The 287,009-nt window shown below is 39.2% G+C and overlaps 2 protein-coding genes, 1 long non-coding RNA gene and 1 pseudogene across 16 annotated transcripts; 2 read left to right on the top strand and 2 right to left on the bottom strand.

The window, feature by feature from the left end:
* Window positions 1–13,358: 13,358 nt before the first annotated feature.
* Window positions 13,359–13,477, bottom strand: LOC111773688 (U6 spliceosomal RNA; annotated as a pseudogene).
* Window positions 13,478–44,819: 31,342 nt separating this feature from the next.
* NIBAN1 (niban apoptosis regulator 1) lies at window positions 44,820–188,210 on the top strand. The gene is made up of 14 exons (XM_005609788.4): window positions 44,820–45,812; window positions 106,362–106,492; window positions 109,311–109,442; window positions 112,336–112,450; window positions 116,684–116,851; window positions 161,064–161,179; window positions 166,628–166,732; window positions 167,027–167,189; window positions 170,555–170,742; window positions 173,747–173,908; window positions 175,501–175,611; window positions 177,450–177,557; window positions 181,897–182,008; window positions 183,686–188,210. Exons 1-14 carry the CDS (start codon window positions 45,758–45,760, stop codon window positions 184,831–184,833), a joined length of 2,814 nt encoding a protein of 937 aa, XP_005609845.2. The 5' UTR covers window positions 44,820–45,757; the 3' UTR covers window positions 184,834–188,210.
* Window positions 188,211–204,671: 16,461 nt separating this feature from the next.
* LOC138924235 (uncharacterized) lies at window positions 204,672–213,157 on the bottom strand. The gene is made up of 2 exons (XR_011439050.1): window positions 212,824–213,157; window positions 204,672–206,732 (listed from the first exon to the last, which is right to left on the bottom strand). It is a non-coding gene; the product is annotated as an uncharacterized lncRNA (long non-coding RNA).
* Window positions 213,158–213,259: 102 nt separating this feature from the next.
* On the top strand, window positions 213,260–277,446 carry EDEM3 (ER degradation enhancing alpha-mannosidase like protein 3). Of its 14 annotated transcripts, none has more exons than XM_023640701.2 (21): window positions 213,447–213,865; window positions 218,391–218,436; window positions 231,507–231,607; window positions 232,355–232,394; window positions 237,274–237,386; window positions 238,322–238,475; window positions 243,344–243,478; window positions 245,324–245,429; window positions 249,530–249,627; window positions 251,227–251,352; window positions 251,553–251,636; window positions 252,944–253,027; window positions 253,846–253,970; window positions 258,168–258,333; window positions 258,598–258,752; window positions 259,657–259,813; window positions 262,050–262,241; window positions 263,650–263,815; window positions 265,498–265,683; window positions 266,945–266,992; window positions 273,536–277,446. In XM_023640701.2, the coding sequence occupies exons 1-21, from the start codon at window positions 213,705–213,707 to the stop codon at window positions 273,943–273,945; spliced, it is 2,853 nt and encodes a 950-aa protein (XP_023496469.1). In that variant the 5' UTR covers window positions 213,447–213,704; the 3' UTR covers window positions 273,946–277,446. The 14 variants fall into 14 exon arrangements, with proteins under 14 accessions (XP_001490935.1, XP_023496469.1, XP_070123966.1 ...); XM_070267865.1 differs by having other exon boundaries at window positions 213,459–213,865; window positions 259,660–259,756; XM_023640703.2 differs by having other exon boundaries at window positions 213,459–213,865; window positions 259,660–259,813.
* The last annotated feature ends 9,563 nt before the right edge of the window (window positions 277,447–287,009 follow it).

The raw sequence follows: 287,009 nt of genomic DNA, 5'->3' as shown, positions 1-287,009 counted from the left end.
TGGCACCCCAGTTCAACAAACACCCACTTTGCATCACTGCAGAGCGAACCCACAAGATCTAATGATGCCAGGGAAAAGGACCTTCAATTCTAGAAGTATATTGTTGGACGACTGCAAGCATTCTGATCGTTCTCATCAGCTCTTACTATTTACCTTGCTGCTGTTTGATTCCTACCTCCTTGGCCCCTGCCAGTATTATCGACTGAACTTGAGAATATAAGAGGTAATAGATTAAACAGGTGTAATCATTGCCTACAGTACAACCAGTTAGTCTCCAAAAATTATATACAATGCGTATAAATTAAGCTATAACTGAAGAAGTAACAAAGAGATGAAAGAGTTCCCTGACCTCATAATGTGCTACCGGTGAGATGCCATGTTCTCTTGAAAAGCTAAGCGCCATCACCAGACAGTAAATGTGAAGGCACCTGTGGCATAAAGGAATGGACCGCACTGGGAACTGAGCAAACTGGGTTTATAGCCTCCAAGGTGTCTCTAACTATGTGACCTAAGTAAATTACATAACTCCTCGACTTTATTTTCCTCCTTTGCAAAATGAGAGAATTGTGTTGAATGATTCTTAGGTCCTTTCCAGCTTTTGAACTCTCTAAAACTCTCTACAAGCAATGCCAAATAAATGGTATGAATTTACATAGGATTTTGGAAAAGAGAAGGATCAGTTCCAGCTGGCATGTTCAGGGACAGTTTCCTGTGGAGCTAGGCTCTGAATAGGACTGACACATAGCTTTGGATAGGTAGAAAGAGGGAGGACAGGCATTAAAATATTAAAGACAGCACATGTGTCCTACCTAACAATCCATTAAACAAGAACAAAGCATTATTCTTTTTTGGTGACTTGAAAACTTTCACCTACTGTCTGTAGCTTAAAATAAGAAATGACAGCTCTCAAGACTCTATAAGTCCTTCAAGTTTAAGCTCTTCCTCCAATGTGAAAAAAAAATCAAAATAATCAGGAATGCTTCTGCTGCTCTCTTCCTGTGAGCATCCACTTTCTAGAGAGAGAGTGCACTTGCAGATGCATCTCCCTTCTTTATTCATGATGACTGCATGTGTAGTTCCATTAATTCAGAACCTCTTGCTCTAGTTAAAATGCTTATGAAAATCATGATGTGTGATTAGATGAAGAAATTCAGTTGCTTTTGAGAAAAGTGATCATTTGTAGAAAGCACGGAAACTTTATGGATGAAAGTTAAATATAGTACTTAAAAAAGATTCACAGGAGAATTAGTGGAAAAATGGAAAACTTATGGGATATCTGGAATAAATGTGATTAAAAAGCTAGACCTCAGGCTAGCATCCTTAATGTGAAAGACATTACTGACAAATTAATGGAACTCATATTATCCATTTTATCTCTTACTCAGAAACTTGGCGCGGAGAGTACTATGGGCCTTCCCTGACTATATGAATCAGGAAAGTTTATGTACTATGTTATAACACCAGTCCTATGTTATGGTATTGTAACAAACATCTCCAAAATCTCCATGCCTTGACACAACAAAAGTTTATTGCTTGCTCATGCTTCATGCTTCGTGCGGATCAGACTTACTCTGTTCCAGGAACCAGATTGCCAGAGGGTCCACCATCTTCTAACTGTATGGCCTAGAACACAGCAACTGAGTCTCTGTGGCAGAGGGAGAATGTGACTATGAATTTTTCACAGTCTTAGATTGGAAAGGAAACAGATCACTCATCACGTTTCATTGGCCAAGACTAGTTACACAGCCTCTTCCATCTGGAAGGGGACTAAGTCCTTGAACTGAGTCCTTGAACCGAGCTCGGGAGGAGAAGTGGGGATATTGGTGAACAACGATAATGTCAACCACCCTGACCCCATCAGTCAGCTCCTAGATATTAAGAAAAAACTCCCAGAAGTTTTAGTCCATAACACCAGCTCTCTTGAGTGGCTTCAAGAAAGTTATGCTTTCAAAAATAAACTCTCTGTACTTGTTAGGAGTTGACTATCATGTAAATAGAATGGACTTTCCATTTTCTACCTCTCTCTTTTTTTTTTTTTTAAAGATTTTATTTTTTCCTTTTTCTCCCCAAAGCCCCCCAGTACATAGTTGTGTATTCTTCGTTGTGGGTCCTTCTAGTTGTGGCATGTGGGACGCTGCCTCAGCGTGGCTTGATGAGCAGTGCCATGTCCACGCCCAGGATTCAAACCAATGAAACACTGGGCCGCTTGCAGCGGAGCGTGCGAACTTAACCACTCGGCCACGGGGCCAGCCCCTCTACCTCTCTCTTTTAACTGCAGATTAAATCAACATCAAGTCCACAGACTATCAACAGTGATTTGACATATCCAGCCTTCATTCTTTTTGCTAATTTTTTCACGTGACATAAAGGATACCACCCTGAAAAACATTTTTACTAACTCTCTGCCTCCATGTTAAATGTAGTAATTGGAAGTAATAATCATATATTAAGTAGGAAAACACTAAATTAACACTATATAATACAAGTATCATATTATAGATGGATGACTAGAAGAACTCTAGTTAAAAAGTTTCTTTTCCCTCAAAACTTCAGAAGCAGTGCCCTGTTAATCAAACAGTGAATTGAGTAGGCATCTCTGATCACAAAAATCACCGCTTTACTGGCTTTCTGCTATGGTAATACTACAAAATTAGAAAAATTAGTTCAGCTCAACCAACTTTTATTGAGCATCTTCTGTGTGCCAGCACTTTGCCAAGTGCTTGGAATAAAGATAATACTGTGACTAGGACATAAGTTCCTTGAGAGCAGAAATCTTGTCCACTAGTGTATACCTAGAGACTAGCACAATGCTTGGCAGATACGGTGGACACTCAATAAATAGGTGTTAAGAGAATGGAACACTGGGAATCTCTGATCCTGGTATATATGTGAAATAGAATAGTACATGTGAGCTTGGTTTGCCTAACTTTTATCACTTAAGAGCAGAAATTTCTATCATGATTGCATTTAGTCCCCCAAGAGGCTTTCTCTATTTAGGCAGTGTCTTAAATCGAAATTCACGCCTGCCTATCCTCTACCCACCACATAGATTTCCTTTCAGTTGTGCTCCATGTATCTAATTGTTATCTACTCATCTGAGGTGGAGATTGCAGGCCACCTACAGCCCGTTAGTAATGAGCTATGTATATATCACAGTTTACAGAGCACTTTTATATCCATTATTACAGTGGATCTTCAGAGCAATCCTCCAAGGTATTGTTCCTACTTTATAGACAAGAGAAATGTGACTACTGTGGTTAACCAACTCTCCCAAATGTTGAGCTCGTAAGTGGCAGAGCTGAGGCCAAAATCTAGGTCATCTGACTCCAAGTCCAGGATACTTTCCATCAGACCACACGTGCCTCCACACTCTGTGCTGCATATGCAACTCTGGCATGTTTCTTCTTTCTAAAGAGTAAGCAGTGTGTGAGACAAACATCTCCAGAGCTTCCTCTCAACACTAATCTCTATTCCAATCCTCAGTGTGGTCTATTTTCAAGAAGCCAGAGATGATGCTAAATATAATAGTATATGAACCTGATCCACTGACAGAAAACCAGCAGGTTCTGTTTTGGTTTTCCTAGGAAACCTGTTTCCAGAAAACAAAACAAAATTAAAACTAAAAGGTAGAAGACTGGAATAGCTTAAGATTTAATCACCATCTCTCTCTCTCTCCACACATATATGTTTATATATAATTGTCAAAATATATCTTCTACCAAAATCTTTATTTGGCATCTTTTAGATGTGTTGTGCTTTCATTGAAAGGGTCAAGTTAAGATGGGACGTTGTAGAAAGGCCTAAAGAGGCCTATAATTCAAGGTGGCTTCAGGAAGCAGGCGACTCAAGATTTACAACCTCTTCAGCTGAAAAAATACAGCTCTAGCCACGAGCTTCAGTGAGGTTTTATTTGTGTTCCACCATAGTGCATTTCTTTTTGTGATACTTCCCTTGGTGTTCTAGCTCATTGTTCCTTTTTATATTCCCTGGACAACCCATATAATTGGTGCTACTCTTAACTGTGCAACTTCAACGAGTTCAACAGATTAAATGAGATGGGCTGGTTAGACTTTTAGGGAGAACTAAACAATATTGCTATTTCCCTCCTATGGTGACTTGGAATGGTATTTTATATGTCCCAGATGTGGCCACATTCCGCCTAACATCTGTTAGTGTATTTTATTAAAATAATGAACTAGCATGTGTTTGAAAAGTCAAAAGAATGAATAAAAGTTTTCATTCTGATGCAGCACAAATAGCCAACTGTTTCTTTGTAGTTAATAATGGAGCACATAAATGGGACATATTATTGTGATATACAACTTCAAATATAAGGTATGATTCAATTATTACTAGCTTTAGTTCTCTAAGGTGAAGAAAGTTTATTCCGTTCAACCAAACTTTGTAGGTTTTTTTTCCTTTCAAAATGTTTACGGCAAGATATGAGACTTGTGCCTTGGCAATGATCTAGGAACACCAAGAATCATCCTGGAAACTAACAAGGGATAGATAATTAAGATTGAAATTCAGAACTAAAATGGAAATTTCTCTGGAAAAGAAGGTTGGAAGATCCCAGTGGGAAAGTACAGATGAAGAGTGCAAACTATTTAAATCAAGTTAGAGCTCACCCAAACTGCCTTTGTAGACATTTTAGTTTTTCCCACTTAATACAAGCGTGGTGCTAGAATAGTTTTTGTGGGGTGGGAGAGTGGAGAGTAAAGACATCTCTTATCTAACACAGTTCTTGGAAATGTTTTTTAGTAAAGAATTTAGGGGCTGGCCCTATGGCATAGTGGTTAGGTTCAATGTTCAAGGTTCAAGGTTCTCCTTCTTCTTCTCCTTCTTCTCCTCCTCCTCCACCTTCAGCAGCCCAGGTTCACAGGTTCAGTCCTCGGTACAGATGTACACCACTCATTAGCCATGCTATGGCAGTGACCCACATATAAAGTGGAGGAAGACTGGCACAGATGGTAGCTCAGGGCTAATCTTCCTCAGCAAAAATAAAAAAGAAAGAAAGAAAGAAAGAAAGAATTTAAAAGAACTGCCAAGTCCAACTCATACGAAGAAAATTTTATTTTATTTTTTACTACATCAAGATCTGGAAACCCATGCAGTATCCATCTGCTAAGTCATTAGCATTTTATACTCCCCAAAAGCAAACCATTTAAATATGCATCGAATAACATACTAAAGTAGGTTATAATTCAGATAAATCTGAAAAACATTCTGGGCAACCAAGAATACTGAGGTTTTATGTGTTATATCCAGGAAGAGTTATTGTCTAAGGATTTTAGTCTGTAGAAAATTTTTATCATTTTTAAAATAAACATATTTCATAAATCATACTTATAAGATCAGAATTGACTGTGGTTCTTTAAGAATAATGAAGTCTGCTACATATGGAGTAAGATGGAATAAATGTAGCTGCAAATGAATCTTCTTGTCTTAGCATCCTGTTAGGGATATATGGGTGGCCTAACTCACCTTGTTATGCCCCTCTCCAACACTCACTCCTCCTCTGATCCAATTAGTTCTTTTTCTAGAAGAGTATTGATGTTCATAGTTAGTGGATTTCCAATTCCTTCACTTCTTGAGGTTTACACATTCTTGTCCTCCAGTCTTCACTCTCGGACCTCAACACATTAGCTGCCCTGATTTGACCTTTTCCTAAAATTTGAAAGACTACTGTGGGCCTGACCTCAGCACAGCTGTCCCTTCTTCCACGTGATCCAGCGCTTAGCTATTTGCCAACCTATTCATTTCCTGACTTGGCTCTTTAATTAGACTTGGCCGTATTCTCACCCCAGCCTTTAGCTTGGGACTTGACACATAGTGAATGCAAAATGCATTACAAGAAGATGTCACAAAGAACCCGTAGACACCATGCCATCTATGGGACAGAAAAAGAACCATCTCTAGCAGCAAATGCAGAAAAGAGCAGAGAAGCAATGAGGTTGTTTTCTTTAGTATTGAATACTCCAAGAATGATCTTGGGTCAGGCAAACCCAAGTTAGAAATGTCATGTGACATTGTTGCAGCTACCCAAAGAAAAATAATGACCCACAGGAAAGTTTGTTACTGGTAGACTTTCAAGTAGAACTGTATTTAGATGTTGATTTTAAAGAGTCCTGTCAAAACACACTACCATTTCATACCAAGAGTGAAAATTTAAAATGGTATACATTAATCCAAATATTTCAAGTGGAACTTGAAATTTGACTAGTTATCAACCACATTTAGCATGTCTTTCTCCCACATTCACTTGCTTAGATTAGTAGTGTGCAAGTACATCCACTTCCCACCACAGTGAAAGTAGCACGAGGACACCATGACATTAGTCATCTTTCAACACCAGTTATTACTCATCTTTATATGGGCCCCAGGACTTCAAGCAATGTAATATGTATTAAATATATATATTTGTGTATATATGTGTATATATATGCCTTGTTCCTGAGATACCTTTGGTATGCCAATTAATGATAATAATTTCAATTTTTTAAAAGCAGTCACTAAAAATACTTGCTTTATATATTTTACAATAGTGTCTAGTTTAATCATTACAGTAACACTTAGAAAATGCAAATTTGAATAGATATAATTTTATACCTACCATGTTCGTGCAATCGTAATACTTATTGTTGGTCCACGTTCATGTACACAGATATCGCACACATTGTTGTGCATGAAAAATGACACAGCTTCTTAAGAGGGCAATTTGTGCTTGTAAAAAACTGGATATAACCCACATTTTTGGCTAAATAAATGTTGGTGTATTCATACGGTACTACATCATCCAGCTGTTAAAAAGAATGAGATACAGCTACAAGTACTGACATGGACAGACATCAAAGATATATTACCAAGTAAAAAATCAACTTTCTCAGCAGTATGTGCCTTATATCCCATTTTTTTAATACAAAAACATTCAAAAGAATATACTCTAAACTATTAAGAGGGATTCTATTTAAGGAAAGGAGGACTTTTGAGGACTTTCTAAATTACTTCTTAGTTTCTGTAATGTTTGAATGTTTCCCAAAGGAATAAAACATTGTGTTTTATCATAAAAGCAGTAAAGATAAAATTACATATAAAAAGTAAACTTGTCTAATAAAAACGAGTGAAAATTTCAGCACATCTCTACCTATGATTAACTAAAGGGCTGAGTAAAGAAAACAGCTGTTCTAGATCAGGCATCATCAGCCAAAACAAATAGAGAAACTAAAACTTGGAAATTCTTTACTCTGTTTCTAGAGATTTAGTTTTGTAATGGCCTTGAAAATCAGGGATTCAAACGGCGTATTACTAGACCTCAATCTCTAGTTCCCTAATCATTCCTAACCCTACTTACTCAGAATTTAGGCTAAACAGGGACCAACCAATGATTATAGATCCCTCAAATAGCAACCCTTTAAAAGAGTTCTAGGACCTATATGATTACCTTGGGATTCTATTCTCCTCCTACTAATTTATATCCCACAGTCTCTAAGGGAAATATCAGGTGTTGCATGCTAATTAGACTCCTTAGCACTCCCTCAAGGAATTTCTACCGATTTCGCATGTGATCGCTGGAAGCAAGCACAGATTGTAGGCTGAGAATCAAATATTTGCATTTTTCATCTTACATACCTCTATCCAGGGAATTTTTATTTTTCAGACTCTGGGATCACCACATGGTAAAAAAGCTTGGGCAATATATTAGGCTGGGTTCAGGAGACTTGACCTCCTTCCAAGTACGGCTCAAATGACCTGAGGGGTCACAGTGAGAGCGCTAGCCATTTGGGTTAGGGTAGAGTGGAGCCGGGTTGTGCAGAGCTGGAGGGACTGAGGGACTGACTGAAAAGGACAGGTTGTTTGTCCAATGTGGACAAAGGCCCAGAGCTGGAGCAAGAATACAACACACAGGCAAAGAGGAAGTCCAGGACAGCAGGGGTCAGGATGAGTTTAAGGAGGTGCAGGGCACCCACCTGAAAGCTGAACCAGGGGTCTGAAGCCAAGAACATCAAGAGGAGCTATCTCTCAGGCCAGCCCCAGTGGCCTAATGGTTAAGTTTGGTGCACTCAGCTTCGGCAGCCCCAGTTCAGTTCCCAGGCGCAGACTTACACTGCTCATTGGTGCCCAATGCTTTGGCAGCAGCTCACATGAAAAAAGAGGAAGATTGGCAACAGATGTTAGGTCAGGGCAAATCTTCCTTGGCGCAAAAAAAAAAAAAGCTCTCTCTCCTTCTCCTCTAGTGGAGAGGATGACAAGAGAGATGAAGAATAAAGGCAAGGTACAGCATGACTGATCCACGCTAAGGTTGGCAAAGGGACACCCCTGACCTCAACTCTGGGTCCTAAAGTTGCAGGTGGGCCAAATCTGAAGACACATGCAAAACAGAGAATTATTGAGTGAGGGTCATGAGAAGCAGAGGGTCAGTTAGGAAAACTAGAGATGTGGATCCAAATAGCACACCGAAATCAGAAAACGCTCCTGAAACAGATGGAAGGAATCAGAGAGTGAGATGAAAAGAGCCAGGGACAATGAAAGCTGAGCATAAGATGATTGACTTTCTCTTGGTTCTCCTAATTTTCGGACTGTCTGATCCTCTCCAGTTCAGTCTCTTTTGTGGCTTCTCATCACCATTCCAACTACCCATATGTTGACAACTCACAATTTTCTCCAAACCTATGGTCTTTTATAAGTTTCTGGAAACTTATGGACCTCTCCAAACTTATGTCCAACTCTCTATTCAGCCCCTTCACTTAGATGTCTATTAGTTATCTCAAATACAAAATGCCTAAACTGGACCTCCTCTTTGAAATGTAAACAGAGAACAATATATGATTGTTAACTGTTCTTTTATTTGTAGCTATAATATCTATATTGCTTTACTAGACCCAAGGGAATTAAAAGAAATTATTATTTGTACTTACTTAAAACCACATAAATAACTCAAATGTAAAATTAATGTTTTCAGTGTATTTGCGTACATGTTCATTCATACATTCCCTTAGCAAGAGTCTACAATTAACCAGACTCAGTAATTCAAAGAGACATAGACACAGACCCTATCCTCAAAGAACCCAGCGTCTAGTAGGGGAGACAGACACATACTAAACATGGTGAGGATGATAAGAGAAAGGCAATAGGAATAACTCTCCCTTAAGGCCCGTTATTAATTACACACTATGGAACAGCATCTGTCATAGGGCTCCAGTTTGGGCAATTTTAGCTTTAATCCAGACTTGGAAAAGTTGTAAGTAAATTCACAACTGTGCTAATAACCAACCACTTCATAAACTCTGTATGTATCAGGTACTGTGCTAAGTATTTTATAGGAATCATTTCATTTAACCTTTGCAACAATACTATGAGGAAGTTACCATCTTTATTATCATTTTATGGCTTAGAAAATAAAGATTTAAAGCATTTCAATACTTACCTAAGTCACCTCAAGAAATAGGGTGAGCAAATCCGTATCCTTAACCACTATTCTAAACTGCCTTCTCCCAGTTGGTAGCCCTGCTTTAGCTAATAAAAATAGTGCTAGGTTTTTTGAATAGTTGTACTAAAATAAAAGAATAAATATATGAATAAACCAAATAGTGAATATCCATTAGACTTTTGTAATAATCCCCAATTACTAAACATAACTGGATAAAAAGGACAATAGCATAAGAAGCTGTGAAATGGTGGGTTCAGCTTTTCAAATCTCATAAAGACACAGCACATGAAGGACTGGTCATTTCAAGTTTCCTACTGATTGCCTTTGGAGAAAAGCTCTCAGTTCTAAAGTACATTCTGTATTCTGGGCCTTCTCTTATGACTATAACATAGATAAGCTAAGATGGAAAAATCATCAGACTTGCAAAGACTGAGAGAATAAAAGCCAAAGCCTAGAGGAATATAGACTTCCAAATTTATTATCTGTTATGCATTGATTTATCACATATGGCAGGAATTTAAACCAGATGTCTGCCTAATGGAGGAGGACATCCCGTGACCGACAGGGGAGAGGAATGTGACCTCAACTTGAAAGTAGAGAATCAGAACTTGTAGGTGGTTCAGAAGTTTCCTTTTCTGCTAGCTATATAGTAGAGTAAAAGCTCTCCAATCATCTTTTCAAATTAACTGGGACTTCATTTCTTAATCTGGAAGTTGTTGAAACTTACGGCCTCTGGAATGTAATTATTTTTATATTGAGAAAGACCTAAGATTTTCTGGGTAACTTTTACTTAATATAAAGGAAAACATTCTTGAAAAATACGGCTCTGATATGTAAATATTAACATTTACACATCCCCATTTGCTCCATTCTCTTCTGGAATTTAGACATCACATTTTAATAGCTAGAATTCAATAACACATCTTTGTCTGCCATCTGCTTTTTTTAACTGAAGCTTTAAAAAAATCTATTCTTTCAAGTTACATTTAAGTATTGAAAGTCATTTCACTTTAAGGAGGTACAGCTAAGAAAAAAAAAGATTTTTTTCCACATTAGCCTAACATGAGTTATCTATCTATAGTTACATAATCATTTTATTTCTCAAAACTTTAAAATTATTAGTGGAGAAAATATTTCTTATAATAAATGCTTTAGTTTGAAAACAGTCTTGGAACAAGAAACACACAATATGGAATAACTTTGCAGCCATTTCTCTGTTTTTGAGGGGAAATTATCTTGCAAGTTATTAATCGAGCAAAGTCTTTCTCAAAAGTACTTGTGATTTAGTTTTGAGTTTCTTTTTACAATACATTTATGTAATAAGATAATTTTTTTAAGTAATGAGTCAATTTGGACAGCTTCTGTCACAGGAGAACAATCCACGACAATTGATTACACTATGGAGACATGCATACATACATGTATATTGATGGCCAAAGAGAGTTAATTTGCTCAAAGCTAGAGTGATCGTTGACAGTTTGACAAAAGCTCAGAAGGCAGTTCATTCTCTTTATAAGGAGTTATCAGTAGGAAGCTAAACATATGCCTAAAAGGAACTACCTGAATGTTTCATTGTATGTCTATAAACTGCCAAAATAATTGGTTCATTTGTTTAACTTCCCTCAAATGTGTATTGAGCACTTACTGTGTTCTGGACACTTTTATAGGCATTAGAAGGAAAAAATGAAAAAGATGTATAGGTGATATGTCTTGCTTAACTAGCTTAAGGTAATTATATGGTCATGTTTTCTTTTTTTAGGAAGATTAGCCCTGAGCTAACATCTGCTGCCAATCCTCCTCTTTCTTTTGCTGAGGAAGACTGGCCCTGAGCTAACATCCGTGCCCATCTTCCTCTACTTTATATGTGGGATGCCTGCCACAGCAGGGCTTGCCAAGCGGTGCCATGTCTGTACCCGGGATCCAAACCAGTGAACCCCAGGCCACCGAAGCGGAATGTGCTCACTTAACCGCTGCACCACCAGGCCAGCCCCCATATTTATTTTTTATGGAGGTAAAATTTACATGAAGTGAAATGCAGAGATATAAAGTGTACTACTGGATGAGTTTTAACAAATGTATATTCTCGTGTAACCAACACCCCAGTCAAGATATAAGACACTTTCATCACCCCTAGAAAGTTCCTTGGTGTCCTCCTTCAGTTGATGGGTTAGTATGTCTGCTCTTGAAGTCACATAAATGGAGTTATGTATTCTTTTGTATCTGATTCTTGTACTCTATGCAATGTTTTAGAGATTCATCCATATTGTTGAATTAGTAGTTCATTCCACTTTATTACTGAGTAATATTCCTTTGTATAAATATGCAACATTTAAAATAAGTCCATAATCCTGTTGATGGACATTTGTATTTTCTTCCAGTTTTTGGCTGTTAGGAATAAAGCTGCTATTAACATTCTTGGTCAAGTTTTTGTGAATGTATATTTCATTCTCCTGGATAAATACCTAGGATTGGAGATACTGGGTCATTGGGTGGGTTTGTAATTTTATAAGAAGCTCGCGAACACTTGTTCAAAGAGGCTGTATCATTTTATACTCCCACCAGCAGTGTATGAGAGTTCCACTTGTACAAAATGCTTGCCTACAATTCACACTGTCCATCTTTTAGTTTTAGCCATTTTAGTGGGTGTAAAGTGGAATTTCAGTGTGGTCTTAATTAATATTTCCCTGATGACTAATGATATTGAGTATCTTTTCATGTGCTTATTGGCCACTTGTATGTCTACTTTTATGAAATGTCTGTTCTGCCTGTTTTTTAACTGAGTTTTTTATCCTTTTATTTTTGATTTGTAGGAGTTCTTTATATATTATGATATAAGTTCTTTATCATATATATGTATTAAGAATATTTTCTCTCAGTTCATGTTTTGCAATTTTAAATACATTTTATTTTTTAGAGCAGTTTTAGATTAACAGTAAAATTGAACAGAAGGTATAGAGAATTTCCAAATACCCCCTGCCCTTACATATGCATAGACTCCCCCACTATCAACATCCTGCACCAGAGTGTTACATTTGCTACAATCAATGAACACATTATTATCAATTGACTCACAATTATAACCCAAAGTCCATAGTTTACACTAGGGTTCACTCTGGGTGTTGTACATTCAGTGGATTTGTCACTATACAAATGTACAGTGACATTTATCCACCATTATAGTATCATAAGAGTAGTTTCAATGCCCTAAAATTCCCTATGCTCCTCCTATTCATCCCTCCCACCCCTCAACCCCTGACAACCGCTGATCTTTCTACTGTCTCCGTAGTTTCGCCTTTTCCAGAATGTCACATAGTTGAAATCATATAGTATGTAGCCTTTTCAGATTGACTTCTTTCACTTAGTGATATACATTTATATCCATGTCTTTTCATGGCTTGATAGATCATTTCCTTTTAGTATTGAATAATATTCTATTGTCTGGATATACCAGTTTATTTATCCATTCACCTACTGAAGAACACCTTGGTTGTTTCCAAGTTTTGACATTTATGAATAAAGCTGCTACAAACATTGGTGTGCAGGTTTTTGTGTGGACAGAGTTTTCAACTCCCTTGAGTAAATACCAAAGAGCGTGATTGCTGCATCATGTGGTAAGAGTATGTTTAGTTTTTCAAGAAACCACCAAACTGTCTTCTAAAGTGGCTCTACCATTTTGCATGCCCATCAGCAATGACCGAGAATTCCTGCTGTTTCACCTCCTCCCAGCATTTGGTGTGGTTAGTGTTTTAGATTTTGGCCATTCTAATACATGTGTAGTGGTTTTTGCCCATTATTTAATTAGATTGTTCTAATTAAAGAATTTTATATACATATACGTTGTAAATAGATTAACACATTCGAGTTAATTGATATATCACCTCCCAAAGTTACAATTTTTTTGTGTGGTGAGAACACTTAAGATAACTCTCTTAAAAATATGGACAGCTTCACGAATTTGCACGGCATTCTTGTCCAAAGGCCATGCTAATCTTCTTTAATCTAATCTCTCTAATCTTCCAATTTTAGTATATGTGCTGCCCAAGTGAATATTCAAGGTTTATTTTTTTCCATACGTTTTCCCAGTTGTTCCAAATGATTTGTTTAAAAGACTTTCCTATCCCGTTGAATTGACTTGGTACCTTTGTAAATATTCAGTTGACTGTATATGTGGGTCTATTTTTTATTTTACTATTCTGCTCTATACACGTATACACATATACATATATTTTATTTTATGACTCTGTTGCATAATCCAGGATAGATTCATTATTATATTTAATTATCATTTATATAAGCTATATTTATTACAACTATATTTATTATAATTATATCCATTTTTTTAAATTTCATTTTGAAAAATTAAAATTAAAACATTTTCATGGATCCTAAAAGTATTGTGAGCCCTAGGCATTGTGCCTCCTTGCCTAAAGGTAATTGGCCCTGGTAGGGGTAAAGCTAGCTTCTGTACATGTAGCCATGTCAGAAACCAGAGGCCTATGAAATTTCCCCTAGGAACATAGATCGGGTTTGTAGGTCTTAAAAGCAGCAATTGTCTAGTAGCCTGTGATAGGTTATTTTTAGTGTTGTATTTTCATTGTATTATCCCTGAGCCTTCAGCAAAGTCTTGTTAAATATTATGATACCCAATTAGTGGGTCTAGGGGGAAAATCAAGGCAAATATCTTTATCAGTCAGGGTTCTTGGTTGTAAGCAACAGAAGCTGACTTTGGCTGACTGAGTGGAAAAGGAGTTTTATTAAAGTGTATGAGGTAGTTCACAGAATGGTTGGGATGGTTGGAACATTAGGCTCCAAGCTAAGCTTTTAGGAAGAATGCTCAAAGCCATGTCCCATGAGCAGGTCTAATTAGAAAAGTATTGCCACCACCAGGTGCTAGAAGTTGCAGTGTGCCTCATTGCTCTTCTGTGCCAGGAAAGCAGTTGTCCTGTTACCACTATAGTCATTAGCCCCAGTGTATTATCTGTGCCAAGAAAGCAATCTTGCAGCCCCTGTACTGACAGCACAGAATGAGAGACTGAATGCTTCATTAATAATTATATAAAAAACACTTTACCACATATAAGATCAACCAAAATACCTGAAGAGCAGAAATTCAGAAGAATAAGGAACTGTTAATTTCTCAAGAAGACAAAAATACCACATAATATATATCCTCAAGGAGTTCACAGTTTTCTGCAGGAGATAAACATATGCACAGCTACTAGTAAAGCCATTTCCTACATAATATAAGTGAAATGGTATGGAGCAGAGAGGAAGAGACAATTTCATACAAGGAGCACTTGAGCCTTAAATCTTAAGGAATAAGCAGGATTTTGGTAGGCAGAGAATGGAATATTCTAGGATAGAGGGAGCCAAGTGGACAGATAAGCAGAATTAAATTGCATGGTATATTTGAGGCACTGTAAGTTGTTTACTGTGGGTGGTGTAGAGGCTGTGGTGAGACATGAGGCTGAAGAAGTTGACCACTATTGTATTGTGTGAGCCCTACTTAAATATGAGGTCAGGGGTTCAAATTTTGCTCTGGAAAACCCATTGAAGGTTTTTGAAGAAAGGGAGTAATATGGTACTCAACTTCATCACCGTGCTTGAGATGGACAAATTATCCCGGGTTAGAGGAGCAGTAAGAGGCACCAGGGAAGTGATACAAGAGTTAGATGGACTTTGGACTAGCTTACTTCACAGTCCTTTCTGACCACAAGACTTGATCATCAAAGGGAGAAAGACCATTGGCAAAGAGATCAGCAAATATTGGCTAAAGTACTTCAGGAATAAGCTCATAAGAACCTGGACCTGGGGTGGTAGAGAGAGTGGAAAAGAATACACACACTTGAGAGACATATTAGAGAAAGAAAATCTGAGCCAGTGTCAGACTGAATATGAGAAGTGAGGAAAAGAAAGGAGCCAAAGAAATCTCCAGGGTGCTTGAGTGCAACAAAACCCACAGAGTTAAAGTTCAGGGAGCTGTGGCCTTGAAGTCAGTGGATTAGCTTGGATGCTTCTGAAAAGAAAAACTCCTGGGCTCTGTTTTATTAAAATAGGGGTTTTTTTGTTTTGTTTTTTGGTTTTTTAACTAGTGGAAAAAGCTTTAGCCCACCGGGAAGCTCGTCCCTCCCCAACAGATGGAATTACAGAGCTTTAATTTGGTCTGCAGCAATGCTGTTCCACAGCAACTAAACCAGCAGGACACATAGCCACAAACCAGGAATGCACCCCATAAGCCCTGGTCTTTTGTTTTGTTCCTTCTGAAGATTCTATGCTAGATATGTTAATTTTGTTCCATCATTCTTTCTGCTCCTCTTGCCCCTAAAATTCCAAATTCACTCTTTTTATAAGGCCACCGCTTTTCAAGTCTTGGGCCTGGAAGAATGCTAGTGCCAAAAAGGGAAAGTCAGAAGGGGTGTTAGTTTGTGAAAAGGATAAAGAATTTCACGTTAGATAAGTTGAGCGTGAATTAAACGCAAGAAATCTAAGTGCAAATTTCTAACAGTAGATAGAAAACACAGATCTGAGCTCAAAAAGGAAATTGGAAATACAGATACAGATTGGAAAGTCCTGGGCAAAAGCTAAGAGTTGAGGTTGCTGAAGATTTCAATGGAGAAAGAATAGAGAGCTCTAGAAGGCTCAGCTCTGAACAGTGGAGATTGGTCACCTTTGTGCAGTGCCTGGAGGAAGAAAGAGCGAAAGGATGAAAGAACAAAAGAGGCAGTGAAGACAGATGAAAGACAATCCAGGAGACTGTAGCCATATGAAAGCAAGGGAAACAGTTTCCTGAAAGAAGGACAGTCAACATTGGTTAAAGCTTTCTAAGTTCAAGGAGTTTTGCAATAAAAGAGAGGTCAAAAGAAAAGAATACAGAATCCAATCAGGCAGAAAGGAGATTCTTACCAAGTCACAATAGGTAATTAAGGTTGTAAAACAGGTTGCCTGCTTAAAAGAAAAAAAGGGTCTGAGGGCAAGTTCTCTATTAGAATATTCAGCAACTTCAACTCATTTTTTGACCAGGACTTTCCAATCTGTATTTCTTTCTAATTTCCTTTCTGAGCTCAGATCTGTGTTTTCCATCTACTTCCTAGATTGCAAGAAAATACGTAGGCAGAGGAATGCCCATTACTGCAAGAGAGAGCTCAGGAAGTGGCCCCAGGTTCAGAATCTCTGACAGACCCAAATTTTAAGCCGAGTAAGATGGAAAGTCTAACTTTGGTTGGACAAGTGATTTTACAGCCCTGGGAAGGTATAGAAAATGATGATATAGCTCAAATGTGTAGAATTCCCATTTTTGAATAAGTTTAGGGATATGTTTTGTAATTATTGTGATAATCTGTATGTGTTTGTTGGCAACTAAAGTATTTACATAAATTATGCTGTTTCAGTTTAAAAGTCTATTCTGTCAGATATTTGAAGTATTTGAAGATTATGTAAAATTTGAAAACATAGTTTAAAACGTTTTCTGGAAATTTAATCTTTTTGAACTTATAATTAATTGAATATTAACCTAATAAGATGCAAAAGAGATCTTTTATATTTTAAATTATTAGGTTTATAAATAGAATATATTGAACTTAAAAATGTGGTTATACTCTTAGAAAACTTAGGGGAAAATCTTCATAATGTTGGATTTGGCAATGATTTCTTTTCTTTTTTTTTTTTTAAGATTGGCACCTGGGCTAACAACTGTTACCAATCTTCTTTTTTTTTTTTTTTCCGCTTTATCTCCCCTAACCCCCACTGTACACAGTTGTATATCTTAGTTGCAGGTCCTTCTAGTTGTGGAATGTGGGACGCCACCTCAACGTGGCCTGACGAGCGGTGCCATGTTCGCACCCAAGATCCAAACCCTGGGCCGCCACAGCGGAGCGCGCGAACTTAACCACTCGGCCACGGAGCCGGCCTCTGGCAATGATTTCTCAGATATGACACCAAAAGCACAGGCAAAATAAATAAATTGAACTTCATCAAAAATTTAAAACTCTTGTGCTTCAAAGGATGCTGTCAAGAGAATGAAAAGACAATCTACAGAATGGGAGAAAATATTTGCAAATCATATATCCGATAAGGGATTAAATCCAGACTATATAAAGAACTCCTACAATTCAACAACAAAAAAACAAACTACCCAATTAAAAAATGCAAAGATGTTTTAGGAGTGGGAAGGACTTGAATCGACATTTCTCCAAAGAAGATATACACATGGCCAATAAGCACATGAAAAGATGCTCAACATCACTAGTTATTAGAGAAATGCAAATTAAAACAGCAATAAGATATGACTTCAACCCATTAGGATGGTATTTATCAAAAAATGAGAAATATCTGGTGTTAGCAGGAATGTGCAGAAATTGAAACCCTTGTGAATTCTCAGGAGAAATGTAGAATGGCCCAGCCCCTGTGGAAAACAGTTTGGCTGTTCCTCAAAAAATTGAATGTAGAGTTATTATATGATCCAGCAAGTCCACTCCTAAGTGTACACCCCTAAGGAACTGAAAGCAGGGTCTCAAACAGGTACTTGTACAACAGTGTTTAAAGAGGCATTATTCACAATACTCAAAAAGTGGAAACAATACACATGGCCATCAACAGGTGAATGGATAAACAAGATGTGGTATATACATACAATGGAATATTATTCAGCCATAAACAGGAATTAAATTCTGCTACATGCTACAATATGGACGAACCTTGAAAACATTATGCTAAGTGAAATAAGCCAAACACAAAAGGACAAATATTTATATGAGGTACCTAGAATAGTCAAATTCATAGAGACAGAAAGTAGAATAGAGGTTACCAGGGGATGGGGGGAATGTGGAGTTATTGTTTAATGGGTACAGAGATTCTGTTTGACATGATGAAAAAGTTTTGGAAGTGCATAGTGGCCATCATAGCACAATATTGTGAATGTACTTAATGCCACTGAATTGTACACTTAAAATGGTTAAAATGATAAACTTATGTTGCATATATTTTACCACAATAAAAACTAAGTTTTTTAAAAACCCAGGTTTTAAGATTTACAACTTTAACAAACTGGATACTGATTTTAATACAAGTAATTTAATACAAGGGTATTCTTTTCCAAATCAATCTTCCTTGGGCAGTGGTCGTTGTTAATTGACAGAACTGTGAACAGGGTAAAGGTGAAGTTTGATTTTAGGAGTCAAGAGATCAGTTTAAGTTGTTTGAAAGGAGCAGAAGGCAGAAATAAGAGGCTGAAGAGAATACCTGTGATGAGGAAATTTAAGGTATTTGATTTTAAAAGGAAAAAATAGCTTATCATTAGAAGAAACATTTAGGTTAAGCAACGATGGTGTTTTTAATTTAGAAAAGACTTCTGCACATCTGAGGGGACAGAATGGGAAGAGATGGTGGATGATGGACAGAAAGGTAAATGAGGGGAGGAGGATGGGGAGGATATGGGAAAGCAGAAGACATTGAAGGAGGAACACGTACTTATAGAAGACGGGAAGGAAAAGAGAAAATGTGAAGTTTTAGAAATGGAAAGGAAAAAAGATCAAAGAGATCACTTACCAATAACTTTGATCTCTATGGAGCAGGAGGTTGGAGGTGAAATCATCTCTGGATAATGAGGAGTTCCTAGAACGTAAGCTTCTGCAGGGGCTGCTCCCTCTGTCCTAAATACTTTTCCCTATCACGTGGCTCATCCCTCCTCTTCCGCAAGTCAGCTTCTCAATGAGCTCAACCCTCACACCATCTCTAAAATCTTCACCTGTTCTCTGCCGTTCTTAACTCCCATACCCTCTCCTCTTTTTCTTTTTCACAGCTCTTATCACTTCAAACATACTATAAAATTTACTTACTGTCTTTGTTTTCTATTATCTGTCACCTTCCACTAGAATGTAAGGCCACAAGAGCAAGATTTTTGTCTCTTGTTTACTTAGAATGATGCCTGGTGCTCAATAAATATTTGTTGAATGAATAAATGAAAGTTTGATGTTGAATAGGGTGAGAAAAAAGGAGAGACAGTTTTTGGAAAAGTCATAGTTGAAAGCAGGCTTATTGTATGGTTGGAACCATACAACTGTACTGGTTGTTTAAAATATTGACATACGTTTGTATCATTTGGTAAATATCTGCTGCCCAGGTTACCTCAGCTCTCTTCTAGCACCCTCACTCAACGATTAAGGGGTAAATACAGGGTGCAGGTCTGGGCCTCTCTCAGACTCTGCTGCATCAGTTCAAGGTTGGTGCCTCTGCTGTACTAGTTAAAATTTTTGACTATTATCCCCGATATAGACAGTGTTAAAGAATCTGTAAGAGATGACCAGAAAGATTCCTGGGCAGCAGCATGGGCCCTGCTGAGGTGAAAAGTATGAATTTAGAGAAGGCATGTTAACAATTTCCATTACTTCGTCCAGCAACAATTATCCGCCTGGGGACCGGCACACAGAAGTGACAATAGAGATGATCCAGAAAGGTCAGATGTGGTCACAAGAGTACAGGAGCTAGAGATGGAAGGTGCTAGGAAGGAGCTTCTTTGGGATTTTTGATAATGGAATCCAGGTTAGTGGTTAAATGTTACTAGGAGGCTGATGGGTTAGGTGACCTGAGGGAGCTCCAGTGAAGAGAGAATCCAGAACGACGGTCACCCTACTACCCAGCTCATTTGAACTTGGGGGAGGCTAAAAGGGCAGAGAGAGCGTCAACTTCAATGATATTTTTCCTGCTGTAATATAGACGTGAGGACCTTGTCATTTCAGTATTAAATTGAGACAGTCCTTCTTTATCATGGATTGCTTCGAGCATCATAGAAAATAGCACAGACATATAAGACATGGTACCCGCCCTTGAGATGCTTATCATCTAGTGGGAGAGACAAGACTAATATTCTTCAAACAATGCATGTCACTTGTAAGATCGTGTATTATAGACTATAAATACTATTTGACTAAACTCTACGAATGCAACGTAAAAACATTGGGTAGTCGGCAGCCTCTGCTAATCATCCACTATTCTCTTGAACTCCATCACCAGTAGGTACTATGGTTTCAGCATCTCTAGAGAATTCTTCCTGCCACTGAGAGTGTCAACTTGAGATTGTATTGTAAAGTGTTTAAAGCCATTTCAAATTTAATGCATGTTATCATTGCTGTGACTAGCACCCATACAATGTGGTTAGGATACCATCGCAGCCTAACCATACCACTCCCACTCCAAATTTCCTCCTTGGAAAGAGAAGCTCAGATAACTCTTATCCCCTGGCCAAGTAACCATTTCTGTACCTTTCCTTTCACTTTTAAAGAGATTTTGGTTTGTCATTTGAATGTTATGAGCAACCTGTAAAACACAGATCCTGCTTTGATTTCTACTCTTAAACTATGCAGTAATCTGTGATTTTAATTTAACTTGTGCCTACTTTTCAGTCTAGACACATGTTCGCCTTGCAATAACAGGTGATATCATCTCCAAATAGGAATATGCTCTTATTAAAGCTGTCTGTGGTTGAAAGTGCCAGATTTTTGTATGAGATTATGTAGTGATAGCTCTGCTTGTATTCAGGGGTAAGGGGGGGGGATGATATATTTCTTCCTTAGCTTATTATAATTAGAGATATTTGTGTGAAAATAGAATCTCTGTTGCTTAAGTGTTGCTCAGCTCCTGCTGATCAGTTCTCACTCACAGGCATCGTCCTTTGTGATATAATAGTTAGTTGCTGTGGAGATGATTATCCTGTCATGGAGAAAAGAGACTTATGAATTTAAATGAAGAATGAGCAGCAGGAGCAAAAGAACTATGCCAAAAGCCAAGCATTTCATCCAATTTAATTTTCTCTTGCCTTTTTAATATATGTTGTATTATAAAGTTGGATGTATCAAATAATACAGTTTCAGGGCTGATGACAAATAATGACAAAAGGAAAATTGAAAAGAAAAGGCAAGATATAATGCTGACATTCTATCCATAGGCAAGAATGGGTTCAAGTTAAAGAAAACTCAACAATAATAAACATATACTATTGGGCCATACCACCAACGTTTGGATAAACAATTAAGCTATTTGAACAGTTCTATTGCAGCCTAACTTTTGATGAGTTGTTGAGGTAATTTATGCATCATGCAACAGGAAGGAAACAGAATGTTGAGATAGAAAGAGAGTGGGCTTTGTATCCAACAGAGTTCAACTGATATCACTTGCAAGTCATTGATTTTAGGCAGGCCACTTAACCCTCTTTGAACTTCAATTTCATCAACTATAAAATTGGGATGAATTTGTAGGGTTGTCTTCTGGACTATTCGGCTGGTATGCACTCATATGGCCTTATCAGTTGTTTATAGCCAATGTCTCTTCCCTTTGGTCATTGCATTCATTTTCATAGGTCAGTGCCCATTCTGTACTAGTTATTAAATATTTAGAATATCATCTATGTTAGGCAGAACAGGATAGACTATGCTGCAGTAACAATTTGTGAAATCTCAGTGGTTTAACACAGTGAAATTATGTTTTTTGCTCTCACAGATTACAGTGTGGGTCTGGCTTCCTAGCCAAGATCATTATAGCAGGAGAGGGATGGAGGAGGCATACCAGCTTTTAACTTCCTTGGCCCTCAAAAAACATATGTTATTTCTACTCAATCCATTGGCCCTAACTGGTCACATGGCCTCAACGTATCTGCAAGGTAGGATGGGAAGTGCAGAGGAGATTAAGGAGTCATTGGTGAGCACCAACTGTCTTGGCCACATCACCCCTTGTTTTGTGAGGATTAGATGAGATGATGTGTATAAAGGATTTACAATTGTACCTGATGAGCTAGGTCAGACCACAGGGGCTGATCCAGGTTTAAGTCTTGCTTTGAATGATGAATTGGTTGAGATTACAGTATTTTCATTTTCACCTGAAACCAGCAAAGAAGCAGAAGAAAGGATACACATGAAATGGACCAAGGATACAGGATAGTGCATGTTGAACGCAGCATCCCAGTGCCTCCTCCTGCCTTGTTCCGTATGGAAGCATGTCTCAGGTTCAGGAGCCTCAGCAGCCCACTTGAAGGAGGAATTTTCCAGGTCAGAGGTGCCCAGAACAGAGGTTTGCTGCCTTTCCATGATTTTAGGCTGGGCTGGATAGTGGTAGTGTGGGGAGACAAGGGGAGAAGTCAACACGTAAGGGTCCACTGTATTAATAGAAAGGGATTTCTTGCTGAGTCGTAGTTACCTATCATGCAATTTATTCCTTACTGCATTTTTGAGACTGCGTTAGTAAGAATTTCCTGAGTTCATACTGAGTTCTATGGTAGAATTATACTGAGTGCTACAGGGGGATGCTAAAGAAAAAGAAAACCTAGCCTCTTCTCATAAGGAATTTATAATATACTTAAGGAGATTAAATCATTGTCAGTAAACAAGTCAATCAATTAAAGACAAAACTATACCTATGAAAACAATTTAAAAGTAGGGCAGCATATAATAAGATGTTGATTTTGAGATACAAATGACAAAAAGTGAATGAAAGGAGAGAATAATTACGAGGAATGTTAGCAGAAATCAGGCATCATTAATTCTCCATGGATTGTTAAAGAAAATTTCAGTTTAGTTTCAAGTACCAAAGCCAAAAAGTGCAGAGAATTTCAGATCACGTGTAACAACAAGACTGGTCTTGGAGACTGAAGAAATTTCAACCCAGTTGCTAAGGACAAGGTGACACCAGGAGTAGCCTGGATGCTGTGGGAATGGAATGCACATGAGATATACCCTGGGGCTTCCCAGAAATGCCTGGAGACCACTGAAGAGACAGAGCTGATGTCTTGGGGTCACCCAGTGAGAGGCTAATGAGAAAGAAAAGTTGAGCATTAATATATTCACACCAATAGGTTATAGGATTATTTGAATTATATTACAATTGCAACCATTATCTGTATATCGTTTAAATCTTAATATTATATTGTAAGCATTTTCCCATATTCTGAAATAATACTTAAAACGTAATTTGTAATGGACAGAAAATAATATTTCTCAAGTGTTAGATAATGTGTAAATGTTTAGAAACGTACATTCTTTCATAATTTTTATAATATCTATGTGAAGTAGGTACTCTTATGTCTACCTTACAGATGACAAATCTGAGGCTAGAAGATATTAAAGTCACACAGCAAGTATCTGACTGAGTCGGGCTGAAACCTTAGTTTGTCTGATTTGAAAGCCTGTCCTCCAACTAGTATATTATATTGCCTTTCCTATTGTATGCCATTATGTCAATGTGCTACCAATTAATGAGCTGATCTCCTATTGTTGAATATTTAAGTTGTTTCAAAGTTTTTCTTTTAGTATCAATAATCTATGGTAAACATCCTTACACATAAATCTTGCATATGTAAGCTTTATGTACATCCTTACATGAATCTCTTTAACAGTGCGTATTTCTGCAGGATGAACTCCTTAAAGAGGAAATACTGGTCATCAAAGAGTTAAACATTTTAAAGTTTTTGATAACATAATCAGATTTTCCAACTGAAATGTTATATTAACTAGGTGTTTACCTACAGAGTATAAAAGTGACTGTTTCCCTGAAACTTCCCCCACAATGGATACTGTAACTTTAAAATTTTTTGACAATTTAACAGCAAAGCCTCAAAAGCTCAGAGTTCCCAATAATTGGCTAGATTGGTGGTCTGCTGGCAGCCCTAGTGTTCCTCATCTGGTTATTAATCTTTAATACAATAACAACTGTTGAATTAATTAATTGTAATTCATTTTCATATTTAGCATTAGCCCCTCCTGAACGACAAAAAACAAATTTATATTAAAAATTTCAGAAGTCCCTGAAATATATTAAATTCAGCTGAGCAGTATTTCTCAACCAAAGACAGTTGCTCTGTCCATTGGGAAACTTTTGACTAATCCATATCTGAAATTCCTTCTGTAAAGGAGAGAAACAGAAGCAGAAAAAGCAAAAAAAGCTAAAAACCTTTAACTTCTTGGTAGACTTGAAGCCATCAGGGACTTTAATGTTTGTAGTCCTGAGTACTTGTTCATGTGTGTATGGGGGGAAGCAGGAGACAGGAGGGCTATCGTAGAGTATGAATGAGATTTAGGAAAGTGAAGGAGTAATGATGAAGTGTGAAATTTTTCTTAATAATAATCATTAAGAAATGTTTTAAAAAAGTATTTCGTATATTTTTCTATGCTTTAGGAGAAATAAAAGCCTACCAGGATTCAGTAAATAACGTCTAGAAAATATATATAGCTCATTAACTAAAATATAAATAAGATTATTATTTGAAAAATAAATGTTTCTTGAGAGTATTAAAATTTCTTAAAACTAATGGCGCTTTTTTGATAAGGAGTCTAATGTTACCTTAATTGTATCTGTTCAATTAACCGAGCTACAGTATTAACCTGGAAGCTCCCTTACTTCCTAATTTCACATAAAAATACCCACACTGCAAATGCGTATATTAAAATGAAAAGCAACAGTGAATGACAAAAACTCATTGTAGTGAGCACGTAGGCTATTGAGTCAGAAAAAAAATGGAGTTTATATCAAGTTCTGTCACTTCCCAGCTGTTTAATTGGGAGAGAGGCAGTTGCTTTACCTCCTTCAGCTCCAATTCCTAAACTATAAAACAGAGATGCTGACATTCACCTGCAGCCAGGTTGTAAGGCTTAAAGGAGAATAGATATCTGAAATGACTAGACATACTAGATGGCTAATAAGTATTACCTATTTCATTATTCAGCATGTTCTAGGAAGATAGACTAGTGACCCAGATCTGTAATTATCCCGCTATTCTGGACTTATCACAATTTGACTTTATAGTAATTTAATTTGCTTTGTTCTAACAAGTTGTTGTTCTCGCTAAGAGTACGATTGGATGTAAAAGAAACAATGTGTAGTTCACTATTTTCAGCCAACAGTAATCCAAGCCCGGCTCCAAAAGACGAAGGAAAAAAAGACAAAAAGTCTACGGGCACAAGAATAAAAAATAACTCTTGGAGAATTTTGAGAAAATGGATTGTTTTAAGGTTGACATTTATTTGAAAATGAGAAATAGCATTAGATATGTGCAGAGAATTTTGTGTTTTGAGCAGACATGGTTGAGTGCTGAAGCCTTTAATATATTTCATTTAATAGGCTCATAACCTGTTAAATTGCTAAGTGGTTTTGATTTTTATGTATCTTATGCAGCAAAATAAATAGCTATTTAAGTGCTTTTTGATGTGTGAGTAATGTACTTTTTAACTGCCACTAGCGAGTGTCCTTAATTTAGTGAAAACTCTCCCCTGTCTATTGAGGGGTTTGCCTTTCTGATAAGGCAGAGAATATTATTTGTTTGTTGGCATCTATAGGTATTATAATGATCTTTTATAAGCATGGTGATAAGTGATTCAATAATGAATGCAAATAGATTAATATGAAGATTGATATAAATTGTAGCAAGGTGAAAATATTCTCTTTATAAGTGGCACTGTAATTTATCTTGGAGAGGGAATTGTCTTCCTTTAGGAATTTGTGTGTGTGTGTGTGTGTGTGTGAGGAAGATTGGCTTTGAGCTGACATCTGTGCCAATCTTCCTCTGTTTTATGTGGGATGCTAGCACAGCATGGCTTGAGGAGTGGTATGTGGATCCGTGCCCAGGATCCGAACCTTCAAGCCCCAGGCCGCTGAGCATGTGAACTTAACCAGTGTGCCCCCAGGCCAGCCTCTTTAGGAAATATTTTAATCATCCACTTGGGGTGGAAGGTGAGACTCTCAACAGGGTCAGCAGGAGACATGGGAACTAAAGGGGTAACATACCACACCTTACAAGAAAGGAAGAGGCCAGAGAAGCTAGGAGAGGAGAAGGCAGGATGAAGAGAGGATGGCTGAACCACACAGCAGAGAGGTAAAGGATTTTTTAAAAGGATCTCTGATATTCTATTTTAAACCATTTGCTTTTCTGCGATGTAAACTCCCTCTGTCTCCCAGAAATTGCGGTGAAATTGGCTGTTCACGCTAATTACTTGTGGAAGTTTTGCTTTGTTTTTAAGGCAATTAGGGAAAAGCATTGGGTTTTGCAACAGGATCCTCGTGGTATGGGACAAAAATGGCACATGTGGGAGAGTGAAACCTTCCGTTACCTGAATTAATTCAGCAGAAGCAAAAATTCAAAGCAAAACTAAAAATTTTCCACCTGTCACTTGTTAAAAACAAGTTTTTCTGTTTTTTTTCATTCAGTACGACCGCAGTAAGGGAGAGACATCAGTATGTCCCGAGCTGGACTTTGCCAAAACAAAAAGTGGCAGGCTTTTTAAACACTGGGATGTGCTAAAGGAAAAGTACTGGGGGGACATCAGTGGGGGAGGTTTAGTCAGTGAGATTAGGCCATCTGTGTTTGCTGACTGGCGCTTATCAAAGTTAAACTCCTACCCTCCCACAGAGACTGGGAGGTAGGGGTCCTATCTTTCTTAATGAGTACATTTCAAAGGGATGGCTCCCAGCTCCTTAAGAAAGACATTCCTGAGTTGTAGAAGATATATCCCAAAGAGACAGAGAAAGAATTTATAATCGCAAGTTTTCTAAAGTAAGTGCTCTAAGAACAGGGAGGTTGGGGGCCTATAGTCAAGTTTTGGCTGAAACAAACTAAATTCTTTTGGCAGCATCAAGTTTTCTTAGGCAGGAGCTTAAGAGGGTTGGGGTCATCATCCAAAGGATGCAGCCTTGAGCCGTTAGAAACTATGTTAGTGTTTCTTCAGGTCTTTTAGTGTGTTGTGTGTGTGTGTGTGTGTGTGTGCGCATGTGTGTAGCACATTATATTAAAAGTTGCAGCTCTTATAGGCCAAGATTGAGGCCCAGTTGAGAAGACAGTTCACAGGAGCCTGACTAAAGTTTGGTCAAATTTTGTCAGAGACAACTGACCACATGAATACGATCTTTCCAGAAATTTTCAGGAATCTTGAGGAAAGAACTGGACTTTCTGCCAGTGTAAAGAATATTTGAGCTGTATTTCAATGGGCAGGGTGATCCCAGCGGACATCTCCCATACGTAGAAAGTCTTCCTGGTTTTGGTTAAGCTTCACAGGTAATATACTTCAGCATATTAGAAGAGTTATTAGGGGAAATAATCCTCTTAAATTAGTATACTTACATAATTAAATTTCGTTTGTCTTAATCCTCTGTAATATTTTAGGGATTTGTCCATTTCATCTAAATTTTCAATTTTTTTGGTGTAAAATTGTTCACATTATCTTATTAATTTTTTGTTATTTACAAATTCACAGATGGCCTTTGTTTGACAAAATCTATATCCACTAAAATTATTTTTTATACAACTTTTACTGTATGACTCTATTTAAATGAAAAACAATTGGCAAATTCACAAATTATGTTCTTTAAGTTATTTCTTCTATCTTGAGGAAATGTAGGAAAGTATTCGTTCCCAAGCCTGGGTCAGTGAATTTATATTGCCGGAACTTGAATTTTCACATTAGGTTGGGTATATATTACATCAGAAGGAGCTTCCGAACCCTCTGTTGCCTTGCTCTGGGACAAGCTTAGACGGTGCACACTCTTGTGTACACTTTTCCCCAGCCCTTTGCTAAATCAATAAGCCAGTCTCTGAAAACCATGGCCTATGTTAACAAAGTCTATTATCATTAGGAAGAATGAGAAAATAAAGAATCCAAGCAAGAATTTTAGGAAATAAGGTAAAAAAAGAGGAAAATTTCTACAAGAGACCTAAACAGTTCTAATAGTTTGGAGAGCTGAACACACAATTTCCTTTAGGGGACAACCAAGTCTGCTTGGCAAAATACTTTTTGTGAAACATCTTGATTGAGATATGCATTAGTTTGCTAGGGCTGCCGTAACAAAATACCACAGACTGGGTGGCTTCAGCAAAGGAAATTTATTTTCTCCCAGTTGTGGGGCTAGAAGTCCAACATCAAGGTGTCAGCAGGTTTGTTTTTTTTCTGAGGCCTCTCTTCCTGGTTTGCAGCTGGCTGCCTTCTCGCTGTGTCCTCAGATGGTCTTTTCTCCATGCACACACATCTCTGGTGCTTGCAAATTTCCTCTTCTTATAAGGACAACAGTCACATTGGATTAGAGCCTATCCTAATGACCTTATTTTAACCTAATCACCTATTTATAAAGACCGTACCTTCAAATACAATCCCATTCTGAGGTACTGGGGGTTAGGCTTCAACACATGAATTTTGGGGAGACATAATTTCACCAATAACAAGATATAATCCACATACCATAAAATTCATCCATTTAAAGCACACAATTCAATGTTTTTAGTACATTCACAGAGTTGTGCAACTACGCTACGATATAAGTTTAGAACATTTTCACCACCCCCCAAAGAAACCCCGTCCCGTTGGCAGTTACTCCTCATTAACCACCACTACCACCCCTCCACCTCAACCTTAGGCAACCACAAATCTACTTCCTGTTTCTATAGATTTGTCTCTTCTGGGTTTTTCGTGTAAATGGAATCATATAATTATGTGGTCTTTTGTGATTGGTTTCTTTCACCTAGTATAACATTTTAGTGGTTCATCCACGTTTAGCAAGTGTCAATACTTCATTCTTTTTTATCGCAAAACAATTATTCCATTGTATGGATATACCACATTTTATTTTCTATTCATTAGTTGATGGACAAGTGGTTTGTTTCCACTACTTGGCTATTATGAACAATACCTCTATACACATTCACTTGCAAGTTTTTACTTCTCTTGGATACCTATGAATAGGATTGCTGGACCATATGGTAACTCTATGTCTAACATTTTGAAGAACTGCCAGAATGTTTTCCAAAGTGACTGCACAATTTTCCATTCCCGTCTGCAATAAACAAGGGTTCCAATTTCTCCAGATCCTCACCGACACTTGTTACTCTCTCTCTTTTTTGATTATAGCCATCCTACTGGTTGTGAAGGAGTATGTCATTGTGGTTTTGAGATCCATTTCTCTACTGACTAATGATGTTAAGTATCTTTTCATGTGCTTATTAGTCTTTGGATATCTTTTTTGGAGAAATGTGTATTCAAACCTTTAACTGCTTAATGTCTGTAGCAAGTGTAATTGTGTCCCTTTCTTCATCCTGACATTATTTTTTCTTTCTTTTCTTAATCCATATTAACAGAATTTTATCCATTTTTAATCCTTTCAAGGAAATATCTACCTTTGTTGATATTCTCTATTATATGTCTATTTTCTAGTTCGCTAATTTTTTTGTTAATTTTTTAATTTATTAATAAAATTAATAAAAAATAATAATTTTTTATTATTTTCTCCCTTCGTCTTCTTTGGGTTTATTTTGCTGTAATTTTTTCCAACTTCTTCAGAAGTCTACTTAGCTCATAAATTTTCAGCATTTTTTTATTTTATAACTTACGCATTTAAAGCTGTAAATTTTCCTTTTGGTACTTAGCAGCATCCTCTAAGTTTTTATTCATGGCATTTAAAAATGTCTGCAATTATTTATTTTTTAACCCATGAGTTATTTAGAAGTATATTCCTTAATTTCTAGTTATCTTTTTTATCATTGATTTCTAGCACAACACATATGATTTCAGTCCTGTGAAATTTGTCATAACTTGCTTTATGGCCCATTATATGGAGAATTTTTGTAAATGCTTCTTGTGTTCTAGAAAAAATGTTGAGAAACAACTTCTCAATCAATAATTTAATAATTTGGGTGAGGGGATATTCATAATGTTCATCCATAAGAATTAAAAGCATTCAGAATACCTCTTTTTAGTCAGAAGTTGCGCTATTATCTTTTAAGCTTTGGAGGCAAAAATATTAGCATTGGGGCAATCAGGAATGACTGCCAGGAGCCCCAACTGTCTGGTATAAATATTTGGGGACCTTGGTTCTATACATCTTGACTCCTTTTGCTCCAAGTACTTATTTCTTTTGGATTCACTCCTGTTGTCTCTCCAGTCTCAGAGCCTCTAAATGAAGCTGCCCTGCTCACAGGTGTTAAAAGAATTTAGCCTCTGACATTGGCTTTTGAGTATTTCACTCATTCCATCTGGACATTCCTCTTTGTCTATCACCTAGGCTGAGCCTGCCCTTCAGCTCCTCTGTCTAACCTTGCTTAATGATCTGCTTTTAATGTGCTTCTTTGGCTCACACTCTTTGTTCTCCTCCAGACAGGAACTGTGTGCAGAGGTACCCCAGAGACCGCTGGAGGCCTGTGGAATGGTTCAGGCAGACCTGTTTCCTACCAGGTCTTCCCATCAGAAGAGGGGAATACTGCATTGGGTTCATCCATCATTCTGGATGCACTCTGGTATCTGGTCCTCAGATGAAGATTTGCCCAGCAACCTCCAACTCCCAGATGCCTGTCTGCACTGCACAGAGTTCTTAGCTAACGGATCACGTTTTCTGCACTTAGCTTTCCATTCTGGCCTGGCCTCCCAGTTGATTTATCTCCTTCCTTCCTCCCTCTGGCAAGCTCCAGCGTATGAGCCTTAATAACAGTTCTAGTACACCCACAATTACTATTCTCCCTGCTTCTATTTCCTGATTATGAAAAGGCACAATATATAAAAAGAAATGAAGTTCTGATATATGCTACAACAGGGATGAAACTTCAGGACATTATGCTAAGTGAAATAAGCCAGAAAGAAAAGGACAAATACTGTATTATTGCACTTATATGAAGTACCTTAACAGGCAAATTCAGAGACAGAAAGTAAATTAGAAGTTACGAGTGGCTTGGGTTGAGGGCAATGAGGAGCTAGCTGTTGCTTAATGGTTACAGGGTTTCTGTTGGGAGTAATGAAAAGATTCTAGTAATAGTGGTAATGATTACACAACACGGTGAATGTAATTAACGCTGCTGAATTGTATACTTAGTGGTTAAAATGGTAAATTTCATGTCATGTATAATTTATCACAATTAAACAAAACAAAACAGCACAGTAATGTTTCCCTGACCTTTTTCAGTGTCCTGCCCGGCTGCTCCCTTTTTGCCTGCCTCTTAAATATTAGGGCTCAGTAGTCTTTGGTCCTGATTTCTCTCCTTTAATTGTCCTGCCCTCTTCCTCTGGGGAATCTCATCCAGTATGCTAATTAGACAACTAAAGCTATATTTTTAGTCTAAACTCTCTCCCAAGTGGCAGAACCAGGTTATTAAGTGACTACTTGAAATCTCCAACTGGATGTTCCACCGAGCTTTTTATTCTCATCATCCCGCATCTGAACTCATGCTCTTCCTCCCAAAGCAGTTTCGCCTCCTGTTTGTCTTTAGCCTTCTGTTCTCTACAAGCCACAGTTTCCCAAACCAGACACTCAGGTGTCTCCTCCTGTTCCCACATCCAGTCTCTCACAAAGCCCTAGCCTTCTCACTTCTCTTTGCCCGATGCCTCACCACATACCCTACACCAAGCCGAGCTGCCGGCCTGGCTCTGAATTTCACTCTGTGCCCTTGGAAATCTCCTTTTTCTGCCTGGAATATTTTAGAATGACTTTTCTTGCTTTGGTCTCTCTTCTCTTTACCCTCAAATTCTCTGCCCCTCACCTTCAAGGCCTAGGTGGCCCCTCACCTTCTCAATCAAGCTGTCACCTTCCCTCTGCAGTCTCCTTCTCTTTAGCAGAATAATCTTCTGGTCCTTCCTGTCTAGGGAAGGTGTTCTCGCAAATCATTGTAAATGGACTCATTTTGTAAATCATTTTATCATGGCACTCAACACATTGCAATTCACTGTAATTTCTTGTTGACTTGTCTGACGGTCTCCCCGACTAGCCTCTAGTCTTGTCAGAGGTGGAGAGGTGGAGAGGCGGCTCCCAGCAAGCACCCGGGGCTGTGATAGCCGCTCCTTGAAGAGCTACAATGTCTGCTGTATAAACTTTAAGAGAACTAGACGTGTTTTCAACACTTGCGGTTCAAATGTATTTTTCAGAAAAGTCAGTTCACTTTAGGTTTTCTTCTCTTTGCTGTTAGATATTGCTAAATGGCTGCCACCTAACTACTCAGGGCATTGTTGTAGTTGCACTTCCCTCCAGCTTTTTGTGGCTGCTCCAGATGCTTTTCTGATAGGTCTAATTTCATATTTTAGTGGTTTTAAACTTACGGGGGCACACCTAAAGACGGATATTGCAACATAATCGGTATACATGTTAAGGACTGAAAAAAAATCCTACGGGATCCTTGAAATTAATGCTTCACAGTGTTTAACGTTGCATCACTTTCTGATTGTCTGATTTAATGACGACCTTAGCACCGTCTCCAAACAATAAATCACATATGTTTTTAAAATTAAAATGATTTGCAATTAATTTTATTTTTTTAAATGTCGAATATTTTTGTGCTATAATTAGAGAGTGCAGGGTTTCAAAGCAGATTTGGAATTGAAGTTTCTGAATAAATGCTGCCAAAGGGAGAGACATAGACTCCAAATTACTTCCATCTTCTTAATACTAGTTTATTTTTCATCTGTTGCAAATAGCATAGCTCCTGTATCAGGCATGGTTCTCTAGAGAAGCAGAACTAATATATATATGTGTAGATATATATATAATATGTATGTTTATTTATATATAATATATATGCATGTATATTTATATTTATGCTTATATAAGGCTTGTGTGAGCAGGGCAGCTTCAGTTAGGGGTGCTGAGACTGGAGAGACAACAAGAGTGAACCCAAGAGAAATAAATAATTGGAGCAAAAGGAGTCAGGATGTACAGGACCAAGTTCCCCAATTTAATTGTGGAAAGGATAGTGATATTGTCTGCAAGCGTCCAGTAAATAATATTTTATAGCTTAAGAAAAATACAACGTACTAAAGTGGGAAGAGAGAACAGCATGAAAAAATGTCTTAATGACAAAATATTTGTTAGTTATGATTGTTGGCAATATATTATCCATCCATTACGTACCATTTGTTACTATGGATGGGCCATTCAGATGCCTTAAGTATCACTTAGAATAACCAAATTAAAACTTGGGAGAACAGCTTTTGCTTTAAAACTTTTGCTACTTTATTAACCACACCAAATTAGGAATGATGCTGGCTAACCTTTCGAATGGCCTTCCTCTGGGTCCAGCATTGTGCCATGCAGCGCAAGCATTCCGTCCTTCAGTCCTCCCAATGACTTTATGATTGCTCTCTTGGGAAATGGGAAAACTGAGGCACAGGGAGAAGGGTAAATAGCTTGCCTAAGGTTGCTGGTAGGATCAGAGTTTGAACCCAGGAAGCCTGACCCCAGAACCCTTTCAACTACCATCTTATAGGGAAATATTTTTAGCAGTCCTAAAATGCTGAGACATCACTATGAGTATGCATGTAGTCACATTTTATTTTATTAAAAAATAGGCAATACTCTTATGTAGTTCAAAATTTAAAAGGTATAAAAGAGTACGCAATAAAAAAGCGCTCTCCAAACCGTATCTGTCAACTATCTATTCTCCTTCTCACACGCAACCAACAAACTTTCATGCATATATTAATTTTTCCCTCTTTTTACACACATGGTAGGTTACCATGTGATCCATTCCATATCTTGCTTTTCCCCTTAAAAACATATCTAAGAGATCTTTCCATATTTTTACATAAAGTACTTCCTCATTCTCTTTTAATGCTTGCCTAGTATTCTATTGTATGGACGTCCCACAACTTGTTTCATCCGTCTGCTGTTAATGGACATTTAAGGTTTTTTCCAAGCATTTGTTTCTACAATAATAATTTTGTATTTCTCAAATTGTGAGTATTTAATAACAGAGACTTTGTTTGTCCAATCTGCACAGTGTTTTTACATTTATTTAAAAAATACACAGGGTTGGCATGGTGGCATAATGGTTAAGTTCACGTGCTCCAGAGGCCGGGGGTTCACGGGTTTGGATCCTGGGTGCCGACCTGCACACTGCTTATCAAGCCAAGCTGTGTCAGCATCCCACATACAAAATAGCGGAAGATTGGCACAGATGTTAGCTCAGGGCCATTCTTCCTTACCAAAACAAACAGACAAACAATCGAAAAACACTTACATGCTTTAAAATCCAGTATGTATAAAAGAGTATATTTTAAAAAGTCTTTTTCCTCTTCCTGTCTGTCCCCAACCTTCCTGCCATAGGCAACCTACGTTATTAGTTTCTTGTATCATGCATATACAAACAACTATGTACATATATTTCTCCAACCTTCCTTTTATACAAATGATAGCATACTATACCTACTGTATCTTTCTTTCTTGTTGTTTTTAAACTTACCATTAAATTGTGAAGATCTTTCCATGTAAGAATTTAAAGGAAAATTTCATGCTTTTTCTTTTTTACAGCTATGATAGTGTCCAAAATTTATTTAACTAGCCCCTTGATGGATCTTTACCTGATCTTCAAATCTTCTATTTTCACAAATAATTCTACAAAGAATAACCATGTACAAACGTCATTTTACAAGTGTACAAATAATTCTACAGGATACATTCCTAAAGTGGAATTGCTACTTCAAGGAGTATGCACGTTTGTAATGTTGATGAATATTGCCAAATTATTCTTCAGTTGTATCAATTTATACTCTGGCCAACAATGCACGAGAGGGCCTGTTTCCCACACTTTCCCCAACAGAAGATGCGATCCAAGAAATTGTATCTCAGTGTAGTTTTAACGTGAAGTTCTCTTTTTACAAGTAAGTCGAGCATCTTTTCCTATATTTAAGAGTCACTTGTTTGACAATGCACTCTATTAATATACTTTATCATTTTCTCTTTTGGTTGTGGTGTTTTTCAAAAGACTTAAAGGAACTCTTTATATGGTATGGAAATGAGCCTTTCATCTCTGGTTCAGATTGAAAATTCTTTCATCTTTTAATCTATTGTTTGACTTGTAATGTTTTTTAATAAAGACTTTTTAATATTTATACAGATTTGTCAATCTTTCCTGGTATGGCCTCTATGCTTTTTTTTTTAAATGTTGCATTATATTGATAACTAAATTGACATCTTTAAAATAAATCAGAAATCTTAGAAACTTTATAGTAAAGTAAAAAAGAACCTGATGGACACAGAACCATATTCTTATACAAGGTATATGTAGTGTGTGCATGTTGTGTATCCTCTTTTTTTCATATCAACATTGCAACATGCCTTAAAGTGTCATGGTTTATTCAACAATTATTCCATCCATGTGGGGCCTCTAGTTTTTGTCATACTTGGAAAGGCTTTCACTAATCCAAGATTATAGAAGAACTTGCCCCAGTACTTTTTAAATTATATTTTGATCTATCTGGAATCCATTTTTGTGTAAAGTTTGAGCTTTATTTTTTTTTTCCAGATGGCTACCAGTTGTCCCAATAAAATACTATGCCAGTTAAAACACTTTCAGCTATAAGTGACAATAACCAACTAAAACCAGCTTAAACAATCAGTACATTTACTAACTCACATGACAATAAATCTGGAGTAGGGTTGTTCCAGCGTTGGTTAAGTCACTGGTTCCACAATGACCTCAAGGACCCAGGTTCTTTCCATTTCTTCAGTGTGTTCACTTGATTCCTTTATTCAAACTAAAAACTGAGGGCTGTGTCTTTTACGTTGTACTCAAAACAAGCTTAGTGCTATAAAAATTCCATTTAATTAGATAAAGACATTTTTGTATACTAAACTTAGATTATCAGATTTGCAAAATACTTTTACACTGCAAATTAATTGAAGTAGGAATCACGTCTTTCAAAAGTTTCAGCTACTGTGTCCAGTACAACAAATATGACTTTATCATTCTAATGGGGGCTATGATTACACCCTGGAGTAGGATTTGGGAAAACTGGATACAACTGTGATGGAACTGGCCAAGAACTCCCTCAGCTCCTCCGCAATCCTGCAGCCCACCCGCCTCTGAACCTGGGGACCTGTCTCTCCCTTGAGTTACAGTGGAAGAAGCATCTCTGTTCTATCCAAAGCCAAAGGCCAATCCTTCCATATGGCTGTGTAACTTCAGTTATTCCCTTGTTCTCCCTTATATCAAATTCTTTCCCTCTCCTGGACTGTTTCCATCACCAGTCTAACACATCTCTCTTGGCCCTCCATCCCCCTCCCACCACCACTCCATTTCTCTTCTTTACTCCACTGAAAGAATTCTGAAAGCCATGTTTTACTTGCTCCTTTTTCGTCCTCACTGCCCATTCTCACCTCCACACACTTCAGTCAGGCTCTCATTCCCTCATTCTCCCATGCCCATATTGATAAGAAACAGTCTTACTAAGGTTGCCCTTGTAGAGGTCCATGAAGTCAGACTCTTCTGATTTTCTTCTGACTTGCCTGGTCGCTCTTTCTCAGCCCCTTTTCTGGCTCTTCCTCCTCCAGTGGACCTCTTGCAGTAGTCCAGGCTCTGGCCTGAGTTCTCCTCTCTTCTCTACCTGCACTCTCTCCTAGCTCCATGACTTTACATATCCTCCATTTACCGATGACTTCCAAATCCATACCTCCTCCCCTGACCCCTATCCTGAGTCTAGACTTATTTCTCCAACTACCTTTTGGCATTTCCACTTGAGTGTTTAATGAAAATGTCAAACTTAACATGTCCAAAGCAGAACTAATCATTTCCCCTATCTTCCCAATTCATTCTTCCCAGAGTCTTCTCCATCACTGTAAATGGCATCTTCAATTGCCCAACTGCCCACATACATTTATCAGCAAGTCCTACAGGTACTTACAAAATATGTCTTGAGTCCAGCTACTGCTCTCCCTTTCCACTGCTACACCCTTGTGCAAATGACTGCCATCCAGCCTAGATTACTAGGACAGTCTTCCAATCAGTCTCATAGCCTCTTCTCTTTCTCACTATGGTCCATTCTCTACACAGCAGTCTGAATGATTTTTCTAAAATGAAAATTAGGCTATATGACTCCTCTCCTCAAAACCTTCCAGATGATGTCTCGGCACCTTCTGTAACAAAACCCAACTCCTTTTCCTGATACACAGGGCTCTACAGGGTGTGTTATCTGCCCACCTAACCTCACCTCTGTCCATTTTCTCCCCTCTTCATTCCAGTTGAAGCACTATGGCTGTTTCTCTTTCCATCAAGCACACCAAGCTTGTTCTCATCTCAGGATGTTGCACCTGCATTTGGAACACTCTTCCTCCATACATTTGCATGGATGTGTCCTCATCATTGGGGCTCAGTTGATATGACAGTTCTTAGAGAGTCTTGTGCTGGATTATCTACTCAATCAGTTGCGTCTCACATTACCCTGCTTTATTCTCTGTGAAAATATTCAATACTAATATTCTCATAGCATCATTTGTCAGGACCTGAAATTATCTTATTTATTCATTGACATTTTTTTTTTAAAGATTTTATTTTTTTCGTTTTTCACCCCAAAGCCCCCCAGCACATAGTTGTATATTCTTCATGGTGGGTCCTTCTAGTTGTGGCATGTGGGATGCTGTCTCAGCGTGGCCTGATGAGCAGTGCCGTGTCCTCGCCCAGGACTCGAACCAACGAAACACTGGGCCGCCTGCAGTGGAGTGCGCGAACTTAACCACTCGGCTACGAGGCCAGCCCCCTATTCATTGACATGTTTATCATCCTTCTCCACTGGAATATAAGCTCCTTGAAGGTAGAGATGTTGACTGTCTTACGCTCTGGTCTATCCTTATTATCTGAAACAGTGCCAAACATTTATCCAGTAGTGGGGACTCCAAGATGTTTATTAACTGATTTACTACACTTATCTCTGTTTTGGGCAGTTACTTTACCTCTTATGATCTGAGTTCCTTCAATATTAAGATGAGGAAGCTTGAAAAAAAGACACCTGAAATTCCTTCTGGCTTGGTCCACAATGACTATGTCTTATGACCTATAGCAATTACAGGAAAACTCTCGTTATGCCAAAGATTTGTATCTATTGTGGAACATTCATTCATTCATTTATTCATTCAACAAGCCTTTACTGGGTGTTGACCATAAACCTAGCACTGTTCTAGGAATTGGAGGCCAAGTCAAGCCATCAAGCTTAGAGCGCATCAGTCTTAAAAAAACAAACTTAAAGACCCAGAAGGTTGATGCCATCCTTATTCTCCAGCTGGTTTTCTACTGATACTTCGCTTTCATGACAGCTCCTTCTAAGCCAAATTTATTATCATTCTTACAGTAGTTAATTTCCAAGAATCCCAGGATTAAGCGATATAATTTATGTGGCTGTAACTTTAATAGCACCATGTAAAACATAGCCATTAAGGCTGCAGAATTTCTGCCGATCTGATTTAGTTCTAATGCAAACTCTGCCATGCTTCCTAATTTAATTGCAGCATGACTTGAACTAGAATTTTGAATTTCATGAATCTGATTTTCAAAAAAAGGACAAAATGAGAGTAACAAGGGACTGTCTGTGTATATATTCAGGTCACATGTGCAGAAGGACTGCTGATTCTCTTGACAAAATTTGAGCCAGCTGCTTTTAAATCTGAATTGGAATTAGTGTATATGTAGAGCCAGTAACTAATCAAATGTCTAGAATGAAAGTAAATCACTTTCAAAACTGTCTATAGAGAATGAAAAATGACTAAGAAAAGTAAATTGTTATATATTGTGCTAACTGCCATTTGTTGGCATATGCTGCCAATCACTCATAGGAAGCAATGTCTACTTATATTTGCCTTAATCAGTTAGAGAAAGGGATATAGTATAGCTATAGAATGTTCTAATCTTGCATATAAGCACTATATTTAAAGCCTTATTTGGTCAAAATGCTTTTGGTTAGGAAGGAAAATAGAAATCCAATTCAAACTTAACAAACAAAAATGGGGAGGATTTATTGTAACATGCAACTGGGCAAGCCAGGACTTAACCAATGCGATGTCATCAGAGAATTCTTTTCTTCCAATCAAGGGCTCTCCTTCTGGTGGACAAATGTCCACTAGCAGCTCAGGATTCATATCCTACCAGTTTATCAACCGCAGGGGAAAGAAACAGTCTTTTTCAATAGCTACGATAGAGAAATCCTGAGCAAGATCCTGACTGGCCCGGTTTGGAAACAGACTAACCAAACGTATTTTAAAAGCCCTCAGGCTCCTAGATTACTCTTTTCTCCTTCAAAACTTCTTCCTGCAGTGAGCTGATTAGCTAAATTTTAGGAGAATGTAATCTGATTAAATGGGTTCACCTTAAGGTGTTTAACATGATAGCTTTGTCATTTATAGCCTACATGAACAGATAATTGATACAATGTCAAAATCAGAAAAGGAATTTAAGGCAGCGGGGATGAAGACAGTTTTAATCAGATACAATAAATCATGCTGATGTAGAAGAGGGTATACTCTTTCCATACACTAGGCTTATAATTCTGGACATCTCTGCTTTACTACTCATACCATTTGTGAGTGCAAACAGTTGGAGGTGTATCGTGGGATGCTGTGCGAGTGGTCTACTCTTGGTTCAGGCAAAAAGGGTGCGTTGTCTGTAGAGAACAGAAAAGCAATAATGAAACTGTCAGCTTGTATGCTTTTTTGTCATTGTATGCAGAAATTCTAAACAATGTCAGTGATGTAATATACCTCCCCACCTTGAGGGACCAGTCCCATTGTTCTTGCATCCTCTTGGGATTCCTTGCCAATACTTCCTTCCGTCTCCCCATTCAAGCAAACCAGAATAGAAATGAGGGCCCTGGCATAGCACTTTTCACAACTATTGATACTCGATTAGGAAAATTAACGTGTTGATGACTTGCACTATAAAGAAAAGTGAACTTTGACTCCAAGAGAAAATAATCAAAAGACTGTGCTTTACAAAATGGATTATAATTAATGTCAAAACGTGTGTTGTAAGTGGTAAATGTAAGCTTGTATCATAAATAATAGAATTAGCCCCCAAAAATAAATTTAACAGGAAAAGTCTGTTCTGGAAGAGTAATTCATTTGTCAGCTGAGCAAAAGAAGCCTGTAAGAAATAGTTGAATAATGCCAAAAATGATTAAACTAATTTAAGCGCAAGCATATGAATTTGATTTGGACCAGAGTCTGTGTCCTTTCCCTTGTTGCCATGTAGCCCTGGCCCCGCACGGAGTATCATTGCTGGCCCAGCAGGTGGCACTCTTCCCTTTGTGCACTAGTCCTAAACTCACTTCCCCAAATACGAGGCAGTTAGAGCCTTGCCTTCAGAACCCGTAGAATCTGTTTATCTGTGGCAATAATATGGTTATAGCTTTCATAAGGGCAACTGCGCTGGTCTGGTCTTTGTTAGATTTAAAGATCGGTACCTACATGTCTAAATGTTCCTTTGGTTCTAGAGTTTGTCGCCCTTAGCTCTAAGCTTTCATTGATTTCTGTTAAAATACTTGGCCTTCTACTCTGTGTCTAAGGTCTTACTCAATGCCAGAGAGCTATATAAAATTGCAATGGTTCCTATTTGAAAAGTACATCGAGCAAAAGCAATGTTTCTCAATTAAAAAAAAATCTGTCTTTTTCTAATAAAGATTCCACACACCCATAGAGCTCGTGAAACCTCCCCTCAAGAATTCTTGATGAGCAGAAGTTGATTCTATCTTCTATATATTCTCTCTAGAAAAGATTGTATCCAGCTTAGTTTTCTATAGTTTGTATTATGAAAATAGCTTTCTATGTCTATCAAATATACAATTAAAATACATTAGGTACATTTTTTCCCTTTCAAAATTGGTCCTAGGGTCCTGCCTCCTGGAAAGTGTGATTTTCTGGTCACAAAACAAAGGTACTACACAAAGCATAAGAATGAAAAGGACCTACACTGATATGTTAATAAAACAGTTAATAAACAGTTAAATAGTTAATAAACAGTTAAACAGTTAATAAATCACATTTTCATTTGTTACTTCTTGTTGTGCTAGCTTCATTTAGAGAATGCTATATATGTGCTAGGCCTATTAATATGTATTAAGTGTATTACACATACAGTGTTGCTTAATTATCACAGATACCCATTTTGAAGACAAGGAATGCAAAGCTCAGAAAACTTAAATTATTTCCCCAAATCAGGAAGCAAATCGGTATCAGAATGAGGACTGGAGCTTCTAAAGTTTATATGCCTGAGAAAGACAGAACATATAGTTTATTGCAACAATTTTGCTAGTTAGTGAAGGAGTTTCATTAAAGAAAAAAAATTCATAAAATGACTTTCAATAGCTAACCTACTTTGTACAACAATTTATAAGAGATGTTGTTGATAAGGTTAGGCATTCTTCAGAAATTGCACAAAGAGAAGAGGGGAAGGGAGTGTTAAAGAAAGAGGGGAGGGAGTGTTAAAGAAAGAGACACATTTAATTGATTTTACAAGTTGCCTATGGTTAGCCCAATCTTCAAGGAAGATTATTGAAAGAAGAACATAGGGAAATACGTTTTAATAAGCAAAATGTGTTTAATTTGCAATGTGTGTTACAGTAAATGGGCCAATGTCTTTAATATATATAGAGCTCTTTCAAAATCCATAAGAATAAGACATCAATACAAAAATGGAAAAATATAAGAATAACCAATTCACAAAGGAACATGTATGTCCAAAAAGTCCACGGAAAAAATAATCCTTCTCATTAAGAATTTCAAAATTGAACATAGAATGTGATATCTCCTTTGACTCCCAAATTGCCAAATATTAAAAGGAATAAGGAAAATAATGATGATAATAATAAAAAAGTGATAAAAGCTATGAAAATGTCCATTGCGATTGAGGAGAAGGGACACAGGCATGCAAACATTTCTGGTAGATAGGTCAATTAAGTTACATCTATACAATGAACTATCATTGACCTAGATCTAGATATTTATTTAGATGGAAATATTCCAAATGAAAAATTATGATTCAGATTACAGAATGTATATCAAGCATCATCTCATTTTGGTAAATAAGTAATTATAAATAAGCTTATATAGAATTATAAATTATAATTGTATATATATTTATAGGCAAATCTACAGGAATCTATACCAAACTGATAACTGGGATTATATAAAGATATTGATGTTGAGATTTGCCCCCTTTTTTTCTTTCTGTTTATCAATAGTTTCTAATTTTTCTATAGTAATACCTGGATTACTTATGTAAGTAAACAAAGGCAAGATTTAAGATAAAAGAAGTAGTATCATTGTTAAGAGGATAAACTCTGAAGTCAGATAAACCCAGGTGTATATAAGTTCCTTAAACTTCTTAATCTTGGTTTCCTCATCTGTAAGATGGTGATAATAATAGTGTCTACCTCAGTGCAAGGTACTTGGGGAATAGGATTGTCTCTGCTCTGCAGGCAGTTAAATGCCCAAACAGACAGATGTCACTAACTCAAATGAGAACACGGCAGACAAGGAGTTCATAGTTCTATGACATGCAAGGGAATCCCAAACACAGGCACATTTGAAAGGTAATAAATGTCTATTAAACTAATTTGCTCCTTTAAAACAAGGTAATCTAAAGGGGTGAATTTCACAGTATGTGAATTATATCTCAATTAAGATGTCAAAAAAGTCTTATTTTTAATGTGAGATATTTACCTGAAAGAAATGGTCTTAAGAGTATTTTGATACAAAATATACTGATACATTACAAAAACTAACATTGCATAGAAAATTTTCTAAACTAGCAGATGTGAGTCATATGCACGTGAATCTGGTTCATAAAATTATGGAATTGCTTGGAGACTCATTTTTAGCGTGTGATTAATAAAATGATGCCCACATAGGATTTGCAAATATTAAATACTATGCCTAAAATAATGAATTCCTTAATTTTTCCTGTAAACCAATTGGGGAAAAAGAGCTTTATTTGTGTTTGGGGAAAAAAAGGGAACAGAAGTTCTTTCTTAATGTAACACGAATGATTTTCAAGGTCCAATTAAAAATTTCACTTTCTCTAGAAAATTGCTTCCTTGATCACTCTTGTCCTTCCTGATAATAACAATTCTAGCTTCCATTTACTGAAACTTATGATATTCCTGGGAATAAGTTAAGTGCTTCACAGACCTGATCAAATTTAATTTTGACAACAGCCCATGAGGTGTTATTGGCTCCATTTAACAGATAAGGAGACTGAGACAGGTAAGTTAAGCAACTTAACCAAGTCACATGGCTATTAAGTTATCAGGTTAGGATTCGAAGCTGGAACTTTGGGGTTACAAAGCTTGTTAGTACTATATCATACAAATCTGTCCTTGTCCCATCTGTGAATGCTACAAATGAGCAAAGAATGACAGATCAGAATAATCAGTCTTTTCTCAGAGTGTTCCCAAACAAGAGGTGACAAGCTAAAACTATACTCTGGTAGGAAATCCAAATTAGTTTTCTTCAATAACAATAACAGTATTCTGAGGTGCGATTATAGCAATTTATATAATGAAAAGAATTACTACTCTGAGAAGATATACTTAATTCTAAGAGCTGACTAGAATATTGAGAAAAGAACTGAACATTGAATAGTTTAAATCATTGAGGAGTTATCTGGAAATGCTCTTTATTCATTGAGATCACAGCTTCCATTGAGTCTAGATTCTTATATTTTATATTCCATGCACTTACTTATTGTATGATTATCTACTGAATACCTACTATATGCCAGGTGCTGTTATAGACATTTGAGATACATCAGAGAATATAACAGACAAGAATCTCTGCCCTTAAAAAAAATAGTAATAAAAAAGAAAAGAAATGCTTTTAAAAAACTAAACAAACAAGAAACAACATCAACAAAGAATATCCTCGACCTTATGGAGTCTCCATCTCTGTGGGGAGAGACAGACAAAGAAGTATATGTGAGATGACGCTAAGTGATATGAATAGAAATAATGAAGGGCAAGGGGCAGGGAGAGAGGAGGGTGGGTGTTTAAATGCGGGGAGGGGGTGCTGGGGGGGTGTCAAGAAAAGCCTCTCTGAGGTGTTAGCATTTAAATGGAGATTTGAATGATGTGAGAGACTTAGAGAGTGAACCATGCGAATATCTGAGGGAAGAGCATCCTATGGAAGGAAGAGCACATGCAAAGGCCCTGAGCTTGGTGTGTCCTAGAAAAGGAAAAAGGCCAGTGGGGCTGGAACAGAGAGAACAAGGGGGAGAGTGCTGGTAGATAAGGGCAGAGAGGAAGCCAGGTCTAGTGTCAGTGATAGATTTGGTGGCTTTTTCTCGGAAGGAGGGAGACCAGTTCGGAGGCTGTCATAATTATCCAGGTGAGAAATGACGAGGGTGAGAGCCATGGAAGGGATGAGACATGGTTGGATATTGGATATATTTTGAAAGTAGAATTGAGAGGATTTACTGAAAGATTGGAATGTGGGGTGTGAGAGATTGTGTGTGAGGTGTGAGAAGTCTTCGTGTTAAAATGCTAGCTAATTACCTCTGGAGACAAAAGCCGTCAACGTCCTCCTCGGCCTCGTTCTTGTGGGTATGGACCTTTTGACCTTGGAGGTTAAGTCAACAGGAGTCACAACAAGTCCGACGACTAAGAATAGGAAGAAATGAAAACACGACCCTTCTGCCCAAGCTGGTTCTTGTTTGGGAGAGGCCGCCAAGCTAAACAGAGGTTGTGGGAAAAGAACAAATGCCTTTTTCAATGAACTATTTCCAGATTGTCAAGGAGAGGAAACAAATCTAAGCGCGTAAGAACAGACTTTGATCAAGTCTTAAGAAGTTTCAGGGCTGAAGCATATTGTAGGACCCAGCTTTAGGTTTTCTCTAAGGTTACCGATTTCTCTTTTTCTTTTTTTCCATCATTCCTCACCCTCTCCTTGGTCCAACTTCTTAGCTACAGGAAGGGACAGTTTATCATTGGTTCTCAAACTTCAGCAGGCGTCAGAATTACCTGGTGCATCTGTGAAAACACAGATTGCTGGGCCTCAATGCCAGAGCGTCTAATTGGGGCACATTGTGTGTGTGTGTATAGAGGGATAGAGAGGGAGGGAGCTGAAATTTTTCATTTCTAACAAGTTCTTAGGTGATGCTGGAGAAGAACTGTCGCTTCTTGTACCGGAGGGCGTGCAAGGTGATGGGATCTTGAACTCTGCCTCATGGGATGTGAGTGGGGAAGGTTCCAGCTCCCAGAGGTTTCCAGTGACCAGGGAAATTGTCCACTTACTCCAAGGTGTTTCTCGGCTGCCCTAAACCGGTGAAAATAAGCAGCAAAAGCCGGCCAAGAGCAGGAGCGGGAAGTCCTTCCAGACTAGACATCCCTCGGAGCTCACGAGTGGAGCGAGGGCGGGAAGACGGCCTCCGGGCCAGCCCTCAGATCCTCAGAGGGCGCGGACCCGGAGGAGGCGCCCAGAAGGCGGCGCCTCTCGGAGGAAGTTTGCCTTTTAATTTCGGAGCCCAGTTCTCCGACGCACCAACCGCCAGGAGCGAGCAGCGGGCACCGACGGGAGCTGTCAGTCCCTCCCGGGGTGCCAGTCGGGCAGCCGCCGCGCTCAGCATCCGCCGGCACCGTCGCCATGGGCGGCGCCGTCTCCAGCCAGCTGGACGAGGGCAAGTGCGCCTACATCCGAGGTACGCCCGCCCGTCCGCCGCCCCGGGGTCTGCAAAACCGCCGGGACCTGTGGGCCAGGCTGGCCGCCCCGGCCCTGGCCTCCGAGGGGGCGTCCCGAGTGCGTGCCCGCTGCGCCCCCCACCACCCCGCGCTCCACGGCCCGCACCCCCCGCCGCGGGCGCGCCGATCGCAGGGCGCAGGGCGCCTCGCCGGGCAGGTTTCGCGCCTGCTGGAGTGGGGCTGCACTCGGGCCGGGATGCTCTGGGAAGCGCGGCTGGACGGTTGCAGAGGCAGGTGCAGGCTGCGGGGTGGGGGCTGAGCTCGGTGCCTCCGCTCCGCCCGCCTTCCGTGTCTGCTCGGGCCCCCGGCCCAGAACACCTCGCCCTCCTATACCTGGCGCTGGACTTAGTGCCGAGCCCTGCCTGATCTAGCCGCAAAGAGAACTGCGGGGATATCCCTCGATTCTAGAGATTTCCCCGGGGATTCCCTGCCTGTAAGGCAGAATTTCCCTTCTGGTCATGTTGGCCTGGTTTTGTAAAACGCGGCGTCGGCCACAGCTTCACTTGAACTTCATAATATCACTGGTGGGGTGATTTCATCAGAGGCACAAAGGGCAGTGTTCGTTACGCTCCCAGGTGGTTCGGTTCCCTTCCCTTCCCGGAGAGGGGGGAAAGCAGAAGAGGAACACTGGCATGTTTTGTAACAATTGCTAAAGTGATAGACGGGGAGAAACTCATTTGGGGAGACTTTCAGAAATATAGTGACTCAGTAAAGAGTGTGAGGCAGAAGAAAACAAAAACCAAACTGAACTGAAACTGCAGGAAATCATGACTCCATCTCTTGAGCACATTTGGCCTCTCCCCTTCCCTCCCCCGCAAACCTTGCCCACATCCACTACCTAACGTTTGGTTATCTTGTGAATTCAGTGTTTTTCTGGCTTCAGAAATACCTTCTAAACTAGGTATTAAACTCTAGGTTTTATCCTAATTCTGTAAAGAAACGGTTAGGTTCTTCCTGATACCTCTTTCCTAAGAGGAAAGCATTTATTTAGTGTCCTTATTCCTTGTTTGTTTTCGGTCACCACAACATTTAAAACCATTTAGAAAGGATATCAAATCAGGGCACTTGAGAGCAATGTGATTGATTTCCCAGATGCTTTCTCTGGTTCTTTCTGAGGCAGAAGATCATCAACAACTCCTACCGTCAGGGGATAAATCTTGGTCAAGTATGTTGTTTATTTAAAATGGGAAAAAGATGGATGACTTATTTACGTTAGTGAAAGAGCTAAACTAAGCCTGCCTTCACTTACAAGTTTGGCTGTTTGCTTGTTTTTTTTTCCCACCAGTGTTTAGGGGACTGAAAGAGTAACATAGTAGAACATAGTGAGAAGGGGCTTGCATTTAGTTATTAGCAAAATATATTTATGGCATTTATTTTATAAGACGTTATGTCACTGAGAAGTTTAGAAACACCTAAAATTGAAGCACGGCCATCTACAGTCATCATTGCCAGTCCAGCAATGTGAGGGATTAACTTGCTTGAAGAAGACGTTGTGGTCATGACCGTTGTTGGTGCTGATGCACGTATTGTACTCATGTAATAAGAAAATGTGTTTAATTCTGAAATTAAACTATTACACGTACAAAAGTGTAAGCTGGCTTGTGCACAGGAAGGACTTGCAATGAATGTGTTCTGAGTGAATAAAACTATAGCAGATTGTGTGGCCGTCATTGCCTCCTCTAGTCTTGTTCTATTTTATCTCCTTTTTTCTTTGTTTGGGAGGGCACTTTCAAGGTATGTAGCGGCGGAGGGAAGAGAAGAGTTAAAGTTAGAACACCTCCGGAGAAAATGAGACGTTGCCTCACTTGAGAATACTAGTCTTGCCAAAAGAGCGAAGAGCCTTGGAAAAATGCATGGTGTTGTGAATTGTTGGTGCATGAGCAAATGAAGGTCATGGGACTGTGATTTCCTGATGGTTTTGAAGCCCCAGATCCCTGAAAAAAATCATAACCCTATCTTTACCACTTTGCCCATCCTTTAGCTCATAAAGATTCTCAAACTTTGATCTCATTGTAAGCAGAACAATTGAAAGCATGGCAGTAAAGTTTAAATACAGTTTTATGACCTGTTTCTCATAAAGTAGCTGCCAGTGAAATATTATAGATTTGAAAGCTCCTGTAGCTGAGACAATGACTTTCTTTCAAGCTTGATAAACTTTGCTAACATATGGAGGATAACTAGTCTGTATATTTGGAGTGAGTTTTGTTAACTTAATCTTGTATGTGTTATAAGCAGCTGCATTTCTAGTATGCTAATGACTCTGAATCAGCCTTTACTTTTAGACAAATTATTTAACAGCTGCTGTTCAGTTCGTGTGCCTCAAAACTTTGTGTTAATGGTGGTCTTCGTCTCATGGATGTTTCGAAAGTACAATATTTCTTAGGATTTAGTAAATCTCTAGGTAAAGGGAATCAAAGGTATTAAGGAATTGCTTCATTTCTAACGATGTTAGTTTTCAAAATTACTACCACACTCATATTTCTTGCAACAGAATAAATTGTTAGGATTGTTTCTGAAGACTTTCAGTTACTTCCCTTGATAAGATGTTTCTATTAATAAATAATACTGAGACCAACTTGCAATCCCATGGGTGATGTCATGAATTAGCTTTTAGTGATGCTTTTAGCTCCTAACTAAAAGGGTCTTCCTTCAGTGAGAAGGAAAGCTCATCTAATCCAGGCGTCAGGGGTCAATTTAGGGTACTTTTCTCTTTTTTATGCCTTGTTTTCTTTTTCTTTTTAAATTTTGAGTATGCCTAAAAGTGAACTATTGCTTCAAAAACCAGTGTTTTCATGTTCAAGCAATAATTTTGTTTCCTTTTTTAAGTTACCATTGAATTGTTAATGAGTCAGGAGAAAAACCTGAAAACTCTCCCACATTAGTCCTTTGGAGGGTCAGAAAAGTCCTGAAAAATCAAGGTGCCACTGAGAACTGCGGGGTACACAGGTCCTGGGTGGGGCTGGTAGATGCCTCTAGGCCTCGGAGCAGCACAAAGAAGTTAGGAAAACTGTTCTTTTCCTGACTTGCTGTTGCATAGTCAGTCACCATTTAATCTCCAAAGGGCCCAGTGGCTTCCTCCAAAATGCTCATCAGTGATCTGATGCTTATAAGGTAAGAAAAGAGTTTCAGCTTAAAAACAACATGTATTTCTCTTAGGGGAATTTTCTCATATTTATATCATAAGGGTTAAATTAGGTGGCTGTATATGAAATTTATGGTGATAGTGTCTGGAGTGAAGTCTCCACAGACAAGGGGAGTGGAAGACAGGGAGAGCTGGGCGTGTTTGCAGTTGACTCGATCTAGATGTTAGTACTCGTCTACACAGTGGCTTATTCTTCACTCATAATTTATTGGTAGGAAATGGACATAAGAACTGGTCTGATTTATCTGGATAATTATGACAGTGTAACCTTAGAGTCCAACTTACCTGGCTAGTAATGGCAGTATATTGTAATGCAAAGTTAGGAATATAGAATGTGGTAGACACTGTTGGATGCCAACCCAGCATCCTTTCCCCATTCCGCTTTTATAGCAGAACCCCAGTTTTGTTCAGGTATTGAACCTCCTCCGTGTAGCCCTCTGTTTGAGAGAGGCTAGCCCTACTTATGGCTTCTGAGGAGTGGGTGCTTATTGGTCCACGCCTGTCATGGGGGTGTGTTCTCCTTGCCAGTGATTATACAAGACATGGGATTGTGGCGCGATGGGGTCAGTGAAGCTGAAGGGAAGTTTGCTGGCTGCTTCTAAGGAAGTTTTCTTCCCTTTAAAGAGGAGACAAAGGGAAGAGATACATCCTTTCTTCCCTTCTTCTTTTGGACTTTGTAGCATCTGGTGATGCCTAGAACCGTTGTTTTCGTCTTGCTGAGCAGGAGGGGCACTAGCTTGAAGACATAGCCAACACTTAGAACACCGCCAGGCTGAAGCAGTCTCAGAGAAGAGAAGCTGGAGTCCTGCCACAGTTTGCTGATCGCCTGCCTGCCCTACTCTTGGGTACTTCTTGTGACCTGATAGACTAAATCCTCTTTGAGTTGGGGTGGTAGAGACTGCTAATTATCCTCCAATATCATCATCCCCTACGTTTTAAAATAATAGAACTTCCAGATGTTAGCTGGCCACATGCACACCCAGAATAAAGATATTTCCCAGCCTCCTTTTCAACTAGATGGGGTCATGTAACTGAGTCTTGGCGAATGGGACCTACGTAGAGTGTTGTATGCTATTTCTAGAAAGTGACCTTAAAAGGAAAGGATGTGTCCTTTTTTATCCTATCCTCCATACTGCTGGATTGTGAGCATGGTTGGAGCAGCCATTTTCGACTACTTACATGTCCTTTTTAAAAAATATTTATGTACTTATTTTTTGCGGTGACATTGGTTTATAACATTATATAACTTTCAGGTGTACATCATAATATATTTCAAATTCTGTGTAGATTACATCATGTTCACCTCCCAGAGACTAATTATAATTCATCACCACACGCATGTGCCTCATCACCCCTTTCACGCTTACCCCTCCCCCCTTCCCCTCTGGTAACCACCAATCCAATCTCTGTTGCTATGTGTTTGTTTGTTGTTGTTTTTATCTTCTACTTATGAGTGACATCAAACGAGCCTTAACTTTCTCCCTCTGACGTATTTCACTTAGCATAATACCCTCAAGGTCCATCCATGTTGTCACAAATGGCCAGATTTCATTGTTTCTTATGGTTGAGTAGTATTCTGTTGTGTATATATACTGAATCTTCTTTATCCATTCGTCCCTTGATGGGCACCTAGGTTGCTTCCAAGTCTTGCCTATTGTGAATAATGCTGCGATGAACATAGGGGTGCACATTCTTTTAAGAAGGAGTTCATGCAGAGTGGAGGAAGTGGACAAAAGGAGCCTAGGTTCCTGAGGACTTCATGTAGTAGAACCTTCATTCTAGCCCTGGACTACTTACCTCTGGACCTTAATAGGAGAGAAATAAAGTTTTATCTTATTTAAGCCAGTGTTAACAGTGGCATTACTGTAATCCACTGACAAATGTTATCCTAACTAACGTAACTGTCCTCTGTTACTTGTGCCCAAAAGCGTTGTAACCAGTACACTAAGTGCTGCCTTATTGGGGCCTCTTTAAGAAAAATTAATCCAAAGAAAGTAGAAGTGGGTAAAGATTATGCTATTAGTATTTGTTTCAGTTCCTCATTTGTAAAAATGAATGGATTTTCCTAAGAAGTGAGGAATTGCGCTCCCCAGGTGGGAATAGCAGGGATGGGAGGAAGAAGAAGGAGAGAGTCAGTGTGAATAATGCAGAAATGCATATTGATTACATTATATTTTGATTTAAAAAGTGCCTTCGAGCATGCCAAACTACCAATGAGGCTAGTAGGAGTTTTGAATTAGGAAAACTGTTGTAGATTGGGAATGTCTAGTGGCAATAATTACTTTCTACTACGTTCAGTCTTTGTGAATGGAAACCAAGACTTTGGGAATTTAGTGTGAACTGAGAATTTCTTAGATTCATCAAAAATGAAGACACTAGACTGAGACAAATTAACATTTTCTCCTGTACTTGTGGGAGAAACAGTGACCTTCCCTCTTGGGTCCCAGTTCATGCCTTGATAAACCTCATAGAGTCAGACACTAAATCAAGATCTGCTCCTGATGAAACACTTCTCTTTTACATGGACATTGGCCCCAGAGGCCCACATCATCAAGGGTGCTTTAGTAATAGTAATTCCTAAAGTGACAATAGTGATTTTAAGTTTTGAAATTATTTTATTTTTGCTATGGACTGGTGAGCTGATTGTAGTTTTCCTCCATTGTAACCTTTGGGAAGGTGTGAACTGGGTTCCCAGGTAGAAAGTGCAACAGCAGGAGCACAATTTGTAATAGTAGTTTCTAATTAATTAATTAAAATAAATGTACTGTAAAATAAATGTACATTCATACAGTGTGAATTATGGCAGTGAATGTTAATTTCCTAATCAGAAATTTTAATTTTTCTTGTTAGTAAAGCTAGGTAACACCGTTTTAAGAAAAAAGGTACATGCAACAATTTGCATTGTGAAATGGGAAATAAAGTCAGAAGGGAAGATAAAAGAATGGAAAGGAATACAAAAGAATAAAAGAAAACAATTCATCTCTTTAAAGCATTTTAGTGAAACACAGGACATGAGGGCTAAAATTCTAACAGTTCCAAACTAAAACACACACTCGCACACAACCAAACAAAACCCCAAATGCAATGCAGATTTTCTCCTTTGAAACTGGAAAACTCATTTTAAAAAGAGACTATCAAGTTGCTGCCAGTAAGAAAATACAAGCCAGCTTATAAAAGTGCTTCTTTTTTTTTTGGTGCTACACATTTTTTCTCACTTAGAGGAGGAAAGAAAAGATTTAGCGATATGAAAGCAATTAATTCAGTTTTGCAAATTGTAAGGTCTAGGATCCAAAGAAGTTTATATTTCTGAGCTTGATGTTGTTTGGCTATTGATGTCTGTAGGATTAGAATAAATTGCTAGTTTTTACTGGGAACCTCGAAGTGATTTTTAAAAAGTCTATGGTCTGAAGGAATTTTGGAAGAAGAGTAAATGTCTCTGTGCCAAACCATGTGGATTTTTTTCTTTTCTTCTTTTTAAAACCATTTTTATTTTAAAATAAAACATAGATTCAGAAAACCATATAAAACAAATGCATAGCTTAGCGAATCATTATAAGGCAAATATCCTTATAGCCATCACGCAGGTCAAGAAATGGAAAGAATTTCATTAGCCATTCAAGAAGCCTCTATGTACTCCATCCACATCCTAGACCCTTTTGTCTCTCCCAGAATAACCACTATTTTCAATTATCTATTGCTGCCTAACAAACTGCCCCAAAAGATACTGGCTCTTAAAACAACTAATATTTTGCTCACAATTCTGTTTGCTTTGGGTTCCGCTGGGCGATTCTACATCTGATACTTAACCGCTGGTCATTCCTGTGGCTGCATTCAGCTAAAAGATTGGCTGGTAGCTAGACTCAGCTGGAAAAGCTTTCTCTCTCTTCAGGTGGCCTTTCTACATGGTCTCTGCAGGAGGGTACTAGACTTTTAAAATGGCGGGTCAGGGTTTGCAAGAGTGCAAAAGCTTCTAGAAGCTGCCAGTGCTCTTTATGACTTAAACCTGGAACAGCACAGCATGACTCTGCTACGTTCTGTTGGTTAGAGCAAGTCTCAGGACCAGCCCAGATTCAAGAAGAGGGGAGTATACAAAGTCATGAACACCAAGAGCTGTAGTTGGTTAGGGGGTTGCCGCTGCAACCGACTACCTACCACACCACTAATCCTAGTAATGACTTCCTTATGGTTTTATCACCCAGCAATGCATTTTTAAACACTATGGTATAGTGTTGCCCGCTTAAAAAATATCTCGTTTAAATTTCTTTTAATCTACAGGTATCCCCTACGTCTCTGCCTTTTGCTTGCAAATTATCTGTTGAAGGATCTGGGCTATTTGACATGTTGAGTTTTCCACAATCTGGAATTTGCTGTTGGTGCAGTTCCACACGTTTCTCCTGTATTTTCTACAAATTGGCAGAGTGATAGTGAGACTTGATCAGACTCAGGATTAATACGTTTGTCAAGACTATAGGTGGTGCTGTGTTCTTCATTTGGAGGCACGTAACGTCTGGTTGTCTCTTTTTGTGATGTTAGCAGCCATTGATGCTCATTGCCAGGACCCATTAATTTACTGGGGGTTAAAAATGATAATATTCTAACTATGTCATTTTGCTTTCTTTTATGAGCTGTAATATTTTTATAGAGTGATACTTTCCTTATCTACTATTTGATTATCTCATATTATAGTTTATATAAGAAAAACAGGATAAAAACTTTATCTTCTTCTTTTATTTACCAGTTTTCAAGATAATTTATTGGTTTCCTGTCATCCCCTAAAGGTGATCAATTAACTTAAAAAATACCATTATGAACTCATGAATTCCATTGTAATTCTTATCCTTAGTGAAGCTCAAATTTACCATCATTGGCAATGAAAGCCTCTTTAGTTTGGCTCCCGTGTCCTTCTGAAATTACCCTATAATTTATTGGCTTCCTGTCATCCTCTGATGGTGATCAATTAACTTAAAAAAATATCATTATGAACTCATGAAATCTGTTATAATTCTTATCCTTAGTGAAGCTCGAATTTATCATTGTTGGCAATGAAAGCCTCTTCAGGTTGGCTCCTGGATCCTTCTGAAATTACCCTAGTGGTGTTTGATAGCTTCCTTTCCATCTGGTAGGTTAAGATGTTCTAGGCGCATCTTGTTTATTTCCTATCATGTACCCAGAATAAACAGTATCTATAAGATGCCCTGATTTCTTTTAGTGGGAAATGGTATTTCAAGATGATAGTTTGGACCTAGAGAAGCTCATTGCTATGACTGAATTGGCCATTGTTTCTGGACCTTTTTAGTGGACATAACTAGAGAAAAATGTGGTTTTCTACATTATGTTTATATCTCCTTTTTCTTGGTTCTCAAAGCACAAGATGACAGAATTAAATATCTGGAAATTCTCATTTGCTTTATCCCACCTAATACACACAGCTGTCTTAGACAACAATACGAATACTACCACCATCAGTTATGGTTGTAGAAAACTATTGAGTGAACTGTTTTAAGAATCAGTAACAAAATTTTTGAATATGCTACCCTAATTGTCTAATTTTATTTTATGATTTTACTATGTCAGAGTATATAACCATTGTATTATATTCTCTTTTCTCATTTACTCTTTTTTTACAAGTAAGTATTATTTAATGCATCAATCCTTACTTCGATGTTTCTCTGGTGTTCGAAACTCATTATCTAGTAGGTTGCTCAAGAAGAGCTCGTGGGCGACATAAAGAAGTATGAAGATAGACTAATTTGGTGGCTCAGTGGTGTCTCCAAAGGTCAGATTTTTTTAATCTTTCTACTCTCTGTGGGCTAACTCTCCTTATGGTTGAAAGATGACTAGAGTGGCAAAAGGTATACATTCTTAGGTAAATCAGTGTCCCAGAGGCTGAAGAGAGGACTGTCTTATTCTTTGAGTCTCTTCATAAGAGCAAATTTTTTCCCGATGCCTTACTAGCGAACTGATCAGAATTGGGTCACACATTCTTTCCTAGACCATCACTGGCAAGAGTATGGAATTATCACAATTTGGTTGGACTAATTCAGATTTATCTCTGGGCTGGGGCTAGGGCCAATCTTCTTTGAAGCATATGGCTATGGGGTGATCATGGATATCTGAGCAAAATCAGGTTCAGTTAGCAAGTAAGAAGCATAAATGGCTATTAGGTAGGTAACCAACATTACAAGTTTTAATAAATGTCATGAAGGGAATAAAAAGTGTACTGAGATAGAAAACTGATGGTAGTGATAGGGCGAAGAGAAGAGATATGCTTAAGATATGGTGCTCAGGAGAAGTATAAGTTACTATCCATGTGAAGAACTGGGAGAAGAATATTTTGAATAGAAAGAACAGCATATAGAAGAGGAAGGAGGGGGAGGAACTTGAAGGAACTGCAGGAAGGGTGGTATGGCCGGAGTGAGTAAGCAAGAGGAAGAGGGGTTTGATAAGAGGGGATCCCTCATAGCACTTGCTGCTCACAGACATATGATATGTTTATTTGTTAATTTTTTAAACCTGCCTACCACCACTAGAATGTAAGCTCCAGGAAAGCAGGGTCTTTGTTTTGATTCACTGCTATATTCCTAGCAAATGAATCAGTGTGTAGTACATCATTTGTTCTCAATAAATGTTTGCTTAATAAATGAATGAATGGAGAAAAAAATTTAAAAACTGTAAAGAATATCCTTAAAAAAAAGAGAAGTAATGAGTTTGTAAAACAAGTTCAAGATACAATGAAGAAATGACAATAATAGAATAAGAAATAGCTTTTGGAAATTACAAATCTGAGGATCCAAATTTTTAAAAGATCCAGTTGTTGCTTTGGAAAATAAAGTTGAAGAAATCTTGCAGAAAATAGAACAAAAAGCTCAAAAGATGGAAAATAGAAGAGGCAATATTTTAAAAAAATTAAAGGGTCAATCCAAAAACTTCAAAATCTGACTCACAGAAGTCCCAGAAAATAGAGAGCAAAGAAAATGAAGGGGAAAAAATTATCAAAGAAATAATACGAGACTATTTTCTGGAGCAGAAGATCATGTGTCTCCGGATTTATAGAGCCAAACAATTCCTGGAGCTCATCCAGAGCTGGGAATACTTCACATTCCCAGCATCCAAAATAGAAAGACCTTGTAATACATAGGGCATTGTATAGAGTCTTTGGTAGTAGTGAGCAGAAATTAGCCCCAGACTTCAAGACTGCTCTGGACCTGCTCTAGTAAAAAATGTAAAAGCAAACCTCACAAGGATCAAACTGATCTTAAGTAACTTACCTATGTTCTTGAACAAAGTCCAACATTCTTTATGGGACTACAACAAAATACACATTCAGCAGTGTAAAATTCACAATATCCAGCATCCCATCAGAAATTACCAGACAAATGAAGAAGCAGGAAAATAGCCATAACTCTAAGGAAAAAAATCCATCAATAGAAACAGACTTAGGAATTATAGACACGATAAAATTAGCAGACAAGGATGTTAAAACAGTTTTTGTTAATATATCCCATATGCTAAAGTAGAGGGAAACATGAACACGACAGGGAGAGAAATGGACGATGTAAGGAATAATTCTTGTTTCCAGTCTTTAGGAAAGAGCAATATGACTAGTGTGTTTTTGAAGTCTGTTGGAATACCTGTTGGAGAATGAAGCTGTATTACCTGCTGCCAACATTCTCCAGAGATCTGGGAGTGGAGCAGAGCAGATCTGCATGGAGGCTGCTGACAAGGGGCTGGTCTGGGGCCAGGACAGATGAGCAGCATCAACTCAGAAATCAAGGGAAATTATGGATGTTCTTTCAAAAACGAGTTTGTTGGTAGTGGTCATGTGCCATTACCTCTGGGGCTCACACAGGGCAAGTGATAATTTCTATGATTAGTTCAAAACAATTTAGAAGTTTTCCCAGTTTGAACTGAATGTGTTTATTTAAAAATTATTTCCTATATAAGTCATGCTGAATGAGTTAGATACGTCTGAATAATTGCCTAAACAAAACAGACACAGGCTTGGAGTTAGATAAATTTTATTAGCAAGAATGGATGTGTAATACCTGGAGTATAAATATTTAAAATGGTTTCATTGGAAAGAAGCATTCAATTAGAAACATTAATTGAAATATACTGTTTAAGCTTAAAGTAAATAAGAATTTTAGAGCGTGACTAAGATCTGTGCATATCAACTGGGATGTCAGTTCTTAACTAAAAGTGATAACTCCTGGTCTGAGGAATGATAATAACAGTAAACACTAACATTTATTGAATGTCTTCTATGTGCCAGGCAAGTAAATGTCTGAGAGAAAACGTAACAGGATATCAGATAGTCTTCCAAAAATTCCAAGTCTTGTCTTCATAGCTTTTCTTTAATGCAATCAACTTGATCAACTTGATAGGATTTCAACAGTGACTTATCCACTTTAAATGAGCTAAACCAGTAATTTATCCCTTGGAATAAACTGAAACATTTACTAAATCCTTGATTCTATGTCTTAATTCTAAATGATTTGACCATTTTTGGAAGTGAATATTTTCAGTGGATGAGATTATAAGTAGCTTAATCCTGAAAGTAGAATTCATCTAAATGTTAGCAAAACATAATATGGAACTTAGAAACAGGTGGAAGCATGCATAGTAGGTCACTTTAAATTAACTTTAAGTAAAATGGTACCTTTAGGCAACTTCTTCATTATAAAAGAAAATACTTATATTTGGGAAGCAAGGCACAAAAGACTCATAAATGGAGCTTTCCTGTTTGAAAAACATGCATGATAATCTCCTGAAGACTCTTGGAATCTGAAGCTGGATTCCCTGTAGATTTCAGATCTGTCAGTTGGCTGCCTTCAGTTTCTCATATGTAAAATGGGGACAATACTAATGCCCAGTGAGATAAAAGGAGGTCAGAAAAGAAGGTAATATAGTTCCTGGATTTCCCAATCCTACTATTATGCTAATCAATTTGTTTTTACTATCGGTAATGGCATCGGGCCTTCCCAGAGTAAATAATTGGTTTTCAGACACTGCTGAATAATACCTATCTCACACATTTGTTCTGTAGACTAATTAATGTTTTATAGTGTTTAAACACAATGCCTCTACAGAGGCAATGGCGTTATAATTTGTTGGGACACTCTAGTCTTGTAATTAGTACTAATTAGATTCTTTTCAACAGCTTGTTGAATTTACAAATTACTGCATCTAAGGTATTCTGCTTTATTTATTCATTATGAAGGAGTCAGACACAATGGTTTAAATAGGAGCCTTTAAACAAGTATTCCCAAGATTCTACACACACCCTTTCCCTTAAACCAGGGGAGGGCACTAGAAAGACGCTTTTCTAGGAATTGTCATGGGGGAGAGCAGTCCCAGTGGTGTACTTAGGAGCCAGCTCACACTGGCTGGCAAGAGCCGAAGCTGGGCTTCCTTTCCTAACTCAGAGTTCAGTGATATCATATTGGAAGCTTGAAATCAACCATGGTGGATCTTTTTTCTTTTTGAGATCCAGTTTACCAGCATATCACTGCCAGTGCCCTTCTCTTCAGTGCATGGAATCTGGCCACAGCTGTAACCAACTGGCAGCGGCCTGAAGCCAGATTTCAGTTGTACGTTAGTCAGAATAGGCTATTTGCTGAAACTAACACTCCCCAAATCTCAGTGGCTTGACATGATAACTATTTATATCTCACTCATTACACCATCCAATGTGATTTGTTTTGGGACAGAGAAGGGAAGTTGGGTCATTCAGGGACCCAGACTCTGTCCACCTACTGCATTTATGCCGTGGACCCCTTTGGCAGTCTGGTGAAACCTATGGGCCCCTTCTCAGAATAACATTTTAAATGAAAAAAGAATTATGTAGGATTACAAAAGAAACCAATTTTATTAAAGTGCAGCTATCAAAATATTTTTAAAACTTGTGATATAATAATCTACATGCTTCTTTATTAATGTGTTCAATGACAAGGTCTCTTGGTGGGTCTAATAACTGCTGTCACTTTGATGAAGTGCTATTCTAAGATATGCAGCAAATGAAATGTGCTATGAAAACGCCTGTGATCTCTATTGAGGACAAAAAGTCACAAGTACTGTTAAATTCTATTGTGGTTTGTTGCCTACATTCATAATTGAAGGAAATGCTGAATTTGAATTGAAAGTTAATAAAAGTAAAGATGTTATTTCCCCCCTGGTCAACTTTTGGCCTCCCTCAATTCTATCTGTAGATCCCATAAAGGTCTATAGACCCTAGATTGGGAACCCCTGATCTAGTAGCTCCATTATTCCTAGGACCACAAAGACCTTAACTGGATACCCTGCATATGTCTGCAGATAAGAGAAGAGAGACAATGGCAGATCACTTGCACACGTTTTATTGACCAGGCCTGGAGGTGGCATAAAACGTTTCTGTCCAACCTTCAAATTTCTACATGACACAGCTTCCTTATGCATCTTTCCATTTGTCAATTCTCACCAAAAGTCCTATCCCTTTGTTGATCACCTCTTTCCTCTTAGTATGTTGACCCTAACATTTTAATGAATAGCTTTTCTACTTTAAATGTATTCTCACTTTGAAGGCAGACTATATTTTTACTTCGTCTTTAGGTAAGAAAGGTTCAAGCCCTCTCAACTTGACTAGTGAGCACTTGAAATGTGGCTAGTCCAGATTAAGATATGATGCAAGTATAAAATACACACTAGATTTTAAAGACTTAGTACGAAGAATGTAAAATATCTCATTAATATTATCTAGTTGCAATTACATATTGAAATATACTATTTTAGTCCTACTGGGTTAAGTAAATATCTAAATAAATTAATTAAATATAAATAAAATAATTTAAAATTAGTTTAATCTGTTTAAAAAATTTTAATATGCTACTAGAAAACTTAAAATTACATTTGAGGCTCGTGTCTGAGGCTCACATGATATTTCTTTTAGACTCCTGCTCTTGAATAAAAATTCACAGAAGAGTCACAGAACTGCCAGAGACCTTAGAGATAATCATCTAATCCAACCCCTTATTGTACTCTGAGAGACTGAGTGAGTTGTTCCTGTCTGCAAAGCTAGCAATGGCAGATACCGGACTAGAACTCAGGTCTCCACACTCCTGAACTCTTTTCATAGTTCGTGGTATTTCATCGAAACCAAACCAAACGAAAAATCTCCAAGCTTTAAATTTCCAGTCCAAACCAGAATATACTCTAATTCAGATTTATACATAAAAATCCTGAAAATGGTAGTAAGTCTTTTTTCAATCTGATGTATTATTCAGCCCTGGTTTTTAAAATTAAGTGTAGCTTCTCCTTGCTACTGAAGAATTGCAGGCTCAGGCAGGCAGACAGACTGGCTGGTAGTTGACTCCCACATGAACCCAGAAAAAAGAATCCCTGAGGTCATTCTCCTTTGTCTCTGGTCTCCTGCATTTCCCTCTGTTGAATGTTTAAGTTCAGAAAGAAATGCTACACTATTCTTATCTCTTCTGGATTTTGTCTTAAAGGGGTGGAAACATATGGAACTCTAGTACTTAACATGACCACCGCTTTCTCCCAGCCAGGAATGGCAGAGTGGACAGCAATTAAAAGAAATAAATGATGAGCTTCATTTTCTTTTCTCCCATTTTCTCTTCTCAGCTCCCACCCTGGACTCTACAGCCAAATTTAAGAGGATGTCTGGAATCTTTGTTGACCTTTTTGTTCTAGAATATTCCTTCCCTTGGTTCCCCCCACCCCCCACCCCATTCACTCTCCCTCTGTAAGGCACCAATTTTCATAGGATCACATTTGGGCCATTGTGCATTTAAATAATATTTACGAAAAGAGTTTAGATTTTTTTTTAAAAACCTTATTTTAAATGATGTATTACCAATACATCATTTTTTCCCCTCTTAGGAATTTTAAATAATATAAGTGCTTCTCGAATCATATAATTTGCTGTTGAAATTGAAAAAACATAGTTGTCTTACTCAGCATCCTTTGGAAAAGATTATATGTCACCTACACTCGGGAATATCCCATTTTCTCTGAACTTGCATTTCTCTGCATTTTCAGTGGTCTCTAGAATTCTAAGTTGTGAGAAGAGCCATGAAGAATGCATCCTGACCGATGGCAACTTTAGTGACCCACTTACCAACATGTTTCATGTTTTGGCATTTCCTCTCTTCAACATTGTTGTTTGGCACTTTCATGAGAAACTCTTGAAGCATACCATAACTAACTACTTTGCTTATTTCAGATCATCACAGCTGTTGACATCCATGGATATCTGAGAAAGAGAGCGCAGACCCTTAATTGTCTCCATATAGTTTTTATGAAAATATATGATGCCTTGAGATGTGTTGATAACCAAACTCAGCTGTTCTCCAGGGAGATTTTTTTAAAACTTTGCATTGTTAATTAAAAGGAGAAATATATACGTATGATGTATTTTGCAAATGAGTGTAAGACTGATTAAGATTTGTAATGAAAACTTTCAAAATGATATTTATAGTATGTAGGTGTCCCATTTTCAGAAAAGTGGTCAAAATAAAATAAACTTACAAAGCAGATAAATCCTTATAAAACATTCATCATAAAATGCTAACCGTGAAGCTTTCTTGATTCCACAGAACTTGGCTTTGCGGGCAGACTACTCACATTCAGGTACTGCCCCCATCGCTCACCAGCTGTGCAACATTTTGCGAGTTATCTAATCTCCTCAACCTTGGTTTCTTCCACTGTAATGGGGATAAGAGGACTACCCCAGCAGGTGGTTGTAAGGATTCATTGTACTAATTCTTATAAAGTATTTAACACTATGATAGGGACATAGACTCTCAACAGCTGTTAGCCGTTATATCATTTACAATACTGTAACTTATTTATGCTAAAACCAACATAAAATATTTTAAATAAACTGTATATCAAATAAAATCTTTTCCCTCAAGGGCCTCAGTCAACCAGTTGGAACCGGAACTGAACTTATATACAGTTTCTATAATTTATGGCTTGGAGCCTACAGCATGCTCCAAACTCAATAGAAAGCGTGGACTTTAGGGGCAATCTGTGAAAACTGGTACAGAAGAACTTATCTGAGTCCTGATTCTAACACTTACCACGTGACTTTGGGCTTGTCTTTAGGCCTCAGTTTTCTCATTAGTGAAACAAATCATTTAATTGATTAAGTCTCTCCAAAGAATCTTACTTAGGATGAACTTATAACTTCCTGGAACACGTCTATTTCTTGTGGTGAGGCATTCATCGCATGTCTCTCATTCTACTCATCAAGTAGAATGTGCCCTGTTCTTTGAATTGAGATGAACAAAACAGACTAAACTGCTCTCAAGGGACTTCGTCATGGAGGTGGTGGTGGAGAGAAATAAAGTAAATAATAAGAGGGTATGTGGTCATAAGTATTATGAAGAAACATAAGAGCAAGAAGAGGAAAGAGTGTGATGAGGCTCCTACTTCAGATGAGGAGTCAGGGAGGCCCTCTCTAATATTTGAATGAAGTCCCAGAATGGGACATAGGACTCTCTGGGGGAAGCACATCCCAGGCAGAGGAAGTAGCAAGTTCAAAGCCTCTGAATTTGGAAACGAGCTTGTCTTGTCTTAGGAACAGCAGAAAGCCAATGTCGTTAGAGAGGAATGAACTGTGGGAAGAGGGAAGACAGGGAGAGAGGTGGGGTCACATCACAGAGGGACTTACAGGCCGTTGTAAGGGCTTTTACTCTGAGTGAGAAGAGAAACCATGGGGAGTTTTGAGCAGAGGAGCGACAGATTCTGATTTTTCTGGCTGCTGTGCAGAAAACGGACTAAGAGGGACAAGGGAGGAAGCAGGAGGGCAGTTAGGGAGCTAGGACTATAATCCAGGTCAGGGATGGCTTGGGCTAGGGGGCGGCTAGAGGTAGTGAGAAGTGGTTGGGTTATAGACACGTTTTGAAGGTAGAGCTGACAGGCTTTGCCGATGATGTCTGTGGGACAGCAGGAAAAAAAGTGGCTTCAAGGACGACTCCAAGATTTCTGGCCTCAGAAACAGACAGACTGGAACTGCCACTTATTGAAACAAGGAAGACTGGGGCAACACATTTGATGGTCAAGTTTGAGTTCATATTTGAACATGCTAAAGTTGAGATCCAAATGGAGATACCAAGTTGGCAGATGGATTAACAATAATAATAATGTAATAATAAGTAAGGCCTTTCATTACCTGCCACGCACCATGTTAAGAACCTTATACATGTTACATCATTTAAATCCTCACAGTAACCCTCTGAGACGGGGACTACGATCATACTCATTTTGCACATGGTGAGTGAGGCTGGGGGAGATTAAGTCTGTGGTTAAGGCCACACGTCTGATATTTAGTGGATGGAGTTCTCCCTGAAGCCAAAGCTCCGCTCTTACAATGTCACTATAGAGTCACCAGAGGAGGCTGGGCTTCAGCATAACCACGTTGAATTCTTGCTCCCAAAAGGAGTCTGCTGTAGGGCTTTATATGAGTTGCCTGGAGCTCTTTTTGTCTTAATTCTCATGGACACCTTGAAGGCTGTTGATTTCAGGTCTGAAATACCATTTATTATTTAAGAGCAGAAAGATGCTGATGACATATATTTACAACATGCTTTACTTCTGAGGATTACAAATAATTTTTAGTGCCAAATACTATAATTCAGGACAGCAGTAAGAACTGTCATCTGATGAAATTATTGTTTTCAAAGGAAATAAGCTTGAATGCTGACCTGTGCCCATTATTGTTCTCTTTTATAGCTGAATAAGGCATTAGGCCATGAATTTTCATTTCTAGCATATCCTAATCTGAAACTAGCTTCTTATTTGTGATGCTACCGAGCAAGTGAAGTTTTTCTGTCTATATATTATGATAGCTTTTAGATGAACAAGCAGAAGTATAATCATGATGTTCTCATTTGCATAAGCATTTCCCTGACAGGTCATCAGATATCTTTATTGTTCTTGGGTACATTTCATGGGCTGCTGAAGGCATGCATAATCATCTCTAGCAATGCATCTTCTTACCTAGCTTAATGGCCCCTGTTATACATCAGAATGATGGAGTGAAAAGGCAGTTTGTCCAGGGCCTGCCTGCTTAAGAATGTGGAGTAAATTACAGTGGGGAATAAATTACATCAGCTCTTTCTCATTATTCAGTTACCTTTTACAAATTTCATCTCACTAGGCTAAACAATCCTGGATGGCCTCGAAAAAAATTGTGCACACTCTCACCAACAGGCTCAGATTCCTTTTCAGTGCCAAGCTCACAGGTGGTCAATCATGAGACCATCTACTTCTACATTAATGAAGACTTCTCTGCACTAGTGAATGGGGCAAATACTGTCACTTGGGTTGGGGGTGGGTGGGGTTCTTACCTTTATGACCTTTGATTTTAAGAAACTATTTTGGAGTTAAAGTGGATAAAAAATTATTATCTTAATTGAATTGTTTTAAGTAAATACTCCGTTGAGTTGTCTCTCTATTGCTTCTTTCTTGGCCTCTATTCAATAATGATAATGGCAGTAGTGATGGTGATGATTGTTATCGCCTAGTGGTGTAAGAGCCTTATTTGCAGTTGGTCTGTGGGAGAGCAGGGACCCAAACCCAGTTCTCCATCATTTTCTATAAATATTATCCTCCCCAATTTCCAGATCAGGAACTGAGACTTGAATTCTAGCTTTTGATTTTACCCTTGAATATGTGCAATTCATGCCCCTTAGCATCCTCGTAGTTCAGTTTGGATAGGTACTCTGAAGGAAAGCTTTATCACAAAATTACTAACTTCTTTGTTTTGAGAGGGCAGTGTGGTGTGCTATCTCCTTGGATCATATTCTATATACAAATCTGTATACTGCTACTCCAGATTATATCCCAAGCAATTCCCTTATCACTAAATATTCTCCTAAAGCATAAGTTTTATTGGCTATGGAGGATGCTAGCCTCCATGTATCTTAGAATTTATTTAACCATTCTCCTGTTGTTGGACATGTAGGTCATTTTCAAATTTTAGTTATTATACATAATATTTTAGTGAGCATCCTAATGCATAAATATTTATGTGAATCTTTGATTATTTTCTTAGAAGTACTTCTTAGGTGTCAAAGAGTGTGAACAATTTAAAAAATTATAGCTTTAAAACGAAAGGCATGATAGATGCATAATGTATCAGCCGCAGTGAATTTCTGAACCTCCAGGAACACGACAACTAATCTGAGCTCTTGATAGCAGAAATTTTATCTTATGCATTTTCCTACCCACTTTTTATTCCTTGATATCTGCCCTCAATACTTGTTTGTTAAGTGAACAAATAAATGAATAAATACTTGCTTTGGACAGGAGTCTAAACCTCTTTCAGACAGAAAAGAACCTGAATTTGCCCTAAGTACCATAAAAATCTAAGGATCTCTTGAAGACAAATTCCATGAGCATATTTAATAATAATTATTGTATTTGACAGTTCTTATTCCTAAGGATCTTTTCTTCTTGCTACATGTTCTTGAATATCTTGATTGTGCTTATCTGGGAATAGGTTGAGTAACCAAATAATCTGAGAGTTCTTTTTCCATCCCCATTATTTTTCCACTTCACCACTATTTGGCAGCGTTACCGTATATGTCTCATAGTTTAAGGAGATTATGGTAAAGGAGTAAACATCACCTACTTGCCCCTTTGGAAGAGAATTTAAGGTCATTAAAGGTCATCTTATGCTTAAATGCCCTTACCACCCCCGAGAGCAGCTTTCAATACCTCCAGTAACAGGAAACTCATCTCCCAAAGCTGATCAATCCATCTTTGGACAGTTGTTTGGTTAGTGTATTGTGCCAGAACTGAATTCTTCTCAGTTTCCACCCCTGCCTCTTGGCTCACACTTAGCTCCTGGGCCAGGCCCTCTGCCACCCCCTCTTGCCCAGTCCCAGCCAATTTTCCCGGTCTCCAGCTCTTGGTCAGCATCCAGGCTCCTGTGCATATAGGACGAGGCATAGCCTGTAAGAATCTGGGATTAAAACCCAGGTCTGTCTACTCAAAGCTAGACCTCTTTTTTGTTTTAAAATATATATAACATAATGTCTATCAGTTTAGCCATTTACGTACAATTCAGTGGCATTGGTTGTGTAACCATCACTATGTATATCTAAAACTTTTTCATTATTCCCAACATAAACTCCGTACCTATTAAATAATAACCTTTACTTTATTTTGTCTATGATTGCCTATTCACCTCATGTAAGTGGAATCATACAATACTGGTCCTTCTGTGTCTAAAGCCAGATTTCTTTTTACTATAGTACTTTACCTTCATAGCATCGTTCTCCATCACTAATGCATTTTGTCTGTTGTGGCTTCCTAAACTCCTTTGGTTTCAAGAACTGCCACACTTTTAAAAAGATCTCAGAGGCTTTGACTGCGTATCATTTGCTCCAATAGAAAGCAAGGCAGGAGAAACAATGCATTTCTTTGTTTTGAACTCTAAACCCCTCTTTGGGCAGTCTTTCCTTCCTGTTGTATCAGATTCCCTTTTATGAAAATATGAAGAATAGAGAATACGTGTCCCCTCCACCCCCAATAGCAGTCATTCTGGGTTTGAACCTGCTTTTTAAAAAGAAATGCTTCTATTATTTCTCCAATAAACTTGATAGTGGCTTTCACTTTTTTTTTTTTAAAGATTGGCACCTGAGCTAACGACTGTTGCTAATCTTTTTTTTTTTCCTGCTTTCATCTCCCCAAATCCCCCCCAGCACATACTTGTGTAATTTTTTAAATTTTTTTAGTCGTGAGTCCTTCTAGTTGGGCATGTGGGACGCCACCTCAACGTGGCCTAATGAGCAGTGCCATGTCGGCGCCCAGGATCCAAACCAGCGAAACCCTGGGCCGCCGCAGTGGAGTGCATGAGCTTAACCACTTGGCCAGGGGCTAGCCCCATGGCTTTTACTTTGAAATAGATATTATTTATGGTCCATTTTTTTATTTTGAAATTTCAAATTATCCCATTAATATCAATTCTACAATCTTTCCTGATATTAAAATTAAGTTCAAAGTCCTGTAGTTTGCAAAATCTGCGTTCATTCCTCCTCTTTTCTTTTTTTGAGAATCAGATCTGCATTTGTCCATTCAACTCTTCCAACACTTCTACTCTCGGCAATAGCTTAGCAATCTTATTTGTGAATTTTCTCAGTACACTCGATTGTAGTTATTTTATAGTGTCCCACTGCTCACTTTCAATCTCTTTACCAATCTTGGGCTTTCTTTTTCTCTTACCATATTTAGTCTACTAGTTTAAGTCCACAAATCATTCTTCTTAGAAGAGAAGACAAGGACAAAAATAACAGTGGAAAGTTCTTCTTTCTCTTTCTTATTCCAGCACTATCACATCATTGGTGCTAAACATCTGACTTCTCTCTTCCTGGTATTCCTTTTGTTCCTATCGTAACTAAAAGAACACTTTTTGTTGTTCTTATAAAATATAGGTCTCAACCTATCTGTCACTATTGTTGGACAGGCCCAGCACTCTCTTGCATTTGTTCTTGGGGAGACCCTTTTTCTATTTTTTAAGCTAGCCCTGTTGAAATCAGAGGTCATGGTAGAACTATGTGGGAAACCGCATCATTTCTCTCTTGGTCCCTGTGCAATCAATCTATGATGATGTAGACAGAGTTACAGAGTATGAGGACAGATGGATGCCACTCAATCCTCTTTTAGAGTCTCCTGCACTGCAGTCACAGTTCTGTTTCTGCGGAGCCTTTTGAAGTCTACCTGTCTGTAGTCCAGGTTTCATCATCATATTTTCAACCACTCCCTAGCTGGCTATCAAAAATACCAGGATAGAAGGCTTTTTCTCTGTTGCTGTTGAAATGGAGCTGGACAATTAATCAAAAAGACAGTTAAAGTAGCGAATCATAAAAAGACACATGTACCTTGAATATTTTATTTTAACTTAAAATATATTAATGAAACAAGTATATTCACTCACTAATCTTTTGACATAGGACAAAGCTCTTTTTTGTTAATCAATCAGAGTTCCACATTGTCATTTTTGTGTCGTCTAAATTTTCAGTTCTGATTTCCTTTAAGTTGGGCAAGATCTTGTAAAGAAATCTGACCACAGAATCCATCTAGATCTATATCTTAAGCTGTCACACAATGTTTACTGTTGAATTGCCTACACCTAATTTAACAACAGATTAATTAGAGCTCTTTATCAAACTTTCCAAAGTGTTCAACTTAGTTAATAACAATTCTTCTCATTTTGCACTAATATTTAGTCAGTTTGTATAATGTTTAATTTAAATTGCTTATCCACAATATCCAGTACAACTGGCATGAATAGGTTTGGAAGGAAACACAACAGACGTTTGAAAAGAACACAACTTGCCAGGTGGAGCAGAGGCTAGAGAGTAATCTGTGGAACTTGAGCCCTGGGTCCCTGTGCATCAACAAGTGTGTTTTACAAAGACAGTGAAACACCTTGGTGAACCGAGGATGGTTAAGAGGGTTCTGTCATATGCCATGATGATGTCATTACTTTCACCCACAGTTTGTTATTTCACTTCACTAGCTGATATCTTTGTTCTTTAGAGTTAGATCCCAAGGGCAGTTCCCCTGGTTACTTCCTCTCTCTATAGAGAAATAAAATTGCTATCCAGCCCAGACAGTAACTTGTCAGACATTCTGCTTTCAGTTTAGAGTCTCCAATTAAACGTTTGGGTAGTTGAAATTTCCCACCACAACTGTTTCGTGCCTCTGTGCCAGCATTGTAAACTAAAGTAGGAACACATCATCCATTTCTTCCAACTAAATTAGGAACACATCATCCATTTCTTCCATTTGGCCACATAGATTGTTAATGTTGATTTCACCAACAATATGATATCTTTTCCTCTCATTTAATCCTCATTCGAATGTCTCTTCATCATTCTTACTACCTAGGTTCATAGATTTTCACACAGTGATAAGAGATATTTCTTTACCTCCCTTCCTTACAGATATTTCTTTGGAATACTACCAACTCCCAGCAATGAGATTGTATTTACCATCTTATGCTCAAGTTCCCATGCACTGCACTGGTCCCATACAACTATGAGACCCTTGAGAGTATCATTTTGGGAACTTTTCCTGATCGTTTTCTTATGGGAGTCTCATGGTTCCCCCTGAGCAATTCTTCTTTTTCCCATGACATGACTGCAGACCTTTCTGGTAACTGGTTTCATGGTTTTACACGAGAATTGCTTTCTTTTTTCTTCCATGTTCAATTTAAAGACCACCTAATAGTCTCTAAGACTTTCTTCCCTGTCCTCATGAGAGGTACTCCAACCCTACCCAAAGTCCATCATTGGCATAAGGCATCAAACAGAAAATGACATCCTCTTCACCAATCACCTCTTCACAGTAAGCTGTTCACTTCCCCAATATTCTCACTTTTCCGAAGTCCTAACCACTGAGAGGAAGAGGTTTTAGAACCCCACTTATGCTCCTCGGTCTTTTAGTCTCCAATCTGTGACTTCTTAAGTGGTGCTGATGGTGCTTCTTTTGTCTTCTAGCAATGTGATTCATTCCTGTGAAGAGCCAAGGACTGAATCATGGCTTAGTGGGGCTTAGTAAGTTTCAGTAGACTATTATATTTCCAGAACTAGTCACCAGAAAGATCAACAGCAAGCATGACTGACCATATCTTATCTTCCCAGAGTCCTTAATACCCCCAATAAGGAGTGATGACCATCACCCACCTTTTCCCTCCCAGGGCAGTAGCAGATTTCTTTATTCTAGTGGTGTTTGGGTATCTTGGATATGACTCCTTGATGGTCCACATACACAAAGACAGCAATCAGCAGTGCCATAGAGGTAACCGTATAGCAGTTGCTGTACAATGTGGCAGGGATAAATGTAGGAGATGATTTTTCCATATTTCTTCTTGGAAGATCATCCTACCTGCCCTCCCTCTATTTTTGTGATAAGCTTCAAGTCCTGAGCTTTCTTTTTTCCCTTTGGGTCATATTCTTTCCACAGTGAACTATACTCATTGTATCATCCACAGTGTCTCGTATAGTGTACTAGAAAATTTAGCACTTAATAAAGATTTTTAAAGTTAATTAATTCATCTAAGATCTCACTACCTGTATGAGCAAAGACTTTGGAAGTCATTTTTGAACAGTATTTGCAGTTGACGAATTATTGGTTTTGACTTGCTACACTGTATTTCCTTAGCAAGTTGCAAATATTCAAGCAGCAAGGTATGTGGTCAACTTCTAAACAGTATGGTTGTTTTTTTCTCTGTTGTTCAGCATTAACATTTGCTAGCTTTATTAATAAACCCTAAATATAACCTCTCTGCTTCTATTAAGAAAATAGAAATTTCTATTTAAGAAATGGCACTGATGCATTGATATATTAAAGTTGCAGTAATCGGGGCCTGTATTAATTCCAAAGAGTCACCATTTTAAAAATTGAATTTAAGTTTGAACTAAAACATTAATAAAATTTAGATGTAATCTCCTCTTTTCCTTTACGCTTTCAGGAGAAGCCCACTGTTTTTGCATTTGTTGGCCAATGCAGGCTTCCCACAGAAAGCATTCTGATCTAATTTTATAACCGAGAATATTAGTCTTGTTGGCTTCAGAAGGATTCTTCACAGACATCTAAATCAAAATGTCTTGACTCGGGGCCAGGGAATTTCAAGTGGCAGAAGTTTGTGTCTATACACATTTTTCTTGTATCCAAAACTTTCAGCACATTATTAAAGGGGCCTAGGATTCAAAAAGCTGAACCATTTTTCTGGACATCTTAGATTATAAGAAAAAGTATCATTTTCTCTCTGAAATAAGCAAAACGCTTAGCTCACATACACATTGATGTTCTTATCTATGCGTGTTTCTTTTTCCTGTTCTGGGTTGAGGATTTTTCTGAAACATCATTGATTTTCAAGCACATGGAGGTGCCTTTCTCATATTCGATGTGCCAGATCACAGGGGCTGGCTCTATTGTTAGTGCACAGAATGACAGAGTTTGAGTGTGAGACTCCTCCCTCCAGTCATTACCTTGGTGCTAAATGTGGGCAGTTAGTCAGGCATGTGAGTAAACGATGTCCAGGAGAAAAGTGATGCTTTGAAAAAATAGCAGCTCTTAGCATATTTTTACTGCACATATGTCTAAGATTAAAGTTTACCCATTAAATATACTTGTAAAGATTTCTTCAAACAGGTGATGAAATTTAAGGCTTCTGTCTATTTCATTTGTGTTCTTCATGCTGTGCTACAGATTTGCTCCAAAGCTAAGTGTTTTTGTATTTTCTAACCTGCAAAATGCATCTCCTCCTTTCAACTGAAAACAGCTAAATAGACTAAAAGAAGCATAACTTTCATGCACACAGGAAGTGGAAAGATACAGTAATTACTATGTTCTCTTTCTGATAGTTTATTATTGTATTTCTTGGCCTACACAGCTTTCATTATGAACTCGATCGGCTCCCTGAGAAATTGTTCTCTGCGTCAATAATTTTTGTGTGTTTGGGTCAGTGATAACTCAGGGACCTTGGGAAACTTTAAATTGTACCATTTAATTTGTTTTTTTAGACATCAGGCCCTGTTATGTACCATGTATTGTCTTAACATAGTTTCTGTCATTGGGCTGTGAGCTGTGGGAAGTTGAATCAAGATCAGTCTCTATTTTAACATCACCTATCTTTGAGCTGTCTCCGTATCCTTCCCTATGGCTAAAAACTTCTCTCTTCTCCTGAGAACTGTGAACATCCTTCCTGTGGGAGACTCAGCTGCTCTCTGTGCTTCCATGTTAGAGCACCGACCCCATCAACCCAACTGGAACATCAAAGACTTCAATTACAGACTTGCCCATCATCACTTACACTATTGTACGTCTTTCCAGGTCCTAGATACACAATTCGTGGTGGGACTAATCCCTTCACACAGCTTGTTTCTTAAAGAGAATTGGGGAGACCAGGCCTGTATGAGGAGGTCAGAGAGCTGCAAAATGAATGGTTGAAGAATTTGCTACAAATTAGGGCATATATGGTCTCCTCTATCTCCCAGCAGCTGACCTGTTGCCTAAGCCCGGTGACAGATGCATCTCTGAGAATGTTGCAGCAACAGGACAATAGACAGCAATCTGTGATGTCATTCAGCATGGGACAGATGGAACCACTTGCAATTGGTTTTCAGTAACCACAATAGAGTAACTAGTACTGTAAGATAGTGGGTTATGTCTCTCCCCCCATCTGAATTCAGGAGGTCCATGGAATCTCTCCTAGATTCTTTAAATAAAAGTGATGCTATTGTAGGCGTTTAGAGCAAAACTTATTGGAATTGAGAGGGAAAGGAATGCCAAAGAGCCTTAATAGACTTTAGTTTACCTGCCTCAATTTCTTCTCTCCTTTCTTTAAACTCTCCTCTTTCCTTTTCCTTCTTCTGTTTGCTGAATCCTACATGGTTTGGGTATTGTTCTAAGTCATGTCCAGAGACAATAAAATGTTGGTCACACTTTCCCATAATGTGAGCCAGAAAACAACTGGAACATAAGACAGGGTAAACTGAAGTGGGTCCAGATGCCTTTTCTGTTGTCTTTGTGTTTACAGTATGTTGCCCTTTAACCAGCCAGGAGATGTAGGAAGTCAACCATTCAACTCATCTCAAGCAAATCTTGATGATTTCACTGTATTTTCCTGCTCAAAAATAGAAAGTCTTTTCACGTTTTTACAAAGATTGTCTATTTTGTCTATTAACTGAGAATGCAGAATGTGCCTGAGCATTTTTACTCACAGAACTAATGAGACCAAGTTTTAAAAAAATTTTCTGATGCAAGTGTTTTGCTAAACTTTCTTGCCAAATGCCTTAACAGTAAGTTAATACGGACAGTATTATTGTCACAAGGTTTTAAGACAATAGTAATCCTCTCCCCAGCCACCTACTGAAATAAATTAGGGTATACTAATTTACACTGATTAGGATCCTATATACCTGTCACTGTGCTTTCATCAGAAAAGCATTTAAAAGCAATAAATCATAAATTGTTTTCTTTCCCATATTTTTAAGCCATTTGCTGCTGTGGTATTACACATGTGGAGTCTGTGGTATTACACCATTTGAGGAATTTTCAAAGTTCCAGATCACTGCCAGGCCTGCAACAGTAATTTGGGGAAATTTATTCACTATAATGCTTCCTTGCTACCATTCACAGTTGCTGATTTCTTCAAAACCGGGTGTCTTGCAGTGGATGTGGGGATTCTGATTTAGGCTCTGAGGTCCAGCCACGATTCTGTTGGCACCAGCACCAGGAGGAGCTGTTCTAGCAACCCAAGGGCTTTGGCTGCTGGAGTCTCTTGGCGTAACAGTCTCTGAACGGCCACTTACCCACATTGTCCTTTTTCAGGGCAAGAAGTGTCTCCCCATAATCCCAAGTTAGCTCAGGGCCTGACCTCCTCATCCATTCTCTCTTACTCTGTCTGGAGTCTCTGCCTCCTCACTGGCTTCTTCTCCTCACCTTGGAAACAGGCTAAAGTCTTTCCCATCACACACACCAGCATCACCACTTCCACCCTCACCACCAAGAAATCTCTTCCTTTGATCTTTGAGTTGTTCTCCCTTGAGCTCTCATCTCATTTCTCTCTACGGTCTTTCACCCCCAACCTGTCCTCTAGACTAGGGTTTTATATTCATCACTTGCTCTCAGTCTCACTCCTTATCAACCTATATTCCTGTGTCCACCTTCACTTGTCTACTAAGATGGCTACTTTCATATTATCAGTGACCTCTATTCATGAAATCCATTTTTCTCTGTCTTCCTTTTTCTTTTCTCCACTGTTGGGATAACTGCTTTCATCTGAATCTCTTTTTTACCTTCATTTCCATGAACAAGGTTTTCCTTTTTCCCTGGCCAATCCCTCTGTCACATCATCCTTGATTTTCCTTTCTTCTCCAGATTGGGAAATGTGAGATTATTCTTGGCTCTATCCTCTCTTCCTCTTTCCTTCTCCCTCTGTATTCTAACTTTTGATATCATTATTGTGAACATAACTGTCAAATCTACACATCAATGTGGATGATATTCTGAGTGCTAATTCTGAATTATCTTCCGTTTATTAGATATTTTCTCCTGAAGATCTTCTCAGAGACACTCCCAGAACTAGATATTGGCCACTGAAAATTTTAATTTATTCAGCATTTTCCAAGTGCTGTGCTAGAGTCTGGAGATACAAAGATGAATAGGATAGATCTCTACCCACCAGAGGTTTTCAGTCTTGTGTGGGAGACGGTGTTCAAAGTATACGATAATAACAGTGGCTAACACTTCTTGAGCATTGACTGTGGCAGGTGTGGTACTAAGCCCTTGACATAATTTACCCCATGTCATCCTAACCGATCCTGAAGGCATCAGTCTCTCCATTTCATAAATGAGGCATCAAAGCACAGAAAGGTTGAGTAACTTGCCCAAAGTCCTTTGGATGTCAAGTGGCAAAAGTGAGGGACTTACAACCAGGAGGTCATTTTAAAATCAAAGGTTATACATACATTTAAAATGTGTCTGGAGGGGCTTTGTAAGTAACAAAAAGGAAACTTTAAATTCTACCTAAAAAGGTCAGAGAAGGCTTCCTAGAGGAAATAACATCTGAATTGAGACCAACAGAAAGAGAAAGGAAGGAAGGGAAGCATTTCAGGCAAAGGAGCCTCAGTGAGAAGAAGCACGCTCTGTTGGGGGAACTGTAAGATCAGGAGAGAGGCCTCGGGTTTATCACTTTCTGCCTTTTTGTTTCTGTGGTTCTCTCTGCCTGAGACTTTTTCTACGTTCGTCTCTGCCTTCAGTTATTTCCCCTGGAAATGTAACTCTCCCCTGAACTCTGAGAGCCTTATTTATGGCCCAGAGGTGCCCAGTGCATCCTGCCTTTTACTGAGCATGCTGTATCTCACCTCTGTCTCAGCACCAAATCATGTTCTTCTTGATGCTTCTGTGGCTTCTTGTACAGTTGCATATAATAGCAATCGGTACACATTTATTGGATATTGAATAAATGTTAATCAGGGTAAGAGAAGCAAAATGTTTGGAAAAGTAAGTCAAAATAATCCATACTTTTTGCCAGATGGAATGGTAATCAATTTGCTTCCAGAGTAAATAAGCCAATGGATGTTTGATAATGTAGCCTGCTGCAAGTACCTTGACTTAGCTGCTGCAGCTAGCTTTTAAAAGTACAGTTTATCCACTGGTTGTGGGATGTTGGTCATGATTACTGGGGTGAACCCTAAAATGCTACCTTTGAAATTTTATTTGTATTTTCCATTTAGGGTCTCTCAGCACTCTGTAATTTCTTATTAGTGGAAAGAATGCTTGAAGAACTCCCTCAGAATCATTAGATTTTCTGAAGAGAAAGCTTAACAGGATTTAAAAATACTTTTAGAGTGGCTTCGTGCTGTCAAACAACCACTTGGAAGCTGAAATATGTGTTTAACATACTTTTGTATTTATGTCCCAGTTTGAGTTTCTTTTTTGATTCATAAAGAAAGATTTCATTTGAACTTAATAGAAATAAAGAAAACAGAGAGAGAGAGAGATAGAGGGAGGGAGGGAAAGAGAGAGAAAGGAAGGAAGGAAGAAAGAAAGAAAAAAAGGAAGGAAGGAAGGAAGGAAGGAAGGAAGGAGAAAACAGACTCCTGACCACCTCTCCAGTTTCATCTTGTGACCTTCTTTCTAATTACAGGCTTTTAGCCTTTTCCTGGACTGGCCTAACAAACTTCTATGTGCCTGTTGTTTCAGTTCAAGCCTTACCTCTCTGTCAAGCTTCCCCAGCTCCCTCAGGCCAGCGTAGATGCTCCTTGCACATGCAGTGTGGCAGGGGCTTTGCATATCTTATACTATTTAGTTCTCTCAATAGCTGTTTAAAGTGGATGATCTTTGTCCCCATTTTACAGGTAAGAAAAGTGAGGCTCAAAGAGCTTAAGTAATTTGCCTAAGGTCACACAGTAAGACAGTAAGTGGTAAGGTGGGATTTGAACCCAGTTCTTTTGGTTTCAAGAACTTGAGCTCTTTCTGCAACATGTTGCTCCATGGCGGTAGCTCCCCTGGCACCGGTATTTACTTCCATCATGGCATTCAGCACATGTGCTGTGTTTGCGGTTCTCCATTTTTGCTACACTCACTGGCGACGTCAATCCACCTTTCATCTTTTTTTTTTAAAGATTGGCACTGAGCTAACAACTGTTGCTAATCTTTTTTTTTTTTCTTCCTCTCCTCAAAGCCCCCCAGTACACAGTTGTAGATTCTAGTTGTGAGTGCCTCTGGTTGTGCCCACCTTTCATCTTTATATCTCCAAGGAATAGCACAGTGTCTGGCTCATGATAGGTAGTTAAGAAATATTTATTGAGATCACGAATGGACTGAACAATATGCAAACAATATACAAATTCCAACCGTCTGTAAGTGGGTAATATAATTTGGTCTTGTGTGTGTGGTGGTGTGGAGAAGCAGAGGAAAGGAATAACTAATGAGGGAAGGTTACTGGAGGACAACGGAAGGGTTGTGCAGCCTCCAGAACCATCTTAGGAAGGATTTTAAAATCAGCTGCTAAAAGAAGCCAGGAATGAATACCTAGATAATTTTATTAGATTTTTTGGATGTTTGTACTCCCTAAAATTTATTGCTTCCGCAGATGAACTTATAATCAATCCTCGTAAAGAAATGTGCTGGTGCAGTAACAAAGGGGCATAGAAGGAACAGGAACAGGATGGGGAAGAGTCTTACTGCGTGGCTTCAAACGAGACCCGAAGTTTCTTTATTTGAAACTATTTTTATATTAACAGTGAGAGTGACTTCTGTTAACATGGTCTGGTAGACTGAAGAATGGCCCCCAGAGATATCAGGTCCTAATCCCTGAAGTCTGTGAATGTGAACTTATTTAGACTAAAGGTCTCAGCAGATGTGATTAATTTAAAGATCTTGAGATGAAGTGATTAAATGCAATCACGTGTATCCTTATAAGAGAGAGGCACAGGGAGATTACATACGTGCACACACACACACACACACACACACCCCCCCACAAGAAGGGAATGTGAAGACCACGGCAGAGATTTGAGTGACGCAGCCACACACCAAGGAATGCCAGCAGCCACTAGAAGTGGCAAGAGGGGAGGAACGGATTCTGCCCTGGAGGCTCTGGAGGGAGCATGGCCCTGCCAGAGGAACGGTGGGCCTGGGGATCCCCTATCAGTGATACTGATTATAGACTCCTGGCCTCCGGAACTATGAGAGAATAAGTTTCTGTTATTTTAAGTTTGTGGTAATTTTTTACAGTGGCTACAGGAAACTAGTCCACCCTGGGAGGCAGCAGAGCAGTCTGGGAATACAAATACAATAAATGCGAGACCCCACAAATAGAGAGCTCCTTTGGATGGCTCTCCATCTCACTTCTCCTGGAAAGCATTCTACTTTCACTTTCCAGGGCATCAAAAAATGTCTGCCTCTAGAATTACATTCCTGGAATTTGTGAGCTCTCCAGTAGCTCTTTTCCCCCTCACCATCCTCTGATCCCAGTATCCATCCCAGTGCAGGCAGGGCATTCCTTTTGAGGGCACCAGGCTGTCACTGCCTGGTGATGGAATAGGAACACAGCAATATTTGGATGAGATCACTTATAAGTGGGCGAGCTCATGTTACTTAATTAGTTTAGCATAAGTGTAAACCTTTAAATAGACTCGACTTTCCCCCTGTTTGTGTGTCTATCGCAAGAATAGGTTTGACTAGATAATGGCTCTGGTTCTTTCCAACTCTGAAATCCTGTCCCTCTCTCGCTAGTCTGCATTGGCTTTCAACCAGGAGCCTATAGCCCTTTCTCACTGTGTAGCTTCTTCTTCTACCTCAAGACCCAAGCTGAGCTCTCTGTCAGCTACTGAAGTTCTTAGAGAAGGAGGATTGTTTTTCTTTCTGGATCCCAGGTCTTGGTCGAAGCTTAAAAAAAAAAAACCTTTGCTCTGACTAATTTGGTGTCCCTGGATTCAGACTTTGGAATTTACCCAACAGGCTTTCTTGGTTCCCAGGTACCTACATTTCACCCAGCCTCTGTGAACAGAGCTTGGTCAAGTCAGTCTGAATTCTTGCAGACTTTTATTCCTTTTTCACATTTTTTCTTTTAATGCGTTTCTAGCATGTTGCTTACTTTAAACCTTGCAGTCTCATTCAGGTCAACATGGATTATTTCCCCATTTCATGAACCAATGATTTCCCATACACATTCTGAGCTCCTTCACAACTCTCATCTTTCCTCTCATCCCAGCTTCCGTTCAGAGTTTGTATGTCCCCACTTCTCACAATGTCAGGGAGGTCAGTTGGCCTCAGACCCTCATCTCTGCATCATTATGAACCAGCATTAGCGTTCACCAGAATACCTGGAACACAATTTTCTCTTTTAACCACATTTTGAGCACCTACTATAAGCCAGATATTTCATATAGTTAATGTTCAAACTATATGTTAGAATGAGTAAGATTCAGTTCTTGTTTTTAAGGTTTTATTGTAATAGAGAAGGTAAGATAACCCCACAAATTATTCAAGTGAATGCTGCTGAAATATTAGTGGAAATAGCCCATATAAAAGTCAGTTGAACTTGCTTCTGGTCCCTAACAGGATACTTGCCATGAATGTGAATTTATGAGCATCAGTTTTCGTGGGTCTGTGAAGACTCTATTTAGTGAGGCTGTCATATGGATTAAATGATGTAAGTGTATGTGAAAGTGCTCAGTATTATCTCAGGTCTATAGCAGGAGATCAGCAAGAGATTCTTAAGTTGAAATAATACAAAAGAGGAGGATTTAAAGGAAGGAGAGAGAACAGGTGGTTGAATGGATCCCAAAGGGCTTTGCGGAAGATATAACATCTAAGGTAGGTCAGAATGGGGGCTCCTCGGGGCAGGAACCTTACAAATTACCTTTGCTATCCTTAGTATTCCACACATAGACGGTGCTTAATGTATATTGAATGAATGGACTTTGAAGGATGGGCAGGATTCTGGAGGGTTGAATTGCACTTGGAGAAAGGGTGTTCCAGGCAGAGAGCACAGGCTGGACATAGGAAGGTGGTGGTCATGCTGGCAGAACGATAATCTGGTCAACAGGCGTGTAGGGAAGTAGTAGAAATAAGAGCAAAATGTAAGGTTGGAATGTTGTGTGGGTGTTGAAAGGGTTTCCGCTGTTAGACTGGGAAGTTTGTACTTAGTTTGGTATAGTTACTCTTTAATTTCTGTCTCCAGCCAAACTGGGGAGGAGGGACTTTTTTGTGATGCTTTCTGGGTTTTTGCGAGTTTGCTATTATAGTTGCTGTCTGTTTTGTTTCTACTTTTTGTTGGAAGAGTTGTAGGCAGTCCTTGGTAGCAATAAAGGGATACTTTTTTTATATGCTAAAGAAAACAGATATAAAGAGACTGGTACTAAGAAGGAAAAGAGAGACAGGTATGTTTTTCTTTGATTATGCCCAAATCTTGTCTTTCTTTAATAGTATGCTAACCATAAATAGCTTTCAAACTTTTTAAAAAAATCATAAAATTCATCAAAGAAACCACATATACAAAAGGGAGGAATTCATGTTTGTCGTCATCAATAAAGGGGTCAAATATATTTGAACCTACCATTTTCCATATAGTCTAGATTGTTTCAAAGAATAATGCAAAATGGTTTACAGCTTGAGCCAGCCTTGTCCATAGCTCATTTCATAATTAGATGTATGTTTCAAATATCAGTATCCCTGATAGAGGTAATGCTAACATGCAGAAATAGCTGGGGAGTGTATTGAGCTCTCTGAAGGAGGGAGAGCCAGGGAGAGGGTGCTGAAGGCAGAGCTGACTATGATATTCCACTGAATTGCATAGGATCTCAATTGTAAGTACTCCACAATTTTATGTAACATTAAGATAAAAAAGTGCCACGAGTTATTTTTAATGATCATCTTGCACTGCACATGAATTGCCCACACTGGCTTATCATTGCTTTGAGATTTCTAGCGTCTCTTCTGAGATATTTGGCATTTTCACCTACTTTCAGTTTTGTAATGCTTGGCACAAGGTAGATAGTCCTTTGCATGTATCTTTGTAACAACGTGCAACTCATCTTCCTCTACCTCTTGTTTTGACCGTTTAAAAAATTGTTGCTTTGCCATCAAATAAGGAATTACGGTCATTTTTCCAAAGATAAATATTTATCCCACTAATATCAAATTTATCCGGCAACTCCATTTCCCTGTCTTTCTATTTACACGATAATTTTTTGTTTTGATGTTGAATCAGTATAATCTTTTAAAGACACGTAAAAATGGCAACTGAACTCAACACTAACTGTAAACATAGTTCAGTTAAAGTGACAGCAGTATGGACCTCTATGACCAAGTTTGATGCATGATAGCAACTTCGTGGAAGACAATGATAAGACCTCATTGATTATAAGGTACCCTCCCAATTTAGAGATGTTAAAATGTGAAGAAACTAAGCATTTTAGGAGCAATGAAATACACTTACTTTAAAACGTGCCCAGGGCCAGCATGTCTATTGCTAAAGTATGGCCTCTAACACTAAAGACTAAATTGGTTGAGCCACATCCCTTTGTGGTTCTGGTTTCTTGATGTGCACTAACATGGGCCCTAAAACCATAATGTACATTTGGTGACCACAGTCATCTTACCAAAGGGCTCTGCCAGGAGGGAGGCTGAAGCACCGAGCATCCACGCTCCTACTCTGCTTCCCAGGCTGGTGGTTGTATGTTGCATGCTTAAATGTAGAGGCATCATAGGCATACTTGCCCTTGCTCCCTTCCACCCACAATGTGCATCGGTTAAGAGTTTGTTAAATGGGTGACTTTGTGTTTTTCTTGTCTGATTTACTTCTTTTTTTTTTTTTCTCCCCAAAGCCCCCTGGTACATAGTTGTATATTCTTAGCTGTGGGTCCTTCCAGTTGTGGCATATGGGATGCCACCTCAGCATGGCCCACTGAGCGGTGCCATGTCCACGCCCAGGACTCCAAGCGGCGAAACCCTGCGCTGCCGCAGCAGAGCGTGCAAGCTTAACCACCCAGCCACAGGGCTGGCCCCTGATTTACTTCTTGATGGTCCTCATTTAGTAAAGCATATCTTTTCATATACACACAGGAAGTATTTATTGAAATCATAGAACTTACCCTCCTGGTGTCAGTTTCATTCTTATCACTTGGAGCATGCTCATTGCAGCATCCCTGTACTACGGAGTGTGCCCCAAATAGAGATGTGGGAAACCTGCCAAAAGAGATCAAACTGTCAGTCTCTTTATCTTCCAAGCTGAAAGTTGATAGAGACATCTGTGTTTTGGCAGCCTTCACTCTGAATGGAGTAGATTTCAAACTTTCTCTCAATAGTCTACCTGGAGTTTAATCTCTGAAGACTTTTATTTTGTTGCTGATCATTTAAAAGATGGGTAGATTTGAGTTTTACTCTATCCATTTTTCTCCAGTCACTTACTAATAAAAGAAACACGGAGTGGAAAGTTGTGAAAGAGGATAAAGAAAAACCCAGCAAACTGGGTGGTCCTGAAAAGTCTGCAAGAGACAATGTGTAAGGGAGACAGTGGTGGCTTTGGTTTTGGGCAGCCAAGGTCATTGGAGCATGAAGAGGACAACCTCAGCTTGGAGCTGCATGTGCTGAACCTTTGCACGTTCTCTTGGGATGGAAGGTTCTTGATTCCTGTTTTTGATCTTACTCCTATTGCTATCTCTTCTGCTCTAATCTGCTAGGTGCAGTCTTATAGCCGGTTACATGCTGAAATGTGATAATGTTTAAAGCATCAAGCACAATGTTCAGTAAAAGTTAGACACATCTTCTTCCTGTTAGCATTTCATGATAATCTAATCTGTCAGGTACACTCTTTAACATTTTTGACTAAGCCTTAATGTTGCCAACACAACTAACCTGCATTGGTTTTATTGTTATATTAAGAAAAAAGCAAAATTTAAATTTATGTGTACAATCTACTTAGTGGACATGCTTTCAGAGGGAAATTCTTATACAAGTGAGTTTTATATCTTAAAAATTAAAAAAATTTTTTTTTAATTTAAACAGTTAAATGAAGATTTAATAAATAAAATCTTTAAAGTTTTATTTCTTTTTTTGAAGTGAATGAAAATCTTCCAGAAAGTTGCTGTTTACAAAAAATAAGTGGCTTAGACCTTTTTTTTCAGACTTTTAGGAACCAAACTTACTAAATCTCAGTAAGTCAAAAGACAACACTATGTGGAAACATTTTAAACATTACAGTTTTAGGGTACTTGAACATTTAAATGGGAATAAAAGTAATTAATTATGAGATGGCCTGAATTGGTTTTTTAAAATTGGGTTTGGGGGGGTGATAAAAATATTTTATATCATGTTCATGTGGTGGTGTACAATTATAAACATTTGAATTGGACTCTTAAAATTGATGAATTTTATTGTATGCAAATTGTATGTCAATAATGCTGAAAAAAAGTATTTTGGGATTTAGAAAAGAACTGGCTGAAATTCCAAGGAAGGGCGTTCCTACGGACAGAGTATGGCACAAAGATCATAGATGAGAGTAGAAATTATCATGTTAATCAGATACCAAGTGTAATGAAACTATTAAGATAAATGATTAAGTGTCATTGTATTCTACATGCTTATTGTATTTCCCAGTATGTTTGAGTTCTTTCCCCAGTGACATTCTAATTATTTGTGTGTCTGGAGGTGGAGTGGGAAGCTGTGAAGGGGTGGGGTGGGCGTGCCTCACATAAAAGTGGAGGGAATGAAGAAGGTAGTCACTGAGGTTGGAGACTAGGGAGAGTTATTCCTTGTACTTCTACTCCCATGAATTCACTTACTATAATTATGTGCATGTAATAAACATTTAATATATTTTGACAGAATCATGTCTTAAAATTGTAATGTAGAAGCAAAAACGAGAAAAACAGTTAAGTCAAAATTGGTATTATTATATAATTACTGGTTCTTTAAAATTGGGACTACGTGCTTAAAACAAGCAGAGCACAGAATCATAGTTTAGCTAAATCGATTGCTTATTTCAACTATCGAAATGTTCTTGAAAATGATGGCAGAATTGGTGTTGTTTTGGAGATTGCTATTGATTATTACCACTCTTAAAATGATTGGCTTGATCATGCCATATTTGGGCAGTTAATGGGACATCTATCTTTGCATTGATTTTTGAATACTAATTTAATAATACATAATGGTTTTATTTGGGCTGTTGTGTGCTCAATAAGATTTTTTAGACCTTTACTAAACAGGTTATTATTTTGTCTGTACTGTTTCTCTGGAAAGAGTTTCTTTCTTACCCATTTAAAAATAAAATATGTCTACAAAGCATAGCCCTTTATAAAAATAGATGGAAAAAAATTCATCATGAGCCTATTACTCAATGATAGCCACTGTTATTGTTTTAGTATAGTTCCTTTGTTGTTTTTCTCTGCCCAGCTGGTTTTGTTTCTTTTACTTCTTTGGGATCTCTCTCTATAAAAGTCTATGTTCACTGTTTTGTTGGTGTTGCTTACTTTTATGACATGCATTTTTATGTTAGTTCCCTTTCGCAAATATATATATATTTTTCTTTTTAAAGATTGGCACCTGAGCTTACAACTGTTGCCAATCTTCTTTTTTTTTTTCTTTCTGCTGTTTCTCCCCCAATCCTCCCAGTACATATTTGTGTATTTTAGTTGTGAGTCCTTCTGGTTGTGGCATGTGGGACGCCGCCTCAGCATGGCCTGACGAGTGGTGCCATGTCCACGCCCAGGATCCGAACCAGTGAAACCCTGGGCCAAGGAAGCGGAGCTCGAGAACTTAACCACTCGGCCATGGGGCTGATCCCTCACAAATATATTTTTAATGGTTGCATTCAACTTAAAATATACCATACTTTATGTCCCTGATCTTACCACTTTCTTATACCTAATTAGATCTGGAAACATATTGCTTTTTGATGGAAAAAATTTTTTATTTGCTTCAACTTTTATATTATAACTTTAAAATAGCAGATAAGGTACCAAATTTTATAACCATTAAGATAGCTCAGGTCAAGCTACTGAATTTTAAATAATCCCAGATGATTATATAATCAAAAAAGAGGTGTTCTTATTCCACATTTAAAATGTTTCCTTTAGATTTTTAATGATTTACATACATTTTGATGGCAAATTTAGAAGGTTTTATATATAATACACTTTCTATCCTCTTGATCTCTCTTGTATTCTTACAGTCTCTTCAAATAGCTGTAAAAGACTAATTGGTTGCATTATGCGTCTTTGTGATAATCTCGCCATGGGCTCTGAGTGTTTTTCTTAAGATGAGGCCCTTAATTTTCCATTTTTAGACATCTTGGGGGTTTTCTGCTCCTTAATCCCCTCTTGTTGGCGGCTCAAAACCACTTCCTCTTTAAAGTTTGCCTCATTTCCTGTCCATTCATTTCCCTGGCTTTGGTTGGCAGGTCTTTTTTATTTAAAACCATGACAACCAAGATATATATATATATATATATGTATATATATATATTCTTTCTTTCTTTCTTCCTTCCTTCCTTCCTTTCTTTCTTTCTTTCTCTCTTTCTCTCTCTCTGTCTTTCTGTCTCTCTCTCTTTCTCTCTCTGTCTCTCTCTCTCTCTCTCTCTCTCTCTCTCTCTCTCTTTCTTTCTCTCTTTCTTTCTTTGCCTGGGTAACTGAATGAGATGAGACTTTTCATCTCTTTTCCTCCTAAGGGAAGTTTCTTCAATCTGGAGATTATTTTTGAGTATGTGTGGTTAAAAAATTTTTTTTGGTTGCTGTTTAGTGTTTGTTTATTTATTTTTTTATCGGGAGATTATTGAAGAGCCTGTGACTCATAAGGCATTGTGTATTCAGAGGTACTTTATACTCATTACCTAGGATGTTTACAGAACTCCCCCTTCCCCCAGGGAGTTCACATGCAGCTGCTTTTTATTGCTCACCTGTTGTCATTAACCAAATATAGACAGATCCAGAGCAGCACAGTAACCCTTCATGGAAAACAGCAAAACAGATGACAAAGTAACTCACTTCTTTTTTTTTTTTTTGAGTCTCTCTTTTAAAATTATTTCCAGCGTAAATTTGAGTCTGTCTTGTTTTTCTAATAAGTAGCCAATTTCTAATATTCAGACTGTTTAAACCTGATTCTTTCCTTCTTCATGCTGAGTTGGATTAAATCAAACAAGTATTTTTGTGCCGCATAAACATGGTCTTCATCTAAATGTTTGCTTCACAACTTTCCTTGTAAATATCTAGTTTTGATGATTTTCTCCCAGTGAAACAGCAAACTTCAGATCAGATTTGGAGAAAAGGAATAAAATACTCCTGCTGTGAGCTCTTCTCCTGGAGCCCCAGGCTGCTGCGTGCACGTCAGCTTGATTCGTCAACTGGTCGTGACAGTCCGATTTGTACCAGATATCTAAACGCTTAAGATTATTGATATTCTTTTTTCAATTTGTCTCATACTAAATCACAACATAGCTAAACATATTGCTTTAGAATGAATCTTTCCAAGAAATTATTGTTTATTTGAAGCCTTTCTGGTTCTCAATGAAAGGAGAATGAACTCACAGTATATAAGAAACAGAACAGTTTGGGAATTGAGTTTTCTAAAGAATGGTAGAGATACTTACAAGTTTAAATGTTGATATAAATATTCCATTAGTTTGGCAAATTAATTTTCCATTTGCTTTTCCCTTAGTCCTAGGTTGTAGAGGTTGGGAAGATGGGCAGGGAAAAAGCATTTGATATAGAGCTAATGTTTACAATATCAATTCAACAAATATTTATTGAGGCATGCTTGATACTCAGTGTCTGGCACTGACCTCTCCAGGCTCTCAGGCGTCAAGGATGAGAGATGCACTTTCAGTGGGCTGCTGTACTCATGAGAAGGCATGTAAACCAGTCACTATACTACAATGTGGAAAGAGGCGAACGGGGGGGGGGGGTTCAGGTAAAGGTCTGTAAACATACAAAAGAGAGCAGCTAATTCTGACTGAGGTGGTGGGTGAAGGGAAGAGAAGCTTCAGGGTAGATTTTCTGTTTGGCTTTGAAGATGGATAGGGGTTTGGATCTATGTGTTCTGGGAAGAGTGAAGGGTGGAGGCAAAGGGTCAGAGAGCTGCTGTGCTCAACAACAGTGGGGAACGTGGTGTGACCAGTGCACACCATGCTCTGCACATAGAGGACAGGCTAGAGAGGTGCGGTGGAGACAACTTGAAAGGGCCTGAAGAGCCCAAGATGGTTTTTCATCCGGGGAGGAAACTGATCAGTTCTGCACTTCGCAACGATAACTTTGCTGATGATGTGAGGAACAGATTTGAAAAGGACAAGGTCAGAGGCAGGAGACAAGCTAGGAACTCACTCCAGTAACTGTTCTTGCAAGAGACGAGGGTCTGACCAATCTTTGGTAGCAGCCCTCTCCTATTTGAGAGAGATTCCTGAGGTGAAACGGGCAAGATTTGGTGTCTGGGGCACCAAAAGGAGGAAGAGAGTAAAGGATGATTCTGAGATTACTGCAGGCACCCAGGTGATGGGGAATCTGTTAACTGAGATAGGAGAGCAAGTTTGAAGTGCCTCTAAGGAGTTCCGTGTGGAGTTGCTTAGTAGGAGACAGTTAGAGAGATATGACATTGTTCACGAGAGGTTGGGATGGCAGACACACATGTAGGAGTCATCAGGGTGTGTAGCCTGTGCACTGGGGTTGTGTTTCTAAGGGAGAGAGTAGCTAATTAAGAAGTAGAGAGGAGGTGATGGATCTGTGAACGGTGGATTTGGGATACTATTTCAAGAGGTTTAATGGTAAAGGGAGAAATAGAGGGCAGTTGCCTGAGAAGTAGAGGAGTATTTTTTTCCCTTCAAGAATTGAGCACGTAGCACAGCCAAAAGGACCTACAACTGGAATATACAACTATGTACTGGGGGGCTTTGGGGAGAAGAAGAAGAAGAATGAAAAAAAGACCTGAGCACATTTTTTTGGGCCTAGAGGTAAAAACCAGTAGCGTGGAAGATAATGACAATCCAAGAAAAAGGATATAATTGATGGGGTAAGAGTTTGGAGGAAGAAGATTGGGCTGTCTTCCTTTTGAGACAGGCAGGAGGAGGAAAGTATAGTTGACGAAGAGAGGAATTTGGAAGCGGATAGGAGAGAACTGGGACTTATCTCTATTTTCTTAAAAGAGGAAGTCTTCTGAGAGCAAAGGGAGAACAGAGAAGGGAGTTTGAGGATAGGGATGAAGATGCAGTAGCTTCTGTGGAGAGTGGAAGAGGCAGTCACCCAGGAAGAGAAAAGGTTTGCTGAACAGTGTTGGGTCCAGCCGGGACTGGAGCTCATTTGTTTGTAGTGGAGCCAAGGGCACGGCTTTGTGATGTCTTCTGTGCTGCTGGGAAGCCTGCAAGAAGCAGCCGGGAAAATGGGGCAGATAAGTTGATCCAGGGTGAGAAACTGGGTAGATTTTGAAGATAGTTAAGGGTAAGAACATCAAGGATATTCTTGATTGTGGTATTAAAGGATAAACTATGGTGTCCCACAGATCTAGGATCGGTAGTGAAGGAAGTTAAGCCTGGAGGAGTCCTAGGGCCTGGGAGAATCAGGAGGGGCACGTGCCTCGAGGGCTGAAGGAAGTGAATAGTAGGAAGATAGGTTTAAAAGGAGAGAGAGAGAGGAAGAAGGAGGAGAATATTGTGGACAAGGAGTGATGTTTTCACATATAGCCAGTTCATTCGTTCATGCAGTCACTCATTCAATAAAAATATTTATTTTTGTTATATTATTATAAATATAAAATATTTATATTTTGTTTTATTAGATAGAACAAGCAACCTTCCATCTCATCTCAGAAATTAAATATTTTACATTTTTTAAAGAAACCTTCCTTTTAAAGCTTTGGCGAAGTTATATATAATTTGGTTTTCTTAATATAAATCAATTATTCAAGGGACTAATGAAGAATTAATGAAGTATTTTAAATTTTTGCTCGTAGCTAGGTTATTTTCCATCTGCTGTAGCAGTAAAATAAGTCCAAAATTTACAGTTGGCCAAGCACTGTATACGTGTTACAATTAAATAAAATGAAATTTAAAATGTTAACTCAAGTGCAGTTCCCAGCCCAAGCTCCTTACAGCTTTACACATATGTAATTTATTTACCTTGTGGCAGCTTTCTTCTTCCCTTCATTACCATCTTTTTATTCCCTTGCTTCCGTATCTCTTCTACAAAGCAGACACAATGGTATCTATCTATGCTATTCTGGATCAGTTTCCTTGATGCAAAGAGCCCACAGAAGCTGGAATAGACACATTTATTAGCGTATGATGTTTCTGCTTCTGCAAGTAACAACCTTTCTTGCAATGTTTGTATCTTTTTTCTGGAGAGCCTCAAGTATTCTGAAAGAATCTCGTTATATCCCATTAAGGAAAGTAGATGAGTAGATGGCTTCCACATCTGCAAAATGGGAACGTTCATGGGTTTCTGAAACTGTATTGAAATTTCGGGATTCTCTATGGTGATTATATAATATGTTCCTTGAATCAGCAGCAAATTCAGGAATGGACTAGAATGTAGGCCATTGGACAAAAGGCCATTCTTGAATCCTATTGAGATCATTTTTTCTCTATTTCAAAAGTTAACAACTTTGGCATTAAAGAAGCCTTTGCTATGCAAAATTTTTCTTCCAGCCTCTCTCTCTCTCTTTCATCTGTTTTTCACGTTACCTTGAGGGTATATTTACATGTTAGTAGTTTTCTCTTACCTCCCATTCCAAGTTCCTTCACTAGATTTCAAAAAAAGTTTACCCCATCAAAAAGAGTCAAGATTATCCAGCCTTCAAGCTACCCATAATAAGATTCATACCATATATTGTTCTTTTCCTTCCCATTACAACAAAACAAAGGAAAACTAATAAAGAGCCCTCAACCTTCCTGAACTCCCCCACCACCACCCCCAGAAGTACTGGACTGTCTTATCAGATGTCAGAGAGCTTTGAATTGGATACTGTTGGGAAGGAAAAAAAACCCTCTCCTCTAGCCTCTTAAGTTCAGTGACTAGTGCTTGTGATTTAAACTGACAAAAAGAATAACAGGAGAGAAAAGCAGAAATTATTTTTGCCTGAAACATACATACATGCGGAAGAACTCAGTGATGAGTATCTCAGAGAAGTGGGTAGAATTTGGAGGTTATATACCATCTTAACAAACGGTGATAAATTTGTGGAGAAGTGATAAGACAAAGGAAAAGGGGTTTGGCCTTCTAGGGGCAGTAAATTGTGGTAAAGTAACTATTTGGGGGAAACTAATGGAAGATAAGTGTTATTTTAGTGAGGTTTGTTTGTGCAGACCCATCTTGGTGCCAACTTTCTGTCTCTCGTGATTTTGGTTGCTTTCTTCTTCTCGTTATGGGAGAGGAGAGTAGGGACATCTTCACAAAGGGAAATTTGTGTCCTGCTTTTAGGCAGATAGGGGAGAGCAAAGAGCTCTTTCTGCATTTGCTGCTTCTTAATTGCCTTCATCACAAAATAATCCTTATGTCAAAGTGGCATATTTTGGGGTTGCATATTCTGATCCCCTTCAGTACCTTACATACTAATGAGCACATACATCAGCATAACAAACTGACTTCTCCAGAGTACAAGCCTTCTCTCTGGCATGTGTACTGGGCCAGGCATCTTGCTAGTGCTTACAAATATCAATATCTAGTCTTCATCACAATACCATTAAATACCAAATTGGCCTGATCCTAGGAATCAACTGGAGGAGCATATTGAAAATACAGGGTTTCTGGTCTCTCTTGTGTACCTTTGGATTCAGTAGGTCTGAAGTAGGTAATGGAATTTTCTATTTTTTATCAGGCAGCCGAGGGAAATCATATGACCAGAAACAAGAAGGAAACACTGAGATAGGCGATCTTTATCCCCATTTGAAGAGGAAGACATGAAGCTTTTCTAGAGCTACACTGCTCAGCGTGGTAGCCACTAGTCACATGTGGCTATTAAAATTAAAATGAACTAAAACTAAAATGTTAGTTCCATTTCTCAGTCACACTAGCCGTATTTCAAGCGCTCAGTAGCCTCGTGTGACTTGGTAGCTGCCGTACTACACAGAACAGATGTCGAACGTCGTCATGGCAGAAATTTCTATTAAACAACCCTGTCCTAGAGATAAAGTAACTTGCCTGAGGTCATGTAATTTATAAGTGGTGGAACCGACTTAATGGGGGTTTGGAGTGACACCTCTCTGAAATAGAATCTTTTGCCACTTGGAGTCCAGCTTCATTCAACAGAAAGTGAAACAGCTCAAGCGGAAGACTTGAAGATCCGCCCTGAGACTGAACCAGCCTTCTTCAGACGCACCTGAAACCCCGGAAGTCTCCCATTTTGGGTGTTAGTTCTGAAACCGAATGGGCCCTCTGAGAGTGCTGGGTGGAAATTTCTAATGGTGACATGCTTGGGGGAATGCAGACAGATGACACCCACTAATCTGACTGCATGATAAGTCAAATTTGTATCCATTGGGAGCAATCCACCTCTGATCTATGTCCAACCACCAGCAGAAGTTCACCTGGTCCAAGAGAGAATCTACTTTTAAAATGTTTTCTTTTGCAATATGGAAATAGTTTCTCTTCTCATATCTAGACAGTACTCCATATTTGGAGTACTTCGTGTACTCCAAATGTTTCAGTTACAAGTCAGTGGTTTGGATTTTGGAATACTTTTTCCTGTAGAAACAATGTTATAACTGTTGGTTTGGTTTCCAGGCTGGCCTGCAAAAATCTGCAATGTACATGAAAGAAATGACCCTTCTAAATTATAATATAGAAATATAAATACAATATTAGTTCTATGTAACTGCCATTTACCACTCTTTTTTTGTGAGACTGTACAATGTACTTTCCAACTCTCTATGCTGGGAATAGTTCTTCCCATTCTCTGTTAACCCTTAGTAGTTTTAATGGAGGGCATAAGCTCAGGGAGGTGGGGTAATATGTCTGGATTCTTCTTAGCTCTCTACTTTATGTCTGCCCAAAAGGGCCATCTCTCGTTGGCAAAAACACAAAAGTTAGAGAACATGTTGCTGGTGAGTCTGGTAAATGACAGTCTCATATGATACATGTGGCAGTTCAAAATGATCTAACTACTGTGGAAGGCAATTTATCCAATTTTCTTAAAATTACAAATGCATTTACTCCTTGACTTAGCATTTCAATTTCCGCAAACTTAACCTACATGTATACTTACACAGGTACAAAGATGATTCTTTACAGCATTGCTTATACCAGACAAAGGAAACTGCCCAAGTATTCATCATCAGGGACTGATTAAACCAATAGTTCCAAACCTCAGAGGGCATCAGAATCACCTGGAAGACTTGCTCAATCGGATTGCTGGGCCCCACCCTTAGAGTTTCTGATTCAGTGGGTCTAGGGCTGGGCCTGAGAATTGGCATTTCTAAGAGATACTGATGAGGCTAATCTAGGGTCCATGCTTTGAGAATCATCAGATTAAATATCTGGTTCACGCACATATTGGCATGCCATGCAGATGTTAAGAAAAAGAATGAGGACACTTTCTGTGTATTGATATTGAAAAATCTTCAGGATATGCTGTTAAGTGAAAAAGCAGAGTTCAGAGCAGTGTATAAATATGCTAACCTCTGTGTAAGAAATAGATGAAAATAAGAATATATGTACATAAGAAAACACTGGAAGGATATATAAGAAAATAATAAAAGTGATTCCATTTAAGACATGGCCAGAAATGGCGTGGCCAAGGATGGAGTGGAAGGAATATGCCTCAAAGTATATCTTTTTATATTCCTTTTATTTTTGAACTATGTGAATATATTACCTGTTTAATACAATATACACAATTAAAAAAAAAGTGAATGAAAGATAAAAAAATAAATCATTCAAGGCCAATGATTCTCAATAGGATCTAAAAGGGCCATTTTGCAATTATCTAATGGAACTTTTTCAAATATTTGCTAATATTTATTTAGGGCTTATAATGTACCAGGCACTTTGCCAAGTGACTTGTATGAATTATTCATTTCATCCTCAGAATTCTGCTGTTTCTGACATTTGCAGGATCCAAAACAATTCAATTTCTGCTTTTGCCTGAAATATAAGCATTTCTTCTCTGCTTTAATGTCCCCATCTGTAGAATAGGTATATTAGGTAAGTTAATAACATAAAGGGCTTAGATGCTTGCTATTATTAATATCATTATTGCTGGTCTACTTCTTTGAACATCACGTTAGCTCTTCCTGCACTCTCTGATCAGCCCCTTGCTGCCATACCTTCTGCAGGCAGCTGGGTAGAGCAGGGGTCCCCTCCATGGGGCGCATGGGGTTCCAGGCTCTCACTTTTGGAGGTTGTCTAGTTGAACAACAATGGCAGGGCCCTACAGCTCCAGATAATGTCTAAGAGAGGTGCAAGGCTCACAGCTGACAACCTCATCATCTCCACTCCGCTTGCCAAAAACCTAACGATTCTCAAAGAGTCCAATCAAATATCCCTCTTTGTGAAGCCAGAAACCGTGTTTTTTATGCTCTTCTTTTAGTGCTTCTCATAGGCTTCCTCATGTCATAGTCTTTTGAGTGCAAAGACTTGAATACCTGTCTTATTCCTTCTTTCCAGGCTGTCTGCTCCTTGACCTCATGAACTCTTCTTGGCTTTAACCTTGTAGTACCTGCGAAGGACCTTAGACATAAAAGGAGCTAATCATTTGTTGGTTGGAAGTGGAAAGGCAATTGCTTGTGTGAAACCCAATTACTCTTTAGCTTGCTTTGGCATTAACATCACAAATACTCCATAATTTGTGCACTTCTTTTTGGGGAGTCATACTGTCTTTCAGATTTTGTTTTCATCTATTCCCCCCCCCCCATAGCATATTATTCTATTAAGATAGGAAAATTTTGGGGAAAACACTGTATATTGTAGTATTTCTATACCTGTGTATTACTATGGGAACAACTTTTTTTTTTTAGATTTTTATGTTGGGTTTTTTTTTTTAAGGAAGGTTAGCCCTGAGCTAACATCTGCCGCCAATCCTCCTCTTTTTGCTGAGGAAGACTGGCCTTGAGTTAACATCCATGCCCATCTTCCTCTACTTTATATGTAGGATGCCTACCACAGCATGGCTTGCCAAGCGGTGCCATGTCACACCGGGATCCGAACCGGCGATCCCTGGGCCACCGAGAAGCGGAACGTGTGCACTTGACCACTGTGCCACTGGGCCAGCCCCTGGGAACAACTTTTAACTCCAACTTTTTCTAGATCTCTTAATTAAAAAAAGAATACATTGTAGTGGCTACAAAAATTGTTTTAAAACGAAGACTTTTGATAAAATGTACAGGGACTCAAACTGAACCACACTAATTTAATGAACTCTTAATGCAAAACAAATGCTGATTTTTTAAATTTAATAATGAACTAATTACAGCTAGGTCAAAAAACAGCAAACAAAACCAGTTTACTCTGTCCATATATTTTCCAGATCTGTTCAACAGGAGCATGCAAACATTTTCTAAACTAAAATAACCCATTTGATTTAATTCCCACGTAGAATTAAAATGTGGCTTCATGTTGGGGTTTAATAAACTCTAGAGTGTGAATTGTGTGTCAAGTGTGAATGAGAATTTTTATATTTTATTGCAGAAGATATGACTGAGTACATAGAAAATCCAAGATAATTTAAAGATAAATATTTAGAGAGTGTTTTAATGTTTCTGGATATAGGACAAACATACAGTAGTCCCCCTTATCCACAGTTTAGCTTTTGTGGTTTCAATTACCTGTGGTCTGAAAATAGTAAGTGGAAAATTAAACAATTCGTAAGTTTTAAATTGCACACCATTTTGAGTCACATGGTGAAAGCTTGCATTGTCCCATTCCTTCCCACTCCGGACATGAATCATCCCTTTGTCTAGAGTATCCACATTGTGAACTCCCACCATTAGCCCATTAGTTAGGAAAAAACATAGGGTCTATAGAGTTTGGTACTGTCTGCAGTTTCAGGCACTGGAAGTCTTGGAACGTATCCCCCACAGATAAGAGGGGACTACTGTATAAAAGTTAGGAGCTAGTTGGTAATAACCAATTAGAAAATGTAAAAGAAAAGAGATTCTGTTCGTAAGAGCAAGAAAAATTCATGTAAAATTGGGACTTAGGAATAAATCTAACAAAGATGTGCAGAAATCTTTATGAATAAAAATTCCAAAACCTTACTGAAGAACATTCAAGAAGACCTGAATAAATGCAGAAATAAGCCATGCTAATGAGTGGGAACAGGGCTGCTATCTGCAATTGTCCAGGATGTTCACAGCACAAAGCTCCCAACCAAGGAGGGGCAGGCAGAGGCTAAAATCTAGCCTGTGGGGCATGCTCCATTCATGTGGGGCTGGCTGCGTCTGCCCTGAGGAAGGGTACCTTTTCCTAGTCTGCATACAAGTGCGGTATGAGCTAGCAGCAGTCTTAGTTGAGAAGATTATATCATAAAGCTGTCAGTTAGCCTCATAACAATCACAAATTCATTGTTATTCCAATGAAAATTCCAACATTGTCTTTCCATGGGACTTGACATAGTTCACTGCAGATTCATGTGGAAGAGCATTGGCTGAAGAATGTCTTTAAAAAACATTGACGAAGAACCAAGTGGGAAGACCCTACTCTTCAGATGTCGGAAATTATTATAACACTATAATAATTAAGACAGTATGGTAGAAATGGTACAGGGATAGACAGCAGACCAATGGAACAGACTAGCGAGCTCAAAAACAAGCCATTCAAATATGGAAACTTGATATATATCAGAGGCTATACACATTGGGAGAAATGTGGGTTATTCAATAAATAGTGCTGGAATAATTAGTTATCTGTATAGAAAAGTATGGATTCCTAAATCTTACTCTACACAAAAGTTAATTCCAGGTTGTAAAAAGCCTTAATGCTAAAAGCACTTTTAGAAGAAAACGTAGGAGAATATCTTATGAACAAAAGGGTAAGGAAGAATTTCCTAAGCCAGACGCTAAAAATGCAAACTAGAGTGAATAGGATAGTTGAATTTGGCTCCATTCAACTTTAAAACTTTTGTTCAACAGAGCACTGTAATCGAAAGGGAAAGACAAGTCACAGATTGGGAAAACACACCCGCAGTGTTTATATTTGAGAAAGCTTCATACCTAAAATTGATGAACAAGGCCTACACATCTGTAAGAAGAAGACGTATAGGGAGAGGATATGAATTCACAGACGAAGAAACCTGAATGGCCAATAAATATATGAAAAGATGCTCAACTCACTAGTAATCTGATCAATGTAAATTAAGGCACCATTTTTTACTTATAGAATAGACCAAAATGTGCAAGTGGGACAATACAGAGAGTTTCTAAGGATGTGGGAGGAGGAAAGTTTCATCCTCCACTGGTGGGATGTGACTCGCACAGCCACTTTGGAGAGTTATTCTGCGATATCAAGTGCAGGTGAAGATCCACACTTTGCCCCATATAGACACACACTCTGCAGAAACTCTCGCATATGTGCACCAGGCGATAGATACCTGAGCTAATGTTCACATCAGCATTGGTTAAAAGAGCAAAAAGAGGGGAAGCAAGCAAGAGGTCCATCAACAGGAGATAAATTGATAAATAAGTAAATATAGCATAATAGGGGTGAGAAGAGCAAGCTGCAGAAAGAGGTAGACTCAAGTTTGAAAATATGCATGGCAATGTTATTAATTATGTCTGGATACATAACGTATGTTGTAAGAGTCTAATATGACTTGCAGGAATAAGCACTTTGAGCATAGTGGGTACCTAGCTGTGTTGTGGCATAGGGTAGAGGGGGCTACAAATGTAGCTGTAGTATTTTGTTTAAAAATTTTTTGAGGCAAATATGGCATAATGTTGAGATTTTGTTTAGCTGGATGGTGGGGATATATATTATTCACTTTACAGTTCTGTATGTTTGAAATAGCTTAAAATTGAAGAAAACACATGCATACACAAAACCCTTGTTATTTGTGGTCTATAACTCAACGTATCTCATCTCTTGGCTCATCTAAGTAGGCTACAGAGAAGAGACTAGAGATACTTTGTTAAAGACGTTTCGAATATCGTGTAGATGGTGGGCTGGTCCATAGCGGTATCTTTTAACCTTGATTTTGTGCAAAACAGATTCTTAGTCAGTAGATAAGAAAATCTACTTAATTAGTGCATTTCCCAGGGAGCCTAATGGTGTTAGCCAGCAAAGACTGCAGCCTTAATTGAGACAGTGATGCCACTTAATTGGAACACCTGAATGAGATTAAGGGGTACTCGGATGAGGTCAGCCCGTTTCCCTGGCGCCCAGAGCTTTGCTGGGTCTCTGCCTTCTTGCTGGCAGCCTCTGCCAAGTGGGATGAAGTTGAGCCAAATGCTTTTACTGCCCTTCATAAATCGCTTAGTGGAATGTTTTAAATAGAGATTCCCCATATTTCAGAGTGTCTTCCGAAGCACATCGGCATGCTGATTCTAAATTTTAGAGCTCATTACGTTGAAGCACTAGACATTTGCATTGCTTTTAACTTGTTACTGATCCAACAGTTTAATATGTGTAAAACGAAGTAAATTGATAATTGTGTTGGGGCTCAACAATGTATTTCAATTTATTGTATCTGTATCATTCAGGGTTCTCCAGAGAAAAACAGAACCAATAGGATGTGTGTGTGTGTATATTTACGTATATAAAGAGAAAGGGACAGAGAGAGAGAGAGATTTTTTAAATAAGGAATTGCTTCACACAATTATGGAGGCAGACGAGTTCCAAGATCTGAAGTTGGCAAGCCGGAGACTCAGGAGAGCTGATGGTGTAGTTCCAGTCTAAAAGCCAGGGGCCTAGAGACCCAGGAAGAGCAGATGTTTCAATCCAAGTTCGAAGGCCAGGAAAGACCAATGCACCAGCCCCAGGCAGTCAGGCAGAGGAAACTCTCTCTTAGCCTTTTTTTCTATTCAGGCCTTCAACTGATTGGATGAGGCCCACCCACATTAGGGAAAGCAAGCACTTACTCAGTCTGCTGATTCAAATGTTAATCTCATTCAGAAACACCCTCACAGACACATCCAAAATAGGGTTTGACCAAATATCTGGACACCCCATGGCCCCATAAAGTTGACACACAAAGTTAACCATTACAACATCTTTTACCCAAATTTAAGAACATTTCAGAAGGCTTCTTGACAATGCGGTTTTTATTATCACATTAGTACTTATTGAAGAGTACTTACATTCCTCCATTAATAAAAAAAAAAGTACTTGAATTTCTCCATAATAATAATGTAGTATTAGCAGAAAGAAAAAACCTATGAAAACCATTGACATAGATTTTTCAAAGTTTTTCATAAATGTTCTATTACTAACTAGTTTTGTGACTATGGGCTAATTAATTTCTTGATCTGAAAATAGGAGAGGGCTGGAGATGACCATTATGATCCCATCCAGCTCTAGAGGTCTGTAATCTTCGATCTCTTCGTTCATCTCTGGGAGTTGGAATGTTATTGGCACTGGCCTGTCTGTGCTAGCGTCCAGATGAACTCAAGTTGCTTTCATAGGTGTATTGTGGAAGGGAGTCTCTATTATTAACAGTTGTACTTCATATTTAATGTTGGTGCATATAATGACAACTTTGGAATAAGTGAATTTCACCTAGGAGGCTCGAACTCCAAGGAGAGCTAATCTTATGAGTCTCCAGCACACTGGTGAAGTGCCACATGAACTCCACAAAAGAGCAATTTCCACAGAAAAAAGGGGTGACTTTAAAGAACCTGGTACTATCTAACTAGTTAGTACTAATGGGGGGGGTTTTGTGGGGTTTTTTTTCTGTCTCTGTTTTTAGAGCATCACCTACAATAGCTTTCAGATAATTTTTCACTAATGTACATTACTCAAGAATTTTTTAACTTAGTGATAAACTGATCCAGTGTCTGGCAATCCTTAGACTGTCGAAAAAGCAAAATCGGACTGCGTGATAAGGTGTATTTTCCACCATGCAAGGTCAGACTATATTATTGGAGATGTTTGGGTTCTTATCAAGAAAACTGTTTTCAGAGAGGCAGTGCCTGACCGAATCAAGTAGACAGGGGTCAGAACCATTTTGGCAGTTCTTAACATTCTTGTGAGGATCAGTTAGAGCATGCAAAAATAATTTTCACTAATGAGCACTTTATTGGCCTTGTAAATAGTTTCAAAAAGTCAGCTGGCCTACAGAAGTGTTGAATAGTTTACGAAGTTTTTCCTGGACCCTCCCAAACCTAGCAATGCCTCCTTTCATTTTCTAGCCAAGTTCACTCCGTCTTATTGTTACTCCTATCCCTAGACTAACAAAACACAGCATATCGGGGCCCCAAATACAGTTCTCTAGAAATGCACTTTTTTCTTTTTTTACATTAGTGGCATAAATTCCTGAAGAGAAGAATTAGAAACAATAATAGAAAGATTTCAAACAAATATCCTTCCTGTGCAGAGAGAAGAAAAGTGGAATGAAATAAGAAAAAGGAAAGGACATAAGAAAATAAAAGAGAAATCCAGAGGAGACACCAGAGAACCTATTGTGTTGGAAGGGAAATCACTTAGTAAATTTCCTAGGCTTGTCGCCCAGTTTATTTAAAATCTGACCTGATTTCTTTCTTTTCTTTTCTTCTTTTTTGCTGAGGAGGATTTGCCTTGAGCTAACACCTGTGCCAGCCTTCCTCTATTTTGTATGTGAGTCACCGCCACAGCATGGCCACTGAGGAGCAGTGAAGGCCGGCGCCCGGGAACCAAACCCAGGCTGCTGAAGCAGAGCAAGCTGAACTTAACCACTAGGCCTCAGGGCTGGCCCCTGACCTGATTCCTTTTAATGAGCATATTGTGTTCATTTGCATTTGCAATCTGAAAGCAAAGAATATTTTTAGGATTTTGGAATCATCTGAGAGCCTCTGATATAATATGTGCAGAAAAAAATTGATAACTATAGTGAGACTCAGAGCAAGCGGAATCTTGTTATCTCAGCTTTTAAATTTCAGTTATATATTTTCTTCCAAACCAAAAAAGATTGGTTAATGGGCAAAAATATTATTATTTCTTCTGAATTCACAGTTCTTGTGATGCTTTCTGGAAAAGCAGCTGTGTCAGATTGGCTTAATTTTCTTTTTCACACTCTTCCCTCTCATTTTTGTAAAGAAAAAGACAGGCAATCTGCAGCTTCCTTGGTGGATATTAGACAGCTTAGAGAAGTGGCAAAATAAACAAGATTTATTCTCATCAGATGTGTCATGAGAAAATTGGAGGCATGCTGTGAGGTAATGGCAAAATAATCTTGAAAATTTCCAAGCACTTTTTCCAAATGAAATGGAAGAAAATGTAAAGTTAGCTTCCATCTAATTATGGCTAAAGAAAGATGTATGCATAAATGCACTGGCATGGATATATTTCTAATACTATTGGTTTCTTCCTCTAAAAAAGAAGAGGCCAGATTTAAAGTCTTACAGTTCCAGAAAGCTGTTCTGTGGAATTGCTGACCACGGTGAAGTTTTTATTTTTCCATAGAATAAGATAGTGGGAATTGTAACTTATAAAATGGTAGTGTGTTTTCCCCCCCTTAATGGCTCCTCCCATTTCTCTCACTTAGGTGAACCTATAAAAGTATCGTTCTACTAAATACTAGTGCAGGTGGGAGCCTCAGTTTATTTCAGTGGCTGTGGTCATTTGTAGAAAACCTTGTTTTTGCCTCTGCTCACCCACTGGAGCTGGTGCCTGGTCCCTTACATAGAATCTGCAAGTACACATGGATTCATTGAATGCCCTTAAGGGGCTAAGCCTTGTGGCCATATTAAAGATACCGGGCCTGCTTTTAGAACAGGGATTGGGGAAAATTGAGGGTCTCTAACTGTCCAAGGCAAGTCCGTTATAAGCTTAACTCAGAGTTTTGCATCTCTTTGAGTGTGAGTTTTGGAAAGGAGGACACTGTTCTATTGGTGTTCCTAAGCCTGTCAGCTTTCTATCCAGATGCTTTCTGAGTCCAGGGAGGTCTTGGCATGACTTTGATGTGTTTAATATAAATCTTTGGGAGTGTGTTTGTATGTCTCTCTTCTGTGAATTAATATCTGAAGTAAATCCCAGAGAACTTAAGTTGGTTTATATGGCTCTTATTTTTAACTCTAAGTGAAGTTTCCTCCTGGTAGGGTGCAGGGACCTATTGGCGTCAAGGCTGCCCATGAAGAAGTTTTGACTTTTTCTAGCAGAGTCTATTCGAAAACCTGTCACTCAGCACCAGTAATAAATGTGCTTAAAAAAAATAAAACACACCATTTAGTTCAATTATGGAGAATCCAATTTCTCCCCATTCTCTAAGGCATTTACTAGAAGAAGGAGAGAGACCTTGGGCATGATTCTGTGTAATTAGATTTTTGCACCTTTGTACTGTGAATTGGGATTTCTGATTTCTCCACCCTGAGGTGCAAAGTGATGGTGCTTAGGAACCCGAGACTAAAGCTAATGTTATAATTCATCACGGCTTTTAAACTTTCCTAATTCGAGAAACTCTGAGGGAAATAAATAACAGCGAACATTATACTCTATGTTATAAATATTAAAAATACTTTATTTTTTCGAGCCTCTCCTCTTGTTCCCCAAAATTAATCTTCACCTGAAACCTCAACAATTTTTGAGAAGCTGTGCCCTAGGCCTAGTTAATCCTCTCATCTCTGTGGATTTGCCTCAGTTCCCAGGAAATAGCCACTTTGTTAAAATAAACCCATTTTTTTTGTTTCTATATAGTTCTCCTTTATAGTAACAATAAAAATATAACATCTGGAGATTGTGATTTTTGTTTTTGGCAATGTCATAGGAAAAACCAAACATGAATTGTTAAATAAGACTGCATACAAAATATTATTGTCTCAACTATTTAAAAAAATTATAAGAAAAGATTAGAAGGAAATATAGCAAAAGTAGTGTTTGGATTTTTTATATCTTTCTGTACTTATGAGCCACTTTTCTAAAAGTGATTGAAACAGGAAGGCATCTGAATATTTCAGAGAAGATTTTAGAATATCTCATAGTTGTGTTGACGCTGGGAATGATGAGGAACTAGGAATAATCCACTATAAACAATATCTTTCAAGGAATAAAACTATTGATAAAGAGTAGATTTGAGTTGAGCCACTACAGAACTGGAAAGTTAACAAAGAACTTTCTAGAATGAGAAAATATACAGATCTGTCACATTCTTCAGACTTCATATGTTTTATCTAGACCCTTATATGTTTCCCGTGTTTACAGACTGATCAAGGAAAATAAACTGAGAAAGACTTTAGTTTGTAAATAATTCCCCATGTATAGTTTCATGGACAAATTCATCTAAAAGCATAAAAGAAATTAACTTGCAAGAGTCTGATGTTTTTAAAAACAAATGAGTTTGGAGACTGGATATTTTTTAATAATAAATATTCAATCTGAGAACTGTACCTTTCTCCTTTGTTGGGGCATTGGCATGAGTTTCATGGTTATAATGCATTGTCATTTGCTTTACTCTTTTAAATATTACTCAGCTATTCTTTCATTCATTCAACAAATGTTTGCTGAGTACATAAGTATGGTATACCCTTGAAGGAGAGATAAGCTATCTTTAAACAGCTGTAGCAAAAGTGTTGCAGGGTTTGGGGAGAATGCCAAAGAAGGTGAGATTGTTTCCAGCTGGGGAAAGCCAAAATGGCTTCTTCTTAGGTTGGGATTGCCGTCTTGCCTTGAAGGGTCTGCAAGGGGCTGGCAGGGTATTTAGGGGAGGAAGGACGAGTGAGGGCATGGGCATGTACAGAGGACAAGGAGGTTTCGTTTGAGCAGCAGAGGTAGGAAATAAGGACAGTTGGGGCCGGATCACAGGGCCCTTGGTGCTAGGCTAAGCGGTTACTGCTCAAGGCAGCGGGGACTGTTGAAGGTTTTTACGAAGGTAGTGACATGGTCTTGCCGCAATGTGTCAAGTGAAATTGGGCCAGGACACCGAGGATTCTGCCTCTTCATGTGTGCTTCTTACAGCTTTCAAAAGTTCCCTAGAAGCATTAATGGCTAGACTTGGTTCTGAAGGACGGTTCCTCACTTCAACATCTGGGCCATGGTAACTTGTGCTGGCTTTCTCTCGAGTGGGACCATGGTGCCAGCTTGGATTCAGCTCTTTCAGCCCTGGACTCACTCTGGCCACTTCCCAGAATCTTCTTCTGCCACACAGACCAAACTTTGGCTTATTACCCAGAACCCTCTAGGATCTATGTGTCAGAATTGGCACTCCCCTCTCCCACCCTAGTTTTGACTCTTTTGTTTCTCTTTTAGAGCTGAGAGCTAGTAAGTTCCTTTGCTCTGCTGAGCTAGGGTAGGTCAAGAGACTTTTACAATGTTGTTGAGAGATAATAAATACTTGATTGAAGGTGGGGTGATTGGGATGGGAAAAGGGGATGGATTTAAGAAATATTGTGGAAATAGAACTGACGAGATCTGATGATTGAATATGGGAGTGAGGGAGAAGGAATCAAACGATAGTGCTGAGTTTCTGAGTCAGTATGAATTCAAATGGTTTTAAAAGGGCCAGAAAATACTTTTCTTACTTTTACAAGATCAAACTGAAACAAAGTGTTGTGGACAGAGCTGTTGAAAGGGCTTCTTTTGGCTTTAGTGATGGTTACCCTGAAGGGTGTTATGAGCAGCCTTGTCAAGTTAGATGTACCAACACGATGCCCAGTACAGACTGCAATAATAATAGGTTTAGAAGAAATACGCCTGTGCCAAAAATGCTGGCACAACCAAAATGGGGAAGAAGCCCTTCCTTTGGTTCTGGTCTTTCTATAATTGAGTAACCTGTTTTTGGTGAAAGACTTGGCATTGGGTTTTACAAACAATTTAGGGAAAGGAATGTGATACTAAATGGAGGGGAGGATGAAGGCAATTCGATACTCAAGAATCTTGAAAACTGTGACAAACAAACTGGTTTCAGCTGAGGTTGTTTTATGTGGAGCCTGTGGCTGATCCACTTATTTGAATGTTTTCACGGTGGAATATTAAATGATAGTAATAATAGTCAAATTTATTGAGGAACCAAAGTATCAGGCGCTGCTCTAGGTACTTTTTTACCTGCAGAATATCTCGTTTAATCCTCAGAAAACCCTGTGAAAATGGGCACATTATTAACCACATTTAATAGGTGAGAAAATTGAAGGTCAGAGAGAGAGAGACTCAGTGTAACACAGCTACTAACGCATGCTTTTTGCTTCGGCCCATTAATGCTAATATTGTATTTAGTTGGTTTTAATTCAAGGATGCACTGAGGGCCTCTTACGTGCTGGGAAGTGCTCCTGAAACATCCGTGAAGGTGTAGGTTGTTTGTTTCGAGCCTGCAGTGAGTGGGGCGGCTGTGCCGTGTGCAGCTGGGCAGGATGGTCCCAGTTAAAAGTACTGCTTTTGGCTTCTCCCTGATTCCTTAGTTCAGCTTAAGGACCTTCCCCTGGTGTTGGCTTGATTGCTCCATCATCACCATTATCATCATTGATTTAATTACTATGGATTATCGAACACTGTCTATGCGCCAGCTATAGAGCTGAACGCTTTACTGCGGTCTTTCGTGTAATTCTTACGATAACACTATGAGATTGCTCTTCTTTTTATCTTCATTTTATACAAGGGGAAGCAACTCGAATGAGGTTCCACTGCTGGTAAGTAGCAGAGATGGGACCCAAACCGCTGTCTGTCTGACTCCAGTCCATCTTCCTAACCACAGTAGTACTTTGCCCCAACACCAGGCTTTTCTCTAATTGTCAAGATTCCTACATGGGGCCTTCCTTTATTGTGTTTTAGATAGGCTTAATCTAAAATCTACATTCATCTTGGGAATCACATTAGATTCTTTTCCTCCTAGAACTTGTGATTTAACCCTAAAACTAGCTGTTTTATTCACATTCTGAACGAGTCATTAAGTTAATTACCCAAGGAAGTTGTAATCCCTTTTTTATAAATGCTGCCTGGTGGATGACGTGTTGATGGTACCATATGTAGATATTCAAATCACAGAAGCATATTTCTCATACATTGGGAGGGAGTGGTGGCAGCTTAGCATCTTAGTAGAAGCAGGGCTTCCTTGAGTCAGGCTTTGTGATGTGGCAGGAAATCAGGTTTCAAAGCTTTGTAGAGCTCATCATAAAATGACATCCACCTCCTTTCATTTAAATCCAAGTGCTTGCAAGAGCGCAAAACTTAGCATCAGAAATTAATAAGCTTCTCTTCTGATTGACAAAATAGTGGTCACTTAGACATAAAGGGCAAGTTTTGTTAATTGTTTATATGTTTCAGTGAGATGAGACATTCTTCCCATTGTGGGAATTCTCAGAGATGTCCCCCTCCTATGTAAGAAAATTATAGACAAGGATGTAGAATTTTACATCATATGTAGTATATAAAAGCTAATAAAAGTAATAACCAATTAGGTAGTTACAAAGCCAGAGTATATTAAAGTATTATGCAAATACTGATTAATAGTAATACCATAAACTCACAGAGCAAGGAAGAGCATACCTGATTCAAATTATAGGAGCTTTTATTTGCATTTCTACAGAACTTATTATTAGTCGGTCTCAGAGCACCTTGCAAGTAATAATTATTAAAGCCCATAAATATGACCAGAAAATGTCATTTCATTGATGTTAGAATAAGCAAGAATTTCCCTTTACCTCATACATATTGTGAGACCTAAATACCGGAGCTAAAGTAAGATTCTCCATATTCGGAGAATATTTATACATCATGGGTGTTTTGGGCTATTAGTTCATAGGTATAGAAGTGAAAGGGGTAAAAGACCACATGTGTACGGTGATGGATGGCAGTTAGACTTTGGATGGTGAACACGATGTAGTCTTCACAGAAATCGAAGTATGATGATGTACACCTGAAATTTATATAATGTTATAAATCAATGTTACCTCAATAAATAAATTATTAAAAATTTAAAAAAGGAAGTTGGCAGCTATGGATTCAAGTTCTCATATTATTCCATTTTTATGGTTAGAACTCTTTCCTAATTTTTGAAATTTTCCATGCATGATAGCTCTAAACAAATCTTGCCAGTAAGTTATATTTTAATATTTCTCTGTGACTATAATATCAAATTTGAAAACAAAAATTATGCCAAGTGCACATGAAAGTATTTAAAAATATTTTGGAATGTTATATCGGGTGTGTTTTTTCTCGAGCTAATATCTTATTCCAAGGACGAGCAGTCATTCCTTGTGAGCACAGTCAGGGGGACCTGTATTTGTTTCTATGCTCTGTAGCAAGTCCGTGAAAGGATGTGAAGATTTCTGGTCTGCTTCAGATTGCTCCTTTGCCCTTTCTCTCCTATTTCTCCTTCTCCTTTCCCTCCTTTGCAACTTCCATTCTCTCTAAAGCTAAGCACGGGTTGGAAAACCTAAAGAATATTCTCAGTGTCGGTTTCTCCCTCTCTCCATCTTGAGTCTTCAGCTCCCCCAATACAGCTGATCCAGAGCTTTATTTTCTTCCGGTGCTGAAAGACCGTATGGCAGTTGCTGGTCACTATTGTGAGGCAGCTGTACTTCCAGGGTTACACTTCATTGTCACATAGATTCCAAGAAAGGCATGGACTAGTGAGCACCTTCCTTTATAGTTAGGGACCCTGGAGCCCGGAGAGAATGAGTGAGTTGATGGAGGTGGTACAGCTATTTTCTGTCTCGCTGGAACTGGGACCAGAACTTGGGTCTCTAGATTCTTAAACCAAAGCGTTTCTCTCTACCTCGTGGTAATTATATAATGCTTTGAGTCACAAAAAATTTTAAGCTGGAAACATAAGAGCAGAACTAAAAGAAACAGTTTGTTGATTTTATCCAGGGCTGTGGATCAGCAAGACTAGAGGTGGAGTCTCAGGGATCTGAAGCAAAATGGATTGATGTGTGTGCGGAGTTGACATGGTGGACCCCGGGATTACTGTTGTGTAGGAGTTGAATGGCTGGTGGTAGATGGTAATGAAGAGCAAGTTGAAGTGGAGAACGGGGTGAGGGAGAATGGCAGCTGTAGAAGGGTTAGGAGGATGGTTGAATTCATGGCCGTGGCAATGGGTTGTTGACATAAAATAAAGAAAAATTCTATTGTTTACTGGATGAGTGGTTCATAGGGACCAAAAAGTCTCTCCGGATGATGCCAGAAGGGGAAGAAGTGACAAAGCCCTGTGCAGCAGGTATCAAAGTTCTCAGGGAATGTGCGCTAATAACACATGCCTGGGAAACGGTGGTGTTCGGGAGACTGGAGGGGTGTTTATAGAATTATGTAGATATATGTCTATTCTGTGAGAGAGGTTACGCTTTTCAACTCTAGTTTTCATATTTTTCCAGGGAAAACTGAGGCTGCTATCAAAAACTTCAGTCCCTTCTACAGTCGCCAGTACTCTGTGGCTTTCTGCAATCATGTACGCAGTGAAGTGGAACAGCAAAGAGATTTCACATCACAGATTTTGAAGACCAAGGTAACTCATGGACATTTGGTTTATATATTTCTCCCACTTATGAGGGCTTTATAACTCATAAAGTTTCTGACATAAACCGTAATTTGAATGGCAGTTTAAAAAAATCTGTTCTCAAATCATTTCATGTTCAAAAAACTCTATATGCCTGGAAGTTAGATCTTGCTGGTGGTATAATCTATATAAAAAGAAAACTAGCATGATTTAATTTTATGTTTTTCCCACATTGATTCTTTTATATGAGGAAATTTGACTTGCTGTAGTGAAGTTCAATTAAAAAAAGTCATAATTTCAGTGCCTCATACTATGGGCATTTTTATTTTGGTCATTGATCAAATATGATTTTCTCTTCTAATTCTCTAACTTATTCTTTCTCCTTTGCTCCATTATAATAATTACCCACAACCTCAACAACTATTTGTTGACACCTATTATGTGCCAGGCCGTATTCCAACAACTGGGGAACAAGACAAATTCTCTGCTTCTTGTTTATATTCAAATGTAGGAGACAGGCAATAAACAAATAAACTAATGAATATCACATGATAATAAATACTACAAAGAAAAATAAGGCAGAAGTTTTATTTTAGAGAAGATGGTCAGAGAAGCCCTCTATGGAGATCACATTTGAATAGAAACTAGAGTGAAATAAGAGTAGACTGTGTGAATATCTATGGCAAGAGTATTCTGGGCAGGTGGAAGAGCAGGTGCAAAAACTCTGCAGCAGTTGTTAGCACATCAGGAAGGCTAGAGTGCTGAGAGCAGTTTGAACAAGGGAGAAGGGATGAGAAATGACTGCAGAGTGACAGGTAGGGACCCGTAGACCACGATAAGTGTTTTTATTTTAAATATGGATAGGAAGTTATTGGAGGGTATTGAATACAGGGTGACTTACAATTTTAAGCGATCTTTCTTTCCTCTCTATAGTGAATAGACTATGGGGAGGGACAAGGGGGGAAATTGGAGACTAAAGAAGAAGACACGGTAGCAGTCCAAGAGAAGGATGATGGCAAATTGGACTAGGGTGGTGGTGGTGGCACTTGTGAGGAAAGGTCCAAGTCAAGATGTATTTGAAATAGAGATGACAGACTTGCTGATGGATTCATCAGAGAGATAATAGACAAAGAAAGATGAATAGGAGATAATAGAGGAAGAGAGAACTCAGTGATGACTTCTTGGTTTTTAGCCTCAGCAAATAAGTGGATGGAGTTGCCTTTTACTCACATAGAAGAGTCAGAGGTAGATGGGAACTATGAGTTCACTTTTGGCCAAGTTGAGTTTAAGTGCTTATTTGACATACAGCTGTGGAAATATTGAGTAGGTAGTTGAATGTTCTGATCTGGAGTTCGATGGAGAGGCTGAGGCTGGAGAATAGAAATTTGGGAGTTGTTAGTTTATAACTGGTTTTAAAGCCAGAGGACATAATTGAGGGAGAAGATAGACAGAAAAGAAGAAATTCCATGACCAAGCCCTGGTGCCTCCACCATTTGGAGGTCAGAAAAAGGAGAAGAATCCAGCAAGATGGACTGAGAAGAAATAGCCTGTGCAGTAAGGGAAAAATCCAGCAAGCGTAATGTGCCAGAAGGCAAATAAAGAGGGGTTTTCTAGAAGGACAGAGTGACAAATGGGTCAAATACTACTGAGAGCTTAGGTAGACGAATAGATGTAGCAGCATGAGTATGTAGGATAACGATTGTTATCTCCATAAAACAGTTATTCTCAAAATTTAGAGAGCTTCATAAAAATGCAAATTCTGGCCACACCCCCAGAGATTCTGATATAGCAAGTCTAGGGTGAGGCTCCATTTTTAACAACCATATCCATTGATTTAAGAGGCCCAGGTTTAAGAAGTGCTCTACATAAGAACTGTGAAGTTTAGCTTGTATGTGGATTCAGTCTCGTTTAAAGAGACGACTGAAGTCTGCAAATGCCTCATTATCTCTCAGGATAGAACATTAAGCCCTGGACTTCGTGAGGGTATTTATTTGATCCCTTAGACGATTCTTAAAAAGATTAGCGTATCTATCTTCTCTGTATGGTTCATGTAAATTTTGCTTGAAAGTGGAGGGATGAGTTTCTAAAGGCACTATGGCTTTTTAATAAAGGGAATATAGATGTAAATTCAGTGACATGTGAAAGACAGGAGGCTCATTGCTATATTGTGAGATAATATGGAAATTGCACCATGAGGCGGGATGGGAACTATCCTTCACACAGATGGCCCAATGCAAGACCTAAGAAGAAATCTAACAGAGACTCCCCTGCAGCACATATGTCACCAGGGTTAATGAGAAATCCTTGAACTTTTAAGTAGAAGAGGTAGAACACAGGTTTGCTGGCTTGCCTGCTTGTTCTTTAACCAGAGAGCAAACGTGGTCTCCTTGAGAAGCATGGGGATGGGTTAAGTGTTTATAGCCTGGGTCCTATTTCATATTCAGGCTGTTATGATAAACGTCAACAACGTGTACTTAACTGCCTCACTCCCTCTCTCCCATAGGAGTTTATCAAGGATTTATTAAGTGCCACATGTATATAAGGCAGAAATTTATTACTATAATCCCTTCTACCATATGATTCTGCTCCGGTAGCATAGTGGAGGGAGATGGAAATCACAAAAATACCAATAAGACAGATATTTGTATTTGGTCAGGAGGAGAAGGAAGGGGAAGTGTGGAGGGAGGGAAGGAAGCAAGAATTTCCCCAGGATCTCAGCACAAGACAGTTTCCTAAAATATTCCTTGAAATACCATGGATAGACCTGGTGGTAGCACAGGTGTGTGATCTTTTGTTGTGACGGTTAATTGTATTCATCTTCTTTAAGCCACCACTGGAGCCTGGAACTGTTTTGTATGAAGCAGAGCTATCCCAGTTTGCTGAAGATATAAAGAAATGGAAGGAGAGATACATTGTAGTTAAAAATGATTTTGCTGTGGAGAGCTATGAGAACAAAGAGGTGAGACATTTCCTTGTTACCATAGGTTCTTGCAATATTCTTAAACATTGGCTGGGTTGATTGGCATGCCCTTACCCTCAGGATTGATTGATTCAATAAGAACTCACTCATGCAGGTACTCATTTCACTTGACAGATATCTATTGAGTGCCAATTATATGATAAGTGGTATAGAAGGTTCTGTGCATTTAGCAGTAGATCAGACAGATGCTTGCAGTCTAGTGGGTAAGACAGACTTTGAACAAGTAATTGCAAGTGAGTATGAAAATAGAAGTTTATACCGAGTGACCAGTGCAGGAGCCTTTCCTATGACCATTGAGTCACCTCCTTGATATCTCACCCTCTCTGCTGTGTGTCTCCATGTCTTCCCACTCTTAAGCCTCCTATATGATAGGTGGCTGAGGAGTTATTTAATAAAATTATGATTGAGTTTGCATGGGATCCTAGGAATTCAGAACATTTCACATACTTTATTCCACTTAGGGATTTTCTTCGCTTATTCCTGGTTATCTCATTATTTTCCTTGTCTGTAAAATGTGGAGAGAATGAGATAATGTATGTAAAGTGCCTAACACCTGGAGGACTTCAGTATTTATTTCTTTCCCTAAGTAGGGAGGTAACATGGTATAGGAGAAAGAACACTGGGCAGTGAATTTGGAAAACTACAGTTTAGGTCAAGCCTCAGTTAAACTAGAGCGTTAGGCTGAATGATCCCATTGGTTCTTTCCAGATCTCATACTGTAAGCACATTTCGTCCACATAGATTCTCAAGCTCCCTTTGAGATGAATAGTTACTATTTGCCAGTTAAACATAGTAACAGATTTAAAACTCTGCTCTCCTGACTCTAAGTTCAAGAGCAGTCAGAACAACCTCCAGGGCTGCGCTGAGCGAGATGCCTGAGGCTAAAGCATAAGGAAGAGGCTTCAGGCTGGCAGACCAATGTTTCCTTCCCATTTCTGATGGAAAATAGAAATAAAATATAGTGCAGACTTATTCCACAGGCTAGCTAGAAAACAGTGAGTATGCTCCCTTCACCTCCATGTTGTGAGGATTAAAGAAATGAATGCATTGAGGCGCTCAGCATAGTGCCAAGCGCCAGCAGAACCCAAATTGCACTTGTCGATATGATTTCTACTAACTGATTGGCGGAAAACACTCAGAGCCTGCTCTTGGATTTATTGAGGTTTTCACCACACTTGGCACTAACTGAAGTTTCATTTTGAATCAAATTTTGGTGTTTTTCCTCTTTTCGTTTTTTTAAGCTTGCTGCCTCAACTTGCAATTTGTGGACAATACTGCTTTCTTTGCTTTGCTCATCCTTTTCGAATGAACTTGTTCAGGTTGTTAAAATATGGTCACTAAATTTATAACCAAACATTAAAAAAAAGTGGGGATTAAAGAAAATGCCCATGCAGCTTGCCATAATTCCTCAAAGTTTTAATAATATCCTGTTTTTTGATTTATAGAAAGGTGTATTTTTTTTTAATTACACCTGAGAATTATACATTAGGTACCTATAAATTGCCTATTGTTTTACTGCAAGTCCAGTTTCGGCTGGTAATTAAGCAGGAAAAAATGAATCATTCTCATTGGATAATCACTTCCCACTTCCTGTATGCTTGCACTGGGGCTGCACAGATCCAGGAATGAATCCTGGTTTTGTCTACTCACCACTGGGCCATTGGCAAGTTATTTACCTTCTTTGGGCTTCATTTTTCTCATTTATAAAATGGAAATGATAACTAATTTATAGTGCTGCTTTGAGGATTAAATATATAATGCTTATAAAAGCCAAGGTTGAAGCTTGTTATAACAAATAAGACAATTCAGATTTGAGGCCAGTCTGAATCAAACTGCTCCTAGACTTTCTCAAAATCACACAACTTCAGTTTCTTCTCTGTTGTGCTTAAGCAAGTGATTAGCGGTTCTTGCAAGTGTGAAAATAACCTTCTTAGATATAAGAGTTTCTTTTGTTTGACTCTCTTCAGTCACTATCTTGTTGATGCAGAATGTATTATTGTTATTCTGATTTTCTTGCCCTGAGCAACATTATTTTAATTATTCCCAAGAAGACACTCTAGATTTTGAGCCCCATAGTTTCTTGGTTTCAATTCTCAACTTGCTTTTAGTTTGTTAGTCTCAAAATTTTGCCTTGACTTAAGCCCTCCCATCAGATGCACATACTTACATTTTATCTTATCTGTATGTCCTTGTGGGTTTATCGGCTTAACAAACAGCTTGCGTTCTTTAGCACTGCTCTGCAAATCTTTGACATTTCCCAAACAGCAGAGCTTTTTGTCTGCTGGCCAGAATTTGTGTTGATGTCATAGATTCTGTACTTCTGTCCCAGATCATTTTACTGCAAAACAGTCTCAGGTCTGAGGGCAGTGGTGGCATATGTTATCATGGCAACATTTTTATGTTTTTGGTGAAAATCCATGGCAACCCTAATTGTAGTTACGAGTCCCACAGTCTCATTAGTCATCAGTCTCCAAGCATCTTTGCAGTAAATGTCTGTAGGTGTCGTCATCCTTGTGGTTATTAGAATGATTCAGGTGCTGCCATCTGATATGGTAAGTGTGATGCAGAATTTCTAGAAGTTACTGCGATTACATTTTCCCCATTTGAGAAACATCCCTACAGTGAATCTCTCTGAGATTAGGGACTGTGATTTACTGTGTGGTAACCATCACACCAAAGTCCTAAAGTGACACCTTGCAAGTATGCAAAATATATTTTTTAAATAAATGGCTCTTACTCAATGACATAGTGTAGGAATTGCTGTCTCTGCGTGTATGTGTCTGGGTCTGTCTGTCAGTTTCTAATATTCCTGATATTTTCCAAAAATCCAAATGGGAAAAAAAATCACTCATTTACGTTTTTCCTTTCCCAGGCCTATCAGAGAGGAGCTGCTCCTAAAAGCCGAATTCTTCCAGCTGGTGGCAAGGTAGTAACATCAGAAGAAGAATACAATTTATTATCTGATCGGCATTTCCCAGACCCCATTGGTGAGTGGCTGAGCATTCTTTCCCAAGGCAAAATTCCTAAACTTGCTTTGTTTGGCTAGACTGGTGGTTCTCAGGGGGAACGGGATTTCATTCTGCAGGGTCGTTTGGCAGTGTCTGGAGACATTTTTGGTTGTCACAACTTGGGGGGATGGTGTTCCAGGCATTCAGTGGGTAGAGGCCCGTGATGCTGCTAAGTATCCTGTAAGGCACAAGACAGCCCCTCACAATGAAGAATTATCTGACAAAATATCAATAGTTGCCGAGGTTGAGAAACCTTGGGATGCGCACGCATTCTCCATAGACAAACGGAAGATGTAATTTCTCTAATTTAGGTAAACACTGTACCGCTTCTATTATTTTAAATCACAGTCAGTAATATATAAGTCAGTTACTGTGCTTCTAGCACATGGAAAATGTACCATTTGTCAGACATCCTGAGGGTTTGGAACAGATCACAAGCGTTAATAGCAGTACACAGGACAGCAGAAATAAATAGGCAGGACCCAGTCTGTGAAATGTGCAATCCCATCCTTCAGTAAGCAAGCCTGGACCTGTCAGGGAATATTATTTTTCTAATTTTAGGGTGATATGCAATAAAATATCCTGAATCGACAAAGTACTTTGAACAAGCATTACAGTAACTCATAGCTGCTGTGTAAAAAAGCATGGCATTAATTAGCATATCTATAAATAGTAGTTGGATGCAGCCATGGAAAGAGCATCGAACTGAGAATTTGGAGGCTAGAGTTTTATCTAGTTCTAGACTAGATTTTTATCAAGTGTTTTTCTCTAGCAGTTGCCCAAACTCTCTGGTTTCTGTTTCTCTAACTCTGGGGCCCTCAACTAGAAAATCTAGAAGGATCTTTCCAGGTCTAACATACTTTGATTCTCATTCATTTCAGTCTTTCCATGTAGAGAAAGTAATGGATAATATATAGACCAGACAGCACATTTCATAGAGATTCATGAACTGTGGATAATGTAATCACTCCATCTGGCTTTGTGTAAATCATGCCACCCAGCAATTACTTGGTTTCTTGAAGAGAGCCCTGGTTCTTATTAATGGGTCTAATCATTTCATTGGAATTTATGGAGAAAAATATAATAATTTTATCAACTGCTACAGAATGCTTAGCATAGTGTTTTTAATAACCCCATGATAGGATTAGTACATGGACCATAAACCTAGATTAACAAACTATTACTGAGTAATCCAAGCTAAAGCAACACTTTATGTGCACTGTACATATTATCATATTTTCTTTCAACATCTGCTTATATGTCATCTTGGCTCTGAAGCTGATGCTAGAAATGGGGATACCAACATCTTGACTCTTCAGAACCTCTCCAAAAGAACTTTCCAATGAAACCAGTCAGAACAAACAATATATTTATTGATTTATTGATGAAATCATATCATAAGGAATGAAAAGGAATAAAAAACACAAGCCCTGTGTGACTAGTGCCATTTGGCTCGGGGCTTCAGCTGGGGTAGTTCAGTGACTTTTTTTATTGTATGGTGTGGCCTTTGAGTTTTTAAAAATAGAATATTCTACACTAGATCATCTGTGATATCCTTGTAACTCAACTCAGAAAAAATGCAGGCTAATGGCATCCGGAAAATTGTTGTAAAAGGTTAAATGAGAGATAACCAGAGGTTAATAGGAGTGAATTTTATGGGGCTTGCTGTAGCTTTTAAATGCAAAGGGTCAATGTTGCTTTCAGTTGTTTGCACAAAATGGTGACATCTTGGAAAGGGCAAGGAGAATTGTTTCACGAAACCATGTTAACAGAAGCACTCACTGTGTGATATAGTTCTGTTGGAAAGAATAAAGGCACAATAAAAGATGGGAGGAATTAACCTCACTTGAGGATAATCACTAGGGATTTATTAATAAATATGTTTTCTTTATACAATAGTCTGCTAAGATGACATATCAAAAATGCCCCCACATTTTACTACAGTGATTCATTTATTTGGCATTTTACTAGTTAGAATCTAGTTTTCTACACACAACAAAAAACTCAAATTAAATACATAAGGTTTTAAATATTTGGATATTAGGTCCAGGGCTGGTATGGCAGTTCCATAAATGTCAGGGAGTCTTTCTAGCTTTCCCCCCTTTATCTCCAGGTTTTGGCCCTTGTTTACATAGTCCAAGGTGGCTGCTGGAGCACCAGCCATGGCTTTCTCATTCCAGACAGCAGGAGGGAGAATAGAGGAGGAGGTGGAGACACTCCCTCTCTTGAAGGATACTTCCAGGAAGTTTCACTGCCACTTCAATGTACATCCCACTGGCCAGAACTTAGTGGTGGTGGCACACCAAGCTGCAATGGAGGCCGGAAATGTAGTCTTTATTCTCTGCAGTCACTTGCTTAACTAAAAGTCAGGGATTTTATTACTGGGAAAGAATCAGAGAATAGATAATGCGTTACAACTCGAAGTCTCTGCTACAGAGTTCCACCATTCATTCATTTATTTGTTCATTCATATATTGATTCATTCTTATGTTATGATGTGCCGGGCATTTTGCTAGGTACTGATGGGCCAAAGTTTGTGCTTCCAGTGCATTCTACTCTGTTACCTTCAGATTTCAGGACACTGAAACAGGGCTCCCATATATGCCCAAGAAATCTATTCTTTCTCTAAGCCAATCTTGGTTTATTAATTTGCCAGCAGCAAGACTCAGTTTCTGGAGCCTCCATTATGGTTACGCTCCATTTCTTAGTATGCCCAGTGCTTACTATAAACTCTTGGAGAGTCCTCCTTCCCTTCCTTTCCCTGAGATTGGTACCCATTATGTAGGCAGGGAGTACAGAGCTAATTTTTTTTTGCTTGTTCTTCATGACTCTAGAAATAGGCTGGGGCTCATTTAACCAAGTGCAATATAACATAATTGGAATGCATGGAAGGGGATAAACTTTAGGTAGGGAATCTGAATAGTAGTTTAACATGAGTTTGCTGGAATTGATTTTGAGGAAAGAGGGAAAAGTTCATTGTTTAAGGCTTTTAAAATTTCCTAGGACAATGTAGCACACGTATTCATTCGACAAACTGCAGTTGAACACATGCTAGGTTCCATGACCTTGCCACGGACTAAGGATACAGAGATGTAAGATGCAGTCTCCATGCTCTCGGAGCTCTGGGGCAGTTGTTCTGCTTCTTGGGGAGGGGAACCATGTGAGAACCAGTTGGGGAGCTTATCTCAGTCTGCTCGCCCACCCTGAGTGTCGGTGCCAGACATGGAAACAGGTCATTACGGTATTTTGGGAGAACAAGTTAGGGAGCACCCAACTCTTTCTGTGGTGGCAGGGGAGGCAGATTTTGGACTGACTTTTGTAAGATGAATGAGAATTTTCTTTTCAAAACCATGATGGAAGGGAAGAAGGAAAAGGTGATATGAACTGCAGAAACAATGTGCAAAGTCACAGAATGGGTCACCATGCTAGAGAGAGTAGAGACTGAGAGTGGAGGGAAACCAGCACAGAACGGGGCAAACACCAGCGCTAACGGGGGCATGGAGAGAAGGGGCAGAGGAGCCATTAACGATGACAAAGAAGAAACAATTCTTAACAAGCACGAAGGACACTGGGAAAGAGATGCCCCTGGAAGTCGAGAAGAGAATGTCATCAAAAGAAGGGGTTGCTGGCAACATGGGATGTTTCAGATCAGGTTCAAAGGATAGGTGATGAAGAAGCAGCCAGGTTGGCAGTTAGGATGACAGTAGTGGCCTCAGCAATGCGTTTTGGGACTGGTGGGGCAGCGACAAGACTGAGCTGAAATAGAGGTTGATGGCATGATGACAGCAAGTGCTGGTGTGGCCATGACATGGAGGAGGGAGAGAGTGCGTGGCCGAGAGCAGGCCTGGTGGAGGGGAGCCGTGGGGAGAGTGAGGCTGAGTCTGCACAGGTGGACAGGGTAGCCTGAAGAGGCCAGTAGGGAAGAGTGAGCGCTGTTTGCTCATCATTTTGAGTGAAGAAGTTGGGAAAGATTGTGTCTCATGGCCTTGGTTGTCCCTGCCGAGTAGGAGGTGAGACCACCTGATGGGGTGAGACAGGTGAGCTGGCAGAGGGGCCCCATCTCTCATTTTCCCCCTCCCTGGGAAGACGCCTGGCACCACACTTCCATCCCATGGCCTGCCCCAGAGCGTTACCTCCACGGCCTGAAATGAGTATTTTGAATAAAAGATACACACATTTTAAAATGTCTTTGTGATTTCAATATTTCTTTAGCCTCCAATGAGAAGGAGAACGCTCAGCCCTTCGTGGTCCTGCCAAAGGATTTCCCGGTGTTCCTGTGGCAGCCATTCCTCAGACATGGCTACTTCTGCTTCGCTGAGGCCGCTGACCAGAAGAAGTTCAGCACCCTGCTGAGTGACTGCATCAGGCATCTAAACCACGGTAGGCCTCTCCTCCCCGCTGGCTGCCTTCGCTCAGTCGGCCTGGTCAGTCCTCTGTTAGAAGGATTCCTAGAAAGAGCCACAGAGGGTACTGGCCCTGGGAAGGAGAGGGAAACCAAGCATAGGCAGAGTTTTGTATGCAGGGAGTGTGGTCCACTTGCTGGTGGTTTGTTCAGCTCTGGGAAGCCTCAAGGAACAGAATGTGGAGCGGTTATTTGCTGGCATCCATGGGCATGCATTCAGAGTGCCATATTCATGCGTGTAATTTTTTTTTTTTTAAGATTTTATTTTTTCCTTTTTCTCCCCAAAGCCCCCCAGTACATAGTTGTATATTCTTCGTTGTGGGTCCTTCTAGTTGTGGCATGTGGGACGCTGCCTCAGCGTGGTCTGACGAGCAGTGCCATGTCCACGCCCAGGATTCGAACCAACGAAACACTGGGCCCCTTGCAGCGGAGCACGCGAACTTAACCACTCGGCCACGGGGCCAGCCCCTCATGCGTGTAATTTTGCCATAATTCATCCTCCTCCTCTTTCCTGATTTTTTAAATCTAAATGACGGCAAGAATGTGCCAATTGTCCTTGGCAACATCTTCGTCCTTATGACATTTCTTGTTTATTCTCACTTTTATTTCTGAATAACAGTTACTCAAAACTCTAGGGTACAGAAAGTCGCCTGGAAAACTTATTAAACACAGATTTCTGGGCTCCGCCCTTGGATATTCTGGTTCACTGGGTCTTTGGCAGGACCCAATTTTGCTTTTCTAACAAACTGCCAAGAGATGCTGATGCCGTTGGTCTATGGCCCGCACTTGCAGCTGTGTTGCTTCAGACCACTTTCCCTCTAGGTATGAATTTAATTAATATTACGTCGATAATGAAAAGGCTTTCCATTCCAATATGTGATTTTTTTTTTTTTTAAGGAAGATTAGCCCTGAGCTAATATCTGCTGCCAATCCTCCTTTTTTTCCTGAGGAAGACTGGCCCTGAGCTCACATCCGTGCCCATCTTCCTCTACTTTTTATATGTGGGACGCCTGCCACAGCATGGCGTGCCAAGCAGTGCCACGTCTGCACCTGGGATCCCAACCAGCGAACCCGGGCCGCCGAAGCAGAATGTGCGCACTTAACTGCGGCGCCACAGGGCCGGCCCCCCAGTACGTGATGTTTTGATGAATTAATGTGAATGCTGGTTTAGGACTCCATGAAGACTTCAATCACAGAAAATTGAACTCTTTGTCCTTTGGCAAGTTGGAAAGATAACCAATCAGATGTCATTGAGGGCTCCCTCTGTGCCACCCTCTGTGGGTGTTAGGGACAGAGGAATGAACCACGCAAAGCTCCCCTCTCTGGGATCTAAATTCACCCAGGGAGGAGGGACAAACCCGTGCACAAATTCACCAGATCCCTTGATCGTTATCAAAGTTACCATGTTGCAGAGGAACTGGAGGTTACCGCATTGAGAAAAAGGGAGTTCAGTACTGTGGCTTGTCAGGGGAGGTCTCTGGGAGCAGGTGTCATTTGAGTTGAGTCACCTTATCCGTCTGTACTTTTATTTCCTAATAAGGCTCGTATCGCTGTACACTTACTTTAAAGTTCTGAGGTTTCTCTGACAGTGTCAGTCCCAGAGCAAAATTCACCCATGATGTGTGTCAGCCTGTTCTTGATTTTAGCTGATGTATTGATGGAGGCTAATGGAAAAGACAGCATCACTCTACTTTGCTATAACTGCTCTGAGTAACGTTGGTCATAATATTGGTTCATAACCAGTTAGGGACTTTATAAAAATAATACTCTTCTCAATATCTTGCCTTGTGGTTTTGATGTTTGAGAGACTAGGACTTGCCCAGCACTGCCGGCTCTGTCTAGCTCATTTTTCAATATGCTTACACCTCTGTGTGCAGGGCCTGGGTCTAGTATGAACATGCAGGTAGTTGGCACTAGACACAAGAACTGCAAAGGTTCGCTAAGCAGAGAATGTTCTCTGCCCAGCCTGATGGGACTGCTTTACTCCTCCTTCCATGTACTTAATAGGAATTTCTCCGGGGAGTTTTTGGATGTTATGTAGCCTGCATTCAGACTCCTTTTATGGAAGATTTCAGTCGATTCAAAACCCAACTCTGCTTTCCAGTGTGTTATCAAAGGCACTCAGTTAGTTGGGTCTGGTCATGTTGCCCTAATTCTGTGTTTCATTCCTCTGTCCAGAAGCCACTTTTTCCTCACTGAGGCTTTATGCCGACGTAGTGTGATTTGGTGTAACTTCCAGTAGCTCCAGTCAGAATTGGAGAACATCATAACATTGGAGGGAGCAGTCCTTGACTGTCATGGGCCAATGAGCTCATGAGTCTTTCCTTTCTTGCCTCTGTTTCTATGTTTTTTTTTTTTTTTTTAGGAAGATTGGCCCTGAGCTAACATCCGCCACCTATCCTCCTCTTTTTGCTGAGGAAGACTGGCCCTGAGCTAACATCTGTGCCCATCTTCCTCTCTTTTATATGTGGGATGCTGCCACGGCATGGCTTGATAAGCAGTGTGTAGGTCTGCACCCAGGATCTGAACTGGTGAACTCTGGGCTGCTGAAGTGGAGGGTACAAACTCTGCCACAGGGCCGGCCCTCTGTTTCTGTGTTTTTGACAGCACAGTGTACCAACCATCTTTCCTCAATAGCTTTTTTGTTTCACTCTCTACCTGTTATTTACTGTGTGGTGTTGAGTAAATCAGTAAGAGGTTTCACGAACTCCCGGTTAATCATTACTTTTTCCATAATTACCAGATGAGTTTAGAAATAGATGGAAAGTTAGGGCCATGAAAAGGGCTAGAAACTCTGAGGGGCTGTGAGGAGGCTGCTGACTTCCCCCTCTAGGTGAGTAGAGTAAGGACTGTCAGCCGGCTGTCGCCTCATTGGCTCTCAGGCCATCACACACTTCTGTTGAGAACCAGTCTGAGACCTTCTAGCAGCTGATGCTGGGCAATATTGATCCCACCCACTCACAAATCCTCAGGGACCTTTTTTTCCAGTTTTATTGAGATATAATTGACATATAACATTGTATTAGTCCAAGGTAAAACATAATGATTTGATATACGTGTGTATTGCAAAATGATTACCACAATAAGCATAGTTAACATCCATCACTTCACACTTACACATTTTTCTTCTTATGATGAGAACTTTTGAGATCTACTCTCTTAGCAACTTTTAATATACAATACAGTACTGTTAACCTTAGTCACCATGACGTGATTACATCCCCAGAACTTATCTTATAACTGAAAGTTTGTACCTTCAGCCCATTCGCTCCCCCAACTGGCCCCCCCCCCCCAACCTGCTTGGCAACTGCCAAGCTGTTCTCTGTTTCTGTGAGTTCAGTTTTTTTTAGATTCCACTTATAAGTGAGGTTATAAGTATTTATCTTTCTCTTTCTGATTTACTTCACTTAGCATAATGCCCTCAAGGGATCTTCCAGAGAAGATCATTTCATTGCCTTTGTGGTAAATTGCACCAAGGATGTCCATCACTTGGGGTCTCCAGGATACCTCCCGGGTGCTCAAATTCCACCACAACCTAGCCCACTTGCCCCAGGAGTTCTGGGTTCGAACTGATCTAGGTATCCACGTCCATTCGTTCTGAATCCAGAGCCGCTTCTCTTGTTCCTCCTTATGGGGTGGGTGTTCCCAATGCAGCCCCCAAAAAGGGCCAGATTACACTCTGTTCTTGGACAATAAGGGAGTCCTAAGGTAGGTAAGGGCAGCTGGAGATTCTCTGCTCCTCCCTCCTTCAAGAGAGGGAGCTACCTCTGAGTGCCTCAAAGATTATTTACACTCCTAAGGAGCATGAAGGGGTATGTGTGTGTGTGTGTGTGTTTAGTTTTTAGCACCTCTTCATTGCGCAGGCGTAAGAAGACTCCATAAGGTTCATCTTGAGCAGAACATCCCACCCCTACAAACTGGACTAAATATCAAGCCCATTACATGACATGTGCCTACAGCAGCTGTTGCCCTCTGTCCTTTTTGGGACCACCCTACAATCCCTTATCCCTAAGGAGGGAAGGCCAGGTTTCTAAATGTCCCCTGCCACAAAATGGGACTTACATAAAGCCAAGATGTTCCAAGACAGTCCTGTTGTCCAAAATTCAGTTCTATTCTTTGGAATTTTGGTTTGCAAAATATGGTCATTATAGTGACAGGGATATAGTTAAAACTCTTAACAGATATCGAGGGCTGTACATGTGCAGTATGGAATAAGGGTCGTTATCAATGTGAGTCCGTCCTTTCAGCTCAGAATAATCATTCCTTGGCATGGGAATTTTCAGGTAGGGGAGAAGGTGTTCCTACCAAGAGGAATAGCACATATGGGGGCCACAAAGAGAGTCAGAGCATGGACCATTAGAGGAACTGAAAAATTTTGTGTGGCTGGTGCTTGGCGCGGAGAAAGGAGCCAAGTGAGGATGGGGAGATGGGCGGGATCCAGGCTGTGAAGGGCTTTGCGATACATATTAAGGAATTTTTCACTTTATTCTAACAGCAGTGGGAAACCATTAAAGGGTTTTAGCGGATAAGTGACTCAGTCATAGATCCATTTTGGAAAGGTCACCCTGGCTGCTGTGTGGGCAGTGGATGGGAGGGGAGCATGCTGGGATGCCACGAGGCCACTTAGGAAGCTTGGCAGGCAACAGATGGTGGTAGCCTGCACCAGAGGGCACAGATCGTGAGAGGTGGCTGGCTAAGAGAAATAGCCGGGAAGTGGAATCAACAGAACTTGAAGATACATCGTGTGGGGAGTGAGGCAGTAGCGGGTCACGTGTTTCCACCGTTCTCTGAGATGGGAACTTGCGTGAGGAGGAGCAGGTTCCAGGGAAAGGAGATGTGTCCAGTGTTGCAGATGTTGTTTGGATAAATCCATGGACATCCAGGTGAGGAAGTCTCATAGCTGGATGCCCAGAGAAGACTGGAAAGCAGGAGCGCCATCTGGAGTGGAGACGCAGGTGGGAAGTCAGCAGCCTGTGTGTGTCATTGAAGCTGCAGCTGACTTTGTAGGAAGGATGTAGCTCGTGAGTCCCTCAAAGGCTGTCTTTTATCTCTGTATCCCTGGCAACTGGCCGAGGGCCTGGCGCCTGGTACAGGCTCTGTAAATATCTCCACCCTCCATCCTTAGGTATAGTTGTAAATATGCCCGCGTGTGAAAAAGCATGGAACGTGTGTGGGAGCAGCTTAGGGATGTTTGTGCTCAAAATCTGTAAACATTAAAGTAGAATGGGTTGGTGCTTTTGTGTTAAGTAAGTACTAACTTATTCACTCTTTACATGGATCTATGATTTTACTGTTGAACCTTTAAGCAACATGTTCATCAGGAATACAGGCCCCTGTGAAATTCGGCGGCTCAGTTAGGCTCTCTGACTCGTCCTTTTCATACATATACCTACTCAATTGCCAGTGTCTCTTCTGTATTTCATTTCAAGTTCATGGCTACCAACCTGCTTTGGGACTCATATAAAAATCACTGCCAGGTCTTTTAGTTGATCTTACTTTTTCCAATTACTGCCACCTCCTTCTACATGTGACAGTCAGATAAATCATCTTTAAACACAATTTTTGATTAAAATCTTTCAGTGGCACTACCGTTGTCAAAAAGATGCAACACTTCATCCCAAAGAGACTGTCTGTGCCTGGTTTCCTATTCCTCCCAAGCACAAGCTGCCTTCCCCCGCCCCTACCCCCCTTGCTGCCCTACCCCGCCCACCTTCTTTAAATGGAAGTTTTACTTGGACATCTTTGGCCTTTTCGTATACCTGGAACATCCACTCCTCACCTATTCAAATTCTCTGTTGCTTCTCCAGTCTGCCCCCTGTCGTGAAGGCCGTAGGGATGAGGATGGCTTCACTAGTGCCTATCCTCCATCCCAAGGATTGGCTCCTCACCACCTTCTGCCTTCCGTTATTCATCTTCATGTCTAGTTGTCCTGTTTCTCCAACTCTATTTCAGGTTCCTCAAGGGAAATCTTGTGTCATCCTTTGTATCCCTCTGTAGTGCTCAGACAGGTATCTTGTGTTCGTAAAATGGTTCCAAGACACTCTTGAATTAATAACTTCATACTAAAGTAAAGCTTCTTTCAGAATTTAAGTGCAGTTTTAGAGTTGACAGTTATAAATGAGATTAGATCTATTTCATAAACACATTGGCATGAGTAAGTGAAGGGATTTGTCAAGATAAAACCTAATGGTTTGGGGAACAAAGGAATTGGATGTTAGAAGGGAACCACCACCAGAAGAAGGTGATTCTGGAACGGAGATGGAGTGCTGGCAAAGTTTTGTGCAACAGTACTGTGCTAGCTTGGAGGATAGCCAGGACTGCACTAAACAAGTGCCAGGGTCCCCATCATCATGAACACTAAGGAAGAGAGGACAGTAGAATATCTGGGAAGCATAGGGGCATGTGGGTTGAAAAACACATTTTATAAAAGAAGAGTCCAGTGGATTTTGATGAAAAGAACGCAATCCTGTAAAGACAGTCTACAAACCTCTGCTTCAGGTTGGACTCATTCAGTCACCTGTGACAGTTATGACATCCAAGGGTACTTGTGATGGAGTGAGTCAGGCTGAATGTGGAGCTGTACCTGATTAACCTTTGGAACTGGTTGCTGTCAGGGTTGTAGGCCTTGAGCTCTTATCCCAGAAATCCCATGTCAAATCAAACGCCTATATTAGATTTGATTTTGATACTTGCACATTTTAGATATTCAAAAAAATGTTGCTGAGTTATATTGAATTTTAAAACAGAAAAGGATCTTACGATTCAAATTAGACAGAGCAAATCCTTTTTGGGGTGCTCATTTGAACACCATGTTTTATGCTCTCCGTTACTCAACAGTAGCCCTCAGATCTATTTCACTAACTTCTTGGAACAGGAACTCCTCAGCCCATTATCACCGATGAAAGAAGTTCCTCGCGTGAGCAACTAAGTGTCTGATGTGGGCATCAAACGATTTTAACTGAAAATGTACAATGAATCTTATTTTGTTATATATGAAAACATACTTCTGAATTTGTGGCACATGTTGACATTTATAGACACATATCTACGAGTTAGAAAATTCTGACTATGCTTGGGCTCTTTTGGACACTTTACTACAAATGATTAATGTTTGACTGGACATAGATAAATAAAAGCACAGTTTTGGTAAACATTTCTTAGTATGCTTTTACTTTAAAAAGTATTCTATAGTGTACTTTTGTTGCAATGCATAAAAACCTCTATGCATTGTAAACAAAAATACTTGCTGAATTGCTGTTTAATAAATAAGGAGGTATCGATTTTCAGTTTTCGTAGGACTGTCCCAAATAAAATTCTTCAAAAGGATTCTCTCTGCTTGGAGACTACATTCTCTCCTTGAGTTTAGTCTGTGCTTTTTTGCCTTGCACAGTTAATACTCTACAAATTATAGATATTTGCTTCTGTCTCTTTGTGAGTGTCTTTTTCTCTTAAGAAGTTATCACTTCCCCCTCTCACCTTTGCTCACTGTTCATAAAACTCTCTATGTGGGAGAGACCTTCAAGACATATTCCAAGCCTCAAAGTTTATTTTTGATAAAGCTCATTTATGATAAGACTCAAATAGTGACCTATTTTCCCAAAGCCCACGTAGTTAGTGGTAGAGGACCAGTTGTCCTGACATCTAGTCCTTGACGTCTGTTTCAACTCTAGGGACCATGTTGTCTTTTCAGCATTACTTTTTAATAGACTCTTTCATCTCTTGGTCATTTAAAACACATTATTACTAAATCAAACTACTCTTGTGATACATTTGCATGATCCAAAGTGAAGCTAACCTGGAGCTCTTCACTTGAAGTCATCTGAGACCTGGGAGATGGCTGGTTTTTTGAGAAGTACTATCTGAGTTTAAGTCGATATTTTGTCCACCAGCCAAATATAACTACATCTTTTAGTTTAGATATGCTCTGAAGATAAAATATTTGGTAATGTAGCTTGTTGCCTAGTTAAACTTTGTGAAGTCTAAAATTCAAACTGTATATAGTTTTATATAATTTCAATAAAAACTCTGATTTGTAAAGGAAGGTTATACTGCTTATGAGGACATAGGTTGGAATATTTTAAAAAATAATAGATCTAAAATAAGCCAGACAGAGAAAGACAAACACTGCATGATATCACTAATATATGGAACCTTAAAAAAAAAAAAAAAAGAGGAAAAGTCGAGCCAGCCCGGACAGCCCAGTGGTTAAGGTTCGGCGTGATCTGCTTCGGCGGCCTGGGCTGGTTCCCGGGTGCAGAACCACACCACTCATTGTCAGTAGCCATGCTGTGGCGGCAGCTCACATGGAAGAACCAGAAGAACTTAACAACCATAGACAACTATGTACGGAGGCTTTTGGGGTGGGAGTGGGAAGGAAGAACAAAAGGAGGAAGATTGGTAACCAGTGTTAGGGCAAATCTTCCAAAAAAAAAAAAAAGAAAAAAAAGTCAAACTCATAGAAACAGAGTGAAAAAGTGGTTGATGGGCTAAGGGGTAGGAGAAATAGGGAGAGGTTGGTAAAAGGGTACAGGCTTTTTTTCAGCTATAAGATGAATTTGGTCTGAGGATCTAATTTAAAACATGGTGACTATAGTTGAAAATACTGTATGGTGTAACTGAAATTTGCTAGGAGAGTAGCACTTAAATGTTCTCACACACACAAAAACCAAACAAATATGTGAGGTGGTGGGTGTGTTAGTTCACTAGATGAGGGGTATCCTTTCACAATGGATACGTGTATCAAATCATCACGATGTACACTTTAAATATCTTGCAATTTTATATGTCAATTATACCTCAATAAAACTGAAATTTAAAAAATAATAGATCTAAAACATGTTTTATTTATATTATTTGTACTTATGGATTTACTTAAATTACTAGAAGCTCTCAAACAGTCTAAGAGTTGGAACTGAAAGAACAGCTCTCCATCAGAGACTAGAATAAATAGAAATACTTTCTCTCAGCTATTTAGCATTTATCACCACCGGTACATACATAGTCTTAAGTTCATTTGTTGCCTTAAGCTATGTTGCCATGGAACTATGTTTGAATACTTCTTTAGGCCTGTCAAACTCGTTATGGGTTCAGTGAAACCTCTGATTCCTTCCTTCCTTCCCATTGCCCAACCCCACCTCCCACCCTTCTCGTCCAGTGAACCAAGTAGTTATTTTGGTATGAAGGTTCTAAAAGTTGTATTATTATGGTAGTAAGGGGTGACAAATTGGAACAATAATAAAAGAAAAAGATTAAACAAGCAGAGAGTCGAAGTTAATTCAAGCAAAATTTTTTTTGGTCTGTGCTATTTGGGTTGGGTAAATTCCAAAATCACTCAACAGTTTTTAATGTTATTGTGACTGACTTTGGCAAAGCTTGAATAGCTTTCAAGTTTTTTTTACTTGTGGCTGGAATATGGTAAGATTGAAACATCCTTCTTAAAAATGACAGAGCATATGGGATGGCTGTTTTAATATGTAGCGAGGTAATCAACATTATGAAAGAACTCTATTTGGCATATATTCCTGGATTTCTTTTAAAAATCAACATTCAGGAGAGCTTCGAGAAAGTTCTCAAGTATTGTTATGGAATGGTGAGCCACGGTTCTCCTCACACTGTGAACCAATTTGGAGAATGTGAGATGGAAGAGAACTTTGCTAGGAGCTGTCTCATTCATTCTGTTCATTGTTCTGAGTTGTTTAAATTAAATGTTGAGTAGCTATAAAAGAATGCTTACGAAGACTGTAGGGGGTATAAAGAACATTACTGTTACCTCTGTAATTTCTTATGTGCCTCTCCTTTATCCTGTTGCCTTCTTTTCTCTTTGAGAGAGCACCATCTTGGATTGTGTGTTTTGCTTTTCTTTATAGCTTTATCTCATATGTTTAATCTTTTTGCATGCTTTTAGACTCTATCCTGTGGAATTCTTTACGTCTTCTTTCATGAATTCCTTTTTCAGTATTATCCTCCAATGCTTCACCTGTATTATCGCTTGTAGCTGTATTCCATTGATTTGCATTGCTCAATATATTCCATTATGTTAATAGACCATAACGTCTCCTATCCATTTTACTGTTGCTAGACATTTGGGTTGTTTCCATTATTTATTACTAAATGAACACTTTCTGCTATGAACACTTTCTGTTTGTTGCTGGTTTATAGAAATTTAATTTTGATTTGTTTGGCTAATACCTTAAGGAATGTTCTCATCTGTGTCAAGTGTATTTGGGCTGTAATTGTCCTATTTTGCAATGATGTTTTTAGATTTTGCTATCAAGGTTATTTTTGCTTCACAAAATGAGTTAGAGAGTGTCCCCCTCCTCTTTTTCCTTTTCTATAATCAGGAATAAGCCTGGAATTACTTGTATTTTTGATATTCGGTGGAGCTTGCCTGTAAAACCATCTCAGCTTGGTGTTCTTTGAGGGAACTTTTAAACTGCTAACTGAGATTTTTAAACTGTTAGAGGATTATTCAGTTTTTCTGTTTCTTAAGTCATTTTGAGTAGGTTACAGTTTTCTAGAAATTCATCCATTTTGTTTATACTTTAAAATTTAGTAGCATAAGGTTATGCATAATATCCTCTTGTTTCTTAAGAATGTATTCACAATGCCCCCTTTATGCTCTGTGGCACCTTTAATTGTTCCCTCTTTATTTCTAATACTGTTTGTTTGTACGTCCTTTCTTTTTTTCTTGTTCAGTCTTACTGGAAGGTTGTCACCTTCGTCAGCTTTTTCAAAAAACCACATTTGGACTTTGCAGATTATTGCATGCTGGTTTTCTAGTATGCTAATTTCTGATGTTATCTTTTTAAGTGCCTTTCTTCTATTTCCTTGGGCTTTATTTTGCTGGGGTTTTTTTCCCCCTCACCTCTTCAGGTAGATGCTTAGCTCATTGCAGTTGTTTTAAAATACTTGCAAATTCTTTGACACTCTTTCCTTCAGAAAAATGAAGCCTAATTTCCCCCCTCTTGAATGTGCGCCAGACTTAGTGACTCATTCTTACAAAGAGAATGTGGCAGAAGTCATGGTATGTGGCTTTCAAGAAGAGGTCACCAAAAAAATAGCTTTTGCTTGGCTCTTTCTCTTTTGGATCACTCCCTTGGGAAAACCTGGGCATCATCTGGTGAGAACACACAAGCAGCCCTCTGGAGAGGGCCATATGGAGGGAAACTGAGGCCTCCTGACAACAGCCAGCAACAACTTACCAGCCATGTGAGTAAATTGTCTTGGAAGTGGATGCCTCTGTTCCAGTCAAGCCTTCAGATGATTGAAGGTTTGGCCAACATGTGATTGCAACCTCATGAAACACCTGAAGCCAGAACTACCCAGCTATGAGGCTTTCGAATTCCTTGCCCATAAAACTACGAGAGAGCACAAATATTTATTGTTGTTTTAAACCATTAGCTTTTGGCGTAATTTGTTTTGTAGCAGTAGAAAACTAATATACTTACTAATCATCGGCTTTTCTTCTGCTCTTATATAAGCATTTAAATGCTATAACTTTTCCTCTACATATTATTTTAGGTGAATCCCACAAGTTTGGGTATGCAGTATTTTTCATTATCATTTTTGCAGTAGTTTTCATTATCAGATTTAAATATTTTCTAATTTCTGTTATTACTTATTCTTTGACTTATGAGTTACTTAGAATTGTTTCTTAATTTCCAAATATATATATTATGTGTTATTGATTTCTAGCTTAACTGCATTGTGGACAGAAAATATGGTCTGTATGATATCATCCTTTAAAATTTGGTGGACTTTGCTTTATGGCCCTGTTTGTGGTCTAGTTTTATAAAAGTTTTGTAGATATTTGAAAAGAATATACATCCTACAGCTGTATATATCCATTAGCTTAAGCCTGTCAATTATGTTATTCAAATCATCTATATTTTACTGATTTGTTTTTTACTATGCTAAATTTATCAGTTACTAAGAGAGACATGTTAAAATCTGCCACTATGTTGGTAAATTTTTTTGCATTTCTATTAAATGTTGAGTTATATTTTGTTAAATATTTTGTAACATATGTATGTCACTAGATGGATAACATGTTTAAAATTGTTTTATCTTCCTAGTGAATTGAATCTTTTGTCATTGTGAAATGACCCATATTATCTCTATTAATCCTGTTTGCCTTCAAGTCTATTTTGTCTGATCTTAATGTAGCTACACGAACTTTCTTTTTTTTAGGGCTTGCACAGAATATCTGTTTAATGAAAACATCTGAAAATCTTTTAACTGGAACATTTAGTCTATTTACATCTACTATAATTACTCATATTTTCAGTTTTAAATCTCTTATTTTGTTTTCCATTTATCTCATATTTTTGTGTTCTCTGTTTCTTTTTCTCTACATTCTTGCCTTCCTCTGGATTGATTATTATCTCTATACAATAGAAATGTGTATGTTCTATTTCTCCTTTGTTAGCCTGAACAACTTAACTTCTTGAAGTCAAAATCCTCAACTTTCTCTCGAAAAATGCAGACTACTTAACACTTTTAACATTCCCCCCACCCCGCCCCTTTTAGGCTATTGAATTTTAATTATATCTTTTTATTTTAACCTTTCAGTATTTCATTATTGCTGTTTTCTACAGTTTTACTGTTCACCACGTCTTCACCACTCTCCTTGCTCATAAGTTCTTCTTGCATCTCAGACCTTCCACGTGGGAGCATTTTCTTTCTTCCTAAGGTATATCCTGTAGAATATTCTTTAGTTTGGGTTCACACTTTCTGTTTTTGTTTATCAGAAAATGTTTTTATCTCATCCTTGTTCTTTTGGGTTTTTTTTTGAGGAAGATTAGCCCTGAGCTAACATCTGCCACCAATCTTCTTTTTTGCTGAGGAAGACTAGCCCTCAGCTAACATCCATGCCCATCTTCCTCTGCTCTACATGTGGGATGCCTACCACTGCATGGCTTGACAAGCAGTTCATAGGTCTGGACCCGGGATCCCAACCAGTGAACCCCGGGCCAATGAAGCTGAACGTGCGAACTTAACTGCTGTGCCACTGGGCCGGCCCCCTCATCCTTGTTCTTAAAAGATATTTTCACTCTATATGATATTCTGGGATGGCAGTTATTTTTCTGTCACCACACTGAATATTTTATTCCACTGTCTTCTGGCTTCCATCATTGAAGTTGAGAAATTTGCTGTCAGTCTAATTGCTATTCCTCTTGGAAGTAATTTGATTTCTTTCTCACTTTTTTTTTTAAGCATCTTCTCTTTCTCTTTCTCTTTCCCCAATTCCACAATTTCAGAAGAATGTGTCTTAGCTGTGGATTTCTATTTATTTATACTGCTTGAAATTTGTTGGTCTTCTTGAATCTATGGGTTATTGTTTAATCAATTTTGGAAAATTCTCAGCCATTATCTCTTTTTCTCCCTCATTCTCTGTCTCTTCTCCTTTGGGAAATCTGACTAGATATATATTATATATTCTTACTCTATATTCTCATCCCTTAACCTATTTTATATTTTCCATCTTTTTTTCTTTTTCCTTCTGAACCGTTTCTACAGATCTCTATTCTTAGTTATATTTTATCTGCTTTTAAGCTCATCCATTGAGTTTTAATTTTAATTTTTATATTTTCCATTTCTAATATTATTTTGGTTCTTTTCTCTAATCTGAATAATCATTTAAAATGAGCTCTTAATCTTTACTCACATTTTCAATTTCTTCTTTTATTTTTTAAACATGTTAAACTTACTATATTTTGTATTCTATATTTGCTAATTCCAATATCCAAGGTCTTTGTGGGTTTTATTCTGCTATCTCTTATTTCTGCTGGTTCTGCTCATGGTGCCTCATTAACTTGTGTACTTTGTGATTTGCGATGATAAGCTCAGATTTCATTGGGGCCAATTGAAGGTGAATTCCTCCAGAGAGAATTTGTATTTCCTCTCACCAGATGCTTGAGGGCACTGCTAGATATTTGGACCACTAGGCTAATGTGAACTTGGGCCATAAATGCTTGTGATTATGATTTCTCAAGGGAAATATTTACCTGCTTTACTTAATGCCAAGGTCTGAGACAGGCAATTTTCCTTGTAATGGACTAAGACCATTTGTATGCAGGTGGTTTCTGCAATTTAATTTAGCACCTTGTGTGGATTGGGACTTGGATTCTAGAACTCAGCACCCTGGGAGGCTATGAAAAGAGTAGCTAAAGGTCATTAGTTTAAGATAGTAAAGGCATTCAGTGTGTTAATGCCTTTACTTTTCTAAAGTGAAAGCTAGCTTCAAGGTTTGGCTTACGTTTTTTGATTTTGTATTAGTTTGTTAGTGCTGCCCTAACAAAGTACCACAAACCAGGTGGCTTAAACACCATAACTTTACTGTCTCAGTTCTGGAGGCAAGGAGTTTGAAATCAAGACGTTGGCCAGGTTGGTTCCTTCCTAGGGCTGTCGGGGAAGGATGTGTTTCAGGCTTCTCTCCTTGGCTTATAGAAGCATCACTCTAGTCTCCACGTTGATCTTGACATGGCATTATCCTTACGTGCGTATCTGTGACCCCATTTCCCCTTTTTATGAGGACACAGTCATATTGGATTATGGGCTTAACCTACTCCAGAGTGACCTCATCTTAACTAATTACATTTACAAAGACCTTATTTCTTGGTTATACCTTATTTCCAAAGAAGGTCACTTTCTGAGATACTGGAGGTCAAGACTTTAGCGTATGAATTTTAGTACATTTAACACATTTTATATTACAATTTAACACATAACAGGCTCCTTACTTTATCACCAGCTCATCAAGGCATTTAAAATAATTTTTTACAGTGTAATTTACCCAGCATATTTTTTCTTTCCATGAGAGGATTGGTTAAGATGTAGATCCTGCCATGTTGCTGGACATCATAGATAAAATTGGGATGGTGTTGAAAAGTGAATTGTCACTAATAGCAGTTTTACAAAGGCTGCTTCCGTCTTTGAAACACTTGTTCATTTTGCAGCCTTGTCACATTGCCTTTGAGTTTCTGCAGCTCCACATTTGCCAGGCTGCCCTTGGGAAAAGGACTCAAAAGCTAAAGCTGGCATTCAGAATGTTTTCCAGCTCTAGAACCACATTAGGAATCGTTTCGGTCAACTCTATGTTGAGTGCTCTCTGTGACTATAGCACATATCAACCATAATGATAATAATAAAGAAGCCTCGGTCGTCAAGATTAAATTATACCTTATATGCTGTGTCTAAGATGATAGAGAAAGGTAGTAAATATTTTAGGAAGCTTTCCATTAAAAATAGTTCAAACGTTTCCTACACATAAAGGGTGAACTCTCAGCTGTCTGGAAACTTTGCTTAATCAGAAGCTCTTATTCATTTGGGGTTGTCCGTAGACAAGGATTTGTTAGCAATGCTTTTCAAAATGTGATTTGTCAACCACTTGCCTCTGAATGACCTGGTGTGTGGTCAGGGTGGAGATGAAGAGGCTGTTAAAATTTCCTATTCTCTAGCTTTACCCCAGACCTACTGAATTAGAACCTCTGAGGAAGGGATCCCGGAAATCTGTGTTTTAAGCCAACATCCTTTTAAAGTTAGCAAATGATTGCTGCCTAGGGTCTTCCTCTCAAATGTAAGGTATTTTGCTTAAAGCAACTTAATTTTTATTTTTCTTAACTTGCATTTTACATAGAGAGTAATGATTCTTGTATATGAAATTGGTATTTGAATTCAATAAAACAATTAAAAAGGAGTGAATGGCCACAATATGCTTAGCAGTTACGTGATAAAATTGAACCATTTATAATATTTTAGTTGGGACACCACAACTTCATAGAATTTCCTTTTTAAAAATAATCTTGGGGCTGGCCCCGTGCCAAGTGGTTAAGTTCGCACACTCTGCTTCAGCGGCCCAGGGTTTTGTTGGTTCGGATCGTGGGCGTGGACATGGCACCACTTGTTAGGCCATGCTGAGGTGGCGTCCCACATGCCACAACTAGAAGGACCCACAACTAAAATATACAACTATGTACTGGGGGGCTTTCGGGAGAAAAAGCAGGGAAAAAAAAAGAAGATTGGCAACAGTTGTTAGCTCAGGTGCCAATCTTTAAAAAAAATTAAAAAATAAAATAAAATAAAATGAAAATCTTAAATCTGGGGCTGGACCGATGATGTAGTGGTTAAGTTTACACGCTCTGCTTTGGCAGCCCCGGCTTCGCAGGTTCAGATCCTGGGTATGGACCTAGCAACGCCCATCAAGCCACAGCCTGGCAGCATCCCACATACAAAACAGAGGAAGACTGGCACAGATGTTAGCTCAGTGACAATTTTCCTCAAGCAAAAAGAAGATTAGCAACAGATGTTAGTTCAGGCCTAATCTCCGCCCCCCACCCCCCAAAAAAACCATTTAAATCTAATAGCAAGTACAATGGTGATATATTTTATTTATTTACTGAGTTTTGCATTTCTAGTGTGAGCCTTTTTCTTGCACACTGTATTATCTAATATTACGTAAAAGCTCGCTCTGGCAAGCTGTACACGCGTACATATGCATGGATGGTCTCCTCCCATTAAGATGAAGTACCTCTCTCCCCTTCTGCCCTTGTCCTCTCCTGTCAGATTCAGAGACTATTCTAGGGCAGTAAAAAATTTTTCCTGACCCTCTTAGGGTCCCTGACTGGTGCTGAATATTAGAGTGACAAGGACAGATTGACAGGAGAAAAGCATACGAATTTCTTTAATATAAGTTGTACGTGACTCAGGAGCCATCACGAGGAAGTGAAGACCTGAAGAAATGGTTAAACCTGAGTGTTTTTATGCTAGGTTGGATGAAGAGTGGGAAGATGTGATACTCAGAGAGTATGAGCCAAGTGTAATAAACTGGGGGAAAGGCAAGGCCCGTTTGTCTCATGACCCGCTTTAGGGAGGAAGGGTGGGGGGAGGTTAGAGGAAGCTTCCTGCTTCTGCCGTTTTCGCAGACTCCTTCAGCTTAAAGTATTCAGTATGCCAAAGTGCTGTATTTTGGAGTAGCGTGTTCTGCACCTCATCACTATCTACCACCTCTAACTTAGAGATGGCCGTAAAATCCTCTAAAAGTTATTTAGAGGTATCGTTGTGTTTCAAAAACCAGTTAACCTAGCTGCTGCCTTTGAGTTATATGGATCAGGGATCAGAGCTGACAGTCAGTGAGAGCTCACTGAGCGCTCCTGTGAGCTCGGGAACAAAAGCCCCTGTGCTCTTGGCTTTACGGGCATTAACTCAGTGATTCTCCAGCTTCACTGGGCATCAGAATCCCCTGGAGAGCCTGGTAAAACGTAGATTGCTCGGCCCTATCCCCAGAGTTTCTGAATCAGCAGATCTGGGTTGGGTCCTAAGAATTTGCATTTCTAACGTGTTCTCAGGTGATGCTTCCATACTTGGCAAACACTGTATCAAGTCAGTTAATCCTCACAGTAACCCTGTGAGATAGGCACTGTTATTTTCCTCATCCCCACTTTATTGATGAGGATTCTGAGGCAGCTGGGAAGACAGTTGGTGATCGGTACAAGACTTTTAACCCAGGCAGCCTGACTCAGAGCTCATGCTCTGTCGAACCCACTGTGCCATGTGGCTTCTCAGTCAGCAAGTACTTATTAAGCACCTACTGTGTGCCCGTTATTTGACTAGCTGCTATAAAAAAAAAATCTAATCTAATTCCTTATTCAGGCCCAGATGATTTGAAGTTAGTCACTTCTTACTGAACTTGACACTAGCACGGCTCATTTCGCAATATCTGTCTGAGAGGGAAGTGAGCTGCTGTACATTTGCTGAAATTCAAGTGGCAATTCTGATACAGAAGTTAAGTCTTTTCTCTGCTTTTAAACATGAAGTTGTGCCTTAAGCCAGATGGGTGTTCCTGTGGTGAACTGTGAACTGTAAAAATGCGCTCCAAAGTCAGAATTTTCTTGGCTTGGGCAAATATACAGCTGAGAATAATTTTGTGGGGTATGTTGCAGGGGTGGGATTGAAAATTCATGGTACTTATATATTACCATCTCCTTATGTTTTGAATACTTAGCCTTTTTTTTTTTTTCCTTTCAGCATTTTCTTTTGCTATATTGGCTATTGCCGGGGGAAGTCCTAACTTGACCTGATTATTTTAGTCTTTTCTTATGGAGACCACAAATTATACTTCAAGTGACCACCATCTGGCTGTTAGTGGGATGTTCCTATTTTAGGGGGCTTAGAAAGGAAGGTGAAAGAGAAGGAAGTTGGGAAGGAGCAATGACATCATAACGCCCACTTTCAGACCAAGTCTCTCCCTGCCAAGTTCTCTTTTCTGTATAAGATCAGGGCATGCTCTGTGCAAGTAGCAGCTAAGAAAAGCACTGAGACTTCTCTTCTTTGTACTTCCCTGTTCCTTCCCCAGCTTTCCATAGAAAGTAGAGGACTGCCCGGACTGCCCAAATGCCTACACTGATGATAATCACTTTTCTGCTAGTTTTGTACATATATGTCAGGGATAAATGACAACTTCAGTGATGAGGTATGCAAAGGTTGGAACAAAAGAACCTTTATGAAATGTCTATTCTATGCACAACATTGTCTTAGATGCTGGGTGGGGGGTAATGAACCAAAAACACACGCGGTGCTTGTAAACACGACTCAGTCATAAGGCTAGGCCATTCAATGGAGAGTGGAGAGCTTTTGGAATTATTTTCTGCTGACTTTCAAGAAGAGGTGGAATAACAGAACTGGAAAGTAGACCAGAAACATCATTTCACCTCATTCCGTCTCACCTTAAGTCAACTCTTGCCCAACCTGAGTGGTTCTATTTCAGAGAATATGGCAAGTCAGGCCAGATGCCCACCTATAACACATCTTAACCATGGTCCTTTCCTTTTTAAATTCTTTGGGAGGAGGATAAGAGTTGAAGGTCTTCCTTCTTCTTTTCTTCTCCACACTTTAAGACATCAGATTAGATATTTTAAGGTTTGAGAATCAAAAGCGTTTCCACAAAGTTGTAGACTCCTTTTGACAATAGTAATGAGTCATCCTTGCTGAGAACACAGGTAGTTTGCATCTGTCTAGCACTTCTTGTCAGAAGAAGCTTAATGTACACAGAGTAAGCTTTATTTCCTGGCACTCAGTGCCCTAGTCACAAACCACAAAATTTTGCAACAAGGCCATTGATTAAGGGCATTCAGTATTACAGCTGGGCTACTTTTGAGTTGTGTAGTGTATGTGTGTGTGTGTGTGTGTGTGTATACGTGTGTGTGTTGTGTTGTGTGTGCTAGGTGCTATACCCCAGCTTCCTGGTTGGTCTTGTTAATGTCATTGCATTAGTGCAAGAGCTGCACTTTGTACCTTTTGTGTAGATGCAGATCATGATATTGGGTGTTTGACTTTAAAATGAACCAGTTTACCCAAGTGTGTGCTGATGAATGAACAAGAATAGAAGGGAAAAGGAATATTGAATTCTGATGGCTTGAGAGAAGGGCAAACCTTTCATTATTTCTTCTATAGTTACCTTGCCAACCAAAAACTTCTTAGGATTGCCAGAAAGTTTTAAATATCATTAATTTTGAGATAGGTTGATTGACATTTATGATTGGGTTTGGGCATGATGAACTATAGGGAAATTCCCAGCATAGATGAGTGAGTTGCCTTTGGACAGAGAAGATGGTCTAAATTTTCCATCTCTGGTTTCTCTTCTGACTTCTAGTTCCATGTTTGGTGGTTTTAAATGAACACGGTCCTACTCTGTTCATACCATTTATCCTTTAACCAGGCCAGGAATCTAAGTTGCTTATGATCTAATTAAAATGTCACTGGAAATGTGAATTTTCAAAACTGAAGAGAAGGGAGCAGATTCAAAACTGAAATATTCTAATAGGTAGCTAACAATTGGGGCTAAATGGACTGTTACATATTATAATCTTGAAACTATATTTCTTCTCTTCTTAATTTTCCTCCAAAGAACATATCCGAGAATTACCAATGATTTTTGCTGCCCTTTATTTCTTTCTGCCCATAGAGATAAATCCGGGGCCAGTAGCTCACTTTGGGGTCCTTAGTTTGATTTTCTAAAGGCTTTGGTTTGTATGTCATTTCCCCTGGAAAGCCTTCCTTGATTTATCAGGGCTGGATGAAAGCTCCTCTGGTTTCCTTCTTTCTATCTGTCCATTCATCTGTCCTTCCTTCTTTCCTCCCTGTTCTCCGTCCATCACTGTACCAACCAGTGTGTCATCATTGACTGTTACTCATCTGACTCCTAAAACTCGAAGCTCCTGGAGGCAGGACCACTGCCCATCTGCTATTGCATCTCAGCCCCCAGCACCAGGCCTGGGGCACCATGAGCAGGCACACATTTTCTTTTCTTTTCTTTTTTTTTAACTGAATGGATGAGCCTAGGGAGGAGGCCATTACTTGGAAGAAGTCTCTGGAAAGGATAAGAAAAGTTAATAAAGCTATCCAGAGTGTTTGGGAGGAAGGTCCATTTTAGTTGTATTAACAGCAGAGGCAATTTTCTTGGAAGACTCTCCTTTCTTCCTTGACTCTCCATGCAGTTATTGGCTTACTTTCCATGTCTCCACAAATACATCAACTTTGCAACTTTTTCTCATGCTTCTCATCACTTCCTATCATTCCTGTTTAGTCTTTCTTCTTGATACAAAACAGAACTTTTGGCTTATTATTTAGATAATTTGTGACAATCAATCTTACTAGTCAGATTTCTGACCACTAAGACTGGCCAGGCAAAGTGAAATTTGTTGCATGATGCCATTATTTGAATTAATTGTTTTGTTAGCTGTGCCCCATTAAACATCCCTTCTTTTTGTTTAAAAATTTCATTCTCATTTTTTAATACATCTGTTTTCATTTTACACATAATTCTTTGCAGTCACATTGGCAACTATAACTTTACCATCACTTTTAATAAGTAATTTAACAAAAGAACTACACAAACATTTCTTCACTTCTCGTTTTTTCCTCTCACTTTGACGTGGCTTCTGAAACCTTTACCCCCTCCACAAAGCTTTAGTGGAATCGTTCCAGGGAAGATAACATCTTCTTCCAACCCTACCCTATTCAAACGTGCAGTTCACAGTTGTTCACTGACTAAAATAATGCACGCATAAACTGTTTAATTATCATTAGATAGCTCATAGAGGAAGAAGATGGAAATAAAATGTTTTGTTCGTTACAGCTTATCAGAGATATGATTGCCAGTTGTAATGGTAAAATATTAGCTAACATTGCTAATGTTTATTGAGCACTTACTAGGTGACAAGCACTATGTTAAGGCTGACAACAATCATATGGGTTAGCGTTAATATCCTAAAGAAACTGAGGCTGGGACGTGTAAAGGAAGCTGCCTAGGGGTAGACAGTTATCCAGCGGTGAACCCAGATGTCAATCCTGAATGCTTGACTCGGAAGCCAGTGCTCCTTACTGATGTGTGTTAAAGAGCTCAGCACCTGAAGGATTATATTCAGCTTTCCCTGCCACATTTCAAGAGGGATTTTAGAAAGTAATAATACCAGCAACCAATTATTGAATATCTACTATCCCAGGTAATGCACTGGGTGCTTGATATATGCACTTTCAATCTCCGTGACAGTCCTTAAGGAGAATTGATTGTTAGCTCCATTTTGCAGATGAGGAAACTGAGACTCATGGAAATTAAGAAATTTGTTTAAGTTCACGAGGCTATTAGATAGCTAAGCCCGATTCACACCTAGATCGGTGTTCTTGCCGCTGCAGTGTACTAGAGTGTGTTCAGAGAGGTGTTGAATAGCACGAGAAAGCTGGGGATGTGCAGCCTCCAATGGCTGAGGAGGGGAAGTCTTTGAACATCTTCTGTCATAAAGAAGGAGCAGGCATATTTTGTTTTGTTCCAAAAGGCAATGTGTCTCTTGTACTGTAGGCAGTCCAGATTCTGAAATCGCAATCGCAGTCACAAAAATAGGAGTTTTGTTTAATTAAAAGTAGAAATTGAATCTTTAATTTAAAATCACTACAGACTAAATACAAGTTCAGTTAAAGCCCCTGAGTGGCGTCTATTACATGCATCCTCTAAATATGCCATCGCATTTTTGTTGTATTGGAAGGAATAACACATCCAGAATAACAGAGGTAAAGCTTCCAGTCTGTTCCATATCTACCAGAAGGAAAACAAAAATAATCTCACCTTTCCTTTTTATTTGTCCTTCTACGCATAAGGTGTCAGTAGTTCCAAGTGAAGGGAAGGTCAACTAATGGGGTAGGACAGGGGAACCGCCTTAGCGTTTAAAGCCTTCGTAAGGCAGAGGACATTGGATGAGAGAACTAGTAACACCTGCCACAACGTGGTGGCGGTGAGGTGAGTCAACTGCTAAACATGAAGTTCTGGGAGCTCCTTAGAGGAGGTACATAAAGCGCCATTAATAAAACCTGGTGAGAGACTGAGCTCCCACTAGGAAGTGAGTGAGGAGGATCAAGAGACCCGGTGTGATGGGAGTCTCTGCCCACCGCAATACAGTGGCTGAGGTTAACCGGGCGGGGGGAGCATTTATGGATAAACGGGCGGCGCCAAGGGTAGGTCTGCAGGCGATATTCTCCTATGTACTTTGGCGTGGTCCGATGTTGACTTGGTGCAAGGAAAAAACCTGGTGAATCTTATCATTCTTTCCTCTCTTTCTTTCCTCTGGCAGAATAACTGTGGGTGCCCTTACACCTGCAGAGAAAAGGGTAGAAACTTTGTCTTTTTTTGTTTTTTTGTATAAAAGGAGATTGGTGCACTTGATTTCTAATTGTACCATAAGACTGCAAAGTGCTAATCACAGAGGTTCTGGGGAAGGTGGCTTTTTGGAGCACACTAATTCCACTCCAGAACACAGAACCAGGGTAAGTATGAGGAACTGCTCCCTGCTCTCCTCCCTCCCTCCCTTCCTTCTTCCTCCCTCCCTCCCTCCCTTCTTCCTCCCTCCCTCCCTCCCTTCTTCCTCCCTCCCTCCCTCCCTTCTTCCTCCCTCCCTCCCTCCCTTCTTCCTCCCTCCCTCCCTCCCTTCTTCCTCCCTCCCTCCCTCCCTTCTTCCTCCCTCCCTCCCTTCCTTCTTCCTCCCTCCCTCCCTTCTTTCCTTCCTTCCTTCCTTCTTTCTTTCCTCCCTCCCTCCCTCTCTCCCTCTCTTCTTTCCTTCCTTCCTTCTTTCTTTCTTTCCCTCCTCCCTCCCTCCCTCTCACGAATACTCACTGAGCACCTTTTGTATATCAAGCACTTGCTAGGTGCTGGGAGTCCAATAATGTACAGAACAGATATCATTCCTGCCTTCTTAGAGGTTACAAACTAGCAATAATAAAGAAAAAAATTCATTACAATTTGAGATGTGTGTGTAAAAGATGCACCAAAAAATTATAACAGAAGGACTTGGTTTAGATTGGTTCGAGGGGAAGATTCTGTGAAGGAGGAAAATGGCAAATTAACCCTGAAGAATGTATAGTCTAGAACAAGATTTGGCAAAGTGTGATCTACAGGCCAGATCGGGCCTCCACCCATTTTTGTGTGAAGCCTAGGCTGGCTGCTTTTGCAATGCAATGGCAGAGAAGAGTGGTTTCAACAGAGACCCTATGACCTCCAAAGGCTAAAATATTTACTATTTTGCCTTTTATAGTAAAGCTTGCTGACCCCTGGTCTAGAAAATACTTGAAAATAAGAGCTATGGTGTTTAGTTTGACCCATGCATTTTCGGGCAGCCTGGGCCCATAGACTTTGCGTGACTGAAACGTTTGTGGGCACAAATTATTTGGATGTGATAGTGCATGTTTCTTCATGAGGTAGGCTTTAAACAGACAAGAAGCTTTCTCCAAAACTCGACACTGCATATTTGAAATAGATTTTCTGTTTGTGGAGAGGGTCATGGCTTGGTGGTCATAAGCTTTACATTTGGAATCAGATTATTTTGGATTCAAATTCTAGCTCCACCACCTCAGAGCTGTGTTATTTACGCTCATTACTCTTCAGTTTCCTCACCAGTAAGACAAAGGTGCTCGAAGTGCCTACTCCATATGGTTATTGTGAAAATTACATGAGATAATGCAAGGGGAGTACTTAGTGAATGACTGACATACAGCAAATGCTTAATACATATCATGCATTGTTATTATTTTTACTACAAAATTATTTTCATGAAACAACGCATCAATTTTTACAATGTCATTCCATAAATAGTGTTTGTAGTTTTCCTTTATTTTCTATCCTGATGAAACATATTTTTTCCATGATGTCTGAAGATAAATAAAAGTGGCTTCTAAGTCACAATTTTATAATCTTTTTAAGCTGATTTTATAATATTTTGAAATTTTCGCATGTTTAAAAATTTTATCATTTTTTGCTCTGGAGATCTGAGGGATTTGTCATCTATGTCTCCCCCCCCCCGACCCCCCCCCCCAGTGCTCTTCTTAGGGGTTCTTAGCTCCATGCTTACTCCCAGCTGCCTGCAGCTTTGCATTTGTCTAAATGCCCATTGAGGCATGGCTTCCTCCTCATGGCTCCCTCAGCCTACACCCCTCGCCTGTGTTAACCCTATAGCTTTCATTCAACCCCACTCAACACCACAGTTCTCGGTTTATTTTCAGTATTCATAAGAGGGCCTATTCTTCCAACCTTTTCCTGTTTTCTCTCTTTCTTTGTTCTCTACAGTCCTTGTGCTGACCACTCCCCACCTCCACCTCACGCTACCTCGCCCTGGCTCCTTCTGCCCTGAAGTTCCGGCTTTGGTTCCAGTTTCCTATGGCTCTAATGTGCAGGGGCGCATGGGTGCTGGCTGATTCTTGTCTAAAAAGCTGTGAGGTGGAGGCGTGGCAAGGCCCACTGCCGTGCACACACCCGCTCAGCTGTCCTCTTTCTGGTTTCAGACCTCAGTTCCCTGCTGAGCAATGGCATTCTCACCATGCTGCCCATGCAACTGGCACCCAGCCCTTCCCTTGAAATGCCTATTTGGTGGGCCGCAGACACGACAGAAATGTAGTGAGCACTGCAGAGCACATCAGCAATGCACGGCAAATGAGTGTGTTACACGTTGTGGTGATGGCTTCACAGCATCATGAAAATAAGCATTGGACTGATGGCCTAGTCAAAAAAAAAATCAAAATGGGTAAAAACAGAAATCAGGTAGTGGGATGTACTCTGCTTCTGCTTTTTGACCCTTTTGGGTTTGTTTCCATAGTCTACATGGTTACTGGGGACTTTTGCTCTCTGAACCCAGTGACATGGGAAGCAAGGGCATCAAATGACGGCGACAGAGCTGGAAAGAACCTTAGCGATCATGTGCTCCATTGCCATCATCTGCTAGATAAGGACACAGGGTGGCTGAGCACCTTACCAGGATCACATGGAAGAAGAGTGGCTTTGATAAACGTGAGTGGGCTGAGGACAGATGTGCTGGCAGCAGAGGGTTTTAATGAGCCAAATGATTTTTTGAGACAAATGTTATTTGCCCCTTTTTTGTTCTATTTTAAAATTCTCTCATCTATCTATCTATCTGTCTATCTGTCTATCCATCATCCATCTATCAACAGATAGATGTATATAACACAATTTTATAGAATATATAAATTGGATATCGTTAAATGCTAGGCTCTTTTTTTCTTTTGCTTGCTCTCTCCTCCCATTCTCTTCTCTCTTCATAAACAGTATTAAAAACCTATATGTTTCTCTATATACATACATACATACATTATAGGGATTTGTTTTGGTCACTGTTTTAAAAACAATAGGACTATGGGATACATACTTTCCTGCGTTTTGTTTTTCTTACTCAATAGGGCCTCTATCCGAGTCAATTGACATAGCTATAATTAATTTATGAGTGGCTATATAATATTTCATGGCTTGTACCCTACATTATTCAACCATTCTCTTATCTATGACCTTAACTTTGTTTCTAGCTTTGCCACTATAATCCATGATGAAATAAATATCCTTGAATACCTATCCTCATGTATTCATTTCTATGAGGTAGTGTCCAGGAATTGGGATTGCTAGGTTTACAGGTAAATATATTTTTAGTTTACTAGATGTTGCCAGATTAATTTTCAGATGGACTGTAAAATTTCACATTCCTGCAGTGTATGAGAGTACTCTTTCTTGCCTCTCTGTCACCAATAGGCCTTTTTGCTTTTTTTCTGCTTTGACAGGCTGATAAGGGAGGAGTGGGGAATCTCTTTGTTAGTCTGAGTGCCCTTTCCCTGACTACCAGGGAGTCTGAGAATCTTCTCCGATATTTATCCACCATTTGGACTTACTTTCATGTGAATTGTCCATCAGTGCTCTTTGCTCATTTTCATTTTCATTCATTCATTCTTCTGTCATTGTAAGAACTCTGTGAAAACTTAGATACTAATTCTTTTCTATATCTTCATTAAAAATATTTTTCTCAGGGGCTGGCCCTGTGGCCGAGTGGTTAAGTTCATGCGCTCCGCTGCAGGCGGCCCAGTGTTTCATTGGTTCGAATCCTGGGCGTGGACATAGCACTGCTCATCAAACCACGCTGAGGCAGCGTCCCACATGCCACAACTAGAAGGACCCACAATGAAGAATATACAACTATGTACCTGGGGGCTTTGGGGAGAGAAAGGGAAAAAAAGAAAATCTTTAAAAAATAAAATAAAGTAAAATAAAATAATATTTTTCTCAGGGCAACCTGGTGGTGTAGTGGTTAAGTTCGCATACTCTGCTTCAGCAGCCCATGCTTTGCAGATTCAGACCCCAGGCGTGGACCTACACACCACTCATCAAGCCATGCTGTGGCGGTGTCCTACATACAAAATAGAGAAAGATTGGAGCAGATGTTAGCTCAGGGCCAGTTTTCCTCACCAAAAAAAAAGTTTTTCTCAAATTCTTCATTTGTCTGTTATCATTGACTAATTATATTGTCCTTAGCCTTTAATTATGATATATTTTGCCATGCAAAGGTGTCTTGTTTTTATACAGACAAATATGGTCATCTTTTCTTTTATGGCTTTTGGATTTCCTGCCTTTGTTAAGAAGATTTCCCCTGATCCTAGACCATATATGTAATTTCCTTGAAGTTTTTATATTGTTTTACTTTTAACATTTAAATCTCTACTCTACCTGGAAGTCACGTGTATATGTATTCATGTCAGTGGTCTAAAATTTTACTTTTAAATGGATAACCAATTGTGCCAGCACCATTTATTAATTCTAACCTTCCCCGTTAAATTAAGCTACTATCTTTGCCATATCAAATTATAGATATAATATGTAATATGACATCATATACAATCTTGAGGTTATGTAGGTGTCCTCTTTTCTTTTCCATTGATCTGTTTATTCCCATGTTAATGCAATTTTGATTTTATTTTGTTGTATGTTCTTATATCTGATAAGAGAAGATTACCCTTACAATTCATTCATATTATACTTTTCTTGACTCTTTTTAGGCATATATTCTTATTTGTGAGTTTACATTTGTTGTAGCTAATTATCCCCTAATGCCCACTGGATTCTAATTATAATTACATTAATTTATAAATTACTTTGGAAAATATTATTAATGTATTACATGTCCTATTCAATGGAGGACTTTAAAAATTCACTTTAAAGACCAAACTTACACTAATGGGGATAGACTAGATGTTATAATGCTTTCCCTGCCAGTCTTAAGCCCAAGGCTGTAGTTAGGACACTGAGTGAAGGGAAAGTCACTAGCCGCCGTCAAGAACCCACCGAATGCCAGGCTCTGTCCTCTGTCCTCTGTCCTTGGCTCATGGGGTCTCATGTAACACAACAGCATCTTGGTCACACTTAGGAAGCCCCTAGACTTCTCAGACTCCAGAGCCCATCGCCCTGCACTCTGTCAGAAGGCTTTATAACCACATAATTTTATATTTGCACCTAATATAAATTAAAAACGCTTTCTCCAGGTTGGTTTGAAGATTTCATAGCTTGGGTGTTTAAAAATAAGGAAATGCTGTTTGAGGAGGACAGATGGGGTGTGCTGTGTGTGGGTTGCCTCTGTGCTTTGGGTCCCGCTCTTCCCTTTGCTTTGAACACCTGTCACCTGCCACAGTCCAACCTCCCCTTGTCGACTTAGCTCCCTGTTCCAGGAAAACGTCCCCATCCCAAACCAGGGAGACCCCCTTCCTCTTCTGAACTCTCAAGGCTCTTTGCTTTTTCTAGTAGCGTGTATCACACTCTTTATTGTATTATGGAGAATTACGCATTTTTTTTTACCAAACTTTTACCAAATTGAACATCTGCCTTGTGGTTATTTGGGGTGCTGGGGTTGCAATGGTGAACAGGTGGTGGATTTCTCATTATTTCCCACACTAAACTTCACACCCGTAAACCAAATCTTCTTCCCTTGTACTCAGAGAATTCCTCACAGTGACTCATACACAGAATATGTTCAACCAGTGTTTGCTGAGAGAGTGAATATACAATAGGGATTAGGCCATGGGAGCAATAATTCTGGTTGAAATATAATTTTTCTCACTTCTATATCAATCAAGTATCACTTTTTTCCTAGCTTTAAAATTTTTTGAATATACTATATTTATTGCTTTTTCCCTAAATGTCCTTGGTCAGATTTTTCCAACTTTGCCAGTATTATTTTTCATTAAATAAATAAAGTTTTTCAGAGCCCCTACCCTATTTCAGGCACAATAATAAGCATTGGGGATAAAATGAGGATAAAAAAAACCCCCACATCAATAGAATTGCCATTTTAAAAAATAAAAGTTGGGTCAGTTTTCTCCAGATAGCATGTAGGCACAATATTTTTTAATCTAAAATCGTGAGATCTAATTTGTAAAACAGAGAAAGATGTCAGTCAGGAGCCTAAAATATATTGAATATTTGATACCTATATATAAACTGAGAAGTGCGTGAGCCTAAGTCTGAACATTGTATACTTGTGGACTCAGTGTTTATAATTAGAAAAATCTGGGAATAAATCAGAAATAATCACCGCTCCCAATCCTTGATACTGAAGAATAACAAACTTTTTAAAGAATGAATACTACCAGCCTAACCAAGTTTTCTTCTATATCATAATAAAATAAATGTTTATTTTTGATTTAGACATTTAATTTTGCCCTCCAAAATTATACTTAATCAACTAGCAATGTGGGTCTAGATGAATACTTATATATTAATTTGATTGAAACCATGTGGATTCACACTGATGAGATCTACAATCGTTTATTCAACAAATATTATGGAGCATGTGCAATGTGCTGAACCCTATTCTATGCACTCGGGATACAGCAGTGGGCAAAACAAACATCCCAAAGATCTCTGTTCTCGTGACACTTATATTCTAGTTAGGGACAGATGGTGGAGACAGAAAATAAGTCATAAGCATAATAAACAAGCAAATTATATAATCTGCTAGAAGGTAAGTGCTATGGAAAGATAGAGTAGGTGAAGGGGGTTCAAGAGTGCTGGAGTGGAGGGGTGAGGGCAGGCTGTGGTATAAAGTAAGCTTATGGTAAATATGCACAGAATTAAACAGGGAGAACTATGCCCGGCCTAAAACGTAAGAAATGTGAGATGTGGAGAGCTATCAGAGGAGATCCAGAAAAAATCCAAGTGTGAGGTTGAAAAATAAAAACCGTAAGGAATATTAGAGATACTCGTGTTACTCAGTTTGCAAGAAAAGTTCTGGGAAGACACAGTGATGACTTTCCAATGGTATTTCTAACTCCATTGAAGATGCTGCTTGCAGAGACGTCCTCAGTTATAAATGTGAAAAATGTAGGCTACCCATGAGGGAGAACTGAGTGATGATGAGAACTCTTGTGTTCTAAAATGTGATATATGGAGAGACTGAGGGAACGTCTCCTGAATGACTTAAAGTTGATTAATTTTAACTTGAAAACCCACATGGAATGCACTACTTAATAAATATTAGCTTTTGCTATGATCATGGGTCTGGAATAATTTATAGCTGTTACAGTTATTTAATAAGTGAAAGCTGCCCTAATAGTAGAGAAATGAACTGGACATTAAAAGCCCGTTCTAGTCCTATGATTCCATCATGTCTTTCCTAATGGTAAAAATACCATTAAGAACTGTGAACACCCAAAAGTCATTTACTCATAACTAACACACCCTCACAGGAAATGTATAAACCATACTTTCTTCCTCCCTCCCTCCCTCCCTCTCTCTTTTCCCCCCACCCCCGTCTCTCTGTATCTCTCTGTATCTCTGTCTCTCTGTCTGTGTCATGCATTCAAAAGCTTTGACACCTCCAACACAGGAATTGAGGTTTTGTTTTTACTTCTTCTTTCTCTGTTTTGTCATCAGGGAATTACATCATTGGGCCAATTCTTCCAAATAGTTTCGTGGAGTGAGTTAATTACATCATGTAATTCAAGTCTACAGAAACTACTGAGATTGTCTACAGTAGGAACAGAGGGACCTAAATCCATTAAGCATTTTAGCTGTTTTTCTTTTTGGTGGAGGGTAAGAGGGGGGTGAACAATTTGTTGCTATAAATATAGCAGATTGTTGTAAGGCTATATCCTGCTTGGAAATGATATCATCTAATATGTCTGTTGGTGGTTAGCAGTTTTATACCACAGTAAGCAGGACTATTATGGTATGGCATTGTTGTGAGAGAGCTCTCAAAGTTAAAGCCACAAGGATTCTCCACTGCCCAGAAGGTAGGGTTTATGAGGGATCTATAATTGTCAAGGGTCTTAAACTCTAAATTTAATCTATATAGGGACTTGTTACATGTCATCTTATTTCTTGTTTTTGTCTGGTATTCTGATCCTGGAATTGCTCTGTTAGATGAACTGTGCTATGATGACTTAGAGATAAAGTCCTGTTTCTTCCTTGTTTATTGATTTAGAGTAGAAGTACATCTGAGCAGATCCCCTTTATAATGATGCGACATGAATATGATTCAGGTGTGCAGTGGCATGCTCTCTTTTATTGCCTCCTTCCTCTGTCCCCACTCAGATAAACAATAAAACTCTTAAACCATGAGCGTTAAGAGCTATGCCAATATGGTAGCCACCAGCCACATGTGACACTACTGATCATGTAAAATGTGGCTAGTCCGAAATGAAATGTGCTGTCAGTGTAAAATACACACCAGATTTCAAAAACTTAGTACCAAAAAACAAGGTGAAATATCTCATTAATATTTTCATATCATTGGGCCAGTGGGCCACTAAACAATATCTTTAAGGAGAAGGAAAAAAGAATGACCTCTTCAGTTGAAAGCACGGTGGGAACTGCTTGGTGGACTGAATGAGGAGCCAGGCTCGAGCTCTACCTGTCCTGAGGGAGAGAAAGGCTATTCACTCACTTCAGTTAATTTACTTGGCAAACGCCTCAGTATGGACCCTGAGTGTTGGGACCCTAGAATGTACCATGATTTGGTAGAGTCTCTTTGCCCTCCCACTTGACATTTCCTTATCCTGGAGGAGGCCTTTAAAACCAGTATTGATTTCTTTCTGTAGCTCAGGGAGACTTGTTTCTGTGTGTGTGCGTGCACACTTGTGAGTGTGTGTGTAGGAGCAGGAGAATGTTCAGTCGGAAGGATAAGGAACAAAGAAAGGAAGAGAAGTGGGTAGTTTCGATCAGCGTTGGTCTGAGATGCCATCCACTCTCATGGAAAGTAAGGACGGAGGGACAGCTGAGCACGAGTTAGTTCCCCACAAGGCAAATTTGCTCTTGTTTTAAAATAGAGTGAATCACTGTCACATTGGACTCACCAGAATTCAAACATAAGTGCTCACAAAGCTTCCCTAACCTCAGTACGGAAGCAAGCATGAAGTTTTAAGAATTATCATTGACATTGCTTTCTTTAGATAACAAAGATAATCAAGAACTGACCTATATCCCAATTGATAATCTTGATTTTGACAAAGGTTATAATGTGTCGTGTTCTGCAGTGTTTCATAAAAGAGAAATTTCTGGCTGAGACAGAATCTTTTAATGTCCTTACAGTTTAGACTCAAACACTCAAGCTAATGTGGTGGTTTTTCTGGAGAACTGAAAGATTTTGTAAATCACAGTGCTTTTGTTGAATGTTAAATTGAGAGATATCAGGCAGATTCTACTTTGTCAAGACAAAAAGGGGTATTTTAGAGACCAAGCCCATACGACCATTTGTTAATGATTTAATGTTTTACATAAGACAAATCAGTTTTACTATAATCTCGTCATAGAGCATGAAACCACAAACTTGAGTATTTTCTCTATTTTATTAGCTTAATTAATCAAGTAGGTGTTGAGCCCAATGGAAATAACCACAAACTGAACTGTTACTCAGGTTAATGGAAGGGGGAGGGCAAAGAGACTCAGATCAGCACTGTCCAATAGAAATATAATGAAAGGCACATTTGTCATTTACTATTTTCTGGTAGCCATGTTGATAACTTTCTGCAGCCCAGAGGAAGATGCATATTTGAGAGAGATAGAAGGTTTAGTGGGAAGAAAAGGATAAGATGGTCCTGCAGCTGGAACTTTGTATCCCCAAGTTGGAACACTGTTATGGAAAGCATTATCCAAATGTTGATAAACTAACCATACTTGGAGTTTCATAGAATTACAGTGTTTCATAGCTGAAAAAGGAGACCTGACAGTCAGGCTCTCATTTCAAATGAGATAAATTAAGCCCAGGGAAGCAAAGTAACTCACCTCAAGTCCCATTGCCAAAGTGGTGGAAGTAGAAATAGCACCCGGTTTTGATTCCCATTTGACAGTTGTCCCCGCTGTTGCATGGTGCCTCTGTATTATTGTCATTAATTTCTTTGTTCATTCGTCTATTCAAAATGACATTTGGTGCCAGACACTGTGCCATGGCCTTAAGATACAGTGATGAATATGACAGTCCTTGTCCTCAAGGACATTATAGTGTAGGGGGACACAAGTTCATCCAGTTGTGTCATAGATGAACCTCCAGCTTCTGATGCATGTTACACTTGTGTCGTCCCATGACCATGCTCAGTTTTCATGGCAAGCAGGGGGTAGTAATAATAATTTAAAGGACATGTGTGACAAACCAGAAAGTGCTCCAAGATGTAAGGGTTTTCCCTCCATTCTTGAAAGAAAACACTTGATGGAGGCAGCAGAGGCCTGTTCTGAGTAAAGCACACTAGACGATATCTTTAAGGAGAGGAAGACAAGAATGACCTCTTCAGTTGAAGCCACAGTGGAAACTTCTTGGTGGACCGAATGAGGGGCCAGGCTTGAGCTCCCCCCTTCTGAGGGAGAGAAAGGCCATTCACTCACTTCAGTTAATTTACTTTACAAACACCTCACTAGGGACCCTGAATGGCAGGACCCTGGAATGTGCCATGATTTGGCAGCTGCTGGTGGTCATGGGTGCTCTCTGAGGTTCTAAGAGGCAAAGTGCCACAGGACCATTTTGACTCTGGAAAGGCAAATATTGCTCATGGTCATGAGAGGATTGGTAAAAAAAAAAAAAGTCATTAGATCAGCACAGATCTTCCTAGGGATAACAGTCTAACATTTCACAAAGTTTGACCCACAAATACAAAATCCCCATAGCTTCCTTTGCAGTTGTTGCTCAAATGGGTGAATATTTTACATTTCTTAATCAGGATGTATGTGTAATTTTATCATGTGGTTTTTGCAATTAAAATTACCTCCAAACTGCTTTTCCATGATGCATCTAGGTCATCATAATTGTTATTTTAGTGACTGCATAATATTCCAATCAGTATTCCTATCGTATTTTTCTTAAACTTGTTATTAGCCACGTTATTAAACAAGATCTTCCTTGGACTTTACTGAAAATGCTTGTAAATGCTTAGACTTTTCACAATAAAATCACGTATTTACCATACGCTTCAATGGATCCCTTAGTGAGACAACATATGCTGATGCAGTCATAGGCCTTCAACCACCCCAAGAACAAGATACTTTCCAAGTTAGTGTCTTTTGGCTTAAAGCAATTATGCAAAATGGGTACACGTTGTGGATTCAGCTAACCCAGAAATTAAGAAGAACTCTGTTGCTAGCACTCCCCCTTCTTGTAATAGGTTAGGGATGTAGATGCCATTTTTATTGGTACATGACTGCTGGAGTTCCCAGTTTTTAAAAAATTATCCAGTCCCTAAGAACCTGAGGACTAAGTTGTACACTGTGCCCTCCAAACCTAAGTAGGAGGCCATGAAATTGGCCAGTCTCGCCTTCCTGATCAGGGCAGGGTAATGGGTTTCCAGGAGTCTGTGGCTGCCATCCTTACTTAATTAGGAAAGGGTCAGTTTAATTTTTTAGGTCTTTGGGAAAAGGTTACAAATAAAGAAACTGAGATATTTTATCCTAGACAAAAGTAGTTACAACTTCTGCTGTAGTTAGGAATTTGAAGTAAGGTTAGGTCCTTTTCGAAGTTGAGTCTGTATGGGACTAGAAATTTATTTTCTGCCTATTCTTTTAACTCTCATTTTATGACCCGCTAAAATGAGTTACGTATTCATATGACCTTGGGCAGTGACTTAAACTTCTTTGGTTTTCAGTTTTTTCCATTTTCTACCTGGGAATGATTATATCTGGCTTACCTGTCTCATGAGCTTGCTGTGAGAATGAAATGAGTTGTAGACTGTAAAATCTCCTGACAAGTGCAAGGTGGATGCTGTTATTCATCATTGGTCATGATGATGAGTGGCAGATCCCCAGAGAGCATCATCAGATAGCGCTGTACTCTGTGGGTGTGTCAGGCTAGGATGTGATGAGGCGAGACCAGGTAATACCAGTGATTTGTTCTGTAATGTCAACCTGGCCAAGTCGTTCCACTGTCTGCCTTACCTGGAGAAAGTGTGCTCCCATGGATGTGAGTAAGACTAGGCAAGGTGCTCTGAGCTCATGAGACGAAGGTCATCCATAGAATCAGTCAGGAAGAATTTCCCTAATATTTTTGTGTGCTGCAGTGACAAATTATGCCAAGACCCATGTGTAAACAGTCATTTCCAGGAATAAGAGAAAGTGTCATTGAAAATGAAGGACAAGTCTGTGGCTAGAGAAGCATCTTCCCTATTTATTTGAAAACTCAAACTCGCTTTAAATTGTGTCCAGGTTGTGTGGTAAGTTTTTGCCTGGAGGGAGTAAACCACACAACTCGCCACAACATCAGCGAGAGGCGCGTGGCTCAGTTTCTGTGGTATGAGCTGAAAGATTACCCGAATCTGTGCTCTGCCACAACCACCTGTAAACATTACAGAGTGAACTCTTTTTAAAACTCACATTTTAAAGAGGAAATTAGATAGTTTTCATTTGTTTTGCTCAGTTTTGGGGTGTAATTATTTTTTTCCTCTTGAGGTCATTTCAGGACCATCTCCACAAACAGTTATTAGGAGATTAGGAGACAGTTCTGCTCTCACTGACTTAGAATACAGATCTTACCCATATAAAGCCATATGTGTTTGTCCTGGGCAATACGAAATAATTGATTGTGTCCTTGTTCTCTTGGCCTGACTCTGCCCAGGTGTCTAAGGCACAGACGCTGCTGGATAGACTATTTCAGGCCCCTGGAGAGCAGCTTCAGTGAATGCGGCTTCAGGGCACAGAGTGTCTTCATGGTATTCAGAAAGAAGCAAATCTTCTCTCCTCCCTTAGCGGGAGTTTGATGATACCATTCCTACTTTTTGGAAGAGACAGGAGCATAGGTCATTTTTATGTTCTTAAGGGTTTGAAAAAAACTTAAGGTAAAGGAAATGAGCTCATCTCTGCTAAAGAAAAGAAGGCTGCCACACAGAAGATAGAGTCCACATAGCCACTGTTCCACCACACGCCCAGCTGCATGAGCAGTGCGGGATAGGTTGCCGAGAGACCAAAGAATAGACCTGGAGACAGCGAATGAGACATATGGGTTTATTGGGAGTTACTTACAGGGAAGGTCCAGAGGCAGCTGGCTGGACAGCAATGTGCACCCACTGCCGCCCCCTGAGAGAAGCTGGCTTAAGTAGGCAGAGGAACCAAGGCTACATGCTTGCCAAGGGGGACTGTCCCTGTATGACCTGCATTCCAAGGACCAAAACCCCCCTCCCTGTCCCTGGAGGACCTCCGTGTTCCCTCAGACTGTGAGGGTCTTGGTTGAACTCTCTCACGAGAAAGCAGCTGGGTTGGCCAAGCCCAGGGACTGTTATCATCTGAATGCTGGCGCATAGCCCAGACAAGGAGCCTCAAGGACACGTGGTTTTTAAAGGGGCACACCAGCTAATGTCCCTACATCCACTGAGTACCAAAAAAGGGAAAATGAGGTTCAATCAGGGTTACATCTGAGGACTTATGTCCAGACAATGATGATTGCTTCTCAAGCGAGTGGGGGTTCCCCTCCATGGACAGCGTTCTAGTTGTATAAGATAATGTCCTTATGAACCTGCCTGGAATATCTCCTTGTCCACATACCTTTTGATAAAGCATCATCACAGTATTATTTTTATACATCGCTTTGAGTAAGTATGAGGGTTCATTTGTGTTCAGTGAGTGAGCAGTTGACAAAAGGGACCTTTCTTAACCTGAGAAAGAGGGAACAGGGTCAGCAAGACCTCAGGCATTCCAGAGTCACGATCTTCTACTCTCTCTCTTTCTTCTGTGTACCTTTTTTTCTCAAACTCTGGTCTGTAAACCACTTACAACAGAATCACCTGAGCAGCTTTTTAAATGCAGATTCCTGGGCCCAATCCCAGACCTGCTGAATTGAAACCTCTGGGGCAAGGTCAAGAAGCGCATGTTTAAGGAACACCGCAGGTGATTCTGATGTTTGAGAACCAGTCCCCTAATGTTAGGGAGAGGAGTGGTTCTCAAAGTGTGCCTCTGGACCCCCAGCCTCAGCATCACCTGGGAGCTTATTAGGAATGCAAAACTCTTGGGCCCCACCCCAGACCTGCTGAATCAGAGACTCTGGCTTCTGAGTTATGTATTTTAGCAAGCGCTCCAGGTGATTCTGGTGCTCACCCAAGTCTGAGAAGCGTAGGATAGAGTAGCTCCTTTCAATAGTAGGGAAAGGGCTCATTAGGAGAATCTGATTCATTTGCAACCCTTGAGTTTTATTTATAACCAAGAAATCTTGGTTTAGAAGGAACTTTATAAGGAGATTTAATCCAGCCCTCCCTCCAGCGTTTGAATTCCTTTCTTCCTCCTTTCCCTCCTTTCTTCCTTCTCTCTCTCTCTCTCTCTTAGGTGCCAGCGTTGAACTAGGCATTGAGGATGAATGTGAATGTAGGCAGCAGTTGTCTGTCCTCTTGGGGTTTACAGTCTAGGGGCAAGGCATATTTCAAATGATTACATTAATATCTGTGAAATTATCATTATCGTAGGAGCTATAGTGAGGAGGCATATGCTATCATGAGAGTGTATAACAGAGGGATCTGAGCGAGCCTATACACCTTCCACAAAGTAACTCAGCCTTCTGGAACATTTCCTCTTGAGGGGAACTTTTGACATCCTACTGGAGCCAGTTTCACTCTTAAGATACATCTAAATCGTAGAAATTTGTTCCCTATGTTGGATCAAAATCTGCCACATTCTACTCTGGACCATGTAATCCCGACTCTGTGTCTGAATCTACATGGAACAAATCCAGTCCCCTTTTGCATTGCAGATTCACATGGATGGAGATTTATTCCCTCTAGGCTTTTCCTTTCCAAGGCTGCGGGATTCCTCATTCACTTGGTCTTCTTCAGGAGTATTTCGCCTTTTTCCTTTATTTTAAAAATTTTGTAAAATATTCTGCTGCTCAGCATGAGCGAGAAGTATGGAATGATAAGCTGGGAGCAGCATATCTCAGAATCCAGCTCTGACCATCCTTGTCCTTGTTTTACTCCACATTCCGGTGGTCCAATGTCACCTGCCTTGTGGACAGCTGTGTCACACCACTGACTTGTACTGGGCTCACAGCTAAGTGAAACCTGGGGTTATCGATCTATCTGTCTGTCTAGCTATCTATCTATCCATCTATCCATCCATGTATCTATCTGTCTCTTACCTTTCCCAAGTAATTGAAAATGTTCTAAGAGCAGTGCCCTAGAGATTTTTCTCTAGGATGTCAGTAACCTCAGCCCTTTAAACAGCACCCATCATTTAGGTTGTTTAGCTATTTGATTATGTCTATTTGCATTACCAACAAATCTAAATTTCTTCAGTGTGTCAGTCAAAATCATGCAAGACTTTGCTAATTGCTTTGCTAAAATCTGGATACAGGATGTCTCTAACAGCCTTCTAATCTCCAAATCTACTATGTCTGTCTAAAGGAAGTGAGGTTAGTCCATCTTCACTTGTTCTAGTAATCACCATTTCCTTTGCTCTGTTGACAAACAGTCTTTCATTTTTATTGACAAGTCAAGAATTGATGAGATGCACTGCTTTCAGTTGGATGAGGCATGCAGCATTTTTCTGTATGGTTAAAAATTTCTATTAAGACAATGTCTTCACTAGAAACACCTTTCTTCCATTTATTTGAGGAGTCTTTTATATCCTCTGAGTGAGGTCTAGTATCTTTGTATTTTCACCTAGAGCAACACCGTTACAACTTATCCTCAGGTCTCTTCATCTCCATGAGGTGTATATTTTTTCTTGGCTTATTCCTCTTCTCTTCCTGGAAGGACTGCGTCCATTAACACAGATATCATCACAGTAGGTAATACACAGCTCAGTAGATGAATATTTTAATCTAGTAGTTTACAAAATACAATTCAGGGACTTCTAAGTAATCCTGGGGCTAGTTCTCATAAGAATTATCATTTAGAATATGGCAATAAATGTTTGCTTAGGTTGATCGTGAATAAATAAATTTTTTAATAAAAATCAAAACTCTTATTACCATTTCATTGGAATGGACCCCATTCATTTTTAATTCCAGTGAGGGGTTTCTCTTTTGTTTTGTTTTTAATAATGTCATGTCACATTCTGTCTGGCCCTCAATCTGCTCACTCATTAAATGAGCGGTTTGGACTAGATGATCCCTATGGTATATTTAAATTCTAGAATTGTATGATTCTACACTTTGAGAAGGAAAGGAAATTTAAAGTGATTTTAAAATTAAACCACAATACTTACACACATAACACACACACGTGCATATGCATGCATGTAAAACTGATGACATCTGAATAAGATGGTCAGATGGCATCCATGTCAGTTTCCTGGTTGTGATATTGTTTTGCAAGATATTCCTATTAAGGGAAACTAAGTGAGGGGTATAATGGTTATCTCTGTATTATTTCTTACCAAAACATTTGAATCTACTATTACCTCAAAATAAAAAGTTAAGAAATTAAACTATAGAGTGTTATAAGAGGACTTTGGAAGGACTTTCCTTGCTTGACCACACGCTAGTTTAAATAAGTTATTTAACCTTTCTGAAACTCAGTTTCTTTGTCAGCCTTAAAGTAGGACTATTAATTCCTACATAATGGGATTGTTTGAAGGATTAGATGAGATGGTGTGTGTTAACATCTCATGCGGTTCCTACTCCATGATGGTATTCAGTCGATGTTGGTTACTTTCTCCCGTGCTCCTTCTCCTTCGTTCTAGAGAAGAAACTAGAGCAAAACAGCCTTGCTACAGCTCCCCTACAAAGGGCAACATATGACCTGAAGCTGAAGACGGTTTAGAAGTGTACGTTAGTGAGATGAGCCCCATAGCAGCGGAGTGAGTAATGCTGTAACATAACTTTCGCAAATCACCAGGCAGATCAACTAACGTGGCTTGGCGCAGTTTACTGATAAAATAACAAGGCAACTTCCAAATCCAAGCCAGGGAGTCCCGACACAGCAGCCAGAGTCAAAATCCAGAATGACTGCATGGGCCTTGGAGCTTTGGCGTTTCAGTTGACTCAGACGTGCTGTAAATCTGTGTAAGTGGAAAAAAACAAAAGCGATTTCTCTCTGGCTGGCCCCCTGAATAACGGTCCCCAAGGGGCCTAGAGAAGCTTTCCTTCACTTGCAAAATCCTTAATCGTGTCTCCCAAATGTGAGTTTTCCATGTAGCCGCACAGATGAGAATTGCGGAGAGAGTAAGGAGAATAGATATGTCTTGGTCCTGAGGATGAGATTGTGGAACGAATGGCCAAGATCTGTTTCCCACATGTCTCCTAAAACGGTTTGAGTTTCCCAGGGCTCTGTCCTTGCCTCCAATCTGATGAATGTTTTTATCAGTGAGTTGGTTAGAAACACAGAAGGCAAGCCCACCAACTTTTTGAATGATACCGAGGTGAAAGGAAGTTTGGGGACAGAATAATACTTTTTAAATGATTTTGGCAGGCTCTGGGGTACTGAGCTGGTCACAGTAAGTTTAATTTAATAGAGGTAACGTTAAAACCTGTACTTCAAGATCAAAAGCAGAAGTACAGGTTAGGAAAGCCTTAGACTGCAAGGGTTTTATATGAAAAAGGTGTAGGGATTTCATTTGACTAAAGAAAGGTATGAGTCAACAGTATGATGTGGTTGTATTCAAAAGATTAGGGACCAGAAAAAGCAAGATAATCCTTCTACTTTACATAATTTGCACTAGTTAGACAATACTCAGTGTGTCGCATTCAGTGTAGGGGCCAAAGTTAAGAAAGATATTGATAAATTGGAATTGGTCTAAGGGAAGAGAAAAAAAAAAAGGAGAGCCAAATTTAAAAGATCTAAAAACTATGCTGTTTAAGGAAAACAAGGATATTCAGCTATCTTTTAGAGTTACCATATGGAAGAGGAGTAAACTTGTCTATTTTGCTCTGAAAGGCAGAAATGGGATTAATGAGAGAGAGTTCATGGAAACAGATTTTGGCTCAACAGAAGGAAAATTTTTGCAAATAATTAGAGCAGTTCAGTGACGAAAAGGACTATTTCATTAAATTGTGAGCTCCTTGTCACTGGAAATATTCAAGCTAATGCCAGACAAGAGTCTGTCTGGGATTCTGAAGGCTCCCAGGACTGAACGAGAGAGCTTGGGGTAGGTGACCTTTAAGATCACTTCAAACTCCCATAGTCTATGATTTAAGTAAGCATGAATGCCAAGGCTGCTTATGACATGCCAGAGTCGCTTTTTCAACTCTTGGCTCTGATTCTGACCAGCTGTGTGACCTTCAGCTAAGAAATTAACCATTTCTTGTTCCAGTTTCCTCATCTATGAAACTAAGGAGCTGGATTTAACGATGTCTAAGTTCTCCCTAGCACATTTGTCTCCTTAAGCATCCTCCTAATTACAACATGTTGGAAAGTAGAGTTTGAGCTGATACCTGCCATTTTTCTAAGTCAGCTTGCAGGGGGAAGGCTTAAAGACCAAAAACCATTGTTGATTCTGGGAGCCGTTGAAGTAAACTCTCAATTACTTGCTGGCAAGAGAGTGGGTGCTTGTGACTCTGGAATTTGTTCCCATGAAATCTGTGGCAGGAAGTTGATCAAATAACTGATAATCTGGTTTCTCTCAAACACCTGTACATTGTGGCCGAGTTCAGCAATGCCTTTGCAAACAATTTAAGAGCAATGTAGATCATATTACCATTGAATATAGTTCTATCTTTTACAAAGCAAACCTTTGTTCTTATTTCCTTAATGGTATGGCAGTTGCTGTTGAGCTTTTCTTGTGATCATAAGTACCAATATTTATAAAACAACTTACCATAATGCAGATACTTTTCTAAAAGTTTTATATAAATTAATTTATTTATCAGTTTGTAAACTCAAAATCTAATGAAGAATCAGTAGATTCGATCCTTTTTCCCCTACGGAAAAGGAGTACTTAAAATCCAGTTTAAGTCTGTCTTAATGGGAAAGAGTCCAGAATTCAGATCCACATTCTCACTCTTTTAGGCTTTGTTGCTGTTGTTCAATAACTAATTTCCTTTATGGTTCATTTGATTACTGATACTTTTCTTCTCTGCCTTTGCTAGGGGGCTTCATCCTCCACCACTGCTACCTTCTGGCTCTTCTATTTCTTCTTTGACTTCTCTCTGACTCCCACATCATTGTCTCCAAATCCTATCACTTCAGTTATTTTTTCCAAAGATCTTTGAAAATGCAACCATCAGTGTGAGTGTCATCGTTTGCTTTGATATAGATATAGAAGGTATAGGTAGGATTTCAAATACCTCCTCCAGTTACTGAGGTCAGCAGGGGAATAAATAAGTAAATTTATGCTTCTTGTAAGGACGTGAAGAATTTAAAACTTCATTCCCAGGCTCGCAGGTCTGGCAACACTCACTCCATCCAAGTACCACATTTTCTTCCATCTCTCTGTTTCCTTAAGTTGGAAATGAAAACAGCTGTTAAAAATAAGAGCCCATGAGTCAATCTTGAATCTCAATGTAGTAATTACAGTTTCCATCTCAGTTGGTAAAGTCCCTCCCAGTATACTGAGCCCCATCTCCCAGCCCCCTGGTTGTCAATTTTATACCAAGACCTTAATTTGTGTTTTCCAAACCTCTGAGATTAAATGCTAAATCAATGGCCAAACCAGAAAAAATAACAAGGAAGAAAATACTTTAATTTAAAAACTTGATTCTTGGGACATGCCCTTTTTCTGATTTAGATTTTGACCAAATCTCTGTGTTGTTATTAGAAATGTCAGTTACTGTTCCATGTTTTTGAAGGTGGAACTTCTGAGCTTCATGATATCTTTATGGTGAAGAATTTTGCTTGAAGTCTTGTAGAGGCTATGCTTTGAATTGTATTTTCTCTTTTCCAAGTTCCTAAGTCTTATGATCTAGTAAGCCAGTCTCAAAAGAATCTGCTACAACCTGTTAGTTGATTGTCACCTTTTGGAGCAGATTGATACTCTTTTAGTTCAGCTTGGTCCCCCATATCAACCGTTCTGTTCTTGACTGAGCAATCCCGATATCTAAAGCTCTGACTATCCCCCCCAATGAATCAGCTGCCTTCAATGGACCAATCCAATATTGCCCTCTAAATGCAGATCATATACCATTGGCAAGAGAACTTTGTGTCCTTTGGTGGGAGAAGCAGGAGGCAAGACACTTGGCCCTATCAATCACTTCCCTTTACCTACTTTATTTCCCCTTTCAAAGATTTGATTTCTTTATTGTTAGATTAGATTATTTCTAAAATTCATTTCCCTGCTAAGATTTCTATAATTCTGTATCATTGTATCCTCCAAGAGCTAGTTTTATGTGTTGAAAATGGTCTTGGTCAGTTGGGGCTGCCGTAACAAAAATACCATAGTCTTGGAAGTCCAAGATCAAGGCACTGAAGGATTCAGTGTCTGGTAAGAGAGAGAGAGAGAGCATTCTCTCCTTATAAGGGCACTAATCCCAACATGAGGGCTTTACCTTCATGACCTAATTTTCTCCCAAAGGGTCCATCTCCAAATATCATCACATTGGGGATTAGGATTTCAACGTATGAATTTTAGGGGACACAAATATTCAGTCTGTAGCAGAAATGAAGACATTTGCATGCATGGTGTGATTTGTGGAATTCTGGGAAGGCCATTCAGCCCCTGCTCCCTCACCCACACTTAATATCCTACATTCACTCCTTTGTGGTAGGATGTTACCTCTCGGACATAATACCTTTTACAATCCAATATGTTCAGAAGGGCAAACCTATAAAACCAGTATGTGAGGTAGCAGCGTGTAGTACTTCAAAGCGGGCTCTGGAGTCAGACTGTCTGAGTTCATACACATACTAGCTGTATAACCTCACACAATTAATTCGTCTTCCTGTGCTTTTGGTCTCTTCCTCTGTAAAATGGAGATGATAATAATACTCATCTCAGAGGTTTTTGTGAGGTTTCAGTGAAATATGTAATATGCTTATCAGAACAGTATCTCACTATATGTGTTAGCCGTTATCCTTCATTTTCATAAATCAGCATATTATATTGACGTCCTTTTGACAGAAAGTTGATATCAGGTTGCGAAGAAGTTGGAGTTGTATCCAGGAAACTAGGAGGGGATGCCTTGGATCCAGACGCACTGTTCAGGAATGGTCTGCCTTGGTGAGGTGTTACAGTTGGTAGCATAAAGCCCTGAGGGGCCTAGGTGCCTGAGGGAAGCATTTACAAGAGAGATAAAGGGGGACAGATCTGCTTCTAGTCCTGACCAGTACACCCAGTAACTGATAGAATTAATCGGCTATTATGGTGAGCAAGTAACGTGGTATATGTCTGCAAGTGAACTTTGAATTCAGTACTTGCTTAACTTTTCTGTCTCATATTCTAGCCCTTGTAATATTCAGGGAATGTTTAGTCTCTGAACCATTGCATTTGAAGAACCATGGAAAAAATGTAAAATAAAATATTTTTCTTTGCTAAAAGCTCTTGCCTCTTTCTTTTAGATTACATAAAGCAGACGACATTTGAAGCCCAAGCCTTTTTAGAAGCTGTGCAATTCTTCCGACAGGAGAAAGGACACTATGGCTCATGGGAAATGTTCACTGGCGATGAAATCCAGGTAATGGGGGGCTCAGAAGTGTGGATCTTCTTCTCTGGGTCGTAGGAGGTCAGGGTCATAATAAACAATCAACCAAAAAAACCTGCAGGAGTGTAAGATGTGGTTCTGAAGGCCATTTCTCTCATTGTCTGAAAGCATTTGGTCAGCCAGCTGTTGGGCATCCTCTCCAGAGACGCCAGACTGGGTACTAAATAGAGCAGCCCAAAACACTGTCGCTGCCGTGGGAAGAGTTGCTTCCACTGTTTTCTATAAAAAGCATTATTCTTTCAAATGACCTCATGCTTCCACACTAGCAGCAAATGTCATCCTTGTGACATAATGCAAAGTGTGTAGTGGGGCTTTAGGTCAGCAGATTTGGGTGAAATCTCACCAAGTTATTTAACCTCTTTTAATCTTGGGCTACACCTCTGAAAAAAATAGGAATAGTAATGTTTGCCTCGCAGGGTTGTGAGAATTAAATGAGATGTTGTTGGAAAAGTATTTGACACACGGTAAGTCTTTATCTCTTGAAAGATTTATAAATCAAGTAATTAAAGAAAACAAATTGCAAAAGCATTAGACAGTTTTCTATACATTTCGTTTACCTTTTCTAGTTTTCTATCCTCTGTGGTCCAGTGTAACTTCCCATGACCTTGATTAAATGCCAGTCATAGGCTAAGCACCTCGGTTGGCTTGGTACCAGGGACATTGTTACAAATCTCCAAGGAAACCGTGTTTCATGATGTGACCCCATCCTCCATGAGGACACCAATCACACAGCTGATTCAGCCAGGAAGAGGAGGCTGGGTATGGGCATTATTTAATTAGAGGCACACAGGGTCCAAGAATGCTATTCTTTAGTTTCCCCTCATCTCCCAGAGTGCCTCTTTTGGGGACCAGTGAAATTTATTATTAGGGAACAATATATGGATGATGCCAGAGGGTGCTTTGCTTTTGTATGGTCATTAAACATCTAAAGCCAAAAGCATTTTCTCATGATGATGGGGCTATTCTTTATTGTTTTACCACATGTCTCAGAATCTTTTTTTTGAGAATTCTAAATTCATTTATTTCCAATCCTGAGACTTATTCAGGAACTTTAACCAATTCTTGGTTTCTGATATTTGGGGGAAGCACATCCATTTATAAATGTGAGAGGATTAAAAACTAACCATGCTTATGCCCAAGAGAAAAACAAAAACATAGGGGACACTGAAGCATTTGACACTGCTTGGCCTTTCATATAAACAAACATATTTAATAGATAAACCAGTATTAAAATACCTCTGTATGGTACTTTTTAATTATTTACCAGTCTCTTGAGGAGGGTAGAGCAGTTACTATTTCCATTTTGTAAATGAGGAAACTGAGGGAGGCATATAGCAGTTGAGTGACTTGCCCAGTTTTATTCATCCAGCAACTGTTTACTGAACCACCATATGCCAGGCACTGTGCTGGGTACTAGTCATCCAGAGGTGGGCAAGACAGAATGGTCCCTGCCCTGTGGAGCTGATAGTTTCAGTGTCACATGCTCAGGGGACAAATGGCAAAAGAAATGATAGCTTCTGACTCCTGGTCCATGAATGATCAACACCAACCGTGGAAATGGACTAAGGTATATGTGTATTCAGCTTCTTGAATTTAGCTATGCCACTTGCTTTACGTTTTTGTTTCTTTTGAAATCTCATATCAGCTCACATTCTTTCATGATGCCTTTGAAAGCACGTACTTAATAAATCCTTTCTGGGGGTTGAGTGTTGAGTTAGTTTTCTTTCGTTGACTTTCTGCTTTTTGCTTTGAGCTGATATGTGTGAGGTGCTATAAGGTGCAAGAGAGCTAAATGACTCATCACTTGCCGTGGTGGTGAGGCAAGGCATACCTAGATATACAGAGAACGAAGTGTGTGGGTACCTGTGTGGGTCTGTACATATATGGACATCACAGAGCAATCGCGCGAGGCAGTCACAGGAAGGTGCTAATTTTGCAATACAAAAAATACCATAAGTGGGAAAATAGAACAAAAAACAGAGAAGAGATCAGTAAAAGCTAGAGTTATCAAGCGACTCCGTAAGAGGTTTTGTCCCCCAGGAATCTGAGTATCTTTGCTGAAATCACAGACACATAAGGTGTGAGGGCTGGAAGGTCATTTCAGGATTATTTGTCCCGTATCCTCCAGGTGAGAGAATGTTCTGAGAAGTTGGCTGAAGTCACAAAGCCAGTCTGTGACAGAAATACGTTTTGAGCTGTATCAAGCTATCCTTGGAGAAGCTCGTGACAGAAATGGCTTCTAGAACTTTCCTGTGGGGGGCCTGGTGGGGTTAAGCTTCACCGTAACCCCTTATACCTGGAGCTCAAGCAGCATCTGTCATAGAAAAAAGAGGTCAGGGGCCCAAAGAAGCTACCAAGTAGTTAAGGAAAATGCCGTGGCATAACCGAGTTTGGAAATATGACGTCTTTTGTTTTAAAGCACTGAGTTTATTTGCATTTTTCTTCATGTCTGCTAAGAACTTAATCATAACATTGTCCTAACCCACTCTATCCTAGGGGCCTATATTCAGAAGATTTTCAGCCTTATTACATTACTATCTTCATTGCAATGACTCACACAGCAAGTATGGCAGGCCTTTATGGTGATGGTTGTTTTAGGCAAGTGTCCAGGCAAAGCAAATATCTTAGACTAGCTTGCCTGACAGACTATTAAGGTGAAAATATTTGCACATCAGTAAATATATTTTCTATTTGTCAATATAAATGTATCAAATGAGGTCATGAGGGAAAGCATTTTGTAAAATATAGAGTATTTACAGTTATTTGGTACATAGTAAATATATGAGAAATATATATATGAGAGAGCAACTCATAATTCCCACAGAACAGAGTGATTTTAAGACAAGAAAACTATCCAGAGTTTTTAGGCTTTGTCCGTATATTCTGGAGTTGGCTTTGTCTAATGACCTTGAATATGACCCTTTTAAATGGATTCTTTCACCCGTGGCCACTCAGTGACACAAAGGGCAGGAGGCCAACACCCTGGTCAGACCATGTGGCCACCCTCAGGAAGGAGAGTAGTCTCTGTGGACCTCACACCCTCCTCACAGCTTGCGCATCTGGAAGGTAACACCGTGGTGTGGCCTTCAGGGAGTGACCTGAGGTTCGTTCGTTTTGATCAACCTAATGGCGTGTTTGGTTTCTTCTATGTGTGATGAAATTTAAAAATCTCCTCTTCCCAGTGCTTAAATTTACACACACCCTTTTTTAAAGCAAAAGTGATATTTTTAGGTCCCTTATAGTAAAACTCAGCCGATCCTGATCTGAGAAGAGAAGGTTGAAGAACCCCTTCATTAGTCTTACTTATTTATTAGATTGGCTACTTTCTCTAGAATAGCCCAAGGGCTTTGGACTCTGCTCATGGAGAGCTGACCAAGGTAGGGAGTCCCAGAGCCAGTTCTGGGCAGGTGAGCGGCAGCACAAGGTCAGGGTGGGGTGGTGCTGAAGGTTAGAGGAAGACGATGGTGGTGCCAGGAAGAGGCACAGCTGGGCTTCAGCACTCAGAGGCTCTGCCTCCCCGTGGCTGTTCCCTAAGTCCCTCGCCCTGGAAACCCACTCCCAACCCCCTCCTTTTTTTTCAGACATATTTTCTTATCAATTCTGTAAGTTATAAAATAAAACCAAATTTCTTGGAACATTGTATGGGAATGACTAAAAGAAAACTATAAGCTCACTCAATGGAACATTCTTTTCCTTTGGCCTTTGTAACATTTTCATCTTTTCAAACCCCTTTCATGCTTGTGCTCAGATTCAAACCAATCTCTGCAAAAGGGTGAGTTAGAGCCATTATTATGATTCTTGAATTTAATACTTTTCAACTGAGATGATATTTCCCATTGGTTTTAGGTTCTGGCTTCAGTCTCCTTATGCTCTTAGCTCACTCTCCCTGTGCCACACTTTCGTCACTCTTGGGCAGATGTGTTCCAAACAAGAACTTACTCTATCGGGCAGGATGGGGGGCCATCGATTACTAATTACCTACTTGAATCCAATTGTTAGACCTGCTGATTTCCAGGGAGTTTGGACATGTCAAGTTCCTCTTAAAATCTTCAAAAATGCTGGTTCACCTCTTGACTGCCCCCAGAGAATGGTTAAAAAAGATAAAAACATCCCCACCAATGAATTACCAGGACTAGTGGAAATCCTATCCCCATTATCATTTTTGTCACACCCTGAAGTTCCACATCACAGATGACAGGAGCCCCACTTGCTGCACTGACCCAGGCAGCCATCTCTCCCAGGAACCCACAGGCACACGGGGGCTGGACGGCTCACCCACCTCCACCCAGGAAGTGTTCTTGTTCAGTTCAGCTAAAGCATTACACCCTGCCGTAACACAACCATTGTGAAAGGCAAAATCTAGTGAGCTCATGAATATTTCCACTAGCATGAGGTTGACCAACAACCTCAAGAAAATCTTTCTTAATTCCTAAAGCTTAGTTTGAATTTTTATGAGAAGAAGGTCAATCATTTTGGACAAATATTATTTTAAATTTGTAGAACAGACGTCAAATGATTCTCTACTTTTCTGCCTGCCTCCATTCCCAGAATTACTCTTGTTCTTTTGTAAATCTTGGTTTGCAGCCTGATATTGAAAACTGAGCTGGGAGCCCCAAAAAATTCATGGTAAAAGTGAATTTGAACAATAAAGCTGCTCCAATTTGGGTGGGGGTTTTAAAGAATGAGGCGCCAGTGTTATGTGGAGCATTGCAATGTGTGGATGTGGAGACCACTGCTCAGATTCAAAAGAACCATTTTCATTGAGCCAAGCAAAATTTTAGGAGCAATTTGGGAACAAATTATTTTAAAACACCCTTAAAACTTTAGAACTCCTCCCATATTCTGCTCATCCCACAAATGCCCAGTTGCTTCAAAGCATTTATTACTCCCTTCTTCTTCTAAACTTTAAGGAGGATGGAGGTGGGGTTCAGGGGACAGTACAGACAAATAGCATGAAGACACTTAGATCCCAAGGGAGCTTGAGGAGGAATGATGCACTCAAGGGGTACAGATAAGGACTCAAGCCACCAAAACCAAGTCTGATTCCTTTCCTAATTTTGCTAAGGATGCCCTTATCTATAATTGAGGTTTCTCTTCTTATCCTAAATGCACTTGATGCTTCTAGTTTGAATATGAGAAGTTTGAATTTAAGGAACTTGTCCTTTCTGATGGGAAAACGTCAGCAGACATTGCTGTTCCTCGGGGATGTTTAAGAACGTTTACCCTCTAAGATTGTCTTCGTTGAGATTTCTGCAGCCTCAGAACCAAAGTTCAACTATTAACCTAACAGATTTCATGTAGCCCAGGAGAATCTTATGTAGCCAGGATAGGGATGGCCGACCATGACATCTTCGCTTGTCCTGATGCTCAGATTTAGCCATCACCAACTAACCAACTCTGGGGCTCTCTTCCACTCGGCAGATCTTGAGTAACCTGGTGATGGAGGAGCTCCTGCCAACGCTTCAGACAGACCTTCTGCCTAAAATGAAGGGGAAGAAGAACGACAGAAAGAGGGCCTGGTTCGCTGTAAGCGATGATTTTGCTCTGCAACTGAGCTACTCAAAATGAACATTCCCTTCCCTTCTCTCTCTCTTTCTTTTTAAATAATTCCTTCCCTGGGTGGAGAAATGCCTACCTCGAGTCTGCTCAATCTCACTTACATGAGGACTAATCCAAACAGACTCAAACTTTGAAAGAAAAATTAGAATGTGTATGAAGTTTTGTTTATAATAGTCTGAGATTAACCCTCCTCCCTCTACTGACTCCATCAGCCGCTTACGCACGACAGATCCCCGATTTATGTGTTGTTCTCTGTTTCAGCTCCTCGAGGAGGCCTACAACCTGGTTCAGCATCAAGTTTCAGAAGGATTAAGTGCCTTGAAGGAGGAATGCAGAACTCTGACGAAAGGCTTGGAGGGAACCATCCGTTCAGACATGGATCAGATTGTGAACTCAAAGAACTTTTTAATTGGAAAGATCAAAGGTCGGTAGAGATAATCCCTGTTCCTACTAAATAGGCTGTGCATTTAGGGCTCCATCACATAGTTGGAATGCATGGTTTCAGAGGAGAATTAACTGAGGGCGTTCGTAAGAGGTGATGACAGTTTTAATAGGAGTGTGCTAGAGGTGCTATGAGGAGCCTGGACCTCCCCGCAGAAACATCAGTGACACAAAGTGGAGGATTGTCTGCTTGGTGGTTGTTCTCTGCACTTCAGGCCCTGTTCATACTCTTGCCCAGCTTGCTTCTGAGCTCTTCTAATAGGTCCTACTTCGAGGAGATTGGAGAAGGCTTACCTGTAGCAAAGGTGTGTGTGTCTGAATCAGTGTGTCTGTCCATGTGATGCCTTCCAAAGCCAGATGTAAACTAACTTGAGTGTTTTCTGTTGACTGTTATCCATGTCTCTTATTCCTCCATTAGCACAACTAATCAAGAGTTGACTATACATTGAAATACTTTATACAACTTAAAACTGCCAACACCCCACTCCTGTGCCCACATTCCTGTTATCTGGGGCTGCGCTGGATGTAACCGAGGCCATTCTCATGGCCTGAATTAAACCAGTCTCTCTCTTTCTCTTTTCCCTAAATCTTTGTGGTTCCAGTGTATTCCACATAAAATAGAAAAAGATTCTGCCCTGGATTACTGTTTGTTTCCTAAAAGAAGCCTTCAAAGGAAGTCATGATCAAGTCTTTTAATATCAAAAACACATTTTAAATGTGTTTAAAATGTTCTCCACCTTTAAGACAAGGAAGTGTACTTGAGGCTACATCCATAGGGGCTTCGAATTTGGAAAAACTTTGGGACCATTGGGTCCCATAGGGCTCTTGAGCAGCCTTTAGTTCTGCTCCGTAATCGTCTTTTTCACTCAATAAGCATTTATTCTGCTCCTGCTGAGTACAAGGGCTATGATGGTTCAAAGAAGAGGACATGATTTTATACATTGAAGAGGATATGAGGCACATCACAGATACTGACAGAAGGAAAAATAGGACAAACACCACAGAAGAGGCAGGAGAGGGAGGGCACAGTGGTTCCCAACAAGGAAACGTTTCAGCTTCAAAAGCTGTGGGGGCCCTCGTGATGAGAGTACTGTGGTGGTATAGGCTGATGGGAAAAAATGGTGCCATCAGGCAGCGTAAGAGTGGACACTTACTGAGTGGTTCCAGATTGCCACCTACGGTCCTAAGCACTTTGAACACGGTAAACTCATTCCATCCTCACCATACCCCTGAGAATACTTACTCTTAGGATCCCCATTTTAGAGAGAAGAAAACGGAGGCAGAGATTAAGTAACTTGCTCAAGAGTCCACAGCTTGAGTGTTTGCAGAGTCAGGGCAAACCCGGGCCTCTGACTCCACGCCTTCCCTCTTAATCACTGCTCAGCTGCTTCTCCCCAGCTGCCTTAACTAACATATGACTTGTGAATTAATATGTCACAACACAGGATTCATCACAGCAGCATCTCTGCACCTTGAAAAACTGCAGAGCATACCTCTGTGAGCTGTAAAATTTATTCGATCCACAAGGAAACCTCAGCAGACAACGGTTCAGGAAGCTGTATGGTGGTTCCAGGGCTGTCCCAGTGGGTGAAATCTGAACTGGCCTTGAAGAGGCAGGAGGATGTTTACAAGCAGAGATGGAGGAAGGAAGGCACAGCTAAAAGGAACACCAAATACAGGTGCAGAGAGGAGGCTGCAGCCCACGGTGGCACGTAGGCATCTGGGGTCAGGCCCAGAGGAACATGCCCTCCCCTGCCCCTCCTTGGGCCTATCCCTGCCTCACTCAGTGGGGAAATCATCCAGCCGCTGCTAAATCTTTCCTGTATGTTACCTGTGTTCATGCTTATTCTGCAGTTTCAATGAGATGCTTTTCAAATAGTTCTTCTCTCAAACTTCATTGATGAATAATTCATTTGTTCTCCTTGCAAACAATTTTTCATTTTGGTATCAAGCAAGTCATTAAAAGAAGAGTCATAGATTGTTCATATTTGAACCATACAATTGAAAGGTTTTCTTTTCCTAGCAATTCTATGACCTGTTTAATATTTTATATCCCAAATATTGATGTTATTCATAATATTAGTAGCACTGGTCATCTCAGGTTCTCAAAATAAGAGGCAATCTGATCCTCCCTAACTCTGAAATATTCTGCAAATGGAAATAACGTGGCCAGTCATCTCACTGTAAGTAAGTTATTTGCCAATAAATACTTAAGAAATGCACTTGAATTGTAGTTCTGTATCTGCAAATCAGAGTGTGACTTTGGTTAAGCCATCTTAACATTTCCAGGCCTCTTTTTCCATCTATAAAATAGAAGGATTGGACACCCAAATGAGTTTAGACTTCCTTTCTCAGTTCTGATACTTTGACAAGGCTCCGCGACTGACCCAGCTCCACAAAGCTGGCCTTTGGGTCCATGGAGCAAGCTCTGCCCTCTTCCAGGTCAGGCTTCCTTTACTAGAAGGCTGCTTCCAAACCTGGTGAATCCTGAGAATGACCTTAGCCCTTAAAAAATATTCAGAGTTCCATGTCCTGTGCAGACTCACTGAATCAAGCTTTACTGTGTTCTTCCTCTTCTAAATCAAAGACCAAGAATTGCCTCTTGGAACTGGGAGTATGGTTACATTTTTCCATCCCTCTTTATGATTTTCTGCACTCTACGTTTTTGTCACTGTGCATGTTGTCCTTGATTATCAGGAACAAAAATAGTGGTTTTTTAAAACTTGGGAGTGGGAATGGGAGATGGGGGGGCCAACTGAATGGGATTTGTTTCCATCTGCCCAAAAAAGACTGTACTTGAGTTTTTAAAAATTCTCTTGAGGAGGGGAGAGAGGAATTGAATTATATCGGCTGATTACCTCTTAGAGAAATGAATTAAAACGTAATAAATTGTTATATACAATGTCGAATCATTACATTGTACACCTGAAACTAATCTAATATTATATGTCAATTATGCCTCAATTTAAAAAAAACTTAAGTTGTGTTTTTAGAAGACAGACTATGCATATATAATGATGGTGATTGATAGTAAGCAGGTGGGTTTTTCTATTGTATTAGGCATTGCATGTTCTTAAGGACCAAGCAGAAAAATTCATTTCCTCCTAGGGCAGAGGAAAGTTTGCGGAGGGGAGGTATTCTGTTTGTTCCAATTCTCAGAGCATCTAATGGTTGTCGGTCATGGTGAATGCTGGCACAGGACTCCCTGTGCTGGTGTGTCTTACCCATTTGAGCTTGCCTTAGCTGTTAAATGGCTCTATAGGGCACTGTTCAGCCCTGGCCAGGCTCTAGTACCTTTGAATCCAATTTTGCTACAAGTTGTGGTTTTCTGGCTATTTCCTACCACAGCCATGGTGGCCCAGCCGGCAGAGAGAAGCTGTGCAGAGAGTGTGCAACCATTCCTGGCGTCCATTCTGGAGGAGCTCATGGGACCTGTGAGCTCAGGATTCAGTGAAGTGCGCTCACTCTTTGAAAAAGAAGTGGATGAACTTAGCCAGAACTTTCAGACCACCAAAAACAGTGCCCAGCTCAAGGAGGTAGGATATGAAGCCAAGGAGTTGAGTGTGAATGCTCTGCCTGGGGCTGCCTTTTCTCTGCAGCTTTATCTGCATTCATCCATTCTTTCCTTCTCTCCTTTGTCCCTCTCCCCTCACTTCCTTCCTTCCATTCATCTGCACTTGCATCCGTTCATCTAGTTTTTGTTCCATTCATCCAACCACCCCATTCAGCCGTCCATTCATCTATCCATCTACCTGGTTTCCTTTATTAATGGTTTCCAAGTTGCAAAATTAGTAAGATGCTTGTACGAGGGAAACAATATACTCAAATATACATATATATAAGAGCAAAATTCATCACTCATACCCACCTAATCCTAGTCCACCTCCAACTCCCAGGACACCTCTGCTCCCAACTCCCTGAATTAACTAATATGAATAGCTTAGTATGTGTTTTCACGTACTTTTTCCTTGTTCCTACAAATATACAAGCGTATATCCTCATTTATGTAAATTTCATTTGTTGGTTTGTTTCCAAAATTATAGACTCATGATAAAAACCAATGTTTCTCAAAGTGTTGTTTCTGGACCAGCAGTGTCATCATCACCTGGCTGTTAAAAATGCAAATTATCTGTTTGGATGTACAAAATGTTTGTACAAACAGTATTAATTAGCAATTGTTAAAAAAAGAAGAAAGAAAGAGAACCTGAAGCAAGTGTGAAAGAAAATAGGCAAATGAGGACAGGTTTATTTACAACGAGTGCACACATGTTTCAAATGCACACACACACAAAGAATGCAAATTCTCAGGCCCCCACCAGTGATTTCCTGAATCTGGGGGTAGGCCCAGCAGGCCGTTTCAGCAGGACCGCCAGGGGATTTGATGCACCTAAAGTTTGAGAGTCACTGACAGACAACTTGGCAGCTTTGTTTCACACCTGGCATGTCATGATGGACATCCCTTCAAGTCAGTGGATAAAGCCAGATACCTCTGTTTCTCTTCCTTTGTTATTTCTTCATGCACACATGCACATGTAATTGTACATAAGCAAGATCATTTCATAAATATTTTGAGATTTCTTATTGTAGCCTGTTTTAAACTTGCTTTTACTCTGCCTCTTCCCCCACACCACCCACCATCCCTCAAGTAACCAGCGTTAGCCAATTAGCATATGCCATTCTGTACTTTTCCCCATGCTTATATAGCATATAAAACACACATTTATAGGCTATTTTTTTAGATTGCTTTCTCTTAGAAAAATGGAATTATCTTATATATACTACTCTGCTTATCAGTTTCCTCATTCAAAAACACCTCATGAAACTGTTTCCAAGTTAACTGTCCTGGCTCTAGGTCATTCTTTGTAATGGCTGCATAATATTTCACATATGGATACAGCACGATTTAGTCACCCATTCAAATGTTGCTGGCACCATGGACAAAGCTGCAATAAATAACCTTGGTACATATATTCTTATACTCTGATGCTTTTATTGCCATGGGCTAGATTCCTGGGACAGGATTGCTGGGTTGAAAGGTAAGTATATTTCTCATGTTAACAGATGTTTCCATTTGCATTCCAAAAAAAGGTTTGAAATTTTACATCCCTACCAATTATGAATAGCAGAGAACTTTCTCCCTCAGATTCCCATCAGCATTAGGTATTATCACTTGTTTAAACTTTTGCCCATCTGAATGGAGCAGAGTGGTAACCTGTGTTTCCTCTCCTGTCTGCTTATGTGATAGTTCTTAAAAATAGGCACATTACATATTGTGTGACAGCATGCTTTTAATCATTAATTCCACTTCAGTGGAGCTCTCTATAACTCACTTCTTAAAGGGAGTAAGGTTTTCCCTTTATGAAGACAATGAGAATGGGCTCTTTAAAAATTCCTGTTTAGGGCCAGCCCCAGTGCCCTAGTGGTTAAGTTGGGCATGCTCTGCTTGGGCAGCCTGGGTTCCGTTCCTGGGCGTGGACCTACACCACTCGTCTGTGGCCATGCTGTGGTAGCAGCTCACATACAAAAAGAGGAAGATTGGCAACAGACGGTAGCTCAGAGTAAATCCTCCTCAGCAAAAAATGTAAAATAAAAAATTTTTAAAAATCCTGTTTAGAGAAATCTTGATGTCTCTCTTTTCCGTGGCCTGAAAATCTGGTCATCCTGTATCATTCATACTCACTCTGTGTCACTCCACAATTTTCTCTAAGGGCTCATTTTCAGCACCTTTCTTTCTGTCTTCTCCACTTACTCTCTTGTTTCTTCTAGATCTCCAATATTCAATTTTTAAAATGATTTTTAAGTAATCTTGGAAAATAGGATGCATTCTGTTGGCAACAATACTTGTAGCGTAAGAGTATGTTGATAACACTTGAGGTCTTTAGTGGACGAAGTCTGTCCCGGTCCTCTTGCTGGAAGCTGTATGGCCTCATCAATTACGTTATCACCTGTGCAAACTAGAGGGTAAGGGACTGCAGTTTTAACACTGGATGCCTCTCCCCAGCCAGGCCTCTGCTATCACCCACCTCCCCACCCACTAGCACCATAGAGACCCTACAGCAGAGGGGAGCTCCGTGGGGGCTCTGGCTTCACTCCTAGAGTCCAGGAGTCCAGGGAGGGCATCCCGACCTCCTTGGGATTTTCTGAGAGGAATGGTACTCATTAAAGTAGGCTTTGGAGGCTGTGGGTCCAGCAGCAATTCCATGTGCCACAGAGCCTGCCTGCCTAGTTCTTAAGCTCTGGAAGTGGGAGCTTGGAATCCATCAAGAGCTTAAGAAGATGGGGCTCCCTGAATGCACCCCTGGGTCCTCCCATCGTCCACTTGGTTCTTCTCTCAGTCTCTGTCCTATCAGCAGAGCTGCCCCAGGGACTCACTGAAGGAAGGAAATAAGACAATGAGGACGTCACAGATGCAGTGACCTGAGATGTGATTGACTCTGATAACATACATTTGATTGTTTAGAATCTGTGTAATCTCTAATAGATATGTAATATGCTCCCTATGTCTGATCATGTCTAATTTTCCCCTTCACCAACATGCAGAATCTAGACCGGCTTAGGCATCTTCCACTGGATTCTGTGAAGATGGAACCTTGTTACAGTAAAGTCAACCTGCTTCAGGAGCGCTTGCAGGATCTCAAGAGCCGCTTCAGATTCCCCCATGTTGATCTGGTGGTTCAGAGGACGCAGAACTACATGCAAGAGGTGGGAGCGGCCGGGGCATCCGTGGTGGGTGAGGATGAGCAGAGCAGAGAAGCGCATGCTGACAAATGAGTGGTGCGCTAGTGCCGCTCAGGGAAGTGAGGCCCATGTCTTTAGTTATCTTGTTGAGTGAGGACGTATTTCGTCCTTCCAGCTGGCTTCATCTTTATTCCATGTTGATGAACATCATAAGAAGAATATCTCAGGGCAAGAAAGCGGCATTAATTGATAATTACTTGCTTTTAAACTTGGCTGCACATTAGAAGCATCTGGGGAGCTTTTAAGAAATGCTGATGTCTAGGGCCCACCTCCAAGTGATTCTGATTATATATACATACATATAGATAGATAGATAGATAATTTTTTTAAAAAATGTTCCATACTCTCATTCCCACTGCTTCTAATATGCAGCCAGGATTGAGATCCACTGGCTTAAATCAATTCCCAAACCTAGTTAAGAATCAATTAATCACAGCTTCATATTTAGATTTCTTCAGTTTACTTGATAGGTTCCTTTTCTTCCCCACAAGAAACAGGAATGAATAGCACAAACTCTTTACATATTATAGTGCTTTATAAGTGAAGAAAGGGTGTGATCATTGAAGCTATAAGAGTGCAATTCTATTTCATAGATGTTCCGGGGAGGTTACTGTGGGGCTGGACGCTGTACCAGATCCCACTTCAGGGAGCTGATAGGGAGACAGAGACTTAGATAAATTCACTACAGTGTTGAGAGTGCTGTGAGAAAGGTCTGTGTTGGATGCTTTGGGATCACAGGTTTGGGGAAGAAAGGAACATTTTTTTCTTAAAAGTTATAGGCAAGATTAAGTGATCCATCTTGTTATCTAACCTCTGAGTTGTGAAGGATTAAAACTGGACAAGGAATAATACTGGATAGCAGTTTCACGCAGTCCCTTTGATAATCCTGAACCCGGGTGAAACTGATGCGGGCACCAGTGCAGAGAATAAGAGATCTGAAGTGCTTCCGTTTCCTGACCCATGAGCGTGTCAGCCGCTGTCTCCACCAAGCCCTCAGCCTGCCTCCCTTCCCAGCCTGGCAGAGAAAGGAAGAGGACTGAGGTGGTAGGCTGGAAAGTGGGGAGAGAGACGTGCTGGCGTGGTTTACATCCACCCAGAAGTGGAGGTGCAGAATTAAAGCAGCCAAAAAATAATTGGACAAGGCTCCCACCTCACCTTGTTAAGCCCTGGCTGCAGGTACCAGAGAATGGAGGAAGGGGGTGACCACAGGAGATGGTGGTGTTCTCAATTCCAGGGTCTTGGGTTTTCTGGTTCAGAGCAGAAGAAGAGGAGGAAAGAAAATACATACATACATACATACATACATACATACATACACATGCGTGTGAGTGTGTTTATTTTCCAGCTTCTTACTGAGCCCAATGTGGCCATGTGCCTGTTTATTGCACAATCCATGCAGTGGGATAAGGACCTGTTGCCCAGGGTCCCTCTCAGAGTTGTGCCTGAGGGTTCTCATCTCTGATGGTCATGCCCTCCCTTCTCACCAAGCCGACTTAGACGTGGGGGTAGTGATCCGCCTCTGACTGCGCTGTGTCTGTGTTGCTTTTGGCTTCTAGCTAATGGAGAATGCAGTATTCACTTTTGAGCAGTTACTTTCCCCGCATCTCCAAGGAGAGGCTTCCAAAACTGCGGTCGCCATTGAGAAGGTTAAGCTTCGAGTCTTAAAGGTAAAAAGCGTTCTCTCATTTGTGAGAAGCATAAAACAAGAATGTGATCCCTATTTCTTCAGTTAAGCGGAATCACAGGTTCTCTTTTTCAACCGCCCCCTTTTCTTTCTAACCTTTCCTCCCTGTGGCCCCTGTAACCATCATCTAGCAGCTGGTCCCCAGCACGACTTTTATGCCTGTCCTGCCATCTAGTGGCCACTTTAGGCAGCGTGAGTCCTCAGCATCATTGCCCATTGGCTAGAAGTGACATGTCCCAGCTTGCTTTCTTAGCAATTGGACTTGATATTTATTGTCTGTCCAGTTTAAACAAAGCATCGTGATAGGTATTACATGAAATATAAAAAATAGGCAAGGCACAGCCTCCTTCTTCAAAGAGTTTACAGTACAGTAAAACCCATTTAAATTAGCCAGCATTTTTTAGAAAAATCAAAATAGCATGGCAAAGGAAATACTCTGAGGAAAGGATACCTGCTATATGAAATTGTTTTAAATGTGCTTCATGCATAAGTATATATCAAAATGGCTGTAATACTAGGAGCTTGCACAAATATGGTATATTTTTAAAGCTCTTTTTAAACCTATCCTGTTTCATTTGAGCCTCACAAGACCTTGTGAGATAATTAGAATATGTCCCCATTATAGAGATGAGAAAAGTGACTCTCTAAGAGCTCACATAACTTGTGTAAGCTCAACAGGCTAGTCAATGGTGAGCCTAGAGCTAAAACTATCCTTAAACCTAGTCCACTAATTTTTACTACCTACTTCCCCTAAACAGTGCTTTGGAGCAGAAGATCAAAGTCTCACAGAGCCTAGGAGGTGGTCCCTGAATTTCGCACCCCATCTTGATGCCTCACAGGCAGTAGAAAACTTTGGTAACCAAATCATTGAGATTAAAAGCAATATGGATCAGGGTAACACAAATAATAACGAAGCTACCATTGAGAAAAAGATAGTATCAATGTCAGTATCGCCTCTAGTGGCAGGGCACGTTATACCTGTTAGGACACTCCATTTCTTCTCTGGGCACTTGTAACGACAAGCACATGCTTCCTAATGTTAAGCCAAAGTTCTCACCATAGGTAATTCTAGTTCTACCCTCTTTGTTCATGTCCTTCTTCCACATGGTATCCTTTGGTTGTTTGAATAGGGCTATAATCTTGCCCCAAGTTACGATCTCCTGTGTGTATAAATGACTTCATCTCTTTAACCGTTCTTTATTTGGTCTGATCCTCCTGCTCCCATGCCCGTGACTCTGGTCCAGTTTGTCTGTGACCCCCTTAAAGTGACAGCTAAAACCAAACCCTGCTCTCTAGGTTTGGACGTTCCATGCAGAACAGAGTAAATCATCGTCTTTCTTGTTCTAGATACTAAACTTCTTTGGTTAACATACCACCATGTTAATGTAGCTATGAGCCAGACTCTCTCTTCCCTTGTGGAAATCATTACAACCTACTGATCCTGCTTTCAGGATGTAGAGGAATGAAGGAGATAGTCCTGGCTCCCATGGACCTAGCCAGGACAGGGGTGACAAAGCACAAACTCATCCCTCAGTTCTGTCCTCAATTTCTTTATAACACAGAAGTCACTCTGTTTTCACTTACCTCTGTTTCCATATCTGTAAGAGGGGAGGATAAGAAGGGTCGTTATCAATCATAACGTCCACCTAGAGTGTGAGAGAATTGCATAGAAAGATCTCTGAGACCTTGGAAACACCACAAGGATCCTCAGAAATTAGGGGGAAAAGGGAGACGAAGTGAGTAGCTGAGTTTTTGTTTAAGCGAAAGTTAACAGCTTGCAATGTTGCTATTTAGCATATGTTTCTATCTCTGTATTGACAGCAATATGATTATGACAGCAGCACCATCCGGAAGAAGATATTTCAAGAGGCGCTGGTTCAAATCACACTTCCCACCGTGCAGAAGGCACTGGCGTCCACATGCAAACCAGTAAGAGGATGGGTTATTCCCAAAAGCCTGCCCTTATTGCCTATGAAGTTCCAGCGAGTTTTTTTTGCCATGATGTGCTTGCAAACGGTAGCTTAGACCAGGGAGCAGTCAGCAAACTTTTTCTGTAAATGGTCAGATAGTAAATATTTTATGCTTCTTGGGTCATACTATTTCTGTGGCAGCTACTCATCTCTGCTGTTATAGTGCAAAAGCAGCCACAGAGGATACACAAACAAATGGGCATGTTTGTGCTCCAGGGAAACTTTATTTACAAAAAGTAGCAACTGACTGGGTTTACCAACCTCTGGACAAGACAAAATCTCAAAGGCTAACGATCTGAGTTTGAGCCAAGTTAAGGGTTGTCCTCGAACACTTGAGGATGCCAGGTGTTCCTCATTATAGTATGATTCATAGGTCCAACGTGTCCTCTGACACTTGACTTACTCCAGGAAAAGACCTTAGGTAACACGATTACAGAAGGATGTTTGTTCTGTTAAATCCAGTAACGTTTGTTTATGGAAATCAATGAAATTGAAACCCTTTAAAGCTGTTACAAACACCAGTCAACCAGTGACAGCCATGATTATGAAGGTGTGAGACTCAGTCTGCAGAGCAGAGTCATGGGTGAGCTGACTCTGGAAGCTGGGTCAAGACCTGGGCTCAAATCCTGGCTTCTCTGTGTGTCGGCTCTGGGGCCCTGGGCAAGTCACTTTTCCTCTCTCTTGGCCTACATTTGATCTTCTAGAAAATGGAGAAAATCCTAGAAAATCTTTCTTAAGTTTGAGAAGACTAGAGTGATCCAGTTAACATTTGATGAATGCTTACCTCGTGCTAGGACTGTGTTAAACACTTTGTATGGATTATCTCAGTGGTTCTCATGACAACTCTGTTAGAGGGTGCTATTTCTATCCTCCTGTACAAATGAGGAAATCTGATGGGTTAAGTAATTGGGCCCAAAGCCACAGAGCTGGTAACCGCCCGCTCACACTCACTGATAACACGGTATGTGCTCAGTAAAGGGTACATTCTACTCCTGGTGCTACTTCGACATTTCAGAAATGATCTTGGAGCAAGTGATAAGGAGATTTTTAGAATTTAAAAAGGGCTTTTTGGCAGCTTAGTGAGCCTCTAAGCCTCAGAACATTAAAATCCTTGACAGAGTTATTTTACTGTGGAAATTTCTTCGGTCATTTTTATGTATGTCTGTAAATGCTGTTTTTCTTCAAGGGAGCATCAGCATATCTAGTACCTGGCATTTATTTTGGGGGGTATATATCTTTCATGGAAAAGGATTTGATGGAGCCAGGAGAGTAAAGAATCTGTCCATATGAAGGTCACTAGGCCATATGTGGATGGAAAAGTTCATCTATCCAGGGGATGACTCAGTCTACCCCTGAATATGTCTGCACACAGACATTCTGATTAGGGCATTTTTCTTTTTCAATCCCAAAGGCAGTTTGGGGGCCTTGGAGCCACCTCCTCTCAGAAGAGGAGACGATGAGGAAAGTCCCCCTTCTCAACTGCTCCCCTCTTTCTAAGCATCAATAGAGCTATACCAATCTGTAAGAGGCTCTTGTGATTTTCAATCAAGAGACTGGTTTCAGAGGGCCGGCCTGGTGGCCCAGCGGTTAAGTTTGCACATTTCCACTTTGGCAGCCCGGCATTCGCCAGTTTGGATCCCGGGTGCAGACATGGCACAGCTCATCAAGCCATGCTGTGGCAGGCATCCCACATATAAAGTAGAGGAAGATGGGCATGCATGTTAGCTCCGGGCCAGTCTTCCTCAGCAAAAAAAAAAAGAGGAGGATTGGCATCAGATGTTAGCTGAGGGCTGATCTCCCTCAAAAAAAAAAAAGAGAGAGAGACTGATTTCAAAAGAATCTGTGACTGGGAGTTTTCGGTAAAGACAGGTATTCTATCAGTGTCAAGAGATTTTTAAAAATCTGGATTTACAGAACATATAAACTATGGGAGTATCTGCTTCAGAGAAGCATTCTTTATTTGACAAAAGTGTGTTTCCTTTGGTTCTTTAAGTCACAGCTTCCTAGGTCTGTGGGGTCAACCCAAGCTGCACAATAGAATTGCCCAGAGAGCTTTAAAACAAATCTGATTCCCCAAGACCCACTCTCAGGGATTCCAATTTAATTACTCCAGGGAATTAAACATACCCAGTTCAATCAATTCAATATGGAAGACTGTTTGTAAAGTTGGACACATTGCAACAGTATAAACATCCCCAGAAATTATTCCTTTCCACAGAATTATTTAACTAGTTGAAATGTTAAAGTTCTACTGTTTATTTATTCAGCAAACATGTATTAAATATGTATCAAATATGATCCAGGTGCTGGGCCAGGCCAGCATCCCTGCTGTCCTGGAGTTCACAGCCTAGAGCTGTGACAGGCACACAGTATGCCGTGCGATGAGCACAGCAGTTGCCTTACAGGGAAGAGCAATGGCCGGAGTTCCGAGGAGGCCGCCCAACTCTGCTTATGGGGCCAGAGAGGACTTCCCAGAGTCCTGCTTTTGCCCAGTCCTGAGGGATGAAGAACAGTCAGAGGAGTAAGGAGTGGGAGACCACATGGGGAGACGAAAGGTAGTTGCAGACGTAAGCCCGGGCCCCTCATTTTGCAGAGGAAGAGAGAGACGAAGAGCAGTGCTGTGGCTTGCCCAGGGTCCCACAGCTGGTCCAGGGCGGTGTCCAGTCTCCTGGGCAGTGCTCTCTCCATCCAGTACTCATCTGTGGGTCAGTTCTTGTCTCACAGACCCTCTCGAGGCCATGGAAGCTCATCTCTCTTCAACCCTTTGGCTTCCCCTAGGATGGGTATAAAGTGACCCCATTATTGCCCGCTGGATCTGGTCCTGGGCCACAGACCCCCCAAGTCCTAGCGCTGAGAGTTATCTGAATGTGGTGGCTTCTGATCGGCTGCTGTAAATCCTCCTTCTAGCCAAAGGCATCAAATCCCACTGCTACGTCCCCAGGTCACTGAAAGCCAGGTGTGGGGAGCCACCTCCAGCACAATGAGGTGCAAGGCTCACTTAGTTAATCCCTGGGACATTTTGATCTCTGCCCTGTCCTCCTGCTGATAACAGGCAAACCATTTGGAAACTCTTGGAAAGCAGGAAGCATTAAAGGATTTTGCATCATGCCTGGGCTGTCTTAGAGGGAATCAAGGACTCCCAGGGCCAGGTGGAGGGGAAGAGGAGAATGTTCCTGAAAAGTCCTTGACTAGAGATTCCCCACATCTGAGAAGGGGTCCCATTCTAATAGAGTTAAACATATGTCTCCTCCAGGACCTGGCAATCTCACTTCTAGGTGTGTAGCCAAGATAAATAAGTCCTTAAATCCACAAAAACATGCAAAAGAAGGTCCATAGCAGTTATCTTCATAACAATCAAAAAAAGGGAAAAATCTCAATATCTAGCAACAGGTTATGGAGAAACAATTTTAGTTTGCTCATATCATGAATGCCTTTTATCAGTAAAAAAAAAAAAGAACGAGCTACTGATACATGGGGCAACATGGACGAATCTCAAAAACAAATGCGAAAGAATGTATGATTCCATTTATATAAAGTGCAATAAGAAGAAAAACTAGTTTATTGTGATAAATATCAGTTCAGTGCTTATTTCTTGGAGGATGTTGACTGGAAAAGAAAGTAGAGGTGATGGAAGCGTTCTCTGTCTTGATCTGGGTTATGGTTTCATAGGTATATTTACATATTTTAAATCATTGAGCTGTACTTTTAAAATGTGTACATTTTACTGTGTGTAACTTATACCTTGGTAAATAAGGGGGCTGGCCCCGTGGCATGGTGGTTAAGTTTGCATGCTCCACTTTGGTGGCCTGGAGTTCACAGGTTTGGATCCCAGGCACAGACCTAGCACCGCTCGTCAAGCCCTGCTGTGGTGGCATCCCACATAAAATAGTGGAAGATTGGCACAGATGTTAGCCCAGTGACAATCTTCCTCAAGCAAAAAGGGGAAGATTGGCAACAGGTGTTAGCTCAGGGCCAATCTTCCTCACAAAAAAAAAGAAAAAAAAAAAAAAGGAAGAAGAAAACATTTTGGTTATGATGAAAAAAAGAGAGGGCCCCAAACTCACTGACAAGGCTTTGAGATGCTGGGAATCTCTGGTGGCCACTTCCTTGAAGTACACAGATGGTGTGCCCAGTGCAAAGGATGGTGGCTGGGGAAACGGACAGAACAACCAATGGCAGAGTGCCACAAACTCCAAGCAAGGTGGGGATCCAGGGTGGGACTGGCCCTTTCCGCATCTCCTCTATGAACTGGTGTCTCACGCTTTGACCTCTGCGTCTTCTTATCTCTTGCTCTCCAGGAGCTTCAGAAATATGAGCAATTCATCTTTGCAGATCACACCAATATGATCCACGTTGGAAACGTCTATGAGGAGATTTTACATCAGATCCTCCTTGATGAAACTCTGAAAGGTAAGGAAGATTTGTCCGGTGCTAGAGAGAACTCTAGATAGACGGGAGCACCCAGTAAGTCAGACAGGTTTTATCAACACGAATGAAAGGTGAAGAGGAGGGGAGACAGAGAGGAAAGGGACGGATACTAACTTTAAGCGTTCATGATTTGGCACACGCCGTGCTGGCCCATTTAGACGTTATTTCTCTTTCAATACAAATAAGAACTCTGTGAGATGGGAATGTTAAGCTTCGTTTTTCAGATGAGAAAACTAAGATCTTGAGAGATCAAACCGAGGGTGTCTCGTGAACAGCTCTCTTCCTCCAGCTGTTCCAGACAGAACAAAGGAAAGAGGGCTCTTCCAAGCCACAGGCCCACAACCCCTCCCAGAGCTGAGAGGAGGTGACTCCAGTGGCAGGGCCTACCAGCTGCTCTCTCAGCACATTCCTCACCTCCTCTCAGCTGTATAGAAAAAGACACAGGGCGATGACACAGGACTCTGTGAGCCTTGTTCGGACTCTGGCACCCCGTGTCCTGTGGAATCAGGCCATGCTTGAGATAGGAGTGTGGCTAGGAAAATTTTGATAGAAATATGCTGGAGGGGGCCATCCATGGAAGTGGAGGCCTGAAAAGTCTCTGGTCTCCATGGGGAAGGTATTGAGTATTGCAAAAACTCCTCCACAAAGAAAACTGGCGAGGCACAAGCCCCAGATCACAGTAGCTGATCTCAGGGGATCCAATGAGATAAGGAATGTCAGGATGTCCGTGTAGTTTCTGCACAAAGGCAGGGCTCAGTCAAAGCCACTGCCAGTCCACCACGCACCTTTGGGCGAATTAGAAAGAGCCTCCTCTAGACATTTGACTGCTCTCTGTCCAAAAATTACCATGGCATCCTGATTTTGTTAGAGCAGGACATTCTACTGCTGGCGCCTGGGAAGTTACTATGTTGAATACACAAATCTAGGCTGTCTCTGATGGGAATGGCGCCCCCCTGGCTGTAATATGTTGGGCACTGTACAACCTGCACGGCCTTAAGCGGAGCCCGCTGGTCCAGAGTGTCAGCTGTTGTTATTATCATTGTTCTTAGTCCTCTCGAGGCCTCCGAGACTGAGCCGGATGTACATAGATCTTCATTTTGGACACTACAGGTCCACACGGCTGCCCCTGCATGCTCAGTACTGGGTATCGATTACACATTGAGGACTGTACTGTAAGAAAAAGCAGGGAGCTGTAAGCCTGGCCCTGCCCTCAAAGAGTTTCAGTCGGAGTGGACAAACTGGAACCACACACATTAGCAGCTAATAAAATGCGATGGGGGCCTCCAGGAGTGATGCACATGATACTGTTCATAGACTGTGAGCTCGTTGAAAGCAAAGGCCGTATTTTATTCCTCTTTGGATTCCCAGAGCCTGTCCCGTAGCTCATGCCCAGTAAATGTTTGCTATGTGAATAAGTGAATGAGCAAAGGAAGGAATGAATGAACACTACAGAGGTCCAGAGTTTGGAAGGAGTTTGCAGGCTTCCGTCACCAGGGAAGGCTACCAGGAAGAGCGTAGATGTGAGCTGGAACTTGAAATTGAGAAATTTGGATAGCCAGGAAAGCTGAGAGGGGAGTTCGGCTTCTGGATGAAATCAGAAAGTGCAGGGTGGCCAGGGCAGAGTGTTAATGGCATGTTTTGTTTTCTGGTATCTCTCAGTGATAAAGGAAGCTGCTATCCTGAAGAAACACAACTTATTTGAAGACAACATGGCCTTGCCCAGTGAGAGCGTGTCCAGCTTAACTGATCTAAAAACCCCCGTGGGGTCAAACCAGGCCAGCCCTGCCCGGAGAGCCTCGGCCATTCTGCCAGGAGGTCCAGATAGTGAGACACCAAGTAATGAAGTGTTCCAGGAGTCAGGGGAAAAGAAGCAGCCAGAAGTCCCTGGTCTATTGGCCAAAGAAGAAAGCCCCTCTTTGCCTGTGCCCAGTCCTCCCCCAAGTGGGGACCAGCAGGTCATTGTTTCAAGCCTGGATGACCCTGCGGTGAATCTTGTGGCTGCAGAGGACACAGCAGGAGCCCTGGGCACACATTCATCGGGACTGGAGTTTGGAGGGACTCCTGAGGACAAAGAAACCACCCATGAAAAGCCAGAATCCACCCCTGCCTCATGCTCCTTAAAGGAGCTCAGGAATTTGTTGACCGTGACCGTTGAAGTCCCAGTGGAGTCTGCCGCCCTCGTGACTGAAAAGGATACAAATCAAGAGACTCTTGTTCCCCAAGAAATCGGAAAAGAGGGAGAAACAACTCAAACCTACACAGAAGCCAATCAAGCAGCTGCCTCCAGTCAGAACAGCTGTGAGGAAAGTGAAGTCACGGGGAGGGAGGCCCAGGCTCCCCCTCCAGAGGCCGAGGCCGGTGGCGTGGAGTTGCAGGGATTTCCAGAGGCTCAGCCAGCCTGCGGGGGCCTCAGCGAGGGTGCCAGCAGCCCTGGCCCCACAGAGGAGCCAACAGAGGCCGGGGAGCCCACTCAGACGGAGCTCCCAGAGACAGCTTCCAGACTGGACGCCCACGAAGGAGGAGGGACCACGTGCGCTGGGGATGGGGAGGCTGAACCCCAAGGAGATTGCATTTTCAGTTCTGATCCCATCAGCCCCAGTGCGAGCCGTCTGTCCACGGAAGAAGAAGCAGTGGGAGAGGAAAGCAGCATGCCCCAGGCTCCTGCCAGCGTGGATGCAGTGGAGGTGAAGCCTGCCCATGTTCATGAGTGTCAGTGGGTGGTCGAGAATCCTCCAAACGTCGATGTCCCAGATTCAGAGAAAGAGGATGTGAACGAGAGTACCCCAGAGCAGCCTTCCGAGGAGTGAAACAACTTGGCAAAAGTATCTTATTAAACAAACTCAGCCAAAGCGTTATAGTCATATGTACACTTAGGGGTTGCATGCAGTGTTACCAAAAAAATTTTATTAAGGACTTCCTTAATTTGTATAATGAAACCAAAGGAAACACACACAGGGCAAACCTTTGTGGAACTGAGCTGTTCTACCGTGAATTATTGCTTTAGCATTTTAATAGGAATTACAAAGGTAATGGAGTGGGGTGAGAGGCAGCCGAGGGTGTCCAAGGGACGCAGTGGTGTTGCAGTGGAGACTGAGAAAACAGTAGGACCATGGTTTTCAATACACTCTGCATATTTGCTTCTGATGCACTTGAAGGCTTTTAAATTTTTGTAAGAATGCAAATATATACTGTAGATCCAGCTTCACCATCTACTATACCAACTTCGCTGTCTCTTAAGGACTCAGCATTCATCCACAGCCAGGCTGCAAGGAAGGGTGGGGGTGAACACCAGTGCCCCCTGCTATGTGCAGCCCCAAAGAGCCTGAGAGGTCTCAGGGGAAGTTGAGTGAAAATGGAGGAAGGTCGTTGTCTGTGGGACTGTCTGGGCCTGTTCCTAACTCTGCTATCAATTTCTTTTTAATTAATCTTGTTGATTCTTATTAATTAATCACCTTTTGGGGCAATTCAGATGAGGCAAGAAAATTGCCTTGGCATGTTTAAGCTTGAAAGCCTTCCAAATTAGCCTCAGACTGCGCAGAGAAAGAGCCCAGCTAAATTATGGAGCGCAAAGCCTTCCAATTAAATAAACATTATTTGAACAGCTACTCTATGCCACATGCTGTGTTAGGCATAGTAACAAAAAAAAAAGCAAAGATAAGGTGCTTTGTCTAGTATAAATTAAAAGGCCCAAGGGAATTTAATCTAGAAGGAAAAAATAGGCCAATTTTCAAACCATGACAGCTTTCCGTCTTTCCATTGAAACAGTCCCGGTTCATTCCCAGAAGGGAATAAAGTTAAATAAATGAGTTAATAAGAAAGAAAGGAAGGAAGGGAGAAAGAAAGAGACGGAGAGACCGAGAAGCCAAGATATATAGCATTAAGTTCCAAAGATGTTACCAAAAGTGGAAATTATTTGTTCAGTTTTTCAGCAAGTTAATTGGGTCCCTGTTATGTCCCGGGCGCTGGGATACTGTGGTGAAAAAGACTCTGTTCCCTTCTCCCCAAACTTAACGCTTAAATGGAAATAGACAGAAATATATCTTCTAAATGGATTGTGATCTCTAACTGTTAATGTTTAAGGAGGAATGGACTTAGTTGCAAAAGATTAAAAAGATGTGTTCTCTTGTCCCTTAGAAAAATACCAGATTATTTTCTAAAAGCTTCCAGGTATTACGTCATGAAATTTCCTTCCACAAATTTTAATGTTAGATCCCAACAAACTGTCCTAACAATATATTTTGGTCATCATCAGTAAATAAGTTTATATCGGTTTTTTAGAGAATTTGTCCCACAGTTTAACCATTTAGCCAGGAATTAAATATCTCCCTTTCCACCTCCCCATAAAGAATTTCTTGGATTTCTAGGTCATAAAGGATGAAAAAATAATCAGGATCAGTCTACTCTAATGTTGAATTTTTTTAACTTTTCTTCACATGTTTAGATCCTCACGTCTACAAAGAATCTCCTTATAGATGAAGGAAGTAGTGGCCACTCCTGGTCTGTGAAGTACCCAGTGCTCATTCATCTCCTTGCATTTAGCGTGGAATATTGAAATTCTGTTTACTTCCTGTCTCTCCCAGGGTCAAGTCTCTTCAAGGACAGCTACTAGGGTTTAGTCATCATATGTGTTTCCTGCTAGAAACACACAGCCTTGAATAATGGCTCCCTGCCTCTTCAAGTCACTTTAATATCCTAGTGCCTCACAAGGACCCGGCCTGTGTCGCTGCTCAGGAAATGTGAGAACGGAACACCCGCCACACCGCTGTGCTGGGGCTATTTGGGGCTTGTTGTCAGGCAGGGAGACGTTTTTAATTGGGCTTTCTGTCCTTGGGGAGTCTTCCCTTAAATAAAGTCCAAAGTCCAAGCGGCAGATGGCCAGATGGTTGGATGCACTGCCAAGTAAGGCCAGGAGCCACAGGAGCAGTGCCGGGCCGGGGCAAAGCCTGACCTTCTCACCAGGAGAATTGCGGTGAGGGACGAGGTCCCAGCCCAGGCGGAGCCCACGCAGCTTCCCAGCTTCCTCCCTTTGCTCACCTCTGGGCTTCTTGAACCCTTGGAAAGCTAGGAGACTTTTCCAACCATAAGAGAGAGAGAACGTTTCACTGCGTTGGATGAATGAACATCAGTGCCCTCCTTTTACCCATCCTGTAGGCCGGAGGGGACCAGGCACTAAGTGGAAGGACGTACTGGAGAACACAAAGAATTCTTCTGTACGTATTTCACCAAAGGCAAGATCACTAGACTAAGGAGGATGATTGCTCCATTTGAAGATGGAACAGGAAACTGAAGTGCATTAAAAACAGTCCTTATTCGTTTTAGCATGCTGACAGAAATAACTGCATATTGCTATGAGTTCGTCTTGCTTTTGATACAGGCTCGTATGTGTTGCTTCAGTAGTTTCCAGGTTGGAGAAAGGTTATCGTGATTTAAATAAACAGCATGAAAAGCTGCTGCATGCTGCTCTGGGGATCTCTTCTATGGGCAAATCCATTAGAAATGCGTAAAACCTCAAGACGTGATTTGTGGCAAAAATTCCATGACCTTAAATGAGTTATGTTACTATTGACCTTTCACAGAGAAAAAACATTTTCCTTGAAAAAAATTAGTTTGTCATTTTTTCCTTTGCAGCATAGAGCAGTGCCTTGCATAGTGCAGAGTAAACTCTATTTTCAAAAAAAGTATTTTGGAGACCACAAGGATAAGATTCCAGTTGGTCCAAAAGCTTTATAAAGAGGCTGAGCTTGAGGAACAGGTGTTTAGGCCCCATCTTCTATATTTTAGTACAGAGTTTCTCAAATCTGGTTCTATAACCCTCCAGATTGGAGCCAGTGATATCAAAAGGTTTCACAAGTCTCCCAGACAAGTGATTTTATTTCTTTATAAAAAGTGCTAAATGATAGATGCTACCTAGCAATTTTAATAGGGGGAAGGGAAGGACATAAATGACTACAACAATCATACAGCTTCACTAGGTAAAAAGTTGGCTACATATGCCTTCTTACTTTGCTATAAACAAATGGGTTCGACGATCTGCCTTCTGAAATCTACAACTTCAAGAAATAAAAATCTACACTGTGGATTGATTTTTCTGGTCACTATATAAAGCAAATAAACTTAAAACACTTTGTAACCACATATTTACTCTGCAGAGTGCCTATATTCCAATAAAATGTTCTTCTTTGAAGAGGTGTCCGGATGTCGTATTTATTTGGAATGGGGCTGGTTTCATCTTTTAAGCAAACGTCATACTTGAGCTGGGACAAACAGCCCTCAGAGATGAAAAGATGAGTCACTGTTGCTGCATTACAGAACTTTTGTTTCTCTGTCATCAGGAAGGAATCCACAGGGAAGTCACTTCATGTCAGGTGTAATTCTGCTTTAAAAATGCATATGCTTATTTCTCTAGGAATTGGATTATGTCTATAACACAGCAGTGGGCAATTACTTGTGACGTAATTGAACTGCTGTTCAAACAAATGTATTTTCAATGGGTAACGTTAAGCGAAACATTCATTCATTCTATAATTATAAAGAAAACAGGGGGCCAGCCCCGTGGCCAAGTGGTTTAAGTTCGCGTGCTCCACTCTGGAGGTGCAGGGTTTCACCGGCTCGGATCCTGGGCGTGGACCCAGCACGGCTCATCAGGCCATGCTGAGGTGGCATCCCACATAGCACAATCAGAAAGACCTACAACTAGAATATACAACTATGTACTGGGGGCTTTGGGGAGAAGAGGAACAAAAAAAGAGAAGAAGATTGGCAACAGATGTTAGCTCAGATGCCAATCCTTATAAAAACAAAAAAGAGGTCAGAGTGGGAGCCAAGTGTCAAAAAGAATCAGCACCTTCTGCCAAGAAACTCATCACCTCCAGGTCTAGGAGATCTGGCTCCATGGAGGCTGCAGGGTGGGGTGGTTACTGTCTAGGTGTCAGATAAAACTTTAAAATCCTGCCCTCACCACTCATTAAAAAAAGAAAAGGAAAGAAAACAATATTTACTCACCAATATCCACAGCTGCTTATTCATCCATCCAAAAAATAATGACTGTGTATCTGTTATATGTGGGTGTTCTGTTGGGTACTGGAGAAACAGAGGTGAACATGGTGGACATGATCCCTGACATCAGCAAACTCAAATTCTCACAGTGGACATGGCCAGGGAGAGCCCAGAATGGGTATTTGCCTCCTTGACTGGCATAAGCCTTGTGTATAATCTCAGCCTTAACTCTGTCTACACCTACAGCTTCAGGTAAGAGAAGAAGAAACATTGGAGAAATCAAGTCCAACAGTGATGGGGACACAGTGTGGCATAAACTTCACCTCTCCCTCTCCGGCTTCCATACCAAACTTCTGGTCTGCAAGAATCGTTTCCAGAGTGGCTCCTCCAGAACTTCCATCTAGGGCCAATAATCAGATTGGAATCGGAGGTGAAAGGGTTGATTCGAAACTCCTTTTCATAGTTTTTTCTTAGATTATATGTTTATTTGGTGTGGCTTGGGTGGAACTGATGGAGGTCTTGGGAGGAGTCAGCTAGAGCTCTTCTCTCATCAGCCATGCTTGGGCCACTCCTACTTGACATAGTAAAAAAGTCTCAACCTTTACCAAGAACATCTGACCCTTCCCTCTCCATCTGGCCAATTTCCACTTTAAGAGTCAGAACACGTCAAGAGAAATCCCCCATTTGGCCCCCACCCCCAATAACACTTTGCTGATCTCTCACCCTAATTCACTTGCCCACTTCTGGTCATCCTCTCTCGCTCCATGACAGCCATCTACCTTCCCTCTGCCTTTGGGGCAGGGACCCTGCCTTCAATCTTTGTATCTCTAGCAGAGGATAGTTTCTTGTATGTGCTCAATAAACGTTGAATAAAGGAATAAATGTCACTGATCCCAGAAATAGGAGACAGGTGGAGATATAGCTGGTGATTCCCTTGCACACCCTAAAGATCTGTGACACTGGTAACTTTACTCACCCTCAGCCTACTGAGAGAGTTCTGCTTTACTGATGGAACTTGGTCATGTGTTTGCACACACCCATCCTTCTGGGAGGGAGTGTCAGTGCCACCTTGCCCCCCAGTCAAGCTAGCTACTATGAACCACCTCCTAGTTTTCAGGACAGTAGCCTCCACTGGATTTTCCTGAGGTCCCTATGACGTCAACAAAGCAAGAAAAACTAAGAAGTTTGTCCTTGAATTGCCTCTAAGTCTGTGAAACACAAGTAAATGCCCAAGAATTAATGGACAGCATCTGCCTTCTGGCAAGCCTTCCTCTTGAGAATGGGCAAGGAGCAGGGGAGAAAACGTAGTCCCTGCTTTTAGGGAACTCCATCCAGTTGGGAAGACTGAGAGGCAAATGGTGGTTCTGCAAGACGAGGAGGAAAGGTTCTGGCTGCACGAGTGGCAACTAAGGACCATACTCTACAAACTACAGGTGTGATTGTTGGACCTAAAAAGCCTGCCCTGTATTCCTCGCCTCTTTTACTTCTTCTCTGTCATGGACAAAATCCAAAGTCCTAAAAAGCTTGCTGATACCCTGAAGAAATTTTTATCAAGATCTCTTTCTGCCAGCCTCTGCATGCTCTTTCCAGGAATCTTGAGTCCTCCATGGACGCCCTTCCAGACCTTCTGCCGATCTGGTGGTATTTCCCCCGCTCCGGTCTCTACATGAAGGGATGTGCATATGTAGAGGTGAGGGCTCTGTTTGTATTAGCAATTCCAAGACACAGTTTGGGTAGGAAAGTGGGTTTATGCATTGGGGAATTCTTATAAGACACTGAGGTGATTTTGAAGCTGAGAGCTGACCTCTCCTGGTAGGACTTCCCACTTTGTTCTGTGCTGCTGCCTGAATCCTGTGGGGGACAGTTTTTCTGTCCATTGGTTTGAGAGAGATCATGTGGAGGAAAAGGAGGGTGTTCTCATTTCTGTCTTTTGGAGGCTTCAAGTTTTGAAACCTTGAATTTTTGATTCAGGTCTTAGAATAAACAATGTTTTCCATGTACTGTCAGGATTCATTCATGGATTAATATTTTCAAAAAATATTTATTGATATCTACTAAGGTGCCATGGACTCTGCCAGGCTCTGGGAATAGAGGGGAGAAAAAAACAATCAGCCCCTGTGGGTTATCTTTTCTTCACTGCAAATTTTAATTATTCACCTGAAGGAAATACTCAATGCCAATGAGCCTCCCCACCTTTCAGATCACATTTTAGAATTCTTCACTGTTTGCTTGTAAACTTGATTTACCGTGTTTGAGGTCCTTTATGAGAAAATTGTATGGCTGTCAACTTACTGTGTGAACGTGGGCTCATCACTTAACCTTTACAAGAATTTGTTTGTCAAATGGGAATAATAACACCCACATCACAAGGATATTGTGAGGATTAAATGAGATAACGTGTAATAGACATTTAAGCACAGATGAATAAAATGGGGCTTAGAGAAGTTAAGCAACTCCCTGAAAGTTACACAGCTAGTAACTAGTTGAACCAGGTGTATCATTTAGCAATCGCTACCCAAAAAAACACTGCAAAACTTAGTGGCTTAAACAGTAAGCACTTAGTATTGATCAGAAGACCACAGGTCAAGCACCAAGTAGACAGTTCTGATCTTGGCTGGCTTTCTCAATGTTTGGGAGCTGGCTAGCTGTATGCTGGTCTAGCCTAGGCACAGCTGGGACAGCTGGCCTCTATTCCATATGGTCTGTCATCTTTCAGCAGGCTGGTTCAGGCTGATTTTTGTGGCAGAAGCAAGGGGAAGAGAGAGAAAAGAAGCAAAAGCTTCCTGAGACCTGGGCTTGGAACTAGTGCAACATCACTTCTGCCATATTCTATTGGCCAAAGCAAGTCCCAAGGCTGGGCAAGATTCATGGGATGGGAAGAGCTGCAAAGTCACATTGCACTGGGCATGAGTCCAGGGAAACCATTAACTGGGACATCAGTGCAATCAGCCTACCTCACTTGGATTCAAATGACTCCTGCTTGACTCTAAAACCCATACTCTTGCCTCTGTACTGTACTAACTATAAACACTCACAGAGCCAGCGTTGGTCCCCCTCACTTACTTCCCCAATGTCTAGTGCTCCTCGAGCCCTACGCACCGTTAGGTGAACAAAACCCGATCATTTCCAACTCTAATCCTTTGATCTATCAAAGAATTTTGCTTTTTGCATTGGTTTTGAAAATGAATCTTCTGTTTAAAATATTTTTTAAAACTTATGCACCTCGTAAGCAGAAAAGTCTAAAAGAGATTTTTCTCCCTATCTTAGCAATAGAATTCACGTTGTTTATAGACTGCTGAGATTAATTATAACAAGATCAATGGTCATGGTCAACATTTAATTATCTCAAGATGAGTGAGAAAATTTGACCTGTGACAAAAAAAAGTATATAACTTCAGATAAACAAGCACAATTCTCTACAACAAACAGGCCAATAACAGATGCAGTTTTCTATAGCAAACAATCACAGTCTTCAGAAAAGGTCACAGTTTGGGGGCAATAACTAAAAACATGCACTCACTTTTGAAGGAAAGCTCTTTTCCCTTCTCAAAAGTAAAATAAAACAAAACCAAATTTTAAAACTAGCCAGAAACTCTATTTCCTGCCACCAAACAAATAAGGATAAATCTTACTTAAACCTTATCCTATCTGCTTAATATTCTTTATTCTCTGTAACTCTCAAGTAACTAATTTGTAAATGCTCCTAACCTCTCTCCTTTTCCTGTTAAAATATGACCCCCAAAATATAGCATTTCTTTTTCTTTTCTTTTTTTTTTAAATTTGAGTTCATAATAGTTTACATCATTGTGAAATTTCAGTTGTACCTTATTTCTTGTCTGTCACCACATAAGTGCTCCCCTTCACCCCCTGTGCCCACCCCCCACCCCCTTCCCCTGGTAACCACTGAACTGTTTTCATTGTCTATGTGTTTGTTTATATTCCACGTATGAGTGAAGTCATCTGGTGTTTGTCTTTCTCAGTCTGGCTTATTTCACTTAGCATAATTCCCTCCAGGTCCATCCGTATTGCTGCAAATGGGATGATTTTGTCTTTTTTATGGCTGAGTAGTATTCCATTGCATATATATACCACATCTTCTTTATCCAATCATCAGCTGATGGGCACTTGGATTGTTTCCATGTCTTGGCTATTGTGAGTAGTGCTGCAATGAACATAGGGGTGCATATGTTACTTTGGATTGTTGATTTCAAGTTGTTTGGGGAGATACCCAGTCGTGGGATAGCTGGGTCATACGGTAGTTCTATTTTTCATTTTTTGAGGAATCTCCATACTGTTTTCCATAGTGGCTGCACCAGTTTGCATTCCCACCAGCACTGTATGAGGGTTCCCTTTTCTCCACATCCTCTCCAACATTTGTTGTTTTTAGTCTTAGTGATTATAGCCATTTTGACAGGTGTAAGGTGCTATCTTAGTGTAGTTTTGATTTGCATTTCCCTGGTGATTAGTGATGTTGAACATCTTTTCATGTGTTTATTGGCCATCTGTATATCTTCCTTGGAAAAATGCCTGTTCATATCCTCTGCCCATTTTTTGATCAGGCTGTTTGTTTTTTTGTTGTTCAGTTGTGTGAGTTCCTTATATATTGTGGAGATTAACCCCTTATTGGATATATGACTTGCAAATATTTTCTCCCAGTTGGTAGGTTGTCTTTTTGTTTTGATCCTAGTTTCTTTTGCCTTGCAGAAGCACTTTAGTCTGATGAAGTCCTGCTTGTTTATTTTTTCTTTTGTTTCTCTTGTCTGAGAAGACATGGTATTCAAAAAGATCCTTTTAAGTTCGATGTCAAAGAGTGTACTACCTATATTAGCTTCTAGGAGTTTTATGGTTACAGGATTTATCTTCAAGTCTTTGATCCATTTTGAGTTCATTTTTGTGTACGGCATGAGATAATGGTCTACTTTCATTCTTTTGCATGTGGCTGTCCAGTTTTCCCAACCCCATTTATTGAAGAGACTATCTTTTCTCCATTGTATGTTCTTTGCACCTTTGTTGAAGATTAGCTGTAGATGTGTGGTAGATGTGTGATTTTATTTCTGGGCTTTCAGTTCTGTTCCATTGATCTGTGTGTCTGTTTTTGTACCAGTACCATGCTGTTTTGATCACTATGGCTTTGTAGTACATGTTGAAGTCAGGCATTGTGATGCCTCCAGGTTTCTTCTTTTTTCTCAGTATTGCTTTAGCAATTTGGGGTCTTTGGTTGCTCTATATAAATTTTTGGATTCTTTGTTCTATTTCTGTGAAGAACATCATTAGGATTCTGATTGGGATTGCACTGAATCTGTAGATTGCTTTGGGTAGTACGGACGTTTTAACTATGTTTATTCTTCCAATCCACGTGCATGGAATCTCTTTCCATCTCTTTATGTTATTATCTATTTCTTTCAATAATATCTTATAGTTTTCATTGTATAAGTCATTCACCTTAGTTAAATTTATTCCTAGGTACTTTATTCTTCATTGCGATTATCAATGGAATTGTATTCTTGAGTTCTCTTTCTGTAAGTTCGCATGCTCTGCTCGGTGGCCCAGGGCTTTGCAGGTTCAGATCCTGGGCTCGGACATGGCACCGCTCATCAGGCCATGCTGAAGCGGCGTCCCACATAGCACACCAGAAGGACCTACAAGTAGAATATACAACTGTGTACTGCGGGACTTTGGGGGGCGGGGGCGGAGGAGGAGGAGGAGGAGGAGGAGGAGAAGAAGAAGAAGAAGAGAAAGAAGATTGGCAACAGATGTTAGCTCAGGTGCCAATCTTTAAAAAAAACAAACAGAAAAACATGAATGTTTAAAAATATTTTAAATTTGAATTTACATTCGGCAGAAAGGCCCTCTGTTTTCCTGGAATCCCATAAGTTAGGGGGTTCTTTGGGTGCATTTACTCCTATCCTTAGGCCCATTAACAACAGTGTATAATTGGGAGTGATATAAGCGAAAGGGAAAAAGTCACTAGAAACCTTTGCCAAGTTAAAATTGGCCCCTAAGCTAATCACTTGATGAGTGCTGTTCTGAAGGGCTCTGCTGCCACCTTGAAGCTCTGATCTTGACTCAGATCTTCTTCACCAGAATTCCTGTGGTGACGCCCTGGCATCTGCCTGACCACCTTGCTGGCACTTTCTTCCCACCATGGAGGGCCAGGCACCTGGACATGGCAAGATCTGACAGCCTGCCCAGTAGGCAGTTAGGAACTCCTAGTTCTATTTTCAGCCATGTCTTACTGAGGAATCCCCCAAGAGGTCTAACATGAAAGACAACTTTACTTAGGCCCATTACTGCTTGCTTGATATGCCTTAAGAAATTACAAATATGAGAGATCACACTCATTAAGGCACAACATGACGTGCTGTGAAAAACACAACATATGGTTATTTGAGGTCTGAAAAGCCTATTGAGTTTTAAATTTTTCATCTGAATATCCTTTGATGTATAAACGTATCCTTTTATATTCTTTAAAAAACAGTGGTTTCTAGATCAAAACCACAGATGAAAACTTTCTCTCAATGGGTAAATATCACCTGAAGATAAAGTTGCTAGATCCCTTTAAGGAGATGAGATGAAACACATGGACACAAAGCATTTTAAACACAGCTCCATGAACCAGACAATCTCATAATTACTCTTTAAAATTTAGTAAACCCATAAAATTTGGAGAGACACTCCTTTAAATGAAATAGTTTTCATTCCTAGTTATAATAGTTATCATGGAAGAGTAACTTTGTTCCACTTGATTAAAACTGGTGACCCTTTATAAATTATATACAGCTGCCATCAGGAATCTATTTTGAAAAATATTTGTTCAGAATCAGCAGTGCTGCGGTAAAATCCTTCAGAGCAGGGATTATGCATGAAATTTTCTGCTTACCTCTTGCTAACGAAACTAGTGCTAAAACGTAAGCGGTGAGGTTGATTGTGAAGTATGTAGACTTCGCTTTCTTCTCCTCCATTATTTGCCTGGACCTTTGTCTCCCATCCCTAGGCCTTTAGCTAGAATTTGTTTTGAAGCATTTCTCTCTCTGTAGTATTTTAGATGCTCCAATAAGATATTAGTTACCAAGTGCTAATCTTCCCATCTCAGTCAATGCTATTTTGCATGCAAGTAACAAAAGCCTACTCAAACTAGCCTAGGCCAAAAGAGGAGAGTTTATTTTACGGTTATAGAAGTATCTCAGGGAAGCTAAAGAACCCAAATTCCACCAGGAGATCATTTCTCTGTCTTTCTCTCTCTCTGAGGCTACCTGGTCTCTCATTTTTGCTTCTCTCTGCACATCTGCTCCATTCTCGTTTATCTGCAATGTAGCTCTCTCTACTTTTCTGTACACAGGGAGGACTGTGACTAACTCATAGCCTCTGAGTTTATTTATCCCCATTTCTAGGAACCAGCAAAGACTATCAATTCTGAATCTCACTTCCAAATTCCTGGGAGAGAGATTCTGTGAGGCCCAGTTTGGGTCAGGTGTCTACCCCTAGTCCAGATCAGTCAGGGGGTGAGGTGACATGGCACACCTCTGGCCTAGAGCTTCTTAAATTTATTTGAACACAGAATATTATCCACTCCCAGACCCTGGCTTTGGGGGAGGGTAACGTGAAGTACACCCATTTATATCCTTCAGAATAGAATTCCTCAAGATATCAGTTTAGGATGTTCTGATCTGTTTTACTATTTTAATTTTAGGGGTGGGCAAACTTGGACCCAAAGAGACAAAATAACTTGCTTAAGTTACCAAGATAGTGGCAGAGTCGGGATTATGATTTAGAGCTGAGAAACTTGACATGCTATACCTTTATTCCAACCAGGATACCAAGAAAAAGTAGAATGGCCAAATGGGCCAAAAGTAAAGAATAAAAGTTGACTATTTCCTTCCCCTCTCCTCAGCTAGTTTATAAACTAACGCTTTTTATCACAAGCAACGTTGGATTCATTTCCTAAAGCTGCCATAACAAGTTACCACAAACTTTGTGGCTTAAAGCAACAGAAATTTATTTTCTCATAGTTCTGGAAGCCAGAAGTGCGAAACCAAGTGTTGGCAAAGCCGTGCTCCCTCTAAAAGGCTCTAGGGGCAAACTCTTTCTTCCTCTGCCGGCTTTTGGCGGCTCCAGGTTCTTTGGTTTGTGGCTGCATCATCCAATCTCTGCTTCAGTCTTCACATGGCCTTCTCTTCCATTTCTTATAAGAACAATTGTCATTGGCTTTAGGGCCCACCAAGATAATCCAGAAAATTAAGGATCTCACTTTGATCCTTACTTTAATTATATCTACAAAGACCCTTTATCCAAATAAGATCACACAGGTTACAGGGGTGAGGAATGGATATATCTTTTGGGGGCCACCATTGAAACCACTACAAAGGCCTTATGAGGTATCATAAAGTACTTCAAAACACCAAGAGGGTGGCAAAAGAGAAGGGATGAAAGGGTAATGATTTGGGATTTTTCTTCTCAAAAACGAAGGATGCAGAGTTGTGAAAGAAAATGTAGTAGAATTTGAATAAAATACAGTATCCTATTTTCCAGGATGTAAAATTTACATTCCTAGATATTCCGTGATTCATTCATTCATCTAACATTTGGGCCATGCTTTTCAACCTATCACACAAGTGTGGTGCGTTTTTCTTTGTAAAAAACCTTTCCTGACAAAAAATTGTTTGATATGACAATTCACATAATATGAGTTTTGCTACACCATCATAAAAATCATTCTTTGAAGGGCTTCATCAATTTTCTTCTGGTGCTTCTCAATCCTTCGGGATTTAAATCACTCTTTTTGGGAGAACATATTGTATGCCAGAGACACTGGTGTTAAACTGAAAATGATGTTTGAGTGCAGACTAACTTTTTTAGAGGTGGGTTCATTAGTGAATATTTTCATCTTACAACGACTCTTGCTTTCCTCCACAAAGTTGTATTTGCAGAGATCTAGAGGATGAATATTCTGATAAAAAAAATTTCTATTGACAAATGAGAATATGTCAAACAAGTAAGAGGAACAGGAATTGTTCTGTTTGCACTGGAGAGGAGTAGACTTGAGCTGGAACAGATGGAGGTGGCATGATACTGTTTATAGTTCCTTACACAATACTTTGCAATTTGTAAGCTGAATTAAACGGTGGGACTCATATGGCAAGAAGGATTAGGCTGAATTATTCTAAAGGGAAAATGTCTTAGAAGAAGTTGAAAGTACAGAGAGCCAAATTTCTTCCCACTATAAAGAAAGGGTTTCTGATAGTTAGAATTGTCCATAAATGGAAAGGGTCATCATGCAGAGTAATAAGACATCCACCATTAGAAATTTTTCAACCCTAGGCCAATAACTCTGGGATACACTATTGGTGTCCTCACATTGATTTGGGGTATAAGAGAGTGTAGGGTGGAGAGGCCATTGGTTTGAAACTCTATGCACTTTGAACTAAGACAATGTACCATAGAATAGACCAATTCAAGCCTGGAAAGAGAGATTGTCTATCCTTTCTCTTATGTAGCAACTAAATCAGCAGCATCCAACAGAAATATGACATGAATCACAATGTAATTTAAAATTTTCTAGTAGTCCCATTAAAAAAGTGGAAAGAAACAGGTGAAATTAATCTTCATAATATATTTTATTTAACCCAAAATATCTAAAATATTATCACTTAAACATGCAATCAATGCTAAAAATTATCATATATTCTACATTATTTTTTCATAACAAGTCTTCCAAATCCAGTATATATTTATACTTATGAACTAACCACATTTCAAGTGCTCAGTGGCCACATGTGGCTATGGCTACCATATTGGACAGTACAGTTCTAGAATATGCTGTTCATGAAATCATGAATCACATTTCTGGGAGTAAAATAAAAATCTTCAGGAATGTGCACAAAAATGGGTTCTGTAATCCAGGGTCCCTGGCATACTGGGGGAAGGGAAGTGATGGGAAAACACTTCTGTTTAACTGGTGTACATTCACACTTCCGTGGGTAACTTCTCCCATAATTTCCCTGCTTTTCCACCAAAACCTAATATTAAGCAAATTAAATAACTTTGCAAACCACTAAGTTTTCTTATCAGCTTCTAACAGGCTTCACCTTTCTAAAAGCGGAACAGAAAATAGCAGTCCTCTAGTACTTTTATGTTACTCCTACTTTTTAGAAGTATTTAATATTTAATTCACTTATTTAACTTTATTCTTAATTTAATTCTTTTATTTTATTCTTTTATTGCAGGAGCAACTGCAATGACTGATAATACAGCTTTTACTGTTTACTAGCCGTGTCTCTTAGTACCACGGGATTTAAATACTCTCAGGGGAAGCTGCCTTGGAGTATTTCCAGTAACGCATTATCTCTACGCATCTCATACAGAGGAGAAAGGATAAGGAAATCATAAAGATAAGTTGGGCTACCTTTGTAATTACAAAATTTCCCCAAGTCTCAGTCAAAATAATGATATTTTTTAACACCTCTGTAAAGAGTTCCTATTATTTATTTACAGCATTTAGAGATTTGACAGATAAACTATATATAAAAGCAAAATTAAAATGAGACTTCTTCCATAGTTAATCCATTTTAGGAATCCACAAGCATATCAAACACTTATATTTGCATCTTCACTCTAAGTATAATCATGAGTGTGAAAACACCAAAGCAAGAGTTTGTCACAGGCTGGCAAGCATCTCCCAATACTTGTGACTCTCTTCTCCTTTCTCATTACAGAATCTCCGGAGTTTAAGCTGGGCACTTGGCTGCCCAGCTAACAATCTCAGCTTTTCTTGAAGCCAGTTTCCTCCACAAACTTGTATTAACTCCTTTCCAATGAGATGAAAGCGTAAGTGATATGTGCAACACCTTGGTCACATCTTTCATAGAAGAAACTGCTTGTCCTCCTCTCTCTCTTTCCCCTTCAGGCCAACTGGAAGGTTTATGTGATGCTGGTGAAGCAGCTTCTCCCATAGAGACGCCTACCAGGGGATAGAATAGCAACCTGAGTTCCTGGATGACTTTGTGGAGTAGAATTGCCTGTCAGCCCTGAATCACCCACCTGCCTCTGAATGTTATCTGGGAGAGAAACAACTGTCCATCTTGTATAAATCACTGTATTTGGGATCTCTTGTAGGAGCTTGTCTTATACCATCACTAATACAAGACGTTAGCATCCTCATCACTATCACTTGTACTATGTTCAAAAGTTTTGTCTATTATTTTTAACCATCTAGGTATGAGACTATCTCCTTAAAAGACAGGGAGACTTGTTTTTTGTTTGTTTTTTAACTTAGACGGTTTCTATGATTACTCACTTGGGGGAATTGTTAGTATGAAATGATACAATACAGTATTTATAAAGTCTTTGTAAACTTAAAAGGTTTGCAAATAAGAAATTGTGTTAATCTTGAGCTAACAGTCCGTTAATGGTGTTTCTGCAAACATTTTAACCAGCTAAGGTGGCCCACCTCCCAGGTAACAATCCAGTCAACAGGCACTGGCTTCCAGAATGATTGGATTTCGGGCATTGTAATATAGCAGAAAGAGGGATGCTGAAGCATACAGAGACATACATCTTTTCAATTACTCCATGGAAGTGGCTGCTTACTTTCCTGTGTATCAAGTTGGCTCTAGTTATTTGGGAAACTGATTCAGTTCACCACTTAAAGGAGACTTTATAAAATGGCCTCATAAAGTGCTACTGTCTGATTTCATATGTGTTTCACCTGTTAACATAAAGGCAAACTAATTAAACCTGCCATTGGCATATCATTTTATTAATTTTTACTTCACTCCTCTCAAATCATGGAATGGATATAATTTTTCTGTCAACATTTGCTGAATATCCACTGCATACAGAACCCACCCTGAAGGAATTTGCAAGTAAGATAAGGACCTTTCAGTCCTTATCTCACTTGACCTTTCTGCAGCATGGGCCGATATTTGTCACTCCCTCCTTGAAGCTTTCTCATCCTTTGACTTCTGTGACTCTTCTCTCTGGTTTGCTTCCAAACTTTCTGATCTTTTCTTTGCTACTCTTCCACTTTTTATTTTTATTTTTTTAATTAATTAATTAATTAAATTTTTTTTTTTTGAGGAAGATTAGCCCTGAGCCAACATCTGCTGCTAATCCTCCTCTTTTTGCTGAGGAATACTGGCCCTAAGCTAACATCTGTGCCTGTCTTCCTCTACTTTATAAGTGGGATGCCTGCCACAGCATGGCTTTTTGCCAAGTGGTGCCATGTCCGCACCTGGGATCTGAACTGGTGAACCCCAGGCCGCTGAAGCGGAATGTGCACACTTAACCGCTGTGCCACCGCTACTGTGCAGGCCCCTCTTCCACTTTTTAAATGTTAGAGATTCTCAGTGTTCCTTCCTGACCCTTCTCTTTTCACCCTTCATTCTTAGCCTTTTTGGAGTCATGAACCTCTTGGAGAATGTGATGAAGTACATTCCGGGGGGAGGGCCTGTTGCATATAATTCTAGGATTACATGGACGTCCTGAAGCAACTGATGACTCCGGAAGGGTCCTTACCCCTCAGGGTAAGAACTACTTTTCCATGGCTTTAACTACCACCTATGGCGCTTGATGACTCTCAGAGCTTTTCCATTTAGCTGGGATCTCTCTCTCTCTTGATCTCCAGACCCATTTATCCAGCTGCTTATTGCATTCTTTCACTTGGATGTCAGTCACCTTAAACTCAAACTCATCATGTCCCAATTGAACTTGTAGGGGAGAAAGACCTTTCCTCTACCCATTCTGGGTCCCTCTGACTGGACAATGAATTAAATTCACATGAAACAGAATAACAGAAGAAAATTAAACAAAGCTTTATAACATGTATACATGGGAGAGGCTCAGACAAACTGAGCAACTCACCAAAATGGCAGAAGCCCTAACCTTAAATACCACCCTCAGGTAAAGACAAAGGAGGATATAGGGGATTGGGGGAGTCAGTTATGGGAGATTACCAGAAAAGCACAGTAAACAAGAGTAAGATTATTATGCAGATTTAAGTCCTTGCCTTCCTCCTTGATAAGAGTTTCTAGGGATAAGGTCATTCCTCCTTCTTCCTGGTACAGAGAGGGAGACACTTTTACAGATGGAGATTTCCTTTACAAATGTAAATGTCTCTTAACAAAGGGTAAGTAAATTCTGCTTTTCAGAGTTTCTTTCCTGTCTGCAGCTTTTAAAAGTAACCAGCCCGGGGCCGACCCCATGGCCAGTGGTGAGTGGTTGGGCTCCTGTGCTGCTCTGCTTCAGTGGCCCAGGGTTTCGCCAGTTCAGATCCTGCGCGAGGACATGGCACCGCTCATGGGGTCATGCTGGGGCAGCATCCCACGTGCCACAGCTGGAAGGACCCACAACTAAAAGTATACAACTATGTGCCAGGGGGCTTTGGGGAGAAAAAGGAAAAATAAAATCTTAAAAAAAAAAAGTAACCAGCCCCAAAATAATCCTCATGCCAAAGAGACATATCCTGGGCTGGCCAATTCCAGTCCCCCACGATCTCATCATCTATCCTTCTCTCCCTAAGTGCCCCTCATCCTATGGTTTCCATTTTGGTGAGCTGCATCACCGTCCAAGAGATCGCTCAAGTCATAAAAAATAAAAGCATCAGCCCAGATTACTACCTCTGAAAAAATGTTTGTTGAATGACTAAATTAATGAATGAATAGAAAAACAGGTCAAGGATGATGCAGAAAACAGAGAATAAATATTGAGAATGATATAATTGAGCTTATCTTCAAATGTGCACACAAGTGCTAAAGGCTGGTTTAATTAAAGTCTTCAACCAAATTAATATGTATTTATTAAGTGCCTATAAGTACAAGATAGACTTTAACAATATTTCAGGGAAATGAGGAACATGGTTTGTCAGAAAGTAGTAGTCATGGTATTTTAAGTGGGACAAACATTATTTACTTATGTTCAATTAATCTTACCTCATGACCAGGAAATGCTAAATTATTACTAGCTTCTCTAGGGTCTTGCTCCTTGTTACGATACCTTCAAAGATTTCATCATAGTTTATACACAGTAGCTATTCCAATGGATACTCAAGAAGATTGGGACACTTTTTGGAGTTTAAGGTCATTAAATCTGGCAGCTTTGTCGCCCTGCACTCCCTTAGCTCTTTACTTGAGGGCACTTATTTTCTGCTTCATTTTATGATAATTTGTGTGCATATCATCTCTCTCTTTATCAGAGAGGACCCCCACCCCCAAAGACTCTGTGCATACTCCATTTTATATCTGGAAGGAGAACAGTAAATGTTGAGTCAATGAATGTCTTTCCACATCCATAAAACTCACTTAAAGGTAATATGAAATGTCCTATAAGTAAATTGTGTTATAAAGTTTGTAATGTTTTCCAACATGAGAGCAGCATACTGAACATTTAAATAAGTTACAGATTTTTGTTTTAGTATTTTAAGGCAGCAGGGAACATGCCAACCCATCTTAGAAAATTGTTTGTGAGGCAAGGTATTGGCTGGTTGAATGCTGCCCCCAGGACCAGATTGCCCGGGTTTGAAACCTGGCTTTGCCACTCAATGGCTGGGAGGCCGAGGGCCTCTTGGTCCCTCTCTTTCCTCATTTGGAAAATGACAATCATAATAGTACTTATTTCACAGAATTGTTAAAAGGATGAAAAATAATGTATACACATAAAGCACCCAGAATGGTATTAGGACTCATTAGACCATAACCTTCATTTTCTTAGAATCCTAACAAGAAGAAAGGGGGTCACAATCATTTATTAGATCAGGAAAGAATGGAATTTTCCTCTTTGGAAAATGTGATATAGACAACATTTCTCCTATCTTCCCAGCTCAAAACACCCCCATGACCCCGACCGTGTCCATGACACCGCAAATGCTTAGTAGGTATTTTCAAGATGTAGGTAAGAGTGGAAACACATCTTATTACAAATCAAATAGATATAAGTTCCACGCAAATTGTGTTCTATGCTTTTTAGCATTCCCTACTCAAAAGACTTAGTTCCCCTCCCAGACTAAGGTAACACATTTTACTGTGTGGTTGTCTCCTTCTCCTCTCATCCCCAACCTCCCTCCCCAAAAAAGATTCCTAGAATTTAAAGAAAGAGATTGGATCTAAGCAAATCTAAGGCACAACGCAAAGAATTAATCCAAGAATTCCATGTTGTCTACCTGGCCTTGTTGACCTCCTTCAATGTTCTCAGTCCGCCATTGCTGCCAGTCACCATTAGCAAGACCTCAGGCGATGCCAGAGGTGGGAAGAGAGTGTGGCTGCAGCTTAAGAATAGTCAGCTTCAGAGAGGAGGCCAGCAAAAGCAACAGAACAGCAGCCTCTGATAGCCCACCCAGTCATGGGATGATGAGTGACAGAGGGCTGCCTTCGCCTCACACAAGAGCACTTCTTAGTTCTGGAGGCCTGCTCACTACGGGTCACATGGTGATGTGTCTCTGCCACAGGGGAACCCACAGACAAGTAAAGGCCAGCATTTCTCAAGCCATACACATCCAAAGACAGCTGTCTTTATCATTTCGGGAAAAGGTCATGGCAGGGATAAGGGATTTTAGTTTTGCCTGGAAAAGAAATGTTCTTGGAGTAAATTTTCAATGCACCCTAGAGAAGTTCTTTCTAGTTCCCACAACTGACTGGTAAATCTAACGCTATACCAAAGGTGTGATTTTTTTTTTTAATTGAGGTATAATTGACATATAACATTGTATTAGTTTCAGGTGTACAACATAATGATTTGATACTTATATAATATTGCAAAATGATCACCACAATAAGTCTGGTTAAAACCCATCCATCACCACAAATAGTTACAAAATTTTTTTTCTTGGGGCCAGCAGTGGCGCAGCGGTTAAGTTCACACATTCCGCTTCTCAGTGGCCCAGGGTTCACCAGTTCAGATTCCGGGTGCGGACATGTCACCGCTTGGCAGAAAGTGATGCTGTGGTAGGCGTCCCACGTATAAAGTAGAGGAAGATGGGCATGGATGTTAGCTCAGGGCCAGTCTTCCTCAGCGAAAAGAGGAGGATTGGCAGTAGTTAGCTCAGGGCTAATCTTCCTCAAAAGAAAAAAATTCTTTTTTCTTGCAAAGAAAACTTTTTTTTTTTGGTGAGCAAGATTGTCACTGAGCTTAGATCTGTGCCAATCCTCCTCTATTTTGTATGTGGGCTTGGCTTGATGAGCAGATCGGTAGGTACACACCAGGGATCTGAACCCATGAACCCTAGGCTACTGAAGCAGAGTGTGCGAATTTAACCACTATGCCACCAGGCTGGCTACATGATGGAAACTTTTAAGGTCTACTCTCTTAGCAACTTTCAAAAAAGCAATACAGTATTATCAACTATAGTCACCATGCTGTACATTATACCCCCATGACTTGTTTATTTTATAACTGGAAGTTTGTAACCAAAGGTGTGAGTTTTATACTATACCTAAAGTGGTAAAATTTTGATGCAAAATTATTTTTTCCCCTTAGTGTTCCAGGGTAAGTATAAATGGAAACAGATAAAACAGACACCAAATGTAGTCAATATGAATGTCCTTGGGAAAACATGGTTGAAAGTATAGCTTAATTTCAATATTGGTCTTATCCTTCCTCCTATAATTTTCAGTGCATTTTATAACTGATTACTTCAGTCTGTCCAATTTCTTGGTGACTCATTATTACATCTTTCTTAGTAAAGCAGGAAACTTGTATTTCCTGTTAGCAGCACTTTCTTTTCCTGAATTTGTGCCACCCAATTACATCATTTTTTCTCCCTTTTATTCAAAATAGTGTGGCAGGGCAAGAAGAAGTTGGGCAACGAGTACTTGCTGTGTTGTGTTCATATATCTGATAGAATCTGACATAGTTGGGGGATGGAGGTCCTCGGACTTTGGAGGCAACGTTTGGGTGATCAAATAATTTACTGTTCAAATTTGGACATTTTTGAAAATGAAAGGGGGCACTAATCAGATAGGATAATAGGACACTGATATAAATCAAAACTGTCACAGGCAAACCAGAATTTATGGTCATTCTAGTAAGGTAGAAATGGTCTGGATCTATATCTAAATCTTGACTGTACCATTTCCCTGCTTTTGACCTGTGCAAAGTGACAACTTCTCTGAACTTTCTGTAAAACAAGGATAACAATTCTCATGTGTTAAGGGAGGGGAGAAAGTGCCTGACATATTGTATATTCTTCATAAATATGATGATGATGATGTCTGCATTTTTCCTTAAAATTCTTCAACATAGACAGTACGATATTATACATGGATTAGGTGAAGTCATACTCGAGGTGCAGTCAGTTGCTCCATTCAGAAATTCCCACTCTAGGATGACAGTTAGTGGTCTCATCAGGAAGGCTCCCTATAGTGGTAGGTACCACAAGTACATCTCTCCATCTTCTCTCTACTAAGACCAAAGATCATTCTATTTAATATAACAAATGTTGAAAATGAACTTCCATCGTTGAAATTAGTGGTTTGTTAGTCATCATAATGGATGTTAGAAATAAGTTCTGAGGGCAGCCTGGTGGTGCAGCATTCTGCTTCGGTGGCCCAGGGTTTGCTGGTTCCGATCCTGGGTGCGGACATGGCACTGCTTGGCAAGCCATGCTGTGATAGGTGTCCCACATATAAAGTAGAGGAAGATGGGCACGGATGTTAGCTCAGGCCAGTCTTCCTCAGCAAAAAGAGGAGGACTGGCAGCAGATGTTGGCTCAGGGCTAATCTTCCTCAAAAAAAAAGGAAAAAAAGAAATAAGTTCTCATTGATAGAATTAGTGATTTCCAAGATACATGGACTAGCTAAAATATTTCAGAGGTACCCCTACTCCTGCATGAACAAGTTGTAAGAAGCTAGACCATTAAGGATGGTGTGTGAGATGTAACACTTCTGTTCTTTGATGCTTACTATAAGGGTGAGAGATTCCAGGCTCCGGAATATTATTCATATTCCTCCAGTGAATCTTTCAGGCAAGGTCATGATTGCAGAACCTAAAAGGACCAAGACCTGGCACTTCATGAGATTCACAGAACAGGTAGTATGTGTTACCTGTCTCTGCTTGCTAACAAATGTTTGTTTAATAAATGTCCGTATATATGAAATTGGCCTAAGACCTGGTTTAATTATAAACTGGTTACAAGGTTGTTGAAGAATACTTAATTTTCATCCCAATTCCTGTTATTTGGCTGCTATGGCTATCTACCAAAAGTAAGCCAGTAATTTTACATGATTAAGCTATTTGCAAGTTATTTCCCTCTTTTTAACCACTAACATGATTCCACATTTGGAACTTTTGCCCACCTCTGTTGGCCATATGGAATGAAAAAACAAAACAAAAAACTGAGTCTTAGAGAAACTGACTTGCATAGAATTGAAAATGGCAGATTCAGGTCTAGAACTCAAGGCGTGTTGAAGTTCAATGCTCAGGAGTGGGCACAAAGCAAATGTGTGTGTGTGTGTGTGTGTGTGTGTGCGCGCACGCCCATGCCAAATGAAGGGGAGGACGTGGGAAGGAAAGGGAAGTGATGCGAGAGACACGGAGGAAAACCAGAAAAAACATGAGGCATTAGAGTGGGATGCGCTGGGAACCCAACGCAGGTGCTAAAATTGAGTGTAAGCCCCAAAGAAGGGCTAGGAAGGCTCTGAAGATAAAATGTGCTTAAGAGTTAGTTTTATAAAGAATAATAAAGTCTATCAATCTTTAGCAGTGGACTAACAATAGAACATTGCCATGCACAACGTAACTGTGCTTGCCTCACTGCCTGATGCCATGAAAAATGTGGTCAAGAGGGCAGTGGCATCTAAAAACCTCATCTCTCAAAGTTTTAAGTACAATCATGTGTGTTGTACACTGAGTTTAAAACATCACAACGAGATTGATCTGTGAAGAAACTAAGAACTATTTATTCTACTTTTCATCCATGACAAATCTTCTTTCCCCCTGGCTTATCACTGAAAATACTAAAAGCTCTGCTTGTAAAAATAACCCCAAACACATAAATTAAAAAACCACAACAAAAAAAGTCCAAAAGCCTCTCAAGATACTTGGAGAAGAAAGAAAGTACTATTTTCATACAACTTTAAGCTGGAGAAGAAAGCCCAGAAATATTTAATATTTAAGGACTGTCAGCATTTATTTCGATGGAAAGCATACACCTGAGATTAATAAATGATGGGGTTTGACAGATTTGGATCACTCTGTCTCAGGATTATGGGTTAAGAGGAAGAAAGCCTCAAAAGATAATGTTAGGTGTGTACGACAGTTTTACATCTGTGTGTGTATACATATATATTGTGTTTGTATGTATCTCTACTACATGGATGATGCTCTATAGCTCGTACAACGTCCCCACGGCAGAAACTGAGCCTGAATTCAATGGTCTCTGGAGTTGCAGGTCCAGGAGGGCTACATTTCGGCCGGGGAGCCTGCAGTGGTGGCACGAGGTCAGCAAGCCAAGGAAGTGGACAAGATTTGGGGCTGAGAATAGAATCAGGGCCCTGGGGGCCTACCCTTGGATCCTGCTCTCAATCATGGCAACTTTTCCTTTCTACCCCATAAAAATGAGAATATCAATAGCTACTATTTATTGAGCTCTTTCAAGCGGTGCTTAATATGTTACACACATCATCTCATCATCTTCACAACACCCCTAGAAGAAATTACAACATTTAAACTGTTTAATCCCCCTAAAAAACGCTGTGAGGTAGGGACTATTTTAATTCCTGTTTTGCAAATAAGTAAACTAAGGCACAAAGAATTCAGTAACTTACTTAAGATATCAAGGCTAATAAGCAGCGGAGCTGGCTCAAAGCCACCGTTCTTGGCCACCCTGCTACCTATGACACCTGTGCAGAATGTTGTTGAATGGTGCTGGCTTCAAACCTTGTGGCCGGACTAAAGTGCAATGTGGAAACTGCGTTGGTGATGCGGCATGGGGATTTAGGAGAAGGGCAGGGGCAAGAGGCACTCGCTTGTGAAGAGCCATGTGACTTGGCTTTGTTTCTGCTGCGTGAAGTAAATGAAAAATGGCCGCTAAACCAGAGACCCAATCACAAGACTGAGTTTAACAGTAAACCTGATGTAGGAGCAAAGTCTCTCGCCTGAGAGAGCTGAGTCAGGTGTCACTGAGGGAAGAGAGATAATAATCTGAGGCTGAAGTGATTTTGAAGATCTCGAATCATGATTGAGAGGTGGAAAAAGCCCTGGGGACATCTTTGGGGGTAGTGAATCATCCGAATTTCCCATTCTCTTTCTTGAAATTTGCGTCAGTAAGTCAGACAGCCAAGCATGGAATCAGTCCACAAAACTCACTGAATACCTTTTTCCTGAAGTACTCTTTCTGGGGCCTTAAAGTCTCCAGTTATGAATGCAGAGTATTTTTATTCTGTCTTTATTCAATGTTTGCAAGTTTGGGTTCTTAAGAAGAAAAGTATTCTGCAAATTCCACACACTATCAAATAAGAGGAAAAGTGATTTGAAGAATGACAAAAATCACCACTCCCAAATTCCACATTGGAGTTTGAGGAGAAACTAGATCTGTTGTACTAAAGAATTCAAGTCATTTAGGGGCAACTGCTGCCTTAGGGTCAGTCTCACACAGCTGGTCGCAGTCTCCTGGGACGATTTCCGAGCCCTAATATTAAAGTGGAGACTCTCCCTTATATTCGTGTATCCATATGACTCTAACCATGGCTGCTACCCCTCCCTAACTCCTGATCCTTCCAGGCAAGAAGTAAAGAGAGCACCAGGTGAGCATACATATTTACATAAGCTACAAGGCTGTGCAAACAAACTCCTAACCGGTTAAAGGGCATGTTATAAACGGATCTTATTTCTTACCTTTTTAAATGGGATTTACACATCTAAAATCTCTTCCATATTCTTTATAAGTCCTTATCTTTATTCTCCTTAATGCTTTCCACCAGTGTTTTAACTTCTATGTCTTTTTTTTAATCACTAAGTATATAAAATAATGTGTGTAGGCTTTAAAATAATAAGTGTAAGTTTTTCCTAGGATTCATAAACTGCCAATTTGCTAAAAATTTCTATTATTTCCATTAAGGGGTTAAAATGGGTTTTCTTTTGAAATGCACTTTGTAAACGTTTTTCTTTCACTTCCATGGGCTCCACCTTAGATATGATAAGTTGCAATGCTTTTTAGGCCACACAAGCTTTTCTACTTAGGGTTTTGCCAAGATTAGTGAAAAATGGACTCAACCATTGGCTAGAAATTGAATTTCAGTAAGGGAGAAAAAGATGCTCTGGGTTCTCATTATACATTTTTTAAAATGCAATGTTAGCTTGAAAACAAACAAATAAGCCAAGGGAAAAAAACCCAGAAAATGCTAAACATTAAAAGCCAGTACTCCTCCTTGCTGAGGACATTGTTTCTTAATGATAAGTAATAGTCAATTTTGACTTAGAAAGGCTTGGAACATCAGGAAGGTAAAGAAAACTGAGTTACTGCCAATAATCCACTACAAATAATTGACTTGACTACATTTCAATATAACTGAAGGTCACAGACCATTTTTCTACTTTCTTTGTTCCTAGTTTTCAAATACTGGATGATTAGTGTTGACCTTTAGTTTGTCATGTTCTCTACGCCAGAGCCAAGAAAAATTCACAGGTATTATTTATTTAACTAACTTCATCAGTAAAGCTGCTTAAGAGGATCCAGGATGGAAACAAGGTAGGGTTGCAGGTCCATAAAAGGGATAAAAGTAAATACTGTACAGAAATGACCACATGTGTTTTCACAGCATCCACATAGGTAAATAACAGAACTATATTATTCCCACTTTATAGATAAGGAAACTGAAGGAATAAAGAAACAAATAAATATATTCAACATTTATTGAGCATCTATAACAGGAGAGGCACAGTGCTGATTTTTGGAACATACATATGAGTAAGCTAAAGTCAATACCGTCCAAGCGGTCACAATCTAGTGGACGTGGCAGACTGAAAACACAGTAATAAAGACATGGAATACAATGGAAAGACAGCAGAGAGGATGACTTCTAATGACTGGAAGCATTCTGTGGATGGAATCTGAGCAAAGACTTAATGGGCGATGGCTGTTCTACAGACAAAGATGGTGGGATAGCAGAGGGGATAGGAAGAGCAAAGGCACAGAAGGGAAATAACATGGAAATTTGTTAGTTATCGCCTAGGATTTGAGGGCAAGGCCATGGTAGAAGGGAGATGACATGTTCAGAGGGTTGGCAGATGTGCTTGAATGCCAACTCTGGTAGTAATGTAGCGAAAAATAGAGTGGCAGGGAAATAATTTAGGACACAGTTGCAATGGTTCAGGAAAGAGGTAACCAAGGCTCAAACAGCAGAAGTGGGAGTAGAAAGAAAGGTAGTGATAGCACCACCTATATAATTTGGCAACTGGTTGGGCCTGAAACATGGAGGAGGAGGATGAGTTAAAGTCAATTCTGATGCATTAATTTGAAGTCCTGAACATTACATTTGAGCTACCCTCGGGCCAGACAGAAGTGAATTTCTATTAGGGATGTGGAAATGTGGGTTTACAGACCAGGACAGATACTGATTTAGAAATCAACCACAGGGATATGATGGTTGAATCCCTATGAGTGGAAGAAATCACCAAGGAATTGAGTACAAAGAGAAAAACAGACAAAAAGAAAACCTTAAAATGCAGGGAGGGAGTAGAGAGGGGGAGTGAAGGAAGAGGTCATTGATGTCACCCGAATGGGAGGTCAGAGAGGTAAGCAGACGATGCAAGGTGATAGAAACTGTCGACGAAAATAATTCATAACCAATCTATAAATGAAAATTTGGGTGAGTTTACTCTGAGCTGTAATCTGAGGACCATGGCCCGGGGCCTTTCTTCCCGAAGGAAGAAAGGGCACCAAAGAAGTGAGGTATACAGAGTGGTTATATACCCCCAAACAGGACGTTTCACATGTGATTGAAATGTCCCTCCCACAATAGTCACAAGATTGCCCTGTCGGCACAGCGCTTGATGGACACAGCAGGTAGTGAGTCTGCTCTCTCGGAGGGCGTAGCAGGAGGCAAGTCTATTGTCTCGAGCTGGGTGGTCACAGGTGAGCACGGCCATCAGTTTCTACCCTAAGGAAAGGTGCTTAATCCTTAAAGAAATGCCAGCTTTGGGAGGGGGAGGAAAGTTGCACCTTTATCTCAAGGGCCTTTGTTCTTGCCATGGGGAATATCTAAAGCAGATATACAATGCATGCTCAACAGCTGGGGTCAGTCCCTTTTGGAAAGACAAGGCCAGGCCGAATTAGGTTTACACAAAATGGCTTCCTCATATACCCCAATATATCCTATTACTTGCCATTTTTATTTGTCAAAATCAAGGAAGAAAATTTCCAGAAAGAGAGCTGAAAGCTGCTGAGGGGACGAGTGAGCGCTTGACTGTGGTGATAGAGGTCACATCCAGGCTCCTAAACTCTGCACCTACCTATTGAATTATCACACAAGAAAAACAACGTGGTTTTTCAAGAGGAACCTACTTGTCATTTTACCAATGATTAACCTAGGACTCAGCTGTCAAAATGAATCACAAGTTCCAACCTCCTTCATTAAACTTTCTTAGCAGCTCACACTACTCTGCTTACACTGAACTTTTTAGATAACTCTTATTAACCATGTATGAGGCCTCACGTGCCCTCCTTCATCCTTGTACCACGCAAAGATGTGGTTCCAGGCAAGGGCTTCCGAGTCAGGCAGCTTGGTTGGAATCTCATCCAGCAGTGAGGAGGGCTTGCTACCTAACTTCTCTAGCCTCGGTTTCCGCGTTTGCAAAATGGGGATGGTGGTACTTACCTATTAGAGTTGAGAAGTGTGCATGAGAGAACGCAAGTAAAACTCTAAGAACTTTGCCGTCAAAGGCTCAATTCATTTTTGCTGTTATTGCTTTGTAATCTCTCTGAGGGCAGAAGACTACTCCCACGCTATGTATTCCCTAAAGGGTCTAGCACCGACCTGGGGACGAGAAAACCTCATTGAGCCAGCCCCCAGGGAAACGGCACTTGCAGGAAGAGGGATAAAGAGCTGACGGGCTCCTACGAACTCAGCAGCCAAGGGAGAGAGGGCCGGCCGGCTGCACAGGTCTGGGGGAAGCGGGATCCCGGGACCCGCCCGTGACCCTTGGAAGACCACAAGTCCCAGAATGCAACGCGCCTATCCAGGGTGGAAATTTAGCCGGCTGGAGTCTGACTGCCAGACAGCCGGGGAGGAAGCAGTGCACGCCGGGACTGGTAGTCTTCAGGTCGCAAGTTCACGGGTGCAAGAAGGGCCGAAGCGAGTGGTCCCTCCCCAGCACCGCCTTTTGTCCACGTCTCACTTCTCCCGGCCAATGCCCTCTCTTGTCCTCAAAGCCAGCCCCTCTCCGATCCGGTCCCCATTGGTCTTGAGGCTCAATATCGTGGGCCCTACCCGGAAGTAGCGTTGGGGGAGGCGGTTTCCTAGACTACGACACCGGAAAGCTGGGGGAGGCGCTCCGGGCTGCTGAGGGCGGAGGGCGGTGGCAGCGCTGGCGCTAGGGACTGGCTCGGTGGCTCCGGGAAACAGTTCGGCGACGGCAGCCGCTCGCGTTACTCCGCATCCCGCCCTCGGCACGGCTCGCAGCCCCTTCGCCACCAGCGTCCAGCAATGTGTCCCACCGGCCGGGCGTAGCAGCTGCGCGTGCGCGGAACCGCGGGGCCATGAGCGAAGCCGGCGGCGGCCCGGGCTGTGGGTTCCCGGTCCCCCAGCGAGCGCCATGGAGCCTAGTGGCAGCGACGGCCGCCCTCTGCCTGGTGTCGGCCACGTCCGTGTGGACAGCGGGGGCCGCGCCCATGAGTAGGGAGGAGAAACAGAAGCTTGGGTAAGGGTGCTTGGCAGCCTGGGGTGGGTTTCCTCGTGAGGCTGACCACAGGCGCGGTGCCTGTCATTGCGACCCGGGCGCGCGGTGGCCTCTCGTGTCGCGATTGAGACGGCTGTTGCCTCGCGAGGACCTTGGCCGGGTAGACAGGTTCCGGAAGGTGGGGGCCGCCGCCCGCGTTGTCAGTGGCCGGTGATGGGGGCTACAGCCGTGTTGCTGCGCGCGAAGAGTCCTGCGGTTGTCTTTTCTTCGGAGACCTGGTTAGATGTCTCTAACCACGGGAGCACCCGTGAGCTCCCAGCTGGGAAAATGTTGCTGATCTCACAGTAGTTAAGGAAATCGTGTTTACACCTGTTACGGAAAAGGGGGCGTTCATTGGAACTTGAGCTTGACACGTTTTACTATTTCCTCGCAGTGTTTTCTTGCACAGCATTTTCATAATAGAACAGTACATGATGGTATTATTCAAAAGCACCGGTTAAGCTTATCTGTTCACTTTACTCAGAGTTCTTTTATCAGTCTTGAAAGTGTCGTAAAATTATCAGTTGTATTTAGAGCGTTTAATTCAGAGTCAGTATTTCTGATATACGGTCGGTCCCACAAATGGATAAAAAAAAAAGCCAAGAATCCGTAGAGAATGGGCCAACGGTGTGAAGAGTTAACTCATAGGAAAGGAAATGCTAATAGTCAATAAACATGGAAAGTTGCTCAACCTCATAATTGTGATAGACGCAGATTAAAACAATGAGATAGCTGCTTTTGCCATCAGGTTAGTAAGTACAAAACACGTGGAGAGAGTACTGGCTAGTTGAAATGTGAGAAAAGACTTGCTAGGAGTGTCAAGTGCTGTGACTTATTGACCAGATCTCCCCAAATTTAAATTGTGTGTACTCTTTGATTCACTAATCCCATCTCAGGAAATCTATTCTGCAGAAATTACTATTAATATGGAGACAGGTGTACAAGGATGCGCATTTTGAAAGAACGAAACTGTTCCTAGGAGCATCCATGTAATGGAATAGTATTCAGACATTAAGGGGGGAGGGTAGATCATTGGAAGGCTGTCTGGGATATATTCACAAAACAAAAAACTGCAGGTTGCAGATTACAGAATAATATGTATAGTATCATATCATACCGTGTATTTTTAAAAAAAAACAGAAAAGAAATTGTCTAAGCTCAGAAAAACAGGGAAAGATTATTATCTCCTGGGGTTAGGATGGAGGTGAGGTAGAACCATCAGGTTTTATTTTATGCACTTCTTACTGTTTAAATTATTGCAAGAGTCTTGTATTAGTTTTTAAATAAAATAGCAATAAAGGACACTTGATGGAAAAAAGATGAAATATCAGCTATCAAAACAAAATTACCAATAAACTCAAAGCATCTTAAACCTTCTCTCTTTAGGAATTTACTGTATCACTGATAAAACTGTTTCACGGAATACCCTACCTTGTGTCAGGCACTTGACATATGTTATCTTCTGTAATCCTCCCTATTTCTTAATGAGGTGGATGTGATCCCCATTTTGCAGATGAGGAAGTTGAGACTCAAAGTTAACTTGTTTAAAGTCACAGAGCTAGTAAATGGTGGAGCCAGTATTCAAACCCAGGTATGTCTGACCTCAGAGCCCGTGCTGTCTCCGCTACACTGCACTTATGTAGAACCTGCAAAGAGAAGCTTCAGGGATAGCAAGAATCTTATTTGACCACCGCTCCCCTTTCTCCCTTTTTTATTAAAAATCTGTATTTGAAGAAAAGTCATTGGATAACTCATTTTTGACCAAAATTAATTTTTAACTGGAAAAGTCCAACCACTTTGGCTTGAGATAGCAGCTCAAGTTTTGAGATCATTTATGAAAGTGAAATGACAGCTGTTTAGGCTTGTTAATTTAGATCGCCTTACTCTAGAGTAAGAGTCAAGAGCTGTAAACCACAAATACTCAAGTGCTTGACTGCTTTCCCCTTTGGGAATTTTCCGGAGACGGAACTCTGATTCATTAGGTTTACCTGTGCGATTTTTTTTAAAAGCCCAAATAGTGATTTATGATAAAAAGCAGAAAATGCCCCACCGCTTTTCCTACCCCACCAAACCAAACTTGCGATAAAGACTGGAGCTGTCATGGGTAGTAAGCATTTGCTCACTTGAAATTGTTTACATGGTCATATGTAGTTTTAGGCTTCCTGGAATATGTTGTTTTTTGTTTTTGTGTTTGAAATGTTACAGCAGTTCTCAATCTTTTCACTTAAAAAAGTGAAGTATAAAACAGTTCAATTTCTGTAGCACATTGACAGGCAATGTAGCTTTAGAAAAAGCTGATTTATAGAAATTATTTCAAAATGCAGGAAGAGACATACTTTTTGAACTGTGGATCTGATTTGCAATACATTTTTATCCAGTTGTTGAACAGATATATGACCTTATAGAAACATTTTTTTCGGTTTAATATAGTAATTATTCTACCATTCTGTATTTAAATATGACTTTGTTAGGATTTATATGTTTAAATAACAGAGAGAAAGCACTCCAGTGGATGCTAAATATCTCCACTTTGAAGTATGTGTTGTGAAATTTGGTGATCATGTGCTGCATAAGTGTAAGGATTGGAAAATAATGTCTCCTTGTATGCAATCATGATTTATTCATAATCTTGGAAATTGAATGCTTGCTAAGTTGGATTAATAAGTTAAAGCTTATGTTATCTGGAATACACGTGTCTGGGCACTACCATTACCAATTATAGGAATTTCTACAGCTTGGCAATAATCTTGTATTAATTCCATTTCAGAGGAAGGAAAAGAAGAATTTCCATGTTCCATTTATTGATATGAGTGCTTGAAAGCGAAATTTTAACTTTTTTTATTAGTTAATTTGAGAAATCTTTATCATCTGCAATTTAATAAAGAAATGTCTAGGAGGATTCTTTAAGATATTCTATAATTTTCAGAGGTAACTTGATCTGTATTCTATCATACATATAAGCACATAAAGAATTAGTATTTTAACAAAGTGATAAGATCTTGTTTTTAATGATTAGTTGGGTTGTTTTTCTTTTTCTTTTTCTTTTTTTTTTGAGGAAGATTAGCCCTGAGTTAACATCTGCTGCCAATCCTCCTCTTTTTACTGAGGAAGACTGGTCCTGAGCTAACATCCTTGGCCCATCTTCCTCTACTTTATATGTGGGATGCTGCCACAGCGTGGCTTGACAAGTGGTGCATAGGTTTGCACCAGGGATCTGAGCTGGCGAACCCTGGGCCGCCAAAGCAGAGCGTGCAAACTTAACTGCTGCGCCACCAGGCCAGCGCCCTGATTAGGTGTTTTTAAATGATGATTATTCATAAAAAGTTGTCAAGATTTAATTTATTCAGTTCACAGGTTTGAGTGTACTTGATTTTGTTGGTCTTTGTAGCCAGCATCTGGAAATTTGTCCTTTTCTTTCTGCTAGCTCCATTATTACCACTGTTTCATCATCCATGATTACAGTTTTTAGAATGGCAATTGCAGTATAACAGGAGACAAAATAAAAATATCAGCATTTTCTTTAACACTTTATTTAATTCTTGCCATTAGTGTTTGCAACTTTGGGAATAGCAGTAAGAGTTAGTAAAAGATTAATAAACTGTTTTTCCTTTACTATTTATTGAGAGATTTGGCCTTGTCTAGCCATAGCATTAACTTTTGTGGTTTTTCCTGTAGCCCTCAAGCCCCCAAACTTGAGAGAGTTTAATTGAAAGACTATTCCTTGGTCCCAACCTTGCAGATTTTGACTTAGTAAATTTGATGTGGGCATCAGAAATCTCCATTTTAAACAGTTGTCTTGGGGATTTTGAGAAACAGAGTTAGCCAAAACACACAGATCTCTTTTTGAGGACTAGTTTTCTCATTTTAGAGGTGAATATTATTTATTTGACTTTTGACAGGTTTTAAAGGAGTACAGAGTATGTCACAAAATCATAAAATGTATCTTTTGAAAATGTGACAGACATGTATTAATAAATATGTATTAACCTAGGCATTAGTAATTTTATTCAGTTTAAGAGGAAAGGCAGAGGCTTGACAGAGTATTTTTATTTCAGATCAATACACATACATACCTACCTCTCTTTTTCAGTAGAATATATAGTACAAGCAATAAATGGTAACAAGATTTACTTCTTTTGGGGGCTCTCCAGCAATATTCCCCCTTTCAAGACAGATATTTTAAATAATTTTAAGACATAGTTGTTTCTCAGCATCAGATTTGCTTCTCTCTGCCTGACACAGCATCATTCATCAGTTTACTGAGGAAAAATTATAAGATGAAGTTTACGTAAATTGCTAGGAATAGTAAAAGTTTGGCCCAGTTCTGTGTGGTTCTTGAAAGCTTATCTACTACTGCTGGTGTATTTCCTGGCTGTTTAGGTCCCTTTCTAAATAAACTTTTCTTTTGTTTTTTATTGGTGTATGTTTATGAAGGAGCATTAACTTTTTGAAAGACGATGAATAGCATATACTTAACTGTTTTCCATTTCTGCTCTTTTAAAATTAGGAATCAAGTACTGGAAATGTTTGATCATGCTTATGGTAACTATATGGTAAGTAGAAAGCTTATCTTTACAGACCATTTATGTGAACTGATTATTATGTGAGCACAGTCAACTGGCAATTTTGAAACCTGAATTAATAGCACATTTTTTTAAGGGAAGTTTTTGACAAACAGTGCAAACATAGGCTAATGGCATTCCTGGCAGTGATTTTTAGAGAACCATTTTGTTGAATAGGTAAGAATAAATTGAATTAGATTATGCAACTTTGTATTTAAGCAGTCTCCTTTGATGCTGTCAACAATGTTTATGGAGTGCCTTATATAGCTAGATATCTTGGATGCATATGAATAAGATGTTGTCTCTGGCCTTAAGAGAAATTATTCTCTTAAAAAGAACTGTTTCCAGCATCATTTGATATGCTCTATGAAGAAAACCGTTGCTTAAAGGAGACAAACTATCACCTAGTCTCTGTCCAAATTATGTCCTCATAATGGGCTTTGAGTTGAATATATTTTGTGTTCTAGATGTGCTGATCCATGTAGTTTTAAAATATCTTAGTGCTCATTGATGAAATAGCAGTTTTAGTTTTGCAAAATGGAAAAGGTCTGGAGATCTGTTGCACAACAGTGAACTTAGAAATGGTAACAATGGCAAATTTTATATTACACAATTAAAAGTTTAATCCCCATTGTACAGGGAGAGCCACCTGGGGAGCAGGAAGTAGGAAGGAGGGTGTGTTCCCCCTGGGAGGTCTGGGGGTGCTGGAGCTGCCCCACACCTCTCCCTGACTTTTGCCCCTCAATAAAATGATCTTAAACTGTAAAACAATTTTAATTTTTAAAAAGATAAACTAGCAAGCAAATTTTAGAGTTCAAAAGATTTTACAGGTGAATTTGTGTAATTTGGAAGAGTGTAATCAAATTATTCTGAGAATTACTTCCTATGACCCTGTTTTTATGTTTTAAAATATGTCAGCAGATTTTCTTTTATGATTAAGGCCTATAAAAAATGTATTTGGGGAAAGTTTGGCAGAGAACTAACTTTGATTCTGCTTTAAATATTTTTCAACTGATTCTATGAATCCATTTTTCATTATGTATTACTCAAATATCTTAATACGTTCACATTATCTTTATGAACATCTAAGTACATATACTTTATGCATTTTTGTATTTTTAAATATTGTATATTTTAGTTGTGGGTCCTTCTGGTTGTCGTATATTGTACATTTTTAAGAGTATATTGAGTTCTTAATAAATGTTTTTAGAATATGATGGTGATGAAGTTTGAGGTGTTTTTAACTGTATTGGAAACACAGTTTTAAATTCATTTCTCAAAACTTCAGCCATTCCCTTTATATTTCAAAATCATTTATCCCTGGTTAATCCAATTTGGGTAAAGCATAATTTAACAAATCTAGGCTAATGGTTTTAAGGTGGCCAAGTGGATCCATGCTACACTCTCAAACCTTAGTCCTCTAGTAAAAGCGTACTTTTGGTTCCAAAGTTGAATAAAATGGTATATAGCTGGATTGGTTCAATACATCTCACTGTGAATAAGATCTTCTCTTTGTAAAGCACAGTATCTTTACTATCTCGTCCCGTATTAGGTAAAGAGCAGACTGTTGCTTCAATACATTTTTCCCTACTATAGAATGCTCTTAATAAATGCATTTGTGACAGAGCAGGTACTGAGGGCAGCCTTCAGAGGACTTCCCGGTCCACTTGCTCTTAATTGGATCCTAACTGGGTAACTTTCTGTTACACTTACCTACCTGCAAGATCTAAAGGAGAGAGATTTCAACTCCAAAGACTGGGAACTCCTGGAATTAACACCTGCTTCCATCTTCCAGTGGAGTCACACCCATCTGCAGTGCGCTGCCATCCATATTTTAAAATGTTCAACTATTTTACAACATGAATGACTCTCGCAGTGTACTTGTGCTATGCTCAATTTATGTGAGGTTTGTAACCCAAGATTTAGTCTAGAATGCACACTTCCCCTTTTCAAGTTCTCAACTAACATGAAGCAGTTCTAAAATATTAAACAGAGACCAAGTGCCCTGTGTTTGTTGTTTGAAGTCAGTTGAGCATTTTTTCTAGTTCCTATACTCAGAAACACTATTAGCTTGCTGTAGACTACAAGTGTACATAGGTTTTGAAGTTAGATGAGTTTGGGTTCAAATCCTATCACAGCCATTAGTAGCTTGGACCTTAGACCATTTAACCCCCTAAGAAGTGTCTTCCTGTGTAAAATGGGGATAATTGCAAAGGGTTATTATAAGCTGTAAGATTTTTGAGAACAGGAACCATTTTCTTTAATGTTTAATAGATTCATCTTTTATATGTCCTGTGCCTAGTAGCATGCCTGGTATGGAAATACTTATTAAATGTTTTTTGGAAAGAACTGAATTGAATTGTTGTGAAGATGTAATCAATAATGGTTTTTTTTTTTGCATTTGATTATTGTGGTATATCCTTACCTTTTAAATTCAAAGAAATCACTCAATACACTTCATAAAAATACAAGTTAATGGTTAATTTTGGGATCTATAACTCTAGTTTGTTGTAGTTAGTTGCCTGCGATGTTAAAATGTAAAATGCCTGGCGTATGGTAGGCTTTTAATAAATCGAGAAAGCTTTTCATCTCTCATTCTTTTTAAGATTAGTCTAGTCTACAATTAGAGCAATTCCTTTTAACCTTTTTGGTTCCCAGGAGAACAATGGTATTTTCCAGAGAAGGCAGTGTAATAGGATTAAGAGCAAGAACTCTGGAAATGGAGCAGGACACCCTGAGGTGGCTCTGCCACCTACCAGCTGGGTTACAATGGGAAAGTTCCTAATCTCCCTGAGCCTGTTTCCTCATCTCTCTAAATGGGTTGCCTGCCTTCCAATGTTGTTATAAGGGTTAAACAAGCTAATACAACGGAAGTGCTTAGGACTAGTGTCCAGCAAATAGGAAACACTATCGAAGAATTTACTGTTACTGCTACTAACTCAGCTGCTGCTATCACTCCTATTATCATTATTCATTTTCTGCCTGAGGTTAAAACTGCCCTCCTAAAATTCATCTAGGCTTTAACTCAGAACTTCTTCCCCAGATTGTGCATAGAACTTCCTTAAAACACACATTCTTTCCTGTTTTAGGCATATACCCTTTGAGCTTGTTTTTCCTTTTCCTTTTTTTTTTTTTTTTAAGGATTGGCACCTGGGCTAACAACTGTTGCCAATCTTTTTTTTTTTTTTCTGCTTTATCTCCCCAAACCCCTCTGTACACAGTTGTATATCTTAGCTGCAGATCCTTCTAGTTGTGGGATGTGGGACGCCGCCTCAACGTGGCCTGACGAGGGGTGCCATGTCTGCGCCCAGGATCCGAACCTTGGGCCGCTGCAGTGGAGTGGGCGATCTTAACCACTCGGCCACGGAGCTGGCCCCTCCTTTTCCTTTTTTGATTCCCCAGGTTCTGTTCATGCTGTTTTTCAATAATAATGCCCTGCCAGCTTTAGGTAGATAAGTCATCTCTGCCATCCTTTGGTGTACATCCAGGAATTTTCTGACTTTATCAATTATTGGCATAAATATTAACATTATGATGACTCCATTTGGCAAATCTAGCCCCAATCAGATTGCAGATTATCCACAGTGAGTTGCACAGATGGCTTTCTCTTTTCCACAAATAACATGAAATTTGATGTTTGTTTTGGCACTTCTTGTATGACCTTATTTAACCCCAGACCAGAGCCACTTGAGGGTTTCTGTTAGCATGTTCTTAGTATTTGTGCTCAGGTCAGTTTGCAGATTGATTTAGATGACAAAATGACATGTATTTAGGCCACCAAATGCAGAACCGTTTAGTATCTGGGCTCTCTGATCTAATCTTTTTCTTCCAGTATTTTTCCTGTCTGCTGTAGACAGCTCAAACTGTCATAAGCAAAAGCTGTTCTTTGGTAGAGCCCTAAAAATTAGAAGTAAACTTTAAGAGAGTTGGTAAGCACCATTTCCTTTAACTAGTAGAATCATACCTAGTAGCCACTTTTAAGCTTGATTTTGTGAGAGCACAGCTCAAAGAAACAACAGATTAGTCTTTATCATTCAAACTAAAGGAACTGTTTTAAAATGTAACTTCCTTGTGGATTTCTAGATTTGTGTAACTTTTCTTAGATTTACTTATTTTTCCCTAATGTTTCTTTTGTGAAACATTTTTTCTTAGAGTAAAATATACATAGCGTAAAATTTACCACTTTCAGCATCTTTAAGTGTGCAGTTCTGTGGCGTTAAGAGCAGCCACTTTGTTGAGCAACCGTCACCATCCATCTCCAGAACTTTTTCATATTCCCCGCTTGAAACTGCGTACCTAATGTTTCTTTCTGATAGTTTGTTATCAAATAGAGTAATTCTGCAAATAAAGTAGTTTAGAAGTGGTACTAATGGCTGGGAGGAGGGAAGATTTACGTTTATATGTCTTTTTGTATGTAGGCATGGTGAGACTGCCTTTTGTTAACCATTATTCCTTGGCGTCTACTTTTAGAACATCCTAAAACTTTGCCAAAATGACATAAGAAATCCTATAGTGTCCTCTCATAATGTTTTATTACCACACTTTGATACTCTATATAGGATTTCAACTCAGTAGAACCAAGTCTTTCTGTTTAATTAGTTATAATTTATAGACAAAACATTTCCGATTTGAAGTGCACGATTCGGAGATTGGACAGTTGTATACAGTTGTTTACCGACGCAGTCATGATGTAGAACATTTCCATCACCCCACAAGGCTTCCTCATGCTCCTTTGCAGTTAGTTCCTTTTCCCCACCTCTGACCTCTAGCAACCATTGTGATCTGCTTTTTGTCACTATAGTTTTCCCTCTTCTGGGATTTCACATAAATGGCATCATAGAGTATGTAGTTTTTTGATTCAGGTTCTTTGATTTAGCTTGATGCTTTTGAGATTTATCTGTGTTGTTGGATATATCGTAGTTCCTATTTATTGCTCAGTGGTATTCAGTTGATTTGATAGAATACAATTTGTTTATCCATTCACCAGTTGATAAATATTTGGCTTGTTTCTGGTCTTTGGCTATTATTAAGAAGACTCCTGTGAACCTGTGAAGGCAAATTTTTATGTGGACATACATTTCATATGTTTCCCACCTAGGAATGGGATGGCTAGGTCATATGGGAAGGGTAAGTTTAACTTTATAAGAAACTGCTAAACTTTTCTAAAGTGGCTGTAACATTTTCCATTCCCTGTCGGCAATGTATTAAGAGTTTCAGTTATTCCACATCCTCTCCAACACTTGGTATTTTCAGTCTTTTTAATTTTAGCCATTCTAGTGGGTATATAGTGGTATTTTGTTGTGATTTTTCCTAATGACTAATCATGTTGAAAATCTTTCTATGTTTAATGTATCTTTTTTTTGATGAAGTGTCTGTTCAAATCTCTTGCCCATTTTAAAATCAGGTCATTTATCATTTATTACTGAGTTGTAAGAGTTGTATATTCTGGATATCAGTCCTTTATCACATATGTGTTTTATAGATATTTTCTTTCAGTCTGTGCTTTGCCTTTTAATTTTCTTAACGTCTTGAAATGCAGATGTTTTATTTTTTTAAAGATTTTTTTTTTTCCTTCTTCTCCTCCAAGCCCCCCAGTACATCATTGTATATATTTTTTAGCTGTGGGTCCTTCTACTTGTGGCATGTGGGACGATGCCTCAGTGTGGCCCAATGAGCAGTGCCATGTCCACACCCAGGATCCAAACCTGTGAAACCCTGGGCCGCCGAAGCGGAGCGCACAAACTTAACCACTTGGCCACAGGGCCAGCCCCAAAACTATTCTATTTTTTTTTTTTCGAGGAAGATTAGCCCTGAGCTAACATCCACTGCCAATCCTCCTCTTTTTTGCTGAGGAAGACTGGCCCTGAGCTAACATCCGTGCCTATCTTCCTCTACTTTATATGTGGGACACCTGCCACAGCGTGGCTTACCAAGCGATGCCATGTGCGCACCCGGGATCTGAACTGGCGAACCCTGGGCCGCCGAAGCGGAACGTGCGAACTTAACCACTGCGCCACCGGGCCAGCCCCTAAGTGCAGATCTTTTAAATTGTGATCAAGTCCAATTTATCCTTTTTTCTTTTATGATTCATGTCTTTTATAGCCTACCTAAAAATATTTGCCTAGCCCAGGATCACAAAGATTTTCTTGTTTTCTTCTAGGTCTTTTATAATTTTAGCTTGATCATTCAGATCAGTTATTCTGATGCTATTGTAAATTATAGTTTTTCAACTGTTAATTTTCATTTGTCTATTGATGTTACACAGAAATACGATAACTTTTTGTCTATTAACCTTATATCCTGCAACCTTGCTAAACTCAGTTACTATTTCTATTAGCTTTTTTGGGTAGATTCTTTAGGATTTTCGACATGGTCAGCCATGTCATCTGCAAACAAAGAGACTTTTCTTTCTTTCTTTCCAATCTGTTTGCCTTTTATTTCTTCTTCTTGCAGTGGCTAGGACTTCTAGTATTATGGTGAAAAGAAATGGTAAGATCCTCGCCTTGCTCCTAATTGTAAGGAGAAGGCAGTCAGCCTTTCACTCTGAAGGGTCTTGGTAGCTGTTGGTTTTTCATAGATGCCCCATATTGGGTTAAGTTCTTTTCTATTTCTAGTTTACTGAGAATTTTCATCATTACAGAGTATTGAATTTTGTCAAATACTTTTTCTATGTCTCTTGATTACAATCTTCCTAAAAAAATCTGTTACTAGCAGGGCTTAATTTCATTATAACATTAATTATCATTTGTTTATTTCATATAACATTATTTTGTAAGTTCAATTTGTTTTATCATTGATCAAAACCAAATTAAGATATATTGAAGAATTTGAAACCTTTGGTCTCACCTAAGTTTGAGCACAAACTTAAAGTATGCTGACACTCTGCTCTGTACTGATTAATTTAAAATCTTTTGAGAGCTGCACTTCTGCTAGTTGTTTCTTCTCAGTGTTGAGAAGCATTCCATAAAATATGCTACCTAGAGGGACAATAAATGTTGAGTGTAGGAAGTGAATCTAATAGTTTAATAGTTTAGATAAATGGAATCCTAAACACCTGAAAAATGGTCTGATAAGTGAGTATAAAAGAAAATTGATAAATTATGCAAGTTTAATTAGTAATTAGCATATGCCATCCATATGTGTATGTAAAAAATATCGCTTAGTTTTTATTTTAGGAAGAAATACCTTATCCGCCTCAAGGAAGGAGGAGTTTAACAATAAGATCTAGAATAAAACATTTAAAAATGTGTATAACTTTATTGGAAATTAAGTAGATATATTCTCAATAGCTCACTGTTATAAATAATGCTTTTATTCTGTTATTGTTTTTAGTAGAATAAAGTCTCTTCCCATTGCCTGATTTTTGGATTGGTTTTACAAAAAAGTCAGTCTTTGAGGCTACTTTGACTTGAGTGTTTTAGGGCAGGGTTATATCACCTCAAAACTCCGGTAGATTACGCTCTGATGTGGAGAGTCTGTGTTTTACTGTATGTTTTTGCTCTTGCTTTTAGCTTTGCTTCTGCTTCGTTTATATGGGACTGTTTGATCATCTGCGCTTTATTGCCGAGTGATAATTATTAAACGTTTTTCGTGGCACTGAGTCATAGCAATATGAATTACTTATCTCTAGTTCTGCCAATACATTGTGAAGGGAAAGTATTACTGTACCCCCAGTAGCCAGGATGTTTGAAGCATAATACACCTGTTTATTTGCCACGTATGCATTGCTCTGGATTTATGCAAACCAACTGTAGTTTGCTTTGTGGTTAACGCAAAGAAGAGGCTGTGGTTTTGTTTTCGTCTTTAATCTTGAAACGGGAATGTAGAGTAGCTTTGCACCTGGTTCAAACTCTCTTATTTGATTATTCTGGTTTGCAATTGCTATTAATATTTTTCTCATCTGGATAAGCTTAGGGTTTGAGTTTCATATTTAATTTCAGACAAGGTGTTTTGCAAAACCCTAAAAATAGTAGTATGAAGGTTTCTGAGCAGTGGTTTAAATAGTAAGGTACTCTACAGTCAAATTAACATTCGAATGATCTCTTACAAAGTATCTTTCAAAATACATGAAGTTTAAAAAAATTTTACTTTTCTTCATTTACTTCTGAGTGTTATTTATATGCATTAAATATGAAACTATACAGCAGTAAAAAATAGTGTGTACTCTGGGAAATCACAGTTCTATTGGCATTAACACTGAAAAAAGTAGTTAGAAACTTGACATGTAAAAGATATGTAAAAGTTATTTGGAATTTATACAAAAAAATTATATGTAATTTAAAATTACAAAATATTGAATTCAGAATTTAGCAGCTGAATGTGGATTCTAAATATATTGAAACATTTGTTGGCTGGAATCCTTTCCTTAGGAAATAAATCATGATAGAGCATTGAACTTTTTAAAAGACCTGAAAAGTTGCAATCTTTAATGCTTTTTGTGTTCTTTAGCCTACTTTAATTTTGGGTGGTTTTTTTTTTTTTTGGTCTTTTTCTGTTGACCGTGTGTTTAGTATTCCTGGCCTCTATTCTATTTTTCTGCTGCTAATGTGCTGAGTTTGGAATTTAGATAATTGAGTTTAGTGAGAGGCGGTAGAATAGAGTTGGACATGGAATCAGGAATATTTTTGCTGAACTTCAAGAATTAAGAATCATGTGGACATGCAGGTGTAGGAGGAGCAAGTCATATTGAATGTATGAAAGATCAGACTAGTCTTAGAAACTTTGCCTTAGCAGTACTCAGTGAGTGCTTGCTGAGTGTGAGGAATGGGATCTCCAAATTTCTGAATGAAAGAATATATATCTCAGGCGTTTTATAACCATTCAGATTGTTTTTCAAGTGTAAGGCAAGAGACAGCCTAAGCCAGGAATACTAGAGAAATAACGATACAGATGACTCTCTTACAATAAACAAACAAAAATAAACTACGCAAGGACAAAGTCCAGGCGACAAGAGATCAATCAGAATAAAATCTCAGGGATGGAGAAGCCATAGAAAAATGTTGTGTGTTGAATCCACTCAAGTAGAATTCTGACACTAACAATTGTGGGAATTATGGTTCCAGACTAGATTACAAATATTATAAACCTTTAAAAATCTTTGTCAAAACATTAAAAATTCTCTTTCTGATGGTTATACATGTACAGAGAATTTGTTTGTTTGTTTGTTTGCTGAGGAGGATTTGCCTGAGCTGACATCTGATGCCGATCTTCCTCTTTTTGTATGTAAGCCACCGCCACAGCACGGCCACTGCCAGACAGGTGGTGTAGGTCTGTGCCTGGGAACCAAACCCCGGCCACCAACGTAGAGTGTGCTGAATTTAACCACTACAGCACTGGCCCTACAGAGAAATTTTTAAAATAGGAAAACTAATATTTAGTATAGAATAATTCAAAATATTAGAGACTTTGGAAAAGTATTGTTTCTTTGCAAAAAACTTGGGAAGTTTGAACAACGCTCTCCTTGCTTGCCTTCATCACATGGTATAACTCACTGTGTGATGGAGCATACATCTTTTCCGTACCTTGTGAATTGTCCTGCTCCTTTCAAAGTTTGAATCAGCTTCCAGAATTTTATCCTTTGCACTCTGTGTCATGAAATATCTCTGGGGATTCCTTTAATGGAAAAGTTTTTGCGGACATCATTTCCTCTGCAACATCTTTGTCCTTTTTGTCACAACCACTTTCTTCATCTATGTAGACAATTTGACCTTCACCGAGTTCCTCTGGCTCATGTCTAGAGTCTCAAATGACCGCAGTATCAACATTCCTTAGTCAGCTATTTCTTCTATAACCCCATTTAAGTTCAATTTGAATTTCACTTTTAGTGTTATCACTTCATTTCTTTGCTTAACTTATGTTCTTCTTATCTAATTTCCTCTTTTGATTATCTGTTCTTGTAAGTTGTCAAACTGTCGTGTAGGATTATCACTGGGTGACAAGGAGACAACTCCATGCTTGCTGTCTATGTGTGAACGAATAAATAGATACACAGTGATCAATCACTGACAGATTTTTGAAAAAGTGATGCGATTCATCACTGATTGTTGTGAGCATCTGTTATTTGCATCGTGATTTGTGGATTGAAGAACCAGCACCAAAGTTTGTATTTTATGCAATTTTTTGCAGGTAATATACAGTGGTAACTGAAAATTGAACCATGTTATTGGAGGTTTATTTAACTAAATTGTGGAAACTCGTGTATAGTGAATCCATACAAAGCAAAGATTTCTTATAATAACATAATTGACCAAAATACTAAGTTGTATGAGTATATTAATTCTGTTATTCTTGGCAAGGAGTCAGTAAATATTGTCTAAATTTGAAGTATGTAAACACAGTGATTCTAACCTCTAAATGTTTCTCATAATCATATCTTATTAATTTTAGAGGAAGCTTTTAGGGACTCTTTCCTGGTGAAGAAAATATAAAGTTCAGCAGGTCTTTCTTGTTTCTGTCCTTTTCTGTTAAGACTCACAGCCAGTGGGTGGAGATGTTCCAGGTCAGTATCACTGAGGCAACTACCCAACTTAAAGAACCTGCTTCTCTGGCTTATGGCCGTGTATGCAGGGCCAACAGCATCGACTCTCATACCCTTTGGGCATTAACATAATTCCCACTAAAGCCTGTCTTTGTTCCTAATGCCCATGTTGTGATCAGTGCAGCTTCATCTTCTGCACTCCACTGTTGACTTTTGGTTCTTGAAAATTTCTTTTCTTGTTCTCCAGCTCAGATATGTATTAAAAATGTTTTTTTAAAAATTTATACAGCATTTCATTGTGTTTGTAGTAGATAGGAGGGAAGATTCTTGCTTGGGCTTCATCATCTAGACTAGAAATACTCTGTCAATGATCATTCTGTAAAAGAAAAAATCCCACTCACAAGAGTATCCCAAACTATAAAGTACCTATTAAGAAATATGTGAGAACTACAGGAGGAAACGGAATTCATAAAAAAAAGGTCTGAATTAATATAGTGATGTAGTATATTCCTAGATAGGAAGACTCAATTGGTAAAGATATCAATTCTCCCCAAATTAGGCTCTTCCAATTAAAATTTCAATGGAATTTTAAGGAAATTTAAAAATTATCCAGAAGAGTAAATTTGAAAAACTCGTTAAGAAAATTTTGAAGAAAACTAACTAGGGGGAGTGAATTGCCGTACCAAGTAGCAAGGCATGTTGCAAAGATAGAGTAATGAAGATAATGGTTTTGGAGCAGGAAATAAGTCTGTAGAAACAAATAGATCTGTAGGACAGTAGGAGTAGGAAATAGGTCTATTGAGCAAATAGATCTCTAGAACAAAATAGAGGCTACAGAACGTGTGTGTGTGTATCAGTTTTGAACAAATGAAGCTGTATTTCAAGCAGTTAGAGAAAGAATGGATTGTTTAAAAAGTGGTGTTTAGGAAATTGGCTGTTTTGGGGGACAAACACAGTTATATCCCTATTTCACATCATAAAATTAGGTTCCAGATGGAGTAAATATTTAGACATTAAAAAAAAAAATTCTAGGAGTACTGTTTTCAGAGGCTCAAGATTGCCTTCTTAACCATGCCTGAAATCTAGAAAGTAAAGGAAGAGACTGATAGATTTAACTCGTATTTAAAGCTGAAAGTAAAAAGCACCACAAACAAAGTTAAAAGCCAAACAAAAGACAGGACAAACATAATGTATAGGGCCAATAAGACAATCAATAGAAAATGGACAAAAGGTATAAACAGACATTTCCAAAAAGAAATAGCAATGGCTGATACAAAAAGATGTTTATCCTCACTAATAATGAAACTTGAGATACAATTTTTATCCAGGAGATTGGCAAGATGTAAACCATTGATCATCTCCTATGTTAGTGAGAGTATTGGGAGAGTATAAATTGGTGTCTTCAGTTTGATAGTAGCTATCAAAAATTAAATATCCAGGGGCTGGCCCCGTGGCCGAGTGGTTAAGTTCGTGCGCTCCGCTGCAGGCGACCCAGTGTTTCGTTGGTTCGAATCCTGGGCGTGGACATGGCACTGCTCATCAAACCACGCTGAGGCAGCGTCCCACATACCACAACTAGAAGAACCCACAACGAAGAATATACAACTATGTACCGGGGGCTTTGGGGAGAAAAAGGAAAAAATAAAATCTTTAAAAAAAAAAAAATTAAATATCCATACTTTGGTCTGTTTCTAGGGACTTAATCCATAGAAATAGAAGCATATGTACAAAATATATATGCATATAAATGTTTATTGTAATATTGTTTACATAGTGAAAAATTGAGTTCAACCTATATGTTCATCAATAGAGAAGTAAATAAGTAAATTTTAACATATCTGTACTTTGGAATACTGTGAGGAGCAGGTACTCTGAAGATTACAGGCTCTGAAGTCAGGCTACCAGATTTGAATTCTGCATCCACCATTTCCTAGTTGTGTGATGTAGGCTTACTTAACTTCTCTGGGCCTCAGTTTTCTCATCGGCAGAATGGAGATAATTGAATCTATTTCAGAGGGTTGTGTGATAATTAAATGAACTAAAGTGTATAGAACAGTGCTTAGAACATAAATACTCAATAATGTTAGCTAATATTCAATTATCACTTTGCAGTTATTAAAAAGAATAGAACACATCTAAAAATTCTAGCATGGAAAAATCCCACTTTGATTTAAGTAAACAAATTTTAGAGCAATGCGTGCATATGGCAGGAGCACTTGTTTGTAAATAAAATTTTTACATGATATATGTGCATGTATTTTAATGTATGTGGATAAGTCTGAAAGGGTAAATGCCAATCTTAGCAGTAGTTACCTCTGGGGAGTGAGATTAGGCAGAGGGGAAGCAGATTATCAGATTTTTAAAGAAATATTTTCTTGTATTGTTCTTCTTTCAAGCATGTATTATATTAACTAAAAATTTTTTTAAAGATTTCGTAGACTGTAAGGATGGTAGAACTTTTGACTAACTTTTATGTTACTTTTTCTTTTTTTTTTTTTTTTATAACTGTGAAACGGTTGTGTTCTCTAAATGATGTGTGCTTTCTCTTATTTTCCTTAGTGACTCACTAAGATTTTCCTTGCAGGAACATGCTTACCCAGCTGATGAACTCATGCCTTTAACCTGCAGAGGTCGTGTTAGAGGCCAGGAGCCAAGTCGGGGTGATGTCGATGATGCCTTAGGAAAGTGAGTATGGGCATGGCATCTCAAAGTTCCCAAGTCTTAGACTTCTTAGAGACAGTTTACATTCGGATTTCTGGGGATTGGTTAAATTTCAAAGACTGCTTTAAGTATTACATTAAGTTCCCTTATTCCTTTCTGTTATCTTTTATAACAAATTAAATAGTTTACCTCTCAGATCAGTGAAAAGTTGTTTATTAAGATGGATGTCACTTTTAAAATGTTTATGAAGTCATTGACACGTTGTAAGGTGTTGATGCTTTAATATTTTTATTTGCTTTAAAAAGAGCTAATGAAGGGCTGGCCCGGTGGTGTAGTGGTTCAGTTTTCACACTCTGCTTCGGCTGCCTGGGGTTCACGAGTTTGGATCCTGGGTGCAGACCTACACATTGCTCATCAAGCCACACTGTGGCTGTGTCCCACATAGAAAATAGAGGAAGATCGGCATAGATGTTATCTCAGTGATGATCTTCCTCACAAAAAACAAATAAGTAAATAAAATAAAAAATAAAAAGAGCTAATGAATATTTCTGTTCATTTTGAAAGATATGTAGATATGCTGAACATAAATGTAATGTGAAGGCGTTTCAGGTTCTTTTCAGTGCTTTATGAGTTACACTGTACCATAGATGTGTGGAAGTACTAATTGGTAGAAACTATCAGTCAACAGGATGTAGATACATCAGCTTATACATTCATGGATAAAATATTCAGAATTCTAATGTTTTGTATCTCGCTGTACTTGTTTCTTAGATTTTCCCTGACACTGATTGATTCTTTGGACACTCTTGTGGTAGGTTTGATTCTTCTTGAATTTCCTTATTTTATAAATCTCATAGCATACGCCCTCAAATATTGTGATAGAATCATTACACAGTAAGTCTGAAATAGAAGCCTTTGGAATTTAAGATGTTCTGATCTTTGCTTCTAAATAAATCTTTCACACTGTTGAGTTGATAATGTCATGTGAATGTCAAGTGAAATTATGCAGAGTTGTGGAGATACTCAAATAATCTATAAGTCTGTCAGCTTATGTGATGGCGCCTTAATCAGAAAGGTTGTTTTCCTTTGGACAAGGAGCTTGAAGCTGTGTGAAGAAAGAAATTTTAGAAAATACCGTTGATATTCTTGTTCCACAATGATGTGCCACAATGATACTGAAATTTTTAAATCAGAATTTTTATATATTATATTCATTAAAAGGAATTCTGGTTTCCCAGCCGTGATTTTTAGTACCAAGTGATCATTTCTTGGCATTCCTTTTCAACCTCACGTGATACAAAATCGTCTAAATTATCTGGTTGGGCATGGTTTGTGATGGCAGAGGAGAAAGATGGAATTCTAGATGTCCTGATGTCTAAATACAGTATCTTTCTAGTTTTCTACTTTTAGCTCAGTTATGGTATACAAGTAGGCTTGTGTCAGGATTTCCCCTAAGGCATAATTTTCACCTATGAGTTAATGTCTCAAGTACTAATTAATATTTTAAAAAACAAAAAAATCTTTGGGGTGGCAGAAATTTTTCAGAACGAGACTTTTCTTTTGAATATTGTTTCTACATTCTTCTTTCACTGGGCAATTTTCTTTTCTTTCTTTTTTTTTTTTACCAGAGAGTCTCAACTATACCAGCACCTTAGGAGGACTGCCTGTGAAGTTTTAAAAACATCCCCCTCTCCCAAGTTATTCTGATTTAATTGTTGTGGAGTGGGGCTGGGCGTTATTGTTTGTTCCTCTAGAGCTTCTCTTTGTTTATAAAATGCAACTGTGCTTGAGAGGACCTTTTTGTTGAGAAGACTGGTGGTTTAGTCCTTTTTAACTGGATCAGGATTTCGAAAGTCATGGCTTCATTTTTCAGAGATTAAAGGAATGTGCAAACTGTATTATAAGGCCTATGAGAATGAGAGAATAGTCTGTGTCTTATTTTTGGTTTAAGACCCTAGGTGTTGGGGAAGAGAAAAAGATAAGCAAAATAACCTGGGAGGCACAAATTACCACCCTGGGAAAAACTAAGTAGTGTTATTGATTTGTAACTCTGGCTGGGTTATGCACAAACTTGATACAGGGGAGTGTGGAGCAGAAGCAGTGTATCAGGAAAGACCAAAGGTGGACTTATGTTTGTCTCTCATTCTGTCATTTTGGCTTTATCCTTCCATATAGCAGGTTCCCTATCATCTCTCTGTAAGCTCTTAGTTGATTTTCATGAACATGGACCTCAGATATCATATGTGTTTTAAAATTTTTTTCAGAAGTGAAGGAGAAAAGGTCGTTCCAGGCTTCATAACTTTCAAATATTTAGAAATCTGTTGGCTTCTAATTGAGAAGACAGTCATTATCATTATGGTTATAACCTTCAGATTATACCAATTATATACTTTGGCATTGTTCTCAAAATATGATCCCAGGACCAGCAGCATCAGCATCACCTAGCAACTTCTTAGAAATGCAGATTCTAGGACCGTATCCCAGACATACTGAATCAGAAAGTCTGGGAGTGAGGCCCTGTGGTCTGTTTCTTAATAAGCTTCCAGATGATTCTGTGTATGCTAAAGTTTGAGAACCACTATACGATGATGCTGTGGTTTTAAACTTCAACGTACTACAAGTCACCTGGGGATCTTGCTAATATGCAGATTCTGACCCAGTATACTCAAGGTGGGGCCCAAGAATCTGTGTTTCTAATAAGCTGCCACTTTGTGGCGGTGCTGCTGCTGGTCAGCAGACCACACTTGTGGTAACCTGGGCTGTAAACTGACTTCTGGCTCCTTGTGGCGGGGAGGACCAAGAAGTGATGAAGTCTTACAAACATTTAAAAAATTATACATTATAAACTCTTTAAATTTCAGTCTTTTCAAGTGGGAATAACCTAAGTAACTTATTACATATCATTGTAATTTTGAAATACGCAAATTCGTTTTGAATTTTTATTATCTTAAACATTTTCTTTTTAGTTTAAACAGAATTAAAAGAAATTAGTTTGAATGTTTTTTCCTATATTTAGAAGGAATGCTATCTTGCACATTTTATCCATACAAGTATTAATATTTCTAATTTATTTTGCCTTTACTTTGTGATGATTTTTTCATTTTGTGATTTATTTATTTGAAAACATTAATAAGACATATCACTTGTGACAGTACACACAACCCTACCATTTTTATTTTGGTTATGCCATAATGTGTTAAGTAGAATTTCTTTTGTCATAGTTTGATCTTTAAACTGTTGTTTGTAATTCTAGCCATCTAGTTTCTGTTGACTGTACTGAAGTCAAGTACTGAAACTTTAAATTTAACATTACCATGAAATCTGTAGAAAGATATCAAAGCATATTAAAGATAATGGGGGAAAGGAAGGGACCTGAATTCATCCTTTATCAGTTAGGAGCTTAAGAAACTCATTAACTGATGGGGCTGTCAGAGTGAATTTTCTAGCTAACTATGGACAGAGAGAACTGTCTTCCAGTTTGATTCTCCTTTTAAACAAATAGCATTGGTACTATTCTTGGGAGTAGTTCTCAGGAGATAGAGCTAGGAAGAAGAATGAGACTAATAAAACGATATTATAAAGTGTATTTGTGTGTGAGGGGGGAGTAGAACAATTGTGTCTCATTTTAAGGGCTATATTCCTCTACAATTGTTGTAGAATTTACATGGACTTTGAGGTTGAGAAGGGAAAGCAGTCAGTTTAAAATTGGGTTTCGTATTATATTTACTCAAGGCTTACCCTAAATTTTACTTTTATTTGAATTTTAGTCAGATACTCTTATGGATTTTTTTTTTTTTTTGCTAAGGAAGATTCAGCCTGAGCTAACGTCTGTGCCAGTCTTCCTCTATTTTTTAGTATGTGGGCTGCCAGCGCAGCATGGCTGCTAACAGAGTGGTGTAGGTCTGTGCCCAGGAACCAAACCTGGGCCACCAAAGCAGAGTGCACTGAACTTAACCACTAGGCCACTGGGACTGGCCCTCTTGTGGAATGTTTTATATCTAAATTAGAATTTTTAGTGGAAGTATCAAATCAAGTGAAAAAGCACTACAAAATATTATCAAACAAAAAGATTAAATAGTCAAATAAAAGAAAACTACTTTTAGTGGATCTAGGCCCTAAATAACATGTAATTGGGCAGGCTTAATTTAGACTGAAAAATCTAAGCAACCTATATAATGACAGTGACCCCTTCATGAAGCTCGGTGCAAGAATCCCAGAGTTCTTAGCTTAGTCAGGCTTCTAGGCCCATGTGGGAATAATAGTAGTATTACAAAGTCAGGCACTCTGCTAAAAGTACTTCACATAATTACCTCATTTAAGGAGACAACCCTGTGAGAGAAGGTGTTTCCTCTTTTTATAGATGAAGGAACAGGCTCAGAGATGGAAGTAACTTGACTGAGATTAGACAAGTAGTGAATGAAGGAACCAGAATTCAAATTGGAGCTTGCTCTTGACCACAACATTGTACTTCCCCCTTAGTACTTAGGGGCCGGGGCATCCACGGGGTGAAGATGGCAGGTGGTGTATGGTTTAGGATCAGTCATTCCCTGAAGGCTGTGCTTTCTTCTGAGAGCGAGCAACTTTTATAATGATGTTTGGTGAAGAGGATGGTTTTTTGTTTTGTTTTGACTTGGAAACCAGATCCCAGTAGAGCTCACCTCATGTAGCTCTAGTCGTGGGTTATATATATATATATTTTTTTTTATATAAAATTTTTTTATTAAAAAATATTTTGGGGGACCAGCCCTGTGGCCAAGTGGTTAAGTTCATGCCCTCTGCTTTGGCTGCCCAGGGTTTCACTGGTTTGGATCCTGGGTGTGCACGTTGGCACCGCTCGTCACGCCATGTTGAGGCAGCGTCCCACATGCCGCAACTAGAAGGACCCACAACTACAACATACAACTATGTACTGGGGGGATTTGGGGAGAAAAGGTAGAAAAAAAATAAAAATAAAAAGATTGGCAACAGTTCTTAGCTCAGGTGCCAATCTTTAAAAAAAAAAATTTTTTTTGTCTTATACAATATACATAACAAAATATTTATCATTTTTGCCATTTGTAAGCCTACAATTTAGTGACAATAAATACATTTACAATGTTGTATAACCACCACCACTGTATACCCAAAACTTTTTCATCATCCCCAACGGAACTCAGTACCCCTTAAACAATAACTTCCCATTCTCCATTTCCCCAGCCCCTGTAACGTGGTTACCTCAAGTAACCTCTACTTCCTGACTCCATAAATTTGCCTATTCTAGGTACCTTATACAAATGGAATCATGAAATATTTGTCCTTATCTGGCTTACTTCACTAATTATAATGTTTTCAAGGTGAATCCTTGTTGTAGTGTATATCAAAATTTCATTCCTTTTTATGGCTGAATAATATTCAATTGTATGTATGTATGTGGGTTATAAAGAAACCAGTTAACAGTTCTGAGGATGATTGTTTTAAAGTCCTAATGATATTCAGTGTGTTTAAAAAAGTAGTATATAAAGATTCCTTATAATTAGGCACTTAATTTTTTTGGTTTCAAATATTATCACATTTTCGTAATATGCTTAAGGAAATATTTTGTCTTTTTAGAGTCTTAAAGTGTATTAACTTGCTTTTAGTAGCTTATTCTGAGGATATTTTTCTTTGACTTGGTAGAAAAGAACTTTATTTTCATGATTTTCTTTTCCTAGGTATTAAATAAAACTAAAGAATTTGAAGATGCAGTGAGAAAAGTTTTAAGAGATGTTAATTTAGATAATGATGTAGTTGTATCAGTTTTTGAAACAAACATCAGAGTTCTTGGGTAAGTAAAACACTGAAGCTATAATTTTAATAACAAAAGCTTAGGGTATACTGTTTATTTTTTGACGGTAATAAAGCAAGAAACTTCTTATGTTTAGAAGATAAAAGTTGGGATATTATGAAACACAGAGGCTGTGGGATGACCTTGCATTGTAGCAGGCACAGACAGCAGCGGGCTTTGGAGATAGTTGCAGACTCAAATCAAAGGTAATCCCTGCATGTTGTTAAAAAGGACTGTAGGTTGAACACTTGGGGGTTAGCTCCATCACAGGCTCACCAGCTTACGTACTTTCCTAACCTTAGCCAGCACCTCTTCATGCCAAAGGAAACTGAACTTAGAGGATTACCTCACAACTAAGCAGTTTGAATTGCTCTTGGAGCTTTTTAAAATAGGGTGGAATTATAGGATTTATTAATTCAAGTCTCCACATTATTAAGTTTTATATTTAATGGTTACCTTTGTGTTATTGTAACTCATTTCCTATTCTCAGACAGACAAGTGAGTCTATTCTTCAATTAAGGAAATAGTTACGTAGCTTTTCACAGTTTATTTGTCTATTACATTTAATACAGAGTGAAGAGGTTTTTTTTAATATTGTGATAAGAGAGTTAAAGATTTCATGTTGATTCAATTAAATTAGTTAAATTTGTTAAAATAAGTGATTTCTAGGATGTTCTTCATTTTAAGAAAATTTAAGGCGTTTAAGAATGCTTTACCGCAGATAGAACATCAGAATTTTTTTTTGTACTGGCTAGGTAGTTAAAATGGTTTGCCATAAAATGAGTACCCAGAGTTAGGTGGAGAATTAGATTCTTCTGTGATCTTTCCTTACGGATGCTAAATTGTTGATAATAAGATACCCACGTCCTTTTAGGTAGTGACCTATCTGTAAGTATCTGTAAGATGTGGATAATGTTTCGTCTCTGTGATTGCAGGGGTCTTTTGGGTGGACACTCATTGGCAATCATGCTGAAAGAAAAAGGCGAGTATATGCAGTGGTACAATGATGAACTTCTCCAAATGGCAAAGCAATTGGGTTACAAACTTTTACCAGCTTTCAATACTACCAGTGGCCTTCCTTATCCAAGAGTAAGTAATCCTGAAAAATGTTCTTTGTATACTTCCTTTGCTATTTTAAAAAAATGAATTTTTGTGATCAGAGCCATTGTTCTTCACCTGCCTGAGGCTGGCAAAAAACGTTTCATAGCTATGTAACAAATTTATATTGACATTTCAATTAATTTGCCTTTGAGTGGTATGAGAATTTAGATTAGTTTAAGCCTTTTTATGTGTCACTGTGTACAGATTAGGTTATACTGCAGAAGAAAGAAACAGATGCCAGACTAGCATTTGGACACAGACTTATTTGTGCAGAAGATGTAGTTGAAGCAGTGAGGGCAGGTGTTAACTCTCCAGAGGAGAGGATGTGGAGAGAACGCAGGACAGGGGGATGAGTAGGGAGCAGAGCTGTGAAGAGGAGCGTGTTCAGGCTTAGGAGAGCCACAGAGTAGTGTGTAGTATTATGAAATCCTGAAAAGAGTTTCAAAAGAAGATGTTCTAGAAAACATTAAGAGGATTAGAGGCAAACAGAGCCTTGAAGGATATAATGTGGTAGAATAAAGGAGAAAGAAGGATTCAAAGTAGGTGAAAGTACAGGACCATTCATTCTGAGACTTCTTCTATGTTGGTAGTTTAGAGTTGGCAGCAGAGTCGATTGAGAAAGTTTTGTGTTTTTTCCAAGAAAATTTTTTATTTAAACCAGAGGGAAAGAAGCCATTGAAGAAAGAAAGAACTCTCTCTCCTGATTTATTTCATTCCTTTTTATTTTTATTTTTTGTAAGATTTTATTTTTCCTTCTTGTCCCCAAAGCCCCTCGGTACATAGTTGTATATCTTTAGTTGTGGGTCCTTCCAGCTATGGCATGTGGGACGTCGCCTCAGCATGGCCTGATGAGCGCTGCCATGTCCACACCCAGGATCCGAACCGGTGAAACCCTGGGCTGCCAAAGCGGAGTGCTCGAACCCAACCACTCAGCCACGGGACTGGCTCCTATTTCCTTCTTTATTAACGTTATTACTCTCTCCCTTGTATCCAAGTCAGACACCTCAGCCATTACTGACCTCTATTAATTTTTGTCTTTTCTTACTGCTGCTATGCTAGTTGAAACCAATATAATTTTATTCCTAAACTACTGTAAATATCCATCTTACTCTTTTCTCTCTGATTTATACTTTGGACACTTAAAAAATTAGTCTTTCTAAAGCATAGTTTTTATCAAATTACTTTTCCCTTGAGAAGTTTTACTGACTCTCCCTGTTGTTCTTGGTGTCCTTGAACTGTCAGAGTTCGTTATGGTTTGGCAATAGACTTTCTTTGACATTCTTTCATACCCATACCCCAGTGAAATGAGTGTTCCATTTCAGCCACAAGCATCTATTAGTGTTCCCCCAAAACACCTAGGATTTTGTTGTTTTTTGTTTTGTTGTTTTCATTTCCATGCGTTTAGGCCTGCCATCTCTGTTACCCGGAATAACTTCTGTACCAACATAAATCAGATAAGACTCATTTCCTCCATCAAGAAATCTCTGGCTGGAGATACAGCAAGATAGAGAACAGTGCTTTTCAAACTAGAGGTCACAGCCCACTGATTTACCCGTTGATTAGTGGATCATGACTAACACTTTTTTTTTAATGAAACAGACTAGTATTAAATCTCTTTCTTTTTTTTCTTCCGAGGAAGATTAGCCTTGAGCTAACATCTGCTGCCAATCCTCCTCTTTTTGCTGAGGAAGCCTGGCCCTGAGCTAACATCCATGCCCATCTTCCTCTACTTTATATGTGGGACGCCTACCACAGCATGGCGTGCCAAGCGGTGCCATGTCCACAACCGGGATCCAAACCAGTGAACCCTGGGCCACCTAAGCGGAACGTGCGCACTTAACCACTGGCCCACTGGGCTGGCCCCTGTGAACATCCTTTTACACATCTTTTTGCTTATTTCTTCCTTAGGATAAATTACTAGAAGAGGAAGCAGTGAGTCACAGAATAGGAAATGCTTTTTTAAGGCTTTGGGTACTTGTTGCCCGATTGCCCTCCAGAAGGTTCTACTTTTCTACTTCCTCAGTGTTGTATAAAAGTGCATGTGTCCTTGGGGCTGGCCCCGTGGCCGAGTGGTTAAGTTCGCGCGCTCCACTGCAGGCGGCCCAGTGTTTCGTTGGTTCGAATCCTGGGCGCAGACATGGCACTGCTCATCAAACCACGCTGAGGCAGCGTCCCACATGCCACAACTAGAAGGACCCACAACGAAGAATATACAACTATGTACCGGGGGGCTTTGGGGAGAAAAAGGAAAAAAAAAAAAAAAAATTTAAAAAATAAAAAGTGCATGTGTCCTTGTACCGTTGCCAACACCGTGTATTATCATTCTTTTACCAATTTAAGGAGGAGAAGAGTAGAATCATGTTTTAATTTGAATTCCTTTGCTTACTGTGGTTAAACTTGTTTGTTGATCTTTTAATTTTCTTAGCATATTAAAATTAAAAGCAGGGTTATTTTAAACTATCTAGTTGTTTATCTAATTGAATTTACTTTTAGTAAATGTTTTTAGTTTTTGTTATAAATAGAGGTGCTGAATTTTTTGGAATCTAGGATTTCTTTTGCTATAATATAAGAGGCAGGCGAGGAATTGAAACAGAAGCCACTGAGGGCATGATAGTAAAACAAAGAAAATTGTACTGTTTTCATATCCTCTGAATTGCAAGAAAATTTAAAAATTATTTTTTAGAAGAGGACTACTGGTAGAAAATAACTGCCTCCCCTTCCTTCCTTATACACGCTTAGTAGATACTGCTTTTGCTCATGACAGTTTGTGCAATCCGTCTCTCTTAGATATGCATACATAATTGATAGTATTTGCATTAATAGTTTTAACCAGAAGAATTTCTTGGATGGAAATGCAATTGCAAGAGTTAATAGTCATTTTTTTAAACTCACCTATAAACCCTTGAGCTAGTCCACATTTTGTAATGCCATTTCCTCAAAGTTAATGAAAAGCACCTTGCCAGCTTCTCATTTAAGACCTCACTGCTAAACTTGAGTAGATGATTATATCCATAAAATATAGGGTTAATAGGAATTCCATTATGATTTAATACATATTTTACGGATTTGCCAGTGTAGCAAATACATAATGTAGATAAATGTAATGTAGGTAATTTAAACTTTTACTTTTTAATAAAAAAGGGTGTTTTTAAAAAACTGCTTTGTGATTCTCAGGAAAGCTCAGTACCAAGAGGAACCAGGTTCCAAATTCCTTCCAAGTACAAAACCTTTATTATACTTTTATCCCTTTTTGTCTTAAGCCGTTCTTAGTTCTCAGCTACCCCCAATGCAGTGATATTTCTTCTTCCGAATTTTAAATATTAGCATTTGTTGTCAGTTCTGTTTGTTTAACACTTATTTAAGACTTTCCATTATTAATTATCTTCTCTGTTTACATATTTGTCTTGTTTACTCTGTCTGAATTTTAAGCTCCTTCAGGGCAAAGGTCTCCTCAGTTTGTCTTTTACCATAATACCCATGACATAGTAGGTAATTATTAAATAAATATTGATCAGTTGATTGTAGTAATTAATAGAACTAGCCAGAAAATATTTTTCGCTGTTGACTCAATGCAAATATTTATAAAAATTGTTATAGTTTACTTTAGTGTTATTAATGTAATTAAAATATTTCATTATTGAGGATTGTTTCATTTTAAGTTCATTATTCTTAACATAAATTTTAGTGCTATAGACGGATAGGCAGCATAAGGGGACAGGGGATAGTCTCCCATCTGGCTCATGGTGCAGAGCTACCTAAAACTATTATTCTAGCAGAAGTACAAACGACCATGGTAACTGTGAATTTGAGTGGTGGTGGACAGCTGCTACCAGGCTAATAGCACATGGAATGGGGTGTAAATGCCTCGAGGGACATTCTAGGAAGTGGGATAAATGACCGTACTGAAGCCGCCTTAGTGATCCACTCCCCTTGTCTCACCTACGTTTCACATTTGTTTGTTTTGTCGCTGAGCGAGTATCTTCCCCTCTCCTTGTTTAGAAATGCTGAGAGTCTGTTGACTGGACCCTGTTAAGGTAATAGGCATACCTAGCAATTGATTTCTACAGATGAATTGAAATATAAATTTGAGTTTCTCTGTAGAGGAGTTTGAATAATAACTGACCTGAAAACATACCCATGATGTTTTGTATTTGATTCTTTTGTTTGTTGCTATGCTAAATCTTTGGCATATACTTACTCTTTCGTTGTTTAGTCAGACTGAAGAAAAACATTCTAGTTTTAATCAGTTTCTGGTTAGTCTGGTTCTTGTTAATCCAGGTTTATACTGTAGTATTATTTGGCTGTCTTTGAAAAAATTTTCTTTGTGTTATTTGTTAGCCTGTCAACAAGGCAATATACTCTCTATTTCAAAATTTCTAAAGCCTGTGAACAAAATATTAATCTCATTTTAAATATATATCATAACTTAATCAGTTTTTTCTCTATGAAAGACTAATATACTACTGATTTTTCACAAATTCTCAATTAAACCTAATTTCTTTAGGGCTGGTCTGGTTTCCTGTTCTTGTACTAACTAGTTCAAACTGTCCAGAGAACAAAATTTTTATAGAACCTATTTTCTCTATGTAATTATTATAATGATACTGAATTTTGATATCATCAAGAAAGGAACTAAATGAAAACTTATTTACCCCGCGAATATTATGTGCTTAGAATATACTTCCCGAAATGTTAATTGGAAAATCACAAACATCATCAGATTGAATTTCAGTGTTTAGTGATTTTGTGAGTTATTTTTATGATTTGATATAAAAGTCTTGATTGAAAAATGGTTTCTTATCAAGAAGTCATTATCTCTTGATAATTGCTAATGATAATCTTCTGATTTTATTTAGATTAATTTAAAATTTGGTATCAGAAAACCAGAAGCTCGGACAGGAACTGAGACAGACACCTGTACAGCTTGTGCAGGTACCTTGATCCTTGAGTTTGCCGCTTTAAGTCGATTCACAGGAGCAACAATATTCGAGGTTTGCTTTTCATAGTCTTTACTCTCCTTTGTATTGGGCAGAACTGACTTTATATCTCTTCTTCATTGGTCAAGTATTAGGATTATCAGTTGGAAGATTTCTGTTACTTTAGTGAATTTTTGTCTAAACTACATAGTTTTTAATTGTCAAAAAAATAGAAGTTGTATTAAATACAACTTTGCATTTTGTTCACAAACTATAAAGTTTCACTGAGACTGTTTTCTTAGCTTTAAGATAGGAGTAGGGAAATATAATCTTTATGAAACTTACAGCTCTGAAATCATACCATTTAATTAAAGTTGTAATTTTTAAAACAATCAGCATAAATAGATTGAGTCAAGAATTAAAACTGTTTTACACTCTAGTCTTAAATCTGCAAAGTGACAAATTGGTTTAATGGGTTTTTTTTCTTTTATAGAAGTTCTTCAGCAATGCTGAATAGATTCATGCTCTGAAATTAATTTTAACCTGAAAACTCTCCTGTACGTGTCCTTTGCTTTTGTGCTTTGTAACATCTTTTCATCCAAAGCCGAGAATTTGATCAGAAATAATTTTAATTTGGTGTCCAATGAGTAAAAATGAATGAAAAAAGAGACAGAAAATAATGCTGTATCGTAAAGTTCTAATTTTGGTATAGTAGCCCTCCCTTATCTGTGGTTTCGCTTTCAGCAGTTTCAGTTACCTGTGGTCAACCATGGACCGAAAATATTAAATGGAAAATGCCAGAAATAAACAATTCATAAGTTTTAAATTGTGTGCCATTCTGAGTAACATGATGAAATCGTGCACCATCCTGCTCTGTCCTGCCAGGGACGTGAATCATCATCTTTTTTTCCAGCACATCCACGCTGTATCCACGCCATATTCGCTACCCACATGTTAGTCACTTAGTAGCTGTCTAGGTTATCAGATCGATTGTCACGATATTGCCGTGCTTGTCTTTAAGTGACCCTTATTTTACTTCATAATGGTCCCAAAGCACAGGAGTAGTGTTGCTGGTGATTCACATATGCCAAAGAGAAGCCATAAAGTGCTTCCCTGAAGTGAAAAGGTGAAAGTTCTCAACTTAATAAGGAAAGAAAAAAATTGTATGCTGAGGTTGCTAAAATCTACGGTAACTTTCATTACAGTATATTATTATAATCTATTTTATTATTAGTTATTGTTTATCTCTTACTGTGCTAGTTTATAAATCAAACTTTATCATAGGTATGTATGTAGAGGAAAAAACGTAATATATATAGAGTTCAGTATTATTTGCCATTTCAGGCATGCACTGGGGGGTCTTGGAATGTATCCCTCATGGATAAGGGGGCGCTGCTGTATGGTCAAATGAGTACTTGTTGATTTACTTATTCTTCACTAACAAAGTTGAATGCTGTTTAAAAGATGGGATCTGAAATGCCTTTGTTTCAAAGATGGCATACCAACTTTGAAATTCTCTCCCAATTTTCTGAGAAAGAGTGTCTAAGGAGATTTTCACTTTGCATTTAAATGCTAGAAACTTATTTTAACAAGTACGTTTAATTATGCCAGCAATTTATATAATTTAATAATACATGTGTGTGAATGTGAGCTGTACTACAAGAGTAGATGAACAAGAATGGTCTCAAAGTGAGATCATTGCCACTAAATAGCATTTTAGAGTCATTCTTTTTAACTAGACTCTGTTGACTAAAAGAGCCAAGCTTTGACTTGTAAGGAAATTTAATGTATGTTATAAATGATTATGTTAGGAATTTTACTTAATCTTTAAAATACATTATGGGCCTTTGCTTTTTGTTTCTTTGTTTCCTGTTTGTCAAAGACAATTCTTCAAGTATGCTTTTCTTTTTTTAATTATAGGAATATGCAAGAAAAGCTCTTGATTTTCTCTGGGAAAAAAGACAGCGAAGTAGTAATTTAGTGGGCGTGACTATAAATATTCATACTGGAGATTGGGTAAGAAAAGGTATGTAAGTAGGGCTTTTTATTTTTTTACTTTTATTTTTATTTTTTTTAAGATTTTATTTTATCCTTTTTCTCCCCAAAGCCCCCCGGTACATAGTTGTATATTCTTCGTTGTGGGTCCTTCTAGTTGTGGTTTGTGGGACGCTGCCTCAGTGTGGTTTGATGAGCAGTGCCATGTCCGCACCCAGGATTCGAACCAACGAAACACTGGGCTGCCTGCAGCAGAGCGTACGAACTTAACCACTCAGCCACGGGGCGAGCCCCCTAAGTAGGGCTTTTTAAATCAAGCCTTCACATCCTCAGAATGGTTGGGAAATAAAGGATTTTCATTTATTAAAAGTGTCTTTGGGAGAATATAAAGCATAGTTTCTCACAAGATTGCTGGAATTTTAACTAATTTAGCCAGATTTTCTTCTTTAGTGCCAAATAATAGCACACTTATTCTGGAACACTTAGTGTTCTATTTCATACCTTAATGGGTCAAGCCTTATAGAGTATAAATGAAACACTACAGCTAATTTCTTTGAAGATTAGAAGATCAGAATACTTCAGCTATCTGACATCAAGGTGTACTTAAGTGAAAATCTGTATTTAATAATGTTATCACCCATCCTTGTTTTTTTCCTCTCTCCAGAAATAGAGTATAGCATGGCAGCTAAGAGCATAGACTCTGGAGCCATACTGTTGGCACTGAAGCTACGTGATCTTGGGCAAATTGTTTTAACCCTTTGTGTGCCTCGGGATCCATATCTGTGAAATGAGGATAATAGGACTTCATAGAGTTATTATGAGGCTTAAATGCGTTAATCACTGTAAAGCACTTAGAACAGTGCCTGGCATGTGCTACACTTACTATTAAGTAAGTGCTCACTAATGTGATATTAGTCTCGTTGATAATAATTTCACTTCTGGGAATCTAGCCTGAGGAAATAATACAAAATGTAGGAAATCATTTGTTCCCAAAGATGTTCGTCACATAATTATTTGTAATAGTGGAAAACTTGGAAACCTTAATGAAAGAAGAGCTAAGAAAATTATTTTACATCAGTGTGGGAGTATTGTTATTAAAATGAATTGTAATCTTGGGGGAAAGCATATACCAATGTTTTATGAATAAACAGGCTATAGGATTGTATAAAGAATATGATTTTATCTTTACAAAACATCCCTATAAAACAAGCATAGAAGAATGGAAGTATACTAGAATATTCCTAATGAGATTATCTTGTTTATACATCTCTCTGTTTTCCAAAAGGCTTATGTTGTTTTATATAAAATAAAGAATAACTGCCTATATTTGAATAAATGAAAATAATTATTCATTTGAATATATAAAAATAAAATTATTGCCTCTATTCAGTACTGTATAAAATTTTTCAAAGTTTTTCTAAATGGTTCCTGAAACTGGTCTGAATCCTGGCTTCAAAATTCTGTGATTTCTTTTCTTGTTCTTTTTTTAAACCGCTTTGGAACTATGGTGCAAATTAGTTAATCATGATTAATTTTGAATTAATTATAATCCTTGGCTTATGACACTCTCACCATTGGCCCTTGCATTGCCCATTTTATTTAGTTAATTATTTTTAATAATGTAATAAGCACCCACAAATAGACCATCCATTACAAAAGCAACTAACTTGACAACATATTGTTTCTGAATATGGTCCTTGACTCTCCCTACCTCTGCAGTCCCACACCTCTGTCTTCTCCAACTGAAATAACAATCATTGTCTTATGTTGATCATTCCCTTGGTTTCCTTTTAACAAAGTTTTATTGCATCTATATGTACTCCTAAAAAGTATATTTTTTGTTTTGTTTTAAACTTTATAAAAGGATATCATGTCACATTTTCAGACTTTTTTCACTTACTATGGTATTGCTAAGCTTCATGCACATTGTTGCATGAAGATGTAGTTCGTTCTTTTTTTGACTGCTGTGTAATATTGCGTGAATAAACTATGATTTATGGGCATTTAGGTTGTTTTTGGTTTTCTACTAATGTGAACGATTGTGCCGTGAATATTTTTGTATGTTTCCCCTGTCGTACATGTGTAAGAGTTTCTTTTGGCTATATACCTAGGAGTGGGATTTTTAGATCATAGGGTAAGTGAACGCTCAACTTCAGGGGATAATGTCGAGGTGTTTACTGAAGTTGTTTCCCCACTTTGTACTTTCCCCAGCAACACAGAAGGGATCCTGTGGATCAGCATCCTCTCCAACGCTTTGTACTGTCAGACTCAAAGATTTTGCCAATCAAATGGGTGTACACATGATTTTCCATTGTTTTGATTTGTATTTTTTTGATCACTAATCATGTTGAACATTTGTTCATTTTTATTAGCTGCATGTGTTTTATTTTTTGATATGGATGTTCTTGTATTTTGTTCATTTTCTACTGAGTTACTTGTGCTTTTTTAAAAAAAAAAAATAGTTATACCTAGATGATACTTATGATCTATGTGATACCTGTGCTTTGAAATTTATTGAAGTTTTCTTTTTCGCCTAGAACATGGTCAGTTTTTGTAAACATTTCACATGTGTTTAAGAAAAAATGTGTATTTTCTAATTGTTGGATATGGAGTTCAATATGTGTCAGTTTGCTCAGTTAATAATGTACTGCTCCTTGCTGATTTTGTATTTGCTTGACCCATCAAGAATTAAGAAAGGTGGATAAAACTTGAAGTTGGACAACGATAGTGGACTTCTTAGTATCTCCTTTTAGTTGTATTTTTGCTTTATGTATTTTATTGGATGCATTGGTCTGTTTTATTGGGTGTGTTTGTTTTATTGGGTGTGTTCATTTAAAATTGCTATCTCCTTTTAGTTGAACCTTTCATTATTATGGAGTAACCATATACTCTGTCTTAAAGTCTATTTAATCTGATAGTAATACAGCTGTATCAGCTTTATTTTGCTTAATATTTGCCTAAGTCTTTTTTGTACTTTAGTATGTTTATTAGGCTAGTTTAAAATTCTTGGTCTGCCTTTTCTAATATTTTCTTCTTCTGGTAAACTCTTACTCCATTTCTTTCGTTTCCTTTTAAAAAGACATGCTTCTTAAATGTTTTTGGCCTATAAGTACATGTTCCCTTGTCACCTACTTAATGGGAAGGTCAGATCCCAATCCCTATCAGCCTAGTGATCTTAGGGATGAGTTCTAAGAAATTTTTAAAAATAGGAATGCCTGGACCCCTAGAGATTCTGATTTAATTGGCGTGAAGTGTGCCCTGAATATAGGGATTTCTAGTATTGTAATTGTAGTTATAATTATATTGTAATTTACCAGCCTTAGGAGTTTGGAGGGGAAAAGGTGGGGAAGAGAATGTCTAAAGTTAGTTCCCACCTCTTTTGTTCGGTTCCTTACACAGGGCTTCTGTGCTGCCCTGATTTTCCCCGAGGACATCTGGAGCATAGATCTGAGCCGTAGCAGGTGTGAGAGCAGGCACTGTGCCTTAAGGCAGTGGTAGGAGAGAAGCAAGAGCAAAGCTCCCCGATTTTCTTCCTGTTTGATCCTTCCATAGCCGTGCCTGCTGCCTTCTGCTCCAGGCCCAAGCTTCTCCCCTTCCCCAGGTTTCTTACAGTTTTCTAATCTTGTTATTTTCTTTCTTTGGTCCTCTACAATGATCTTGGAGGAAGAAGCCAGCAGTCCTGCTAGCTTCAGCAATTAGAACTGGCATCTCCAGAGAGCAGCAGTCTTGTTTTCACATCTGTTGTAACTTTAAAGACTGATGTCTGATTAAGAGTCTAGTAAAAACAAGAAGTGTACACTGGTACCCTCTAGAGCTTCTTCTTTGAAGTTCCTCACTGAGAAAAGGAGCTTTAAGATAATTCTTAAATCTAGTATCTACTGCTTTTAAATAAGACCTCTGTAACCAATTTTGCAAAGTAAGATTTTTTTTGTTAACATACAAACTATTATCACCAAAGGAACATTATTCATATAGTAGGGTTATTCTATAAATGTGTAATTTTTATTTTGAAACAGTTTCATATTTAGACTAATTTTTCATTCTTAGTGTACTACTGCCCTCACTTGTACTCTATAAAGATTTTTAAAGATTAATTTAATCAAGAGTCACATTTATGTGTACTTTCCACAGATAGTGGAGTTGGAGCGGGGATTGATTCCTACTATGAATATCTGTTGAAAGCCTATGTCTTGCTTGGAGATGACAGTTTTCTGGAAAGATTTAATACAGTAAGTTGATCCAATTTTGTACTAATTTTAGAGCCAATCTAATTTGAGTGCCAGATTTTGATAGAAACTTATCTAAGTGACATTCTGAAAAATAATTTAGTTTTTAAAGTGTAGTCGTTTTCTTGTCGGTCCCCGATCACATTGGCCAGGGACAGGGTAAAAACTACACACATTCCAAAAATTAGTTTACAAAGTGGTTTTATTTTCATCACTTATCAGAAGTTTTCAAGATCTGCCAGTAAATAGTAAAATATGTAGATTAGAGCTTTACCTAATCTTTTATACAAGGAAGAGAATTTATAGTAATAAATTACTAGTTAACTTTCATCTTTGGATTCCACTTCTTTTTGAAATCTTGGAAATTTGGCCTAGTCCTTGATCACACCAAGTGTGCAGGGCTTTGGCAACTTGGAGAAACTAGTGGAATTCATTTCAAAAGCAGGTCTGGCAGTCTTAAGTCTGGATCAGAACCACGGCATATTTTTAGGGGGCAGGGGAGGATTATTGAACCCAACTGGATTGCCTTTGTCTGTAATTGAAGCAAACTGAATTAATACAGCAAACTCATCAGCTGTGTCACTGTATTCTTTCGGAAATAATTTTCCACTTCTTTGCCCACTCGGCAGTTCCCCCGCCCTGCTGTGAGACGGTGTGACACAGTGGTTGGGAGTATGGGCGTTGTCCTGCCTGAGTTTAAATCCTGGTTGTGCCACTGGTTTTGTGACTTTGGGCAATAACTTTACGCTGTTTCCTCTGTTCCTCTTCCACAAAATGGGAATACTAGTACTATTTATAGAGTTGTTGAGAGGATTAAATGAACTAATGCATATGAAGTGATTAGAATAATGCCTTAATATCTAGTAGGTACTCAATAATAGTTATTAAGTAATAGATGAGTTAGGAAAAAACTAGTAAGAGTCCTAATAAGTCATCAATTGAATAGTTTAGAAAACACTATCACATAGGTTGTTTATTAGATTATAAGAAGATTTTTCTTGCGGTTAATAAGGAAGATATTTTTATTGACTCTAACAGCTCAACCTATTGTTGTCAAAGCTGAGAAATATCTAGGAGAAGAAGATAAAAGAAGAGCTTTTAAAAGCATAAGAGGTAGAGATAGTAGATCATAAGAGTGGCAACAGTGATTAGATACATTAATTTAGGTAGTGGTGAGCACCCGAGTGTTATGTTAGCTGAGAAGGGACCAAACTTCTTAGACACAGGGGAAAACAAAACTAGTTCTGTAATATAGAACCCTGTAACTATATTTCAAGAAGATGTAAGAGCATCCTTGGGCCACAAAAGCATCCTAACCATGGGCTAATCCCACAGGATGGCAATGTTCACATCTTCTCTCCTCAGAGGGTCCCAAATTAACAATAGTCTTTAATATTCTGAATTAAAGAGCACAGGGGAGTATATATAATATATTTTAGAAAGATTTCCATCTAAAATAATTATTTACATAGTTAATAATTAGTAGGTATATTTATATATAAATTCTGGTTGAATTTCCTCACAGTGCTATTTACTGAAATGCTGTTTAGAATAGTGCGTCTTTTTCATCTGCTTTTGTGAACATCTGTTGTGCTCTTTCAGCACTATGACGCCATAATGCGGTACATTAGCCAGCCGCCTCTTCTGCTCGACGTGCACATCCACAAGCCAATGCTGAATGCGCGGACCTGGATGGATGCTTTGCTCGCCTTCTTTCCTGGTTTGCAGGTAAAAACCCTGCTATTTTCTTAATATTAAAGTAAAATGATTATAATTTGAGTGCATTTGTGATCTCTAAAATTGACTTACCCAAATGGAGTCACATTTCAAAATTATGTTAATCTACACTTTTCTTGTATATATAATGATTTTAGATGAAATCAACTCATATTTTATTAGTTAACTTTGTTGTTATTGTTCACTTTTAGGTCTTAAAGGGCGATATTAGACCTGCTATTGAAACTCATGAAATGTTATATCAGGTGATTAAAAAACACAATTTTCTACCGGAGGTAAGCAAGTAATCTTTGAAATTCTAATTTATGTGTACTATAAATTGCTAATTTAAAGATAGACAGTGTCATCTTCAAGGTTGATTTGTTCTTTTTCATTTTTTTTCCTAATTAAATAGTTTAATTGATTTGTTTTTGGTTTATACAGTATCGTTTATGTTTTTCCTTTTCCTCGTGTGTTAAGAGAAGTCTAGTTTAGGCTAAGGCTGACATTTTGTTAATTTTATGTAAAAAGAAAATTGCAAATTAGTATTTATTTCTCAACCTTTTCTAATCCATGCCATTCATATGGTCTTATTCTAACTTTTACGTATACCCACCAGCTGGGGAGACCTTTTTACTTTTTATTTTCTAAGGCTTATTTTATGAAAACTATATACATTGAATATACTCTTGCTGATCACACATGCTCCCTGGAATTTTGGAGAATGCCAGCTCTTACTCATGCTGATTAAGAATTATTCTTTCTGGTTGTTATACATATACTAGTAGTAAATATTCTTGCTAGCTTGATATAGCAAGACTTTAATAGCATACTTCTTGGCTTTCCAGAAATGTACCATTAGAAATTTCCAAATTTGTTTATGGCCTTGTTTTATCCCTGCTTATTCACTATCCTCTGTGAGATATCTAAGCATTCCACCAATTTAGAATGCTGCCCAAAGTGTTTGTTTTAGCAAGTATAGTTTTATTAGCCTTCAGGTGAGTAGGACTGTGCATTGTAGAAAATTCATATTCATTCAGAATTAACTGAGGCTTCAACTAAATACATCTTATTACAAATGAAGTTTTGTTTGGTTCCTTAAAGGTTTTTGTTTTTATTTTAATCATTTTTTTAATCAATTGACTCTGTTATTGAATAAATTTTAAGTGAGACTCGTTTTATTTTTAAATAATGTCCTGTCTCGTTCCATAGAGGATTTGAGGTTGTTATTAAAGAAACCATGTGCTAAAATAGAAATATGAGAGCTAAGGACTTAATAATTAAGAGAAAAAAATAGCAATGAAGAAAACACAATTATTTAGACCACCATGACCCATGTAGTGGCATTGCTGAGTTTCACTTTTTTCTAAGCTTTCTAGTAGCCAAAATGATCATTTTAAAAAAAGAATTCCATTTAATTAGTAAAAGATAGCAATCTTAGCAAAAATGAATTGTGATTTTTAAGCAATGAAAATTTTTATAGATGAAATTTATCAATGTTTTAATTATTTTTACTTGTTTATGATCTAATTTATGTACTACTGTATATTCTAGAACTACTAGCTTATTTTTTCTAATCATATTTTTATGTTGTTTTGTCTAGGCATTTACCACAGATTTCAGGGTACACTGGGCTCAACATCCTTTAAGGCCAGAATTTGCAGAGAGTACCTACTTCTTGTATAAAGTAAGCTAATTTACCTCTCTTTTTGCTGTTTAGTCCCCCATTCTCTGTTGGATATCTCACTATCTTATAATAGTAATTGGGTGTTTTTTTTGTTCGTTTTTTAATTTTTTTTTTTTTGAGGAAGATTAGCTCTGAGCTAACTACTACCAATCCTCCTCTTTTTGCTGAGGAAGACTGGCCCTGAGCTAACATCCATGCTCATCTTCCTCTGCTTTATATGTGGGACGCCTACCACGGCATGGCTTTTGCCAAGCGGTGCCACGTCCCCACCTGGGATCTGAACCGGCGAACCCCGGGCTGCTGAGAAGTGGAACGTGCGAACTTAACTGCTGCACCACCAGGCCGGCCCCAGTAATTGGGTTTTTAAAGTCCTTTTTTAATATTAAAATGGTTGGATATATCACAGTTCTTATTCATCTAGTCCATAGAATTATTAAAAGATGCAAGAATTGACATCTAAGTTTTATGCCTTTTCAAAATATTTATGTGAACCTTTCTTTAAAGAGAAATTTATATTTTAGAGCTGCTTCCTAAAGCATGACTCTTGCCTCCCTTCAATCAGGCAACCTTTCTGGGCATTAGAAATTTAATCTAAGTGCTGAGATGTACAGTTGGACAACTTTTCAACTGTGTGTTTAAAAAATTCCATAAAGCAGATCCATGGTCTGTTTTCAGAGCTAGGTCCTGCGTGACTGTGTTCCAGTGCCTCATACAATGCCTGGCACTTAGTAGGTACTCAATAAATATTTGATAAATGAATGGGTATATGGTAATATTTCAGCTATATATATGTATACATATATTCTCCTTTTTAATAGGCTACAGGAGATCCTTACTACCTTGAAGTAGGGAAAACACTTATTGAAAATTTAAATAAATATGCCAGAGTGCCTTGCGGATTTGCTGCCATGAAGGATGTGCGTACTGGAAGTCATGAGGACAGGTAAAATGATTCCTAACGTCCCCTTTCCTCAGGGTAACTGTGAAACAACATGAAATATGACAATTAGTTAGAATTCAGATAAGCTTAATGCTTTTACAAAGGGTATTTGAAGATGCAAATCTTAGTTCATTGTGTTTATTTTTAATCTCTCTTTAACAGGCTCAGTTAAAATTGTTTGAAAAGTTTGTATTTTTATCATAGTGCCTGGCATATAGTAGGTGCTCAAATGATTTTTAAATAGATGAATAAATGATTGTTAAATATCAGAACCTTGGGTTTAAGAGTATTAGGAAGCTTGGGGGTTTTTTCTTTGTTAATAGTTTTTTATATTATGTAAAATGTTAAAATTTATCAAGATGGTGATGAATGATCTGGATTATGATTCATTTTCAGTCAAGTATTCCTCAAAGCAACATCATGGTTAATGTGTGTATTCTTATTCTGTTGCTGATTTGGAGGGCTGAGGAAGACCAATGGCAGTTTCTGTTTCACTGGATACTGGATAGATGTAGATGACATGAAATACTCACACTATAAAAAGCATGCTTTGGTTAATATGATATTCACTAACATTCCAGTTATTCTGAGATCACTTATCTGGTTATTTTATCTGTCCAGAACATAGCAGCACATCTCTAAATGAACACTAAATCTTGTTTGTTTGCTTGCTTGCTTAGCAAATGTTCATTCCACCAGTATTTATGATGTGTCTTATGTGCTAGAGTTATACTAGTTTTTGAGGATTAAAGATATGAAGACATGTCTTTTCTGTCATTAAATTACTGAGGACAGGCAGATAAGTAGACTTTAAAACATTGTGTAAGTGCTGTGAAACATAGTAAAGGGACATGAAACACAAGTTGGAATGCGATGGTCACTGAAAGATTTCTGGAAGATCCTGTATCCTGAAGGATGGGCAAGAATTAGAAAGAAGAAAGTAGTAAAAAGAGTTTCAGGCAGAGAGACTAGAGGCAGGTGAAACACAGCACTCATCATCTAGTCGTGGAGTTGTCCTTTAGTCTTTCACTCGGGTGTTTAGATAATAGTTGATTAGGTTGGAACCTCTTTTGCTGACCACAGCTGATGAGAAATGGATAGGTTTTTGGAAGCAGGCATGCACACAACAGCAAGAAATAAAAGCAGGTAGGCTGTGCATTTATCTTAACATTTATTGACTGCTTCCTGCATGCCAGGCACTCTTCTAATCAAGCACTTTCTATATTTAGCCCATTTGATCCTGACAACAACCCTTTGAAGTGTAGTTTCTGTTATAATCTTCATTTTATAGATGAAGACACCAAGGCACAGAGAGGTTAGGGAACTTGTCCAAGGTCAGACAATCAGTAAGTCTAATCATTAAGTCAGAATTCTAATCAAGGCAGATGGGCTCTTGACCACCATGCTATACTGGCAACTCATTGGAGGAACAATAATTAGGCACCTACTGTATGCCAGGCATTGCACTTAGATGTGAGGATAGAAAGAGATATTGGAACCAGTCCCTGCTCTCCCAGGACCTTTAGTTAGTGAGGAAGATAGGTGTATAAAGAAATAATCACAACCTTGCAATACTCACTATAATGGAAAGAGGAGTAACAGGTTGAGGAATTACAGAGGAAGACATGTTTTACTCTGTTTAGAGAGTTCCACTTTTCTAAATTTAACATCCTTCTTCCCCACCCCAACCAAATATTCCTTATATGACGTTGTTTGTAGACCTTTTACCACTGCCTTTGCTCTATTCTGATTGTATTCCAGTATATAGAGTGTCTCTTAAAATATCATGTCCAGAATTAACCATGCTCAAGACGTGCCTAACACAACAGCACTGTTAACGTCTAACTTTAGGCCGAGAGAGCTAGTTTTCTGAGGGCTTAATGGGCTTAAACCCTCTCCCCAGTTGAGGGTCACTGCTTCATTGACTTAGTGTTCCTCATGGCAGCAGTGTACTTCTCAGATGCATTGGCCGGACAAAAGGTTGAGAACTACTAATCTTCATCATACTGTGTTATTAGATGTGTTTTCAGTTTTTTAGCAGCTTTATTGTGTTCGACTCACAGTGAACTTGTGGCCAGTTAACCTGAGATACTTAACTGTGGCCTGCTGACAAATGAGTGTTCTCCACCTTGCCCTTGAGCAGCTGGGTTTTCTTAGTGTAAACTTTACAACTTTATACTTATCCCAGCAAAATTCATTTTGTTGGGGTTTTTTGTGTTTCTAGACCAAAAAGAGATCTTGAATCTCATCTCAGTCATCTACTTTATTAGCTAAACTACCTATTTTCACTGATCTGCAGTTTTGATAAGCATGCTTTAAAAAATTTCCATCTAAATTATTGGGAAGAGTTTGGGATAGGACCACAACCAGTGCCTCCTGGCGTGGCATTGAGAGCTTTCAGTTACAGGCTCTTCACATTTGATTGCTAATCCCCCTATAGACCTACAGATCCACCACTGCTGTCCTCTGGCTCACCAGCATCCGCCTCCCCCCACCACACACAATTTTCAAACTGGAAATATCTGTATTTTCCTAACAAGAGATGATCACTGGAAGGAATTTAAATGGCAAAAAGAATGTGAAAATCTTCTGAGACACTTTTCCTACTTGCCTACCCTAAGATAACCACTGTTGGCAATTTGACAGTCTTCCAGACATTTTTAAGGCCTATATGTTTGCATTTGTGTATAAATTTATGGTTTTTTAATACAAATGTAATTTTTAATACAAAAAATATGGTTTTTTGATATGATACCCAACTTACTAGCTTTCCCCAGTTCATGTGTAGTGATTTTACCATGTCTCTATTCTTTTCTAAATGTTTACAAATCATCTGTTTCATAATCAGTTCCAGAATTTGCCAAAAATCGGCATCTTGCTCTTGAGTCTACAGTTCTCAAGGTAGCATTTCCTCATGATAGTAACTGTCAGTCCTCCAGAAAATGTTAAATTATCATAAGTGTATTGCAAATTGACAGAGAAGTATTTTATCTATTGTATAAAGATTAACATCTGAAACGTTCGAAAAAGTTCTGAAACATTACAGGTGAGTTGTTGTTCCAAAATAAAACATCATTTATGTGTAGGAAAAATAATGACAGCTCTGTTTTTTAACTCATACGTATGCCAGGTGCTCTGCTAAATAAGGGACATGTAGTATCTCATTTAGTCTTCACCCCAATGTTAGGTGTGTGATGTTATTATGTCCTTTACAGAAGAATAAACTGAAGCTCACAGTCCTGATGGCTCCACGGTCACACAGCTAGTCAGTGGAAGGGCTTTTGTATTTCCAAGGACCATGTTCTTTACCACTGTGTTCCACTGCCTCTCCAGTTCAGTCGTTAGTAATGCTGTTTAAACTTGCATTTGATTTAGTAAATGTTTATTGAGTGCCTACTGTGTGCCAGGAATTGTGCTTGGCCAGAGGTGTGAAACTATATAGACTGTCCAGTAAACTACAAGTTATTTCTGCAAAAACCTGGGATACTTTGGGAGGCAGTAAATTTAACTAAATTTCATGTTCCTACATCTCCGTCTAACAGCTGTGCTCTTTTTCTGCCACTTTAAATTTTATTAAAGCTTTCCTTTAAAATGTTTATTAAAACATTTTAACATTAAATCATTTATAAAGTCACATATATTTTTATCCTCTTTATTTCTCCATGTTCCCTTCTTGGCAGGTATTTAAATATTTACAAAGTTAAAATCATAGTCCATGTGATTTTGTGTTGTATTTTTTTCATGTAACTTTTGTAAATGATTTCCTTTACCTTTAAAGCCTTCTTGTTTATCACTTAAATGGCTGCATAATAAACTCCGTCAAAATTGTATTACTTTATCCAGTTCAATTAATGTTAGTTAAAGATTCTTCTATGGTTCTCAGTAGTGAAGTTCGCCTGCATTACCTCCCTGCTCTTGGTTCTCTGTAGAAGAAATGGAAAACCCGCCCTTGTTGGAAGGCCAATAGGAAAATCTTATCTGCAGTGTTGACAAAATTTAGTGCACCCTCTGATCTTTTTCATTTCCTTGGAATATGCTTGGAGTCAAGGTTATTACCACCAGGGGATAGATACATTCTGTAGTTCTTTGCACATATAAATTGGTGTAGACAGGTTTATTGACCTTGACTCTATGGCTCTCAGATAGTTGGCATTTGGATATTTTTATGTTCTTAGATTTATTTGTGACCTTTTGTTTTAGAATGGATTCTTTCTTCTTGGCTGAAATGTTTAAATATCTGTACCTGTTATTTGCCGATAAAGAAGACATTATTTTTGACATAGAGGATTACATCTTTACAACAGAGGCTCATCTGTTACCTCTTTGGCTTTCCACTACAAATCAAAGCATGTCTAAGAAGAACACAGTAGGTTATGTTTTTGAATTAAATGTCTTATTTTCTTTTTCACTTCTATGTGTTTGTTTTATTTTTCTGAGTGAAAGGTAATCCATGACTAGAATTCAATAAATATAGTGTGGTAGGAGGAAACATACACTTGATGTTTTCTTATTTTGTTTTCTTTTATTGCATTCCATATATACTTACATTTCATTTAGTGTTTCCTTTAAGCAAATTATAATGTTAAATAAAATAATAATTTTATTTACATAACATTTCTTTATGTTGTAGACTTCAGAATATACAGAACTGGATGACAGTAATTTTGACTGGACTTGCCCAAATACTCAGATTCTCTTCCCTAATGACCCATTGTATGCTCAGAGCATTCGGGAACCCTTGAAAAATGTGGTGGATAAGAGCTGTCCCAGAGGCATCATCAGAGTGTGAGATTCTTATTTTATTTTTAATATCAAAGTTAATTCTTGGTAAATGACAACATAAGGAACATATAACAGCCAAGAAGACATTCACTTAGACGAAAAGTATTGCATATGTAGTTATCACTGATTAAAATAAAAATTACTAGTTGGTAAAGTTAGAAAGCAAAGTTTATTCTGCAATAATGTCTTTATTATTATGGAGATCTTCTATGTGTCTTTTGTTTAATGAACTGAGTCATACTAGTCAATGGACAGCATATAATCATTTAACTTTTGTAGCTCATTTTACGCAGAATAGTTTCATCAAATATTTCCATGTCTTATATGTGTAGAAAATATTTTCCTCTTACCCAGTTTCTTTGTAGTAAAAATAGAGGTTTTTGTTTTGTTTGATTTTATTTTTTGATCAGGTACTTATTCTTGGTTGTTAAGTAAAATTTTTTGCCTTAATGAGTTCATTTTCTTCCAAATAGTTACATTAGAAAGCCCACTTCTAGGAAATTAAAAAAGTATATTTTTTAAGTAAATATCCACTGATATAAGTATTGTTTTGCTTTTAAAATTCTGAGAAAAATCTATTTTTCAAGGAAGAAATCGATAGTAACGAATCCCTAAGTAAACCTGTTCTGTACTTTCAAATGGTTATAATGTTGTTGACTAATACTGATTTATAGATAATATACATGGTTTTGTAACTGTAAAATATTATATTTAAGCTCTAAATAGAAAGCTATGCCACTTATTAATAACCTAAGTTGTATGTAGACAGATAAGTATTTCTAATTATTTCATTTTCGCCAGTTCTAAAACTGGCAATTTTGCAAACATCTAACATTATTTTTATTTGCCTTATGTTTTCCCCAGTTCTGGTTTGTAGTTTTTAAGCCTTGCCTATAATTACTTTTAGCAGAGAGGAGAGTTTCAGGAGTGGAGCTAAACCCCCTCTGAGAGCCAGAGATTTCATGGCCACCAACCCTGAGCATTTAGAAATCTTGAAGAAGATGGGGGTGAGTTTGATTCACCTCAAAGATGGGAGAGTCCAGTTGGTTCAACACGCAATCCAAGTAAGACATTGCTATACTAATTAGATACCATCTCTGCCCTTTTGGTCTCATTAGCTTTAATAAGATAACGACATTTGGCTTTTTAAAAACTTCTCATGTTTGGGGGCTGGCCCAGGGGCACAGCGGTTAAGTTCCCACGTTCCGTTTTGGCAGCCCAGGGTTTGCCGGTTCAGATCCTGAGTGTGGACCTGCGAATTGCTTGTCAAGCCATGCGGTAGTAGGCATCCCACATAAAATAAAGGAAGATGGGCACGGATGTTAACTCAGGGCCAGTCTTCCTCAGCAAAAAGAGGAGGATTGGCAGCAGAAGTTAGCTCAGGGCTAATCTCCCCCCCCCCCAAAATATATATATATATACTTTTCATGTTTGGTTTAAAGTTGGAAAATCAGAATTTTAGGATTTAGAAGTATCTTGGAAAACCACCTAATTCAACCCCTTCATAGTATAAATCAATTCAATCACAAATCGGTTGGGTAGTTTGCTGAAGTTAATATAGTCTAATATAAGACTCAACTCAAAGTATTCTGTTTTTCAGTCCCTTGTCTTTCCATTATTTTGATTAAAACATAATCTTAAAAGCTAATTCTTTTTAATATTTATATCTCTATGTTCTATATTATTTCAGGTTCCAAAGAGCGACTGAATCTAAGTAGTTCATTTATTATAGAAATCAAAATTTGCATTTATTGGTATCTGTCTAGGAAAGGTGACATGCCCTTTTGGGAAATTTTTTTTAATTTTTGCTTTAAAAGTGTTCATAGCATAAGGCCTTTAAATTATTCACCTTATTACTACATTAATTCTGAGAAAACTACAGTTTGCTAAATAATTTCAACCTAAAACCTTATTCAGCTATCCCTTAATCTCAAATTCAATCTTCCCACAACCTCACCTTCCCTTCAGATTTCTGTCTCATCTCTCTTCTTGCCACATCCATGCTTCCTTAAACAATATTCTGCCTGCTTCCTTATGTTTAACTCCCCATCACTCCCAGTAGTGGGAGTGGTGTCTCTAATGACATTGCTTTCACTTAGGCCACCAGCGATATAATTGCTACCCAGTGGCCTCTTAATCTTTATATGATTGTACTTTTCTGTAACTGTTGACTGACCCCTTTTTAGAACATGTCCCTTTCTTGGCTTCCAGGGCATTCCAGCAACATACATCTTTCCACTTCTCTGTTCATTGTTTTATACGTTCCCTTGTGACTCTCCTTTCTTGTCACAATCGCTCAGTGTAGGCACTGCCAAAGGATCTGTATCATGCTCTTTTCTCTCCAAACTCTTCTCCAGCAGTCTCATCTATTGCTAGAAGCTCAGCTATCATCTTTTGTACACATGGTTTCTTAGATAGACATATGTAACCCTGATTCCTAACTTTACTCTTAAACCCAACTGTAATCTGCTTGTCATACATTTCTGCATCTTAGTCTCAATCTGCCCAAACCGGAATTAATTCTCTCTTTAGTCCATCTCTCTTCCTTTTTGTTCTCCATCTCAGTTAAACACTATCTTCAATCTCTCTCTACCCTCTAACTCTGACCAACTCCCATTGACTTTTTCTGTAAAGTGTCAAGAATCCATCTTTTTTCTATTGTAGTCGGGCATTCTTCAGCTTTTGGTCTGTTAAGACTCAGTTCAAATGTCAGTCTCAATTTTTCCCAGATCCACACTGGCAAAATCGATCATTCCGTCGCGTGTGCTCCAGGTCTCCTTTCCCACTTGAGAAATTTGATCACGGCTAATTTCACATGTCTCTCTCCTCCCGATGCAAACTTCTTGAGTAAAAGACTGTCTCCCCAGTACCTGGTCAAGTGCTGGGACATAATAGGTGCCTGATGTTATGTTTTGAGTTAAACCTGGTTGGTCGTTCATAATTTCAAAGAAGGGAAGTATGGGTCACATATGAGATTTATTTCTTAAAAGGGAAACAGTGGAGAAAACAAACAAAGTGAGTGTTTGTGCATTTGGTGGAAGTCCAATTCTCGGTTTGTATCAACAGTGGTTTATAGAGCAGTGAAAGAGACGTTAATAAAAGTTACAGATGTTATTTTCAGAAAATATTTCCAGAAGTAATACTTTTGAGGACGAGTGAGACCATAAATACTTGGTAGGGACCCAAACTGAAAGTAGAAATTTTAGAGTAGAAGACTATATAGTGCAATAGTATGTAAGAAATCAAAAAAGTTGAAAGTTTCCCGAAAGAAAGGATAAAATTAACTTGTTTGTTTCCTAGGCTGCCAGTTCAATTGACGCTGAAGATGGGTTGAGGTTCATGCAGGAGATGATCGAACTGTCAAGTCAGCAACAGAAAGAACAGCAGCTGCCTCCGCGAGCTGTGCAAATTGTCTCCCACCCGTTTTTTGGCAGGGTAGTATTGACTGCTGGGCCAGCCCAGTTTGGGCTAGATCTGTCTAAACATAAAGAGGTGTGTGCGCTTAAAATATCTTTGTTGAAACTGAATTTAAAATATTGTTTAAATATTATCTAGTTTCTTAGTCTCTTTTCTAATTTTAGTAGTTTTAATTTATTTAAAAAACATAAATATTCCATCTCCCAGATTTAAATGGATTAAAGTTAGAAGCATATCCTGAAAATTTTTTCGTAATTTGTAGATAATAGGCTTATAGAATTTTACTTCAAATATTATTCAGATACTGTCCAATTCTTAGTCTCTTCTCTAATTTATTACCTTTAATTTATCGAAAAATGATTTTCAGACTTTAACAACTACTAGGACCTTTATTTGATCAAAAATCTAACTCAGAGGCTTAATGCAGAGAAACAGCTGAAAGCCGAGATCCAGCCTAGGTGGCTGGAGAGCATCCGACGCTGAGGTTGGTCCCACTGAGCAGACTTGGAAGACCACTGAGCTAGTCCATCCTCTTAGTTAGAATATAGGAAACAGACCTATGCAGTTGAACAGGAGAGCATCCGAGGCTGAGGTTGGTCCCACTGAGCAGACTTGGAAGACCACTGAGCTAGTCCATCGTCTTAGTTAGAATAACAGTTCACAGGTTCATCTAAGTCATCAGTTGCAGAGCTTGGTTCAGAACCAAGTATCCCGATAACCTAGAGTCAATGCTCTTTTAACTCTGTTGCCTCTAATTTAGACTTTTTCTAGTGTGTATTTTAAAGCTATGTAGGTTTATAGATTGATTCATCCATTCACAACTATTTATTAAGTGCCTGCTATATTCTAGACACTATTTTAGGTGTTTGCTATCTGTCGGTTCACAAAACCGATTAAGATCGATGCACTCATGGAGTTTACATTCTGAGAGAGAAAGGGATATTAAAACATCTTTAAAATCAGTTCTCTAGTGGATTTAATTTTCCTAGGAAGAACAACTTCTTGCATATTCTTGTAGACTAAATCCAATTTTTTCCTCTTTCAAAAATCTTTCTGGGTACCAATGATAGTTAAAAATGGTTCCCAGCTGTTTGAAGTGTGGGTCTGGCTATCTAGTGAACCTACCCACAGGTTCTAACTTTACCACTTACTAACACTGGTCTTTGAGAAAATTATGCACCCTGAGCCTCAGTTTCCTCATATGTAAAATGGAAATATTATCTGTATTATTTCACTGAGTCGTTATAAAGATCAGATTTAGTAATTTATGTAAAAATTCTCTATAGCCTGCAAAGCACAGTAGCAACATTGGTTGGGTACTATGATATATAAAATGTTCAAAAGAAAAATTTATGCTAAAAATATATTCGATATCCTTAGAAAAGAAATGAGTTCTACTTAAAGCTCTAGATACTGAATTTTAATGACTAGACAGTGATTTGTGAAGATAAAAGAATATTGAAGCAACTTTTATTTCTGACAGACAAGAGGATTTGTTGCAAGCAGTAAACCATACAATGGTTGTTCCGAGCTCACTAACCCTGAGGCAGTGATGGGGAAAATTGCTCTGATACAAAGGGGACAGTGCATGTTTGCAGAGAAGGCACGCAATATCCAGAATGCTGGAGCCATTGGTGGCATTGTTATTGGTAAGTAATCCTCTGCATCATTGTGTTGACTAGGAAGAGAGAATTTTTAGGATTTTTCCTTTTGTTTTCCAAAGTTTTATCAAGGAGTTTGTTGTATTATTTTTACTGCACTAAACAACATAATGGATAGGTAATTCAGTGACTCTCTTAATAATTTCTATGTATTTCATATCTTTTTGGAAAGTCTAGATTTGCATTTCTGTATATTAATGCCAGTGTGAGTTTTAGGGGTCAAGTGTGAAGCTGAAGTGGGGGTGAGTGGTAAAAACACCCAGTACCGTGGATAAGAAAATATAGAGGAAAGAAACTTTCTTGTGTTGTAACTTCTTTCCTCTAACTTTTCTTTCCGATGAAGCATTTTGTTTGGTTTTTACTGGCTTTAATTGTATATAAATGAGCAAATTAGGACTTAGTTGTTTTGTATTGTGAGTACTAGAAGTACAAATTATCTTAGAAATCATTTGGCTGCAAGAGACAATAATTTATTTAAGCTGGTTTAAGAAGGGAGGTTTGTTTGCTATGTGGAAATAGATTATTTTCATTGAACCCAAGGGCAAGAAAAGCAACTGAATGTTCTAAGGAAGTAGACGTGGGAACTGAAAATCGCTAGGAACCATGATAGCTAGCATCTTTCACATCTCTCTGTCTCTGGCTCTGGGTCCTCCTAGACTCTCTTCTCTGCATCTCTTTGCAATTCTGCTTCGTTCTCCAGCTTCTCACCAGCCTGCTCCCTCTTTGCTTGTCAGTTCCAAAATGGCCATTCTAAAATTGCAGCCTCAGCCGTGAATCTGTCACTTAACTGGACCACTACCCACTGCTAACTGGCACAGTCTTTCTGTGTGCCACTTCCAGCTCCCCCAGGGAGACTGAGGGTCAGGCAGCCATCTTTTGTCTAATCATTTGTCTTAGTTATTGCTGAGAGAGTGGGTCCTCCGTGGTATTCTCCACTTGGAGGGTCTGTCAGAGCAAGCTCTCTGAGAAGGGACAGGCAGGCTCGCCAGGGAGACTGGAGTGTGAGATTAGTGGTGGACATGACTGGCATTGCCGGTAAAACAGTATTTAGCAGTCCTGCTACTATTATTTAACCAGTGTAAAATAACAATAGTGTTTAATTCAACTTATAGAGCAGAAACCACTATAGTCATAATTATTCTTTGTGAACAGTACATAAAAATGAACTATCTATTTGTAGTGTGGTAGAACAATATAATGCCATTAGAAGAAATCTTAAAACATTAAAATTTCATTCACAGCTCCATCATTATAATCCAAGTCTTTGAATTTTTTCACTTCTAGGCTTTTTCATAAACATATGAAATTTTTACAGTCGTAATCATAGAATTCTGTGTTCTACTTTTTTCATGTAATAATAATATTCTGTTTTTCTGTGTGTTCCATCAAGTAGTTCTTTATAATTTACTTATAATAGTTTAGAGTTGTTCACAGTTATAAATAGCACCCCAGTAAACTTCTTTGGGCATGGATCATTTGGCTTCTTTTGAATTATGTCCTCAAGACAAATTTCTAGGAGTAGAATTAGTGGGCCCAAAATGTATATTTGTTTTTATGGGTCTTGATGCATAAAATTAATGCTGCCAACAGGTAAAAAGCAGTAAAGATTGGTAGATAGAGCTTTTTAATGGATGAATGTTTTTCTGTTCGCTGTACCATTTTCTGACTAGATGACAATGAGGGGAGCAGCAGTGATACAGCCCCTCTGTTCCAGATGGCAGGCGACGGAAAGGACACAGATGACATCAAGATCCCCATGCTCTTCTTATTCAGCAAAGAGGGAAGTATCATATTGGATGCCATCCGGGAGTATGAGGAGGTAGAAGTGCTCCTTTCTGACAAGGCGAAAGATCGAGGTAAGGGTAAAAAATAATTTGTTTTTATGCAGCTTCGCATTAATTTTACTAGCTTCATAATAAAAATGAGTTACACAATTTAGTTTTGGTTCACTGGGAAAATAAGGAAAATTTTTAGAAGATGGTTTCAAAATTTTCTTTTGGAAATAAGAGTAGTAATGCTTTTATTTTGCTTTGTTTGCTGAGTTAGGATATTTTTAGAATTATATTTTTATATGTAAGTTACCGTTTTTACTATGATTCTGCCCAGTGATAAAAATACAAGAGATTACACTGAGAGAAATTTTAACATCACAGATGTTCACCATTCAATTTCACTGATACTACCTCCTATATTTCTTTTATAAAGAATAAAGAGAGATTGTATAGAATGGTATTGTATACAGTTGGGATTCACCAGGCCACCTATAATCAAATGACCACTGTCTTGGTGAAGACAATAGAAATCTCGCAGCTTTTCTCCACTGCGATCTAAGTTTATCACATACGTATTTATAAATTTCAAGAATTACAAATGGCTGATGGCTGAAGAACAAGATAACATGCCTTAATTTATGAGAGTGTATAGTCCTCTCTCGGCCAAAATGTTTGTTAGTAATTTGAAAGCTCTTTGAAATCCAAATTGCTGTATAAATGCAAGGTCTTATTAGAGTTCTTTTAGTTTCACACCAAGGGATAGGGGAGAGAGGAGGGAATGTGAACCGTCGGACGTAGCCTGTGATCCTGCTGATGGTAGTAGTCCTCCTAATCCACTGGAGACACCTGTCGAGAGAGCTGTCCTCCCCCGTCCCGCTGAAATGGATAAAGCTGTGTAATTTGTACAGGGTGATTGAATCCCCTGGGTTGTTTCTTTGAGAGATATGTAGGAAGCTGTATATATTCAGTATAGCTTGCAGGCGGAACAGTAAAAAAAAAAAAAAGTTTAGCAACAATCTAGTGCAAGCCAAATCAGTGTTTGGTCTTCTTGTATTGCTTTTTTCTTTGAGATTCTTTCAAATAACTATTTAAGAGCAATGGAGTGAGTAAAATGTGTGTGTATAAGGATGTATAGATGGAAACAGAACAGAGTAGAAAGGATTTCTAATCTTCTTAAATCCTCCTATATACCTGATTTTTTTTCGGAGCCCTTTTTCTACAGCCAGATCTTTCTTCCTACATGTATGCCTTTAGGCACACCAAACGCAGGCAAATTATTATTCCATATAACTCTTTAATGCCTTTGCTTTTTCCCCCCCATTCTGTGCTACCATTGGGATTTCAGCAGCAATATTAAAAGGTAAAATGATTCCAAGCTACATTATTAATAGTAGTAAGTATCTTGCATTAATAAGCTTTAAATTATATATATGTTATGTGTGTATGTGTATATATCCATATATAAACACACATGTGCATACACATATATATGTATATATAATTTTGTTTCAGTGGAAACCATGATAATATCTGGTTTAATATAGTAAGATTTTCTTGTCTAGTCAGCTGTCCCATGATAATAATTCTTTATTGATCCTGTCGTAACAAATCCTATGAATTAAATATCCCATGTAACAGATGAATTCACTAGTCCATGTCCATGCAAGAGTCACTCTAACAAAGACGTTGTTGTTTTGGCATGTATCACTTTTGATCACTTTTTATTTGAATACGATGTAAAATATTTAAAATATCAATTTGTTTTAAAAACTCGTATGTGTGTAGGGGTACATGGGGTTAGGACTATGAGATTATGGTAAAGCATGTGCTTCCCATTCATGGTCTAGTGGTTAAGCTTTGCTGCTCTCACTGCCGCAGCCCAGGTTCATTTCCTGGTCAGGGAACCGCACCACCCGTCTGTCAGTTGACATACTGTGGCGGCTGCATGTTGCTGTGGAGCTGAAAGCTGTGCCACCGCTATTTCAAATACCAGCTGGGTCACCCCTGGGGGACAGGTTTCAGCGGAGCTTCCAGACTAAGACAGACTAGGAGGAAGGATCTGGCCACTCACTTCCGAAAAATTGGCCATAAAAACGTATGAATAGCAGCAGAGCATTGTCTGATGTAGTGCAGGAGGTGAGAGGATGGTGTGAAAAGACCGGGCAGGGTTCTGCTCTGCTGTCCACAGGGTCGCTCAGAGTCAGAACTGACTCAGTGGCACTAAGGACAACAACATTGTTGTTGTCTCATACCAGAGAAAGGATATGAGAAAAGATAAATTCTACTACTAAACCCAGAAAAAGATCATATCCCCTTAAGGACTTGCACTAAAAGGGCTTTATTTAAATTATATATTTTTAAAAGTTTTGATAGCCTATAAATTTATTGAACTGATTTATTAAAGAGTGATCTTTTGGCAAAAAGTCTTGAAAAACTCCCCTTTTTGTGTAGCTCTTTCAAGAACTGTACAGCTATGTTAAGTAAATCAGCAACAAGTTATGGTATGTGTTACTATTTATCAGTGTAACAGAAATCAATGATAATAGTTTTATTAAGTCAGCTACTTTATTCACTTAGGAAAATATCCTTAGAAGTTAATGTCTGCAGAGGTTATCATTAATTTGTCCTTGGCTGTTACTGTATGCACCAGTGTTTCTCTTCTGCATCAGAATCAGCTGACGTACTTGTTAAAAGTGTAGATTCCTGAGTCCTACTCCAGAATATTGAATCAGACTCTCTGAAGCATCAGAATCTGAAATCTTAAACAAGCATCCCAGGTAACTGATCAGCTGCACTTTGAGAAAGACAGAACAAGACCCAGGCAGCTCTTTTTAACTCCCAGCTATGTATCTGGCCATATTGTACCATCGAGGGTCCCAGGTAGGATTGTATAGGCACACCAGATAATGGCATCCTTAAAATCTGATCAATAAAATGTCCTTCAGATTGCCCTTTCTAAAAATCTCATTCCACAAATGCATATTTCCCTTATAATCAGAAAATTTTGATTGAGCAATTCTTCCTACATATTAATACAGAAAATAGAAGCCTAGAACCAGCCCCCACTTCCACTCCCACCTCCTTATTCTGATGGTAATTCCCAGCCATTGATGTAGAAATTTCTGTGACAGTCCTATCTGCTAGCAAAAATGTTCAGATGTCGTATTACGCATTCTTCTTCAGACATAAAGCTTCAGTAATTTATCAAGTGGAAACACTGCTTCCTCAGGTCAAACCAGTCAGCTTCTAAAAGTTAAGTTATCCACAGAAGTTTTAATATCATGTCGCTCGTGTGTCCCCATCTTTCCAAAATTTTGAGAGTTTATAAAGGTACTGAATAATAATGCCAACCCTGTGCCCACAAGCAAAAGACACTGTGTTGTTACCTTTAGATCCAGATTGAAACAGTTTACAATTAAGAATCAGTTTCCTTTTCTCATTAGTATTTCTCAAGGGAAAAAAATCACATTTTAAAGTTTCAATACAGTATCGTGCTTGCAATTTACAGTGTAGGCCTGTAGTGCCTTGAGAGCTATAGACAGATCTTTTCAGGACTCCTGTATTTGTGTCTATCTGGTAAAGAAGCGGAGAAAATGAGGGGAAGAAAGGAAAGGTCCCCTGATTTGAACCGCTCAAGATTTGTCTGGCAGTGTTCCTTTTCCCCAGCCTGTCCCCACTGAACTTGAGCGCGGTGAATCCGTCCTGAAGTTGAACTGTAGAACTTAGGTTGCCTTTGGAAGGGATTCGATTCTGAGGAGGAAAGTCTAGTGTGCCTGCAGATGGCCGCTTTGCTGGGAAGGGAGCATCTGAAACATTCTAACTGCAGAATTGATACCTCCCACCCCCTCTCCAGCATGGCATGTTTTCTCAGGTGTTTTTGCATTTACACATCTCTTCCCTGTTTCTGGAAATGCCTTACCAATCTCTATCCCCACTCCCATGGCCTTTTTCCTTTTTGAGAATATTTAGCTATCCTAAATACCAGTTTAGATGCCACCTTCTTTAGAAATTTTCCCTTACTCTCATAGGTAAAATTTGAGGGTGTCTTTGTAACATAGTTCTACTTTGACATTTATATCACATTATACTTCTTTTCTTGCTTCTCATCTTTGTATTCCTTGGTTTCAGTAAATGATGGTTGTACAATGAATGATTGTAGAACATCTAGTCTCTAAGTCTTTGCCAAAGTTCCCTTGTCCTTTTATTATTAAAACTTAATAATTTTCTTTTCTTTGTATCTTGATATTTTCTCCATCCTTTTTTTTTTTTTTTTTTTTTTTTTGCTTCCTGTGTTTCCGATACACCATTCCTGGAGTTAATGATGTAGTTACTATGCTCTTAGGGCTATGATACTGCATACTGGTGCCGAGAGGCACCTTAGAATGAAGATGTGTGTAGCATGTGGCGGACACTAACTCCGTCCTTTTTGATACTTCAACTGCCGTTTTTACCTTCTTGATTGGAGCTCTTTGCTATAAATCAAATATTCCTATATATTTGATCTGTTTCTAAACTTGCTCTTCTCTTTTACTAATCTATTTCTTTATTTCTGTGCTATGCTACTGATAAAACAGTTTGTTCTTTTGAATAAGTTTTAATGCCTGATAAGGCAACTCTTTTCTTGCTAATTCTTTTCAGAATTTCTTGACTTCTCTTTGACATACATTCTTCCATAGAAATTTAAAAATAATTCTCTCTGGTCCCAAGAGAAAACAAAGGGACGTAGCAATGGGATTCATTTTGGAGTTGTATAATTGCATGCCTTACATATAAATAGGAAAATTTTGTTAAATATTAAGACTTTCCATCCAGGAATATTGTTTTGTGTTTTCTTTTCTTTTTTTTTATTTTCTCCCCAAAGCCCCAGTACATAGTCGTATATCCTAGTTGTAAGGCCTTCTAGTTCTTCTGTGTGGGATGCTGCCACAGCATGGCTTGATGAATGGTGTGTAGGTCCATGCCCAGGATGCAAACCCCAGTGAACCCTGGGCTGCCAAAGCAGAGCGTGCAAACTTAACCACTCAGCCACAGGGCCAGCCCCAATTTTATGGTTTCATTAAGACTTTATAGTATTAAGTATTATGGGCCTTGTACCTTTCATAATAAATTTAATTCTATGTTTTTTGGCTTTTATTTTTCTTATGAAAAGGAAACTTAATTTTATTTCTAACCAGTTATTGTTGCTACAGAGGGGTTTTGGTACTTGCCTATTTATCTTATTTTTACCCTCCTTATCAAATTCTCTTATCCTAATAGTGTTTTTAAAAACTGAGTTGCTTTGAGTTTAAATATACAAGAAAATCTGAAAAAAGAATTTGATCTTTCCTTTTCCTCTATTTACCTTGACTATTCTGCTTTCTTATTCTATTGTATTAGCTAGGTTTCCAAAATAATATAGTATAAAATGTAATCCTAGGGTAATTTTTTGCCAAAAGCACCATCTTTATTATTAGATGAAACAGCCCCGCACCCTTTCCTATCCTTCTAAACTAGGTTAATACAATCTAGAAAGAAGCTTGTAGGTTTTTCTTTTTGTTCTCCCTGGAGCCCAGGGTAGGCTAGCATAAAGGAATTTTATAAGCAGCCAGCTCCCTACTTTCTCTTCTTTGGGCCCCATCATGGTTTCCCCAATTGTCAAATTAAAATGTGCCTTGGGGCTGGCCTGGTGGTGTACTGGTTAAGTTCCTGTGTTCCGCTTCATCAGCCCAGGTTCTCCAGTTCAGATTCCAGGTACAGACCCACCCACCGCTTATCAAGCCATGCTGTGGCAGGCATCCCACATGTAAAGCAGAGGAAGATGGGTCCGGATGTGAGCTCAGGGTGAATCTTCCTCAAAATAAAAATGTGCCCTTTCCACAGCTTGGAGGGAAGAATGTGTGGGGACTCCCCCTCTCCCTCACTCCCTCCTCCATACACACACTCACCCACTAAAAACTGAAGACTTCCCTGGCCAGATAATCCTGTGTATACACACCCACCTGTACCTTCCTGCATGCCTGCATTTCCTTCAGTTTTCCTGGTTTTATAATAGGTCCATCTTCTCTTCCTTCTTTGACTAACTCTACTGATCTTTTAAATCTCAGCTCAAGTGTCACTTTCTGAAGGGAACTCTTAACTCTTATTCTTTCCTATCCCCATGACACATGTTACAGCTAGAGTTTTCCATTTATTTCGTGTGATTATTTATAAATGTCATTTTCCCCAACGGGACTATAAGATCCATAAGGGCAGGTCTGGTGTGTGTTTTTGCCTCATTTTATCCCTAGCCTCTTGCACAGTGCCTGCCACACAGAGGACACTCAGGAGATGTTGCTGAGTGACTGCACACACGGGGGGGATGCAGCGTGTGGCATCGATGCTATTTAAGACTTCCTCGTAGGAACCTGAAATGAAATGCCTCTAGTGGTTTCCTTGTGTGTTCATTACAAGAGGTTTAACCTACTGTTCAGCCTTCTAGTGGATTTTAGAATGATTATATCTTGTGATTCATAGACCTACAATACTGAAATAGAAATTTTGTAAATAATCTGTTCTTGTCTTTATGAAAATATTTTGTTTAGTCAGTCGCATTAATACCCTTAAATCATCCAAAATTTTGTGTTAGCCGCTTTTTCATGGCTTACTGAGTGGGAATTTTACTTTTCAAAAAAAATAGCAGTGATATGTGCCATTTAAAATTTATTCTATTTAGTATGTTCTCATGTGGAAGCTTTCCTGAATTTAGATATTTAATACATTTGACATACAATACAAATTTATCTACGTTTTAATAGTATTCTTGTTTAGTATATTTCTTGGCATTTACTAATCCCATTGAGGGCAATTAAAAAATTTTTTTTTATTGAAGTAACATTGATTTATAACATGAATTTAAGGTGTACATCAAATTTCGGTTTCTGTGTAGACTACATCTGGTTCACCACCCAAAGACCAGTTACCATCCATCACCACACATGCACCCAGGAGGGCATTTTTATCAGTTATTAGAGCTGTTCCTTTCGGTTTGGAACAACATTTATTTTCTAATGTCGCATTTTGCAAAATGAATATATAGAAAAATGAGATTGCATTATTATAAGGCAATCTTTTACTCTTCACTGTTAATGTTCACTGTTCTGCATTAACTTGATTTTCTTTGATTTTTATTTCTTCATTTTATTGCAAAAAACCAGTATGCTTTGGAAAGTGTGCTATACAGTAGTAGTCACCCCTTTTCTGTGGGGGATACATTCTGAGACCCCCAGTGGATGCCTGAAACCAGATGGGACCAAACCCTATGTAATCTATGTTTTTTCCTATACATACCCATGATAAAGTTTATTTTATAAATTAAGTATTAATAACAATAATTAATAATAAAATAGAGGTTAATGATAATAACTAGTAATAAATCAGAACAATTCTAACAATATATTGTAATAAAAGTTACCATAGATGTTAGTAACCTCAGCATATGACTTTTTTTCTTTCCTTATTAAGTCAAGAACTTTCACCTTTTCACTTAAAGGAAGCACTTTACAGCTTCTCTTTGGCATATCTGAATTGCCTACGTCACTACTCTTGTGCTTTGGGGCAATTGTTAAGTCAGATAAGGGTCACTTGAACACAGCACTGTGATACCAGACAGTGGGTCTGATGACCCAGACGGCTACGAAGTGACTCAGGGGCGGGTAGTGTGTACCGTGTGGCTACGAGGGACAAAGGGGTGGCTCATGTCCTGGGTGGGACAGAGTGAGATTTCATCACACTGCTTAGAGAGGTGTGAAATTTAAAACTTATGAAGTATTTACTTCTGGAATTTTCCATTTAATATTGTCGGGCTGTAGTTGACTGCGGGTAATTGAAACCGTGGAAAGCAAAACTGCAGATAAGGGAACTACTGTAAACTTTTTGAGGAGGAAAGTTGCATGAAGTTTGTTTGCTTTTTCATATACAGATCCTGAAATGGAAAATGAAGAACAACCATCTTCTGAAAATGATTCTCAGAATCAGAGTGCTGAACAGATGACATCAATTTCTCAGGAGATTGATTTGATTGATCAAGAGTCTCTTGAGGAAACTTCTCTAAACTCTCATCCAGAATCACTTTCTCCAGCAGATACAGACAATGCTGCAAGCGTGTCTCCTTCCGAACAGAATTCTAATCCCGCAGAAAACCATGAGACCACAAGTCTTGATGGTGAATGTACAGATTTAGATAACCAACTTCAAGAACAATCAGAAACTGAGGAAGATTCCAGTCCTAATGTTAGCTGGGGTAAAAAGGTCCAGCCTATCGACTCCATATTAGCAGACTGGAATGAAGATATAGAAGCGTTTGAAATGATGGAGAAGGATGAACTATGACTCACTGAAGAGTCCAGTGGTAGGTATTTAAAAAGAAAAGGTAAACTGTGGTTAAGAGACACCTAATGCTAAGCAGGCTCTCTAATGGGAGGTTTTAAGTATGGTGATGAGCAGCCACGTTCTGACTGGGCTAGTTAGTTGTCATAGGAATCTGGAGCATGCTGTGTTAGAATTGACCTTGCTTAAAACTGTCCCATCAAAAATGGAGACCCACAGTCCCCCCTCCAGTGACAGCATTGCCCGCCCTGCAGCGCCTCAGGCCAGGAAGAGGTTACTGGATGTTCCTAGGAACCAGAGTTCAGCAGTCTCTGGATAGACGAGAAACACATTCAGTTAATGGTGGGGTGGGGAATAGGAATTTGTATAGCTTTCCAGTTAAAGGAAGCTCGGCTTTCTTGGTTTCGGGGCTAGAGGCTCTTTTGGGAAAACATATGAGTACTGTGGGCATTCTGGTTATGCTGCCTTCACAAAAACCCTTGAAGTGACCCAAGTGGTCATGAGGCAAATGCGTTCATGGAGAAAACAGTCTTTGCTCATCACTTTCACTTGCTTCGTTGTGTAACAAATGATCAAGATGACTTGATTTTTTTCCCTCTTAACAACGTCCTTTTCGTTTAAACCAAAGGTGAAGCCAATGTACTTTCTCAGTGAGTTCTCAGCATAAAGACTAATCATTGGGACCAGGTAAAAAGGTCACATAATATATTGTGGAAATTGGTTACTTAATGCTTTTGAAAAATGGGGCAAGGAGAAACTATAATATTGTAGTGTGAACTTGCCACTGGGCCTTCCATAAGGAAGCTGTGACTACTCTGACTTGGAACTTAAGGCTATATCCTTGTAGGGTAAATTATAAATCTTTTCCAGTTCATTTCTCTTAGAGGTGATTACCTCTAGCCATCAGCCTTACTCCATCCCATGTTTAGTATGCAATTTGAGCCACAAGGCCCATATCGCCAATAGCTGAATACATTTTGTTCCATTTTTCTATCTTAGGGAGCCATGATAAAACTGTGGTAGTGATCTAAAAATCCTGGGATAACTACTATTTTTTCTCCTTTGGAACTATGGTTTCTGAAGTTGCACCTAAGGAGTCTGTCACATTTTCTGTTGAATCATGGTTATTTTTAAGTTTGCTTTTTTTTTTTTAACAAATATTCCTTCTGATATGGACTTGAAAATTAATCTATGGTAACTTGTGTTAAAAAAACTTACACAGTAGCAACTAACATATAGCCATATAGCTTAATGAGAAATGTTTTTTCTTCTGTTTTTTTTTTGTGGCAGTCTGGTGCTGGCCACATTTAAGTTTTAAAAACTTTATTGTTGTATTGGTAGACAGCCCTGTAGTTGAAATCATGGCTTTATTCATTTTATTTATTTTTTTAAACTTACCTGAATGAGTTCTAAAGGAATATTTGTGAAACTTAATTTCCTTTCTCTTTACCATGACGTTACATAATAACCTTTTCTTAAAACACAGTTGAGGTACTGATGAACTTAAACTGTATATGAAGCTGTTAGAAGAACAGCTATGCTGTATTGTAGTTATGTATATTCATGTACAGTATGTCTTAGATCCCAGGTAAACATATTCTTTTATAAGGGGATAAATAGCTGCTTTCAAAAATTCCAGCTAAACTTAACTGGGTCAGTGAGTAATAAATCTAATAGAGAATTCACTTTAGGGGGAAAAAGAGTAGTATACAAAATCTTTATTGGCCCTCAATTAAACCTGACTCCAAAATGGCTGTTTTTAGTCTCCCTGCATGTGAAATTTGGTGTGAGAAGATAGAACTATAATACGTACAGTATACAGAAGGATAGACATAGAGCTTTGTTCATCTTAATTGCAAAGCTGCCAAAATAGCTGAAGCTTAATGACTTGACTTGCCTTGATTTATAGGACTGGGGCATGGAGAAAAGGAGCAGATGTTCCTCTAAAACTTTGATTACAGAAGCCTTATGTACATTGATTTGATTTTGTTATTTGTTGTCTAAAACTAACTTTTCTAAGTTATCAAAATGACAGTTTTTTTTCCAGCAAAGGTCTTGCGGCATATGAGGAAAGCCAGCTTACTGCCGCTCTCCCTGCCTTGGCCATTAGGGGGAGCTGTGGCCATTCATTGAGGTCTAGGAGGAAAGTAGTTCACTTGTTTAGAGAAGTGAATCCTTAAAAGAAGAAAGAAAGAAACGTAGCAAATTATACTTAGCCCCCAGAAGGAATTATACTTGATTTTTCCCCGGTTAAGAAGAGAAGGTATAATGTTCAGCTTCAGAACTCCAACATTGTAATTGACGCTACATTCTTATTTGACATACTGCCACGAAGTTGTTTTTGAGTTCATTAAAAGATTCCAACAGCATTAGGGTTTTTTTATGTTTTGTTTCTAAATACTTTTTATAGACGTTTTATTTACTTCCTAAAGATTCAGGGGATTGTATGAGACCCTGAATTTTAGAAACATCTGGTCTACCTCAGTTAAATGTTGACTGCATAGAAATAGAGCTGAAGTGATCACCACAGCCATAAAATTGTTTGAGTAAGAAGGATTTATACAATGTTTACAAACCTGGAATCAAGTAAGGATTTTCTCTGAAAGTTAAAAGATATTAGAGTAAGTATTCAATTCAGGTATTTTCAAGTTTTAAAACTTAACTTGTTTACCTACTAAGAATAGCTATAGTTTTTTCTGGTTAGGAGAGTCCATTGAAACAATATCCCCTAACTTGCAATACTTTTCCCATCAAGGTTTAGGTGTGAAAGAATTGTAATTTACCGGGTATGTTTGGATGGGATATTTGGTTGGGTAGGTTTTCTTTTTCCTTTTTAACTTTTAATAGGCTTCCCAGAAGAAGACAATTATTGTTTCAGAACAAATTATATTTTGACATTCTACTTTTCCCTTTTTCTTCACAGTATTAGAGTAAAATAAAAAATTGTGCACTCTCTGATTTTAACTTCTCTAATATAATTACTCTCTTGAGAACTTTTTAATTTAAATTACCCCCACACAGCCCTTTTTATAGTAAAACCAGCATTTGTTCTCTCACCAAACCCCATGCCAAATTCATCATAAAGAAAGCTCAGCATAAGTAGTTCAGTAGATGTTACAATCTTAGAGGGGGTGGGTTTAGTAAATATTCCAACCGGTCGTTTTATGCACAAGGCTTCAGTCAGAACATAGAAAAAAAAAAAAACATTCTGTGAATGAAATATTGTATGTTCAGATTTTATAAAAGACATTTTTAAAAGCCCAATTTACAGCCGTATATTTTCTTATGATGTAATTTATGAAAAAGATGTCTGTACTAACAGGTGCTGTAACACTACTGTTGTTGGATTTTATTGTTTGGTGATAAATGTCTACAATATTTCTAAGGGAAACTATGTACTGTGATGTAAAAGTCTGGGCAAAATGTATATAATCCTTGTATATAATTGTGTATTTGATTATAATTACTGATTGTAAAGATTTAATAAAATATGTAAATATTCTAGTCTAGTTTGAATTTGAATTTTTAGCATCACCTTGCATATCTTTATACCTTGATGTGTTGTAAAATTTTTCCACCACTCTGTCTTCCCTTTAGTTTTCATTTTGCCTCAAGGGAGTAAATTTGGGGGACATCTTAAGGCATGGACACACAAACATACATGGAGCAGTTCCACAGCTCAGCCAGTGCCGAGGGCCCTCAGAGTGCAGTTAGAGTTAGTAATTCAGTGTCAGTATTGGTAACGAGTTTGTTTTGAGTTTACTTATATTTAATAAAATCAGTTGTCCTTTCAATATTGTCATCAAAAGTAACACTAACCTCTCCCGTTAGTTTCAGTGAGGCCATTTCCTTTCAGCAGCCACTTTCAGATGCTCTGATGCTCTGCTTTTCATCTGTACTGTTCCAGGGCTTCTGAGCACAGAGATCTTGAAAGACCTAACAATAATCGCTATTGCTTGTTGATAATTGCTTTCTTTAAAGATGAGCAAACTGAGACTTGAACATGTTCTAAGCATCTTACTCAAAGTCCCACGGTTGGTGACTGGGCAGTGGAAGGGGAGCCCTGGTCTATTTCCAGAGCTCACGCTCCTTCCAGTGTGCCACCCTCTCCTCTCCGTCCTCCTCAGCCCTCCTCCCACCCCCATTTCAGTTTCTGTTCACCTTTTATTCAGGCACTACCTTCCTTCCCAACCTCTTTCTCCTGAGTCTGAAGTTTAGAGATTTAGAGATTCTCAGCTTCTCTGGGTATTAATTCTGGTCTCAGGATGTCTCCATTCTTCTAAGACAATGCACCACTATTTCAGGAAGAGTTAAAAGATCTAGTAACATCTCTTGCAAGATTTCAAAGGGGAGGTTGCTTTTCTTTTCTGGGTAAAGCAAACTTAAGAGGTCTGTCTACTGAGAGAAGGTAAGTAATTTAAGGGTTAATCAAGAATAATGTCAGCATCTGCCTGCTAGTAAGGCTTATACTTCTCAAAGCTTTGCTCTCGAGTTGCCCTAGTAAGCCTGGAGGTCTATGGTTTCAAACATTAGCGCTCTTCAATGAAGTAGTAAATGGGAGGCCACTGATAGACCCTTGGGAATTCTCTGAATCCATAAAAGAATGCACTTGTCATCCCAGATGACAGTGGGAGAAATGCTTACATTTAGAAGTCCCATCCTTAAATTTAGAAGTGTTATATAGCACATTTCTGCCCTCAGTTCAGTCTCGGTCATGCTGTCTAAGAAATAGCAGCAGCAGGTAGTGTTGAAAAAATATTCTGGATGTCATAGTAGGATGGGATTTCTTAAAAATATTGAAAACCTCCCTCATGTGGCTGAGGAGAGAACCAAAGTCCCTAAATAGACTAGTCAAAGATAGAGGAACTTAACACCGAGGGACTGGCCGCTACCCTCCCCGCCGCCATCACCACCCTGGTGATGGCACGTCTTACATGTGAACTCCTGTCTATCTCACCTGAACCTCTAAGAAAAGCCCTTGGCCTTAGAGCCCAAGAGGCAATCTGACAAACCCCACAAACTAGCTTATTTTATCCTCCCTTTTTCCACTTTCTCGTCCAGCTTCCTCCATTTGTCGAGAAGAGGAAGTTCTCATCCGTCCAAGATAGCTGCTACCTTTAGAAGGGCTCATCTGTTTGTTCAGCTACTCTCCTGCCTCACCTGGGGTATTACCTAATTGATTCCAGCCCCAATTTTTTATTGCATAGATAAAAACATTTTTAAAGCCCTGTGATCTTGATCTTTAATCATTACTTCCTATTCTTTCAACTCAATTTTGTCCACTCACTTGGATAATTCTTCAGGACCTTCAATCCATTGATCCTTCTAGTTTCTCAGAATCCGTCACCCTTCCTCATGGACTCACTTCCCAACTTACCCACTGTTAACTTTTCTTCCTCTGTTGAATAACTTGGCAAAACTTTAAATCTTATTAAATCCAACTACCACTGATCTTGCACCTAAACTTAAACAGCTGATGGAACTGGAAGAAATCACACTGTCACTGGCTGATTGGCCTCACTTTAAATCATGAGCACAAATCTCAAATGAGATTTAATGCTTCCCCAAATTCCAACCACATTTCTCTGGCTAATTTACTTTCCCACTCTGAGACAACAGTTTCACACCATCTTTCTTTTCAAATATTCCATACTCCTCCCCTGTCACTCACCTGATGACCTCACCATATGAAATGTTTCATTGAAATAGATGCAGATGACAATGACGTCAACTTCCACCAACCTACCTGCCTGCTGAATCCACATGATTTGAACTTGCATTTATTATGATAGAAATTTCCCTGCACATATCCCAGAGCAATCCTCCACATTTTCTACCTTGATATTAGAAACCTGGAACCCCCAGACTCAAACCAGATGGACTGAAAAATGGCAGAATCGGGCTGTTAGACTCTACCACAAAAATGAAGGAGTTCTGACCCCTCCCTTACTAACTACTCCCTCCCATGTGCATGTTCTAACCTTGGAGGGGGCATCCAATTCTCTCAATAACTGGGAGTTGTAGAAATAAATACTGGGTACCATCCATACACAGGGATGCCTTATCAAGACCAAGTAATCTAGGTCTCCCTCAAACCTATAATACCTGCTGACATAGCTTCCTTTCAGAGAAATTAGGCAATAAAATATTCACCAAAATTCTATGTAACAAGCTCTTTTCTTTGCATTTTTTATGTTTGCATTTATTTTTGTTTTATTTCTGCTGTTAGTAGAAGTATAAGTTGCTGCAATCTTTCTAGAAATCAATTCAACAGTACACATCAAAGCCTTAAAATGGCTTATTTCCTTTTAACTCAGTCATCTATTACTAGGAATCCAAGGAAATAATTAGAGGGACAGCCCCAGATTTCCATTCTAATATTGTGAATAAGAGTAAAAATTTGGATATAATCCAAATGTCTATGGGGTAATGGTTAAGAGAAGTATGGCAGATCAATAAAAATGCATTCATTAAAATGATGTTTATAAAAAGTTTTTAATATCTAACAGCATGCTCTTAATTCAGGTTAATTGAGCAAAGATTTACTGCCCTTCCTAATCACCATGCACTGAACTAAGATCTGGGAATGCAGTGATGTTCAACATAGTTCCAGATTTGTTCTCATGGATTTTCCAGTCAAATCCAGAAGACAGACATTGAACAAGTAATTACAAACGTGATGAGGGTTTTGAAAGGGGACAATGCTGATACTACGGGAGCATATAACATGGGGACCTAGCCTGGTGTGGGCCAAGGAAAGCTTGTCTGAGGAGTGAAATGTAAACTGAGGTCTCAAGTAAGAGGAGGTGAGACAGAAGGAACAACTAGTCCAAAGGCTTTGTGTAATGGGCTGAACTTTGTCCCCCAAAATACGTAGGTTGAAGTTCCAAGCCCCTAATACCTCAGCCTGTGACTGTACTTGGAGACAGAGTCTTTAAAAAGGTGATTAAGGTCAAATGAGGTAATTGAGGTGGGCCCTAATCCAGTATGACTTGTGTCCTTGTAAAATGAGATTAGGACACAGACATGCACAGAAGAAAGACCATGTGAAGACATGAAGAAGATGGCCATCTCTAAGCCAAGAAGAGAGGCTTCACAAGAAATCAACCCTGTGAACACCTTGATCTCAGACTTCTAGCCTCCGGAATTATGAGAAAATAAGTTTCTGTTGTTAAGCCAACCTTTCCGTGGAGTTTTGTTACAGCAGCACTAGAACACTAATTCTCCCCTGAGACAAGAGAGGGCGTGGTATGTTGATGAAATTGAAAGGAGCCCAGCATGGCCAGAAAGGAGAATATGGGGAGAAAGGCTGGAGTTGGGCTTGGAGAAGGCTGAAGATGGACACCGAGGATTTGGGATGCTTTGGCTCCAAAGATGAGGATTGTGGGGAGGATGCGGAGCAAAATGGCAGGGTGAGCTGACCCGGGACTCTCTCACCTCCAAAGTACAACAAAGGACTGAAAAAAACTCCTGAATTTCAGCTAATGAACCTAATGCCAGGACTCAAAGACCTACACTATCAAAAGACAGAGGAAGGAACCCCTGTTGCCTGCCTCGGAGGAGCTGGAACGGGATAGGAGAGAACATCGCTCCATCCCCTAGAAACCGGGTCCGGGAAGGAGCGGGGGAGGGGCTGCGGGACCAGGGGATCGTCTAGGACTCCCGCCGCCGGTTCAGGGGAAACCCGCTGACGGGGGAAAGCTCCCATGCGCGGGGACCCCATAAATGCAGGCCTCGGGAGACCAGAGAACAGAACTGATCGAATCCAGATCGGTGCGCGAGAGAAACCGCCCCCGCCCCCGCCCCCACCCCCACCCCGGCAAAGCGCACTGGGCACCGCCATCTTGCCCGAAGGAGGAGAGCTCAGAACGTGCGGCACTCGACCCCCATCTAGTGGCGACAGGCTGTAACTGCAGCCGAATTCTACCACCATGCGAAAAAACCACTCCTCTACCATCCAGCAATTTATAAAAGCCCCAGACCAGACGGAAAACAATAAAAACATAGAAGTAAGTGCTGAGGACTTGGAATTAGGTGAACTAAATGAAAATGAGTTCAGAGCAGCTATAATCCAAAAACTCAGTGAGGTAGAGAGAAAGATAAAGAAACAAGCCGAGTTCTAGAGTTACTTCACAAAAGAGATTGAAATTATAAAGAAGAATCAAACAGAATTACTAGAGATGAAAAACACAATGGACCAGATAAAACAGAATACGGATTCCCTGAATGCCTGGATAGACTCCATAGAAGAGCAAATTAGCATAATCGAAGATAGACAGGCTGAATGGCTCCAGACAGAGGAAGAAAGAGAACTAAGGATTAAAAGGAATGAGGAAAGTATTAGAGAGATTGCAGATTCAATGAGGAGAAAGAATTTAAGGATCATAGGAATTCCTGAGAACGTGGAAAAGGAAAATGGAGCAGAAAGTGTGCTTAATGAAATTATAGAAGAGAACTTCCCAAATCTAGGGATTGAGGGAGAAATGTGTGTAGAGGAAGCTCTCAGATCTCCTAGATTTGTCAATGTAAAAAGACCTACTGCAAGGCATATAGAGGTACAAATGGCAAAAATGAATGACAAAGAAAGAATGCTCAAGGCTGCAAGACAAAAGAGAATTACCTACAAAGGATTTCCTATCAGACTTTCAGCGGATTTCTCTGCAGAAACCTTGCAAGCTAGGAGAGAATGGAGTGACATATTCAAAGCTTTAAAAGATAAAAATCTTCAGCCAAGAATACTCTATCCAGCAAGAATATCCTTCAGATATGAGGGAGAAATTAAATCTTTTCCAGACAAACAAAAGTTAAGGGAATTTGTAACCAAAAGTCCTCCACTACAAGAAATCCTCAAGAAGGCTCTCATACCTGAAAAAAGAAAAAAGGGAGAAAGGGGTCACAAACCACAGAGTAGGGAGACAGATAGATAGAACCAGAATAGGATAGCAAATATTCAACTATAGCATTAGGATAAAGGTAAGGAAACTACCAAAGCAAAGACAATCTTATCACTCTAACTACAAACTCATAACACAAGTTGGAATAAGAAATGAAAATAGTAATTTAGGAGGGGAAGAGCAAAGGGACTAAATCAGTCTAGGCCAAGTGAGTAAGAGACCACCAGAGAATAGACTATATTATACACAAGATTCTAAATACAAACTTCAGGGTAGACGCTAAACTGAAAAACAGAACAGAGACACAAAACATAAATAAGCAAAAATCTAAGAAACCCAGCATAAGAAATTGCAGTATCAAATGGGTAGGATAAAGCACACAGGAAGAGAAAAGCAGGAAAGCCAGATAATGAGCAAGAGATTGACAGCTTTAAGTCAACATGGATCAATAATCACTCTCAATGTAAACGGATTGAACTCTCCAATAAAAAGACACAGAGTGGCAAAATGGATTAAAGAACAAGATCCAACAATTTGTTGCCTCCAGGAAACACACCTCAGCCCCAAGGACAAACACAGGCTCAGAGTGAAGGGGTGGAGGACAATACTTCAAGCTAATAGCAAGGAAAAAAAAGCAGGTGTTGCAATTCTTATATCAGACAAAGTGGATTTCAAAATAAGACCAGTAAAGAGACACACACAGGGACAATATATAATGATCAAAGGGACACTTCATCAAGAAGAAATAATGCTTATATGTCAGTGTTGCAATCCAATGTACACATCAGGATAGATGCGGAGAGGGCTGATGGCCACTCTGAGTTTATTGTAACCAGCGTTTCAATATATACATAGCTTAGAGCTGTTAGACATACACAGGTGTTCTGGATGAAATAATTAGCGAATGCCAAGAATTCTTAGTGATTTCTCAAGGAGCCCTCCCTCGGCGTCTGTTTTGATGTTATCATGTTATTGCTGTGCTCGTATATTTTTATCTCGGAGCAGGCAAGGTCTCTTAGGCAACGGTCCCTCCTGCTCCCATTATGGATATCATTTCTCCATCTGTGCCCCCGGGTGGCCACCGCCTGGCTTAGGTTGCCCCCCCAGGGGGTCTTACCGGTCATTGGCTAACCGGCCTTCTCACCTCCAGGTCACAGTTTGTTGGCAAGCTTTTTCCAGTGATTATTAGCCCTTCCTGTGTCAGGGGTGACTACATTTCCCCCCTTTTTGTTTTTTAAAGCAAGGAAGGCATCATGTTGTGCTGAGGCTAGAAGGCCCATCATAACCAATGCTTGCTCTTGTTGACTTTGTTGTTTTTTCAGGGAGCACAGCAGACGTAAAACATAAACTATTAACATGGATAATATCAAAATCACACCAGCATTAACAAATATGCGTAAATTGAGGCCCAAGAACCAATTGGAGGGCTCTAGCCAGTGTAACCCATTTTCAATGTCTTGAAATATTTTTTGAGAGAACACCTTATGTACTTCTTGTAACTGCCTCTCTAACCGAGCTTGTAGCCCAGTGATGTCATTGGCCAGGGAGGTATTAAATGCCCCCTGTAAATGTTTTTTTTTTATTTCTTGCCAAGATGTCAGCGAGCTATTATACAGTAGGGGGGTAACGCATTGCATGGTAAATTGCCAGTCACATTTTAGTTTCATACGCATATATAATGCATTTTGCTGCTCTCCCAGCCACTCTACTGCTGCCTCTAATGCCTGCAATCCTGACATTAGCCCTTTATCAATATCCACCTGTGTCTGTAATTCTTGAGTGACATTTACCAAGACGGACTCCACCTTATGGGCTGTTTGAACACTGTTAACCAAGGCAGTAGTAGCTGTAGTGGCTGATGCAATGATAATCACCACGGACACAATGAACGCGATTAGCGTGGCCAAAAACCGCTTAGGGCATAATTTTCTCATGGACTCAAGGAGGATATGTAGAGCATGCTCTTCGGACCATGTCTGATTTAGAGAAACAGGTAACCAAATATGTGCTCTTCTTTTTAACACCATTACATAGGTCACATTCAAGGAGGTTACATTACAATGTGTTAAACAATCAGAATACCAATATGGGGGAGAAATATTAACCACATACATACCAGAAGATTCTTGGATAGCAGGGACACTGTTTCCCCATAATAACACATAAGGATGGGTGGTACAAATCATAACGGTATCAGAAACATTTTTGACCAATGTTAGTAAATAATTGCCAGTTTCATTCCCATACTTGCCATGGGACAATTGTCGTGATATAAAAGGCAACCCGATCCTCCATATTCCTTTGTGAGGGGGTTGCACACCGTCTCATTGTGAGATAGTTGTAAAAGGGGTCCAGACAGGCTGTGTTTGCTCCATGTTATAGGTTTCTGACTTGATCTGTTGAAGGCCCAAGTATGACTGTCACTCAAAAGATGTCCATGAGGTCCCTAATCCAGCATGTTGGCCCCAAAGATGTTGCCCCACCATGGATATGCTGTACGGCAAGGGGACCACTGTACTGAGTAATGTTTGTAATGCCAATCAGTATTTGCACGGCAAATTGGGATGGAAGGAACTTGTATGACATTACTTTTGTCTTCGTAAGATGTTGATATAGCTGTAATGTATGTCACATTGGCTGCCTGTTGTCCTTTCTTAGGTTGGTAATAAAATACATTTGTTCCTGAAAGGTGACACATGTTGTGCTTTTGTTTTAATAAACCATACAAAAAGGTGAATTGTCAGCATACATCACCAGAAGTTCTTCTTCCTTTTGGTGCAGGCCTGTATGTTGTTGTTGGGGTACCCCGGTTCCTCCTGTCCAATCAGAATCATTAGAGGACAAAGGGGGATTGGCATGCCACCAAGTAACCGGAGTAGGGAGAGGAGGATTATGAATAAAGGCCCAATATGTGAGATTCTCATGCTCTGAAGTCACCTCAACGTGCATTAGAGAAGAAAAGAGTAAGAAGAAAAAAACTGATTTACTTATCCGTTTGTCCATTTTCTGGTTATTCCAGAGCAGGCCGTGTGCGTTTTGATGGAATGCACTCAATGCCTTTATCTGTCAAAACACAAAGAGCTCCTCTCTTCCCACATTTAACCATAAAAGGGCCCTCCCAGTTATCCGTATAAGGACATTTTAATCCACACTTTGCCAAGATATTGTGTCAAAACAGATGTGTGTAATGCCGGCCTTTGTTGGGCCATATGGTTCTGAGTTTGACCCATATATCTTTCTGCAGCTGATGTGCCATCCTCCGCTAGATTGAAAAAATTTAAAGTAAATAAGGCGTGATTGAGAATACCTTGTGGATCATTCTTATAATACTCATTTCCCCCTTTCATTTTTTGTAAAACAGCCTTTAGCATTCTATGACATCGCTCAATAATAGCTTGTCCCGTAGAATTATAGGGGATGCCAGTTTTATGGATAATATTCCAATTTGCACAAAATTGGCGCAAAATTTGCACTGAGAACTCGGGACCATTATCAGTTTTAATGCATGTAGGAGACCCCACGAAAGCAAATATAGCAAGCCAATGATGAATGACTTGTTTAGTGCTATTTTTTGTATGCACCGATGCGAAAAGAAATCCAGAGTGAGTGTCAACAGAAGCGATAATATACTTGAAATGTCCAAAAGGTGGAAATATTGTTGTGTCCATTTGCCAAAGATCATTGCTGTATAGTCCACGAGTGTTAACCCCATCAGCAGCGAAGGGAGAGGTGGCTAGGGAAAATTGTTGACAGGCTGGGCAACCAGCAATTATTTGTGCAGCCTGTCGTTTTGTTAAGTGAAAGCGCAAGCGCATGGCTGGAGCATTGCAATGATGTAAGGCGTGAAACGAACGTGCTGCTGTAAACGCAGGACAGTCAAGTCAAACATTGGCTACAACAGAATCAACAATAGCATTCCCTTGAGATAGAGGACCAGGAAGAGGAGTGTGAGAGCGTATGTGTGCAATAAAGCAGGAGTGAGTTCGCTGGGACAATAATTGCTTGATTTTCAGAAAATGAGTGAAAATATCTTGTGTGGTTTGATGAAAGTTTAAAACGGAGGGCAAAAGCTGGACAGCATCAGCTACATAAGCAGAATCCATAAGAATATTCAAAGGAACAGAAGGAAACGTGCACAGCTGCCAATTCTGCAATTTGAGTAGTTGAATGTCC

Source organism: Equus caballus, chromosome 5 (assembly GCF_041296265.1).
Source record: "Equus caballus isolate H_3958 breed thoroughbred chromosome 5, TB-T2T, whole genome shotgun sequence".
Taxonomy (NCBI): domain Eukaryota; kingdom Metazoa; phylum Chordata; class Mammalia; order Perissodactyla; family Equidae; genus Equus; species Equus caballus.
The sequence above is the reverse complement of the archived record's forward strand: the minus strand, read 5'-3'. Positions and strand labels throughout refer to the sequence as shown.

Bases quoted from the DNA above. Each gene is read 5' to 3' on its own strand.
- NIBAN1 (XM_005609788.4), top strand. From the start codon at position 45,758: ATGGGCGGCGCCGTCTCCAGCCAGCTGGACGAGGGCAAGTGCGCCTAC. The intron at 45,813-106,361 runs GTACGCCCGCCC...ATATTTTTCCAG, and splicing joins CAAGTGCGCCTACATCCGAG to GGAAAACTGAGGCTGCTATC. The intron at 161,180-166,627 runs GTAATGGGGGGC...TCCACTCGGCAG, and splicing joins TCACTGGCGATGAAATCCAG to ATCTTGAGTAACCTGGTGAT.
- EDEM3 (XM_023640701.2), top strand. From the start codon at position 213,705: ATGAGCGAAGCCGGCGGCGGCCCGGGCTGTGGGTTCCCGGTCCCCCAG. The intron at 251,637-252,943 runs GTAAGCAAGTAA...TGTTTTGTCTAG, and splicing joins AACACAATTTTCTACCGGAG to GCATTTACCACAGATTTCAG. The intron at 262,242-263,649 runs GTGTGTGCGCTT...TATTTCTGACAG, and splicing joins ATCTGTCTAAACATAAAGAG to ACAAGAGGATTTGTTGCAAG.